Raw genomic sequence first — 270,446 nt, 5'->3', positions numbered from 1 at the left:
TGTTCACATAGAAGTGGCAGAGTGAACAGTTTAACGTATAGAGTGGGTGGGTCACCAAGATGTATGACCTCACCCCACGTCCTGAGATGCTAGAGCATTGGTATGTAGGCAGACTATATTAGGTTTTTGAGGGCCAATGATTGACTGAGTTGATGGATTTTGCCTTTGGGGATCACTCTGGGGTATATGGAGAATACTCTAGCTGCCTGCTTTCCTCTGCAGTGGAACTAAAGAGGGTCCATTAAGGTGAACAAAAAGAAGCATTTATTGGGCGCTTGTTTATCTCTCTGCTACTCACCTGGGAATTCCAAAAAAGTACAAGACACAGTGCCTATGACCCTTCTAAAACTTATATTCCAGTTGCAGAGATAAGATGAATGGATATGGACATGTAAATTACTTATTTAGCAAGTATTTGTTGAGAGCCGAATACATGCCTAGTTCTGCTAGACGTAGGTGGGTGGGATACCAGGGCCTGGGTCTGTAATCTTATTGGAAAAAAAGATATTCTTGGGTAACAACCTAAGGGTTTGATCGATTAAGTGCCAGAATGAGTGATCAGTGATAGGAGATGAGTGAGTGAGCTGGCCTGGATGATGAAGCCGCTTGGGTGCTAGAAGTCTGACACAGAGGCCACAAATTCCAGTGCCTGCTGAGGCCATGCAGCTGTCAGAGATGAATGAGGCTAACACAGGAGTCTTTGGTGACTTGGCAAGAACAGCAAGCAGACTGCCTGATGATATGCAGATTCAGAAATACTAAACACACTCAAAGGACCAAAATACAATTTGCAGTGTCTGGGTGTGCACGTGCCCACACACACTACTGAACACTCTGTGTTCAATTCTGAATTTAAGAATGAAGACATATGGAGGAAGAGGGTATGGTGGATTTCTGGGGGAAGGGAGGCAGGGTGGTGCAAATAAGGGCCTAGAGGTGGAAATGAGGCCTTCCAATGGCGAGAGTGATCAGAGAGGCAGAGAAGTCCTTTTGGTGAGCTGGAAGAGCCAGTGGGAGAGGGGAAAGATACGGCCAGAAAGTGGAATTCAAAACAAGTGAGGCTGGGAAACTGGAGAGAGGCCCATCCTGTCACCTCTTCCTTCATGTTCCTGCAGCTGGCCGAGAGTGACTTCGCTTCCACATTCCGGCTGCTCACAGTGTTTGCTTACGGGACATATGCTGATTACTTAGGTAACCAGAGGGTTGGAGCTCTGGAGTAGTGGAGGTGGGAGAAGGGCAATTTTTGGAAGGACTAGAAGAAATTCCTGGGAAACCCTTCTACGGTACACAGGGTCAGAGTTAAGACCTGAATTGGCATGGAAAACTGGGGGAAAAAAAAAAAAGATGAAGAAGCAAGGGAAGGAGGCTAGGGCTTCCCACAAAAGTGTAATCAGGATTTCCTATGCTTTGTCTTTTCTTCCTAGCTGAAGCCCGGAATCTTCCCCCACTCACAGAGGCTCAGAAGAATAAGCTTCGGCACCTATCAGTTGTCACCCTGGCTGCCAAAGTCAAGGTGAGTGACTGTCTCTCTCCATACATTACCCCCCACCCCAAGCCTTCCGGGTCCTGAACCAAAGGGGAATGTCCCTTCGAAGGGCCTGTCTGAAGGGAATTTGCATTCAGACAGCCTTTGCCCACACTGTCGCTCTTCTGCCTTCCCTAAACCCTGCGTCCCTCCAAGGCCTGTATCTGAGCTGCACTTCCTGCAGCAGCCTTTTGGGCTGAATAGTATTCTCTTCGCTTTCTGTTTTGTTTTTGTTTTTCATTCAACACTTTTTGCATTTTGGGTCAAAATAGCAACCAGAGTGCCATTCGCTTGTTAATGCGATCACCTTCCTCCTCACTATAGAAAGTCCCACACAGGGGTGTCTGAGTGGCTCAGTCAGTTAAGTGTCTGCCTTTGGCTTAGGTCATGGTCCTGGGATCAAGCCCCATTCCGGGATCCCTGCTCAGTGTGGAGTCTGCTTCTCCCTCTCCCTCTCCACACCGCCCTCCCCCACGAGCTGTGCTCACTCACACTAGCATGTGCAGGCTCTCTCTCTCTCTCTCAATTAGATAGAAATAAAAAAACAAAAACAAAAAAGCAAAACAAAACAAAACAAAAACAACAAACAAACAAACAAAAAAGAAAGTTCCACACAAACAGCCTCAGCTTTCAGATGTGGGGACAAGGCTCTCTCTTCTGGTGAAGTGCCAGGCTTCTGTTTGCCAGTCAGAAGTGCATAACCCAGACATATCTCTGTAGTTCCAGTTGGGTTCAGTTTCTTATTAAATATCCCTCTCCCACCCACCTACATTTTCTCAGCTGTTCCTTGACTTTCCTGTGGTCCCCATGATTTGACCTAAACCAGGCTCTCTGTCGTGAGGTGCCTCTGTGGAAGGAAGTGGGGTATGAATGGTTAAGTAACTCAGACCCCACCCCCACCCCGTGCTCTTGTTACATCAGGCTTATCTGGACCAAGGTCTGTGCTGTCCTGAGCTGTGGCCAGAGGACTGATGCCCAGGCAGATGTCACTTTCTTCCTCTGTAGGGTGGGAGGTGAAGGGTGGTAGGGGAACGTAAATCTTAAATCTTATTTGCCATCGTGCTTCTCGGGAGGTTATTTTTCGGGGGATGGTACTTTAACTTAATTTGCCTTAGGCCCAGCCTTTTAGAGGAATTTTTTTAAAAAATTATTAGTATTTTTTAAGATTTTATTGATTTATTTGACAGAGAGAAATACAGTGAGAGAGGGAACACGAGCAGGGGGAGTGGGAGAGGGAGAAGCAGGCTTCCCACTGTGCCGGGAACCCGATGGTGAGGCCTGATCCCAGGACTCTGGGATCATGACCTGAGCCCAAGGCAGAAGCTTAATGAGTGAGCCACCCAGGCGCCCCTAGAGGAAATCTTTTAGGAGTCGGGGTGGAGGGTGCTTGGGTGGTTCAGTCCTTAAGCTCCTGCCTTCGGCTCAGGTCATGATTCCAGGGTCCTAGGATCAGGCCCCACCATCGGGTTCCCGGCATGGTGGGAAGCCTGCTTCTCCCTCTCCCACTCCCCTGCTTATGTACCCTCTCTTGCTGTGTCTCTCTCTCTCTCTGTGTCAAATAAATAAAATCTTTATTTTATTTTATTTTATTTTATTAAAGATTTTATTATTTATTTGACAGAGAGAGAGAGAGATCACAAGTAGGCAGAGTGGCAGGCAGAGAGAGGGGGAAGCAGGCTCCCCGCCAAGCAGACAGCCCGATGTGGGGCTTGATCCCAGGACCCTGAGATCATGACCTGACCTGAAGGCAGAGGCCCAACCCACTGGGCCACCCAGGCGCCCCTAAATAAAATCTTTAAAAGAAAAAAAAGGAATAGGAATAGAGCCTAGGCAGGGGAGCTGAGGTGGGGACGGGGTGGGGGTGGGGGGGATGGAGAGAAGACTCTTGAAAGCCCTACTCTGCTGGAGAGCCTCACAAATCCCAGCCCAACCTCCCTGCGCCCCAGTGTATCCCATATGCAGTGTTGCTGGAGGCCCTCGCCCTGCGTAACGTGCGGCAGCTGGAAGACCTTGTCATCGAGGCAGTGTATGCCGACGTGCTCCGCGGCTCCCTGGACCAGCGCAACCAGCGACTGGAGGTTGACTACAGCATTGGGCGGGACATCCAGCGCCAGGACCTTAGTGCCATTGCTCGAACCCTGCAGGAGTGGTGAGACTCCTGTCTTGGCCCTGTTCCTTCTCCTCTCCCTCCGGGAAAGGGGGAGGTGCTTTGAGGGGTTGGGGAGGGCTGGGCTGGGCTGCAGAGGTAGAGTCCCAGAGGATGAAGGGAGAGGCCCTCATTCCTCCAGAAGCTTCTGAGGGCAGGAGGGAGCAGAGGAGGGCCTGCAGGGCAAGAGGCTGGAAGCAGTGTCCTTGGCATAGTCATTGTGGGGAGCGGGGAGCAGTACTCTTGAGAGGCTCCTCAGTGGGGTGTTGGATCCTCACTTGTCTTAAGCTGGATTCATCCCATCGGTCTGTAAGCAGCATGTCTTGGGCCCTGGGTCTCTTCTGCTTCCGTGTTTCTCTTTGTGTTCTTGTCTAACTTCAATATACCTTTTTTTTCCTTCTCTCCAGCATCTACCCAGTGTTGTTTTCGGTTCCTCCTCTCACATGTTGTTCGTTACTCCAGGCACTTCCCATACCTGACTTAGGCTGCCCCCCCCGCCCCCCCAGGTGTCTTTGTGGCTCCTGGGACTATTGTTGCACGTAGTTTCCAGGTGCCCTGGCGAGGGTCCCTAACTCAGACAAGGTGTTTGCATGCAGGGTGTTCTGAGTCTGTCTGTCGTGAGTGTGCGATCCCAGCCTCCTGCTGACGCGTCTCCGCTCCTGATCCTCGCAGGTGTGTGGGCTGTGAGGTGGTGCTGTCAGGCATCGAGGAGCAGGTGAGCCGCGCCAACCAGCACAAGGAGCAGCAGCTGGGCCTGAAGCAGCAGATCGAGAGTGAGGTGAGCGGGTGAGGCATCTGGACGGACCCGAGCTCCCGAGCTCACGCAGCCGGGGCCAGTTGTCCCATGTGGAGGGGTCAGGATCGTGGCTGTAGCAAACAGACAAGGTCGGCAGGGCCTGTCGGATTCTGGGACTTCCCTTATTGTCCCCCATTTCTTTCATCCGGGTAGGTGGCCAACCTTAAAAAAACCATTAAAGTTACAACAGCAGCAGCCGCCGCAGCTACATCTCAGGACCCTGAGCAGCACCTGACTGAGCTGAGGGAACCCGCCCCTGGCACCAACCAGCGCCAGCCCAGCAAGAAAGCCTCAAAGGGCAAGGGGTGAGCCAATGTGGCAGGAGCCGCTTGCTTCCGGGGTGTCCTGCTTTCACATCAGAGACCCGGGTGTCCTCACCCCTTTTAGTGTTTGCATAGGAGTAGACGTGGGGGGAGGCCACAGGGGTGAGGGGAATTCCCTGCAGCCTCTCTCTCTCTCTTCCTCTTGCCAGACTCCGAGGGAGCGCCAAGATTTGGTCCAAGTCGAACTGAAGGGACTGTCGTTTCTTCTCTGGGGATGCGGGGTCCTAGCTGCCTGCCTGTCCTTTAGGAGTCCTCGGCCTCCCTGTGCCCCTGGCCAGCTGATAACCCTAGGTTCATGACCCTTAACCTCCCTCTTCTCTCCCTGACCCCCAAGCATAGATCACACCTTCTCTAGGGAGGAGGCAAGTACAAGTCATGTTTTTATTGGTACTTTTGCTTTATGTGACTTTATTATGTGTCCCATTGTCTCCCTCCCCCTCCCTGCCATGCTCTCTCCCTGTTTCTTTAAAATGGGGGTGGGGGGGCAGCATCTATCCCTATTTGTTATCTGTCATGGAGTAGGTGGGGCTGCTACTTCTCCAGCATAACCCACACGTGTTTCTTCTCGCACCGCCCCATCCTCGCATGCCTAATCCCCGGGTTGTACTCCTTACCGCCCCCCACCTGTCTGGGCAGCATCCGAAGAGCCATAGGGCTTCTGCCTTTATTCCCACCCGGAGAATCCTGGGAGCCAGTCTGCCATTCTCGGAGTCACTGGACACTTTCATCCTAGAATCCTGTCACACTATAGTTGTTTCCTTTCCTCTCTCCTCCCCTTGGGTCCTGGGAATGCTGCTGCTTCAATGACCCCAGAGCCAAAGAAGGGCACCCATCTCTTGACATGTTGAGAGATGGCTCTTTCTTAGCCCTGGCTATCTTGGAAAGCCTGATGGCAATCCTGGAAGGATTTATACTCCTTTTGTGAGTTTGGTGGGGAAGGGAAGGGGATATAGATTGTATTAAAAAAAAAAAAGTATATATATACATATATCTATATATAACATGGAACAGAAATAAATCTATGAGAAGTCTATCTACAAACATGCCCGGAAATGGGTATCTTCTGTCTTTGATATGTGCAGATGGGAAGAAGGCTCATTGTCTGTCCACTCTAAAGCAAAGTGCTGGAAAGAGAAGAGAACCGGGTACTGGGTGCCGGGTTCTGGCCTAGGAGCCAGGAGACCTAGATCTTGAGTCATGTGACTTGGGACAGATTGCTCCTTCACTCACTCAGAAGCAGCGGATACTTGGCTGAGCACCAACATGTGTAAAGCACTAGATGTGCAAAATGGCCGTTGCTGGCCCTCTTGGAGCTGGGCTGCAGCCTGTTACCTTCCTTCCTGAAGAATTATAAGAGAGAAGAGTTGATAACCTTCAGGTTTTGCATCAGAACCACACAGGACTCTGAGATCTGCAGAAAGCAGCAGCAGGCTCCCGTCCACCGTCCAAGGCAGAGCTTCCCGTCCTGGGACGATTGGTCTCCTTGGTCTAGTGCACTACTGTGCACTCTTTTTAGAATTGCGAAGCTCGGGGCGCCTGGGTGGCTTAGTGGGTTAAGCCTCTGCCTTCGGCTCAGGTCATGATCTCAGGGTCCTGGGATCGAGTCCCACATCAGGCTCTCTGCTCAGCAGGGAGCCTGCTTCCCTCTCTCTCTCTGCCTGCCTCTCTGCCTACTTGTGATCTCTCTCTGTGTGTCAAATAAATAAATAAAGAGCAAACATTTGTGAGGGGAAAAAAAAAAAAGAATTGTGAAGCTCTAATGTGAGGGACAGTTGGCCGCCCCCCGACCCCCACATGCCCATGAGGCAGTTGCCTCCTGAGGGTCCCAGTGTTGACTGAGCTGCTCTCCAGAGATTGTGTTTTTCTCTAGGTGGACATCTGGCACAGACCACTCTGCAGGCGCTAAAGGTTTCAGTCACAGAACTAGAAAGTGGGGTGGGATCCTGAGGTTTTGATTAAAAGTGGGCTGGGCAGGCTTACTGGGCCAACTGGGAGTTGACACTTCTGGCTTCTTGGTTTGGCTTTGCCCTCGACGAGCTTTTTGAGCCTGCTTTGTCTTGGTTCTCAGTCTCTACCTCTGCAATAATCCCCTTCTTCCTCCCATACCCTTCAATGTGTAGAGGTTGCTAATTCCTGACACTTTGAACCTGTTCCCCCCACTTCCTTCCCCAACTTTTTGCTTGAACTTAGTATCTTGTTTTCTTAGAAGCTAGTTCCAGCAAGTGTCTCCATAACTTCTCTCAGCTCTCTAGTTCCTGCTTTCAGTGGATGGCTCCAGAGTCTAAGTGTGGGCTGAGCTGGGACTGCCTGGCTTAACACCCAAAGCAGGAGAGGGACCATTCACATGGCCCCAAGGACACGCAAAGTCAGTCTGTCTTTGACTTAGAGGGATGGGGTCTTGGCTACCAAGGCATGAAGAAGGGGGAGCAGATTATTTTGGTGCTCAGTTTTTGACCATGAAACTTGGTTCAGGATTTAGAGATTCCATGTACAAGCAAGCTCAGGGCGCCAGAATATTTCCAACCAAGAATCTTAACCACCATGGGCACACTATCACACACTGATCCCCTGGGGTACAGCAGTCTTAAGTGGTCTTATGACTGGACCGCTGTGGGAAGAGGAAGAGGAAGAAGACTTGCCTTTATGAGAATTCAGAGTTCATGCCCATGAAACCGGTGACACTTAAAAGACTATGCCAAAGTGTCTGAAGCTAAAATCAGCGACTGGACTGGTGTAAGTCTTCATGCACAACAAGAGCAAAGACCATGTCTACAGTAAGTATTCATGAAATCCCGTTGAAGAGAGTTTGGGAATTCTCTGTTTAGATGTGTTTTCCAACAAGAATGAATAGAAGGGAGCTTTGGGCAGTCCAGGCAATGTATTAGTTATCCAATATGGTATAACAAATTACCCTAAAATTTAGTGGCTTAAAAATACACATTTGGGGTGCCTGGGTGGCTCAGTAGGTTAAGCCTCTGCCTTCCACTCAGGTCATGATCTCAGGGTCCTGGGATCGAGCCCCACATCGGGTTCTCTGCTCAGCAGGGAGCCTGCTTCCTCCCCTCTCTCTCTGCCTGCCTCTCTGCCTACTTGTGATCTCTGTCAAATAAATAAAATCTTTAAAAATCATTTATAAAAAACATTTACTATCTCATTTTCTGTGGTTCAGGAATGTGGGCACACTGTTTTCTGCCTCAGGGTCTCTCACAAGGCTGCAATCAAAGAGTTAGCTGAAGCCATGTCATCTCAAGGTTCCAAGGGGAAGGATCTTCCATCCACACCCAGTGTGTCAGCAGGATTCACTAACTCATAGGTGGCTGGACTGAGGAACTTGTTTCTGGGCTGGCTGTTGGTCAGAGGCAGCCCAGGTAGCCCCCTCTATCAGAGCAAGAACCAGAGACACCACATCAGAAAAGCAGAATCAGTCTTGTAACCTAATCGTGGAAGAGGTATCTCGTCACTCTTAACCAGTCACCAGGTGGAGCCTAGTGACTGTCAGAAGGCAGGGATCGTTGGAAGCCATGTTGGAAGTTGCCTACCACAGACACTGTTTCTGTGGGCCACCAGCATCAGAAGCATCAGGGGAGCTTTTGAAAATGCATATTCCTGGATCCCGCTCGCACCCCAGTTCCTACTGAATTAGAATCTCCAGGATGTGGATCAGAAATATGCCTTCACTGTCCTCATTGACTCAGCTCTTAGCTGAGAAGTCCCATTTATATAAGCAGACTTGCCCAGATTAGTGCCAAATTGGATCAGCTGAGAAGGCTTCTACTGTAGGGCCTTGGAGGACAGGTATGGAGACGCAGGGTCACCATCTGGAAGAGAAGGATGTGCAAAGGTGAAACTTTGAGTACAGGACAAGAGAGAGAATTTGTCCTTTGAGGTTCTTAAGTATATGGTTAAGTAATTAAAAGTGTGATAAGTGCTGAGAAGTATAGGGTGACATGAAAGCATTTAGCATTAGGATCTACATCTTACTTGGTAAGTAAGGCTTCTTCAAGCCTTCTTCTACTTTCCAGTGAAAGTAGAAGGCCTAGTGGCAGTTGGCCTGACGAAGGGAAGGAGGATGAGCATTCTGGGTGGGAAGAACAGTGTTGACGAACACCTGGCAGCGTAATATAACCCTAATGTGTGTTATACCTCTTGGCATTGGAGTTCTGGGTGATTTTTGTCTTTGTGCCTATTTCTGTTGTCCAATCTTTTTATGATCGTTTAAGACTAATATTAAGTGCTTCCTGCAGTCAAACATGATGCTAAGTGCTTTGCATATATAAACTCATTTAATCCAAGCAGCAGCCTTGTGAAGTTGATACCACTATTATCCTCCTCTGAAGATGACAGAAGAGGTACAGGGAGGTTATGTAACTTGCTCAGGACCACACAGATGATAAATGGAGTAGGCACACCTGGTGTAAGTGCACCCCTCCCCCCCATCACTCCCAGTGCTCCCGGACGGACTGCATGGGACAACTCTCTGAGATAGCAGAGAAGTAGATGGTAGCAGGGAGGAAGAAACTGGAATTTGAAGTTCCGTGAAACCAGTGGTGAGTTTGCCATCGCCCCCCACCCCCGCCCACCCCATTATTGCCCAGAGTGGACTCAGAGGTGGCCCAAACCCAGCAATGTACATCAGGTCTGAACTGAAAGAGTTCCTCTTGGAGCCATCTACTTATTGCAGGTCTGAGGAGCCAGAAAGGGACTCCTAAGGGTCAGAGAGTAGGGGAATCTCCAGTTTTTTTTCCTTCTCTCCCACCTCTAGCTCCAGGCAGCACCATGGTAGTGTGGCTATAGCTGCATAATGGGGCACAGTGGCTGGGCAGGCACTGAAACCTGAGGGAGGGGAATTCCTCTAGCACAGGTGCTGTGGTCTCAAGAGCGTTGAGGCAAATCGCTCTGCTTTTTTCTTTCTTTCTTTTCTGGATGCTTAGCCCAGACACAAAGTGGGAAATGCGCAGCAGAGTAGAGAAACTAAAGCCCCGCCCCCCACACCTTTTTTTGGCCAGAGGATCAAGAAAGGAAGACCCGGAGAATGAAAGTATCAGGGAGATCAGAGAGAGGAGAGAAATCGAGAATCCCATAGAGTTGTGTGTGAATTCTTGGGCTCACCTCAAATCTGCACAAGCATGGACCCGACCTTAAACATCTTACCAAAGCTTTACTAATTGAGCTACAGGGTGGACCACTGTCCGGGTCTCACTGACCACTGGGTGGCACACATCCGGGACTGATGTGGATAGCCCCACAAACTGAAAATTAAACTGACGTTGGAACCACAATGCAAAGAAGACAGGTTGCTGCAGGAACAAAACCTCATCAATCACCTGCTAAAACAAACATTCCTGTTAGCGTTTTAATAAGATCCAGAGTCTCCACCAATATTCAAAATACCCAGGATACAATCTAAAATTGCCCAGCTGATACAAAAAACTCTCTAGGGAAAAGACAAGCACCCCCAACATGACAAATGTTGGAATTTAAAGCAAAGACTTCAAAGCAGTTAGTATAAACATACTGGAAGAAGAAAGGGAGAATGCTTTCGAAACAAATGGTAAGGTAGAAAGTATAAGCAAAGAAATAGAAGACCTAAGGAATAGTCAAATGGAAATTTTAGAACTGAAAAGTAGGAGTAAAATAAAATATTCACTGGATAGCAGACTGGAGACTATAGAGGAGTGACTTTGAAGATAGTCAATATCAATTATGCAATCTAAACAAAAAAGATAAAAGAAAACAGGATCTCAGGGACCTGTGGAACAAGACCAAAAGATCTAACATTTGTGTCAACAGAGTCCCAGAAGGTGAGGGAAAAAAGTATGAAATAGAAAAATTACTGGAAGTAATCATGGTTAAAATGGTCCCAGGTTTGGCAAAAGACATACACAGATTCAAGAAGCCTGGTGAAGAGCAAACAGAATATACTCAAGTCTGTGACCAGACATCGTAATCAAGTTGCTGAAAATAAAAGACATAGAAAAATATCCATAGAACATCTAGAGAAGAATAACCAATTTCACATAAGAGAACAATGACTCAGATTACTGCAAATTCCTCATCAAAACTAGGAAGCTGGAGGAACTAGAATCACACTTAAAGTGCTGAAAGAGGGACACCTGGGTGGCTCAGTTTTTTAAACTGCTGCCTTTGGCTCAGGTCCTGATCTCAGAGTTCTGGGATCGAGCCGCATATCCGGCTCCTGGCTCAGCAGGGAGTCTGCTTCTCCCTCCCACTCTGCCTGCTGCTCTCCCTGCTTGTACTCTCCCTCTCTGTTAAATGAATAAATAAAATCTTAAAAAAAAATAATAAAGTACTGAAAGAAAGGTGTCAATTCAAGATTCTATACCCAATGGGGGCACCTGCGTGGTTCAGCCAGTTGAGCATCTGCCTTCAACTCAGGTCATGATCTTGGAGTCCTGGGATCAAGTCCCGCGTCGAGCTCCCTGCCCAGCAGGGAACTGCCCCTCCCCCTGCTTGTGTGAGATCTTCTCTCAAGTAAATAAAATCTTAAAAAAAAATTCTATGTCCAATGAAAATGTCTCTCAGAAGTTAATGTAAAATAAAGACATTCTTCTGTGAAGGAAAGTATAACAATTTGTCAGTAGCAGGACCACTCTAAATGAAAGGTTACGGGGGTGCCTGGGTGGCTCAACTCTTTTTTTTTTAAATATTGAATATTTATTATTATTTTTAAATTTTTTTATTTGTTTATGAACATATAATGTATTATTAGCCCCGGGGATACAGGTCTGTGAATTGCCAGGTTTACACACTTCACAGCACTCACCATAGCACATACCCTCCCCAATGTCCAACTCCACCACCCTGTCCCTACCCACCTCCCCCTGGCCACCCTCAGTTTGTTTTGTGACATTAAGAATCTCTTATGGTTTGTCTCCCTCCCGATCTTCCCATCTTGTTTCATTTATTCTTTTCCTACCCTCCAAACCCCTCATGTTGCATCTCCACTTCCTTATATCAGGGAGATCATATGATAGTTGTCTTTCTTCGATTGACTTATTTCGCTAAGCATAATACCCTCTAGTTCCATCCACGTCGTCAGAAATGGCATGATTTCATTTCTTTTGATGGCTGCATAGTATTCCATTGTATATGTATACCACCTCTTCTTTATCCATTCATCTGTTGATGGACATCTAGGTTCTTTCCATAGCTTGGCTATTGTGGACATTGCTGCTATAAACATTCGGGTACACGTGCCCTTCGGATCACTATGTTCGTATCTTTAGGGTAAATGCCCAGTAGTGCAATTGCTGGGTCATAAGGTAGCTCTATTTTCAACTTTTTGAGGAACCTCCATGCTGTCTTCCAGAGTGGTTGCACCACCTTGCATTCCCACCAAGAGTGTAGGAGGGTTCCTCTTTCTCCGCATCCTCGCCAGCATCTGTCATTTCCTGACTTGTTAATTTTAGCCATTCTGACTGGTGTGAGGTGGTATCTCATTGTGGTTTTGATTTGTATTTCCCTGATTCCGAGTGATGTGGAGCACTTTTTCATGTGTCTGTTGGCCATCTGGATGTCTTCTTTGCAGAAATGTCTGTTCATGTCCTCTGCCCATTTCTTGATTGGATTACTCTTTGGGTGTTGAGTTTGCTAAGCTCTTTATAGATTTTGGATACTAGCCCTTTATCTGATATGTCTTTTGCAAATATCTTCTCCCATTCTGTCAGTTGTCTTTTGGTTTTGTTAACTGTTTCTTTTGCTGTGCAAAAGCTTTTGATCTTAATGAAGTCCCAATAGTTCATTTTTGCCCTTGCTTCCCTTGCCTTTGGCGATGTTCCTAGGAAAAAGTTGCTGTGGCTGAGGTCGAATAGGTTGCTGCCTGTGTTCTCCTCAAGGATTTTGATGGATTCCTTTCTCACACTGAGGTCCTTCATCCATTTTGAATCTATTTTCATGCGTGGTGTAAGGAAATGGCCCAATTTCATTTTTCTGCATGTGGCTGTCCAATTTTTCCAACACCATTTGTTGAAGAGGCTGTCTTTTTTCCATTGGACATTCTTTCCTGCTTTGTCAAAGATTAGTTGACCATAGAGTTGAGGGTCTATTTCTGGGCTCTCTATTCTGTCCCATTGATCTATGTGTCTGTTTTTGTGCCAGTACCATACTGTCTTGATGATGACAGCTTTGTAATAGAGCTTAAAGTCCGGAATTGTGATGCCACCAACTTTGGCTTTCTTTTTCAATATTCCTTTGGCTATTTGAGGTCTTTTCTGGTTCCATATAAATTTTAGGATTATTTGTTTCATTTCTTTGAAAAAAATGGATGGGAATTTGATAGGGATTACATTAAATGTGTAGATTGCTTTAGGTAGCATAGACATTTTCATAATATTTGTAAGTGCCCAACTCTTGATTTTGGCTCAGGTCAAGATCTCAGGGTCAAGCGATGGACCTGCGTGTTGGGCTCCATGCTCAGCAGGAAGTCTGCTTCAGGATTCTCTGTCCCTGTCCCTCTCCCCCTCTCTTTGCTTGCTCGCTCTCTCTCAAATAAGTCAATCTTTTTTAAAAAATAAAAGAAATGCTAAAGAAAGTTCTTCAGACAGAAGAAAAATGGTGACTGAGGAAACAGGACATCAAGAAGGAAGAGAAGCAGATGTGGTAAGTATAGATTGTTCTCTTGTTCTTTAAAATGTCTCTAACAATTGAAAGTAAAAGTTATAAAACTCTGATGGGGTTTTCAGCATTTGCAGATTTAATACCTATGACAACTACAACACAAAGGAGAGACAATAAAGGGGCCTAACATGGTGGTAAAATCTGCATTCAACCTGACGTAGTGAAGTACAGATTCTAAGTGGACTACGGTAAGTGTGGGTTTTATAATCCCTAGAGGAAGGTTAGTAAGCCACACTCCATAGGCCAGAACCAGCCCACCATCTGTTTTTGTAAATAAAATTTTATTGGAACATCTAGTATAATACTGTCTAGCTCCATCCTTGTCACTGCAAATGGCCAGGTTTCATTCCTTTTTATGGCTGAATAATATTCCATTGTGTATCTGTACCACATCGTCTTATCCATTCATCTATCAATGGACATGTGCCCGGATTCCATAGTTCAGCTACTATAAATAATGCTGCTATCAACATATGGGTGCATGTATCCCTTTGAATTAGTGTTTTTGTTTTTTGGGGTAAATACCCAGTAGTGTGATTACTGGATCATAGGGTAGCTCTATTTTTAACTGTTTGAGGAACCTGCATACTGTTTTCCACAGTGGCGGCACCAGTTTACATCACCAGTCGAGTGTTGCAGCAGACATTGTATGACCTACAAAGCCTAACATATTATCCGGCCCTTTACAGAAAAAGCTTGCCATTCCTGCCCCAGGGCTATCACTTAAAAAAAAAAAAAAAAAGATGGGGCGCCTGGGTGGCTCAGGTCATGATCCCAGAGTACTGGGATCCAGCCCCACATAGGCTGCATGCTTGGTGGGAAGCCTGATTTCTCTCCCAGTCCCACTGCTTCTGTTACTTCTCTCGCTGTGTCTTTCTCTGTCAGATAAATAAATACAATCTTTTTTTAAAAAGTAAAAAAAAAGAAAAAGAAAAATTTAGTGAGAAAAAAAAAGGTAGAACACTTTCTATCTAATAATATCCAAATAGGGGCACCTGACTAGCTTCTTGGTTAAGTGTCTGCCTTCAGCTCGGGTCGTGATCTCAGGGTCCTGGGATCAAGCCCTATGTAGGGAGTCTACTTCTCCCTCTCCCTCTGCCCCTCCTCCCTGCTTGTGCAAGCATGCTTTGTCTCTTAAGTAAATAAACAAACAAACAAATAAATAAAATCCAAATAAGCAAAAAAAAATTTAAAAAAGGCTTGAAAGTGGAGGTAGCTGAATTATAAATGGGACCAAACAGGATAATAAAATAATAGAAGTAAATTGAACCATATTCACACTTATATTAAATGTAAGTAGCATAAATACACCAATTAAAAGACAGACTATCAAAATGCACTTTAAAAACCACAAAAGAGGGACGCCTGGGTGGCTCAGTTGGTTAAGCAGCTGCCTTCGGCTCAGGTCATGATCCCAGCATCCTGGGATGGAGTCCCACATCGGGCTCCTTGCTCGGCATGGAGCCTGCTTCTCCCTCTGCCTCTGCCTGCCATTCTGTCTGCCTGTGCTCGCTCTCTCTCCCTCTCTCTGACAAAAAAAACAAAAAAAAAAACAAAAAAAAAAACCCACAAAAGATCCAACTATATGCTATCTTCAAAAAACCCATTTTAAGTATAAAATAGGTGGATTAAAAGTAAAAGAATAGAAAGACATATATCATGAAAACACTAATCAGAAGAAAGCTGTACTGGCTATAGTAAGGCAAATTTACTTCAGAGCAAAGAAAATTACAAGGGGTACAGAAGAACAGTACATAATAATAAAAAAGTTTGGTTTTTCCCAGAAGACATAATTCTAAATGTCTGCATCTAACTACAGAGGTTCAAAATACAAAAAGCAAAAACTCACAGATACTAAAGAGAGAAAAAAAAGGACAGATCCACAATTGTAGTTGAAAATGTCAAAACTCAGCAGTGACCAGCAGAACAAGTAAACAAAATTAGATGTATAGACGTATGTAGAACTGAAAACTGTCATCAACCAATAGGATCTAACTGAAATTCATAGAACACTTCCTTGACACAACAGAATCACAATTTCTTTTTAAATACACATGGCAGGGGCGCCTGGGTGGCTCAGTGGGTTAAAGCCTCTGCCTATGGCTCAGGTCATGGTCACAGGGTCCTGGGATGGAGCCCCACATCGGGCTCTCTGCTCAGCCGGGAGCCTGCTTCCCTTCCTCTCTCTCTGCCCGCCTCTCTGCCTACTTGTGATCTCTGTCAAATAAATAAATAAAATCTTAAAAAAAAATACACATGGCAGGGTGCCTGGGTGGCTTAGGGGCTTGAGTCTCTGCCTTCGGCTCGGGTCATGGTCTCAGGGTCCTGGGATTGAGTCCTGCATCAATCGGGTTCTTTGCTCAGCAGGGAGCCTGCTTCCCCCTCTCTCTCTGCCTGCCTCTCTGCCTACTTGTGATTTCTCTCTGTGTGTGTCAAATGAATAAATAAAATCTTTTAATAAATAAATAAATAAATAAATACACATGACACACTTACCAAGATAGGTCATGTCTTGAGTCATAAAACAAACCTCAACAAATTTAAAAGGATTGAAGTCATACAAAGTATGCTTTCTGGCCATAAAGGAATTAGAACTAGAAATCAATAAGAGAAATTCAACAGGGAAATCTCCAAACACATGGAAACTAAACAACATACTTTTAAATAGCCAAATCATCAAAAAGGAAGTGCCAAGAGAAATTAGACAGTATTGCAAACTTAACAAAAAGGAAAATACAGAGGCACCTGGGCAGCTCAGTTGTTTAAGTGTCTGACTTTGACTCAGGTCATGATCCCAGGGTCCTGATCCAGCCCTGTGTTGAGCACTGCACTCAGTGGGGAGTCTGCTGTCCTTCTCCCTCTGCCCCTCCCCTCTGCTCATGCTCCCTCTGCTTCTCTCTAAAATGAATAAATAAAATCTTAAAAAAAAAAAAAAAGAGGGACACCTGGGTGGCTCAGTTGGTTGGGCATCTGCCTTCAGCTCAGGTCATGATCCAAGGATCCTGGGATCGAGTCCCACATCGGGCTTCTTGCTCAGTGGAGAGCCTGCTTCTCCCTCTCCCTGCTACTTCCCCTGTTTGTGCTTTCTCTCTCTCTCTCTCTCTAATAAGTAAATCAAATCATTTTTTAAAAAAGGAAAAAATAAAATATCAAAATATGTGAGATGCAGATAAAGCAGTGATTTAAGGAAAAATTATAGCATCAAATGCTTATATTAGGAAAGAAGAAAGGTCTCCAGTCAATAATCTATACTTCTACCTTAAGAAGGTACATGAATAGCAAAAATAAACACGAAACAAGAAGAAGGAAAACATAATAAGAGCAGAGCAATGAAACTTAGAGGTGCCTAGCTGGCTCAGTCTGTAGGCCATGGAACTCTTGATCTCAGGGTGAGATTGAGCCACATGTTAGGTATAGAAATTACTTAAAATAAAAAAATATTTTAGGGGCGCCTGGGTGGCTCAGTGGGTTAAGCCTCTGCCTTCAGCTCAGGTCATGATCTCAGGGTCCTGGGATCGTCCTACATCGGGCTCTCTGCTTAGCGGGGAGCCTGCTTCCCCCTCTCTCTCTGCCTGCCTCTCTGCCTACTTCTGCTCTCTCTCTGTCAAATAAATAATTAAATCTTTAAAAAATATATTTTAAAAAAGAAATTAATGAAATTAAAAACAGAAAAATAGAAAAAAGAATCAATGAAACCAAAACTTAATTGGAATGATCAATAAAATTGACAAACCTCAGGGTGCCTGGGTGGCTCAGTGGGTTAAGCCTCTGCCTTCAGCTCCAGTCATGATCTCAGGGTCCTGGGATCAGGCCCCACATTGGGCTCTCTGTTCAGCGGGGAGCCTGCTTGCCCCTCCTCCTCTGCCTGCCTCTCTGCCTACTTGTGATCTCTCTATGTCAAATACATAAATAAACAGAATCTTAAAAAAACAATTGACAAACCTCTAGCTATACTGACCAAAAAAAATTTTTTTTAATTAAAAAAAAAGAGAGGAGTACCTGGCTGGTTCATTTGGTAGAGTATGAGATCCTTCCTTCCTTCCTTTTTTTTTTTAAGCATGCAACTCTTGATCTTGGGGTTGTGAGTTCGAGTCTAATTTTGGGTGTAGAGATTACTTAAGAATAAAATCTTTAAAAAAATTTTTAAAAAGAGAGACAACACGAAATACCAATATCAGGAATAAAACAAGGAATATCACAATACTCCCCTGCAGACATTAAAAGGTTAGTAAGGAAATACTACAAATAGTCCTACACATACAAATTCAACAATTTATTTATTTTTTTATTTATTTAAAGATTTTACTTAATTTATTTCACAGAGAGAGAGAGAGAGAGATCACAAGTACACAGAGAGGCAGGCAGAGAGAGTGGGGGGGGAAGCAGACTCCCCACGGAGCAGAGAGCCCAATGCGGGACTCCATCCCAGGACCTTGAGATCATGACCTGAGCCAAAGGCAGAGAGAGGCTTAACCCACTGAGCTACCCAGGTGCCCCTCAACAATTTATTTTTTTAAGATTTTATTTATTTGACAGAAAGAGAGCATAAGTAGGCAGAGTGGCAGACAGAGGGAGAGGGAGAAACAGGCTCTCCGCTGAGCAGGGCACCTGGGTGGCTCAGTGGGTTAAAGCCTCTGCCTTCTGCTCAGGTTATGATCCCAGGGTCCTGGGATGGAGCCCAGCATCAGGCCTCTCTGCTCAGCAGGGAGCCTGCTTCCCTTCCTCTCTCTCTGCCTGCCTCTCTGCCTACTTGTGATCTCTGTCAAATAAATAAATAAAAATCTTAAAAAATTTAAAAAAAAGAAAGAAAGAAAGAGAAAAGAACAAGAAGATGTGGAGAGGAGGAAAAGACAAACTACAGAATGGGAAAGAATTGTTTACAAATGCCATTTAACAAAGGACTTCTTACCAGAATATATAAAGAACTCTCAAAACTCAACAGGAAGGAAATAAACAATCCAATTTTGAAAAATGGCAGGAAGACTTAAGCAGACACTTCATCAAAGAGGTTGTAATGATGGCAAATAAGGAATGACAAAATGCTCAACATCATTACTCACTAGGGAAATACAAATTAAAACCATTCCAAGATACCTATTAGAATAAATAGAAGAACACCTACGCAGTTAATGGAATGGGTAAAATAAAATAAAAACTGGCATACTAACCGCTGGCAAGGACGCAAAGCAACCGGGACTCTCTTACCTTGCCAGTGGGAATGCAAAATGGTGCAGCCACCCCGGAAAAGCTTGGCATTTTCTTTTCTTCTCTTTTCTTTTTCTCTTCTTTTCCTTTTTTTCTTTCTTTTCTTTTTTAAAAGATTTTATTTATTTATTTGACAGAGAGGGAGAGATCACAAGTAGGCAGGGAGGCAGGCAGAGAGAGAGGGGGAAGCAGGCTCCCCGTGAGCAGAGAGCCCGATTCGGGGCTCGATCCCAGGACCCTGAGATCATGACCTGAGCCGAAGGCAGAGGCTTTAACCCACTGAGTCACCCAGGCGCCCCTTGGCATTTTCTTATAAAGATAATACGCACTTACCATATGACCTAGCAATCCCACTCCATTGCATTCCTTAAAAAATTAAGATACATACACACAACATGTGCACAAGTGTTTATAGCAGCTCTGTTCCTATGCCCCCAAACTGGAAACTAGAGTATCCTCAGACAGGTGAATGGATACAGATTATAAACACACGGAATATTACTCAGCAATAAAAAGGAGTAAACTATTAATACATGCCACAACATGACTGAATCTCAAAGGCATTATGCTGAGCCAAGGAGCTACTCTCATCTATGATTTCATTCTATGACATTCTGGAAATGGCAGAATTATAGCAACAGAGAACATATCGGTGGTTGTCAAGGTTAAGATTCGAGGAAGGGTGTGACTACAGAGAAGCGGCAGGAAGGTGTTCGGGGTGATGGAACTGTTTGGATCCTGACTATGGGGGTGCTTACACAAATCCGCATGTGTTAAAACTCACCCAAAAGTATACACACACAGAGAACAATTTTTTAAGGTTTTTTTTTTTTTTTTTTTTTTTAATTTGGCAAAGAAAGCAAGAGAGGGAACAGAAGCACGGGGAGTGGGAGAGGGAGAAGCATGCTTCCCGCCGAGCAGGGAGCCCAACACGGGGCTCGATTCGAGGACCCTGGAATCATGACCTGAGCCGAAGGCAGACACTTAACGACTGAGCCACCCAGGCTCCCCACACACATAGCAATTTTATTAAATGCTTTAAAAAAAATACAAGATTTATAAAACAGACATACCGGGCTACTGGCATTCATCATTTGAAATATGATGTTGTTACTTGAGTTAATTTTAATGTAAATTAAAAGTTTTTACAAATCACCAAGGAACAGTTTGAAGGGACCCCCCCCCCATGGTGAAGCATTCTTTATAGCATGTTGGTATCGTTTGTGTCAATCTGGATTTTGAGTCCTGGCTCTTGGAGCGCTGCTAGGTAGCTAGCTGCATGGCGTGCAAGCAAGTCACCTCTGCTTCGTAAGCAGTGACATAGGAGCGGGGGTTTGGAGGATCTCTGTAACTGTTGCTAAGCTGCATTGGAATCCTCTCCAACCTGGACATTCTGCTTTAGTAGGTCTGGGGTGAGAAGGTCACCTGTAAGGTCTCTAATTCTAAATGTGTTATTTATTTATATCATATACTGGGTTTGTTTAAATTAAGATTTGGGAGCACCTGGGTGGCTCAGTGGGGTTAAGTCTCTGCCTTTGGCTCAGGTCATGATCTCAGGGTCCTGGGATAGAGCCCCACGTCAGGCTCTCTGCTTAGCGGGGAGCCCGCTTCCCCCCCACCCCCACCCCCCTCTCTGCCTACTTGTGACCTCTCTGTCAAATAAATAAATAAATAATCTTTTAAATTAATTAATTAAGTAAGATTTGAATTGGGAATCAGCCTCTGTCCTTCCCTGCCATGTTCCCTGTATATTGGGAACTCCACCCACCCCCCAACACACACAAATCCGGGATATCTCGACTAAATTCACCAGTAGATTTCTAAGATCCTTTCCATCAAACCATTTCCCACCTCAGTGTGACCTTGACCTTGCCTAAGGTATTTCTGCTCCCCCTTTTAGAGACTCAATGCCACCTCCATGACCCTTTCCTACGCCCCCTCTCCTATGCTCCAGCTTCATGTGTCCATACGGCCTAGCCTCAGACGGCTCAGACACTGGGTTGGCCTCTTGGCTGGAGAACACTGACATATTGGAGAGAATTGTCCAGAACCTGCAAGCTCCCCAGGTGGCAGGTGACAGCAGATGAAGAGGATGGGATGGATGCTGAGGTTAAGGGCCGTGGGGAGCGGGGACGGAGGCGGGTAGCATCTTATTCCTACGCAAAAGATAAGGACCTCAGAGAAGAAAAGAATCATAAAAGGCAGAGAAAGGGCGAAGAACTCTGAGTACTAACTTAGTTCATCTCATCCCAGGGATAGTCCAGAGTGGGGATGGTGGGGAAGCAGGTGGGGGGAGTAGTACTGAGCCCAGAGGGAGAAGTATTACATGCCTGTCCTGGTCTCCCTAGAGTTACCTTTCAGGGTGGACATTGAGGATGGGAAGGCTCAGCCCTCTCTGCCTACCTTCCATAGCAGCTCTGCTGGCCTTCGGCAACCCGGGCCTCTCGAGTGCTCTCCCCTCCCGCCATGCCAGCTGTGGCCCTACAGGCTCTCCCCAGGGACAGAGGCTAGTTGGGACACTGCTTAGGAGAACCAGGTACCCAACTTCCCTCCCCTAGATTTGAGATCAGGGCAACCCTTGCCCTGCTCCGGCCCCCACTGAGAACCATGCCCTTGAGTGTGGGCACTGTGACTGAAATCCAGGTTGGCAGGTTGGGCATGAACTATAGCCTGAGGTTTTCTAGGTAGTAGGGAACTTCGGAGCGGAGGCCCAGGGAAGTGGGGGACCTGCCCAAGACCACTCGGCTGGGTTGGCGGCACAGGTGAGGACCCAGCCTCTGGGCATCCTTTACAGGGCTCGTGCTCTTTCAATGGTAGGCCCCTCAGGAGACTGAGGAGACGCTCCCACTCCCAGAGGAAGTAAATCTGTCTATTCAGACAGAGCCCAGGGGACCCCTCAGACTGAGGGCTGTGCCCACTGAGTCCCAACATCTGTAATTCAGCAACCCAGGTGGAGACAAATTCTCTCTACAGGCACCCAGCCCCCGACACACACACACTTTTCCAAAGTTCACACCACACCACTTCGCTTTTACAAAAGACCAGCATTAACACTAGTTTTGGCTAACACAAAGAAATATGGATTTTTGCTTTTATGAGACAAAGTGGAAACAGCTCTCAGCGTTTCTTCTGCAGCAATTTAGGTCCCACCGAGCTCCTGTCCTCGGAGCTCTGCTCCGCTCCCTGCCTCTGGCCTAGCTTTGAACTGCCTGGGAGCTCTATTTTGTGCGTCCCTTAGCGAGATGGTTTCAGCAAAATTCAAGAGGTTGTTATTTCGGGTCTGGGAATGCTCAAGAGCTTTTCCATGTCAGTGAATGGTAATCTGTTCGCGTTGTGCCATTTCACCTTACGAAAGGTTTCACAGGAACGCTCTGCTTTTGGATAGTGGGGGGCGGGGTACCTGTACCTGTTTGACTTCTGAGATTGCTGGGTTCTCTTAGCTGCAGGGTTGGTTCCTTTAACCCTGCTCACGCCTCTTCACCAGCCCCATTTAATGCAATTTTGGCACCTGCCCTGAGATACCAAGTCAGTGCCTGGTTGTCACACTCAGCTTCATCCCTCTGCAGTCAGCAACCAGACAGGTCTCTGGAGTCTGTTTCTTCACAGAGGACATGGAAAGATCCTCCCTTCCTTGAGAAGAGCCAGTCTTGAGTTGTGTGTGAGCGTGTGAGTGTTTGTTTTCCATGTAAGCTCTGCGGCCAGCGTGGGCCCTGAACTCACGACCCTGAGACTGAGAGTTGCGTGCTCTACTGAGCCAGCCAGGCACCCCTGCTGGCCCATTTTTTTTCACTTTACCACAGACTGAAAAGAACTGAAGATTTTTATAAAGAAGAAACCATCATCAGCCCCTTACAAGCATTGACCATCCTTAAGTAAGTTCCCAAGAACAGAGTGACCCATTTGGCCATGCCAGGTCAAGCGAGAGCAAACATCTTGAGAAATTTGAGCACCTCATGCCCTTTCAGCACCGCTCGGGTTCCAGATTAGTTTTCTTCTCTGGTCTCCCTCCCTGGGCTCAAATTCTCAACAACTGAGAGTGGGAGAACATTGCTGACTCCTAGATGCCTCCCCACTGAAGGCCTGTGCCTTCCTGCTCCTTATGACAAGCATTCCCACCCACAGCCCAGGGGCCAAACTCAGCCTGAGAGTCAAGAGGCAGCAAAACCCTCAGGCACCTAAGAGACTGGCCCTATGCTCCCCTGCACATGTGAAGAGACAGCAAAAGCAAGGGAGACAGCCAGCAAGGCCACTGCTAGTGTCTTCACCACCCGCCCTAGGCCAGCTGACTTCCATAGCTGGTTCCTATTTGCCAGGCTCTGCCAGGCCCACGGTCATTACCACTGAGGTACTGGGCTTGAACTCAAGAAGGCCACATGTGGAGACAGAAGGAAGGCAAGAAGGGAACTGAGAGACGGGAGGGTTGAAACTGAACCGGGACAAGATAAAAAGTAAAGCCAGAATTCTACTTGGTCTTTTTTTTTTTTTTTCCATTCTCCTTTATTCCATAAACACCTAGTTCCAAGTTGCACAAATCAAAAAATAAAGGTAGAGAAAGGTGTAGGGAAGATTTCTGTAATGTGCAGGAGGTGAGAAGGGAGGAAGGGTTGGGAGCCAGTCTTCTCCCTCCACACACAGCCCCGAATGCGGGTTATGGCCCCTGCAGGGGGGATCTGAGGAGGAGGTGGCAAAAGACCCAGGGTAGCTGAGGGATGGAGGAAGCCCCTAAACCCAGAGCTCACCCCAAAAGCCCCTTCAATGCATGACAAGGGTAGAATGGGGGAAGGTGAGGAGGTTCAAAGATGGAGCAGCAAAATGAAAAATCAAGTTAGCAGATAGAGGAGAAGTGGAGTCATCATGGTAAGGGATTAAAGAAGGAAAAAGTAGGTAAAGGGGAAAGTAAAAGGTTCTCCCTGAGACCCCCAGGGAGAGGTGGGGGCCAGCTTGCCTGTTAATTTAATATTAAATTGGGAGTGAGAGTTGGAGAGGAAAATGTTATTCCAGGGGACGATTTCTCAGCCTCTCAGCCTGTACCTGGAAGGGGAAGAGAGAAGAGCACAGGTCAAAAGAAAGACAAATATAAAAGTGGGGAGTTGTGTTTAATCCCCTCTTCCAGGGACAGCATTCTTCTCTTTCCAAACCAAAGAAAACTTATACCACCAAAAGGCAGCATCTGCTGGGCACATGGACTGCTGCCTCCTCGTGACAGAGGCCTGGGCACAGGTCCACTCCTCAACCCCCCCTCCGTGCTCCACACCTCACCTACTCCTCCCCCTCAGTACTTACAAGAGAGGCTGAGGGCCTAGGGCCCTCACCAGTCATAGCGGCGGGACTGTCGGGAGGGGGAGTCGTCAGGTCCCTGTATAGCCAGACGGGGAGGCCCCTCAGCCCTTCGTCCCCCACCCCCTGAAGCCTCATGTCGCCGGAATTCCAGAGGGCGCTGCTGCCGGAACCGGGACGTCTCCCTCCGCCATTCATCATCAAACGCTGCGGCCTCACCTGAAGAGCACAGAGACCAGACGTGACCACTTAAGTATATAGGCTGGCTTCTGGAAGCAGATGCAAGAGTGAGCCACAGCCTTCTAAGATGAAGAAACAGGGCAAAGCCTGGAAAGTATTATGTGTGGGGATGTGTTAAGGAAGAGCAGCAATTTCTTTTCTTAGTATCTGGTTCCACTAGCTAACAATATGGTTCCACTAGCTAACAGCCAACAGTGATTCCAATATGGAAGCCACCAGCAGCCCAGAGGTATGACTACTGAAGAAAGAAATTAGGAAAGGCACAGTTATTAAGCTAAGGAGCATCATCCCAAACACACAGTAAGTATTTAATAAATATCTGTTGACTTGAAAAAAAAAAGGGGGGGGGGAAACTGATCCTGACAGATGGCCCCTCCTACTGAGGACAATGCCAGCACCTGACAACAAGGCTCAAGTGAGGTAAGACCAGGGGCCCACCCCTAACTTTGCCAAGAAATATCTACAGAGGTAGAGAGAGAAAGTTTGTATCTTCTAGCTCCTAGGAACCAGACCAGGGGCTACTGGGCCAGGAATCAGAAGGGTGACGGAGCAGGGAGGAAGACTCACTCTCATCCAGGTTGATATAATCCTGCCGCTCCTCCTGGTCCCCCGTGCGGTGGTTTCGGGAGCGCTGGAGGATGTGAGCCCGGTCTCGGATGTGGTGCCCAATGGACATCTGCTCTAGCCCACTGTCTGAGTCCCGCACAGTCCTCCGAGTCTCCCGGATCTGGGATGAGGCAGAACATGGCACACTGAGCCACCCCTTCCAAAGCCCTGGCTACACCAAGCCAGGATAGACAAACCACCCACAACCCAATCCTGAAAAAGGAAGCCAGGCTTTCTGTGTGTCATTCTGTTCTGCCCGCTCTGGGAAAGGAGAGGCCCTCCAACTCACCCCGCCTGGAGCCGAGCGCATCTCTGATGTCTCCTGGTAGACCTTCGGGGCCCCATCCCCCGTATTGGAGTAGGAGATGACAGTGGAGGATGAAAAGGTCTGGCAATTGCCTCCAGCTGTCATGTGCTCCTGAGGAGGAAAAGGTACTGCAGGACTGAATGGTCCCTCTGAGGAAGGGATCCCACACTTCAGCTGCCTGCTCTTGTCCCCCACTTTCTCAAGACACGTGGGAACCGAGAAAACCTCAGGGCTCATCAGCACCCCCCAGATTCTTCGGAGTCCAACAATAAACAAGAGGGACCTGAAGACACGGAACCCTAATTGCACACTTAAAAGGCTGCTGTTGTTGCTTCCTACTCAGGTGAGGGCAGGTAAGGGAATCCAGTGGCCTCTGGGTTCAGTGACTTTAGCCAGCTTGAGCCTGCCACCATACTTTTCCCTGCCTCTGCCTCCGAGGACTCAAGGGTCATTACTGAGAACAAGACCGCAAAAACGTATGGGGCCAGAGCCTCACCATGTTCCCAATCATGTCGTTCATCATCCCAAACATGTCCATGAAGCCACCCGACTGCAGCAAAGAGATGGAAAACAGAGTCAGGAAAGCATAATCAGTGCTCAGATGGTCTCCTTTAGGTACCCACTAGACAGACACACAGCTACACTTTCCCTGTCTCTTCTTCCTCCACACGGAGCAACTGCTCTGTCTCTTCATTAGCATGACCAGAATATAGAATGTTCTCTTTGTGTTTCCCTTCCTGTATTACGGCTGGCTTCCTCTTCAGTCTCTACGGCTGCTCTGATCCAATTTTCTTTCTCCCAACTGTCCTACTTCCTCCTATCTTTAGGAAGCACACCCAAGTAAATGGACTCCAACCTATAAAAGAATTGGCCATAAAACTAAAGACAACAACAACAAAAGCCATCTTTGTTGGCCCTTCAACTGCATCTCCATTCTTAGAAAGACAAACTTTGCAAGGCAATTACATTCTCCTAACAGGGATGGCTCCTAGAATGCAGGGATCAATAAGTTAGCATCTTTAACCCACAGGACTCCTAGCACACAACAGGCCCAGAGCTTTGCAAACACTCTAAAAAGATTCTAGGGTTACTATTCCAGGGAGCCACATTTGGAAATAACATCTAAGGGTATATAGCATGTCTGAGAATGGAAGGACACGAGGACATCAGGACTCACCATTCCCAGCATCCCAAAGGGGGAGACAGCCCCAGTCTACAGGAAAAGATAAAGAACAAATTAGAGACCACGTCCTCTTCTCTCCCTACAATCCCAAACGGAGCCCATGGCCTCAGTTTTTTTTTCATCCTCCTCTCAAAATGGGTTCACGAAGCCCTTTTGCCAGACCCCCTCCCCCACTCCTAAAAAAGATCACTGCACTTGCTAAGTTGGCTGAAGTGCAAGAAAAATCAAGGACCTTATTAACCACCCCCAGCATTTCCTTGGATCTCAGGCATGTCACAGCACCATTACCTGCATCCTACGGCTGGCAGGTCTGGTCCCAGGCATATTGCCATCTGTGATGCTGAGGAAGGGGCTATATCCAAAGCCACCTGACAACATTCGGTTCATATGCTGACGGTGAATAGCAAAGGGGTCCCTGTGGAGTGAGTATACCGTGCGGATGGCGGAGGGGCCAAGCAGTCAACACCTTCCTCCCCCACAAAACAGAAAAGTTCTAGGGAAATAGTGGCACAGATGCCTGTTTCCTCTCTGAGTCTGTGCTGGAGTCGAGTATCCAGCTGGTTCCAGCCAATGCCAGCCATGGGAACCCAGATGTCTGTCTGAACTACTTAGAGCCCTGAAGTGGAGTAGGATGAGTGCTCTAGAACAAGAGGGGGAGGGAATACTCACATCAGGAACATGGGATCCTCGGGCTCCACGTCCCTCATGAAGCGGAACATCCTGACTTTATCTCCAGGGGGCTCCACACTGTAAAGATGCAGAGGCTCAGCTACGCGGACGGAGCCGGGCTTTTGCACAGCCGGCTCCGTGTAGAGACTCTCAGAATACTGTCCCTTCCAAATGCTGTAAGCGAGCCGCGCAAACTCCAGTGAGACCCTCTCCAGTGGTGTTCGACACCACCCTCAAGGGAGAGAAGAGCTCTTCTAACCTCTCAAGCAGGGCCGTGGAAAATTTTTCCAAGCCTCGCAGTTTTCTGCCTCCCCCCGCTCACAGCCATCCTCTCCCCAAAGCCCTGGCCAGAAGCATGCCCCCCCCCACCTCCCCCAACGCCACGGTTCCGGATGCGAATCCCGAGGGCTGGCCCTCGCTCCAGCAATGACCCCAGCCACCTCGCCCCCTTCTTCCCCGGCCGCCCGCCTGGCCTCCCCCGGGGCTGGCCTCACTATCCCCATCGCCCCAGTCCGCCGATCCCCCGACCCCTGCCTCCCCGCCCGGCGAGCAGAAGCGGCGGGCCTGGCCTTCTCCCCTCCCCGCATCGCAGGTTCCCAGACCCCGCAGCCCCGCGGGCCCGCTTCCGCCCCGGCCGCCCGCTCTGCTCGAGCCTCACCGGTCCCCGATTCGGGCTCAGCGGCCCATCCGGCCGGTCTAGCCTCTCGGTGCGCTGCAAGATCGGGGGTTGCGGCCCGAGACGCGGGATTGGTCCGGGTTTGCTCTTCTCGGCCTCCCGCGCCGCCTCCTCCCACGGCTGCCACCTCCGTACCCCCCCTCGGCCCACGGAGCCCGAACCGCGGCCAGGCCCGGACGGAAGTGACGTCACGATGGGACCGCCCGCCCCGGGGCCGGGCCCGCAGAGCTCCGCCCACTGGTGGATGAGGGGAGAGGGCTGGGGCCCGCTCCCTGGGCGGTGGAGTGTGGTTCTGCGGGGTCCTCCGGGGACCAGGGGAGGGGAGGCCTCATCACCAACCGGGATTTGGGCTCTGGACAGGAAGGGGCTCCCTGTGAGGGTGCGGGGCAAGAGCAGGGGCGCCCCTTCCTCGGCAGGGACGGGGTGAGGGAGGGCGGTGCGGCACATTCCATTAGGGGAAGGAAGAGGACGGGGGACAGATTCCCATGAGGGGAGGGGCGGGCTCCCTGTGGGCGACGAGATGGGGCGGATCCTGGGGGGAACATTAAGCAGATTTTCTACCCGAGCGGCTTGCAGCCCGAGAGGGAGGAAGGGCAGCCGTTCTGCGGGGGAGGTGCTAAGGGCCAGTCCCATCGGGAGGAGGCGCGTTCCAAGCAGGGGCGGGGTCCTCGGAATGACGTAGAGGGGGAGGTGACAGTTCTGTCCCTGTCTAGCTCTGCCTTCGAGAACTCCGGCGGGGCCAAAGAGAATCCAGGTTGGGAGGGCAGGCCGCCAGGTGGCGCTCTTCGGCCAGGCTGGAACTACAGGTCTGCGGGACCGGCGTTGGCGAGGTTCCTGGACCCTTCAGTTAGCCTGTGTGAAGGAAGGGTCGGTCTGGGCAAAGGTTGTTGTTCTGAAATCGTTTAGTTTAGTGCCAGTCTCTCCCCTTTCTTTTCTCTAACTGCTGTGTCCTTAAGAGCTCCCAGACCCGCACCGATCTTTCTTGCCTCTAGTCAGGTGGGTAGGTCAAGGGTCTAAAGTTTGGGAGAAGAAAGGGGTGGAGAGGTCCATTAACCAGGATCACCCGGGGCGGAGCTGAAATCAGACCCAGAAGACCCGACTCCAAGGCCAAAGATTGAAACTTCGACATACTAAATGTCTTGCATAAAATCTGGCCCAACTGGAGAGAAGGGCCCTCCCCCAGGGTGTCAGGGAAATTTGGACTGTCTACGATGGACTTTAAACCAGACTCGTCCAAACTCTAGCTCTCCCTGGTTCTTTACTCTGGCTGCTAGCCATATTAGTGCTATGTGGAGCCTGACAATGCCAAAGACTTGTTCCCAATACTTCCCTAGGAGTGAAGAAGGAGGGGGTCCCTGGTGATTCAGGAAAAGATACTGGGAGCAGGGCTTCTCAGGTTTCTTTGGACTTGATCATTATTAAAGAGGGAAAAACAATAGTGGAGACAGAGGGGTAAAGATAATTTAGAAGCTGTCAGACTGGCAAAACCAAACAAAGATAAAGACAGAATAAAAGCAAATTTGCTTTTCATTGATATTTCTGGGAAAGAGACTTAGTAAAATCTTTTCAATTTATTCTCCAGATCCTCTATCTCTGGACATCCCACCCTGCAACTGCCCCTTTTCCTCTTGCCTCAAAGGCAGTATGACATGTGACCAGGTAGTCTCTCAGAGTTCTGTGGCCCAGACTTAACTAGTGTGGTCCCTCACCTTTCAGCTTTTCCCTTCTCATTCCATTATGTCCAGCCTTCACAGAATTGGATAGGAGATAGAACTTAACTTCCGGCCTCCTCCTTTTTTCTTTTTCCATTACCTGGTACTGTCTACCTACTGCCTTTAGATGCCTAGAAACCTTTCTCCTCTTCCTTATAAAACTTAAGAATCAGGTATCGGTCATATTTACCTTTGCCTGATTTTAAATCAGTGTATTACCTCTCCTAGGAGTATTTACAAATTATAATTTAGCTTCTAACTATGAGAGAAAGCTCCAAACCTGGACTTTGTCTGAGATTAAAAAGAAATTCTTGAATTGGTGGGGATGAAGAAGGACCTGGAAGAGCTCATTTCCAGAGTCCCCAGAGACATGCCACATAGGCAACTATCTACTCCAAAAATGGAAGGAATGTAATTTTACAAGTACCTTTTTTGTCCCCCACAACCAGAGTTTGTGTCTGTCTCCCTTCTCCCTTCCCTTCCCTGTCCCTCCCTTCCATTCCTTTCCTCCCTTCCATTCCTTTCCTCCCTTTTCCCTCCTTCCTTCCTTCTTTCCTTTCTTCCTTCCCCCCTTCCACCCTTCCACCTTTCCTTCCTCCCTTCCTCCCTTCTCTTCCCTTCCCTTCCTTCCTTCTCTGTCCAGTGAACTCTGAAGAACAGAAATTTCTCTGTCACTGGAGTGTCCTTTATATGATAAGATATAGGAGGGACAGTGGGCCCTGCCAGGAGTGAGGTTTAGCACAAGTAGGACAGCATTTGGGGAAGGAAGAGAAACAATGTGGTTCTTATACTTGCTGCTCTGTCTGATGGAGCCACAGTCAGAAAGTCCTTTGAGAGTAGAGCTGGGCCAGGAAAGGGACCCTCTTTAGATGAAGGTCATACATTTGGGGCAATCCCAGGACAGTAGGATATTGGAACAGAGTGGGGCTGGGACAATGATGTGTGAGTTAGGGAAGACTGGATTTCCTGCCTGAAGAGCCAAAGTGAATGGGTGTGACTGAGTGTGTGTGTGTGTGTGTATGCATGTATGTGTAGCATATAGCATATGTCTTGGGGAAAAGAGAAAAAGCCTGAAAATTAGTGCTAAGTTGCCATAGATAGAGTTGTACTGTGGACATCAGGTCAGAGTAAGATTAAAAAGTGACTCGAGCATTTTTTTTTTAATCAACTTTTCAGTTTGTTTTCATCTCCATATCCATTCAACAAATATTGAATGCCATCGTGTGTCAGGTAAAATTCCTGGCTCTGGAAATACAGTAGTGACACAGACAAAAATAAAGCACAGGAGAAGGGGGACAGATGAATAAGCAAGTAGTTGGGAAGTGGTGGTTGCTTTTTAGGGTAACTAGGAAGTCCTAACTGATCAGATGACATTGAAGCAGAGACCTAACAAGTTCAGGAAAGCTGAGGTGAGAGCATTCTGGGCAGAGGAAACAGTAAGTGCAAAGGCTCTGAGGCAGAAGTATGCTTAGTATATTCAACACAGAAGCCAGTGTGCCTAGACTGATGTGAATGAAAAGAAGAGCAGTAGTAAGAGACAAGGTCACAGAGAAAGAAGAAGCTATATCATGTGGGACTTTCTAAGACCTACAGAAGAATCCCTCTGGCTCTTGTATGGAGAACAGACTATTGGGGGGACAACAGCAGAAACAGAAAGACCATTAGCATGCTGTTGCCATAATCCAGGTGAGACCCTGTGATGTCTTAAGAGTAGATTCAAAACAGCAGAGGAAGAGGAGTGGTCAGATTCTAGATAGATTTTGAAGATGGGGCCAACAGAATTGGCTGATGGATGGATGTGGTATGATGGAGAAGAGTCAAGAATGACTCCCAGATTTTTTTGACCTGGGCACCTGAATGAGAAAGAAATGACCATCCTGCTTGCTGCACTGACTGAGAATAGACAAGTATTGGTTTAAGAATATACTGAAATTGTGTCTAGCTGTAAGATCCTGACCACGTGGATACACAGGGTAACTAACCCAGATGGTCTTACCTTCAGCAGCTGACTACCCCAAGTAGGATGAGATGTAGAAATAAGTGAATTCCATAGGCAGTTTGACCACAAGATATTAGTTGTTAGACCATCTTGAGTGGATATGCTAATGTGAACGGTCAGCTTAGAATTTGAAGGGTTTTGTTTTTTAAAAATATTTATTTATTTATTTGACAGGGAGAGAGACAGCAAGAGCAGGAACACAAGCAGGGGGCAGAGGGAGAGGAAGAAGCAGGCTTCCCGCTGGGCAGGGAGCCCCATGTGGGGCTCGATCCCAGGACCCTAGGACCATGCCCCGATCCAAAGGCAGACGCTTAACAACTGAGCTACCCAGGGGCCCCGAATTTGAAATTTTCAGTCTTAAGAACTTCCTATTGTCTGATCTCTTCAAGAAGATATCCAGAAGGAGGCAGAACACCTTGTAATTAACATGGACATTAAGGGCTGAAGTTTGAGCTACATGTATGACAGTTTTTATCAAGATCTACAGAGCTTTTACTCTGTGCCAGATGTGGTACTAGGGGCTGGAGATAATAAGGCAAGGAAGATGTGGTCTCTGCTCTGGCAATTTCACAGCCTAGTGAGAGGGGGCAACATGGAATTGATTATAATCCTGTGATGAAGGCTGCGGTAGAAAGATGTATATTAAGAGGGCAAAAGCCATTCAGAAGAGGGAGTGTGACCTGGGGACAGGGGTGGGGAAGCCAGGAGACCATTCCAAGCAGGAAATGTGATCAGTGCAAAGGCACAGAGGTATGCTCCATTCGGGAAGAATTGGAAGGAGTAGAAAAACTGATGAAGTAAAACTTTTGAGGGAACAGTGCTGAGAGAGAAGGGTACATAGGTTAGGTTTAAAGGGACCAGTCCTCAAAGGGCCCTATTTTCTTCTGGACTTCATCCTATAGGCCTAGGGAAGATATCAAAAGGTTTTATGTAGGGAAATGGCAATAGTCGGTTTGTATTTTATTTTATTTTATTTTATTTTATTTTATTTTATTTATTCTTTAGTTGATTTGTATTTTAGGGAGAAAGTCAGTTATGCATTTCAGGGAACGTTTTTGAGCTTCTGCTGTATGCCAGGTAGGGAGGTGAGTGCCGAAGATACACAAATTCTTAAAGTATGGTCAAAAACCCTAATGGAGGAAGTCAGCACATGATCTTGACCCCTGGAGCAGAGACAGGACTGAGTTTGGACAGAAGGGGAGGCACTCCAGGAATCTTTAGAAAGTGGAGGAGCTGGGGAGGTAAAGAAAAGGTGGTCTTGGATGACCCCGTGGCAGGAATGAATGGGTAGAGGACAGTACCTTTAACTGAACTAGAAAGCGAAAGAATCTCAGTGGGATCATGCAGGGTTTGAGGAGCTCCAGAGGACCGAGGGATTGATGACCAGAAGGGAGACTGTGAAGAGTAAGAACAGGACCTCTGAGACCAGTCACCTGGAAGGGTTCAGGCACCGCTGTCATCGCCTCCTCCTGGTTCCTGGGTCCTCCCTCCTGTCTTTTACCCTGTGGGCAAAAGGAGTCTCTAGCAGTCACTTCCATAACATTTCCCCTAGACTTTTCTAGACTTTTCATTTCTACTCTCTGTCCTCTACCTCAGGCACATCGTCTGTTTAACCTGTAAAAGTGTGGGAACCCTGAATAGACTTGCACCGACAGTGAAGTGTATGATAACAGCCCAGATGACCTTCAGCATGGCAGCCAGAGTTGCTCTCGCCATTCTACCTATGGAACACTGGGGATGGAGAAGGGCATGAAGGTGGATGAAGAAGAGACAGGTTACGGCTGAGGTATAAAGTGGTGCTGTCCAATATGGCGGCCACTAGCCATAGGTGGCTATTTAAATGTAATTAAAATTAAATAACCTTAAGAAATGCAGTTCCTTAGCTGCAGGAGCCACATTTCAAGGGTTCATAACCACACGTGGCTAGTGACCACTGTATTGGAAAGTGCAGATATAGAACACTTCCATGATCACAGTAAATTTTATTGGGCAGGGGCACCTGGGTGGCTCAGTGGGTTAAGCCTCTGCCTTCCACTCAGGTCATGATCTCAGGGTCCTGGGATCAAGCCCCACATAAGGCTCTCTGGTCAGCGGGGAGCCTGCTTCCCCTTCTCTCTCTGTCTACTTGCGATCTCTCTGTCAAATAAATAAAAAATCTTAAAAAAAAAAAAAGTAAATGTATTTCTTAAAAAAAAAAATTATTGGGCAGACCCAGAAACTATCTATAAATGTGATCTTCCTTCCGGACTTTTCTAAAGGCCTGTGAAGGCTTTCTGAAAAGCGTAGGCAAGGAGGAGAAACAGAAAGGAGGGCAGTAGAGGGTTGGGCAGTGGCAACTATGCTTGGTCTAAAAAGTGAAGGAGGTCAGGAAGAGGGCAGGGAGAATTACAAAGCCAATCAGAAAATCTGGAGGAGACGCAGGATGGTAAAACCAATTCTTCTAGCTGGAGAGAACATTCATGGGGAAGTAGGAAAGCCACACAACTTTTGGTTGTGAGGATGATAGCATAAAAGACAGCGGCCGCCAGGACATCAGTAGTTAGAAGATCCCAAGTCAGAGAGAAACCTACTCAAAGAAAGAAGGTTGAGAGGGCTCTGAAAATGAGGCCAAAATGGTGTGTCAGGGCTAGGAAGTCAATGATTTATTGAGCTCTTCCTCTTTGGTACCTAGCATCATGCTAGGTATTTGGCACAGGAGGAGACAATCGGTAAGGGCGGAGGAACAGGGTGGAGGAACGAAGGGAGCCTATTCTGAGTTGGGAACAATGGGTAAGGATTTGTAAAATCAGGAGAGATCCAGGAGACATTCTAGAAAAGTGTACCCATGGAGACAGTGTTCTATCTGCCTAGTGGAAAGAGTGCTGGATCCGTGTCCCTTTCCAAAGGACTTTTTTTTAAATTTTAAAAAAGATTTTATTTATTTGAGAGAGAGAGAGCAAAAGAGCGCACAAGCAGGGGGAGTGGCAGAGGGAGAGGGAGAGGGAGAAGCAGATTCCCTGCTGAGCAGGGAGCCCAATGTGGGCTCCATCCCCTGACCTGGATATCCTGACCAGAGCTGAAGTCAGAGGCTTAACCAACTGAGCCACCCAGGAGCCCCTGCATGTCCCTATTCTGGCTGTACTTTGAGCTCTCCACATCTATTCCTTGAGGGGAGGGACCATCTCTTTTTCAGCTTTGTGTCTCCATCACAGAGCACAGTGTCTGACACCAAGGAGGAACCCCCAAGTTTGGTTTGTTTGTTTGTTTTTAAGATTTTATTTATTTATTTGACAGAGAGAGAGATCACGAGGCAGGCAGAGAGAGAGAGAAGGAAGCAGGCTCCCTGCCGAGCAAAGAGCCAATGTGGGGCTCAATGTGGGGCTTGATCCCAGGGCTCTGAGATCATGACCCAAGCCGAAGGCAGAGGCTTAAACCCACGGAGCCACCCAGGTGCCCCGTGAAGAGGCTTTCTTTTTTTTTTAATTTTTTTTTTTTTTAGAGATTCTATTTATTTGACAGGCAGAGATCACAAGTAGGCAGACAGGCAGGCAGAGAGAGAGGAAGGGAAGCAGGCTCCCTGCTGAGCAGAGAGCCCGATGCGATGCGGGGCTTGATCCCAGGACCCTGAGATCATGACCTGAGCCGAAGGCAGAAGCTTAAACCACTGAGCCACCCAGGTGCCCCGTGAAGAGGCTTTCTTAAGGAACATTCCTCCCATCCAAGTACTAACCAGGCCCGACCCTGCTTAGCTTCCGAGATCAGACGAGATCGGGCGCGTTCAGGGTGGTATGGCCGTAGACTTAAGGGACATTCCTGCAGGCAACAAACATGATCAAACCTAGGCTGGTTTAGGTCTCTCTCGAGGAGTCCCTCTCAACTCTCCACTGACTTGAGTTTTGAAACCATTAAAAAAAGAAAAGAAAAAAAAAGGAAAAGTAAGGAAAAGAAAATGAGTTATACTGCAACTGGAATGGGGATAAAAAAGTACAGTGAGGAGTGGGGAGGTTCAACTTTCAGGTTTCTGTTGTCTAATGACCCCAAGGATCACCAGGCCTTCCTTAGCACTTAACTTATTAGAGAAACAGGCAAGCTGAAAAAAATCAGGAAGCTGGAGAAGAGCAAGAATTAAGAATCAGATGGCAAGAGTTTGAACTGAACACCTTTCGCACAGTAACGACGTAAATCCCTAGGATGTCAGGCCAGCAGCCATGGTTTCCAGAGGGCTCATGCCTCCCTTGGCTTCCTTTTTCCCACCTCCAGAAAATGTGTAAGAAGCGGGTTTCCCCATTCAGCTAGTGGGAGAAATTCTCAGTTGGACTGAGGAGTAGTGGAACTCTAGGAATAGGCAAGCCTCTACAAGGCCTCAGACGTAGTTCTCTGGAAGGAGCAAACACTAGCTGGCACCATTTAACACCACTGACCCCAGAGGCTCAGAGACTAACCCTAACCCTTACTATGGGGTAAGGCTTTCAGCATCCCACTTGCTCCAGATTCATCCCAAGTTCCACTTCTAGCTTCTTTCTCATGAAGCCAAGACGTCAGGAGGCCGGGTCTGCTGTCCAACCAGACAGGAAAGGATAAGGGAAGCTTCTCCCCTGCAGGAAGGGAATTAGATCTAGGCTTTCTGCTTCATGGATCTTTTTCCTGTGGTCCCTGGGGACCCTAGTGTCCAAACTCTTAGATTCTCAAGGCACTCCCTTGGGCCTTGGGGCAGGATTCCCATTCTCTGCCTCTCCATCTCCCTGGAATTTTCCACTGCAGCTGCCTCCGCTCCCAGACACCCCTCCCTGGGCAAAATTCCCGGCTCCCTCCGCCTCCCTTTCCTAATCACACCTCATTCCCACCCCCAGCCCAGAGGCCCAGCCCACAGTCCGGCCCACTCCCCACACTAACCCCGGTGGTTCCAGTTAGAGAAATGGGAGGCCAGGCCCCTATTGGAGGGTGACAGGGAGGGTCCCAGGCTCTCTCCAGGGCGGGGAGAAAGGACAGTGGAGGGGCTGGTCCCCTGTGGGGCTGGAGTGGGGGGAGTGGCCCTCCTCAAATCCCCATATAAGGCAGGGCAAGCAGTTAGACTCCTGGATTGGCTGATTCAAATGAGCATTCCACCTGGCAACAGGGTTTCTATTGGTTCTCAGGGAAAATAGGAGGAAGGTGGATGGAGGTTGTTGGTGGCGGTGATTGGAGGGGGGGGAGGGGATTGGAGGTGACCGGAGTGGGGGGCGGTTACCAGGGCAACAGGGTAAGAGCCCAGCAGGGTGTCCGAGACCGGCAGGCGGGGCTCGGAGGTGGAGAAGGGGAAGAGGAAAGGAGGGTGGGAGGGAGAGGAAAGAGAGTGCCGGGAGGGAGCGAGACAGCGAGACTGGGTGGGGGGGTAAAGGAGAGGGGAGAGGGAGAGAAATGAAGCAGGAGAGTACAGAGATGGAGAGGGTCAGAGATCGCCAAAGACATCAGTGAGTGAGTCAGAGAAACAGACTGAGATAGAGATGGGACGGTCTCACAGAAAGATGATTCGAGTCCGGAAAGGAAAAACCTGGGTGGGGCTCCAAGATTTTTGAGGAGATGGAGACTGAGAAACTGATGGGAAGAGTGAGAAAGAGAAATTGGGAGGTGTGTACACCGTAGGACCAAAAGATGGTATATTTAAGCACTCAGATACCAAATGATGGTGATTGATCAGTGTCTTTCTTATTAAGAAAATGAAAAGACAATGATAATGATAGACAAATACAGAAGTGCGCACACACCAAGGATATCTTTTTCCAAACCCTAGCCTTCCACTCCATCCACCTTCCTGACCGTTAATACATCCAGCTCCTGAAACCCCCAAGCTTCTCAAAATGATCCAAAGATACCAAGATTGCGGGCCAGGAACTGAGGATGAGTGGAACGGGGTGGGGCTGGAACTCCAGGCCTGAACCCCTTGCAAAGGAGGCAAATACAATCCAGAAAGGCTCAGGAAGATGGCAGCAGAGGAAAAAGAAAAGCAAATTGAAAATGTAAACCAATCAGGACCTGAAGAGAGAAGTTGGGGGATCACCAAGGGTACAGGGCCAGGTGATAGACTCAGATGAGACAGGAACAGTGTGGTATGGGACAGGGGGAAAGGGAGATCAGAGATCGAAGGGAAGAAGAGGGGAATGAGAAGCAGGGAAGAGGCTACACAAGTTTGAGAGATGTGAGGGATAAATGGTTGTGAGGGAGGGGTCTGGGTCAAGGTGAATGAGCTGGGATGAAGAGAAAAAGACCAGGTAAAGACAAGTGAGATGAGATGGGTGAAATCGGAGAGGTCCAACATGGAAGAGAAGGAAGGAGCCTGGAGGGCCTCTGACTCCTCTAGATCTCCAGAAAGATCCAGGAAGGGCGGAACCCAGTAGGGTTCACAAAAGTCAGCCTCCAGCCGGGACAGAGCGTGGACTGCCCTTTTGGCCCTCCCATCCCCTCTTAAGGCCACCCAGAGAAAGGAGATGCAAGACGAGAGGGGAAAGCCAGCGTGATGTGGAAGTAGCTCCGCCACCCTCTTCCTCTTCTTTAAGCTTTTGGTTTCTCAAATACCTGCCCGGCCTTTCCATCGGCTTCTCCCACCCCAACCCTTGGCAAAATCTCAGGGTTTCTTGGGAGGTGAGGGGGAGGGTCAGAAGGATTCTGGCCATCCCTCCAGTCCGCCCCCAAAAGACAGACTCCACTTTCGCAGGCAGTAGGTCGGGATTCGGAGAGGTCCCTCCCCGCAGGAACCCCACCCCTTCCCACCTCCTCGCCCCACTCCTTTCTCCGAGACCGTCAGTCTCTCCATTTCCCCCTTCTGGTCCTGTCCTCCCTCCCGCCTCTCGCGCGCTCCCTCCCCTCGCTTTCATCCTCCTATCCCCACCTCGCCAACCTCCGCTTTCATCCCCCTCCCCTCTCCTCTCCTCCCCGCTCCCGCCAGCCCCACCCCTGGGAAGCCCCTCCCGTCGGGCAGCGCCGCCTTTATAAGCGGGTTCCCTGACCGGGGGCGGCAGCGGCTGGTCGGCGGCAGCTCTGTTGGTGCGGGGGCGGCGAGCCGAGGACCGAGCTACCACGGCCGGAGCGCGCCGGCCACCGCCCGCACCGCCCTTCCGCCCGCCCTCCGGACGGCCGCAGCCCTGCGGGTCTCCGTTCCAGACCCACCCCCGCCCCACCCCGCGCGCCTCTGCCGCCTCTTCCAGAGACCCAGCTTGCTGAGCGGCTGCCGCTGCCGCTGTCGCCGCCGCCGCCGTCACCGCGCCAGGTTCCGGCCGCGGCCACCCTCCGCCGTCCAGGGCCCCTCCGTCCCGGCCCCGGGACCCCGGCTCCCCGCCAGCCCCGGCCCCGGCCCCGGCACCATGTCGGAGAAGAGCGTGGAGGCAGCGGCCGAGTTGAGCGCCAAGGTACGGGCAGGGACAGCGGCGGCCCGGACCCCGCGCGACCCCCGGGCTCCGCGCGGTCTTGCGCCCCACGCCGCCCCCGACGGCCCCACGCTGCCCCGGCGCCGGGTCCCGGTGGACCCCTCTCCGCCCTCCCCCCCGCTCCCCTGCCCGGCGCAGCCTACCCGGCTTCGCGCGGCTCCCGCCAGCGCCCTCTAGCTTCCTGAGCGCTGCACGCCGCCGCTCCGGCCTCGCCGCTCGGCCGTCGCCCGGCCCCCGCCGTCGTCCCCACCCCTCTCCGGCTCCGGCTCGCGCGCCTCTACCCCGTCCGCTTCCCGTCGGAGCGCGCCGCGGCTCACTTTACCGTGCCCCTCCCCCGCTGCCTCTCTTCGCGCCCCCTTTCCCCGTCTCTCCTTCCAGTCTGACCTCACCTTTCCTCCGCTAAGCGGTTTGAGATCCTCCAGAGTAAACAGGACTCTCCCGGGAGGCTGCTGCTCTCGGGCCCCTCCCCTCGAGGCCCGACTGCCTCTTGCTTCTCTCCTCGGACGGCTAGTGTCTCTGTCTGTCTTCTCCTCTCCTTTTCTTCCGTCTGTATCCATTTCTTCCCCCTACTGGTCTTCAGCTCTCTTTTCCCTCCATAGCCCCCTCCAGCCTCTCCCCCCACTCCCCAACACAGACAGACTTAAAGAGTCTTGGATTCCTAAAAATCATGAAGGGAGGCGGGAATAGCCTTCGAGAAAGCTGAAGCTCAGCGTTGCAAGACGGTGCTTCGAGCCGTCCTTGTTCACATCGGCTCCCTTTCCTGGCCCCATCCCTTTGCCCTTGCCTCGCTTCCAGCCTTCCTCTAATTTCCCTAGGGAACCTGCTGAGTGTCGCTTTGGGAAATTAATTCGGCCAGCGTTTGGGGGCTGGGAGCCCGACTTGTATGGGGTGGGGGGGGGGTTGGTTGTTGAGGAGGTCACAGAGGGCTCCTAGAGGCCCCAGAAGTGAAAAGGGGCCACCAGTGGGTTTAAAGGCAGTGGCAGCGAGGGGCTACGTGTGAAAGCTGATAAGGTGTGCCGTGGGGCCCTCCGGTGGGCTGTGCGGTGGCATGTGACTCCGTTGAGTAGGTGTCTTTGTATGTCTGAAATCCAGCGAGTGTGTGGGACTGCCCGTGTCAGTTACATGTGTGCATGTGGAGACGCGGATGTGCTGGAGCCATGTTGCTGCTTTGTGAGTGCCAGTGGCTCCCCTGCGCTCTGCTGTGTCTCAGGAGTGTGTGCCAGAATGCCCAGACCCAGGCCATGTGTCTCCGGATCTCATGGGCCCTCCTCTGTAGCTGTGTGTGTGAATTGGTGTCAGCCTGTGTCAGTGTGTGTGCCTGTGTTGAGTAAATGAGGCCAGAGAGCTGCTTAGCACAAGACCTAGGTCACACACTCTCCTGGAAAAGGGATCATGGAAGGACAGTGACCAGAAGGACAGGACAGGGGAGGAGAGGGCCCGGCCCCTTGGACTTTGGTCTCCAGTAGTCTCCCTCCCTCCCTTCCTAGAATTCTCCCTCCCTCCCTCCCTCTGTCTGGGCAGCCCAGATGGGAAACTCAGGCCAGGGGAGCATAGACAGACCTGGTGCTGGGGCCCCTGGAGAGAAGCCAGCCCCCGGCTCTCCAGGCCCAGGAAAGGCCCAGGATGCCGGGGAAAGCCCACCAGGTGGTAGAGATGCCCTGTCAACCATGGGGCAAAGAAATGAGGACGGGGAAGTGACAGGAAGAAACCGAGCTGGAGTGAGAGGGTCTGGTGTCCGTTTTCCTCTTAGAGGGAGAAGGGAATTGAGTGTCCCTCCAGGTCAGCCGTTCTGCACCAACCCCTACTCTGCTGTCCCTGATCCTGGTCCAGAAAGGACACACCCTCCAGGGTGATCTACTCACACAGAAAACTTCCATCCACATGGAATCAGATACACAGAGTTGTACGCCAACACCAGATCAGATCACACAGGGACACCCACAGCTGATCAGTGCCTGCCATGGGCAGTTGGGGAGGGTTGGGGGGGGGAAAGAGGACTGGAATCTAAACTGGAAGACACGGGTGGTATCCAGAGAGAAGGGACTCGGGAGCATCTCCATCTGTCACAGCAGAATGGGACGTTAAATGTGCGCCTGCTGGGCTCCTGGGGGGATGAAGGAGGGAGGGTATCCCAGACAGGTATCTTCAGTCTCATCTCAGCCCAGCCCAGACACAGACCTTGTCTCTCTTCATCTACCATGTCCAGTACCCTCTCCCTCCCACGTTTCCTTCATCTTCCTTTACCGACATTGCCCCTGGAAATGGTCCCTTCACCACACCAGTGCCAGCGCCAGGGCACAGCACACCACACCACCCGCCAGGTGTAGGGAGGAAGAAACTACTCGAACTGGTTTGAAGTAGGTGTGCGTCTTGCTGGGGTGCTCTCCCTGTTCCCGTGGTGTTTGGCCACGGAGGAGCCTGAGGGGTAGGGGGACACATGGACAGAGAAACAAAGGCATTCAAGGAGCCTGAGGGGGAAGCTGGGAGGGATGCCCAGGAGAGAGTACTCAGGAAAAGGCCCCAGAGGTAGACAAAAGGCAGAGCAGGGCAGGCAGCGGGAGGGGGCAGGCCAGGAAGGCGGAGGGCCCTCAAGAGGGGGTGGGGCGTCAGGGCTGCAGCAGATGGAGGGGATTTGCTTTGCTGAGCTGAACTCTTCAGCCGGTGAGATTTTGGAGAACTTGATGGGAGTGAAGCGCAGTTCCCTCGGCCATCCATTCCTCTGTTTTCATCACTCTCCCTCCTCCCTTGAGTCTTTGGGCAGGTGTCCGGTCCCAGCTCCCTCGTGGCCTTGAGGACCCTGGGACCTCTGTTTGCCTCTAAGCTACTGTAGCCAACTCCTTCATTCTCCCAGTCCTCTGAGCTCACTGCAGCAGGAGAACGGGGCGAGAGGGACCGGCTGCAGCTCATTTGTGGTGAGAGGAAGGTGACCTCTTTCTCTCTTGCAGGACCTGAAGGAGAAGAAAGAGAAGGTGGAGGAGAAAGCCAGCCGAAAAGAGCGAAAGAAAGAAGTGGTGGAGGTGCCGAGGGGTCGGAGGGGTCGGAGGGGTTGGGGGAAGAGACTCGGGGCTCCCCTCCACTTCCCTGGGGTTGGGGGGTAGCTGGGTCCTCCTTGGCTCTGGCCCCTCCCAACCCTTCCTGCCCCACCCTTGGCCCCTCCAGACGCCCCTGCCCTTGGTGGTGGTGGAGGCACCCAGCAGCCTGACGCTGCTCCCTCTCCCCTCTCTCTGTCCTCACAGGAGGAGGAGAACGGAGCCGAGGAGGAAGAAGAAGAAACTGCTGAGGACGGAGAGGAGGAGGATGAAGGGGAAGAAGAAGGTGGGGAGGGGCAGGGGAGGCTGGGCTCAAAGGAACTGAGTCAGGGTGGGTTTGAAGACCTGAAGCAGGGCTGAGGGCAACCACAGGGGGTCTGTGCCAGAGCTTCCTGCCCTTCCCCAATGACCCATTTCTGGCTCCTCAGATGAGGAAGAAGAAGAAGATGACGACGAAGGGCCCGCGCTGAAGAGAGCTGCTGAAGAGGAGGTTTGGGCTGGGTTGTGGGGCCTGAGGGGCTGTCAGGGATGCAGCAGGGGCTGGGAGCCCTTTGGACTTGGACCTGGATCCCTGTGGTGCGTGGGGTGGGGCTGGAGCAGGGCAGGGACAGGGGGAGGTCCCGCTCCTGTTTTGCAGCTACCCCAACTCTCCTTCCACAGGATGAAGCGGATCCCAAGCGGCAGAAGACAGAAAATGGGGCGTCGGCATGAGCCCCCTGCCAATGGGCTGGGGGTGGGAGGCCCCTCAGGGCCTGGAGGTGGGGGTGGGAACAGACGAGTGCAGCCACTCTCCACCTGGCTCCTGGCTCTGGACCCTGCACCAGAGCTGCCACCCTCTTTGTCCCCAGCCTTTCTCATGTCTGCCTCTCCAGACACTGCCCCTTCTATCCTCACTCTGCCATTGTTCCACCTCTTGACCTGCTCCATCTGAGCTCCCCAGCTGGTCCCAATTGCTCTTCTTCCTGTCCTTGCTCTCTTCCTCCCTTCCCCCACTCCTCCTCCAGTAGCCTCTCCTTCCTCACCTCTGCATCCCAGCCTCATGTCCTGTCCATCCCTACCCTGCCTGATCCCTGGGTCTCCCTCAGATCCCCTTCTCTCAGACAGCGCCAGGCCGGGGTGGGGCCAGGGTTGGGGCCGAGCCCCACAGCTGCCCCCCTCCTCTCCCCTCCCCTTTTTGTATAATTTAATAAAGAAACGGTCGCGCTTCTGTTTTTAACCTGTCTCCTGCTTTCCGGGGACAGAGGGAGGGGGGTGGCAGACGGCACATTCCATCAGGACCCTGCCTTCTATAAAAAAGCAGCCAAGCCCTGCTACCAGCCACCACTCAAGAAGACAAGATCAGTGTTCCAGGGGTGGACCCGGAGCCTACAGCTTCTTTGAGAACTAACTTCTTTCCTGGTTTTGGATTCTTGGGGATGCTCCTCCCCAGCAGAACATACACACTTCCCTGCTGGCCCACACCAGGTCTAGACACTGCTGAGCCCAGTGGAAAGCTACCAGCTCTGTTGTGCTGAACCAGGCAAAGAAGCAGCGTCAGAAACAGGAAGTCCCGCCCCTGAAGTGGGAGAGGGATGAGAGGCCTGGGTCTCAGCCTCCTGGGACCTGGAGAGAGAGTTGTCTGGCATCAAACCTGTCCTCCACCAGGCAGGGAGGAAGTGAGCACTCTGTTGGGCAGGGGAGAAGTCCAGGGCCTGTTGTGGTTCCCAGGTGTGGTACAAGGTCTTCGCACTCAGGCTCCAGCTCTCTGGGCCAGGCTCCTCTGGCTGGGTGGGGTGGGGAGCAAGAGTTCCCCTGTCAGTCAGACTTCCTTCTCTAGTTCTCAGTTTTTCTTGAGTTTGGTCTCTGTTTGAGAATTTCTCCCTATCTCCCTTGCCTTGTTAGTTAAAACCTATGGATCGGGAAAAGCTGCTGAGCACAAAGGGGTCTTGAACTGGAGGAGTGTGTGTGGGTGTGACACACATTGACCCCACCATTCTTCAAGAGGACACGCATAACTCATCCAGAGTCTGGACTACAGACCCCTTTTGGCTTCATACTCTCTAACTGACCTTGGTCAATTAATCTTTGAGCCTGCCTCAGTTTCTTCATCTGTACAATGGGGGATACATTTCATGAGTTACTGTCTGTAAAGTATCCAATACAGTCTCTCCACCCCATATCTTCACTAGTATATAGTGAAGGCTCATTATAATGTAGCTTTCCTTTTCCGGGGACTTGGGGTGCCCCGCCCCACACCTGCCATCTTTTAGGTCTGCTTTATTCCCAAAGAGCCATGGGATGGGTGGGGAGGCTGAGTGAAAGTCCTGGAAGGTTAAGGGAATGAAGGAGAAGAGGAGTACCAAGAAAAGGGCTTGCCAAGAAGAAAGTGTTAATGTTGGGACTGGAGTAGCAGTTTAGAGTTGGGCAAGCAGGTAGTCTAGGAAGAAATGGCTTGGAGAGAACACAGAAGGCCCAGGGTAGGAGGAATAGTCAGATGGGTGGGGGAGGGGGAGGGTTCGGTGGGGACACCCAGGACTGAGGAAATAAACAAGGGGAGCGCCACCACAGAAGTGGAGGGTAATGCTGCTGGGAATCAACCCCCTCAGACTTTCCACTGCGAAGCGAAACTGTGAGCCTTGGGGTGTGTGTGGGGGGGGCGACGGGGAGGGGAAGTGGGGAAGGTGGTGGGAAGGCAGAAGGACAGGGGCAAGGGCCCTGGAGCAGCAGAACTGCCTCCCAGCTCAAGACAGCCACCTTGCCTCCACTCTACTCTCTGCCACTGCCCTGCCCATTTGCTGGGAACCTCCCGTCCCCCCCACCCCCAACTCCTGCTGCCTGATCTGGCCAGCTTGCCTCTAGATTCCAGCCTCCCGTCATTGGCTCTTCCCTCTATCTCTAGGTCTCTGTCCTTGTCCCTCTTCTAGATTCCCTTCCTCCACCCCAAATCTTTGCAGAACTCTCTTTTGTCCATCTGTCCCTCCCTTCTTTCTGACCTCTTCCCTTTGGGGGCTCAGCGTGGCCCAGGCCCAAGGGGAGATGTGGGAGGCTCAGTTCCTGGTTCTGCTGCTTCTGCAACTGCGGTGGGTGGCTCCAGGTAAGATGGGGCTGACCCTCTGGGAGGGCTGCCCTCCAGACCCACAGGTGGGGAGGGGGTGGTGAGCAGGAATGTCTGGACCTCACAGATGCCAAGGTCCTTAGCTTGGGTGGATTCTTCTAATGCCTTGCTTGGGGCAGTCCTTCTGCCCCCAGAGCCTCTCTTTAGTCTTCCCATTGGGTGGGGAAGGGACAGAAACCCAAGGTCTTCCTCAGCCCTGTGTCTCCTTCAGGTAACTGAGGCTCCTTCTCTACTCCTAAGTCTTTTGGCTCATGGCCCCTCCCCTTGGCCTCTTTTTTCCTCCCCAGTGGAGGCTCCAGGGTCTGGGACAGAGGTCCCAATGGTGGTGTGGGCCCAGGAGGGGGCTCCCGCTCAGCTCCCCTGCAGGCCCACAATCCCTCCCCAGGATGTCAGCCTTCTGCGAACCGTAGGGGTCACTTGGCACCATCTACCAGACAGGTATGCATCCGTAACTCGGGCAACAGGATCCCCCAAATCCAGCAGCATTGGCATCCCTACTCATAACCCCAGGCCCAGTCTAGCCATCGGTCTCCTCCGCTGAGCTGTCAGTCTCTCTGAAGCCAGTGGCTCAGCTCCCCCCAACCCCGCCCGCCCCGCTGCCTTTCCTGGGAAAGACTGCTCCCCTCACACCTGCATCCCTTCCACACCTGCCTCTCCAGGGAGTGGGTGGCGCTGGCCCAACCCGAGGGGAGACGGGCATGGGGACGGTTAGCGGGCAAGAGATCGCCTCTTGGGTGGCTTTCCTCCTCCTCGAAGTGGCGCAGGCTTCTTCGCCCTCGAATTTCTCAACCCCGTCCCTCTCTCCCGCCCAGCAGCCCTCCAGCTCCCGCGCCCAGCCTGCGCCCCGCCGCGCCCTCCGCCCGGGGCCCCGGGCCGCGCCGCTACGTGGTGCTGAGGCTGGCGCCCGGCGGCCTGCGCAGCGGGAGGCCGCCCCTGCAGCCCCGCGTGCGGCTGGAAGACCGCGGCCTCCAGCGCGGGGACTTCTCGCTGTGGCTGCGCCCGGCCCGACGCGCCGACGCCGGGGACTACCGCGCGGCGGTGCACCTTCGGGACCGCTCCCTCGCCTGCAGCCTCCGTCTGCGCGTGGGCCAGGCATCCAGTAGGTGGGGGCGGGCCGCGGGGAGCGGGGCTGGCGGGGCTGAGGCCGGGCGCCGCGGTCCCCGTCGCCCCGGAGGCAGGAAGGGCTGGGGGTAGGGGCTGTGCTTCCCAGGAGGTGCCCGGGGTCCCGGCCGAGAGCCCCTAGTAGGGGAGCAGGAGGGGGTGGGGAGCAGAGTGGCAGGGGGCCCCCCCAGGGGAGCACGTGTGTGGGGAGAGGACCCTACCGAGAGACTGTCTCACCCTGGAGCTCCCCTCCCCCACCCACACTGGGAGTGCCAGGGTGGAGGAGGGGAGGCACCCCTGGGTTGGGGGGAGAGTGCAGGGCTGGAGTGACTCATTTCAGACATCTGTAGCTCAGGGGGTGGGCTTAGTGGGGATCCTCAGGCAAAGTCTGCAGAAAGGGAAGGGGGGGGCAGGGGTGTAGGGGGGGAGGGGAAGGAGGCAGGAGGGCCCAGAGCAACCATTTTAAATATCTCCAGGTAACAGGGCCCTGGCTGAAGGGGGGGGGGGGGGCGGGGGAAGGGGGCTTTGCAGGGTGGTGGTGGGAGGAGGGTTGCCTTTTGTTTTCTAGGAGAAGACAGGTGTTTGCGGTAGGGCTAATCAAACCTCCTTTATCCCTGAGCAGTGACTGCCAGCCCCCCAGGGTCCCTCAGGATCTCCGACTGGGTCATTTTGAACTGCTCCTTCAGCCGCCCGGACCTGCCAGCCTCTGTGCACTGGTTCCGGGGCAGAGTCCCTGTTCGGGAGTCCCCCCATCACCACTTAGCTGGAAGCTTCCTCTTCCTGCCCCAAGTCAGCCCCTCAGACTCTGGGCTGTGGGGCTGCATCCTCACCTACAGAGATGGCTTCAATGTCTCCCTCATGCACAACCTCACGGTTCTGGGTAACTTCTTCGGGCTGCCTTCACCCTTGGCCACAACCCCTCCCTGCCCACCATCACCTCACCCTGACTTCTGGGTCCCCAGACCAGGTCTCCAGCAGCTAGCTAGAGCCCACCGTGAATGCTCTGGGCCTCACTTTTACTTTGCATTGCAACATTTTAGCTGCCTTCCACACTCCCGGCTTTTCCCTGGGCCATCCAGCCTCACTGGCAGCCTTTGGTCTCCTGCTGGCCCACGTGGGGGGCTCTGAGCATCCCCAGTTCACCCACATTACTCTGCTCCCTTGGGCTCTTCAGAGCCAGACCCCCTCCTTTGCTCTTCTGCCTCGCTTCCCTGCTCAAGCCTCTCTGTACCTCCCCTCTTTGCTTCAACTTTAGCTTCTCCTTCTTCCCCAGGTCTGGAGCCCTCAGGGCCTCTGACGGTATACACTGGAGCTGGTTCCAGGGTGGACCTACCCTGCTGCCTGCCCCCTGGTGTGGGGACCCAGTCTTCTCTCACTGCCAAGTGGAGCCCTCCCGGGGGAGGCCCTGACCTCCTGGTGGCTGGAGACAATGGCAACTTTACCCTCCAACTGGAGGCTGTGAGCCAGGCCCAGGCGGGGGCCTACACCTGCCGCATCCATCTGCAGGGAGAGCAGCTCAGTGCTACAGTCACTCTGGCAGTCATCACAGGTCAGCCCCAGGTGGGAAAGGAACTCCCATCACAGGGGAGCTGGGACAGGGAGGCCAGGCCTTGGCTGGGCCAAGACTGGGCAGATCCGATTCATGATGCTAGGCCAGTGGGCACAAGCCGCAGAGGCAGCCCTGGTGGCCTCCTCCTTTCTCGCCCCCACATAAAGAACTGAAACTGAAAATCTCCCCTGAGTCACTAGGTGAACATTCCACTCTCCTCTAAGGGACTCCCCTGCTGTGAATTGGGAGGAGGGTCTGAGAAGTTAGAAGGAGAGGTGGCAAAAGTTTGAATGGTTCAAAAGAGGGGGACTCTATCTCTAGAATCCTCCTCTACTTGGGGACCAGTGCTTGGGTTCAAGTTGCAGGAAGTGGTTTGGATTTGGGAGGAGTTAATAAATCAGTCCCTTGGTCAGCAAATATTTACAGAGCAAGGGCTTTTTTTTTCTTTCTTTCTTTCTTTCTTTTTTTTTTTTAAAGAGAGTATAACATAAACACAGGAAAAAAAAAAACACACAACAAAACCCAAAAACTTAGAAAGTATGTGTTGATGGATTGGTAACTATGAGCCACGACAGCTGGGCTGTGTGTTTAGTGTTCACCTGTGGTCACTGAACCATAACATCTCATAGTAGGTGCTCAGTAATGTACATTAGGGGTGCCTGAAGGCCTCAGGTCATGATCCAGGGTCCTAGGATGGAGCCCCACATCGGGCTCCCTGGTTGGCTCCTGCTTCTCCCTCTCCTACTCCCTCTGCTTGTGTTCCCTCTCTTGCTGTGTCCCACTCTGTCAAATAAATAAAATCTTAAAAAAAAAAAAAAAGGTACATTAGTTCAGCAAATCAGTGAATATGCTAATAGGTCTTACATCTCCCAAGGGCCAATGCTGACTTTCCACCTGCTCCAGGAGAGCTCTGCTTATATGTCATACCCACAGCCCAGCCTCACTCCAAGCCCCATCCTTTCCTCACACCGTGTGTCCTCTTGCTGACTTAGCCTTTCTGTCAGTAACTGCATCCCACTCCCCCTGAAACTGGCCTCCTGTTTCTTCCACATCCAGTCAGCCCACAAAGCCTCCCAATTCTCTCTGTCCAAGCTCTTCTTTTGTTTTTAAATTTTTTTTTATTCATTTATTTGACAGATAGAGATCACAAGTAGACAGAGAGGCAGGCAGAGAGAGAGGAGGAAGCAGGCTCCCCACCGAGCAGAGAGCCCGATGCGGGGCTCGATCCCAGGACTCTGGGATCACGACCTGAGCCGAAGGCAGAGGCTTTAACCCACTGAGCCACCCAGGCGCCCCCGTCCAAGGTCTTCTTGAGGGTCAGCTATTTTGTGTTACTTGTCCAGGTTCTCTGCACCACAGCTCACCGGAAGAGATTGTTGCCCCTGTTTTATAGAGAAGGGATTTTACTTAAGTCACACGGCCAGCAAGTGCCAGCCTTGCGGCCTAAAGTCTGGTGTCTGTGTCACCAAACCCTCAGGTGCCTCCACCACTATGCTCAGCTCAAGACCCTTCACCACTGGTGTCCCCCTCCCTGCCCTCTCTCTTCTCACTCTACAGCTTTGAGATGCTCTGTGTATAGATGTGCTGGTCAGTTCACTGTTGTCTGAAGATTCAGAAAAGGGGGCACAGTTCATTCAGGGGGCACTGATGTGAGCCTAGTCATGAAAACAAAACAAAACAAACAAAACAAAAAGTGTAAGGTGTGTGTGGGGGGCCCAACACACCTGACCAATCTTGAGGTTTCTGAGCATTTGAGTAGAAAGTTGTGTAAGAGAATCCAAGATGGTATTTGTTATGTGATCCTTCTGGGCCAGCTTGAGTTTGAATAGTCCCCGAAGGCAGTAAAGAGCCTGGACAGCTTTTGAACTGCAGAGTGATCTGCCCAGAGCTTTGTCTTGATAAGATTAATTTGGCCCTGACCCCCGATCTCCTCCCCTCAACCTCACCCAATCAGAGTCCAGGTGAGAGCCAGGCGATAGAGACTGGGAAGTTGAGTCTATGGTTTCAAGTAAGGGGGCCGGGCCCCCAAAGATCTCTTCCCTCTGCTTTTCTCAGTGACTCCCAAATCCTTCGGGTTATCTGGCAAGCTGAGAAAACTGCTTTGTGAGGTGACCCCGGCGTCGGGACGAGAGCGCTTTGTGTGGAGCCCCCCGGATAAGCAGTCTTGGAGAGGTTCCTCAGGACCCTGGCTGGAGATACCGGAAGCCAGACTCCTTTCCCAGCCCTGGCAGTGCCAGGTGTACCACGGGGAGAGGCTTCTCGGGACAGCGGTGTACCTCTCTGAGCCGGCTGGCCCAGGTCTGAGACCCCACAACGCCGCGGCACCCGCTCCAGGCCAGTCCTCTTGATCCCATTTTCTAGACCCCTCCCTGCCCACCCGCATTCCAGATCTTTTCTTCTAACCTCCAGCTCTTGTCCAGGCCCCAACCCCCTTCCACCATTCATTAGCTCATGATCCTGGATAAGTCCCCAAACTCTGGGCCTCGATGTCTGCCTCTGTAACATATGTGGGGTGGCAAGATATCCTTTGACCCTGTGCCTAATGTACTTCTTCTCTAGGTGCCCGGCGCTCTGGGAGGGCCCCAGGTGCCCCCAACACAGGCCATCTTCCTCTCTTTCTCATCCTTGGTATTCTCTCTCTGCTTTTGATGACTGGAGCCTTTGGCTTTCACCTTTGGAGAAGACAGGTGAGCTGGGGACACCCCTCAGGCCCCGCCAGCCACTGGCCTCCCCTCTCTTCAGTTTTCTTTTTTTCTTTCTTTCTTTCTTTTTTTTTTTTTTTTAAGATTTTTATTTATTTATTTAACAGACAGAGATCACAAGTAGGCAGACAGACAGGCAGAGAGAGAGGGGGAAGCAGGCTCCCCGCCCAGCAGAGGGCCCGATGCGGGGCTCGATCCCAGGACCCTGGGATCATGACCTGAGCCGAAGGCAGAGGCTTAACTCACTGAACCACCCAGGCGCCCCTCTCTCTTCAGTTTTCTGAGTGGCACCCCTTCCTCAGGGAAGATGACCGAGGTGGACTCCTTATCCTGCCTTCAGAGCACTCCACCCCCCCGCCCGCCTTCCTAAGCCTCTCCAGGGACTCCTTGTGCCTGGAGGACCCAAGGGAGGCTTGAAGGGGCTGAGAAAAGGCCTGGGACGGGATAGGGAAGGGCAGGAATCTGGGAAAGAACAGACACACTCGGCATCCTCCTTATTCTCTTTCCCTTCATCCTTCTCCCCACTGGCCCTCCGCGAATTCCCACAGTGGCTTCAGAGAAGATTCTCTGCCTTGGAGCATGGGACTCACCCACCTCAGGCTCAGAGCAAGCTAGGGGAGCTGGAGCAAGAGCCGGAGCTGGAATTGGAGCTGGAGCCAGAGCCCGAGCTGGAGCCAGAGCCCGAACTGGAGCCAGAGCCCGAACCGGAGTTGGAGCTGGAGCCAGAGAAACTCTGACCTGGAAGCCCACAGATCTGCACAACTAGGTCCAAATAAACTCCCCATCAGCAGCAAGCCCGAGTCTGACTCCTTCTTGTCCAGGGAAGGTTCTTGTCTCTGCCCAGCCTCTGGGGGCTCCCTTCTCCCACCTCAGCCTTCCGACCTACTTTCCCCAGCCAATCTCTCTTATCTTCCTCTTTTCTGTTCCTGGCCTCTTCGTGATTCTTTCTGCCTTGGTCTTTCTCTTGCTCTCTCTCTCTTTCCCCTGGTAGTCGTTTTTCTGAAGCTCCGAAAAAGCCCTCACCCCTTACCTCTAAAGCTCTCTAGTGGGTCCTTCGCTTGTATTATGCTAGCTGCCCTGGTTTCCTTTGTATTTCCCCTGGCCCACCCCATCCCACACTTGGCTCCATTTCACATTGTCCTTGGCCCTTTTGCTGCAGTGCGCGTGCGCGCGCACACACACACACACACACACACACACACACACACACACGGAGGAGCCCTGCTATGTCACGTCCTCCAGGGGATCAGGTCTTGCAACCTTTCTGGGCAGCTGGCTGAGGTTCCTGCTTGCCTCCTCCCCACCCCCATGTTCCTTGGCTCTGGGCAACTTGTCTGGTCCCAGGCACGAGAACACACTGCCACCCGGTGGTCACTGCTTATCATAGCATGGGAGGTCGCTGGGCAGGCGGGGGCAGGCTGGAGGAGATGAACAGCCCAAGTGGTCCAGACAGGCCCCGATCCCTGCGTTCAGGCACCACCTCGGGGGGGGGGGGGTTCACTTTCTACGGTCTGCGTATGTGTGTGCACCAAGCCACGGTCACCTAGCCAGGGCACTCTCCAGGAGAGGGACTGAACCATGCCCACCTCAGGACACAGAGCCCCGGCGGCAGAAGGTTATGATCCGAATCTGACAAAGGGGAGTGCTGTGAACAAAGGCCCCATGTGGGGAGAAAAATGGCCAGCAAGACTGCTGGCGATGGTGAAGCTTTAGGAGTCCAGAGACCTGGCTTCTGATCCTATCTCTGCTGATCTCCTCAGCCTCGGTTTCCTCCTATTATATGGAATAATGATAATAACCCATGAAAACGGGTTGCTGTGAGTATTGGATGGTCAAAGGGCTTTGAAAACCGAGGTGCCCCCCTGCATATGATTTGTTTGTCTCATCACCCATTTGTGAAGGAGGAAGCCGGCGGGTCCTGGTCACGTCAGGAAGGGTACAGAAGCCCCCACGAGCCTGCCTGCCTCCCTCATTGTCTGTCTCTGTCTTGGAGAGAACATTTACCTGAGCCGTCCTTCCACAGAAGGCGCACACAGCCTCGGGCCCCCAGCAACCCCCCACCCCCAGGAACCTAGAGGTCCCTCTGTGATACACGCAGGGCTCAGCCGCACACAGCTCTGCCAGGGCATTTTAACCCTGGACTGGAGGAAACAAAGACTGGTAGGGAGTGGGAGTGAGCCTGCAGGAGTGGGGGGCATAAGGTGTCATGTACAGGCGCTATGGCAGAGACCCTACTAGGTATCCCACTGCGCCTGGGTGCCACGTGCCCAGTGACACAAAACAGGAGGCTGAAGTTATCCCTGTGGAGACACAGTGGCCCGAGACTTGGGGATACCTCTGTTCTGGGCAGAACCTTAGAGGGCGAGGGGCACCCTCTGAAGCCTGAGTAATGAACCATTTAAAACAACCTGAGTTTCCGAGCCTTAGGTTGGTGGTAACCGTTGCCTTGTCACAGAAACAGTGGCACAGAGAGAGGCTCTGACACTGACCAGAGATCATCACACTGTAAGGTTAGGTCCTGAAGTTCCTTCGAGAAGCCTCGAAAGCATCTTTCCCACCCTTTGCTGTGGGCTGGGGACAGTGGCTGAGGAGACATCTCAGGTCTGCCCTGTGACCCTGCTCTCCTTAGGGTGTGGTGGGAGCCCCCGTGTTTTAATGGGGCAGGGGTTTCCTGGAAAGTTCTGTGGGTGGCAATTTTCCTCTCTGCTGGGTAACAACCTATGCCCTTTGGGCTGATGAGATCAAGGATTCACCGTTGTCTATGTGGGGACTTCCCCATGCTCCTGAACCAAGGGGACAGGGAGGGGACAAAGGCAGAATGAAAGGCCACCTGGTTCCTCTACCCACTAAGAAAAAGAGCAAAGGGTAGAAGGAGGAAAGGGCATGGGGCTTGGGCATATAGGGCTCCTCCTTTCATTCTTACTTCTTCCTCTGTGGGGTCTCTCCTAGGGGTGACACATTTCTGCTCCTCCCCTTTCCCCACAAAGCTCCATTCCCCATCTGGCAGGATAACCTCAGACTCTTACTGTCTGCTTAAGACCCCCCAGGGAGCTAGCTGAATTTATCTTGCATCTCCAAGTTCATTGGCAAACCAGTGTTCCAGGTTGGGGTCCTGGAGGGGAAGGGACATGAAAGAGGCAGGGAGCTCAGGAAACTTCAGTGGGGGCTGGGGTGGGGGATCATCTTAAACCCTTGTTAAAAAGGAAGGAAGCAGTGTGCCTGGGTGGCTCAGTGGTTAAGCTCAGGTCATGATCCCAGTTCCTTGCTCAGCTGGGAGCCTGCTTCTCCTCCCTCTGCTATTCCCACCCACCCCCTCCCTACCTGTGCTCTCTGGCTCTCTCTGGCTCTCAGTCAAATAAGTAACAAAAAACCAACCAACCAAATAAATAAATAAAATAAATAAATATCTTTATATTTAAATATAAAATAATAATAAATATAATAATAATAAATATAAAATTTTTATTTATTTATTTATTTTACTTTTTAAAAAGATTTTATTTATTTATTGGACAGAGAGAGAGATCACAAGTAGGCAGAGAGGCAGGCAGAGAGAGGAGGGAAGCAAGCTCCCTGCTGAGCAGAGAGCCCGATGTGGGGCTTGATCCCAGGACTCTGAGATCATGACCTGAGCTGAAGGCAGAGGCTTAACCCTCTGAGCCACCCAGGCACCCCAATAAGTAAATAAATAAAATCTTAAAAAAAATGAAGTTAAAAAAATAGATGCTCTAATGCCACATAAAAGTCACCCCAAAAGTCAGTAATTTAAAACAATAAACATATGATCTCACACTTTCAGGAAGCTAAGAGCAGCTTAGTGGAGTGCTTCTGGTGCAGGGTTTCTTGTGAGGCTGCTAAGATGTGGCCCAGGGCTGTGGTCATCTGAAGGTTTGGCCAAGGTGGAGGATCTGTTTCCAAAAAGGCTTTCTCGGGTGGTGGCTGGTCAGAGGCTGGAGTCCCTCCCTGAGTGGGCCTCTCCATAAGGCTGCCCACGACATAGCAACTGGCTTCCTCAGGGAGAGAAAGTGGCCAAGAAGAAAGCTATCGAGTCTTCATAACCTCATCAAGAAAGGGATATACCATCACTTCTGCCCTAGTCTATTGGTCACACAGACCAGTGCTGATACAATATGGGAGGGGACAACACATGGTGTGAATTGGAAGTAGCGAGAATCACTGGGGGCCATTTTGCTTATGATAGCTTGATAGCTTGTCTCTCATGGGGGAACAGTGCCTGAAAGGGAGAGAGGTCAAATGAGGAGAAGGAGTTCCTCCATCTGAGTTCCTCCATCCCTAGCACTGCAATGGGCCTGATAGCCTCCTCTACTGTCTACGGCCAGAGTTTCTGGAAGCCAAACGAATTCCAGGGTCTCGCCAAGTCAAGTGTGTCAGGCAAGAGGCCATATTGTGCTCATTTAGATCACGTTTGCCAGTGCGCCCCTGACTTTGAAGGCAGTGGGGTTGGGGCAGGCATGGCTTCTAGCTGCTGTGGCTGACAGTTTCTCCAAGGGCTGCAGGTGCCAACTGGCTGAGCCCAGGCCGAGCTCTGAAATTTGCCTGCTCCAACCTCCCATGGGAGGCAAGAGGCCCGGGAGCCTCCCTCTGAGTTGCCGAATGTAGTCCGGGAATGGGTCAGCGCTCTAAGACTCTGCTTCCCAAACACTCCCGGAATGTAGTCCGGGAGTGGGTCAGCACTCTAAGACTCTGCTTCCCAACAACAGCCTCGGTCACCCCCTCCCCCACCTCCCCCATCTCCAAGCCCTACCCCCAACCCCTTTCGCAGAGGGTGTCGGTTGCAGCTGCAGAAGGTTCTGGTAAAGAGGCCACCACAAGCCTGCACCTGGGGCTTCCAACTCCCTACTCCACAGGTTGCCGTACCCCTCTCCAACAGCCTGGTCCCCAACACTCCATCAGCGGTCACCAAGTGGGCTTTGCTCTTCTCCCCATCTTTCTCCCACCTCAGGCTCCTTCCCCTCCTCCAGCCTGGAGACAAAATGCACACAGTAAAAGTAGCTCTCTGCCAGGAAGCAGGAGCCTTCTGGAAATCCCCATGCTCCCTGCTTACAGGTTTGTGATGGAGCAAACAGCTTCACTTCAGTTTCTCCTTCCATAAAAGGGGAACAGTAATACCTACCAAAAATGCTTGACATGTGCTAATGTATGTGAAAGTACTTGGAAAGTGGAAAATCACCCAGTCGATGGGAGGGATCACAGCGGTGCAAAGCCTCAGAAGGCCCCAGACGGGCTTGTCAGCCTCATACTCCTCTGTCACCGTGGGAGAAGAATTCTCTTAGCCGTCAGCCTGGCCTTCCTTTTTTTAAAATTAATTAATTAACTGGCCTTTCTTAATGCAGAAGGGAGGTGGCGGGGGCCGGGGTGGGGGGAAATCAAGGGCTGGGTCTCCAGCAGCCGAGTTGGAATCCCAGTTCTACCAATATGGTTGCTAGCTCTTAAACTGTTCAAGCATCACTTTCTTTATCTGTGTGATCTGGAGAAGAGCACATATGTCCCATCATTGTCATAAGAATTAAATAAAATGCACAACCATATAAAGTACACAGCAGTCCTAACTGCTCAGCAGAAACTTCCTCTCTCCTCCTGTTATCTTCTCCTGTTTGGAAACCCCAGAGGGAGGGCCAGGTCCTTGGGGCCTGTTAACTCCTGAGAATCTAACGTCATGGGCGCTCAAGGTTACAGACCCAAGGGCTGGACAGGTGGCCCTGAGCTAGATTCCGCCCTTTGGAATGCTTTGTTTGACTCAGTCAGGGCGAGAACAATTAGTTGCCAACGTTAAAATTAGGGGATATCATTTAAATGTTTGGTATTCCACCTTTCCTTGAAAGTTTGGTAGAACAGGCAGGCAAGTCTGGGTTCACGTTCTGGTGTTCCTCTCCTATCTTCTCGCCGGAACTGTGTGCTCAGTAGCTGCCCTCATTAAAAGGCGCATTCCCTACAGAGGAAGCACCTCCTTCCCCACCCCTCCCTACTGTTTACGCCAGCCTACTTTCTCACTCATGGTACCTAGCAGGCTCCTGTAGTAGTCATTTGATTTTGTGATCCTTATCCTTGGCTTTCCATTCATTTATTCATTCATTCAAAAAGTATTCAACAGGAATTTAAATAAAATCAAAGCAAATACGAGCACTTGGGTGGCTCAGTCCGTTAACTGTCTGCCTTTGGCTCAGGTCATGATCTCAGGGTCCTGTGTCGGGCTCCCTAATCATCGAGGAGCCTGCCTCTGCCACTCCCTCTGCTTTTGAGCTCTCTCTCAGTAAATACATCTCTCAAATAAATAAACTCTTTATTTTATTATTTTTTAAGATTTGTATTTATTTGACAGAGAGCACACAGCAGAGGGAGCAGCAGGCAGAGGGAGAGGGAGAGGCAGGCTCCCCACTGAGCAGGGAACCCAGTTCAGGACTCGATCCCAGGACCCCGGGATCATGACCTGAGCTAAAGGCAGTAGCTTAATTGACTGACCCACCCAGGCGTCCAATAAATTCTTTTTACAAAAAAAATTAATAATAATAAAATAGAATAAAATAAGAATAACATATCCAACAGCTGGGTCTGGAGGAGGAGGATCGGCAGTAAGTGTTTAAAGGGTACAGAGCTTCATTTGGGGAGGATGAAGAAGTTCTGGAGATGGATGGTGGTGATGGCCGCCTAATAACATGAACGTATTTAATGCCACAGAACTGTAGGCTTCCAAATGGTTTTATTATTTATTTTTTTATTTTTTTAAAGATTTTATTTACTTATTTGACAGAGAGAGAGAGATCACAAGTAGGCAGAGAGGCAGGCAGAGAGAGAGGAAGGGAAGCAGGCTCCCCGCTGAGCAGAGAGCCCGATGCAGGGCTGGATCCCAGGACCCTGGGATCATGACCAGATCCGAAGGCAGAGGCTTAACCCACTGAGCCACCCAGGTGCCCCACCAAATGGTTTTAAAATGGTAAATTTTGCAGTATGCATATTTTAGCACGACGAATTTAATACCAATAAATATCAACACAATTCAATTTCTTTTTTTTAAAGATTTTATTTATTTATTTGATAGAGATCACAAGTAGGCAGAGAGGCAGGCAGGGAGAAAGAGGAATCAGGCTCTCTGCTGAGCAGAGAGCCCGATGTGGTGCTCAATCCTAGGACCCTGAGATCATGACCTGAGCCGAAGGCAGAGGCTTTAACCCACTGAGCCACCCAGGCACCCCTCAATTTCTTTTTAAAAGAGAGAGTTCACTCTCATGTCCGAGTGGGGGTTGGTGTGGGGATGGAGGGAGAGAATCTTAAGCAGTTTCCATGCTCAGCACAGAGCCCAATGTGGGGCTCAGTCCCAGGACACTGAGATCATGACCTGAGCTGAAATCAGGAGTTAGACGGTTCACTGACAGAGCCATCCAGGTGCCCATCAATATATTTAATAAAGGATTCAATAGTAATAAGGGTCTACCAGGCCCAAGCACTCTGCTGGGTGCTAAGACAGACAGACAGACATGGTCACCGCTTGAGCCTGCCAGAGAGACACTAAACAGTAATTTCGTAACGATTCCACCTGGACGAGTGTTTGCAAGGGAGAGGAAGCATGGGGTACTGGCCCATCTTACCTTATTAACGGAACCTGGTTTCAACCAGGGAGCTTGAGACAAAGGGTCATGTGCAGAGGATAGCGGAAGCAACAATGTCCAGAAAATCCTGCAAATCCTGCTGCAGAGTGTGGGGTGGGGGGTGTGTGGGGTGCTCCCGTGCCTCCCTTACCTCTGAAGCACCTGCCTCCAGACTTCTTTCAGGTAAGAAATCATCTTCAGGGCGCCTGGGTGGCTCAGTTGGTTAAGGAACTGCCTTTAGCTCAGGTCACGATCTGCGAGTCCAGCTCCCAGCTCCATGGGGAGTCTGCTTCTTCCTCTGACCTTTTCCTCTTTCATGCTCTCTCTCACTGTCTCTCTCTCAAATAAATAAATAAATAAATTCTTAAAAAAAAAATCATCTTCCGTCTCAGTTAAGCTTCTATTATATTGAATTTTCTTTGACTTGCTGCAGAGCCCAACGCTCCCTGATACACACTTGGCAGGGAAGCCTTTCTTGATCTCCCAGTTGAAATAAGGCTCCCTATAATAAGATCCCAGCACTCTGGGCTTCTCTTTTGTAGCATGTGTCCAATTGTGATGGCATTATTAATTGTTTAGTGTCTATGATGGAGGCTGGAGCAGTGACCACATCTAGCTTACTTATTACATCCCCAGCACCCACAGAGGGCCTTGGGCCTAGAAGACACTTGAATGGGGAGGCCTGGCTGGCTCTGTTGGTAGACCCTGAGACTCTTGATCTCAGGGTTGTGGGTTTGAGCCCCACTTTGGGTGCAGAGATTACTTAAAAATAAAATCTTAAAAAAAAAAACAATGCCCGTTAGGACCTGTGAGGTAATGTAAGTGAGAAAAGCAGGCAGGCTGTAAACATGTGCCCAGGAAGGGGATGAAGCCTGAGAAGGACACACACCCTCTCTATAAAGGATAGCCCTAGAGGTTGCACTGAACGCTTGCACTTATATCCATTAACCAAAGTTGAGTCATTTAGCCACATCCAGTTGCAAGGGAGGCTGGGATCCAGTAGACATTAAATCTGGGCAGCCATGAGCTCAGCTAAAGAAGGGAGCATTCTATTACTAAGGAAGAAAGAGACAACGTTTTGGGCACAACTGAAAGTCTTTGCAGAGAAATAGTGAAGATCTGAAGAATGAACAAAAATTTCCTCGGTTAGGGGCGGCTGGGTGGCTCAGTGGGTTAAAGCCTCTGCCTTTGGCTCAGGTCATGATCCCAGGGTCCTGGAATTGAGCCCTACATCGGGCTCTCTGCTCAGCGGGGAGCCTGCTTCCTCCTCTCTCTCTGCCTGCCTCTCTGCCTCCTTGTGATTTCTGTCTGTCAAATAAATAAATAAGTCTTTAAAAAAAAATTTCCTTCGTTAGTGGTTCTCGAAGTATGGCCCATGGGAGCAGGGGTCCCCGAGACCCTTTCAGGGAGAGTTTGAGGTCAGGCTACTTTCATAAAAACAGTAAGACGCTGTTGGCTTTTGTCACTTTGTTGACATTGCAGTGATGTCACAAAAGCAATCTGGGTTAGACTGCTGCCTTAGCACAAATCAAGGCGTAGGAGCCAAACCGGGCTTGTCATTGTGTTCTTTACTGCCAGGCCCTTGCAGTAAAAAAAGAATAAAAATATTAATGCCACTTGCACTTAAGAATGCCTTTGATGAAGCAGTGAATATTAATGTTATTACATCTCAAACGTTGAGTACACCGTGTAATAAAACGAGAAGCAGCACGATGCCTTTCTGCCGCAAATGAATCACAGGGGTGTCTCCAGTAGAAATGTCTGCGTGAATTGTTGGAGTTGGGAGCTCAACTAGCTGCTCTTTTCCTGGGAGGGAAAGGGCGGGGTCACATGGGCACCTTTAAAGAGCACTGAGGGCACCAGCACTCAGGCTGCTGGTGGAGGATGGCCTAGAGGATGACAGAATGGGGAGGCCAGGAGACCAGCGAGGAGGCAGGGGCTGTCGTCCTGGCACAGGATGGGGAAGGCGCCTGGGGTCGGAACAGATGGAACGGTGGTAGTGGAGCAGAGAGACTTGGAAAGACTTCTGAGAGAATTCGAAGGTAACATCCACAGGAAATGGCAAATAAACACTTGGGAGGGGTTGGGTGAAGGAGTCGGAGAGTACACACAGTTGATCTGGCCTGAGCAGCTGGGAGGTGGCAAAGCCCTAGCTGGGCAGGGACTTGCAGAAGAAGGAGGTCTGGAGGGAGGTGGTAAGCCGATGAGAAGTGGCCCGTGGGACACAATGGGTTTGCTGTGCAGGGAGCATCCAAGTGGAGATGTCCCATGGGCAGATAGATCTACACATCTGGAGCCTGAGAGAGACCTGGGCTAGAGAAACACTCGAGGGATGGCCAGAGATGAAGGGCTAGAGGAAAAGGATCTGGTCCATGGTCACTTTGGGGGTCACTCTGCAGGTCTCAGCCCAGGCCCTCTCTGCCACGCTGGGCCACCAGTAATGCTTCCTGTCCCTCCCCGCTGAACAAATGCCCTCAAGATTCTGGAGTCAGGGGTTGCTTGGGGCTTACCAAATGCCCTCATGTGTTCCCCACCTCCCTCTCACTTCTTCTTTTGAAGCCCAAACCAAACTGCAGTGTCATCAAAGCCATCTTTTTTCTTGTTATGCAACAAGTTCAGTGATACTCTGAACTCCAGTCTGGTTCCGCTCAACTTTTTCCCTTGACATTGGCATTTTCACTTTGACATCTTCCCTGAGAGGCAGGGGGTGGGGACCCCAGCCCCAGATGGTGACGTTGGGGGTTGGCCCAGGTCTGGGGTGTGGAGGAGCCTCACCACCAGGCTTCCTGTCTCTTCGTTTACATACATCTCTGCAGAAGTAACAAGCACTCTCCTCAGGGGGCTCCTGGCCACACACTCCCAGCCTTCATGTAGACACACCTGTGTGAAAAGCAGAAGGGAGGGAAGACACAAGTCCCAAGGTAAGATGGATACGGTCAGCTTCATTTCTTTCCAAGGGTCTGGGAAGGGGAGGAGAACGTGACAGCAGATGCATTTTGGAATGTTCTGGACTCTCAGTTCTCTGCCTACCACTCTGGTCATCTTCTCTTGTGTTTCGCACTAAATGAACTGTGAGTTTCAAGAGGCTGGGGACTATGGCAAACTTCTCTCCACATCCCCCTGTGCACAGCTCAGTGCCTGGAGCAGAAGGTGCTTCTCAGAGTGGCGCTGAGCTAGATCGTAAGGTCATAGAAGGCACGGATACTGGAGGCCACCCAGGCTGAGAAAGGCGGTGGGAGGCAACTAGATAAGGGGCCATGGAAGATAAGAGGATAGGAAGAGGGGAAAGAGGGAGAAAAGACAGGAGAAGGGGTGGGAAACAAATAGAAAGAATAAATGTGTATTAAGAAGGAAGGATGCCCATAAAAAAATTAAACGAAAAGGGGAAACAAAGGAAAAGGCAAGAAAATAGAAGGACAAGCGAAATCTAGTCTAGAAACGAGTCTCCCCAGATGAATTTTCCCAATGACGCCATTGCCAGAAATTCACACCAGAAACCATATTTGTTTGCAGCATGTCATAAGCCCTATGACTGAGGTAGGTTCCTTTACCTATCTTTTCTGCTTATATTTATTTGTACATTTTTTTCTAACTTGGGGCATTTTTAGGATTTTTGAACAATGTGTCTAAGGGTGTTTCCGTTTTAATGAGCTTAAAGCTCATGATTAACGAAATTCTCTGAAAAGGTTAAAACTGAGCTCTTAGATATGCAATGCTGTAAACATGATAGATACATATTCTTAGGTAAATACGTCATTAGAAAAACGGCTTCTAAGAAAGTTTTAGATGTCTCAGCTGCTCTAGAAAAGGAGGCAAGGCAGTTTAGAAAAGGATCTGCAGGTCCCTCCTGGGCTTGGTGTGGTGTGGGGGGATGCAGGAGGTGTTACCCCTCAAGATGGAACGTCTTGTATAATCCCACTGCCCACCTCCATCCTCTTTGTCCTTTCCCCTCTCCTAAGACCTCCACGGCCTTGCAACGCTGTCCCCCAGGTATCCTCAGCCTTCCCTTCTAGACATATTCCAGGAAAGGGACCTTCTCTGGGAGAGGGACCTTCTCGGTATGGTCAGATTCCTCAAAATAGAAACGCCCCACTATCGCTAATTCAAACATTTTGCTCTGGGTGGGATAGCTCTTCCTGAAAGTCCCTTTCTTGTGGGGCAAATTTTTAGGGGTGCAAGGCTGACAGTAGAACCTGATGGGGGAGATCACCCCGTTTCATATTTTGATAAATAATTTCTTGTGCTGTGTTAGATTCTGTGGGCTCATACAAAATGGCCGCCTTCATAACCTCAGATGAAGGAGTTCCCCTAGGACAGGATCAGAGAGAACTCCCGACATGATTTCCCTCTTTCAGTTGGGGGGCACTTGGGTAGAAGAGGCCTACCTTGAAATAAAAGCTCCCCCTGACCAACTGGTTCTAGGCAGAAGGGCTGTAGCGGCTTAGGCCCTGATCTGGGCCACAATGGTGAGGTGGTGGCAACAAGGGAGTTCGGTAGACCAAGGGTCTTGCACATTTTGGACACTCAACAAATGTTGAATGAAATAACTTTGATGAGGGTGGGTTATGCAAAAGGGGCAGATGGGGGCCTGGGTTTGTAGGGCTCTAAGGTTGAGCTCTGTTCCACACCTTTTGGGGGATAGAGGGGAAGGAAGGAAGGAGGGCACAGCACCCCCCATGTGGGCGTCTGAGGCAAAGGAGAGGATGGCGGAGGTTGCAGCCACTGAACCACAAGGGTCCCTTAGAGGGTCACGGTCTCTAGGAAGTGTAAACGAAGCCAGTAGAGAGCGTGAATGCGGTGGGGGGCCCATCCCGCGGCGGGGCTCGAGGGGCTGCCTGGGGGCTCCGAGGAGAAGATGAAAGTGTCTGTGGGACCACACACTGTTGCTGTGGTGGGGCTGTGCCCTCTTCCTCTCCCCAGTCTTGCTCCTCATCCCATGTGGGGGGCTGGGGCAAGGGGAACAGGAACCTCAAGAGCTCAGAGAGTTTGTGAATGTGTGTTGCCATTTTGGTCTCACCGTTCTCTTGGTCCCTTTTGATCTCTCTTTTGGTCTCCTGCTCTGGGCCTGTGTGCTGCCTTTCAGAATGTCTTCATCCCTTTCCCTCTGACGCTGCCCAGTTTGTACTACCCTGGGCTTGGCGGGGGATCAGGGATTATGAGAAGTGTAGCGGTGCCTTTGACGAGCTGCTCTGGGTCTCTCCCTCCCAGCTTCCCTCGTTCTCCCTTGGGGCCTCTGTGCACTTCTTGGAATCTGTCCTTTTCCCTTGGTCCACCCTGCAGACATCTCCTTCTCACCCACCTTTGGCTCCAGGCTGTGCTCTTGGGCTCTCCTCACATCAAAGCTTGTTGAAATCCTGTGTTCCTGCCAGAGGCCTGGATGCCTGTTTACTGGCAAGAAGGGGCTAGAGCTTAGTGGCAGCTGGAGGTGGAGATGAAAAAGGAGGAGAGAGGCAAGGGGCGCTCCGGGAGACCAACAGAGCTGGAATTGGTTCCTGGAGTCCGAGGCCATGAGGAAGAGAGGTACAGACGTGGGGAGTTGAGTATGGGAGCCATCAGTGTGGGGAGGCACACATACAGAAATACACAGATGTGAGCAAAGGAACAAGGAGAGACAAAGGGAGAGAGAGAGATGGGGGGGCCAGAGCCTGGGGGACCAGCAAGCCCTCCCAGCCTCTCTAAGGCGCTATGGCTTACAGGGTGCTACTGTACTGGGGCAGAGTGCCTCTGGGGAGGATGAGGATGTGGGAATCAAAAGCCTGCTCTTTGGGGCGGCAGCGGAAGCCCAAGTCACCAAAGCAAGCAGCAGCTGGAAACCCTTAGCTTTCTCCACCCAGCTGAGCCCCGGGGTGATTTGGGGCAGTACAAGGAGCTGGAGGTGGGGAAGGAGCCCTCGGCACAGACCCCAGGATCATGGTGTGAGGAAGAAGAAATGACCAACACCTGGGAGGGTCAATAGTGTCCCTAGCCTTCCCCAGGCATCTATACTGAATTTGGACCCTAGAGAAGGGATATTCCAAATGGAGACTCCTTTATTCTCTGCTCGCCAAGGACATAGCTGGGGACAAGTCCGGGATAGGGGGGACAGTGGGAACCACTCTCAGACATAAGAGCGACCTTAGCGCACTCTCTCCCCTCAGCAACCCCATGCCCCATGCTAGCTTGTAAACAGCTGCCCCCATGAGCAGCCTTCACCCTCTGTTTCTGGAAACCTTCTCAATCTCTTCACTTCCTATTTCCCTGGTTAAAAAAAAATTCTGTCAGAGACGTCTAGCTGGCTCAGGCAGAAGACCATGCAACTCTTGATCTTAGGGTCGTGAGTTTGAGTCCCACATTGGGTGAAGAGATTACTAAGAAAAAAAAATAAACTTAAAAAAAATTTTTCTGTCAAGTCCCTATCTTGTGTTAGGCCCTGAGACATTACTCTTTCAGGCAGATGGAGTGACTGGAGATGGCATTTTTTTAAAAGATTTTTTTTATTTATTTGAGAGAGAGAGAGAGTATGAAATGGGGGAGGGTCTGAGGGAGAAGCAAACTCCCTCCTGAGCAGGGAGCCTGATGCGGGACTCGATCTGGGAACTCCAGGATCATGACCTGAGCCGAAGGCAGTCGCTTAACCAACTGAGCCACCAAGGCGCCCCCTGGAGATGGCATTTTTATATCATATCTGATATATATATCCTCATTGGGAGGTCCATGTCCCCAGCACCCATCTGAGAACAACATCCCTATCATGGGTCAATGCCCAAAGGGAAACAGAATCTGCCTCTGATGGCTCAAGAGACTGCAGAAAGGGGTTCTTCCCAGAGGTGGCAAGAGGGAATCAGCCAGCTCATGGAGGCACACCAGATGTTAAGTGCAGTAGGCAGGATCTGGAAGGGGCAAGGGTGAAATGATATTTCTGGAACCTAGGGAGGGTTTGAGCTGTGGATCGGGGGCCACCTGACAGGAGCTACAGTCGGGGTGTGGGGAGAAGAAGGGGGAGGGAGGGAGTATAGCAATTGCCAGAAAGTAGGCCTGAGTAGGAAGAGAGTTAGGGAAAAGACCCCAACCTCTTTCTCTGACGCTCCTGTCTCTCGGGGGTGCGTCCCACTGGCCAACCCCAGCTAGTAGCAGGGGAGCAAGGGAGCCTGCATGGTAGTCTGCAGAGATCAACCTCCTTGTAGAGAGCAGGGCAGGGAGGCTGAAGGACAGCCCAGGGGTGGGGAGGGGTGGAGAGGAGGGAGATTGGGGGGAGGGGCACGAGTAGGCAACATGGATCTGGGTGAGTCGGCTTCATCCAGGACAGGGTGGGCATAGACACATACTTTAATGACCCACTTTAGTAACACAATTAATATGTTGAGTACAGAAAGAAGTCAGTGATTTTCCCTCCTCCATTCAATTCAATTTGGTCTAAGTTAACCAAACACACGCCAAATCCCTTCTCAACGCTCCAGCGGGTGCTGGGCCCTACAGAGCTGGCTGGACCCTCATCTTTATCTTGGAGGAGATCAAGCTTCCCAACATTGCACCGTGAGATAGAAGGTGGAGATGGCCGCAAAGGGCATCAGCAGGGGCCTGTGGGAGTGGGCAGGGAGCTGCAGAGCTCAGTCAGCAAAGACAGGGCGGGCGGGGGACAGAAAAATAGGTCTGGACGCACAGTCTCCTCTTGCCGAGCTTTGGACCAAGTTCACGCTGACACTGCCCCCCAAGGCAGCCACCCCTCTGAGGCCTACTTGCAGTCTGGGCCTGGAGCGTAAAGATACCAGCCCTGTTCCCACCTGCCTTCCAGACATGATCTGGTGGCCCTCCTCCAGTCCCCACTCCCTCCATGTCATCTGGTCCCCTTCCCAAAGCTCTACACAGACCCTGTCCCGTCTCTGCTCAAAATTCATCAGTTCCTCCCAGTCGACTGCAGAGCAAAGCCCTGAGCTTCTAGCCTCCCTGGCAAGATTCTCAACCAGGCCTCAGATGCTTTCTCACATCCCACTCCCGTCCTCCCTGAGTCCTCTCCAGACTCCCAGCTGGGAGCTGGGCCCTGGCCCCTGACAGGCTGCCTAACCTAGCTGTGGCACAGTGGGGTTCCCCCCTTTCCCTCTAACTTATGGTTTGTACACTTGAGCCTATGCCAGTCACCTGCGGGGGGGTGTGAAAACACAGCAGGCTAGACAACCCCCCACCCCCCCAACCCCCGGTTTCTGATTCAGCAGGACTGGGGTGAGGCCTGAGAATTTGCATTTCTAACAAGTTGACAGCTGCTGCTGATCCAGGACCATACTTTGAGAACAGATGCTCTGGGTGCCTGGGTGGCCCAGTCAGTTGCGTGTCTGCCTTCGGCTTGGGTCGTGATCTCAGGCTCCCTGCTCATTGGGGAGTCTGCCTCTCCCTCTCCCTCCGCCTCTCCTCCCTGTTGGTGTTCTCTCTCTATCTCTTTCAAGTGAATAAATAAAATCTTTTAAAAAAAGAGAGAGAGAGAATCGCAGCTCTAACCTCACACTGCTCATTGTAGTGGGTTCATTCAGAGCCTTTCTACACTCCCCCATCACCCCGCCCCAGCCGCCACCATCTCCGGAACTCACAGAAAACAACTCTGAAAACAGCATTTTTCTGCTTTCCCTCAGAGGCCTTACAGAGTTGGTCTGAGAGTGAGCCGGGAGTTATCCTCCGCTCCTTCTGGCCCCAAGTACTGGGAATTTGCCCTCAGTCGTGCCGCTCAGGGCAGTCTTTTTCCACATTTCCATGGTTCTGACTTGTCTCAGTTCGGGCTTGTCTTCTCTCACCAGGATGGTGACCACCTGGCCTCCTGTGCTTGGTCTGCCTCCAGCTTGTCCCTCACAGTCACTGAAGGAAGCTACTCTGCACACCAAATCATGTCCTTCTTGACATAAAGTCCTTTACTGGTTCCCCGGTGCCTAGGGTCATGGCCCCTCATGGCAACATGGCATTTGAGGACCTTCACGGCTTGCCCTGGCCCCCTGTCTCCATCCCCACCAGTTTGCCACCTTCTCTGTGAATCCTTTTTTTTTTTTTTTAAGATTTTATTCATTTATTTCACAGACAGAGATCACAAGTAGGCAGAGAGGCAGGCAGAGAGAGAGAGGAAGCAGGCTCCCTGCTGAGCAGAGAGCCCGATGCGGGGCTCCATCCCAGGACCCTGGGACCATGACCCGAGCCGAAAGCAGAGGCTTTAACCCACTGGGCCACCCAGGCGCCCATGTGAATCCTTTTCTGAGGCCACTTTGAGAACCCGCTCTGGCCTGGGCACAGCCCTGTGTGGCACCTACGGGTGGTTAGGTCCCTGGCTGGGCTGTGTGGGTGTGATTGCCTGTCACCACCTCGTATCCCTTTGTGCTTCAGGCCCAGTAAGCGCGTGCTGACTGATGATTGGTGTCTCCTCAGGCCCTGCCCTTTGTGCGGAGAAGGCCCAGGTCCCTGCTTCAGCAAGGCCACGATGAATCCAGGAGCTGCTCTTAGGCGTCTGCTCCTGGTGCTGGAGTTGGGTGAGTGCTCAGACTTGGGGTCCTGGTGGGAGGAGGGGCTGACTGGGAGATGCGGAGGTGAGGGGTTGGCCTTGAGGCCTGAGCTCCTTTTTTCCCACCTAGCGATGCTCCCCGCGGTCACTCAGGGGAGAGAAGTAGTGTTGGGGAAGGTGGGAGACACAGCCGAGCTGCCGTGCAGTGGTTCCGTGGGGAAGAACATACTCTTCAACTGGCTACAGTCTTCCACGGTCAAGATCCTGGGGCGCCAGGGCAGCTTCTGGATCACAGGTAGGGTGGCCCAGCTCCCCTTCCAGGGAGGAAGATCCTATGGACTGAACATGCCTGGTAAACTCAGATCACCAGAGGGGTCTGGTTGACCGCTCAGGGGCGCCCTCCCAGTTCAGGGTTTCCCTGTGCCACCTGCGGTGGCCCCGGGAGTGGCTCTCCGTGTCTGTTACAATTTCAGAATTTCAGTGTCCATGGCCTTGTTTTAGTAGATATTAGAGAAATAACGATCATATAAAACCTGTAAGTTCATGGATGTTATTGCTACAGACCTAGGATGATATGTTTTTGCTTCCATTAAAAAGCAGCAGAATGATTTTTTTTTCTAGCTTTTTAAAGAGGAATTAAGATCTTTATACTTCTTAGGAACATATTTTGCAGTAAAGGAGTTTTACTGTCACATTCAGGTTTGCCCTCATGCTCGTCTTTAAATAATTCTTCTTTCTTTGTATGGCCTCGAATCTCCAACATGAAGCACCATATGAGAAAACCTCATCAGCATGAAATGTGTTTTTGTAAATGTGTTTTTTATTTTATAAGTTTGTTAGATTTGCCATTGTTTGTACTTCATTGCTCATTTTTATTTTTTACTGTTTTTTTAAAGATTTTATTTTTAAGTAATCTCTACACTCAACGTAAGGTTTGAACTCACAACCCCAAGACCAAGCATCATACACTTTACCAGCTGAGCCTACCAGATGCCCCTCATTGCTTATTTTTAATATCTTTTTAATTATGAAAAATTTAAACATATAGAAGAGTAGAATAATTAGGTAATGAACCCCCATGTATCCCACTCAGGTTCAACAATTACCAATTCATGGTTAGTTAATGGTTTCCTTTCATCTGCATCCCCAAACATCTACCACCACATTATTTTATAGCAAATACCAAACACTGTATCATCTAGTCTGTAAATACTCCAGTATGTATCTCCAAAATGTAATGACTCTTTTTTTCTTCCCCTCCTAAAATGTAATGACTCTTTTTTTTTTTTTAAAGATTTTATTTATTTTGACAGAAAGAGAAGTGAACACGAGCAGGGGAGAGGGAAGAGGAAGAGGCAGGCTCCCCAGCGAACAGGGAGCCTGATGTGGGGCTTGATCCCAGAACCCTGGCATTGTGACCTAAGCTGAAGGCAGATGCCCACCCCACTGAGCCACCCAGGTGCCCCAAAAGTAATGACTCTTTAAAAACATATCCACAGTATCATTGTCACCCATTAAGAATGAAGACTAAGGGGTGCCTGGGTGGCTCAGTGGTTAAACCTCTGTCTTTGGCTCAGGTCATGATCTCAGGGTCCTGGGATCGAGCCCCGCATAGGGCTCTCTGCTCAGCAGGGAGCCTGCTTCCCACCACCCCCCTGCCGCCGCCTGCCTCTCTGCCTACTTGTGATCTCTATCAAATAAATAAATAAAATCTTAAAAAAAAAAAGAATGAAGAATAATCCGGGGTGCCTGGATGCCTCCCATAGTTGGGCATCTGCCCCCGGGGTCCTGAGATCTAGTCCCATATCAGGCCCCTCGCTCATCAGGGAGCCTTCTTCTCCCTCTGCCTTTCCCTGCTGTTCCCCCTGCTTGTGCTCTCTCTCTGTCAAATGAATAAATAAAACCTTTAGGGGCTCGTGGGTGGCTCAGTGGGTTAAAGCCTCTGCTTTCGGCTCAGTTCATGATCTCAGGGTCGGGGATCGAGCCCCACATCGGGCTCTCTGCTCAGCAGGGAGCCTGCTTCCCTCTCTCTCTCTGTGCCTGCTTGTGATCTCTGTCTGTCAAATAAATGAACAGAATCTTTAAAAATAAATAAATAAATAAATAAATAAAACCTTTAAAAAAAGAAGAATCCCCTAATGATGATACATATCCAGGCAGTATTCAAATTTTCCCAATTGCCTTTTATATTATATTTACATTTAGTTTATTTGAATCAGGATTCAGATAAAAATTTATGCATGATATTTGGTTGATATGCCCTTAAATCCCTTTGAATTTATGTATTTATTCCCCCAGATTTTTTTCCCTCTTGTCACTGATTGGTTGAAGAAATGAAGCAGTTGTCTCATGAAGTTTTGCACATTTGAATAGGCACTGGCTGCATTCCCATGGTGCCATTTAACATTCCTCTGTCCCTTGTATTTTCCATAGATTGGTGCTTAAATCTAGAGACTTGATTAAGTTCACATTTAATTTTTTAAAAAGATTGTACTTATTTATTTGTCAGAGAGAGAGAGAGGGCATGAGCGAACACAATCAGGAGGAGTGGCACGCAGAGGGAGAAGCAGGCTCCCTGCCGAGCAAGGAGCCTGTGGGATTCAATCTCGGGACCCTGGGATCATGACCTGAGCAGGCGCTGAGCCAACTGAGCCACCCAGGTGTCCCAGTAATTTTTTGACAAGAATACCTCATAGGTGGTGTTTGGTACTACCAATTTCATCACATCAGGAGCTATGTAATGTCTATCTCTCTTTTTGGGCTATTAAGATTAATTGATAGATTCAAGTGTTAGCTGTAAGTGATAATTATAAAAACATTTTTTTTGTTTTTTAGTTTTTTTTATAGTTGCCTTCCATTTATGTCAAATGCTACAGACATTCTGTTTTTTTATAACGGTAACAACTTTCTTTTATTTATTTATTTTTAAGAAAGAGAGCATGAGCCAGGGATGAGAGGGCAGAGGGAAAGGGAGAGAGAGAGAGAGTCTTAGCAGGGGCCACACTCAGTGCAGAAGCCGGATGTGGCCCTCAATCTCACGACCCGGAGATCATGACCTGAGCCAAAATCAAGAGTCGGGTGCTTAATCGGCCGATCCACCCGGGTGCTCCTAAACTGTCCTTGTAAAATAAATGTATTTAATCTAAAAAACGTGAATGCATTTAAAGATGTTACATTAATAAGATAGGTAGTTTGGCCAAAATCATGTAGAAGATGTGTGAATGGTTGAAGTCTGGGAAACCTGGCTTTTGTCCAGGACTCTGACTTTACTAGTGAGGAAACTGGGGCCCAGGGAGAAGACCCTGCCCCTAGTTTGTGCTGGGTTAAAGGCGGAGCTGGGGCTAGAGCTTTGGTCTTTCAACTCCCAGGCCTAGGCTCTGTGGAAAGTCATCCTAGGTTCAATCAAAACTGAATTGGCCACTGCGCATAGAAAAGCCCCTCTGTTGAGAATGGACATCTCTTGGGTGCCTGGGTGGCTCAGTTGGTTGAGTGACTGCCTTTGGCTCAGGTCATGATCCCGGAGTTCTGGGATCGAGTCCCACATCAGGCTCCCAGCTCCATGGGGAGTCTGCTTCTCCCTCTGACCTCCCCTCTCATGCTCTCACTCTGTCTCTCTCTCTCAAATAAATAAATAAAATCTTAAAAAAGAAAGAAAAGAAAATGGACATCTCCTCTTCTTGCCTCCATCCACTGGGAGAAAAAATCCTGCATTTTTGGCAAGGAGGTTCTTGCTGGGCCCCAGAAGGAAGAATCAGACACCCCCCGCACCCCGCCACCCTGTCCTCTTTTCATGTTTGGACATGAAGAAAAGAGAATATTGGGCTGGATCTTTATTTATTTATTTATTTATTTATTTTTAAAAACTAAATCTGCTTCTTTTTTTAAAAATTTTATTTATTTATTTATTTGACAGGCAGAGATCACAGGTAGACAGAGAGGCAGGCAGAGAGAGGGGGAAGCAGGCTCCCCGCCAAGCAGAGAGCCCAATGCGGGGCTCGATCCCAGGACCCTGAGATCATGACCTGAGCCGAAGGCAGAGGCTTTAACCCACTGAGCCACCCAGGCGTCCCAACCTTTTTTTTTTTTAAATGTCTTTTTTTTTTTAAAGGATTTTCTTTATTTATTTGACAGAGACCACAAGTAGGCAGAGAGGCAGGCAGAGAGAGGGTGGGGGGAAGCAGGCTCCCTGCTGAGCAGAGAGCCCGATGTGGGGCTCGATCCCAGAACCCTGAGATCATGACCTGAGCCGAAGGCAGAAGCTTAACCCACTGAGCCACCCAGGCACCACAAAGGCTGGATCTTTATTGACCCAAAGCCATTCCCTAAAATTAACAAAACCCCCAAACTCATCTCTTTCTGATACAGGCACACAAAGCAGAAGTCAGCAGGTTAACGGCCCTTGGCTTGCCCATGTCCTCTCCATCAAACAGCTGCTTAAAGAGGACCCTTTGGGGGTCACCTGGGTGGCTCAGTCAGTTAAGCTTCTGCCTTTGGCTCAGGTCATGATCAGAGGGTCCTGGAATCGAGCCCTGCACCGGGCTCCCTGCTCAGTGGAGAGCCTTCTTCTCCTTCTCCCTCTGCCCCTCCCCTACACTTGTGCTTTCTCTATCTTAAATAAATAAAATCTATCTTAAATAAATAAAATCTATCTTAAATAAATAAAATCAATAAATAAAAAAATAAGAGGACCCTGTGATCAAAATAACTTGTGTCCTCCCCTGGCCTGTGGGCTCCTGGTGCCCATTATGTAATTTTCACTCCTGGGCAGAGCTCAGAACACTCCCACAAACTCTGCAAGTGATTTTCTTGTCCTAGAATTCTATTCTGCTGAATTGCTTGAAATAGGCAGACTTTAAGCTGAGATTTTACTTTTATTAATTTTAACATTAAAATGAGTTGAAAAAGTAACACAGGTACATGGTAAACATTTAAAACCATGCAAACGATACCCAGTGTGTTGAGAACAAAATTCAGCTGAGTAAATTCGGAGATCTAACTGGCTTTTTCCAGTGATTCGTAAATTGGGCAACATCCTGTCTAGCAAACAAAAAAGAGCTCTGTAGAGCTGTAGAGAGGAAAGGTTTTTAAAGGCAGAAAAGGGGTGGGAAAAGGAAGGTTATTAGCAAAGAGTACATTGTTTCAGGCAAGGTCACCTGCTTGAGGGGACAGAAGGGGTCTGTCAGGCAGATTTCCTCACTAGAGCCAACCAGGTAATTCCAGATTGACTCATTAAAAATTATGTTGCTGGGAAAAGTTGAAACTGCATTAGGTTAGGTATGAAGTCTTGGTTTGCTGATGTGGGGGTTAGCGTAACTGATGCCATTTTGGTCCTGTTGGGTCTTTTTTCACAGTTCCCCTCTTTGATCACAGCTCTCAGCTAAACTGAGAGTGACATTAGCGGCTCTCCCAGCTACTGCTCTGAAGTTCTTGAAGTTTCTGTTGATTCTTTGTCTGGTACTCACAGGTCATGACTTCTCCCCCGTAATCTCTGTGACATTCATAGCTTATAACTTCAGGCTTACAATTTTGAAGTTGGTGGTTCTTTTTGTTCCTTTTCTGATGTTCTAGTCTTAGGGAGATCATTTGCTTGGTGGTTAGCGACAGCAAACTTGGGTCAATAAACTTTACTTGGGTCAATAAAGATCCAGCCCTTTTCTTCATGTCCAAACGTGGAGTGGACACGTGTGCGTGTCTGAGTTGTCCCTCTGGTGGCCCCAGCAAGAACCTCCTTGCCAAAAATGGAGGTCTTTTCTCCCACCGGACAGAGGCAGGAAGAGGAGACATCCATTTTCAAAGGCATCTAAAGACTTTGAGAGAGAGGCACCTGGGGGGCTCAGTCCTTTAAACATCTGCCTTTGGCTCAAGTCATGATCCTGGGGTCCTGGGATCGAGCTCTGGCTTGGGTTGGACTCCCCACTCAGCAGGAACTTTGCTTCTCCCTCTCCCTCTGCCCTTCCCCCTGCTCATGCCTTCTCTCTCTCTCTCAAATAAATAAATAAAATCTTAAAAAAAAACACAACAGCAACAAAGTAAAGTCTTTTTAAGAAGATACAGTGCACCAGGGAGACTACTATGATTATTATAAGCAGGAAAATTCCCAGTGTTTGAGTGTACTTTGAAATCATGATCCCTAAGACCCAAACCAATAAAAATCAAACAAGCCAAAGAAAGACCCCATTAAAAGAGTCACCTTTTCAAGCCAAATAGCTTGCTCAGTGATGTTATGTAACTGAGTTTCAGCTTCCCTAGAACTGTTAATCCAGGCTCAGCAGGTGGTACCGGCCAGTGCAGACACTTCTTTGCTCAGCAAAGAGAAAATTAAAGTCTGCCTTATTATCAAGAATCACTTTGGCCAGAGAATCTAAGGATTTTTGTTGGTCAGCTATTATTTTAGCAGTGGATTCTGTAGTATTTTCAAGAGTGAGGAAGTTCCTGATTGTATCCTCATTTGCATTTAATACTAGCTGGGGGAACACTGATCTACCAAGCTAATTTTGAATCAGGGATACCTACTGGTAATTCATGTTTGAGTCTGTGGTTCAGGACTGGAAAGGTGACTATCATGGAGTCCAGTGAAATTTAAGGGTCTGTAGACCCTTAAGTGGTTTTCTTCTGATTACCCTTGTCTGGTGTCTCTTCTCCAGGTTTGGGGTTTTTCACCAGAGACAGGGAAATGGACCAGGGGCTCTCTAGCGTCATGGACAAATCAGAATTTTTTATGACAAATCCAGCAGCCTGAAGGGTTACCCCCTTTGGCAATGACCTGGGAGATCCAGATGATCTCCAAGCCAATGCCAATCTTTCCAAGCCAATGCCAGAGTAAAGGAAAGAGAGGAAGAAAGAGTGTCATGTTCAGCTTAAGTGTGAAGTCTTTTTTTTTTTAAAGATTTTATTTATTTATTTGACAGAGAGAGATCACAAGTAGGCAGAGAGGCAGGCAGAGAGAGAGAGAGGAGGAAGCAGGCTCCCCGCCAAGCAGAGAGCCCAATGCGGGGCTCGATCCCAGGACCCTGGGATCATGACCTGAGCCGAAAGCAGAGGCTTTAACCCACTGAGCCACCCAGGTGCCCCTAAGTGTGAAGTGTTGATCTAGTTTCTTGGGTGGGAGCAATTTATCTCAACGTCTGCTACTCCTCTTCTTAGATAATTTGATTTTGAGGTCTCCAGCTAAAAGATTTTGAGGTGCACAGGGCCAGGTGGCAGCTGGAGACTTCCTCAGTTGTAAGACATGTCCCCAAGGCTCAGGTCCCTGAAGTTTGGCTGCCATCTGGGTAGCAAAGAGGACCTGATTTAGTACTATCCAAGGAGATTCAAAGGCAGTCTTTGTTCTCAGTGATTCCAAATCAAAAGGAGGAAAGAAAATTGGAAATGTTATTTTGGAGAGTTGCAGCCAGATATTTGAGGACACTAGAAGAATTCAGGACCCAGTCCAGTATACAGGTATGTAAGAAAACCTCAAAGAAATCTTTGAGGTTGAATTGAATTGAATTGAATTGAATCTAATATGGACAAAAGTGCAAACATAATTTTTGTCTCTATAGTTAGCCCCATTTTTATCAAAAATAATCAAAATAAAACTAATTTGTTTGCATTAAACTTGGTCTGATTATTTACATAAGTGCTGCATGAATAGTGATTGACCATAAAACTTTTTTTTTTTAAAGACTGCTTTGCTGGAACCTTATAAATAAGGTACCAGCTCAGTTTTTTCAAGGGGCTTTTTTGGCCCCATAAAGTCAACCTTATTTTTTTAATTAATTAATTTTATTAACATATAATGTACTATTTGCCCAGGGGTCCATGTTGGTGAATCGTCAGTCTTACACAATTCACAGCACTCACCATAGCACATACCCTCCACAACATCCATCACCCAGCCACCCTCTCTCCACCTCCCCCCACAGCAACCCTCAGATTGTTTTGTGAGATTAAGAGTCTCAGACGTACAGATGTACATCTGGCTTGGCAGAGGTACAAATACATTTTACAATTCCTAGAAATATATGCTTTCTTTTTTTAAATGAAGATTTTATTTATTTGTTTGACAGAGAGAGAGCAAGAGAGGGAACACAAGCAGCGGGAGTGGGAGAGGGAGAAACAGGCTTGAAACCTGACATGGGGCTTGATACCTGACATGGGGCTTGATCTCAGGACCTTAGGATCAGGACCTGAGCCAAAGGTAGACACTTAATGACCGAGCCACCAGGTGCCCCACAAACAAGTTTTTTAACAGAGATAACAGGAACTTATTTGACTAGTTAACACAGGTAGAATAAAAGTTGTGTGTCTGCATTGTTTTTTATATTTATTTATTTAAGATTTTAGTTATTTGACAGAGAGAGACACAAACAGGGAGAGAGGGAACAAAAGTAGGGGGAGTGGGAGAGAGAGAAGCAGGCTCTCTGCTGAGCAGGGAGGCTGATGTGGGGCTCGAGCCCAGGACCCTGGGATCATGACCTGAGCTGAAGGCAGACGCTTAACGACTGAGCCACCCAGGTGCCCCTGTTTTTGTTTTTTTAATTTTTAAATTTTTAAAAAAGATTTTATTTATTTGAGAGAGAGAGAGAGAAAGAGAGAAAGCAGGAATAGGGAGAGGGAGAAGCAGACTCCCAACTGAGCAGAGACCCTCCCCTCCCCACTCCATCCCTTCACCCCGCTACCCTGCCCCTGCAACATGGGGCTCTATCCCAGGACTCTGAGACTGTGACCTGAACCTAAGGCAAACGCTTAACTGACTGAGCCGCCCAGGCACCCCTGCACTGTTTTTAATGTTGATAATTCTACAGACATGTCTATTTTAATTAAACCAACAAGTGTAAACTAGCTTTTAATTACTAAAGATTACCTCAGATCATGTGAACCTGAAAAGTGTTTGGTTTCATTTTTACTACATTTCTAAGAACTTTGGGAATCTATAATTCATATAGGCACTTAATTTTCTTTAGCCCCATTAAATAGAGTTCTTCCACAAATTAATTTTGACAATGCCATCTGGAGGTAGAAAATGCCACACATATATATAGACACATGTAAACATCCATACAGATGCAAAGACCTTATAGTTTGCAATTTTCAGTTACTTCCATGAGATGGGTATGATAATGCAAAACTTACTAGCTTATAAAAGAACAGTTGGAAAAAGTTAAGATTACCTGCTCAGATGGCTAAAGCTTTTTATAAATATTAGTGGTGAGGGGTACCTGGGTGACTTAGTGGGTTAAGCCTCTGCCTTCGGCTCAGGTCATGGTCTCAGGATCCTGGGATTGCATCGGGCTCTCTTCTCAGCGGGGAGCCTGCTTTCCCCTCTCTCTCTGTCTGCCTCTCTCCCTACTTGTGATATCTCTCTCTCTGTCAAATAAATAAATAAAATCTTAAAAAAATATATTAGTGGTGAGACACAATATTTTTCATTTGTCCAAGTCTCGAATAACATTTCTCCCCCTTTTGCTTTTCTTCTGAAGAATTACCTCCCTAAAGTTTATAGACTAGGCAGAATACTTACATCTCAAAGGCACAGGAAAAGAATGCAAGTTCCCCTAAGAAGAATTATTTCCTGAGGCCAAAAATTTTTTACAGTACTTACAAGCCTTTTGAGATAAATTGGGAAGGTTTGGGGATTGATATAAGAATAGGTGGATTTTGCACTACTTCTAGAGAAAGGAAAGGCAGCTGCTCTCAATTCCCCAAAGAACTGGGTTGTAGCCTAAATGATAGCGAGAAACCCACCTGGCCATCCAATCATGTTATCTTCAAATTGCTCCAGAACCCTCTCTAGACACAAAGTTTCATCTTAGCATAAGGGAGAAGGCTGAAAAACTTAAAAGAAATCCTTTTAGGATTCCCTGGGTGGCTCAGTTGGTTAAGCATTTGACTTCAGCTCAGGTCATGATATCAGGGTTCTGGAAAGGAGCCCGCAGGCTCTGCTCTCAGCAGGGAGTCTACTTGTCCCTCTACCCCTCCCCCAGGGCTCGCTCTCTCTATCAAATCAATAAACAAAATCTTTAAAAAAATCCTTTTAAATATCTTGTCAGTGTTCAGCTGGGACAAACAGCACATATTCTTGGCAGTATTGAACAGCCCCTTGGACTCTAGAGGTAGCCACAAAGAGGGTGCAAGAGATATTTTATTTTCTTTCCCTACTCGGTACTACACTCAGAGATATAGAAAAGCTGACTCTGGTAGGAGTTCTCACCTTGAGCTGGCTTCTGCCAGTTTTTCCAGGATCCCATCTGTATGGTGCTTGGGTATCTACCATAATTTGGCAAAGTTTTCCATGAGCTTTAATTTTAGTTTTCCCTTGGCTGCTTGAAGTGAATAACATAGCCCTTTACTATAAAAAATCCCATAGAGTCCCAACGACTCTGGGAGGGGTCCAGACGACAAAAGGGAGGGGCTCCCTTTTGAGACAGTATGGGGGTATCTGTAAGGTCACTCAGCTGGCCGACTTTTATTTACGGGCTTGCAGTCTCTTCAGAGTGGAAAGCCAGTTCAGGCGGAGGATTACTAGAATGAGCACTCAAATAAAGGACCGAGGGGGCGCAGTAGGAGTTACATCACTCTTATAGTCCTTTGTTTTAGGAATACCTTTTAAGGAAGGCATTTTGGAATTTTGAAACTTTTTTTTTTTATCATGATAAGTGTACTCTTTAATCCCATCCCCTAGTTCCCCCATCCCCCCAATCCCTCCCCTTTGGTAACCATCAGTTTGTTCTCTCTAGTTAAGAGCCTACTTCTTGGTTTCTCTCTTTTGTTCTTTGCTTGTTTGTTTTGTTTCTTAAATTCCACCTACAAGTGAGATCATATGGTGTTTGCCTTTCTCTGACTGACTTATTTTGCTTAGTATAATAAATACTCTCCAGTTCCATCCGTGTTGTTCCAAATGGCAAGATTTCATTATTTTTTATGGCTCAATAATATTCCATTATATATATACCATATCTTCTTTATCCGTTCATCTATCAGTGGACACTTGGGCTGCTTCCATATCTTGGCTAGTGTACATAATGCTGCAGTAAACATAGGGGTGAATGAATCCCTTTGAGTTAGTGTTCTTGCATTTTTTTAAAGTTGTATTTATTTATTTTTTTTGTAATCTCTGTATCCAACATGGGATTCAAACTCATGACCCTGAGATCAAGAGTCGCATGCTCTCCTAACTGAGCCAGCCAGGCACCCTGTGTTCTTGTATTTTGGGGTAAATACCTAGGAGTGCAATTCCTGGGTTGGAAGGTAGTTGCATTTCTAATTTTCTGAGGAACCTCCATACTGTTTTCCACAGTGGCTGCACCAGTTTGCATTCCCACTAACAGTGCAAGAGGGTTCTTTTTCCTCCCCGTCCTCACCAACACGTGTTGTTTTTTGTGTTTTTGAGGTTTGATTTAGCCATTCTGACAGGTGTGAGGTGATAATACATCGTAGTTTTGATTTGCATTGATTTGCATTTCCCTGATGATGAGTGATGTTGAGCATCTTTTCATGGGACTGTTGGCCATCTGTATGTCTTCTTTGGAGAAATGTCTGTTCATGTCTTTTGCCCATTTTTTAATTGGATTGTTTGTTTTTTGGGCATTGAGTTGTATCAGTTCTTTATATATTTTGGTTATGAATCCTTTATCAGATATGTCATTTATAAATACCTTCTTCCATTTCATAGGTTGCCTTTTAGTTTTGTTAATTGTTTCCTTTGCTGTGCAGAAGCTTTTTACTTTGATATAGTCCCAATAGTTTATTTTTGCTTTTATTACCCTTGCCTCAGGAGACATCTCTAGAAAAATGTTGCTATGGCCAATGTCAGAGAGATTACTGCCTGTGCTCCCTTCAAGGATTTTTATGGTTTCATGGTGGGTGGGAGATGGACTAAATGGGTGATGGGCATTAAGGAGGGCATTTGTTATGATGAGCACTGGGTGTAAAATGTAACTGATGAATCATTAAATTATACTCCTGAAATCAATAATATACTATATGTTAACTAACTAGAATTTAAATTAAAATTTAGGAGGGGAGGGTTTTTATGGTTTCAAGTCTCACATTTAGGACCTTTTTTTTTTTAAGATTTTATTTATTTATTTCTCAGAAAGAGAGAGAGGGAATGAGTGAACACAAGCAGGGGGAGCAGCAGGCAGAGGGAGAAGCAGGCTCCCTGCTGATTAATCCCAGGACACTGGAGTCATGACCTGAGCTGAAGGCAGGTGCTCAACTGACTGAGCCAGCTAAATGATGATATAATTGATATAATTGCAGTTATTTCTGGGTTTTCTGTTCTATTCCACTGATCTATGTGTCTATTTTTATGCTAGTACCATACTGTTATAATTATTACCACTTTGTAATATAATTTGAAGTCAGGTATTGTGATACATCCAGGTTTGTTTTTCTTTTTCAAGATTCCTTTGGCTATTTGAGGTCTTTTGTGGTTTCACACAAATTTTAGGATTGTTTGTTCTAGCTCTGTAAAAATTGCTGTTGGTATTTTCATAAAGATTGCATTAAATGTATAGATTGCTTTGGGTGGTACAGACATTTTATTTTAATAAATTTTTTTGTTGTAATTTTATTTAATTTTTAAGTAATCTCCATACCTAACATAGGGCTTGAACTCATGACCCCAAGATCAAGAGTTGCATGCTCCTGACTGAGCCAGCCAGATGCCTTAGTTTAGACATTTTAAAAATATTTGTTCTTGGAGCGCCTGGGTGGCTCAGTGGGTTAAAGCCTCTGCCTCTGCCTTTGGCTCAGGTCACGATCCCAGGGTCCTGGGTTGGAGCCCCACATCACATGGGGCTCTCTGCTCAGCAGGGAGCCTGCTTCCTCCTCTCTCTCTGCCTGCCTCTCTGCCTACTTGTGATCTGTCTGTCAAATAAATAAATAAACTCTTAAAAAAAAATTTGTTCTTCCAATCCATGAGAAGGGAATGTCTTTCCATTTCTTTGCCTCATCTTGAATTTTTTTCATCAGTGTCTCATAGCTTTCAGAGTACAGGTCTTTCACCTCTTTGGTTAAGTTTATTCTGAGATATTTTATTGGTTTTGGTGCAGTTGTAAATGGGAGTGTTTTCTTAATTTCATTTTCTGCTGCTTTATTAGTATATAAGAATGCAACAGATTTCTGTACATTGATTTTGTATCCTACGATTTTACTGAATTCATTTATCAGTTCTAGTGTTTTTTTTGGTGGAGTCTTTAGGTTTTTCTATATATAGCATCATGTCATCTGCATATAGTTTTACTTCTTCCTTACCAATTTGGATGCCTTTTATTTATTTAAGTTGTTTAATTGCTGTGGCTTGGACTTCTAGTACTATGTTGAATAGGAGGGGTGAAAGTGAACATCCTATGGTCCAGAAGCCATAAATATCTATGAAAATGACCAAATCTTACTAAAAACAACCTAAGATTGGGGCGCCTTGGTGGCTCAGTCGTTAAGCGTCAGACTTTGGCTTGGGTCATGATGCCAGGGTCCTGGGATCCTGCTCCCTGCTGGATGGGAAGCCTGCTCCTCCCTCTCCCACTCCCTCTGCTTCTGTTCCCTCTCTCACTGTGTCTCTCTCTGTCAAATAAATAAAAAAGAAAATGAAAAAAAGAAAGGCGTTCCAAGGAGCTGTACAAAAGGATAGGTTTTAAAGGCAGAAAGTGGGCAAAAAAAAAGTTTATTAGCAGAGAGTGCAACTTTCAGGCAAGGTCACCTTCCTAAGAGGGACAGAAAGGATGTATCAGGCAGACTTCCTTACTAGTGCTGACCAGGTAGGTAACTCCAGACTGACTGGTTAAAGATCACATTCCTAGGAGAGTTTTGGTTGGCAGATGTGAGGATTAGGCTTAAGTGACTCCATTTTGGGCCTTTTGTCTCATTTTTAATAAGTAATAATAAATTGTCCTCTATTCTTTTTTTTTTTAAGATTTTATTTATTTATTTGACAGAAAGATAGAGATGACAAGTAGGCAGAGAGGCAGGCAGAGGGAGAGGGGGAAGCAGGCTCTCTGCTGAGCAAGAAAGCCCAATGTGAGGCTCGATCCCAGGACCCCGAGATCACGACCTGAGCTAAAGGCAGGGGCTTAACTCTCGGGGCCACCCAGGAGTCCCAAATCTTTCTCTACTCTTGATTTTATTTCTCAGTTACCTTCTCCAGAGGCAACATTTTTTTTTAAAGATTTTTTTAATTAATTAATTTATTTGACAGAGAGAGAGAGATCATAAGCAGGCAGAGAGGCAGGCAGAGAGAGGGGGAAGCAGGCTCCCTGCTGAGCAGAGAGCCCGATTGGGCTCTATCCCAGGACCCTGAGATCATGACCTGAGCCTAAAGCAGAGGCTTAACCCACTGAGCTACCCAGGTGCCCCAGAGAAGCAACTTTTAACCAGTTTTTGTGTTTCCTTCAAGAGATGATCTATCCATATATGTATACAGTCCCCTCTTCTCTTACATAAAATAATAAATTCATCATATACATGTATATATATATATGTTTATGTATGTATTGAGTGCTTACAAGTACCAAGTAATGTTCTACATTAGATGCTGGGGATATAATATGGTGGAAAACAAAAGACACATTCAGGTAGTGGTTCTAACCTTGCTTTCTTTCTTTTAAATTAGACTGATATTTTGAAGGTTGTTCTATATTCATATGCGTGTGTGTTTATAGATCTACATCTGTCTGTCTCTATTTCTACCTCAGTTCTTTTCAGTGACTGCATAGTTCTTTTTCACAATTATACCATGATTTATTTGACTGACCCATACTGTCGCACATTCAGGCTGTTTTCAGTTTATTGCTATCGCAAACAGTGAATCAAACTGTGTATCTCCGAACACATATGCAAATATGTCTTCGTAAGATAAATTCCTAGAAGTGAAATTGGTGGACCAGGTCAGCTTCATCTTTAGATATCTTTGTGTTATGCAAATTTTTTTCAAATGCCATCTGCTATACAATTTGACTATATATTAATTTGCACCTTCCAATACATTACTTCCTTTATGCAAATTTTATTGATGTTACTGTTTTTTTCCTCCACATTTAAGAAGTATTACATACTCATTACAGAATATTTGGCAAATGCAAAAAAGAATAAGGAAGAAAATCAAGTGCATGCATACTTCCACCATTCATTTTGATCTATTTCTTTCCAAGCTTTGTTCAGTGTGGATAATGCAATAGATATATTTTTACATCGATGATATCATGCTGTATTACCTTTTATCTTCCTCCTCCATAACATTTTATCATGATGGGACAATCAATTATTAGACTAATTTTTAAAAATAATCTCCCAAAGTTTAACAAATACAAAATTATAACTCTTTTATGTAGTAATAGCTACTCTGGAAAATTTACTTGACAGAAATAAAATTGTGAATAGTTCATGATATTTGTGCAAGGATGTTGTTATAAGCATTGCTTATAATACACAAGAATAAAATTCAACTAAATATCCATTAATGAAGAAAGAATTGAACTATGGTACAATGATGGAAAATTATTCAGGTAATGAAAAAATAAGGGCTTTCAGGAGAATGGAGTAGACATATGTATTAGTCAGCTTAGGCTGCTATAACAAAATACCATAAACTAGGGGGCTCCAACAATGGAAATTTATGTTTTCACAGTACTGTAGGCAAGAAGTTCAAGATTAAGGTGTCAACACAGTTGGGTTCTGGAAAGAACTCTCTTCCTGGCTTACAGGTAGTGCCTTCTTGCTGTGTCCTCACATAGCAGAGAGAGAGAGGAAGAAAGCTCCCTGGCATCTCTTCTTATAAGGGCACAAATTCCATCATGAGGACCTCATGACCTCATATAAATCTACATCTAATTGCCTTTCAAAGGCCCTATCTCCAAATACCAGCACACTGAGTGTTCAAGCTACAACATATGAATGGGGGGGGCAGGGGATACAATGCAGTCCATAGTAACTTGCTTTGTGCTAAGCACACTAAGTACAACAGAAGACCCTGGACATTACACACAGAACTAACATAAGAAGGCTCTGGAAGCTGTAGAGAAGAGGACAGACTGGTAGAGAACCCAGTGTCTGAGGAACAACAAGGTGGTGTGTTTTCTTTTGCCTTGTATATTCTAATCTTGGAGCTAAAGAAGTCAGCAGCTTGGAAACCTCAATGGACACAGACAAATATAAGCTTCAGCAAAAAGCCTGCTCTCTCTAACTAGGGGACCAGGAAAGGAGCAACCTAGAAAGACAAAATTCTTTTAGATAATAACTGCTCTCCTTCTGTCAATCACCAGAAGAAAAATAGTGGCTCCTTCCTATGCCAGAAGAGGCTGAGTAGGGAGCCTAAACTTCTACCCTCCTGGGGCTATTGAGGCACCCAATACCCCCACAGGTCCCAGTAGAAACCTGGGCCATTCATCCCCTTCAGCCAGTGGCAAGTGTTCTCAAACCCCTGCATAGTCAGGAAAGATCACATAAGAAGCCTGGATTTCCACCTCCAGCCAGCAGTCATGGGGCACCCCTCCTTGCTGGATGGTTTTCAGAGGAGGTCTAGTAGAGAGTCAAGACTTTCACCATCACTCAGAAATAACAAAGCCACAATCATGGGATTTATGGAGACCATGTAGGCAGCTAGAAATTCCACCCCTGCCCAGTTATAAGGAGCATCCCTTTCTAGTGGCAAAGGAGAATGAAAGGGAAACCTAGATTTCTCTCTCTACCTGGCATTAGTAGGCTAGCACCACTCTCTTCCCTTGTCAGAGTGATGTCAAAGAAAGCCAGTTAAGATAGAAGGCTCAAATAAAATCCAAAATCTCATTACATAACACTCACATGTCCAGGTTCCAATAAAAAGTCATTCGTGAAGGGCACCTGGCTGGCTCAGTCAGAGGAGCATGTGACTCTTGATCTCAGGACCATGGGTTCAAGTCCCACATTAGGTGTAGAGATTACTAAAAAAATAAATAAACTAAAAAAAAAAGTTAGTTTTTAAAAAAATCATTCATGATACCAAAAACCAGGAAGATCTCAAGTGGGATGAAAAAAAGAATCAGTGAATGTCCACTCTGAGATAAAAGAGATATTGGAATTCGGCGACAAAGATTTTTAAAGCAGTCACAGTAAAAGATCCTTCAGCAAGCAATTACAAACATACTTGAAACCAATGAAAAAAGAAGTAAAAGATATAATAAAAGAACAACACATGGAAATTTTGGAACTGAAAAATATAACAACCAAAGCACAAAGATCAGTGGATGGACTCAACAACAAAATGAGAAGGATAGAGGAGAGAGCCAGTGAGCTGCAAAATAGACTAATAGAAATTATGCAATCTGGGGGTGCCTGGGTGGCTCAGTCGTTAAGTGTCTGCCTTCCACTCAGGTCATAATCCCAGGGCCCTGGGATCAAGCCCCACATCGGGCTCCCTGCTCAGCGGAAAGGCTGCTTCTCCCTCTCTCACTCCTCCTGCTTGTTCCCTCTGGCAAATAAATAAAATCTTTTTTAAAAAATTATGCAATCTGATAAACAGAGAGAAAATAAACTGGAAAAAAGTGAACAAAGCCTAGGGACCTGTGGGACTATAACAGATGATCTAGTATTTGTGTCAAGGAGAGGAAAAAGAGGAAAAAGAAAATGGGGCTGAAAAAAACATTTGGAAAAAAAAAATGGCTGAAATGTCCCAAATTTGGTAAGATATTTAGCCTATAGATTCCCTCTCTTGCTGTCTTTCTCTCTGTCAAGTAAATGAATAAAATCTAAGCAAAAATAATAATAATTGAAATTGTGCAGTGCGTTCTCTGACCACATGGAATCAAACCAGAAATCAATAACAGAAATATAACAGGAAAATCTCCACACACTTGAAAACAACACCGTTTCAGTATTCTGTGGGTCAGTAGTGAAGTCTCAAGAGAAAAAGAAAAGCACATCAAATTGAGTAAAAAAAAATTTTTTTTAAAGATTGTATTTATTTATTTTTTAGAGAGCAGGGAGGAAATTGGGGGTGGAGCAGAGGGAGAGGGAGAAAGAGAATCTTTTTTTTTTAAGATTTTATTTATTTATTTGACAGAGAGAGAGAGATCACAAGTAGGCAGAGAGGCAGGCAGAAGGGGAGGGGGAAGCAGAGATGCTGATGCAATCTGGGGCTCCATCCCAGGACCCTGCGATCATGACCTGAGCCAAAGGCAGAGGCTTAACTCACTGAGCCACCCAAGAACCCCAAGAGAGAGAACCTTAAGTAGGGTCCATGCCCAGAGTGGAGCCTCACAGGAGGCTCGGCGATCTCACAACCCTGAGATCATGACCTGAGCCAAAATCAAGAATCAGACGCTTAATGGACTGAGCCATTCAGGGGCCCCAAACTGAGTGAAAATTTAAAAAGCATCTAAAAAAATCTTACAACTCATATTATACTTAATAATGAAAGACTGAAAGCTTTCCTCTAAGATCCAGAACAGAGCACAGATATCTGCTTTACTCCCTGTATTCAGCATAGTACTGCAACTCCTAGCCAGTGCAATAAGGCAAGAAAAGTATACAAAAGAAATACTGATTAGAAAAGAAGACATAAAACTGTTCTGATTTGCAAATGATGAAGAATCTATATTTTAAAAAAACTCTTAGAATCAACTTACGAGTTTAGTAAGGTTACAGAAGTTAAGAGAGAGGCGCCTCGGCGGCTCAGTCATTAAGCACCCGCCTTCGGCTCAGGTTGTGATCCCAGGATCCTGGGATCCTGGGATCCAGTCCGATCCATCTCCATGCTCAGCGGGAAGACTGCTTCTCCCTCTCGCACTCCCCCTGTTTGTGTTCCCTCTCTTGCTGTGTCTCTCTGTCAAATAAATAAATAAAATCTTAAAAAAAAAAAAAAAAGATGAGCAGGGTGCCTGGGTGGCTCAGTGGGTTAAACCCTCAGCCTTCAGCTTGGGTCATGGTCTCGGGGTCCTGGGATCGAGCCCCATGTTGGGCTCTCTGCTCAGCGGGGAGTCTGCTTCCTCTTCTCTCTCTGCCTGCCTCTCTGCCTGCTTGTGATCTCTGTCTGTCGAATGAATAAATAAAATCTTAAAAAAAAAAGATGAGAAACATACAAAAATCTATTGTTCTCCTGTATCCTAGCAATGAATATGTGTGTACAGAAATTTAAAAAATAATGCCATTTACAAATGCTCAAAAAATACTTAGGTAAATGTAACAACATGCACAGGATTTGTATGCTAAAGACTACACAATACTGATGAAAGTAGTCAAAGAAGATCTAAACAAATAGAGAGACATATCATATTTATAAGTGGAAGACTCAACACTGTAAATTTGTCAGTTCTCCCCACATTGATATACAGGTTTAACACAATTCCTATCAAAGTCCCAGCAAGATTTCTTTTGTAGATATAAATAAGATTATTCAAAAATTTATAGGGAAAACCAAAGAACTCAAAGAACTAAGCCAATTTTGAAAAAGGAGAATAAAGTAGGAGAACTCAGTCTATCTGCTTTCAAGATTTATTATACACCTAGAGTAATCAAAGTTATGTGGTATTGGTCGAGGGGTAGACACATAGATCAATGGAGCAAAATAGAGAACCCATAAATAGATCCTCATAAATATGTCCAGCCAACTTTTTTTTTTTTAATACAAAGGTGTATTGAAGGAAAGATAGCATTTTCAACAAATGGTGCTAGAATAATTGGACATCCATAGGTAAAAACAATCATCAGCAACAACAAACCCTTGACCTAAGTCTCACATCTTATTTAAAAACTCAAAATGGACTATGAACTTCAATGTAAAATTATAGCCCATACGAGAGAACTTTCAGGACCTAGACTGGGTAAAGAGTTCTTAAACTTGATACCAAAAGCACAATCCCTAAAAGGAAACATGCATAAATTGGTCTTCATCAAAATTAAAAACTTTGCTCCGCAAAAGTCTACTAAGAAGAGGAAAAGATAATTTATTAAATGTAAGAAAATATATGCAAACTACCTATCCAACAAAGGACTAGTACCTAGAATATGTAAACAACTCTCAAAACTCAATACCAAGCCCCTCCCCAAAAAAACAAACCCCAATCCAATTAGAAAATGGCCAAAAGATATGAACAGATATTTTACCAAAGAGGATATAGAGATGAGAAAAAGCACGTGAAAAGGTCTTCAACATCATTAGTCATTAGGGAAATGCAAATCGGTACCATGATGAGGTATCATTACACAGAATGGCCAAAATAAAAAATAGTAACAATACTAAATGCTGGTGAAGATGAAGAGAAACTGGTTTATTCTGGCATTGTTGGTGGGAGTATATAATGATACAGTCATTCTGGAAAAAAAGTTTGGCAGTTTTTTTCTTTCTTTTTTTTTTTAAGATTTTATTTTATTTTATCTGACAGACAGAGATCACAAGTAGGCAGAGAGGCAGGCAGAGAGAGAGGAGGAAGCAGGCTCCCCGCCTAGCAGAGAGCTGGATGCAGGGCTCGATCCCAGGACTCTGGGATCACGACACGAGGTGAAGGCAGAGGCTTTAACCCACTGAGCCACCTAGGCACCCCGTGTTTGGCAGTTTCTTAAGAGCTAAACATGCAACAACCCAACAATTGCCCTCCTGAGAAATGAAATGAAGATTTATGTTGACCCAGAAATTTGTATATAATTGTTTATAGCAGATTTACTCATAATAGCCAACAAGTAGAAACAACCCAAATGTCCTTCAGTGGATGACTGGCTATATCTATACAACGGAATACTTTTCAGCAGTAAAAAGAATGAACTATAGATATATACAGCAACCTGAAAAAAAAAGTCAATCCAAAAGAAAAAAAAGCTAATACCAAAGGTAATATACTGTGTAATTCCATGTATATAACATTCTTGAAATGACAGATTATAGAAATGGAGAACAGATTAATGTTTACCAGAAGCTAAGGGAGGGAGAGGTTTGGAATCTAGGGTCTGGGGTTAAGGGAAGGAGATACGGCTAGAAAAAGGCAACATCCTTGTGGTGTTGAAAATGTTGTATATCTTGACTGTGTCAATGCCAATATCCTGGTTGTGATGTTCTACAATTTTGCAAGCTGTTACCATTGGGATAACCTGGGTAAAGGGTACTTGAGATTTCTGTATTATTTCCTATAGTTATATTGAAATAAAAATTTTGATTTAAAAGATCAAAAGAATAAAAAGATTAGCTCTCATAATTTCAAAATAAAACAAACAAAAAATGAAGCTCTGTATGTATATGCTTAGCAGGATATCTAACATATTTTAAGGAGTAAGTGGGAGGAGTAAGTGTATGTTAATATAATCCCGTTTTAAAGATTTATTTATATGGGATGCCTGGGTGGCTCAGTTGGTTGGACGACTGCCTTCGGCTCAGGTCATGATCCTGGAGTCACGGGATCGAGTCCCGCATCGGGCTCCCAGCTCCACGGGGAGTCTGCTTCTCTCTCTGACCTTCTCCTCGCTCATGCTCTCTCTCAAATAAATAAATAAAATCTTTTTTATTTGAGAGAGAGAGAGTGGGGGGAGGGGCAGAGGGAGAGAATCTTTAAGCAGACTCCCTGATGAGCATGGAGGCCAATGCAGGGCTCAGTCCCATGACCCATGTGATCATGACCTGAGCTGAAACCAAGAGTTGGATGCTTGGGGCGCCTGAGTGGCTCAGTTGGTTAAGCATCTGTCTTCAGCTCAGATCATGATCCCAAGGTCATGGGATCGAGCCCCGTGTCAGGCTCCTTGCTCAGTGGGGAATCTGTTTCTCCCTCTCCCTCTACCTGCTGCTCCCCCTGCTTGTGCCCTCTCTCTCTGTCAAATAAATGAATAAATAAAACATTAAAAAAAAGTCAGATGCTTAACTGACTGAGCCACCCAGGTACCCCAAAAACAATCCCATTCTAATTTAAAAACTCCATATGTTTGTATGAGCAAAGAAAAAAGTATGGAGGAATCCACACCAAACTGTTTACAGTAATATTAGAAGGGTAGGCAAGGGAAAAGGGAAGATCTGAGTTTGTATAAATTTTGTAATTCACAGCTAAAAAGTCAAGACTATTCTCATGCAACTTTAAAAATATGTTATTTTATGTTATTATAAAATACGTTATTTTATATAACATATAAAATATTTTATTTTATATATACATATAAATACACATAAAATATGTTATTTTACTTTAAAATATGTTATATAAAATATGTTATTACTATAATATTTCCATTTCATTAAAACTTGTTTTAATACAATTGTACCAAACATAATACGATACCTAGGAATAAACCTAACCAAAAAGGTGAAAGACCTGTACTCTGAAAAAGACAAAACACTGATAAAGAAATTGAAGATGATACAAAGAAATGGAAAAACATTCCACACTCACAGATGGGAGGAGCAAATATTGTGAAAATGTCTGTACTACCCAAAGCGATCTGCAGATTCAATGCAATTCCTATCAAAATGCCAATAGCAGTTTTCACAGAACTAGATCAAGCGATCCTAAAATTTATATAGACCATAGAAGACCCCGAAGAGCCAGAGCAATCTGGGAAACGAAAAGCAAAGCTGGAGGCATCACAATTCCTGATTTCAAGTTATATTACAAAGCTGTAGTAATCAAAACAGTATGGTATTGGTCTAGAAGTAGAACCATAAATCAATAGACCAGAATAGAAAATCCAGAAGTAAACTCACCATTATATGGTCAGTTAATCTTTGACAAAGGAGGCAAGAATATCCAGTGGGAAAAAGACAGTCTCTTCAACAAACGGTGCTGGGAAAACTGGACAGCCACATGCAGAAGAATGACACTGGACCACTTTCTTATACCACACACAAAAGTAAACTCAAAGTGGCCTGAAGACCTCAATGTGACACCTGAAACCATAAAAATCCTAGAAGAAAACACAGGCAGTAACTTCTTTGACATCGGCTATAGTAACGTCTTTCAAAAATGTCTCCTGAGGGGACGCCTGGGTGGCTCAGTTGGTTAAGCAGCTGCCTTCGGCTCAGGTCATGATCCCAGCGTCCTGGGATCAAGTCCACATCGGGGTCCTTGCTCTGCAGGGAGCCTGCTTCTCCCTCTGCCTCTGCCTGCCATTCTGTCTGCCTGTGCTCGCTCTCTCTCCCTCTCTCTCTCTCTCTGATAAATAAATAAAATATTTAAAAGAAAAAAAAATGTCTCCTGAGATAAGGGAAATAAAAATAAAAATAAACGATTGGGGCTACATCAAAATAGAGCTTCTGCACAGTGAAGGAAACAATCAGCAAAACTAAAGGGCAACCTATGGAATGGGAGAAGGTATTTGCAAATGACATGTCTGATTAAGAGTTAGTATCCAGAATATATAAAGAACTGATATAACTCAACAGCCAAAAAGCAGATAATCCTTTCTAAAATGGGGCAAAAGACCACAGACTTTTCTCTGAAGAAGACAGATGACCAACAAACATATGAAAAGACGCTCAAGGTCACCCAGCCTGGGGAAAATGCAAATCAATGCAAATCAGAACCACAAGGCCTTATCACCTCACACCGTCAGAATGGCTAAACCTAACATCAACAATGCGAGAAACAATAAGAGTTGGGTGAGGATGTGGAGAAAAAGGAACCCTCTTGCACTGTGGGTGGGAATGCAAACTGATGCAGCCACTGTGCAAAACATTACTGAGATTCCTCAAGAAGTTAAAAATAGGGCACCTGGGTGACTCAATTGGTTGAGCAACTGCCTTCGGCTCAGGTCGTGATCCCGGAGTCCTGGGATCGAGTCCCACATGGGGCTCCCAGCTCCAGGGGGAGTCTGTTTCTCCCTCTGACCTTCTCCCCTCTCATGCTCTCTTTCACTCTCTCTCTCAAATAAATAAAATCTTTCAAAAAAAATTTTTTTAAGTTAAAAATAGAACTACCTTACAACCCAGGAATTGCACAACTAGCTGTTTACCCAAGGAACACAAGAACACTAGTTCAAAGGGATACAGGCACCCATAGGTACAGCAACATTAATTTACAATAGCCGAGATTTGGTAGCAGCCTTCGATGTCCATCGATAGATGAGTTTATCGATAGATGAATCGCTAAAGAAGGTGTGGCATATACACACAATGAAATATTACTCAGCCATAAAAAAGAATGAAATCTGGCCATTTGCAACAACATGGTTGGAGCTACAGGGTATAATGTCAAGTGAAATAACTCAGAGAAAGACAGATACCACATAAATTCACTCATATGTGGAATTTAAGAAACAAAACAAATCACCAAAAGGGAAAAAATAAGAGAGAGAGGCAAATCAAGAAACAGACTCTTAATTATAGAGAACAAACTGATGGTTACCAGAGGGGGTGGGTGTAGGGGGATGGGTTAAATAGGAAGAAAGAAAAAAAATTATTTGGGTTATTTTGGTGCCAACCTAATATTCCAAATTAATATACTATAATATACAAACATTATCTTTTTGTCTAATGTACCCTATTAACAATACTATTATATTTGTTTCTACATTTTGGTTTGCATTTTTAAATTATTGTTTTAAGGATAATATTCTAGAAATGAAATTAAAGGTATAAGGGTGGTTTTTTTTTTTAAGATTTTATTTATTTATTTGACAGAGAGAGAGAGCACAAGCAGGGGGAGAGGCAGGCTCCCTGCAGAGCAGGGGAAGCCCGATGTGGGACTCCATCCCAGGACTCTGGGATCTTGACCTAAGCTAAAGGCTGTGGCTTAACCAACTGAACCACCCAGGTGCCCCCTGGGCATAAGTTTTTAATAATAGATAGTATATACTGCCAAGATGGCTTCCAGAAAGGTTCCATCCATTTACACTAAGTCTAGCTAATGGTGCCTTTTCCACTAGCACTCTTGCCAGCCCTGAGTAGTATTATTTAACACTTTTCTTCCTTTCTTTCTTTTTCTTTTCTTTTTGCTAATTTGATATCATTGTTGGGGCACCTGGGTGGCTTAGTGGGTTAAGCCTCTGCCTTTGGCTCAGGTCATGATCTCAGGGTCGTGGCATCAGGCTCTCTGCTTAGCGGGGAGCCTGCTCCCCACCCCACACCCCCCGCCCCCCACTCCCCCCCCTGCGATCTCTCTCTTTGTCAAATAAATAAATAAAATCTCAAAAGAAAAAAAAGAAAAATATATCGTTGTTTTAATTTGCATTTCTTTGATTGCCTGTGAGGTTGAAACAATGTGCTCCTTTCTAAAAATTCCCATCTTTTGTGTCAGTGTTTTTGTTCTGTCTCTAGGATTTGATTTTCCTCCAGAACACCTCGCCTTCTCAACTTCCTGATCTCTGACTCTCCTGACTCCCCCAATTTCTGAACCTATACTTCAATCCCTGGTTTCCTATCAGTCACCCATGATGGCTATTCCTTCCTTTGAAAGTGTTTTTCTCTTTCATCTTGTTAAAATGAAAGCATCAGGCCTAAAATGGTGTCACTTATGTTAAGACCCCAAGTCGGTAAACCAAGACTTAATACCTAACCTAACTGCAGTTTCAACCCCCAGAAATGTGACCTTTAACCAGTCAACATGGGAATTTCCTGGTCAGCTCTAGGAAATTTACTGATGGACCTGTTCTGGGCGGCCATCACTTTTTTTTTTGGGGGGGGGGTCTAATATTGTACCCTATTAACAAATCCAAAAGGTAGAAAAGGGTGTGTAGTGAGAAGCACCCCCCCACACTTGTCCTTGGGAGTATTCACTACCTCTCCCCAGGGGCACCCAAAGTTACCCTGTTCTTCTGTTTACTTCTAGAAATACGTGTTCCTATACACAGCATCTGCTAAGAGATAACTATAGATAGGTAAATTTCTCCCTCCTTTGTAGGTGAATGGCAGCCTAATATCTTGCTTTGTTCAGTTAATGATGTTTCTTAGCTATTATTCCATTCAGCAAATAGCTTCCTCCTTCTTCATACAGCATTCCACTGAAGGGGCTAACCATAATTTACTTGACCTATCCTTTCTTGGTGGACGGGTATTTTTGTGTGTGCATTTGTAATTCCGGTAGATATTGTAAATTACCTTCTAAAGAAATTGGACTGGTTCATGTTCCTGCCAACAAGGCCTAAGTACGAGGTGAGGCAGCTACACAACTTGCAAAATAAGCCAAAATGGCGCCTACTTCTTGGAATTGTTGTGAAGATTACTTGAGATGATGCATGTAAAGTATTGGGCACTGTAGGAGGTGGCGCTCTGGAAATGATATTATTTTATTTTGGGTTAAGGCGATACTGCCCTGGCCAGTTAAGTGAGGGTGATGGGACCACCTCACCGGTCTGGGGTTTTCTGATTCTGCAGGAAGTTAGGGACTGAGATCAGAAAAGTCGTGGGCCCTGCCCTCCCCAGGGATGTCATGCCTTCAGTCATACCCCAGCCTCCTCCATCTGACTTCTGCTCCCAGGTGCCTCCAAGCTGAAGCATCGTGTGGAATCGAAAAAAAACCTGTGGGACCAAGGATCCTTCCCTCTGATCATCAAGGATCTTGAAGCAGCAGACTCAGGGGTTTACTTCTGTGAGGTAGACGGCAAGAAGCAAGAGGTGGAGCTGCTGGTGTTCAACCGTGAGTAGATGAGGGGCCCTCCAGCCAACCGCCTTCCTCTCTGACTCCCAGTCCTCCACCAAAACCAGGCCTGAGCTGCTTGTGGCTCCTCCACAGTCCTGAAGTGGCTCAGACTGGCCCCTGTGTCTCCCCAAACCCTCCTCAGGCTTCCGGTCTCGGTCTCGGTCTTGGTCTCTGTCTTGCAGTGGGAAAGGAAGAAACCTGGGAGGTGGAGGGGTGGGGAGAAGGACTGGAACCAGAGCAAGGAGGGAAAGCAACAAAGGCAGGGAAGAAAGCCCGCCTGAGGAGGAGAGAGGGAATCTCTGCTTCGGGGGTCTTAGCGGGGTAATGGAGAGACACTCTGGGTTTCCTGGCTTCTTCCTTCCCCTTGGGGGATAGCGTGTGTGTGACACAGGTGGCCTGTTCCTTCCACAGTGACTGCCAAGTGGGACACCGGCAGCAGCAGTGGTGGCAGCAACATCCGCCTGCTGCAAGGGCAGCAGCTGACCCTGACCGTGGAGGCCCCCTCTGGTGGCAGCCCTTCCGTGCAATGGAAAGGTCCAGGGAATAAAAGCAAGGGCAGTGGCCAAAGACTCTCGCTGTCTGGGCTGGACCTGCAGGAGAGCGGGACCTGGACATGCACCATCTCCCAGAACCAGAAGTCAGTGGTGTTCAACATAAACATCTTGGTGCTGGGTAAGAGGGATGCCTCTCCCCTGCAGTCTCCCCTCTGCCTCAGTGGCAGGCACACCCGCCTGCTGCTCCCACTGCTCTGCTCCTGGGTCAGCCGCTGGTCCACAGAGGGAGGCTCCAGTCCCCTCCGGAGCTGGACTGTTCTATGAGGACTTCCAAGGGGGAGGAGGTGCTGCCTTGGGAACAATCTGGGGTGGAGAGACCAGAGAGGATGGGAGAGGTAGATGGCGACCTGAGGGTTTTAGACTCATGGTCCCTCCCCTTCCATCCCTTGGCTGTCCCCAGCCCAATCATACCCTACCCCATACCCCCTCATCTTCCTATCTCCGGACCCAGCTTCTTTCTCTTCCCACCTCCAGGTTTCCAGAAGGTCTCTAACACAGTCTATACAAAAGAAGGGGAGCAGGTGAAGTTCTCCTTCCCACTTAGCTTCGAAATTGAAAACCTGAGCGGGGAGCTGAGGTGGCAGGCAGAGGGCACTCCCTCCTCCCTGCTCTGGAGTTCCTTCACCTTGGAGAACAAGAAGGTATTTGTCAAAGAGGTCCACCACCCCAGACTGCAGCTGAAGGAAACGCTCCCACTCAGCTTTATCCTGCCCCAGGCTTCGTCTCAGTGGGCTGGTTCTGGAACCCTGACCCTGAGTCTTGCCAAGGGGACACTGCAGCAGGAAGTGAATCTGGTGGTGATGCGAGGTGAGGAACTAGACTGAGAAAGGGAAGTAGAGGGGCATGGCCCAGGGCTGGCTCTGAGGCAGGGCTGGCCCCAACAGGGAGGCCTCAGCCCTGGCCCTAGTTCCCTGATGGAGCTGATCTGGGGCCTTCTAGTTTGGAGCTGGTTTTGAACTGAGACTTGAAGCCGCATGTCCTTCCTTGACATCTGTGAGCCAGCCCGGGGTGGGCTCTGCTGAGAATCCCCAGAGGGCCTGAGCTGGGAACTGGGGCTCTAATTCTGCCTCTGCCCAGCCCTCTGTGGCTTTCCCTAAGCCCCCTGCCTCTGCGGGCCTCTTTCTCCTAAGGAGGAGAACAGAATCTGCTCTTAGTATGACAGCGTAATGTCAGGCTCGCGCTGAGCTCTTGACTTCCTTATCTCCTCCATCACCGTAACTCCACAAAGAATAATGGCTAAATCTTGGTGCTCCCTCTGCACCATACTCATTCAAGAGCTTTACATGTGTTTGTGAATTTACTGTGTATTTAATTAATGTCTGGGGCTGGGCTGTCGAGTCACTGTCAGGGACCCACAGATAGTAAGCATTGGGGTCAAGATTCAAGTCCAAGACCCTGGGCCTCTAAACCTGTCTTTTCTTTGTGTAACTGCTTGAAAATGTGCTCTGAGAGGCTCAAAGAGTGGGATTCATGTGGACTATTCTGACTGTTGTCCTACTGAAGCCCCTTAGAGCATGGGGGGTATCGGGGAGTTCAGAGATCCAGGCTCCCAGCCTCAGGCTCTTGTCCCTCTGTAGTGACAAAGTTTCCGAACAATTTGACCTGTGAGGTGATGGGACCCACCTCCCCAGAGCTGACGCTGAGCTTGAATCTGGAAGAGCGGGCTGCCAAGGTCTCGAAGCAGCAGAAGCTGGTGTCGGTGGTGGAGCCTGAGGACGGGACATGGCAGTGCCTACTGAGTGACAAGGACAAAGTCCTGCTGGCCTCCAAGGTTGAGGGTGAGTGAGGACCCAGGTTCCGTGGTCTAACCCTGAGCCCCTTGCTCTTCAGTTGTGGGACCTTCCCTGCGTCGGACACCACCCAGCATCCTGGCCTCCCAGTTCCTCCGAGAGGGGTGGGTTATTCTCTAGCTGCCTGGACACACAGGGCAAACGAGGTAATGCGAGGTGTGGTTCCTACCTGTAACCCCACAAGTTCCTGCCTCCTTGAGATGTACAGCCCAGGAATGGGGCCCCTCTGACCAAGAGCCTGCGCCTCCACTGGCTCCTTTACAAACCCAGACACACGCACATACTCACACATGCACACACGCATGCCCTGTGCACAGCCTGAAACCGCTGCTTCCAGTTCCTCAGAGGGCCCTGGAGTCTCTAAACCTTAAAACCCCTGCCCCAGCCCTTCCCCTTCAGCCCTGGCGGCCTGTGAGAGTCCTGTGGACCCTGCCCTGCTCTCCCGGCCCAAGGCTGAGCCCCAAGTGGAGCTGGGCAGTGAGGCCTTCCTGGGGCCCTCCAGAATGGCTGGCGCCCTGATGGAGGGCAGTGGGCTGAAACATCTCTCTCTCTTTCTCCCTCTCGCTTCCAGTTTTGTCCCCAGTGTTCACCAAGGCCTGGCCAAAGCTCTTGGCCATTGTGCTGTGCGGGATCTTAGGTCTTCTGCTTCTCCTTGGGCTCTGCATCTTCTGCTGTATTAAGTGCTCGCACCGCAGGGTGAGTGAGCCGCCCCAGACCCCCCTTGCACTCCCCATAGGGCATCCGAGCACCTGGGGCCTGTAGACAACAGCAACAACAACAGTATCCTGAACATGTGAGCCACTCCCGCCCTGTCCTCTCAGCCTGCCCAGCTGGTTCCCTCATGGCGGACTGGGCCCTGTCCCAGATCCCATGCCAAGGGAGAGACTGGAAAGAGCAAAGAGTTAATTCTGGGACAGATGGCCTCAGCCATAGTAACTGCTTCTCCTCTCCCAGCTCTCCCCACGCCCCCCTCCAAGAGGCGCCTCCCTTCTGGAGGCCTGGGACCCTCACGACTCTCCTTTCTTCCTGGACAGCGGCAGGCAGCACGGATGTCTCAGATCAAGAGACTCCTCAGTGAGAAGAAAACCTGCCAATGCCCCCAGTAAGAAACTGGTTGGGGGGGTGGTGCAGAGAGGGAGGAAAAGGGGAGGGTGGCCGGTGTTGGGGGTAAGAGAGGGAAGAGAGGTTGGATGGAGGTGAGAGGATGGGGGCTCAGGGAGGTGGTGGAGGGCAAAGAAGGGTGCAAAGGGGTGGCTGAGGAGGTGGGAAACAGGGAGAGGGTGGACAGCAGAGGCGAGGGGGCAGCAGGCTGGGGATCTTTCTGGAGACCGGCCTGCAGCTGGGGCCAATTGGCTGCCACTACACAAGAAGGGAGAGTGTGGCTGGGAGATGTGGAGCTTCGAGGATACAAAGGAGTCTGGAGAAGAATAAACTTGCTCTGCTTTGTTCCTCCAGCCGGCTCCAGAAGGCATGCAATCTCATCTGAGGCGCAGGGCCAAGGAGTTTCCGGCTTGTAGCCTCCCCAGCTGCCTTCCCTTGCCTTTCCTGCCCGGCTCCTGGGCTTGCGCAGAGCAGATGAACGTAGCAGACCCCAGCACTTCCGGCCCTCTCCCGCTCTCCTTGGCATTAGTCCTCCTCCTGCTGAGGCTTATACCATTTCTTCCCGGTTTCCTTCACATCAAGTCTAGCCCTATCGATGATTTCTTCCCAGCTCTCTCCCTCACGGTCCACTGGTCCCCGGGGAATCACGTGGGACCAGCCCTGCCTGGCTTGGAGGGCAAGACTGGGTGTCTGAAGCATGAAGTGCAGGGCTGTGATTTTACTGGTCTGGACCTTGGGACCAGAGGGGGCAGACCCCAGCCCTAGATCACACAGCCGGAGGAGGGTAGATCCAGATCCGAAGGCTCCTGACTGCCAGCTTCCACTGCTCCATTTGGTCTGCTTCTCAATCCATGTTGGCAGGACACAGACTCACATCGTGACCTGTGCACCAACAGGCACCCCTGGACCCACATGTGTGTACAGAGTGCACACTTGTGCACAGACACAATTCCTTATACCCCAAGCCGTATGTGTCAGTTTATGAGCCGGTTTCACATTCTTTGTCTGTTTAAACCTTAAGAAGATAGTGTAGAGCTAGGAGTGTCGGGACCAAGATTAGCATCTCCAATTTATAGACCAGAAATGGAACTCAGAGACGTCAGATGACCACCCAAAGTCACACAGCTAGTCAGTGCCAAAGGATAAGCCCAGGTCTCCTAACCCTTAGTTCCAGGGCTATGCCTTGAACACAGAGACAGTTACCACGCAGATGTCTGCAGCTGATTAGTCGCTGATGCCCAGGACCCAGCTCTGGATTCGTAAAAGCACGCCACCCCAGACAGGGCTTGCCTCAGAGAGTTCAGAAACACGGAAGAGGAGCCCCCCTGTCTGAAATCCCTCCTCTATTCACCTGCCGGTGGCAGAATCCTGTTACCAGAGGACAAAGCTGTCAGTTCTCCTAATCAGAGCACAGGCTGGGAGCCACAGGCCCCGTGGGAGAGAGAGTGCCCAGTGAGCTACCATTCACCCTGTTGCAGAACCTTCTGGAAGGTGAGCTTTGCCAGGGGGAGGGGGCGGGGAGTTGGCTGGAGAGGGAAACCTCTGAGGGACTCCTGTAAAGGGTGACAGAGCCAGGCTTCCGTCCCCCTGCCCTGTACTTTCCTTCATCCCTCCCCCAAACCATCCAGGATACAGGAAAATTGGGGTTACAAGAGGCTTCTTCTTCTTCTTGGTCCATTTCTCTCAGGATCCCCAGCCTCCTCTGCCTCTCCTTCCTTCCCTTTCTCACCACCTGTCTCAGTCCTGACCCCCTCTCCCTAATCTTCTCTTTCCAGCTTGCCCCTTCCAGGAGGACTCCCTCCCCACTGCTTGCTTGGTATTCCTGCCCACTCCAGCCCCTGCCACAGAAAAATACAATAAACTTACTATAAAGAAGATCCTCTTCTCTTTGTGTTCATGTGTATGTGAGAGAGACAGGCAGACAGACAGACTCTTCTCTGGTGACCAGATCTTCTGATCTTTGGGATCAGGCCCAGAGGAGAGGTTGCCAAGCTTGCCAGGGGAAGGAGGTGAAGTTTCCCTGGGTGTGTGTGTGGGGTTCTTTGGAGCCTGATTACCCCACTGCCCACCCCACAGGGTCCTGTGTGTGCAGGAGGCCCAGACTTTGGGGAGACGCCGCAGGGTTGTGTGTGTTCTACACACATATGTGTGTGCTGGAGAAAAAGGACCAAGAGAAACTGTAATGTGTGTCTGCCAATTGTGTGCATCCCCAAGAGAAGTGAGAGTTTGTGTTCCAGGAGGAGGAAGCAGTATGTGTGTGTATGGGGGGGTGCATTCTTTGAGACCTGTGTCGCGCCCCCTCCCGTTCCCCCCACCTCCGCGCCCCAGCAGCCCCAGCTTCAGCAAACCCTCCAACACTTGCCCCTCCGCGCTACATTCCAGGCGGGCGCAGCTCTCACGGATACACACAGTGACACACACGCTTCCTCCTCCCTGAGCACCACCAGCTGCCTCTCTGAGCTAGTGTTCGTGTCGAAAAGCGGGGTGGGGTGGGGGCAGGACACGAACCGTCTCACCAATGAAGCCGGTTCCCCGCCAGCGTCCTCGCCCCCTCCCTGCCGGCGCCTTCCCTGCCCCTCCCCCTCCAAGTCGTCGCCGTCCAGTTCCCCGCCCCGCACTCGCCCCCGCGCCCCCCGAACAGCTCCCTGCCGGCCCGCTGACCCGGGGCTCACGGGCTGCGTGCCTCCGGGAGAGGGGGGGGGTGCTCCGAAAGATCTGGGGTGGGGGGCAGAGGCTGAGTGAGCGGCGGACCGAGCCCGGGAGGCTGGGACCGAGGGTGGGTGGGGGGGGCAGGGAGGCCCGGAGGGAAGGAGGGAGGGAAGGAGGAGGGCGGGCGAGCTGGAGCCGGCAGGCGGCGGGAGCCCGGGCGAGCCGCGTCGGGAGTGCGGTCTCCATGGCAGTGCCGGGCTCAGCCAGAGGTAAGAGGACCCCGGCCCTGTCGCCCCGCAGCCCCCATCCCCGCGGCCCCCATCCCTGCAGCCCCCTCCTCCCCTCCCGCCTCCTCTCCCCTCCGGCCGGCCCCTCCTCCCCAGCCACCTGCTGTCACTGCCCGGGAGTACTCGGTGGGTGGCGGGAGGGAGGAGCCGCCTGACCTTACCCCTTCACCCCGAAGGGCGAGGGACCCCTGTCCGCTGTGGAGTCCCCCAGATCCTCCTCCCACCTTCCTCTGATCTTTCTCTGTCCTTCACCTCCTCTCTGTCCTTCACATCCTTCCTGCCTCCCTCCTCTCTGACTCCCCATCTCTTTCTTCCACAGCCCACCCGCTGGACCTGGGTGGGGGGTAGGTGGAAAGTGGTGCGAGGCTGTAGGGGAGAGTAGTGGGGGGGCTCTTCTGACCAATTCCTTCCACCTCCCTCTGGCTGGCCATTGCCATGGCAACTAGGGTGTACTGGGCTCCGGAGGGAACAAAGGTGGGGGGCGGACTAGGACTTCTCAGAGAGGGCAAGGATCTGAGGTCTTCCACAGGAAGTAGACCCTCTTACTGCTGTGCCCCATTTTTACCCTTGTTTCCCCCCCAAAGTCGTTAGCTCATCCTTCTTGCCTCCACTCTGTTCAGGGTTTCACCTGATTTCCTCTTAGCCCCCTCCCCAGGGATCACTGAAGCTCAGCTTCTCAAAATTCAGGACTATCTTCCTTCCTATCAGAGGGAAACTGAGGCTGGGGCAGGGGAGGAAAGAATGGAGGTCTATGGGTGGGAGTCGGCACCTTATTGAACATTGGGCTTTTCTTCTCAGTCTCCCTGTTTCCTGCTCCCTCCTTTCACAGAGCCCCTCTTCCTTCCCAAGCCTCCTCTCCTGGGGTCTCTGGGGCTTTCCTTCTATTTTCAGATACTATCACTTTGCCCCCTCTTTCTTTCTTTTCTGCTCAAACTCTCCTCCTTCCCCCTAGTTCCCCATCTTTCCATTTCTGGATGCTTCTGATGTCAGCGGTTTCCCCGCCTTCGGGTTCCCTAGCCCCCCCCCCTTGGTCCCAGCCTCCTTTCTCCCATCTTCCCAGATCCCCCATGAGCTAGAGGGGGATCACACAGGCTTGGGGCAGGGGGCTGGGCACCAAGACCCCTGGGCCCAGGAGTTGGAACGCTGGGGAAGAGCTGGGATAGCATACATATCCCAGTTTACCAGGAACCTCAAAAAAGAAACAAGTCATGCACCTGCCAGCAGTAGGTCTGAAGAGAGACTCAGGGACATGAAGATAGGGATTGAATAGTACTGAGCAGGGGATATAAGAAGGGACCTGGGAATGCCAGAGGGAGGAAAAAGGGCTGAAAGGGATAGGAGACAGGAGGTCAGAATACCTTCTTTCCTGCTGGTCTGGAAAGCAGGGCTCTTGATCTGTGTGGGCTGTGTGACTGGCCATCCGACTTAAGGCAGGAGAATGTTCTGAATGGCCCCTAGTAATCAGTTATTTCTATAGTTTCCAGAGAAGGGGGCACAAGACATCTGTTGGGAGACCAGCCTAGGCCCTGCCTTTGCCCTTCCCCTCCCACCTGTCCTTTCTCCCTTGTAGTTTGTCCGGGTGGCTGAGCCTCACCCCCCACACCCCTTGGGGTACCCGGAAGATCCCTGACTGGTCAAGAACCAGAGGACGAAGAGACCCAGAAGTCCTGGCATGGGGACCAGAGCCGCTCAGCCAGCCTCATAGTTGGGAAAGCAATCAGCTTGCCTCCCCCATCAACGGCAGGGGTACTTCAGGAAGGTTCCCACCCACTATGGAGGCTGACGACCACCTCTGCTGACCCTCAGTCTCCTCCCCACCCTGCCCTCCACACTGCCCCTTAGCTGGGTCAGTCATGCAATGCTGAGCAGCCGGGTAGGCCCAGGGAGGGTCTGCTTCACCAAGGGGCAGGGATTGTACGCATCATGGGTGTGCGTGTGAGTGGGGCTCCTGGGTGAGACCCAGCCCCCACCCCCAGGAGTCCAAAGGGGGGTGGGGGGGCCAAGGATAGGATGGCTCGGGGAGGGGCAGGGGCAGAGGAGGCCTCTCTGCGCTCAAACGCCTTGTCCTGGCTGGCCTGCGGGCTCCTGGCGCTGCTGGCCAATGCCTGGATCATTCTTAGCATCTCGGCCAAGCAGCAGAAGCACAAGCCGCTGGAGTTACTGCTCTGCTTCCTGGCGGGCACGCACATACTCATGGCGGCCGTGCCCCTTACCACCTTCGCCGTGGTGCAGCTGCGACGCCAGGCCTCCTCCGACTACGACTGGAATGAGAGCATCTGCAAGGTGTTCGTGTCCACCTACTACACCCTGGCCCTGGCCACCTGCTTCACAGTCGCCTCACTCTCCTACCACCGCATGTGGATGGTGCGCTGGCCCGTCAACTACCGCCTCAGCAACGCCAAGAAGCAGGCACTGCACGCGGTCATGGGCATCTGGATGGTCAGCTTCATCCTCTCTACACTGCCCTCCATTGGCTGGCACAACAACGGCGAGCGCTACTACGCCCGCGGCTGCCAGTTCATAGTCTCTAAGATCGGCCTGGGTTTTGGCGTCTGCTTCAGCCTCTTGCTCCTTGGGGGCATTGTCATGGGGCTGGTCTGTGTGGCCATCACCTTCTACCAGACGTTGTGGGCCCGGCCCCGAAGGGCGCGGCTGGCCCGGAGAGCAGGGGCGGGGGGTGGGGCCAAGGGGTGTGGGGCCGGGGGGTTAGGGACCCGGCCGGCCTTCGAGGTGCCAGCCATCGTGGTGGAGGATGCCCGAGGGAAGCGGCGGTCCTCGCTGGATGGCTCGGAGTCGGCCAAGACATCCCTGCAGGTCACCAACTTGGTCAGCGCCATCGTCTTTCTCTATGACTCGCTCACAGGGGTGCCCATACTGGTGAGATTGGGGTCCCCCACCGGCTCTCCCCGATATCCAGGCCCCAGAACATTCACCTGACCTCACAGCCCATCAGCCATACAGCAGCTTAGCCATTTACCTTCCTCTCTTCTGCCCACCCCCACTACATCTGTAAGCCCCCCCACCTCTATCACCCATCTCCTCATTCCTGTTACCCCCAGCCTCGTCGTCTGTTTTCCGGTTTCTAGTGCTCACACCACCACCCATCCTCCATCTATCCTGCGGCTCCACACTTCAGCCACTGGACCTACCATCCAGCAGCCCAGCTCCAGTCCCCATTCCCTAACGCTCTAGGGGACACACTACAGGGTCTCTGAGCACTCCAGTGGAAAACCCAGAGAGCTCCCGCCACCACCCCAGCTTTTTGCATCCTTGTCTAGTCCCGATTCCTGAATTTCTGCCTGTGTTCAAGTTTTCTGTATCACGTCTGCTTCCATCCCTCTGGACCTCAGGGCTTTGTCTCCAGTCCTTGCCCCCTGACCTTCCTCTGAATCAGTCCCTTCCCCTCTGTTCATCCCATCTCCACCTCCGACTTTGCCTCTGTCATGATCCTCTGAGAACTGGGCGGTCCTTTCCCTTCTGTCCACCCACTGCACTAGAATACTGGATCTGGGGTCAAGTGGGACCTCTGTGCGCCCCGTGGTGACCCCGCTCCATTCCCCATCCTCCCGCTAGGTGGTGAGCTTCTTCTCCCTTAAGTCGGACTCGGCTCCGCCCTGGATGGTGCTGGCGGTGCTGTGGTGCTCCATGGCACAGACGCTGCTGCTGCCCTCCTTCATCTGGTCCTGCGAGCGCTACCGCGCTGACGTGCGCACGGTGTGGGAGCAGTGCGTGGCCATCATGTCCGAAGAGGATGGCGATGACGGTCAGAGGAGGGCCTGGGCTTGGCTTTCCCCGGCTTCGGCTCCCTTTCCTGCCCTTTTCTACTGGCCCTTCCCTGCGCGGGGACGGGCTGCCCTGGAGTGCCCCCTGCTGGACGGAACCTGCGCCGCCCCTGGGCTGACTCCAGTCTCCCCCTTTCGCTAATCACGCACCCCGATGTGCACCCACTGCTTCCTCCTGCACCGAAGGCTCCCTGCACCCGGCGGCGGCTTCCCTCTGGAAGCCCACACTACCCAGCTCTGCCTCCGCACTCCAGGCCGAGTGCCTGAGAAACAGTCCAGAGTCCTAAGACAACCCTAAAGGAAGGCTGTGGTACAGAGGGGAGGCTAAGCTCCCTGAGAGACACCCCCCCCCCCAGCTATAGGGACAGTTCTTGGGGGCGGGGTTGTAACTGTTTCAGTGAATCTGTTATATGTATGAAGCACTAGGGACTTAGCAGTGAATGCAGCAGACCTTGGACACTCTTGCTTTTCCTCTTAGAGCTCACAGACTAGTGGGAACAGGATTCTCCCGGAAGCTTATAAAGGGGGCAGGAGGTTTTAAAGGGGGCCGGGGAGGGGCGTGGGCATTCCCTGTCTGTAACCACCCTGCCCTTTTTCTCTCCTAGATGGAGAATGTGATGACTATACAGATGGCCGAGTGTGCAAAGTGCGCTTTGATGCTAATGGTGCCACAGGACCAGGGGGCAGGGACCCTTCCCAGGTGAAGCTGCTGCCTGGAAGGCACATGCTCTTTCCCCCTCTTGAGAGGGTCCACTACTTACAGGTATGGGGCTAGGGAGTGTACCTCCTTCTCTGGGTACCCCCTTACTACTTGTCTACAGTCTCTGCTGACCATCCCGACTCCCCACTCCCTAGCCCTGGCCTGCAGGGCCCCTAAGGGGTAGGTGAAAGAAAGGTGTGGCAAGAGACGCTCCCCTTCAGACCCCTCAGAACCAGGTTTGCCCATCAGAGGATGTTTTGCAAAATTTTAAGGGGGTAGAGGCATCTTGCCAAGTCCCCGCTTTGGTTCCTGCCTCTACCCCCCTTTGTCCCTATAGCACCTCTGGGTCTACCTGCACCTCTCCCCAGGTCCCTCTGTCCCGCCGTCTGTCCCACGATGAGACCAACATCTTCTCTACTCCTCGGGCACCAGGCTCCATCCTGCATAAGTGGTCATCCTCTGATGACATCCGGGTCCTTCCGGCCCAGAGCCGAGCCCTGGGGGGCCCTCCTGAGTACCTGGGGCGAAGACAAAGGCTGGAGGATGAGGAGGATGAGGAAGAAGCTGAAGGTGGGGGGCTGGCCAGCCTTCGCCAATTCCTAGAGGGTGGGATGTTGGGGTCAGGTGGGGGACCCCCACGGGGTCCTGGCTTCTTCCGGGAAGAGATCACCACCTTCATTGATGAGACACCTCTGCCTTCTCCGACTGCTTCGCCAGGGCCCTCTCCTCGCCGGCCCAGGCCCCTGGGCTTCTCACCCCGCAGGCTCTCCCTTGGGTCCCCTGACAGTAGAGCCGTTGGACTTCCTTTGGGGTTGAGTGCAGGGAGACGCTGCTCCCTGACAGGAGGTGAGGGGAGTGCAAGACCTTGGGGAGGATCCTGGGGCCCAGGTAACCCCATTTTCCCCCAGCTGACCCTCTGAGCCCAAGTGGGCCTGCGGGACTCAGAGGACAGGCCCTGGGTGAGTAACACCTCCAGACTTCGTGGAGATGGGCATTGGATCTGGGGCCTGGAGCCCGATGCTGTCTCCCATCTCAGTGACCAGATGTCCTACTCACCTTCCATCATTCTTAGCAAAATGTATTAAAGCCTGAAGTGTTACCATGGAAACCTCGGTGTCCTGTGTGCTAGGGTGGTAGAGGGTATGATGGGAGGCTTGGGGGTGGAATGGCTCATAGAGGACCAAATAGAGCAGGGGCAGTGACTACAGGCTCAGAAAGATGCCCGGACAAAGGCAAATTCAAACATGAAGACATGCAGAGGGACAGGCTTACAAGAGCATTTTGTGCTGGGCACGGACGTGGGCATGGGGAGACACTCGACTTTGCTGCTTTGAGGTGTGAAGGATCTCTGTCCAGATTTGTGAAGTAGCTTCAGAGTGGGATTCAATGTGCCATGCCCCAACTCTCCTCCTTCCCCCAAATCCACCTAGGCCTCACTTTCTGGGCAGGAAAGGATTTGGGCCTGAGTTGGTGTCACAGGCCCGCATCTCATGCTGCATTCTAAGGCTCTTTTTCCAAAAGTGGGTGTGGGTGGGTGTGGGGGAGGCATCCACTCTCCTTGTCCTGGACCCAAGAGTGGGGGTAGGGCAGGCACAGAGCGGAGGAGAACAGAGCTGCAGGAGTTACTCTGACCCCATGGGCCCAGGGGTTGGAGTCAAGGGTCCTCAGAGGCTTCCCAGGATGTTTTCCAAAGCACCAGTCCCGCTCCAGTCCCAGCCCTTTGCCATCTGTTCTTCAGGGCCTGTTCCTCGTCCCACACTGTCCCTCGTCTTGAACACTGCTTTCTTCACTTTCTGCCAGGCTTCCCGACTTCTCTGGCTCTCACACTAGCCTCTCCCAGGGCTGAGTCTGGGCCGCATCAGCTCTCCGTGGCCCCGCTCATTCCTTCTCTCTTCCTCTCCTCCCTCCTCTCCATCTCTCCTTCCTTTCCCCTCCCTCTCCCTCCCCCCTTCCCTCTCGCTCCCTCTCGGCTCCCTCATTCCGCTTAGGCAGCCGGCCGGCGCCCCTGGCACCATGCTCCGGCTCCTCCGGTTGCTGCTGCTACTGCTGCTGCTGCCCCCGCCGGGCTCTCCCGAGCCCCCGGGCCTGGTCCCGCTGTCCCCGGGGGCGCCCCCCCAGGCCCCCGACTTGTTGTACGCGGACGGGCTGCGCGCCTACGCGGCCGGGGCTTGGGCGCCGGCGGTGGCGTTGCTGCGGGAGGCGCTGCGGAGCCAGGCGGCGCTGGGCCGCGCGCGGCAGGACTGCGGGGCGCGCTGTGCGGCCGAGCCGGGGGCCGCTCTCCCCGCCGTGTGGCTTGACGCCCCGGGGCCTGACTCCGGGCCCGGCTCGGCGCAGGGGTCCTGGGAGCGGCTGCTGCTCCGCGCGGCGCTCCGCCGGGCCGAGTGCCTGACCCAGTGCGGGGCGCAGAGGCTGGGCCCCGGGGGCGCGGCGCGGCTCCGCGTGGGGAGCGCTCTGCGGGACGCCTTCCGCCGCCGGGAACCCTACAACTACCTGCAGAGGGCCTACTACCAGGTGCGGGAGCCTCCCGGGCCCCTTCGGGGGTTCTGCCCTGACCCATGCTGCGCGGCTACTCGGAGCTCGCCGGGAGGGGGCGGAATGCCGGCGCCCGGGCCTCGGGGTGGGGCTGGGGGGTGGGGGCGGTCAGCGGGCACACTCCTTCTGTGTCTGTCCCATCCAAACGGCGTCAAGTACCCATTGAGGTCGCCGAGGGACAGCTTAAAGGAGAGTGGGAGCAGAGTTGGAGCGGGGCTGGATGGGGTCCTGAGGGGGTGGGGACCAGATCGGAGATGGAGGGAAGGGGCCTGAAACGTTAGGTCTTCCTGAGATCTACGTGGAATGATAGCCGTCTCTTCCTAGGAGTGAAGTGGAGGGGATGGAGGAACCCCGCAGCGGCACGGGAAGCACGGGGCGGGGGGAATTGAGTGTGAGGCTTTGCCGGGCAGGGGCACGGCTCCTCAGCCCTGAGTCCGGGCATGTGCGGCGCGGGCAGTGGACACTGCGCAGCTACCAGTTGGGTAGCTCTTGCCTACGTGGCTGGGGTTGGGGGGGCTTGTCACACACACCTCAGCCCAGGGTCCTAGAGACCTGCGGGTTTTGCCGGTCGCTCGGGTCTCCCCCACTTCTCCACATCACTAGCCATCACTTGCGCCTTGTCTCCCAAAGGGAGACCCTGGGTTGCCTCTGCGGTATGGCACCCACTCCAAAGTCTTAAAACCCTTCTTTCCTGAGCTTCCCCAGTGTACTGGTTTCTGGGGGCTCTGGAGGTTGGGAAGTGATCAGTTCTGACTGACAAGTCTTCCAGAAGGTTCTGGGGCAGTTCCAGGTGTGTGTGTGTGTGTGTGTGTGTGTGGCAGGTGGGGGGGGGGCAGTGAGTGGGCAGAGTTCTGACACCCCTGCAGGAGGGCACTGACCCTCATCCTCCCTGCTTCTCAGCTGAAGAAGCTGGACCTGGCAGCGGCTGCAGCGCACACCTTCTTTGTAGCAAACCCAACACACTTGCAGATGCGGGAGGACATGGCTAAGTACAGACGCATGTCCCGGGTGCGGCCACAAAGCTTCCGGGACCTGGAGACACCGCCACACTGGGTGAGACACCTTTGGCTAGGTAGACAGGGCTCACTGGACTGGGACCTGTGTGGCCCAGGCATCAGGAGACCTGGGTACTGTCCTCGGTAACCTTGCCTGGAGAGTCCCTCTCTGGGCCTTAGTTTTCTTCTCAAGGATCCCTAAAGCCCTTTGTATGTCCATTCTGATCCTGAGGCCCTATATTCCCCAAGGCGAAGTGGGACCTGGAGTCCATGCCCCAGGTGTGACCAATACCCCTCCCCTTCTTTCTGCTTCCCAGTCTTGCTTGGCACCCTGCCTCCAGGAGCTCGGGTGACTGTCCACTTCCCTCCCCCACAGGCAGCCTATGACGATGGCCTGGAGCTACTGGGGCGCCAGGAGGCAGGACTGGCACTGCCCAGGCTGGAGGAGGCCCTGCAGGAGAGCCTGGCCCAGATGGAGAGCTGCCGGGCTGGCTGTGAGGGGCCCGAGGAGCAGCAGAGGGAGGAAGAAGAGGAGGAAGGAGCTGGGAGCCAGGGGGGCCTCTATGAGACCATTGCCGGTAAGGAGCTGGGGATTCATAGCCCCACGGAGAAGAGTGTTGCAAGCCAAATGGTTCGCGTGTGTTGTCGCAGGCCACTGGATTCGGGTCCTGCAGTGCCGCCAGCGCTGTGTGGGAGACATGGCCACGCGTCCTGGACGCAGCTTCCCTGTCCCTGACTTCCTTCCCAGCCAGCTGAGGCGGCTGCACGAGGCCCATGCTCAGGGTCAGTTGGGGAAGGGTGAGCCCTGGGGGTGACCGGGGTTGGAAACAGGAAGTGAAGGTTTGTCTCTGTCCATATGCTGAGCCTCATTCTCTCCATCCCTCCCATCTGTCTCTGGATCTGTAGCTGGTCAGGAGGACTCTCACTGGCTCTCCTTTGGCACCGTTATGGAAAGGTCCTTCTGCCCTTGCTGCTTCTCATCTTCTTTAATTCCCTCCTCTCTTCCTTCCCTTTGAACTCTGCCTATCCTGCCCAGGTATGTTTGAGTGAGCTTTGGAAAGAAGCGATGGCTGAGTGCGTCGGCCGGGTGGGATGGGGGTTTTGGAGTTGTTTGGCGTCGGGAGACCACTTTTCTGGCTCTGCCTCTGTCCACCTGTCTTCCCTGCCTCTTGCCTGGGGACCGCTGTCATTCTCAATCTCTGTGCCCTACCCCGCCCTACTGCTCTGTCTCCAGTGGGGAATCTGTCCCAGGCTGTGGAAAATGTCCTGAGTGTTCTGCTCTTCTACCCGGAGGACAAGGCTGCCAAGAAGGCTCTGAATGAGTACCAGGCCCAGCTGGGAGAGCCGAGACCTGGCCTCGGTCCACGAGAGGTAACCCTCTGCCCCATGCTTACCCTATGAGGTAACCCTAAATCAAATAGAACTGAGAAGTAGCCTGGACTCTGTCCCCACAGCTAGGCACCACAGGCAACCCCAAGCCCAGCATCTGTCTTGTCTCCCCTCCCTGCTCCCCATTGCAGACTTGACTTTCTGAGTCCAAGTGCCAGCCCTTCCCCTCTTGCCCTCACCTCACCCCTACTTGCCCTCCCTCATGTGCCTTCCTGTGCCACAGGCACTCCCTCCCCCAACCCCCCCCACACACACATTGAGCACAGATGCCCTGAAACTGTCTAATAGGAAGGCACAGGGAAGAGTTTAGGAGCATGCAGGCTGACCCCTAGGACCTGGACCTGCCATGCCTTAACTTCCCTGCTCCACTCAACTTCTCCTCACTTCACCCCTTTCCCCCTGATGCCCACCCCACCTCAGGACATCCAGTGCTTCATCCTACGATCCCTGGGGGAGAAGAGACAGCTGTACTATGCCATGGAGCACCTGGGGGCCAGCTTCCAGGATCCTGTGAGTATCTCCCCTTGTCCCCATCCTGCCACTTGGTGCTCCCCCAGGAGGAAGGGAACAGTGATGCCCTACATTTGTGTCACTGCGGTTTGCAACAAGGCTTCCCAGTCCCCACACCCCTGGGACACTTGGAGAGGAGTCTGCAGTGCCTCAGGGACAGAGGCGGGTGCCCGCAGTAGAGGGTGGCTTTGGGGTCATGCAGGCCTAAGTGTTGGTCTCTTTTCTGCCATAAATAAGCTCTGGACCTTCACTTGCCTCCGCCTCAATTTCCTTGCCTGTAAAATGGGCTCATCAGACCTTTCTCATAGAACTATTGAAGCCATATCATTTGCTACATAGTAGGGAAGGCTCTGTTCCTGCTGCTTTGGTTACTGTTGTTGTTGTTGTTGTTGTTGTCATGAGGAGACTGAAGGGCAGAGGGTTTGTTCTCTGCTAGGACAATAACATAAAGCATTTTCCTGACCTTCTTGGCACCACTGACATTTTGACCTGATCATTCTTTGTAGGGGATCATTCTTTGCCTGGGCTTTGTGGGACGTTCAGCAGCTTCCCTGACCTCTGCCCGGTAGATGTCAATAGTACTCTCTGAATTGTGGCAATCAAAAATGTTTCCAGGCGTCGCCTAACCCTGGGGGGCAAATTCTCCCTGGTTGAGAACCTCTGGCTCCAAGTGTGGACTCTAAAGCTAGTTTAGTATGTAGCTATGTGTGTATGTTAGGTAGGTTCCACACCCAACATGGGGATGGAACCCAGGACCCCAAGATCAAGAGTCACATGCTTTACCAACTGAGACCCCGCTACCCCTCGAAAGCTAGTCTGAATCCCAGTTTTGTCACTTGCTAGCTGTGTGTTCTTGGGCATGTTACTTTACCTCTCTGTGTCTTTGAGTCTCTTCCACTGCAAAATGGGCACATTAATATATAAGACTGTTGTGAACCTTACATGAAAAATCTCCACGCATTCCGCTTCCGTGGACGAAGCTGTTAGAAAACCACCTGATCAGTAGTGCCACGCGAGCAGATGTTGGTGGAGTTTGGCCCAGCTCCTGGGGCTCCCGACAATGTGGCCAGGACTTTTCCCGCCTCTGCCTTCCTCCCTGGAAGCAGGAGGACCTCAATGTGGTAGTTCGGAGTCGAATAATGTCAGGGATTTGGGCTGGACTTGGTGGGTGATGGCGCTTTTCCTGGCTCTCCCAGGATCCCTGGACGCCAGCAGCTGTCATCCCCGAGGCACTTAGAGAAAAGCTCAGGTAGGAGATGTCCTATGGTAGGAGGGGCCTGGCCTGAGCTGAAGGCGAGGGAGGGGTCCTGGGACGTCTGGGGAAGATGGGTCTGGAGGACCGGTGCATGCACTGAGCACATCTCTCACCCCTGAGAGAGGATCAAGAGAAGAGGCCTTGGGACCATGAGCCACCACAGCCGAAGCCCTTGACTCGCTGGAAGGGTAGGTCCCTGGGAGAGCAAGAAGCAGGACCCCCGAGGGTCGGGCCCGCTGGGTCTGACCTCAAGGGCGCTCAACCCCCCTGTACCCTGTCCCTTCCCCTGCAGATGTGCTCCTCCTGGAGGGAGTCACCCTGACCCAGGATGCAAGACAGCTGAATGGGTCAGAGCGGGTGGTGTTGGACGGTCTGCTCACGCCGGCTGAGTGCGGGGTGCTGCTGCGGCTGGCCAAGGTAAGAAGACCTGTGAGTAGGTGGCGCCCTCAGCTGTTTAGGGACCTCTGGCACAGCGTCCCCCTCCTGCCCTCTCTGGTCCTCCAGCGGTTACGGCACTTGCCCCCCCTCCCCACTGCGGTGGAACGCGTTCTGTTCCTCTCAACTTAGCCGGCATAGGGTGGATGGACACTCTTTACGAAGGATTTTGCGAGAAATTCTTAGAAAGTACAAAACAAAACAAAACATAAGAGTGAGTGCAGGTGAGGATTCCTTGGTTAGTTGGCCAAGAGTTTAATTACGGCTTGGTCAGCAGCTGAGGGGGCATACAGGCTACTCTCCCCACCCGTTGAGTCCCCTGCGAGTTTGGGTGGAATGATCCATATCGACCAGGCTGAGTCCGCCATTTCAGGAAGCTTCCATCTTCATTCTAGGTTAGCCTGCCTTCTACACACACTTACTGAGTATCTGCTGTGTACTCAGAACTGCTGGGTTCCGGGGGGAGGTAGGTGAGCTCAGACTTGCGTTCAGGAGCTCACTGGATAGAGGAGGCATCAGACACAGAGACATATTGGTAGACGGGGGTCGGGGGGTGAGGGGGGTTGGCTACAAGAAGGATGTACCTTTGGGGCGCCTGGGTGGCTCAGTGAGTTAAGCCTCTGCCTTCGGCTCAGGTCATGATCTCTGAGTCCTGGGATCTAGCTTGTCTCTCTGCTTGGCAGGGAGCCTGCTCCCCCCCGCCGCCCCCCGCCTGCCTCACTTCCTACTTGTGATCTCTATCTCTGTCAAATAAAATCTTAAAAAAAAAAAGAAAAGCAGCAGCATGTACCCAGCCAAATATAAGTGCCGAAATGCCGAGTCACAGGTTTCCTGGGGGGGGGGGCATTTGAGGGGCGCATTCGAACTGTCTTTTTTTTTTTAAGATTTTATGTATTTGTTTGCAAGAGAGGGGGTGTACACTCACGCACACGAGTGCACACGTGCGCACATGCAGATGGGGGAGGGGCAGAGGAGGAAGCAGACTCCCCGTTTAGTGGGGACCTGGCCACAGGGAGCTAGCCACGGGACTTGATCCCAGTACTTGATTCCGGCGACTCCAGGATCATGACCTGAACTGAAGGCAGATGCTTTGCCGCCTGAGTCTCCTAGGCGCCCCTTGAGCTCAGGTTTAAGGATGAGTTAACAAGGCAGAGAAGGGGAGGAGAGCCAGGCCCTAAGGAAGAAGATGGTGGGGCCTCTGACCACTGAGGAAAACCCCGGGGAGTAAAGAACGTGTGCCAGCCCCAGCAGTGATTGGCTGGGTGACCTCGTGCAACGTATTTTAATGTCTCTGAGCCTCGTTCCTTCATCTGTAAAATGGGGCTAACTACAGTGGGTTCTTTTAGGGTTGTTATTACCCAGGTAGTTCTGGCTAACACTTTTGGAGAATATAAAAAGTGCTCAGGACTAGTGCTTGCTGTGTCCTCAGGCTATATGCTATCCAGAGAAAATATAGGGGAGAGAAGCCAGAGGTGGAGGCACAGGCGCAGTGACGAAGGGCCTTCTGTCCCCTGCCAAGGAGTTGGTTGGTCCGCGGTGGACAGATCATAGGAGAATTTAAGGAGGGGTTACGTTTTCCGTACCCGTGCATTAGATGGAGTAGGGTCTGGGATCACCATCCTGAGGAACCCCTGAGATCCCTCTAGTGGCACTATGGAGAATGCACGAGGAAAGGAAGGAGGAGAGGCTTCTGGGTGATGCTGGAGTGCCACGGCTTTAGGTTAGGTCCTCATTTCAAGGGAGTGAAGAGAGGTGGACAGATGAGAAATATTTAGAAAGTCAAATATAGAGAAGTTCAGGGCTAAATCTACTTGGAAGACAACGGAAGGTTGGAGTCAGGGATAACTCCAAGGATCGGCCCTCCTTTCTGTTCATCACACTAAATTCATTCTGGCCTCAGGACCTTTGCACTTGTGGTTTCTGCAGCCTGGAACATTTTTTTCTCTCATGTATTCAAGTGGCTCCTTAAATCTGGTTTATTTGTTTGTTTACTCAGAATATAAACTGCGTGAGAGCATGTTTACGGTTGTGTCCTCAGTGCCTAGAACAGTGCCTGGCATATAGGAAGTGCTCAGTACAAATTTACTGAATGAATAAATACAAGAATGGAAGGTTAGATGGCTTGGGTGAGTAGGTGGTCTCTCAGAGATGGGGTTTATACACAGGGTAACTGGGTAGTGGTTGCAAAAAGCAGCCAAAAGAATAGGTGTCAGGAAAAGGACACTCAAATACCAGGAGACACACATGTGTGAGATTCATGTAGGTGGTAGTTGGGGCTGAGCATTAAGGGTTCTCACATCCTCCAAGAGTGTGTCAAGGGTGTCAGAGAGAGGCACCTCAGCCGATGGGGAGCCACCTTGAGCCAGCCAGGACCCGGCCTGTCAAACTTCCTGCTGGGGCCCTGTTTCTGGAAAGACTCCTCTATCCTTGGGTCATCGTGAATGAATGATCAAGCCCTTCCTGCTCCCTTTCCCCAATGGGCCTTACCCTCTCAGAGGCCCCTTCCCTGCTGTAGGAAGCTCTCCAGAGTTCTGGGCATAGCCCCATAGGCCAGTGGGATTCCAGATCTTTACCAGAGAGTGACAATATAGGCCTGAAAATAGTTGCTCTGTGGGAAGGGGCAGCAGCTCAGGGAAGAGAGCCAGCAGAGAACCCTGGGGGCCTCTAGCCCCTTCCAGGGAGTGGGAGGATTGGAGGAAGGTCTTGCAGCCCTGTGGACAGTGAGGTGGGGGATGGCCTAGGGCCCAGAGAGTGAGACTCCCCGGCCACCTCTCTTCCTCCATAGGACGCCGCCGAGGCTGGAGCCAGGTCTGGCTATCGTGGCCGCCGCTCCCCTCACACCCCCCATGAGCGCTTCGAAGGGCTCACGGTGCTCAAGGCTGCACAGGTGAGAGGAGACCCCCGTGCCCTGGGCTGATGCCCAGAACCGGAGAAGAGGGTAGTCAGGAGACTGGGCTCCCAGGCCTGGGCGTCTCCTGTGGACTGAGAGCGCCTGAGTCCCCTGCCTAGAGTCGAGGGTGGTGGGAGGGGAGGTATTCTGAGACCTAGGGACCTGGGTGATGGTCGCAGAGCCAATGGAAGGAGCAGTTTGGGGTGATGGACAGAGCTGGCTGCTGAGACCAAACCCGTGGGTGGAGAGCAATGGAAGTAGGGCAGGGGCTGGGGCAGGGCCACCCTTCCCTGGCCTCCTCCTTTCCTGCCCTTCCTTTCCCGGCTTGCAGCTGGCCCAGGCTGGGGCCGTGGACAGTCAGGGGGCTAAGCTCCTTCTGGAGGTGAGCGAGCGCGTGAGGACCTTGACACAGGCCTACTTCTCCCCGGAGAGGCCCCTGCATCTTTCCTTCACCCACCTGGTGTGCCGGAGTGCCATAGAAGGTAACTACCAGAGAGCCTAACCGCTCCTCCCCAGCCCTGGCCCCGGGTTGGGCCCTGCACCCCCTCCACATCCACCCCTGGTGGGCTCTCTGACTCCCTCGCCCGGGTGAGGGCCGGTGATCGACCTGGCCAGCTGCGGTCCCGGCAGGTGCAGAGTAAGTGTGGGCGGCAGTGGATGGGCGCTGGGGCACTCACCAGGCCCCTCTGCTTCCCAGGCGAGCAAGACCAGCGCATGGACCTCAGTCATCCGGTCCATGCAGACAATTGCGTCCTGGACCCCGACACCGGGGAGTGCTGGCGGGAGCCCCCAGCCTACACCTATAGAGACTACAGGTGGGCAGCCCCCCAGGCGGTCAGGCAGGTGGACCCGATTTGGGGTCTCACTGCCTGCCACCTTTCTTCCTCTGCAGTGGGCTCCTCTACCTCAACGATGACTTCCACGGTGGGGATCTGTTCTTCACACAGCCCAATGCCCTCACGGTCACAGTAAGCCGGGTGGGGGGCATGGGGGTGTGGTGGAGAGCCCAGCTGTGGGCTCTGAATTCAAAACAGAAGCTTCCCAGAGGCAAATGCAGGGAAATGGCTGGGTCCCCTTTAACCTTTTCCTTTCCTGGCCTCCCCAGCTCTCTCCACCACTTGTCTGGGTTTGGGGGTTCTGGCGGAGGTGGATTACAGCTCCCCGGGAGATGGCAGTGGCCCCTCCAAACCCTGCCTTCAGGGTTTGCCTCACTCCCTCAGGGACGGTGGGTGAAGCGCACACGTCCCCAAGGTCCTAGTCCAGGTAGAAACCAGGGGCTGGAATTGGACAGAAGGAGTGGGACAGTGATTGTCCGTCATCTACTGCTCTGTCTTACCCAGCCACCTCCTTCTCTGCTAACTGCCACCAGCTACTGATGACCCCTGGTCTCCCCGAGGTGGAAGAATGTCCCCAAGATCCTTATCCTCAATCCCCAGAGCCTGATACCGCGTTCATGCCCTCAGATTGCATCACACCTGGGGTTCAAAGCTTGGGCAGGAAAAGTCAAGGCCTGGGCAGGGGTTGGGGAGGCCCTCCGTGGAGGCACCTTTCCTTTGGCTCCGACTCCTCTAGCCTCAGTCTGGTGTTTGTGCTCTCCAAGTGGAGGCCAACTTCCCATTTTCCCCCCAGGAGCGTCCCTGAATTAAGGAGTGGGAAGTGACGGGCAGGAGAGCTGAACTCTTGCGCCCTGGCCCGCCCCCTGGCGTTAGGGAGTGAAGGCCAAGTTCTCTGAGAGCCCCCCTCTGTGGCGCTGAACCTGCTCTGACCCCTTAGGCTCAGGTTCGTCCTCGCTGTGGACGCCTCGTGGCCTTTAGCTCTGGTGGAGAGAATCCCCATGGTGTGTGGGCTGTGACTCGGGGACGGCGCTGTGCCCTGGCCCTGTGGCACACGTGGGCGCCTGAGCACAGGGAGCAGGTGAGGAGGAGTGGGAGCAGGAAGGTGTCTCCCTCCTGGTGTGTGAAGGATGAGGGGCGGGGCCAGGACGTCCCACGGAGGGTCCTGGGGGCAAGGTGATGCAGGGGATTGGGCCACGTTCTCCTTCCAATCACTCAGGAGTGGACAGAAGCCAAGGAGCTGCTGAAGGAGCCAGAAGAGGAGGAAGTGGAGGAGGAGGAGGAAGAAATGCCCAGCAGAGACCCTTCCCCAGAACCCCCCAGCCGCAGGCTTCCGCGGGTCCAGGACAAGGCTGGGAAACCGCCTCGGGTCCGAGAGGAACTGTGAGGGACTGAGCCAGCTCCTCGGGGATGTGGCCACTTGACTGGTGAAGGGCCATCTTGATGCCAGGACCCACGAGAAGCCCCCATGTGACGGGAGCAGAACAGTGAGCTCTCTGTCCCTGCACCCCTCCTACCTTGGGGATCACAAGGGCTGTCCAGCCCTGGACGCAGAGGACACTGCACTGACTAGCCTAAAGCACACCAGGCCTGGTTGATGGACCTCCAGCCTGAGGAAAGACCTAGGACAGACTGAGGACACAATCCCTTCCTAGAAAGAAATGGCAGGGGAGAGGGCCTGACTGTTTCATGTGTGGAGGATGAGAGGGAGGCTAAACCCAGGGCCCTGTCCCAGCCTGTAATAAAGAACTGAAGATCCCTCAGTCAAGGGCCAGTCAAGGGTATCATGGTTTCTGTGGTGTCTGCATCGGGGAGCGGCTGTGGCTGGCCTGGGAGGAGACAGGTGTCTCTGGGCCTCCCAGAGGCGGGGCCTCTCAAAGCCTGTGATTTGTCAGGGAAATCTCGGCCACCTGCTCCCCACATGCAAATGGACCCAAACCCCTGACAGCTGCTCCTTAGGCCTCCGACTCTAAACCCTGTCTTCCCCCTCTGAGCTCAGCCAAGACGTAGGGCAGCCTGATCCTCTGATTCCAGCCTCACAACCCTGGCAGGACTCCGCGAGTCATGGGGGCAAGGAGTAGGCCAAACCCAGATGGAAGCCGGGTTGGGGTTGCACCCCACTTCCCACCGTTGGTCCACTCAAAGCAGGGGCAACCCTGTCTAGTCTTTCTCTCTGAATCCCCTGTACCTTTCCCCATCACCCCTCAACCCCCCAGGATCAGACCCAGGGGCAGCTGGTTAGGGTTTGTTGAGAAGAAGGATTATCCAGATCAGTCCCATCTAATCTCAGCTCCTGCACCCTCCCTGTATTCACCCGAACCCCCTTCCCCACAACCCTGAACTTAGAGGCAAAATCTTGGATGTTGATAATGGGCCACCTCTCACCCTCATAGTCCGGCTCCTGGACCGGTTGCTAGGCAGGCCCTGACTGCCACGATCATCAGCATTGGTGGGGGCTGGGGCTGGGGGGGGCACCGGAGCTGTGGTTGCTTCTACTCCTCTGTACACCTCCCAGACCCCAACCTTTAATCCTCACAGCTTTGCTCTAATCCCATGGGGCCTGATGCTCTTATCTCTGCCTACGAGGAGACTGGCCAGAGAAGCACCCCTTCGACCCTTCCTCCCCCCAGGGCTGGTGGGAGACTGCTCATCTCTATAGCCCCACACTCTTGCTCCCACTTACCCCCCCTGCCCCACCCCAGGCTGGGCCCAAGTCTCTCTAGAAGCCACACACCTCCCTTCCCGCCCTCTCCCCCCGCCCCCACCCCCGCCGTTGCCAGCTGATTTCATTTGCCTGACGTTGTTGTCGTCGTCGGCCCTACCTTCTCTGTCAGTGCTCCCCCCAACCCCCCCCTACCCAGAGCTGGGGCCAGGCCAGGCCAGCTCTTCTGGCAGCAGAGCTGGGGCAGGTGACGGGTTGGCATCGCCGCTGAGGGAGTGAAGAGGCGCCTGGAAGCAGAGCTGGAAACCCGGGAGAGGTCCAATCAGAGTCCAAGTAAGGGGGAGCTGGCGTAGTTTTGGGACTGGGGCTGGGGGCTGCAGGCTGCAGGGAGGGCTCAGGCAGGGCCAGGCTTGGCTGTACGGGACTCCAGATGTGGAGGGGCTCGTGGGGAGCTGGTGCGGCCTGCCCCCCAGGCATCTCTCTACTTCTTGTAGTGGGCTCCAGGCCTTGAGTCTGGAGTGGGCGCAAGGGACAGGAACATGGCCGGTTGGGGACCACCTACTCCTATCCCATGTTCCTGACAGGAGCCGGAGCTACCCCTCAACCAGTCAGCCATGGGGGAGATGGAGCAACTACGGCAGGAAGCGGAGCAGCTCAAGAAGCAGATTGCTGTAACCCCAGAACTCTCCCATCAGGGGACCCTAGAAAACATGGAACCCGGGACATGAGGGAGTGTGGACTTGGGGGTGGGGGAAGGAGGCTGGATTAGCTCTTGAGCAACACCGTAGAGACCCCTGACCTGGAAGTGACCAGAGACTTTCTGAACTTGGGTCTCATATTTAAGATGCCCCCAAACCCTAGAGGCCCAAGCCCACCCACCTCAGAGGCCCATGCACCCACTACCCCCACCTTGCCCTTATGCCTGCCTGATGGCCGCTTTCCCCCCAGGATGCCCGGAAAGCCTGCGCTGACATTACTCTGGCAGAGGTGAGACCTCCTTGTCCCCCTGAGGCAGGCCTGAGGGGAAGGGAGGGGAGGGGAAGGGAGGGGAAGGGAGGGGAGCTCCTTGACCAGCAGCAGCCTGGTGCCTGAGCTTTAGTACAGCGTGTCCTTGGAATGAGGAACGGCATTAATTAATTCATTCAACAAACATTTAGTGAGATCTGCTCTGGGCCAGGCCCCTTATTGGAATCTAAGGTTGCAGATGCTGTCTCTGTCCTCAATCAGAAGGTGAGAATGGTTATACCCCCTCGAAGGGTGGCGAGGAGGAAGCGAGGGATGGACTTACGAGCGATTTCTAGTCTCCTAACAGTGTACTGCATCAATTCTAAGTCATGTATTTCACATTCTGACATCTCTGAGATCGAGACGCAGCCCAACATAGGCAGGCGATGCTCGACGGTTAGAATCGGCGGCGTCTTTTTCCCTTCTCAGTGATACCTAAAAGCATGGTGCTTCGTAGAGCTGGCAGCATCTCATGTCCGATTAAATACATTAACAGTGAGGGTGAACGGCGAACCCTTGCCGGGAGCCCCACACTGGGCTAAGCTGCTTCAATACATAATTTCATTTAATTTCTATGACAACCCCATAAGTTGATGCTATAAACCTCATTCTACAGATGAGCAAACAAGCTCAGAGAGGGCAAGCAACTTGCCCAGGACAACAAAGCAAGTAAATGACAAGTCAAGGCCATGGACTTGAGCCCCAGCCTAAATTGAGAGACTGGGTGGAGTGTAAGGGCCATAGGACCACAAATTTCAGGAGGTGCAGTTCAGGGTTGCCCTGGCTGCCCCAGGGAAGCCTGTGGAAGAGACAGCCAGGCCACAGTGTCGTGTGGGACCAGGCCTCCTAGGGGCTCGGAACGGTGGATGTGTGCCTCTCTTCCCAAGTCCGTGTTCGGTGACATCATGCTGGCAGCTTGAAGTTGGTCAAGGTGGGAGTATTTCCATGATGGACAGCTCTCTCCCGCCCCCATCTCCTCCAGCAGCCCACACTGGAGAGATGCTTCTTAAACACTTGGCAATGTGCCACTGGCCATGTCTGGTCTCTCCCACCTCAGTTGAAGCCGCCGCAGGGCAGGGACATATTTCTCCAAGGCTGGGGGCCTGACCCCAGAGCCTGGCATAGAACAGAACCTGGTCCAGATTGGTGGCCAGGACACTGATATCCAGGCATGTGCCCTACTCACCCTGATTTCTAGTGTCCCCTTTTCTGCAGCTGGTGTCAGGCCTAGAGGTCGTTGGAAGAGTCCAGATGCGGACACGGCGGACGTTAAGGGGACACCTGGCCAAGATCTATGCTATGCACTGGGCCACCGACTCCAAGTGAGGCTTGAGGGCCACCCAGGGGTGGGGATGGGAGGCAGAAAGGAGAGGCTTGGGTGACGTGGGCTGCCCTGTCCCCAGGCTGCTGGTAAGTGCCTCGCAAGACGGGAAGCTGATCGTGTGGGATACCTACACCACCAATAAGGTACTGGCCTCACCAGCCCCCCATTGCCCTCCGCTTCCTGGGGGACATTGTGCCTCCTCACTTCCATCCTCCCCGACCTAGGAGCTCAGCTCCTGCTCTGCCCGCCCCCCTGCAGGTGCATGCCATCCCACTGCGCTCCTCCTGGGTCATGACCTGTGCCTACGCCCCATCAGGGAACTTCGTGGCCTGTGGGGGGCTGGACAACATGTGCTCCATCTACAGCCTCAAGTCCCGTGAGGGCAATGTCAAGGTCAGCCGGGAGCTCTCTGCTCACACAGGTGAGTGAGTGACCCTCTCTTCCCATCCCTCTTGAGAGAGGCCCAGGGACTTCACTCTGCAGCCAGGGCGCTGTCCTCACCACCCCCAGGTTATCTCTCCTGCTGCCGCTTCCTGGATGACAACAACATCGTGACTAGCTCCGGGGACACCACTTGGTGAGGACTGAACACTGTGGATGCCGGGGCTTGGGGTGCAGCTCTGGCCTGGCCTTTCTGTGACAGTGACAGCGTGCCCCTCCTCCCGCCAGTGCTCTGTGGGATATCGAGACCGGGCAGCAGAAGACGGTGTTTGTGGGGCATACTGGGGACTGCATGAGTCTGGCTGTCTCTCCTGACTTCAAGCTCTTCATTTCGGGAGCCTGTGACGCCAGTGCCAAGCTCTGGGATGTGCGGGAGGGAACCTGTCGGCAGACTTTCACTGGCCATGAGTCTGACATCAATGCTATCTGCGTGAGCACCCCTCTGCGCCCCAGCTCCCGAGACCTCCTCACCGGGCCCCCCCCACACAGCCTACATTCCTTCCCTAGTTCCCTCCCCCTCTCCTTTTAACTTTCCTGGTGGGAATAATTTCATCTTACAGAAAGGCTGTGAGAGTCACGGAAACAGCCCTCATCTACCCTTCACCCATATTCACTGCTGACATTTGACCACGTTTGCCTTATCGTTCTCTGTAGATGGAGGGAGGGATGGATGGAAAGACAGACACAGACACCTAGATATATTTTATTATCTTTTTTTTTCTCCTCTTTGGAGAGTAAGTTGCAGATACCATGCCTCTGTACCCCTTAAGTACTTCAGTACGTGTTTCTTAAAAACAAGGCCACTCTCTAACACAGCTGCCGTATAATTCTTAAAATCAGATTGAATAATGACACAGTAGAGTCCACAGCCTATATCCATTCTCATTTCACCAGTCATCTCAAGAATATCCTTAAAAGCCATGGTTTTTTCTGACTAGGAACATGCATTGCATTCCCTTGTTATATCTTTTCACTTTCTTTTAAACCCGAAAAACTTTTTTCTACCTTTCTTTGTCTTTCGGGCCATTGACCTCTTTGAAGAGTGCCACCCCATTTTCTTGAAGATTTGTGTCCCTTTGAGTTTATCTGACATTTCCGCGTGATGAGATTCAGGTCATGCCTTTGCCCTTGGCCCTCTGCGTCCACACCCTGATCCCGCCCGGAGCCGGGAGTCGGAGTGGGAGTCGGGGACAGCCTCCGCCCTTCTAGCCATGTGACCCTGGGCAAGCCGCCCGCCCTCCTTCAGCCTCATGCTCCTGCCGGCAACATGCAAATAATGCCTGCCTGCGGCTCTGCCAGGCAGTGAGGGGCAAGTGGAGGGTGTAGGGCAGCCACTGGCATGCAGCTGGTGTGGGACAAATGTCATTGGCGAAGAGTGCCGGGGACAGGATAGGCAGAGGCTGCGGGAAAGCGCTTGCCCTGGAGCCCTCAGGATGAGAGAGGTCTCAGGCCACCCAGGTCTGAGTCCTGACCCCCTTGCCGCCTGTACCCTCAGTTCTTCCCCAATGGAGAGGCCATCTGCACAGGCTCGGACGATGCCTCCTGCCGCCTGTTTGACCTGCGGGCAGACCAGGAGCTGACTACCTACTCCCATGAGAGCATCATCTGTGGTATCACATCTGTGGCCTTCTCCCTCAGCGGCCGCCTGCTCTTTGCAGGCTATGACGACTTCAACTGCAACGTCTGGGACTCCATGAAGTGTGAGCGTGTGGGTAAGGGCCAGCCCCGCCCCCCTACCGCCACCTCAGCGGGAAGGACCTTCTTACTAGCTCTCTTTTCTGGGACCCTTTCCCCTGTGCCCTAATTACCGAATGACACTGAGCTCTACCCCTAGAATCCAGTCCCCCTTGGTTTCCCAACCTAGGACCATCATCTCTAGAGGCCTGTCTCCACCGCCCAGTGCTCTAGCTGCTTTCTGCCAAAGGAGCTCCTGTGTCACCTGAGACCCGTGGACCTTGAATGTCCAGTCACTTCTGGATTTCCAGGGCCTATGAAGTGTTAGGGCCATCCACCGGAGGAAGGGGCAATCTCGGGGAACTGTAATAAGCAGAATCAAGGCCACCCCAACCTAGGGGCTTAACAAGGACCACCCTGATCTGAAGCTGAATCAGATCGTGTGGCTTCTCTTGGGAGAGGCCAGGTGCTGAATGAAAATACCACTGGCCAGAGAGTCAGGATCCAAATCTGAATTCTGTTGCTTAGGGTCCAAGGGCCTGAGGGCAACTCACTTCTCTCTGGGCCTCAGTCTCTTCCTTTGAAAACTCAGGAATGAGACAAAAGAGCTACCTCCCCCTTTTCTAGGGTCCATCAAGGTGCTCCTTGCTTTTTTCATAGCACACTGGTGTGGCCGACCTCTCCTGTCCCTCTCGGCCCCCCACCCTGCCCTCCACAGGGATTGGCCTCAAGAGAAATCCTGCCCCTTAGGGTAATCCTCTTTGAGTCCCCGCCAAAGGCTGAGAGTCATGGCCAATGTAACCTAGGATTCCCGTGGACGCACATGTGCTCTTTGCCAAAGCAGCATGGGCTAACAAGCTGACTTGTCTCCCTCTTCCTCAGGCATGCTCTCTGGCCATGACAACAGGGTCAGCTGCCTGGGGGTCACAGCTGATGGGATGGCTGTGGCCACAGGCTCCTGGGACAGCTTCCTCAAAGTCTGGAACTAAGGAGGCTGGAGGAGAGGAGGTAAAAGGCCATGAAGACAATCAGCGGCCCCCTCCCCTGCCCCATTTTCTTTTAAGGTTTTTTTTCTTCTATGCCCCAGCTGCCACCCCCACCCAGCTTTGTCCTTTGAGGGCAGTGGGGAAAATGGGGAATATGCCTTTGGGAGGCAGCATCAGGGACACAGGGGCAAAGAACTGCCCCATCTCCTCCCATGGCCTCCCCTCTCCATGGTCCTGCAGCTTCTCCTGTCCTGAGCAAGGATAACTGGCCCTTCCCCAGCCCTGGGTGGGCCTGGCACGCTTCTGGTCTGAGGCCCCAGGCCCTGGAATTCCGCCCCCCGCCCCCAGAGCCGCTACCTTTGTCCAGACCTGGGTGGCAGAGGGTGCTCAGTCCTGTGACTATGGCTCTGGCACACATTAGGATCCTGGCCCCCTTCTTCAGGTTTTCTCCACTTTCTACCTTCTTTATTTCCCTCCTAAAGGACCTGAAATAAACCGTAGTGCCCGGTGTATGTCTGTGATGTTTGGCTTCTGCCCCACTTCTGTTGCCAAAAAGGCACAGGCCCAACTTAAGTAATGAGGTATTACAGGTGCAGTGATAAAGGCTGGGTACCAAACAGCTGGGGGGCAGAAAGTGCGGGGGAGGTGGAAGCCCAAGCCTCATGGAGAAGGCAAGAGACAGATAAGGAGAAGGTATTCTCTAGGTGGCCAGCGGAGCATCTGTCCAATGATTCACTACCACCGGCCCACCTGCATGTGTATAGGAAGGTTATGCTGAGAAGGAATCCGATTACAGCAGTACTTGAATACCAGCGGAGACTTTATCCTAAGGGCAATGGGGAGCCACTGAAGAGTTCTGAGCAGAGGAGTCACATGGTCAGTTGTGTTTCTCAGAAAGGTCACCCTGGCAGCAGTGTAGGTGGATGGAATGGTGGGAGGGGAGACTGGAAGAAAACTAGGCAGGAGGGAGATGGCCAGAAATCTAGAGCAGGAGGGACCCCTGGGGGCTCAGTCGGTTAAGCTGCTGGCTGCCTTTGGCTGAGGTCACGATCCCAGAATCCTGGGATCGAGTCCAGCATCAGGCTCCTTGTTCAGCAGGGAGCCTGCTTCTCCCTCTGCCTGCTGCTTCCCCTGCTTGGGCGCTTGCTTACTCTCTCTCTGACAAATAAATAAATAAAATCTTTAAAAAAAAAAAATAAGAGCGTTAAGGACATGGGGGCAAAGAAAGGGATGGGGAAGAGATGAAAGATAACAGAATCACCAAGATTTAGTGCTTGAGTATGGGATATTAAGAGGGAGCCATCCAAGATAATGGCCAAGGTCCAGGTTTGGGCAACAGGGAGGATAATGCTGTTATTCCTAGGGATAGAGAATAGGGTATGAGGAAGAGTTTTGGGGGAAAGAGCACAAATTCAGCTTTAGACAAACTGACTCTGTAGTTCCTACAGGGCAGTTGGATAAAGATCAGGGCTAGTTGGAGGGACATGAAATTACCAGAATATAAGTAAATGATAGTTAAAGCTCTAGAAGGGCACACCTAGGGAGTGCAAGGAGGAAAAGGCCAAGGACGGAGCTCTGGGGAACACCAGGACTTTCGGGAAGCGTGTGAAAGTGGCTTGGAAGACAGGGAACCCAAGTTCCCCAGGCTGCTTCTCTACCTACAGTAGCCCACTGCAAGGTTTAGGTAGAACATTGAAAAACATCATTTAAAACCACTTTCTTTAATATACAAGAAACACATAAGACACAAAGCCCAAGAAAGCACGGAGTCCCCGAGCCAGGAGTTTAGGGAGGGTTGAAGACAACGAGCCTTTCCAGTCTCCCAGGAAAAGATGGGATGGAGGGGACGCAACATCACTCGGCCCCGGGTGAAGCCAGTGCTGGGGCCACGCTCGGCCTAGTTCTCCACCAAGTTTGGAAAGTGCTGATTTTCTTTGTCCTGGTCCTGGCCCTGCTCCCATACTCGGCCTCCAGTTTTCAGAAGTCGTCCAGTTCCCAGAATGGCCCCTTCCTTTAGCTCCCTAGCATTTTCACTCAGGGCAGAAGGCCGCTTACCCTGCCAAAAGCGGTGTGTGATTTGGAGGAGGGAGGGAGGTTGTTCAGGAGAGGGAAGATATGGTAAAAAGGCCTCCCACCCTCCAGCCTGCCTTGGTCAGTAAGTTTTCACCCTCTCCCCCTTTACCTGTCGTGGTGCCAGAGTTCCGGGGGAGTTGTCATCCTGTAGGATGGTGAGGGGAGATCTCCCTAGTACCTTGCCATTTGCTTTCCGTCTATTGTGCTTAGAACCTAGGGTGGGTAAGGTGTTAAAGCAAAAGCCAAAATTAGGGGCTTACAGTTTATTCTTTCTACACTGATCCGTTGACATCCCTGTTTCTTTTCCCTCTACCTTGCCCTTAGATTCTGTACCTGAAGATCGGGGCGTCTCAGGGTCTCTTGAAGGCTTGTCCGAGCCCTGGCTGGCCATGGGGGTTTCTGAGGGTTGTCCTGCTTCCTCCTTGGAGAACACCTGCTTGGAGGGGAGCTCAGTCTGGCTGCAGGGTGGCGTCTGGTCCTCAAGGGAAAACTGGGTGCCCAGAGGCAAGTCCAATTCAGAAGATGAAGTTGCCTCTAAGGGCTGAACAGGCTCTGGGGGCAGATTCGATTTGGGGGCTTCGGTCTCAAATACTTCACTCAGCTGCTTCACCAGTGGGCTTGAGGGTTCTAGAGGGGAGAAGTCAAGTGAAATAGTGGCAAATCATTCAGCAAGGAGGAAAAGATACAGGAGCTTTAGGATTCATGCCCTGGTGGGTGTGGGATGGGGAAGAGAGAAATCAAGGCGAGAGGAGAAACGTTGAGAGAAGAGTGAGATTGGTTCAAAGCAAGAGGATGGAGAAGATGGCTTTATTAGCCCAACCCACGGATCCTAGGTGACAGCCTTACCGGAGTTTCCTGGGCCCACCATTTACCTCCGGTGCTGGTCTTCATAGGTGTGCGTGCAATGCCAAGGGTAGGAGAGCGGGGATCTGAGTCTTGGGCCTGATCGGGACCCTCCAGCTGCTCCCCTGCTGGTAGGTTGGGCTGTGGAGAACTCTCCACCTGGCAGAACCAAAGGCTACAAGTCTGGACCTGGACTCTTTCTTCCCTCCCAGGTCTCTAGGCCCTGGTGGATAGTCCAGGCAGGCAAGGCCAAAGCCCTCGGGAATACAGCCTGCCCCATCCGGATTAAGAAAGTGGAAAACTGGGCCTCGGATTAGAAAGAAGAGGGCGCGAGGGCTTTCTCAGAATGAGGCTAGGCAGAGGCCCACGAAGGCCGACTCTGCCTTCCCCACCCGGTCCCGGCGTACCTGGATGGGAGTGCGCAGGATGCCGGCACTGGGTGAACGCGGGTCCGCCACTCGGGCCAGGAGCTTGTTGTGCGGCGGAGGCCGCGCCGGGGTGACCGGGGCGCTCTTGGCTGAGCCCATCTCATCCAGGAGGAATAAGGTGGGGCAGGGCCCGGCCGGGGGCGAGGAGGGGACGCCTGTGAGAAATGACTCAGGTCTCAGCCATTAACTCGACCACGTCTGACCTCTGACTGCAGACCACCCGATCTTCCCGGTTCCCGGCCGAGGAGCCTTCCGGCCGCCCGGCCAGAGGCCTCTGTGGAGATAATGACTGACGCAACTGACAGGCCGGCTCATTCCGGGCCCGCTGGGCCCTCTAACTTACTCGCTAATGAACTCAAATCACTTACCAGGCCCCGATTCCTCTTCTGGGTGCACCGCAGCTGGAGCCTCAACTCCCGACGCCGAGTTTCAAACCTCCCGCCACGCCCCCTGCTTTGACTCTATTGGTGGAGCTGACGCAGGCTCCTCCGGGCCTCCTTGTGAGACCCGCCTCCAGTGCGGGACGCCATTGGGCGGGGGCGATGTCTATCATGAGAACCGTGGGGCCAAGGAGCAGCGGCTCGGCTGGCCCAGGGCTGACACCGCCCTGCTCAGGGGACTTTTGTTCCGCAACGGGTTTCGAGCTGTCCGTTGTGAGACTTTGAGGCGTGCCGGTCTTCGCTTTTAACACCTTCAGTTTCAAAACCCAAAGAATTTTATAAAAAAAAAAATAGAGTCATGAGTTTTTACGCGATTTTGTACAGATCCAACTGGAGATGTAGTTATGAAGGTTTTTTCTGAGGCGACAGAGCTAGTAATCCTTATTGGCTGACGGAGTTATCAATCACTCGGCACGACCCTCTCATACTCCACCTCATTGGACAGCCCCTGTTCAAATACCAAGAGTACAACTGGCCTTCTACTTTCCGATTGGACAGGACCCAGGAAAGTTTCTGGGATTGATTGGTTTAAACAACCGTCAGTTTCTGCTCTTCGATAGAAGACCTGCGAAGGGACCGTAGGGGTCCCAGAATCCGAGCATCCAAAACTCCGGGACCCTCCTCGCTGCTCTACATGCGCTCTGCCCTTGGGAGCGTGGGATTGGTTCTCTCGACCATCGCTTGCATTAGAAGCGCTTTTCATTGGCGTTAGTCAAGAGTGGGGCAGAGGGCGGAGCACTAGTAGGCAGGCTACGTCCAACTGCCACTCTCGCGCGTCCTCCCTTTAGCGCATGTACCTAACGCGTAGTGCTCATTGGCCGGCAAGCCTAGGGGGTGGGGGACTGGGAACGGTGGGAGCCGCTGTGTGTGGAGGAGCTGCTGCCGGTGTCATGGCGGAGCTGAGTGAGGAGGCGCTGCTGTCAGTATTACCGACGATCCGGGTTCCTAAGGCTGGAGACCGGGTCCACAAAGACGAGTGCGCCTTCTCTTTCGACACACCGGTAAGCCCATTCCTCACGCCCGCAGCGAGCACGACTTCCTTCCATCGCCCTGGTCATTCTGCCGGGGCCTGCAAGGCTTGGGCTACCGCCTTCCTGCGATGCACCATGGGACTTGTAGTCTCCCACGCTCCTCCCTGCCGTTGCATTTAATTAGCCGGAGCTGTCGTATGACTACCGCCCCCGGAAGCCACCGCGCCTGCCTCGCCCGTTCCCCCTCTCGTGGAGCACTGTGGGGATCGTAGTCGCTCTCTCCCCTCATTGCCGTTCCAAGGTAGAGGCGCATCCGACCGTCGGACTACATCCCCCAAGTGGACCCCTGCGAAAGCCTGGGAGTTGGCCTTGCCTGCCGCGCACGGCCCTCCGGGTTTTGTAGTCTCGTGTGGGAGGGATGGGGCGACCCCGCACGGTCCGGGGCCGGGGTTAGGGTTGGAGGGTGGGGACTGCAGTTCGTGGGCGCCTAGTAGTCTGGAGGGGACTGTGAAGAAGGCCGGTTCTGAGAAGGGCCGAGTTAGAGAGACTCCACCCATGGTTAATGTAGACAGGGGGCGGGGAGGTGGGTCATTGGTGGTAGGGAGGAGAGAGAGAAGAAGGGAGGAAAGCTCTAGTCGTTTCTCCTTTGAGGTGACCTGGGACTGCAGCCCCCTCTCTTTTTCCCGCCCGTCACAGAGAGCAGAGGGAACCCTTTTAAAAGTATTCCCAGGGAGACGGTGTCTTTCGTGGAGGATACTAAGACCCCTTTCCCATCCCGCTCCCACTCTCGACTAGTTAGACAAAGCCTCCACCCATACCATGCTTCACGTTTTGCAGGCTCCACCCGGAACCTCCCTTCCTGCAGTTCTGCCTTCCTGTGTCACCCTCAAGCGGAGACTAGCCTTTGGCCTGGCCAGAGCCTTAACTGAGAGGGCAGCAGCCCGGTTGGGATCCGCCCCCCTCGCTACCCCTCCCGACGAGCGGCCGCTGGGCCCTGCCCAGGGTATTGAGCCAGACCAGCTCATGGCTGGGAAAACTGCAAGTCAGAGTGGAAAGGCTTCATTAATGCATCACCAGTGCTGAGTATAGCAGCATGATCTAAGGCCCAGTTCAGGATCATCACTGCGATTTGTGGTTTGCTTGGTTTGCTAGGCTTTGATCTGAGCCTCAGACAATGTGCAGCTTCTCTGGAGTCTGGCTTTGGCAAAGCTAAAAGAGGACGGCTCAGAGCAGAGCTCCAGGGTTCCCAAGTCTTGAGGAAACCAGTGTATTTTTATTTCCAACCAAGGAGTTCGGTTACCCGGGAGCTCCCACATGCCACCCAGTTCATCAAGTGCGGGGTGAAGCGCTGTCTTTCTCAGGAGGGAAAGGTTTTTCTTAATTACCAACAGATGGTAGAAGTCAGTGGGTCCCTCTTCACACTCCTGTCTGTCTCTCTTTAGTAACTGCTTCAAATAATCCAAATGGTGTTTTTGTAAGCTTGTTATACTTTCCTCCTGTCATCCCAAATCAGGAGATCTCCAGTGTGGCTTAGTTGCTTTCCTAACTGACTTCCGGCATGTTTGATGATCTTCAGATTGTGTTCATGGTAGGAAGGGAGCTTATTTGACCTCCCTGATGAAAAATGTCCCATTTGCTCCTCAACTTTGTAATCCACACTGTTCTAGGGAGTGGTACAGAGCAATCAATGGGACCAAGAACTGCCTTAGAGAGTGCCCTATTTTTCATATCACAGATAATTTTTCAAGGCCACTGAGGCATGTATTCAAGGCAGAAGATGCCTGTCGTAGCTCAGATCTGAGGCAAGACTCTTGTTTTCTCCGATTACCTCCTCCACCTTATCCATCACTATTCACAAAGGCACTGGCAGACTTGTTCCATTTTAGAGAAGCTCATCCTCTCTCCTTAGCTGTGATTTGGGGTGGACCCTTGTTTTTCTCTGATTTCTTCCTGGGTTATATGTGTTTTAGCCCTCTTAGCAGGTGCTGCTAGATTATTCTATGGGGGGAATGGCTTTGAGGTTGGCAGTTGATGGACTTCAGTGGGGGTTTTAGTTATTGGTCAGAGGGGAGGCAGCTGGGTAGTGGCTGGAGAATGCTGGTCTTCGTGTCCCTGCCAAACGAGACCCAGGTATAGCAGTGAGCCCCGGACAAGGCATTGTTACCCTGGAGCTAGGCTTTAGCAGGAAAGGAGGGAGAAGACCCAGTGTAGACCAAGGTTTAATGACCTAGTAGGGTGTGGTAAAGGAAAAGTCTGGGCTTGCTGGCAAGCTCAGGAATTGGGTGTATTGTTCAAGTGCTAGCATCTCTGCTCCTCAAGTCCGGAAGGTTTTCTGAGTCCTGGAGATGAGACAGGGTGTTGTGTCCCTGCTTTAGGTTATGTGTCTGGCATGCAGGCCTTTCCTCTCCTGGGAAAGGACCCCTTTTCCCTCTGAATATAATCACTGGCCCTGGAAATCCATAGTATTTGACTCCAATTTACCTCAAGGAAAGAGGAAAAGGGGAGTGCCTAGGTGGCTCCAACAATTAGGCGTCTGCCGTTGGCTCAGGTCATGAACCTGGGGTCCTGCTTAGTGGGGAACTTGTCTCTCCTTCTCCCCCTGCTTGTGCACGCTCTCTCTTTCTCTCTCTCAAATAAATTAATAAAATCTTAAAAAAAAAAAAAAAAAGTAAAGGGAGTTCTCTGCAATTGATTGGAAGGCTCCAGAGCCCAAAGAAGGATCAAGAAGGAAGAGGAATGATGACTGACAGGTGTTTTTCCGCCCCTGGTATCCGTGGTTGTTATCAAATTCATAGGAGAGGGGCGAGAATCTTTGCCATATACCAGGTCCTAAAAGGCTAAATGACTTCCCGAGAGCCACGTGGTGTTGGAGAACAGAGCCTTTCTTTTGGAAACCAGCAACGTCCGGCCTTGGGCCTTGGTTTCCCCACCTGGCAAGGCTGTATCCTCCCTGTGCTTTCCCCCCTGCCTCTTGTACTACAGGAGTCTGAGGGTGGCCTGTACATCTGCATGAACACATTCCTGGGCTTTGGGAAACAGTATGTGGAGAGACATTTCAACAAGACAGGCCAGCGAGTCTACCTGCACCTCCGGAGGACCCGGCGCCCGGTAGGGACAGGGCTGGGGCGAGGCCGGGGGACATTGATGCTCCACTGCACCTCCATTTTGAATCTGTCTCTTCCATTCTGACCTCCTATTGGCCTCGATTTCCCCCTCTCACCTATTTCTGTTGGTATCATTAGAACTCAGCACCCGTGTTTTTTTTTAGTTCCGTTCCCTTCTAAGATTAACCCACTCTGTCCTGTCCATCCTCCCCATTTGTCCCTTCCCTGGTACCCATTGCTGATCCTGGCCCTTCCTGCCTGATTTCAGAAGGAAGAGGACACCACTACAAGCACTGGAGATCCCCCCCCGTAAGAAGCCCACCCGGTTGGCAATTGGTGAGTTCCATTATGGTCCCGTTCTTCCTGAACTGGTCTTCCCTGCTCTCAGGCATTCCAGGAAAGCCCCAGAAGAATGGGCCTGATCAGTGACCCTAGAGCTCTGGAGGGGGACACAAGGAGATGCTGTACGGGAGGAGGGACATTTACCTGTGGTGGTCATCCTACCCTCCCTCCTCTTCCCTGTTTTACCAGGCATGGAAGGCGGATTTGACCTCAGCGAGGAGAAATTTGAATATGATGAGGATGTGAAGATTGTTATCTTGCCGGATTACCTGGAGATTGCCCGGGATGGGTTGGGGGGACTGCCTGACATTGTCAGAGATCGGGTATGAATACCATCCCACCCTACTAGGGACTCTAGGGCTAGTGGGGCCCGAGCAGTGAAGTCTTAGGCAAGCCCTGAGAAAGCTGGAGACTGAGGGGTAGAGGGACAGGGGACGGGGGAGGGCTGGGTGCCATCTCTGACCCTCTGCTTCCCCCAGGTGACCAGTGCGGTGGAGGCCCTGCTGTCAGCTGACTCAGCCTCCCGCAAGCAGGAGGTGCAGGCCTGGGATGGAGAAGTACGACAGGTGTCTAAGCATGCCTTCAACCTCAAGCAGCTGGACAACCCAGCTCGAATCCCTCCCTGGTGAGGCCTGGCCCCTCCACCTTGTGGTACAACTCCCCAGAGCATGGCAGAGAGGCCACCCTCCCGGGGGATCTGGTGGGAGAGAGGGTCGGGAGCAGGCTAAGGAGGGGGACTAGGGGAGATGAACTCAGCAAAAGGACATCGAAAGGAGAGAAGAGGGAGCTGTTGGACTGGCAGGGGGCCAATGCCATTACCCCTGACTCCTGTTTCAGTGACTTTCTTCTCCCCGGGTTAGTGGCTGGAAGTGTTCCAAATGTGACATGAGAGAGAACCTGTGGCTCAACTTGACAGATGGCTCCATTCTCTGTGGCCGACGCTACTTCGATGGCAGCGGGGGCAACAACCATGCCGTGGAGCACTACAGGGAGACCGGCTACCCGTTAGCTGTCAAGCTGGGCACCATCACACCTGATGGAGCCGGTACTCCCGCCCCTCCCCCTTTTCCCTCCCTGCTGGAGTGTGTCTTAACTGTTATTCGTTGCATATGACAGAACATGTCCGTGCGTTCTCTTGATAAACAATGAAAATGTTGCAGATGAGACTAAATCTTCAGTTAACCCACCAAATCCCAGTCCTTTTCTTAGAGGTTACCAGCATTATCTGTTTAATGAGTATCCTTCCAACTCCTCTGAGCCTAACACCCTACCCTGCACGGTAGAGTGACAAGTAACTCCAGTCCTCGCCCTCTTTCACACCATCATCCCTGACAGCCAGTCTCCAAAGGGCCGGTGACCATAACCATGACCGCACTGCCTCTCAGCACCGCCAAAGAGGGCTGCCTTTATGGGCTCATGCTTCTGTCCCACCAGCGCCCCCATGGGGCAGGGAGTGGGATTGGAGGCCTGGCCAGTCCAGAGCTGCCCCCTCTGACCCCACTCTTCCTGCCTCCTGCCCTAGACGTTTACTCCTATGATGAGGATGACATGGTCCTGGACCCCAACCTGGCTGAGCACCTGTCCCACTTTGGCATTGACATGCTAAAGATGCAGAAGGTGAGGTCCCCTTCGGATTCCAATGCTCCTCATCCCTCCCTGCCAGGCCCATCCCAGCCTGAGGCTGAAGCAGTGTGTCAGCGGCAGCTGCCACAGTTATCCCAGTCCCCAGGACATTTGCGCTTCCTTTGAAAAGCTTTCTAGAATCATTTATTCACTCATTGAATACTACTGAGTACCTACTATACGCTAGGCACTGTGTGACTAAGACAGACTCATATTCTAGACAGAAAGGCAGACACTTATCATCTGCTCAGGAAAATGAGTGACTAACCACAAACCGAGGGGTGCTGGGAAAGAGACCTAGAGGGGCGCCTGGGTGGCTCAGTGGGTTGAGCATCTGACTCTTGATCTCAGCTCAGGTCTTGATCTTAGGGTTGTGAGTTCAAGCCCTGTGTTGGGTTCTATGCCCAGTGTGGCACCTAACTCAAAACAAACAAACAAACAAACAAACAACACAGAGAGACAGACCGGCGCTGCAGGAGTGGTGTATACCAGGAGGACCGGGCCAGTCGAGGGGATCGAGGCAGTGATACCTGCGTGCAGAGCTGAGGGGTGAGAAGGGTTAACTTCAGAATGGAAAAAATACTTCAAGTGGAGGGAATCCCATTCATTTCTTTTTGTCACCTGGGCAGAGGCCTGATGACTCAAGGCATAGGAACCAATTGCGTATGACCTTCCAGAACTGGGACTAGGACTAGCCAGTGTGTATCCTGTATGAGAGTCCGTAATCATACACATTCGAAGCTCTGGCTGGGGACCGTCCCGGATGCTATGAGGGATCAGAGTGAAAAATCCAGGACTGAGTTTCTCACCGGGTCTGAAGTGCCCCTTCCCTTGTAGACGGACAAGACGATGACGGAACTGGAGATCGATATGAACCAGCGGATCGGTGAATGGGAGCTGATCCAGGAGTTGGGTGTGCCCCTGAAGCCCCTGTTTGGGCCTGGCTACACGGGCATCCGGAACCTGGGTAACAGCTGCTACCTCAACTCGGTGGTCCAGGTGCTCTTCAGCATCCCCGACTTCCAGAGGAAGTAAGTGGAACCCCCTCCCCATAACTGTGGACCCCTGCCCCACAGCTCTGCTGGACGCCAGCCTCTAGGCCACACTCCTTAAGCCACCGTCAGGACCTCTGTGTTCTGGCTCAGTCTTCGTTCCTGTGACACTGTGGCTGGCGCACACCCATCAGTTCGAGCAGCACTGTCCCCCAGCCCCACAGGTCCCACTGAGGGCAGAACACCGATCCCAGGGCGCTCCCTGGCCTTCTGCCTGACTCAGTGGGGAGGGGAGGCTCTCTCTACTTGAGACCAGTGACAGCAGATGAGGACCTGCTGTGGCCATGTAGCCCCTGGGGAAAGGGGAGGGCCTGGGACACTAGGAGAAAGACCTCTTTCATCCCAGATAATGGAAGCTGTCCTTACCCTTCTCCCAGGCTGCCTTCTCCCTTCCCCTGGCTCACTCCTGGGGAGGAGACTGGGAAAGAAGGTAGCGGAGTGAACTATGCTGGCACAGTGGGAAGGGAAGGAAGGGCAGGTTGCTGGGAAGAAGGGGGACTCTGTGGTTCAACCCCGTAACTCCCCACTCTGGAGGGAGCCTATTCCCTGAGCAAGTGGGTAATACTTCCTCCCCTTTCCCTTGGAGCCCATGCCAAAGCACCTCTAATTATGCTTCCTTTGGCTCTTAGGTATGTGGATAAGCTGGAGAAGATCTTCCAGAATGCCCCGACGGACCCTACCCAAGACTTCAGCACCCAGGTGTATGTAGCCAGGTCCTGTGTACAGAGGCTCCTGAGAGCCTCGCTGCCCCCATGCCTTCTTTCTCCTCCACGACCACCGCCTGGAGTGGGCAGTAGCGTAGTGTTTGCCTCCAGCCGTGCTGTCTGCCTCGACTTGGGCTCCTGGGAAGTCTGCGGTTTTTCACATTGTAGAGAGTTGCCTAAGGGCCATCAGCAGAGATTGAGTTGGGGAGGAAAGACACAAAGAGAGGTCAGATGGTCATTAGTGGACTGAAGCTAAATGGTTCTCTTGGATGTTAACGCAGGGCCAAACTGGGCCACGGCCTGCTCTCGGGAGAGTATTCCAAGCCAGCCCCGGAATCAGGCGATGGGGAGCAGGTCCCAGACCAAAAGGTGAGTCTGGGACTCTATCCCTTTCAGGCTCTGGAATTAAGGGGAGACTGAGGTCTGGGAGATGTCTAGAAAAGGCCCGTTGTGGCCTCTTGAGCCCCAGCTGAATCGCTGCGCTGGCTCTACCTAGGAAGTTCAAGATGGCATCGCCCCTCGGATGTTCAAGGCCCTCATTGGCAAGGGTCACCCTGAGTTCTCCACCAACCGGCAGCAGGATGCCCAAGAGTTCTTTCTTCACCTCATCAACATGGTGGAGGTAAGAGCTGGCAAGATGGCAAGGAGGCCGTTCCACACTCCCTTCCTCTGATGCAGCTCTCGCCTGTCTCCCTCCTGCCCATTCTTTCCAGTCAGCCCCAGTCAGGCCCTCCCTGGGACACGGGGAGTCTCCGTGCACCGGGTCTTCCCCGTGAGTAGCAGGTGCCCCCGTGGAGACTGGGAAAGCTAAGCAGCGATCCTTTTGCTCAATGGGTTTGCAGCTGAATGCAGGATACACCCAGAGAAAATGAGATGAGGATGCTTATTGCCTGCAGAGAAAAATACCAATATGTTCCACCACTGTCTCCTATGATGGCACCGGGGTGAGGCCCCAGGGTCAGGCCCCCGTTCCCCTCCCTGACCGCGCAGACCTCCTCACCCTGGCTCTTTCCTGTAGAGGAATTGTCGGAGCTCTGAAAACCCTAACGAGGTGTTCCGCTTTTTGGTGGAGGAGAAGATCAAGTGCCTGGCCACAGAGAAGGTCAAGTACACCCAGCGAGTTGACTATATCATGCAGCTTCCTGTGCCCATGGACACAGCCCTTAACAAAGGCAGGTTGCTCCCAGCAAGGCCTGGGTGTGGTGGGGCTGTGAGGCCTGGGAGGGGCGCTAGGACACATATGGAAGCAGAGCCCACGGGGTGCCCTCCTTCCCCAGCTGGGAGTCCAGAGCAGGGCTGTCTCGGGGAGGTAGGAGCACCTTGGCTTGTCAGCGCTGTGCTGGGGCCAAAGGCAAGATCAGCCGTGCATGGGTCACGTGGGTTTGGAGAGCAGGGGACAGCTGACATCGTCCTGGCCCCAGGGCCGGTCTGGCCAGGCAAAAAAGGAGGGCAAGAGGCTGTAGCCTCTGAAGAACTCACCCACCAATTCTGTCAACAGAGGAGCTTCTCGAGTATGAGGAGAAGAAGCGGCAGGCTGAGGAGGAGAAACTGCCACTACCAGAGCTGGTCCGGGCCCAGGTACCCTTCAGCTCCTGCCTGGAGGCCTACGGGGCCCCGGAGCAGGTGGATGACTTCTGGAGCACAGCCCTGCAGGCCAAATCTGTAGCTGTCAAGTAAGTCCTGGTGGTCTGCACCTCCGGTTTTGGGCCGCTGTCAGGGTGATCCCAGAGATATCCTCTGCCTCGTTCTCAGTCTTCTGTCCCTTCCTGGTTGGCTCCTCAGGGCTGTAACCGTTGGAGCTGGCTCTGAGGGAAGCAAGAGGCCCCAGCAGCAGTCGATGTGGATGATTGCCACATCCCCTTGTCCTGTCCCTGTCACGCCGTCTTCTCTTGTGGGACAGGGTCACGTTCTAGTGCAGCTTCTGTCTACTCGTGCCCTCGGTTTTGGCAGGGCAAAGACACACAGTCTGCATTTTGGACAGAGTTTGGATTTCTAGCAAATGGCCTGAGTTTGAGCCTCATTCTTTCGTTGGCATAGGCTTGAGATCTGAAAGCGTGTTTTGGTCTTAAGGGATTTCAGCCATTCTCCCCCCTCCCACCCCCACCCCTTTGACAGGCCCCTGGCTTCTGCTGCTCCTTGTATGCAGATGCTCTGATGTCTGCCCAGGGCAAGATAAGAATCTGAAGTGTCTTCTGGGCTCTCAGGTCTTCTACGCATGAGAGGCTGAACCCCAGGGTGGGGGTTTCAGGAGAAGAGAACTTTGGGATTCTCTGGGTACCAGAATGCTCTCTCTTCCCTAGGACCACACGATTTGCCTCTTTCCCTGACTACCTGGTCATCCAGATCAAGAAGTTCACCTTCGGCTTAGACTGGGTGCCCAAGAAACTGGGTATGGTGGCTGGGACGAGCGAGGGAGGTTAAGCAGAAAATGCTAGAAAAACAAGGGGCCTTACCATGTGTAACCTAGCGTTTCTCCAACTTTCCTCTAAAGGAGGAAAACATTACCCTCAGTATTTCAAAATGAGCCGAGTTTGAAAAGCATGGACTAAAAATAGTAAAGCACTTGATTTTACACTGATGATTCAGAACCAAAAGCGGATCTCACGGTGTTACTTTTATACTTGGTAAGAGGTTCTCATTTAGATAATCTTGAAACGGTTCTCCCAAGTCTTACTGCCCCAACGGCTTTGAGAACTACTGATTTCACCTCATGTCCTGTCCTGATAAGTCGAGACCCACAGAGGTATGAGATCGTTGCGCTGTACGAGTCGGAGGCCCCCGCTCTTGTCCATAGCATATCTCAGGTAGCTCTAGGACTAGAGGCCAGGCCTCCTGATTCCCAGGCCCACCATTACGTGACACCAGGATCCCCGCGACTGGAACCGCTCTGAGCAGCTCCTTATTACAGAGCAGTGCCACGGTGTGGGGCAGGGCTTTGAGGAACCCCAAGTGCTTTCTCCAGGAGGGCCCCAGGGAGCTGCCAAGGTGACCCTTTTCCCACCATTGCGATCACAGACGTGTCCATTGAGATGCCGGAGGAGCTGGACATCTCCCAGTTGAGGGGTGCAGGGCTGCAGCCTGGAGAGGAGGAGCTGCCTGACATTGCCCCACCCCTGGTCACTCCGGATGAGCCCAAAGGTAGCCTTGGTTTCTATGGCAACGAAGACGAAGACTCCTTCTGCTCCCCTCACTTCTCCTCTCCGACATGTTAGTGACTCTTCTTCCTGCCTGTCTCTATCTTCTTTGCCAATGGGGGTCTTTTCTGCCTGCCTCCCCTTGACCCTGTCCTTTGTGTTTCTCCTGCCCTTCCTTTCAAATCTCCCTTGCCCTCTTGATGGATGTGAGGACTGACTAGAGCACTCCCAGCCGCATTCTCTGTGTGGATGGCAGTAGCGCTGGCCAGTTGCCTCTCTGCCCTTGTCACCTCATCACTTGGGGGTGGGGACAGGCAGGCATCATACTCCAGAAATGGGGCCCATTCTGTGAGAATGGGTGAGGTGGGGGATCTATGAGAGAGCTTTAGCCTCAGTTCTGTGTCTCTAGTACTGCGGGATCCACATCATGGCGTGCCACCATTTTGGTTCTGGAGTAAGGTGCCAGGCCATGGAAGGAAAATGCATGGAATGGGGGTGGGGGGGTTGGGAGAGGGCTGGGGGGCTGGACCGTGGGAGACAGGAGGGGCAGATAGTGGCCCACGGAGTCGTGTTACCATGCCCTCACTCCTCCCCCCACAGCACCCATGTTGGACGAATCGGTCATCATCCAGCTGGTGGAGATGGGCTTCCCTATGGATGCCTGCCGCAAGGCTGTCTACTACACGGGCAACAGTGGGGCTGAGGCCGCCATGAACTGGGTCATGTCACATATGGACGATCCAGGTAGGCTGGGCTGGGCAGCAGGGTGGGACAGGGCCCCCATCCGCCCCCACACACACTCCAACCCCTTCACCCCCGCAGATTTTGCAAACCCCCTCATCCTGCCTGGCTCCAGCGGGCCTGGCTCCACTAGTGCAGCAGCTGACCCCCCACCGGAGGACTGCGTGAGCACCATCGTTTCCATGGGCTTTTCCCGGGACCAGGCCCTGAAAGCTCTTCGGGCCACGGTATGGGGTGCCCCTGGCTGAGGACTGGGGGCCCATGGGGAAGAACGGGTGGCGGTGAGGTTCCATCCTTTGTGAGCCAGACCTTTGTGGGACAGCCCAGGCCGAGGCTTCCTCCCTTTTGTGGCTGCGCTGAGGGAGCTGAGGCCTTCACTGGTGGTTTTTCTTGCCCTGAACTTGTTGGAAAGAGTAACGCTTCCCTCCTCTCGAAGAACAATAGTTTAGAAAGGGCTGTGGACTGGATCTTCAGTCACATTGATGACCTGGATGCAGAAGCCGCCATGGACATCTCGGAGGGCCGCTCGGCTGCCGACTCCATCTCCGAGTCCGTGCCAGTGGGACCTAAAGTCCGGGATGGGCCTGGAAGTGAGTGTCCCTGGGAAGCAGGATGGGCCAGTGGAGTCTAGTCAGTCTGCTACCAGTTCCTCATTCCCATGCAGCTCTGCTTCCCTCAAGAAGCAGAGGGGGCAGAAGCTTCTTTCCACTGACGTGGCTTCTGAAGGTGGGATTCTAGGAGGCCAAGACAGACTTGTGACCCAGTCACTGCCCCCCAGTCCCTGAGACTGGCGTCCTGAGTTTGCGCTGGTGCTCAGGGACCCCTCTCGTTGTCTCCTCTAGAGTATCAGCTTTTTGCCTTCATCAGTCACATGGGCACCTCTACCATGTGTGGTCACTATGTCTGCCACATCAAGAAGGAAGGCAGGTGAGGGGCTGGCAGGGCACATTCGGAACTGGGGAGTGCTGGTGGGGAAGAATGGGGACATCCTGAAGTCTTCAGGATATTTGTGGGAGAAGGTAAAGGGCTGCTGGGGGGATGGGGTGGCGCAGAGACACCAGAAATGCATAGAACGCCTGACCGCAGGGATCAGCCGATGACAGAAAGCCCAAGGCCACCTGCTTTTCTCAATAAAGTTTTATTGAGCATAAGCACACTTACTCATGTAGGTGTCGTTGGTGGCTGTTTCCACACTGCAGCAGGAAAGTTGAGTAATTGTGTCAGAGACCAGATGGCCTGCAAAACCTAAACTACTTACTGGCTGGCCCTTTCCAGAAAGAGTTGGTGGTCCTGGGCCTGGAAGGAGTGGGTGGGGGTGGCCAAAGAGGTGCTGGAGGATCTGAAAACCAAGCCCAGAATGGGATTGGGATACTCCCTTCAGGCAGGTAGCAGCTAGCCTGTGGGTGCAGGGGCCCAGGTTGAGAATGTGGGGGACCTTTGCCCCGGCATCACCGGGATCTACTCCAGGGGCTGTGTCAGAGACTAACTGATGCGGAGTGGATGCCCAGTCTGTTCATCCTTCTCCACCCTCCCCCCCGCCCGCCTCCCCAGGTGGGTGATCTACAATGACCAGAAAGTGTGTGCCTCTGAGAAGCCACCCAAGGACCTGGGCTACATCTACTTCTACCAGAGAGTGGCCAGCTAAGAGCCTGCCCTGACCCCTTACTGCTGAGGACAGGGGACAGACCATCTGGCATGAGGGATAGGGGCTGAGGGATGGACTTCAGCCACCACCACCCCTGCTCTGTGCCCTTTTTCTTTTTGTCTTCAGCAGCAGGGAAGAAGCTCGAGGCCACAGGAGAATGGCCAAGCAAAGCTGGGAACACTGGAGAGACTTTGGGGATAGAGCAGGATGGGGATGGCAGGGGCCGGCCACCTGTCGTGAGGAGACTTTGTTGCTTTCCCCGCCCCTTGAAGCCACAGTGCTCTGCTTCTCTGTGTAACCCTGCCGGCCCCTGATGTGGAGGGGGGCTTGTTTGTGTGTGCGCCTGGGTGTAGCTTTGTGCAGCCTCTTCCACGGGGAGGGGGCGTCCGTGCCTCCCCTCCCTCTTTGTGTTTGCTCCCTGTGTGGTCAGGCAAGGAGGGCTGTGAGGGAAATGGGGATCCCCGTCGCCCTCCAGCCTGTCTTTCCCCAACCCTGTCTCTTCCCTGCCCTTCTCTGGAAAATGCCAAAATACACGATGTGAATAAAAAGTACAATGGCTAAGTTGTGTCCTGTTTGGTACGTGGAGGGAGACCGATCTTGTCTGGGGCCAGCAGGAGAGCTGCCTCTGCCCCCTCCCTGGGCCGTTCTCTACTTTCACTATTTCTAGAGCTCTTTGGAAATGGGCTGTGAGATGGGGGCGGGGGAGCAAGCACTGGGGCAGTGCAAGAAAGCTAGGGGTTGGATACTGTCAGATCAGGGGCAGTGAAGTGGGATGACACAGAGCAAAGATGGGGGTGAAGAACTCTGCCGTCCCTCCGGCAGTCACACCAGAGGGGGTCCCAAGTGCCAAGGGCCGCCCCTCCCCCTCTGAACCCTCCTACTGGCCGCGTAGCTGTGGGACTGCCCTCCCTCCCCCCATAGGTCAAAGGTGCCTGCTCAGCAATCAGGGATGCAGCTACTCCGACGGGGGGGTTAGCGGAGGGAAGAAGTCCTTTTCTCAGAGTTGGAGACCTGCCCCCTCAGAGCTCCCTCGGTCCGGGCCAGCAATGCGATCTCAGGCCAAGCAGTCGGGAGTCCAAGCTCCTCTTGGAAGCACCTCTGGCCCCTGGGGGGCTGTAGTCAGTGAAGTGGGGCTCCCCCGAGGGTGGGTTCTCGCCTCCCCCGGAAAGCCAGGCGGCGGGGTCGAAGCGCCCGAGCCCCCGGACGCCCCTGGAACGTTACTACAATGAGGGGGGAGGAGTCACATCCCAGCCTTGCAACAGCGGCGGCGGGCGGCGGACCCGGGCGGCGGCGGCGGGCGGGGCTTCCAGGCGCGGGGCCGGACTAACCATGGCCGAGGGCGGGGAGGAGGCGGAGTTCTGCCTCACGGCGCTCTACATAAGCGGCCAGTGGCAGCGGCTGCGCGCTGCTTCTGACCTTCAGGGTGTCGGCAGCAGCGCCATGGCGCCCTCCAGGAAGTTCTTCGTCGGGGGGAACTGGAAGATGAACGGGCGGAAGAAGAACCTGGGGGAGCTCATCACCACTCTGAACGCAGCCAAGGTGCCGGCCGACACCGGTAAGCCCTGCCCGGGCGGGGGCGGGGGCCGGGATTGGGGGAGGTCGGGCGTGGCAAGCGCCCTCTCCCGAGCCCGCTTAGCCGGGTGTCCGCGTGGACCTGGATGCAGGGCTGGGCGCGAGGGCGGGTGGGGGTCGGGACTTTGACTCGGCAGCCGCAATACCGGGGGTGGGTCGAGGGGGGGAAAGGCGGGCTACATGTAAGGGTGCCCTCGGATCGTGGGGCGGGAGGGGATTTCTGGGGTCACCGTGGGTGAACTTGGCCCCGGGACCCTACGGGAGCCGGGGATAGGAACGGAGCCCCTGCGGACGATCACTGGAGGCTTGCGACGGCCCCGCCGTGTGGGGGAGGAGGCTGAGCCTGCGTGCGGGGATCCAGCTACCTGCCCCCTCGTCCGTATGTTTCGTGCGCCGGCGCACGTAGCCCGCGACTCCTCCCCGCGCCTTGCTGGGCGGGCCGAGTCCCCCCACCCCCGGGCGGCGGTGGCCTCCTGAGCTCTCCGCTCTATCCTTCACTGGCGAGGATGGCGCCTGCCTTCCCACGAAGGGGTTGAGCAGGTTCCAAACAAGATGGGCAATTGGGGAATGAGGAGCGATCCTACAGCCTTCTGCAGGCTGAAAATGGGAAAACGCAAGGCCTCGATGAGCTTGTCACACACACACCCCCTGCCACCCACGGGCAAAGAATGCTGTCCTCGGCCCTTACCCTCCCACTCACCTCAGTCACAGAAACACCGGCCTGATCAAAAGAAGCCCTGGTTTATTCCCCAAAGACCCCAATATAATACCCCAGGAGTTGGCACTTTTTGCTTTTGCTAAAAATCCTTGCCTGGGGGCGGTAGGGATGGACTATTTTAGAAGGGAGGCGTGGTTGGCTCCAAGAGAATGCTGAGTCTAGGAGGTGCCTAGGCCCAGAATAGCCTGGGGAAATCAGAACCAGAGCTGTTAAAGAGCAGAGGGCAGGGTGAGGGCCATGGCCTCCCAGGGACACCTGGAAGGCTCAAGGAGTTGGGTATGGCCCAGCTGGGCTGGGAAGTGGACAAAGATGATCTTGCTGGAGTGAAAAGGGCTGGAAGGCAGAACTGAGAAATAAGGTGAAGGCGAGGGCCCTCCAGAACACTGGATGGAGCCCGGAGAATGGCTTCCTTGTGACCTCATTCCCTTGTGCCATCATTGCCACTCTCCAGAAGTGGTTTGTGCACCCCCCACCGCCTACATCGACTTTGCCAGGCAGAAGCTGGACGCCAAGATTGCTGTGGCTGCACAGAACTGCTACAAAGTGACGAACGGGGCCTTCACTGGGGAGATCAGGTGAGATGCAGGCAGGAGGGGGGCCTGTGCGGACCTTCCCCTCACTTCCCTTTTTGAGGGGAGAGCCACAGGTGGGCTCTTGGCTGAAACATGGCTTTCTCTCTTCCTTTAGCCCTGGCATGATCAAAGACTGTGGAGCCACGTGGGTAGTCCTGGGGCACTCTGAAAGAAGGCACGTCTTTGGGGAGTCAGATGAGGTTAGTAACCAGGAAGGGAGGTAAGAGATGCCTTATTCCAAGGGGGTTGTGTCACCAAATCTGTTCCTCAACAGCTGATTGGACAGAAAGTGGCCCATGCCCTGGCAGAGGGACTTGGAGTAATTGCCTGCATTGGGGAGAAGCTAGATGAGAGGGAAGCTGGCATCACTGAGAAGGTTGTTTTTGAGCAAACCAAGGTCATCGCAGGTAACTCTGGAAAAGGGGACCTTTGAGCCTGACCAGGGCTAGAGGCACAGAGGGTGGGGTCAGATGCCCTGCAGCCTGACTTGATCCCCATCCCATGCTGATACAGGAAGGGGGAAGGGGGAGGGTGAGAACCCTTGCATCCTCCGTATCACTTCTGTTCCTGCCCAGATGGTATAGATGCACTTGGAGTTCCTCCAACAGCCACCAGGGGGCACTAGGCCACCACCGTTCTTGATCCCCTGGGCAATGGGCTGGCTAGCTCCTTCCTGTTCATCCCTTCATTTGTGATCTCTGTCCCGCAGATAATGTGAAAGACTGGAGCAAGGTTGTCCTGGCCTATGAGCCTGTATGGGCCATTGGGACTGGCAAGACTGCAACACCCCAACAGGTAACCGAGCCCAGGAGCTCTGCTCCTCCCCTACCTGCCTGCGCAGGACTGGACTGCAACAGAGATCACCTGAGCCAACCCCTAATTTTAAAGACAGGAGCCCCCAGGGTTCCTGCCTCGCTCAGTAAGTAGAGCATGTGACTCTTGATCTTGGGGTCGGGAGTCCAAGCGCCGTGCTCAATGTAGAGATTACTTTAAAAAAATAAAATACCTAAAAATAATAATAGTAAAGACAGGAATCCCCAAGTCCAGAGTAGAGTGAGTTGTCCAAGGACATCCATTCCAGGGTCTGGGTGGTACTGGAGCTGTGGCATTCTGACTCAGATCTCAGGGTTCTTGCCCTGAAACCACACTGCCTCTCTTCACTGGGGCCCAGGGTCTTTTAGCCTTTGAGTGAAAGGCAGGAAAAGGCTTACTTCATCTGGCTTCTTGTTCTAGGCCCAGGAAGTACACGAAAAGCTCCGCGGATGGCTTAAGTCCAACGTCTCTGACGCCGTGGCTCAGAGCACCCGTATCATTTATGGAGGTAAGTGGGTTTGGCTCCCACCTGATACAGGGGTGGACTCGGACCTCCTAGCCCATCCCTGACCATTCCCTCTTTCTTCTCCCTTCCCAGGTTCTGTGACTGGAGCAACCTGCAAGGAGCTGGCCAGCCAGCCTGATGTGGATGGCTTCCTCGTGGGCGGGGCTTCCCTCAAGCCAGAGTTTGTGGATATCATCAATGCCAAACAATAAGCCCCCCGGCCATATTCCCTGTTCTTCCTGCTAAGCCAGGGACTAGATAGCTCAGAAGCTCAGTAACAGTGCTCCTCCCCCACCCCCCACCCCACACATGCTTCTGATGGTGTCGTCCCCTTTGTGGCCAAAGTATACCTCTTCCTTAATGTTTACACCTTCCCCTGTAATGGCTGGGACCAGGCCAATCCCTTCTCCACATAACAAACGATTGGAACGAAACATGTCACCAAGGTGGCTTCTCAATGGCTGAGAGATGGAAGGGGTGGCATTTGTTTGTGGGCCCCCTCAGACCCCAGTGAAGGCAGGAGAGAGAAGCCATCCTCGTCTCCCATCTCGCTCCCTGAGGCCAGGGGCTGAGCGAACGCCCTGTCCTTCACCCAGAGGCCAGAGGTGCTGCTCTCTCCCATGATGCCAATGCCTGTGTGTGTTGTGTATGTGAGCAATCCCACGTGTGGGGGGGGGCAATAAACACCTGGCACTGAGCCTTGTGGAGTGTCCTCCTTCACTGTACTTGCCCATATAATCTCTCTTTCCTTTCTGAGGCAGCACAGAACACTTGTACAGAAAAAATACCACAAACAGGTTTCTGCAATAGCACATCTCTTACTGTTTTTACTTGAAAAAAAATGTCTTGCGTACCAGGAGGCCATAACCTCGAATAATAGCTCCTTCCCATCCACCCCTCTGGGCCGCTCGCTCGGGAGCTGTGGGATCCCCAGAGCTTGGGTTGGGGTAGGGGCCCAGCCTCACCTCCCCCCAGCCTATTGGCTTGAAAGCAGCTGGTCTAGGCCAGCAGCGCTGCTGCCCCACCCCCCAGGGGAGGGGTGGCCTCAAGGCCCCAGCGCCATCTGTGCTGTCCCATCTGTGGTGTCCAGGAAGTCACTGGTAGAGCAGGTAGCGCTTCATGGCAGGGGGCAAGGGGAGAGCAGATACCTGGCCAAGCCGGGTATCCCCCAGGGCGTGACGCACACACAGGCGGCTCAGGTGCAGCAGGGAGTGTGGCTCCACTGGGGGAGAGAAGGAGGGGAAGGTAAGTTCGGATGTAGCCACCAGCCAGACCTCACACTACAGGGTCCTGCCCAAATTCCCTTCCGCTTTCCTGCTTGGAGTCTTGGTTGAGAGGAGGCTCTAAGGCACCCCAAATTTCCGCACCTGCTCTTGCGGTGGTAGGCATCACTGATCTCATGCATGAGGGTGAAGCTGTAGCTAAGCTCCCCCCTGCCCCCAAAGCAACAGGCCAAGGCAGCTTGGACCAGAGTGTAGCTCATCCAGGCTTGGATTCCATAGAGCCTTGGAGCCGAGAATAATGAGGTGAGAGGAAGGATGGCACCCCTCCACTCTCGAATAATTCTCCACCGGGGAGAGGTACCCACCCTCTGCTGAGCACACAACTGCAGAGCAGGGTGAAGTTCCATCTGCCCTGAGGCTGGGGGCCCCATCCTTTCTAGAGGAGGCCCCACACGAACACCCTGCCTCCTTTCCTGCTCTCCCTCTAGCTGCCCAGGGCCTCAAAGGCCCCTTAGAAGGAAATAGCACAGACAGGTCAGATCCCAGGAGATCTGTCCATCCTCTTCCTACAGCTAGTCCAGCATCCATTTAACTCTATGCACCTCTTGCTTCAGGAGCTTGTTATCTGCTGGAAAGCCCTGGGGCACCTCACTCTGTTCTGAGCACTCACCACTAGCAGCAAATGGCTTTCCCGAGCCTCACTTTCATCTCTACTGCTGCTGGGATACAGTTAAGTAACAGCCGTGAAGCCCTTTTGCCATTCCCCACACTGAATAGAAGTAGGAGGCAGGTCAGATGAAGGCCCATTCCCTCTGCTCTTACAAGGTGTGCAGCGAACTGCCATCCCATACCACAGCCACCAGTAACAGAACAGTCTCCCCACACCTGCCCCAGGGCTCACCTCTCCTTCCGCCCAGGTAGCTGATGCGGACCTGGCACTGGCCCCAGACAGCGCTTACTGCAGGATACAGGGTCCTGCCCTTCAGTCCGCGGAAGGCTGGCCCCAGGTAGGTGCCCCCAATAGCGTAGCCCAGAGTTCCCTCTTCCATGTCCAGAACCACCAGCAGCCTCTCCGGCACCTCCAGCTGCTCACCGTGAGGTCTGGCTGGATACTGGGGGGCCCCGGGCCCCTTGCTCTGATGATAGAGCTTCCCCCGCCCAATGTCCCAGCCCCACGACTCGCTGTTGCTGCCCAGCAGCGCCGCATAGTGGTCAGCCTGCAGCGGGGCGAGGGCCGTGGCCACGCCCACCACGGCGTGGGTACCCCTCTGTTCCCGGGGCCAGCTGATCTCCCAGGCGTGCAGGCCCCTCGAGTAGCCTTTCTTACCCCGGGCCCCATCAGTGCTCTGGGCCACGGGCCGTCGCTCAAAGCATAACCCCCCTTCCTTGACCTCGATGTTCTCTGAGCAGTCCTTGGGATTCCATCCGTGGCGCTGTTGGGCTCCCAGATCAGGACGGGGAGCAGACAGCAGCTCCTCCAAGCCCTCGGGACAAGAGAGGTCAGGGTACAGGGTCTGTGGGGTGGGGGTGCTGCTGCTGCCCCCTGCCAGGGCCGTCTGGCCCATGAAGGTGAGGAGCTGAAGGAATCCCCGAGTCTTCCTGGCGCGCCTCTCTTCTGAAAGTTGAGCTCCCGCACCGGATTGATCTAGAGAGGAGTTGGGAGAAATGAGGGTTTCAAGTGCGGTATCCCGGCGGGGGCTCCTCGCCCAGGCTCCACATCCTTTCACGCATGTTTGCCCACCACTTCCCCCCCCCCCTTGGCCCATCACCTTGCCCTCGCCCATCTGTCTCGGTCTCCCCAGACTCTCCCGAGTTCGCCCCCTTTGGACCTCCCCAGGGCCGTCTCTTTTCCCCATCCCGTGCCCAGTCACCGCCCCCGAACCTCGCTTGGCTTCCCAGGCCCGGAGGTCACCGGGCCTCAATAGCGACTTAGCCAAAGGTGGCCGAATCGCGCTGGGCGCAGACTGCCGGCAGCTTCCGCCTCCAGCACCTCCCCCGGTCTCGCCCCGCCCCCATGCCCCGCCCCCACGGCCACCGCACTGGGGCAATTAACCCTCTCGTCGCCGCCCCAAGTCGCGCCCCGCCCCGCCCCGCGGCCACGCCCCCACGGGGTGTAGCTCGCCGGCGGTTAACACCTCAGTCGGACAGCAGCTGTGGAGGGCGCGCCCCGCCCCAAGGACCCGACACCCTAAAGCCAATACCGGGCGGTTAACCTGTGGACCCCGCCCCGAGGTCCCACCCCCGCGTGGAGGCCCTCCCCTCTGGCTAACCCTTCTCGGCCGCAAAGGAGTCTGCACCTGGTTGTTGAGGCTCACAGTGAACTCTTTACCGCTTTGGGATCCCCGGAAGTGTGTTCTCCATCATCAAGACCTTTGAGCCGCTTGAGCAACCGACTCCTGAGCTCCTAGAGAGGAAGGGCTTGGGGTCAAGGAGGGGCTTTCAGTGTGCTGAAATCTGTTTCTGTGTCCCTTTGATTGTGGGTCACTGGTTCTGGACTGGTCTCTTTCTGTCCCACTTGTGAGTCGGTCTGTTCTATGCCTGAGGTTCTGAACTCTGTTTTCAGAGGTAGGTGTCCTAGGGCTCGGTGCTGTTCTAGTCTTCATCTTGGATGTCAGTCCGTTCCCAAACTGTTGGTCTCATATGGCGGAGTATAATGGTTAAGACTCTGGTTGTGAGGAAGCAATGTTACTAATTAGCTCTATGACCTTGGGGGAGATTTCAACAAACTTCTCTTAAACCTGTTTTCTCTCTTTCTGTTAAGAGTTATTTATTTATTGGGGCGCCTGGGTGGCTCAGTGGGTTAAAGCCTCTGCCTTCCGCTCAGGTCATGGTCCCAGGGTCCTGGGATGGAGCCCTGCATCCGGCTCTCTGCTCAGCGGGGAGCCTGCTTCCTTCTCTTTCTTCCTCTGCCTGCCTCTCTGCCTACCTGTGATCTCTGTCAAATAAATAAATAAAATCTTAAAAAAAAAAGAGTTATTTATTTATTTTAGGGGTGGAGAGTCAGAGAGTGAGGGAGAGAATCTCCAGCAGATTCCCTGCTGAGCAGACACTGCCCCCCCCCCACCCCTGGCCTCCAGAGTCTCCATCCTAGGACCCTGAGACGATGACCTGAGCCAAAAATCAAGAGTCAGACAACCCACTGAGCCACCCAGGTGCCCCAAATCCGTTTTCTCTTATGTAAAATGGAAATATGATGGTACTTACCTCATAGGATTGTTGTGGAGCTGAAATAATCTAGGTAAAGCACTTAGCGGAGTCTGGTACCTATTATACAATAACTGAGCATAACTATTATTGTTAACATTTACTAGGTGTCCACTCTATATAAATGCAATGTAGGGGCACCTGGGGTCTCAGTCATTAAGCATCTGCCTTCGGCTCAGGTCATGCTCCCAGAGTCTTGGGATCGAGGCCTGAGTCGGGCTCCCTGCTCAGTGGGAGCCTGCTTCCCCCTCTCCCTCTGCTGTTCCCCCTGCTTGTACTCTCTCTCTCTGCAAAATAAATAAAATCTAAAAAAAAGGGGGGGGGGCAATGTAATATAGTGATGAAGGATGCCAAATGTGGAGCCAAGCTAACTGGGTGTGAATACCTGAAGGCCAGTATGCGTGTGACCTTGAGCAAACCACTGAATTTCCCCAATACCTGTTTCTTCCTCTGTAAAATGGAGATACTGTTGGTATCTACTGCATAAGCCATAGTGAGGATTTGGTGAGGTTATATACATGTGAACTCAGAGCAGGTTCGAGTTCAAATTTAATCATCTATGCTAAGCACGGAAGATGCAACTGTGAATCCCCAAGGAGGTAACAAGACATTTATAAAACAGTTTATTGGGGTGCTTGGGTGGCTCAGGGGGTTGGGCCTCTGCCTTTGGCTCTGGGCATGATCCAAGGGTCCTGGGATCAAGCCCCGCATCGCATCGGGCTCTCTGCTCAGCGGGGAACCTGCTCCACCCCCCTCAACCCTGCCCTCCCTGCTTGACTCTATGCCTACTTGTGATCTCTCTCTTTGTCAAATAAATAAAAACAAAATAAAACAGTTTATCATGTAGTAGATGAAATTATGGAGGAATAAAGAAAGTCTTATGGGAGTCAAAAGGATGGGACTCCTAACCAGGGATCAAGCAGTTAAGCAGGTGTCCTGGAGTGTTACACTGGGCTGAATCTTAAAGAATGACTAAGAATGGGCCCAGGAGGTAGTTCTGCAGGATGGGGGTTGGGTTAGGGTTGCTACATGGAGAAATCATTCCAGACCGAGAAGTCAGCATGAAAAAAGCCAGAAGCAGGAGATGGGTTTGGGGAAGTTTGAAGACTTCAGTGTTCTTGCAGCTAGAAGGAAACCATGAGAGACAAGCCTACAGAAGTCAGTGCCAAATGACAGTGGCCTTATTGGCCAAGTTAAGGAATGTAAATGTTCTCCTGTAGGACAGGCCAGTAATGGAGACACATATGAAGGAAACAGGAGAGAAACATGGACAGATAGTCATTTTAGAAAAACCACCATGAGGGGACCCAGCTGGCTCAGTCGGTAGAGCATGCAACACTTGATCTTGGGGTCATGAGTTCGAGCTCCATGCTGGGTGTAGAGATAACTTAAAAAAAAAAAAATTGAAAAACCACCCTGGCACAGCAACATAAAGGAGGTTTCGGGGGAAATAGAACTAGAAGCAACGAGACTGGTTACAGCCACCTGGGTGACGAGTGTCAAGAGCCTGAAATGAGGCAGTAGAAATAAGGAAGAAAAAAATTCAAGAAACACTTATGAAATTGCAAGTTAGGGTGGCTGATTAGATGCTGAGGTGAGAGAAAAGGTTTAGCCTGGAAGACTGTTGGAAGGGGGTACCACTAATGATGATAGAGATGACAGAAAGACAAGCCATTGGAAAGGGGCAGGGGAGTGGGGGAGGGATGTGAATTCACTTTACGACGTGTTTTTGAGGTGTCTGAGCAACAACCAGATGGAACCATCCGGCACACACATGAAAATTGCAGGTCTGGAGGGGTAGTAAGGGGCCTGGGCTGGAGAAGTAAATTTGGGAGGTGTGACATTCTTTGGTCAGAAGCTGAACTATGAGAATCAGAGAGGGGCCCCAGAGAGAGCATGTAGAGTGAGAAGAGGGTTAAGGAGGACACAGTGAGCAGAAAATTCAGGTTTGACTACTTAATGAGATTTTTTCGGTCATTGGCAACTTTGATGGGAGAGTTCATGTGGGTTGTGGAAGGTGGGAGTCTAGGCTGAACTGGCAGTTTCGGTATGTCAGATGCTATGCTATGTAAAACAGGAGGGCAAAGATAGAGAGTTGGGAGAGATAAGGTGACAGCCATGTCTCAAAATTACCCTTGAAAATACCTTACTGAACCTATCAGATACAGCAGATGTTGGTTTTGTGTAAAATACAGTAGCAGGAGTATCATACAATGGTGCATGAATAAAATTTCATAATTTTAACTGAAGACGAAGAAAACGTATCAAAAGGAGGATGTGAACCTTAAAACCTGTCATCCACCCAACCTGGATATTCTTGTCAGTGTGACAATAACAAAAAGGACATCATGACTGTGGTGGATGAAGGCTTAGGGCACAAAGGGAAAGCTTCAGCCATGGCCGACTCTAGTTCGAGGTTGGGAAGTGTCCCTGATCAGGGGCTGGCTGCTTAAAACATGGTATTCACCAGTTGTTACCACTGAATCTTGAACTGCTCAAACACTTGTTGATACTCGCTCAAATGTTACATAATGCTACAAGAAGTTTTATTATTTTTTATTTGAGATGTAGAAACTATAAAGTAAATTCATCTTAAATTGTTCAATGAATTTTTACATTTGCTGTGTGATCCTCACCAAAAAGATCCAGAACATTTCTAGCATCCCAGAGGCTCCTTCTTGCCCTTTCCCTGACACTACATCCTTAAAGGGAACTCTTATATGACCTGTTAGTATAGATTAGCTTTGCCTGTTCAATTTCATAAAATACCATAGAGCATATATTCTTTTGTGCCTGACTTATTTTTCTCAGCATTAGGACGGTGAGTCATCTATCTTGTTGCATGAAAGGGTAGCTCATTATTTTCATTGCTTTACATTACTCTGTTGTATGGCCATACCACAATTTATTCTACTGTTGATGGCCATTTGAGTTGTTTTTGGTTGTTAGCTGTTATAGGAAAAGCTCCTATGTACATACAGTGTTATACAAGTCTTTTAGTGGACCTAGGTACGCATTTTTGTTGGGAGCATACTTATACACTGAACTGCTGAGTTATAAGGATACAGTGTTAACCACATTTAATTTTCTGGTTTCTCTCCACAGAGAGATTTTATTCAGAAATTAAGTCAATCATGGGTGCCTGGGTGGCTCAGTCAGTTAAGCATCCAACTCTTGATTTCAGCTTAGGTCTTGATCTCAGAGTTGTCAGTTCAAGCTCCAGCTCCGCGCTGGATGTGGAGTCTACTTAAAAAGGGGTGGGGATTAAATCAGGTATTTCAGCATTTTTGCAGAAATTTTAACATATTTGCGAAGATACGATCTGGTCTTCCCTTCCTGTTTCTCATATCTTTGTCTTCTGGGATGATTTTATCAGTTCCTCATCCTTCTTATTAGTATTTCTCTGTGGCTCTCAAGAAGTTCTTCAATTTCTCCCACAAAGCTGACACGATCGGCTTGCTAGGCCACTCCAACAATGTGTTTCCCTTCTTTGTTAATAAAAACCCTTAAAATCCTAAATACATTATTCTCAACATGCATGATCTGTTTTAAGCTTGATTGTTGCCATGACTGTTTACTATAAGTGATGTAACTCGCCAACACTGAAGAATATCCAACCCGTCCAACTCATTACCACATTTAGATTAGGGTCAGCACCCATGGCTCTGGGGGTCGGAGGGGAATCTCACTCAGCCTCATGTATGTGGCTTTGAAATAGCAAATTCTGCTTAGGTCAGCAAAGTGAAGGACACGGGTAATGTTGGGGAGAGGTAGCCTTTGATGTCTTCAGGAGCACTCTTCTTTTTTTTTTTTTAGGAGCTCGCTTCTAAAGAGCGTGGTACCTCGGATGGCAGTGCAGTCTGTGAGCCACACTAAAGCCAAGGCCTTTCACTATGAGGTCCTACTTGACTTCTAGACTGTAGAACTATAAATCCCAATCGTGGAAAGTGCTGTGGTCACCTAGCACTTTACATTTAATCGCTGCAGTGAAAGTAGGGTTTTTTTTTTTTGTTTTTTTTTTTTTTTTTTTTTAGGGTACTGGCATTGGTATCCCCATGGAACATGTTTGGCTTATTAAATACCGGACTACTCTACCACAATGAAAGAGGGAGACAGAAGTGGTCACAAGGTCATTGTTTTCAATCCAGAGCTTTGTGTTTCTAGTTTGGAAACATAAAAACAGTTGGGCCCTTTCCCCCCAGAAGCTACCAGCCTCATCATATTCTAGAAAAGAGCCCTTTGGCCGGTAATTTATTTTAGTAGCTCTGGGTGGGTTTTATTCCCTGTTCTCTACAGATACAGTCCCACCAATGGTTTGCACATTTTAGAAGTTGAAGTGGTTTCTAAATGTTATGCCATCCTTGGGTGGTTTTGAAATCCTTCCGTCTGAAGCTGCCTTCTCTGGCAGGAGGCTTGAACTCTGGATGAGACCAAGAGTTTTTCTTTTTCCGCCATGTACTGCCATTGTTAGTTAGGCTCACATACCTGGTTTCTCTCTTCCAGGAAGTTTAGTGCTCTTTCAGTCTTCCTTAAAGGTTTATCACATGTACTTTGCTGTCAATATAGCAGTTAGATGAGAAACTGATGACCCGGGTTCCCAAGTTTTTTGAACCTTGACTGCACATGTGGATTTCTTGAGGTCCTTTATGTGCCAGTTGGAGGACATGCCAGCCCTTGGTAAAATGGGTGGATTGCCTTCACACGGGTCCTATTAGAAAAGAGGCATCCGAAAACTCTAGAACCTAGTTTTTTTTTTTTTTTTAAAGATTTTATTTATTTATTTGACAGAGAGAAAGATCACACGTAGGCAGAGAGAGAGGGGGAAGCAGGCTCTCTGAGGAGAGAGCCTGATGCAGGGCTCCATCCCAGGACCCAGAGATCATGACCTGAGCCAAAGGCAGAGGCTTAACCCACTGAGCCACCCAGGCGTCCCTAGAACCTAATTTTAAAAACAAAATTCTAGAATCTCAGTCAGCCTCCTAAGGTAACAGGCACTGAGAGGCGCAGAATTGGAGCCACAGAGAACATGGTCTCGTCTCCCATCTGTCACTCGCATGGAATGGTGGCTGGCAAGCTTCTGCCATATTTAACCAGTCCACGTTAAGTGCGTCTACGATGAAACTCCCACTGTATGTCATTAAGTCCTCCCGACCAAGATATGCCAATTTTTACAGATTCGTAAGCCGTGGCTCGGGAACGTTAAACGACCCGCCCAGGACTACAGAACTGGTAAACGGCAGCATCAGGACTTAGACACGAGAAGCCACTCGCCAAACGCTAGGGCAGCGACGAAATGGCGACCGCAGATCTGTCAGCCTGGGCCACACGCCCCGCCCCGCGCCACCGCCCCGGGTGCTCGTTTGGCAGCGGCCGCAGAGCCCGCGGCAGGCGGGGACGCTGACTCCCGAACGCGCCGCGGTCACGTGAGCGGGCGCGCGGCGGAGGAGATGGCGGGGGCTGCGGGGGCGGCGGCTCGCGCGCCCCCCAGCGGCCGCATCCGTGGCCGGGGGCTGCTCGCAGCTGTTCCCACCCACCCGCCACCTCCGAGGCCAGAGCCCTCAAGCTAGGGCCCACCCCTGCACCGCAGCTCCCGCCTCCCGCCAACCGCCTTCCGGCCCGTCCGGAACGTTCTGCGCCATAACAAAGGCCCTAGGGCGGAAGCGAGGGTTCGAAGCTGAAAGCCCGTGCTTGGCGGGTAGGGGCTGTTAACCCGGACGCGGAGGGCGGTTCTGGACCGGGGCTCCAGAGGGGGGTGAGGGGGCCTACTGCTTCTGCCAGTTTCCGAATCGAGGCTTACACCCCAGTTTCTTTACATGTAAAGAAAGGGTCCACTTGTCCGTCCCTCAAACAGTTTTCCTTGCTTCCCCATCTGTCTTCCTGCAGCCACAAGGGAAGACGTTTAGGGACCCTCTACAGGAGAGAATTTTTCTGTTCACCTTGGAGGGGGGGAGGCCGGCAGTAGGAGACACCCAGGTTATGTTAGAAACTAGTATAAAGGAGCACACACACCTATTATAATAACCACAACGTCTTTAACTCTGCCAATCTCACCTAGATTAGTCATCAAATGTCTTGCTTGCCAAATCTTTTTTTTTTTTTTTTAAGATTTTATTTATTTGACAGAGCACAAGCAGGGGGATTAGCAGAGAGAGAGGGAGAAGCAGGCTTCCTGCAGAGCAGAGACCCCAATGTGGGGCATGATCCCTGGACCCTGAGATAATGACCTGAGTCAAAGGAATACGCTTAACCACTGAGCCACCCAAACCCTTGCGTGCCAAATCTAATACGCTTTTGTTTATCCTTGCTAATTTTAAAAATACAGACTCGAGTTTTTCCAGTTTTTCTGTCCACCTTTATATCCTCCAGGGCGTCTACTCCTAGTGAATCCTAATGACATCTGGAAAGGCGCAAACCTGAGGATCCACGAATTCTTACATAAAGACGAACTGTGTTTACTGCTATCAGAGAAAGGCCAGGAACTATGAGAGGGGATCCTAACCTAAATTCCAGATCAGGAAAGGCCATTCTGAGGAAGTCACATTTAACTGAGGCCAAGATGATGAGCAGCACTTCCACACAGAAGAGTGAGATCCCTTGAAGAAGGAAGGGGCTTCGTGGTGGGAAGACTTGAAAAGAGGGCTCTCTGGTCCAAGGGTGGCTGGGTGCAATAACAAAGGTCAGAAAGGTATCCTAGGCGTCGGAGAGTAGATGGAGTCACACTTCTTACAGGGAGGCCAGTGGGGAAAAGAGTCATTGAGGGAGGAAAAAAAAAAAAAAGGACAAGTATGACCCCAAGGTTTCTGGTTTGAACAATCTGAATACTGATAAAGGGAGCACTGAAGAAAAACAGAGTTGGGGGAAAGATACAGGACTTGTTTTTGGATCTGTTAAGTTTGAGATGTCTGTGAGTCACATAAATGTTGAAGTAGGAGGTTAGCTATATAAGCCCAGGACTGAGAAAAGAGTTCTTGGTTGAAAATAGAAATTTTCAGCAGAAAATGCAATGGTATGCTGAAGCTGGGTTGCACAGTCTTGTGAGAACCGATAATTTTTCATGAATTCTGTAAGCCAGGTGTTAAAGGCAGCCATTTTTAAAAAGATTTTATTAGTTTTTTGAGAAAGACAGCACAAAGGGAGAGTGAGAGGGAGAAGCAGACTCCCCGCTGAGCAGAGAGCCTGACGTGGGACTTGATCCAAGGACCCTGAGATTATGACCAGAGCCGAAGGCAGACACTCAACCCACCAAGCCACCCAGGTACCCAAGGCAGCCATTATTTTTTTTGTCTCATAATTTAAATAAATTTTATTTTATTTTTTAAGATTTTAAGTAATCTCCACACCCAACATAGGGCTCAAATTCACAACCCAGAGATCAAGAGTCACACACTCTACCGACTTGAGCCAGCCAGGTGCCCCTAAATAAATTATAATTTTTAATAATAAAAGATACTTACAAGGTGGTGCCTGGGTGGCTCAGTGGGTTAAGCCTCTGCCTTCCGCTCAGGTCATGATCTCAGGGTCCTGGGATCGAGCCCTGCATCGGGCTCTCTGCTTGGCGGGGAGTCTGCTTCCACCTCTCTCTCTGCCTGCCTCTGCATACTTGTGATCTCTCTCTCTCTCTTTCTGGCAAATAAATAAATAAATAAATAAATCTTTTAAAAAAAGATACTTACAAGTTATCACTTTCTAATTATTTTTACTATATTTTTATATTAGCTTGCCAAGGACTGCCATAACAAAACACTGGGTATTTTAACAACAGAAATTAATTTACTCACAGTTCTGAAGGCAAGAAGTCCAGGAGCAATGTGTCAGTAGGTTTGGTTTCTTCCTGCAGATGACTCCTTCTCATGTCTTCACATAGTCTTTTTCTCTGTGCACTGCACTTGTGTGTCCAAATTTCCTCTTCTCAAACTGACACCAGTCGGACTGGATTTGGGCCCACCCTAATGGCCTCATTTTAATTTAATCATCATTTGAAAGGGCCTATTTCCAAATACAGTCACATTCTGAGGTGCTGGCAGTTAAAGCTTCAAAATGGATGGGAGAGGGTCAAATTCATCCCCTAACAATTTTACTCTTATCTATGCCCTTGAAGTTATTTACTTCTTGAAATCAGTCATGGTGGGAGTATTTACACCAGAGAAATTGGCAAATGGTAAAGATGAGGGCTTTTTGTTCTCCCTGGAGTGCCTGTTGTTAAACATTTAGTAGCACATTACAACTATAGGGGTTACTCAGTCTCTAGAGTATAATTTTGATCTGAAAAATGAGAAACATATATGTATACATGTACATATACATATATATGAATATATATGTGGTGTATGGTATATGATAAACTACATATAGCTCTCATATATATACAAATGTGTGTGTATATATATTTTTTTTCTATTTTAAGAACTTCCCATCTTAAAATTTATTGTATTCCTCCACTCCTCTCTATTCAATCGACAGGCTGTCTATTGTATTATTAGAACTAATAAGGTAGGAAGATATGTGACATATAGGGAAAAAATCAATAGTTATGACAGTGTGGTACTACAGCTGAAATAGTGATATATATATATATATATATAATCACATATACATATATATATCAATCAATGGAAAGTATTTATAGTCCAGAAACTATATATACAAATATAACATATATATCATTTATACCATAGATATATGATAAAGATGGCATCATTTCAAATCAGTAGGGAAAGATGGGGTTAATCAATAAATGATGCTGAGAAAATTGGCCCCTCTTCTGGCAAAATGTTAGATCCCTATCTTATACTCTACACAAAAATTATTACAGATGAATTAAAGACTTCAAAAAATGTCAATACTGCCCTGCATTGGGCTCCCTGCTCAGCAGGGAGCCTGTTTCTCCCCCTCCCCGCCCCCTGGTCCTGCTCTATCTCACTCCCTCTCTCTCTCAAATAAATAAAAATCTTTTGAAAAAATGTAAATACCAGAACATATACAAAAGAATCTTTTCATAACCTTGGGGGTGAGAAAGGGTTTCTAAACCAGACACACAATTCGGAAGCCTTACTGAAGCAGTTGGCAGTAAAGAGCACAGACAAATATCAAATTTCTGTAAGGTGATACTATAAACCAAGTATAAGGACAATTAGGAAAAGATACTCTGCATGTAAAAAGGACAAAACACTAGTGTATCCAGGTAAGGTTTTAAAAATATGCCCACAAATTCTCTGATACTTCTTCATTCAAAAGGTGAAAACTAATTCCCCTCCACTGAGTGTGGGCTGGATTTAACAACTAGCTCCTAAAGAACAGAATAAAGTGGAAGGGGCTCGTGTCTTTGGAGACCAAGTCATAAAAGGCACAGTGGCTCCATCTTGGTCTCTTTCTCTCTCCAATCACTTGCTCTGGGGGAAGCCAGCTGCCATATTGTAATATGCCATATTGTAATATTGTAATAAGGGAAGCAGAAAAAAGGGACCTTCTCGAAGTTTCCCTCAGTGACTTCACTAATATGTCATTGACCTATCAGAAATGGAGGCTGGGAAATTTTTTTAGTTGGGCACAACGCTTCCCCCAGGAATATAAAAGTTCTGTTTGTTAACTCAGTAATGAGAAGACTGAAAACCCCAGCTAAAAAATAAACAGTCTGAATAGACAGTTCTCCAAAGAAGATACACAAATGGCTAATAAACATAAAAAAATGCTCAACATCTTTAGCCATCGGAGTCATGAAAATCAAAACCACGACAAAACACATCACATCCGCTAGGATGGCTATAGTCAAGAACCACAGATAACAACAACTGTTGGCCAGGATGTGGCGAAATTAGAACTCTCAGACACTGCTGGTAGAAATGTTAAATGGTACAGCTACTTCGGAAACTGGTGTGGCAGTTCCTTAAAAGGTTAAATATAAAGTTACCATATCATACAGCAATTCCACTCCTTACAATTCCACTTGTAAGGAAAAATTTGCCAATAAACTAAATTGATATGTCTGAGGTCAGGTTGTAATCATAATAGATTTTTCCACTTTTTACAGATTTTTTTTTATTTTTAAGTAATCTCTACACTTAATTTGGGGGCTTGAATTCACAGCCCCAAGATCAAGAGTCGCGTGTTCTACTGACTGAGCCAGACAAGCCCCCCTTTAATAGATTTTCCAAATGGAAATAGTTTCCTTCTTAGCATTAGCATATAATATTTTATTAGGCTCTTACCAAAATGCTTCGTACATAGCAAGTGCCCAATATATATATTTGACTAAATGAATGAATATTTTGATACTGTAAATATTTTTTTAAAAGATTTTATTTATTTATTTGATGAACAGAGATCACAGGTAGGCAGAGAGGCAGGCAGAGAGAGAGAGGAGGAAGCAGGCTCCCTGCAGAGCAGAGAACCCAATGTGGGCTCAATCCCAGGACCCTGGGATCATGACCCAAGCCGAAGGCAGAGGCTTTAACCCACTGAGCCACCCAGGCGCCCCTGTAAATATTTTTTTTAAAGATTTTATTTATTTATCTGACAGAGATCACAAGTAGGCAGAAAGTCAGGCAGAGAGAGAGAGAGAGAGAGAGAGAGGAAGGGAAGCAGGCTCCCCATGAAGCAGAGAGCCGGATGCGGGGCTGGATCCCAGGACCCAGAGATCATGACCTGAGCTGAAGGCAGAGGCTTTAACCCACTGAGCTACCCAGGCACCCCAGATACTGTAAATATTTTAGAATGAAATCTCCATAGGGCAAAGGATGGTATCCTCCATTGGAATCCTTTCATTATAGCACAGAATTCAATATTTTGATACTAAAATTATTATTTTTGTATTGATATCAATTGGGTATGTAAGCAAGAGAAATGAAAAAAAATGGCCACACAAAAATTTGTCCATGAATGTTCATAGCAACATTACTCATAATAGCCAAAAAATGGAAACAGAGGTGCCTGGGTGGCTCAGTTGATTAAGCGTCTGCCTTTGGCTCAGTTCATGATCCCAGCATCCTAGGATGGAACCCTGCATCAGGCTCCTTGCTCCATGGGAAACCTGCTTCTCCCTCTCTCACTCCCCCTACTTGTTTTCCCTCTCTCGCTGTTTCTCTCTCTGTCAAATAAATAAAATATTAAAAAAAAAAAAAAGGAAACAACCCAAATAACCATCAATCGATGAATGAAAAAATAAAATGTGGCATAAACCACACAATGGAACATTGCTCAGCAATCAAAAGGGACAAAGTCCTGATAGATGCTCCAACACGGATGAACCTTGGAGGTCTGATGCTCGGGTGAAACAAGGTAGTCACAGAGGACCCCATGTTATATGATTTCATTTATGTAAAATGTGCAAAATAGGCAAATCTATAGAGACAAGAAGTAAATTAGTGGTTGCCAGCGGCAATAAAATCTTGTAATAAAATAAAATAACTGTTCAAAAACAGTTCAGTTAGGAAGGAATAAGTGTAGACTGAATATCAGGTAGGCAACACGCAGTTTTTGCCAGTTAATCTCCAAATCATAAACAGTTCCTAAAAATCAATTAAAAAATTAATAACTTTGCAGGAACATGAAAAATGATTTGAAATGATTTTTTTCTTTTTCTTTTTTAAAAGATTTTATTTACTTATTTAACAGAGAAGAGACACAGCGAGAGAGGGAACACAAGCAGGGGGAGTGGGAGAGGGAGAAGCAGGGTCCCCGCTGAGCAGGGAGCCTGATGTGGGGCTCGATCTCAGGACCCTGGGATCATGACCTCAGCTGAAGGCAGATGCTTAATCGACTGAGCCACCCAGGCGCCCCAAACTCTACATCTTTATTCATAAATGAAAGTGATTCATGGACTTGTATGTTTCTCTCTCTATATATATATAAATGAGAGTTCATGGACTTGTATGTTTCTCTATATACACTTAAGTTTAAATATTACTTTTATAATTCCAGGAGATTCTATCTAGACCATTCTAGAGGAAAGATGTCATCAGAGAGGACACGGAGTATCTAGCTGTCATTACACAGTGTAGATTCAGTCCTCGTCAACGAAACACAAAATAAAACCTCTAGTGGCTCCTCCCAGTTTTTAGGATAAAGTCCAGCTTCCTCAGTGTGCTCAGCTCTGTTTGCAGCTCCTACCTCATGTCCCTAAGCCTCTTGTTCCATCCAGCAGAACTACCCACTTTTTTTTTTTTAACATTTTATTTATTTGTTTGTTTATTTGAGAAAGAGAGAGAAGGGGGACGAGCAGAGGGAGAGGGACAAGGAGACTTCACGCTGAGTGTGGAGCACCACACAGGGCTCGATCCCAGGATTCTGAGATCACAGCCTGAGTCAAAATCAAGAGTCAGCCGCTTAACCGACTGAGCCATCCATGCGCCAACTACTTTCTTTGCACGGGTACTGACTGGCCTCTCTCTCCTCCAGAACTTACCAAAGGTGCTTCCTCTGTCTGGAATCTCTGCCCTGAATATATGATATTATCTAGATACATTTGCTATAAAATTATCCCCTGGCACTCAGTAAAAGCTCTGCAAGTGTCAGGTATCATTACTATAACATCTGTCTCATTATATTGAATTACTCGTTTACTTAACCCTGTCAGTGGACTGTGAGGCTCCAGATGATAGGAACTGTCCTTTATTGTCCTTGGGTGCCCAGTACTCACAGCCTGGCACAGAGTAAGCGCTTAATAAAAGCAGGGCTCGATGATACTTCCCTCATCCTTCTGTCATGTCTTTTCTTCCCACCTAATATGTCTTCTTCTTTCTTCTGGGCCAAGGAAAATCGCAGCCTTTCCCGCTAGCTACATCAGACCACATGGACTTTTCCTTTCCCACTCCAACAATACAGTTGGGTTCATTTGCCTCACATTTCTAACCTTCCTGAGTGTTTCCACATTTCCTTTCTTATTCCTCACGACAATCCCAGGACTGAGGAAACAGGCAAGAGGTGGGGAGGGCCAGGGAGATCCAGACAGAGGGTCAACTAAGTGCAAGGCAATTTACCCACATTTTCTCTTTCGACCTTCTAAGAATCCTTATGGAAACGGATGTCTTTATCCCTAATTCACAAATGTGAAGATTAAACCTCAGTAAAAGTTAATATAACCTGCTGAGGAACACATAGGGATTAAACGATAGGGTGGGTTTTGAACCTGGTGTCTCTGACTCTGCCAGTTCCATGACATCAAGTGACCAGATTTGTCTATTAACTGTTTTATCCAAGCTGGACAGGGCAGGAGGTAACAGGTCCTGATTTCTAGCCCACCAGATCTTCCATCAGATCACTTTGTGTGTTATAGTAAGTCTGTAACACACAATTTAACAATAAATCATGATAGCTTACCTTGTTGCCTGTTTTATTTATATTAGATCCCATAAGATTGGTACTATCTCTCTTTCTCCTGGCAGGAATTGGGTCATAAATATTAACCACTCTGAGCCTTAGTCTCCTCTTCTTTCAAATATCTATCTCACAGGACTGGTGTAAACATTAAATAACTTGTGAAGACATCTCACACGGTATCTGGCACAAACTCTCAGGAAATACTTGCTGAACCTTAGCTTCTTTTTCATCTCCTTCAACAAGTCACGCAGACCTGAGTGCCTGCCTAGGGCTCTGTCAGGTCTTGTTGTCTACATTACAACGTTGGATGAGGAGTATTTCAGTGGGCGCTTGTTGGATTTTCTCTCTTATTAGCCCCTAAAAGGTTTGCATCAAACCAGTCCAGGATATGAGGAAAAGTGAAATGCTCCGAACGGGTTTAGCAATCTACATTGCATTAGCATAGGTTACACACACACTCGAATCCCGTCTGTTGGTGTCACTTGAGCCTATTTTACAGATGAGAAAGTAGAGTCTCAGGTAAATTGCTAGTAAACTGCAGATTTGCCAAGACTCCAACCCTGGTCTTAAGATAGATACATTGGCCTGGGCTCCTTCCGCTCCACCAAGCCACCTTGCAAAGGTCAGCCGAGTGCAAGGCTGGAGTGGGGGTAGAAACCAGACCGCATACCTTGGTGTTTCTTGCTCCTCTTCCCCCTTTAGATTCGGAGCATGTTTCTTCTGAAGTCACAATACTTTTGCTTTGAGGATGTGCGGTCCCTTTAACGTCTTGAGTGACTTCCGCGTAGCCCCGCCCATCTCCCCTCCCCACTGCCCTGTTCCAAGCCCCACCTACTGCTTTTTGCCCTGGGCCAATTAACGCCCAGACTTCTCAGGACTGGAAAGTTGGCTTCCCGACCCGGCGACTACTGGCCCACTTGCTCCGGGGCGGATTTTTCGCGTCAGTTGGTCGCGGACCCCTCGCGGCCCTCCTCTCAGCGGTTGCGCCGTTGATGTAACCAAGTGTCCCGCCCCATCGTTTCCATAACAACAGTACACAACGCCTCCCGGCGCCTTTCCCCTCTTCGAAAACACTCCTTCCTTGTCAGGGCCAAGACCCTCTCCGGAACCTCATTTTTTAGTAGGGCGGAACCAGGGTCCGAGCCCCTTAGTGAAGGATTGGGTGGGAGGGTTGGAGAGGGCGTCAGTCTGCTGCCGCAGAGGGGACAGGGAAATGGGGCTAGACAGGGTGGGAAAGTGAAAAGAAATGACTGGAGCAGGGGTTAGGGAAGGCAGGGAGGGGAGGGGTGTAGGAGGTTGGTAGGAGAACGTGGCTGAAGGGGGAGGCGGGAAGACCTGGGGAGAGGGGAAGGCAGGAAGCAGGGAGGCAGAGCTTCGAGAAGACAATTGGAGCCCCTGTGGAGGGCAGGAAAGGCCTGGGAAGGTACCCTGAAGGGAGAGAGGTCCTTGGTGGGGACTCAAGGTGGGGGCTGGGCATCAAAATGAGATGCTCACAGGGATAAGGAGGGAAACACAGTTGGGAAGAGATCAGGGGTGATGGGAAGGGCACCCCGTCAATGGAGGCCAGGGAGCTGAAGGTTGGCTAGAGCTCAGGACACATTATTTTTGGGGAGGTGCACTGAGCTTGATCTCTCACTCCAGAGCCTTCAGCAGGGAAGAAAGATGTCAGATGAAGAGCTGGAAGACTTCGAGCCAGACCAGGACGATCTGGAAAAAGAAGATGATGAGAAGGAGATGGAGGAGTGGGAGGACTACAGGAAGGAAGGAGAAGAGTACTCAGAGGAAGTGAGAGCTGGAAACGGTGGGGTCCTAAGGCTAAGGGAGGGGGTTGGACGAAAGGGATGCCTGACTCCACTTCTTCTTGCAGTGGATGCTCAACCCCCTCACGGAGGACATGATGAAGGAAGGGCTTTCTTTGCTCTGTAAGACGGGCAATGGACTGGCTCACGCTTATGTCAAGCTGGATGTTAAAGAGAGGTGCACTTATGGGGGGACCAGAAGAGGACTGAGGTTGTAGGGTCCAATCTCCTCTCTCACCCTCCTGCCTGGCTGTTGCCACTGGGAGTCTGAATCTCTCTTACCTTGGCCAGTGGAAGGGAAGGATAGAATTTACTTTCCAGGAGCCCTGTGGGTCCCTGCTTCAGAGCTGGCCTGGGGAATTGGAGGCTATGAGGGTCTGTCAGGGGGATTCCTACTGGACTGGGTTCCTCCTCTTGTCCTTCAGAGGGTCAGTTCTCGGCTCTTCACAGATGGAAGCCCCTGCTCCCTGTGAAGAACCCACCTACCTTCTCTCCCCCTCCCTCACCACTCCCATCAGTCACCCATTCTTCTCTCCAGTACAAGCCATCTCCACATTGCCCTCTGCTGTAGCGTCTCTGCCAGTCCTTCCTGGATTCTTTACTCTAACTCTGGCCTCTGCTGTCTCCTAGGGACCTGACCGACATCCACCTGTTACGGTCCTACATCCATCTGCGCTATGTGGATGTTTCCGAGAACCACCTCACAGACTTGTCCCCACTCAATAATCTGACCCACCTGCTCTGGCTCAAGGCCGATGGCAACAATCTGCGGAGCGCACACCTGAACGAGCTGCCGTACCTGCAGATTGCCAGCTTTGCCTATAACCAGATCACTGACACTGAGGGCATCTCCCACCCTCGTCTGGGCAGCCTGGATCTCAAAGGTGGGTCTTTCAGTCGGGCTACACAAGAGTCTCTCCTTCCTAGCTTGGGGCCAGCAGAAGCGGGCAGTGTGGTCTTGGGCTGTGCCACACAGTAATCTCCATTCATTCATTCATTTATTCATTCAGACAGCCCTTATGATTCACTACGACATTTCTATGTGCTGGAGATGTAGCAGTAAACAAAACAAAATCCCTAGTCTCATGCAGCTTACATTCAAATAAGGGAGACAGACAGCTACCAATGGGCATAATAAATAAATAAATTTATGTATGATGTGGAGAGGAAATAGGTGCTGTGGAAAACAGATTAGGGTAAAGGGATTAGGTAGAGGCACAGGTGGTAATTTCAAACAGGCTGGTTAGGACAAACGTCAGAAGCTGACATCTGAGCAAAGAATTGAGGGAGAAGAAGGAGTTAAGCATGGGGGGTACTGGGCAGTCTTCATTCCCTCCTCAAAGGCTTGGATGGACATGTCCATTTGGCCCTTAGACTCCCAGACCGCTTGCCCCAGGGCCCCAGAGGTGTCAATTCTGGAGTTGTCCCTCCTCATAGACACCTCACATTAGAGGGACAGGATGATACAGAGGCTCCCAACATTCAGGTTCTACTGAATTGGGATAGCTACTAGAATTGAATTCTACTGAATTCAATTCTACCTGAATTGGGATAGCTCTATGAGCTCATACCACCCTCTTGCTCCTTAGGGAACCGCATCCGCAGGGTGACTGGTCTGGACCCCCAAAAGCTGATCAGCCTGCACACACTGGAGCTGCGGGGAAACCAGCTGGAGAGCACCCTGGGAATCAACCTTCCTAAGCTAAAGAACCTCTTCCTGGTAGCTCACTGGGTTAGAGGGTGGTCGGTACGGGGAAGAGGGCACAGCTCGGCCGAGGGGTGGGGGGCAGGGTGCCTGGCTTCTAGTTGGCTCAGCTATTAACCTCACCATCGTCATGGGCATTTGGTATCATTTACTGAGCCCTTCCTACTTTGTAGGGCTGATAATACATAACACAAGGGAATAGAGACAATTTGCTTTGATACAGGTAGTAGTGTAATTTACAGATATCAGATTAGAGAATCCACTTGAATGTTAAGTCTTTTTGGCTCTTGAGCTTCTCGATTCTAGGGCGGTGCTGAAGCCATTTCTGCTCAGTAGAGCAGTGGGGCGCATGGGCTTCGGCATGGGTCAAAGCATCTCCTCCTGAATCAGAGGGGGCTTTGGTGGGATGGGGATGGTTACTGTTGACCTTTCTCTGGACTGGCAGCTTCTCCTAGACTTCTTTGATGTCTACTCCCATCTCTACCCACTTCCACTTCCCTCCTGCACCCCTGCACTGCCACTCTTACATTTCCTGTGTCTCTGACTTCTCTTCCCTGTCCCTGCTACCTTCTCCCGATCTCTGTGCTGTATCCTGGGGGCTAGGCCCAGAACATGCTGAAGAAGGTGGAGGGCTTGGAGCACCTAAGCAATCTCACTACCTTGCATCTTCGAGACAACCAGATTGAAACGTTGAGTGGCTTCTCCAAAGAAATGACATCATTGCAGTATCTCAATCTGAGGTATTCACCCCTTCCTGGCCCCACCTTGTCCCTGCCTTGGACCAGGAGCGGCTTCTGACCCCATATTCCTCCCTGGCTCCGAAGCCCCAATCCTAGCCTGCTCCTAGACTCTACCCTCATCCTCCATCCTGGTCTTTAGCCCTCCTTTCCTTACTGTGTACAGCCTCGGACCCCTGAATCTTTATTCACTCAGTCCACAGTTACTGAGAACGTGCGACATACCAGGCTTGGTGCTGTATTCTGGGAACATCTAAAGGAATCAGAGTTGGTCCCTGTTTTCAAGGGATTCACAATCTGGCTCCAACTCTCTTTTCTTGGTCCTATTCCATGTAAATTTTCTCTGCCCTTCTCTATCTCCTGGACTCCCATTTCCCTTCCCATTTCCTGCCTCTCTTCTCCTGAGCCCTACTTGTAAGGGATGGCTTCCTTACTGGTATAAAAACACAAGATGTTCTCATATTTGAGAAGAGAAGAGTATTTGAAAGAAAATCTCTAGATGGAAAGGCACCGGGGATTGATTGGATTGGTGGGTGGGGGGTGGATTTTCTTTCAGTAACCCTTGTCCATTGGAGGATTTTATGCGTGTTTCTTTAAGCAAGATGGAAGGTAACTGCCTCCTTAGTCAACATGGCCAAATCCTCAAAACTGGCAAAGGAAAGAGAACCTCCAAGTAGGGAGAGATGGTTGCATCTTGGAGCTCCCAATTCCTGCCATGGCTCCTGGAGAAGTCTCTTGTTAATTAGTTCTGCTGTGTTGGTCTGGTAGAGTTTGGGGGGGGGGGGGCTTGCTTTTTTCCTATTAATAATCTAGTCAGAGAAAATAGACCCTCCTCAATGGCTACTACCTACCTAGCTCCAGGCTCCTTCCTGAGGGGAGTACCAACCTAGCACCCACCTCCATGAGCTCAGATCCCAGTTCCTTCTCCACTGGCCTGGGTCCTGCTTTCTAACCTTTGATTAGGTATGACTGATACACAAGCACTTTGACACTGCAAGGGAGATACCCCCCTCCTCTCCAACTAACGAGACAGGGTTGGTGACATAGCTTTGCTGCTCCAAAAGGAGAACTACGCCCAGCATGTTACAGAACAGACCAGGGCACTCACAGTGTTCTGGAAGGGCTGAGGCAGCACGAGAGTGGGGCTGGACAGCCCTGGCTCTGCTCAGGTTATCCAGCTATGCTGATCAAGCCAATCCACAGAGGCAGTGTTTCTAGGGAAACCAGAGCCTGGTGAGAGGTTCTCGCAGGGGATTTCTTCCTGGTGGTGGGGCCCCCAAAGCCCATTAATCCCCCCCGGGGCGAATCTCTCCTGACCACACCTGGCAGGGGCAACATGGTGACCCACCTGGGGGAGCTAGCCAAGCTTCGGGACCTGCCCAAGCTACGAGCCTTGGTGCTGTTGGACAACCCGTGTACAGATGAGAACGACTATCGCCAGGAGGCCCTGGTGCAGATAACACACCTGGAGCGCCTGGATAAAGATTTCTTCGAGGAGGAGGAGCGGGCCGAGGCTGATGAGATCCGTCAGAGGTTGAAGGAGACCCAGGAGGAGGAGGCTGAGGCTGAGCATAACTCCGAAGTGAAAGTGCCACCCGTGTAGCTCTTCCAGCCTCTGAGGACGGTGAGGAAGCTGACAGAGAGGCGGGAAGAGGAGGCCAAGGGTCTGTCAGAGAAGTTGCTGTAGGAGGTGGTTGAGGAAGGAATATGGCGAGGAGATCCCTTGGAGAGACCAGGCTTAGGAGTTAGGGGGTGTCTTGGGGGGGGAGGAAGGACCAGAGGGGCTTGGGGGGGAGCTGAGAAAAGGCTTAGGAGAATACGTTAGGAGAGGAAAGTTAAGGGAGAGAATTGGGGTGGCAGGCAGAGATGCCCGTGTGCAGCCACACATGAAGGTCAGCTGGAAAGGACCGGTCTGGGGTGTGGTGGTGGGGGCGCTGGGGGTGGAGGGTGGAGGTGGTAGTTAAGGATGGGAGCTGGGTTGAGGAGAGGAGGCAGGGGAGGAAGATTTTGCACTAAAAATCTGAATCTAAAAATAACAGGAAACAGGAATGAGGGGAAGAAAGGAGGACAGGATAAGGCAGAAAGAGAGTGAGGTGACCAGCCCAGGGGAGTGTGGTGGCTGGGCACTCTGGAAGGGGGCACAGGAAGCAAGGGGAATGCAGTAAGGCCCAGGGGCTTTCCTTCCTCCCTCTTCCTCCAAGAGATCAAAGACACTGGACCTAAGACCTGAGAAGACTCCCAGAGAGCTCCTCTTCCACATTCAACCCCTCATCCCGAGACAGAGCATGGCTTCTCTTGGCCGAGACCTGGGATTTCATCACAGCCTGCTGCCCAGGCTCTGTAATGGGCACCTGGGCAGCGTCTGGGTGGGTCTGATTCCTGCCTGGAACCTGTGTGTGTGTGTGCGCGCGTGTGTGTCTGGGGGGAGGGGTGTGTGTGTTGGGGGGGGTGGCTCAGGCAGGTGTAGGGGAACCAGGCCGGGATCTGCCCAGGGGATGCTTGCAGAATTGGCTGCAGAGGAGCTGCGGAGGCGGAGGGGTGTGTGAGAAACAGTTTGGTTTTCAAATAAAGAGACATTTTGATACTCTTGTGTCTGATTGGGGTTGTGAGACACTAAGTCTGTCATAGGCTTCACTGGTGTAAGGCTGTGCCTGTTACTTTCCAGGGTAGCGGGGCGTGGGTGTGAGCGCGCATGGGTGCCGGGCCTCAGGGCCTGGGTCGCCCCCGCCCCCCCCATTTCTCTTCTCCCGGCCTCCCCCCATCTCCCCCATCGGCCCCCCAACCGCGCTCCTACGTGCTCCTCCGCCGGAGGCTCTGACTCATCGGGGGCTCCGGGTCACATGCGCCCGCCCGGCCCTATCGGCGCCTCCCCCCGCCCGCCCCCCGCCCGCCGCCCGCCGCCCGGGAGCCGCAGCCGCCGCCGCCACCACTCCCGCTCTCTCTGCGTCGTCGCCGCCGCCGCCGCCGCCCCTGCCGCCGCCGCCCCTGCCGCCGCCGCCGCCACCGGCTGAGTCTGCAGCCCCGAGGTGAAGCCCCGGCTGGCCCCTGCGACCCTCTGGGCCCCCTCCCCTAGCCACCGTGGCCCCCCCACCCCCGCCCGCCCGCCCTCTCCCCTGGCCTGCGCGCATCCCTCGCCCCGCGGCGCTGCGCACCTGCTCTATCATCCGCACCTTCCCCGGGCATCCTCCCTCCCCGGCCTTCTGGGACCGCTCCTCTCGGTTTCCGGCTGTTGCCCCCTCCTCATCAGAGCGCCAGGCCTCCCTGCACCTGTTTCTCTCTAACTGCGCCTTTCTCTACCCTTGTCTGACCCTCTCCCCACACCTCTTCGCCTCGGGTTCTGTCCATGTTAAGTTCGGGGTCTTCACGGGCCGTACATTTTTATCCTAGCACGTCCCCTGGCTTTGCATCAGGGGAAATGTCTTCTCCCATTCCTCAGCATCCCTAGACTTCTAGACTCCCTTCTTTCCCACTACCCCCCTACCCATTGCCCCTCTCCTTTTACATTATCTCTCGATGCTGCACGGGGGAGGGATGGGAAGAGAGGAGAATTTGTCTAGGGGGTGCGGGGTGTTGGGGAGGGGGGTGTTGGAGAGTGGGGAGGATGGGCCCAGCCTTGCCTCTTCCCCCAGATCTCTTCTCCCTCCCCACTCAACTCCCAAGGACTGAGGGCTTCCCCAGGACCCTCTCGCCAGACTTCTCCACTGTACATCTCTTGGGAAGAGAAGGGACAGATGTTTGGGAGAGGAGCTAGGATCTTGGAATGGGGGTTGGGGTGTTAAGTTAGGGTGGGATGTGGGCTCTGGAGGAGAGGCCCCAGCTACCCAGACAGTCCATCCTTTTCTTGGCTCCAAGGAGAAATGCAAGCCTGGCAGCCATTACACTCTGAGATCTGGGGGAACCCCACCAGTGGGCCACTGGAGCTAATGAGGGGGCAAGGGAACCTCTCCCAGGGCCCCTCCCTCCTCACTGCGGTGTCCTCCCTTCTCACTGATTGATCCTTCCCCTCCCCCCACTGCAGTGACCTCCCCTTCCTCACTGCATTGACCTTCGCTCCCCATGGGGTGGGGGGGGATCCCTTCTAAAGGCAGGACTGCAGCCAGCTCCTCCCCACCCCCCACCCACTGCAGTAACCTCTTTCCCATCCCTCCCAGCCTCTGATCCCTCCCACTGATCAGGCTCCACCTCTCTAAACCTCTTATCTTTCTCCTTCCTTTCCTTCCACTGGAGATCTCAGCCATCATGTCGATAGAGAAGATCTGGGCCCGGGAGATCCTGGACTCCCGTGGGAACCCCACGGTGGAGGTGGATCTCCACACTGCCAAAGGTAGTGAGCCTGGCCTTGGGTCTTCCCACAGCCCTCAGTCGGGGTTTCCCCTGGCCCTGGAGGGGGTGATGCCTTGATTCCCAGTGGGGATGGGGTGCTGGGCCAGGCTTACAAGTCTGGATTATGGGGGTTGCATCCTCTCTGTCCAGGGGAGCCAGGATAGGCCAATCTGTGTGTCCTGTTTCAGTGTATGAGGTATACCGTTCCTCTGCACATCTGTGCGTGCCCCGGGCATGTGGGCGTTTGTGTGCTGACAGCATAGCTTCGTGTCTGTGGGGTCCTCCTTGTGCATGTGGGACCTCAGCTGCACAGATGAGGAGGCCACTGCCTGTGTGTGTGTGTGTGCACGCGCGTGTGCGTTAGGGAGCAGTGTGGGGATGGGACTGGATGTGGCAGGCAGCTTGGAGCTGGAAGGCTGAAGGAATCCCTAGGCCCCTGAGTATCCTTCTGTGCCCCTCCTTATTTCATGTTCCTCTCCCAGGTCTTTTCCGGGCTGCAGTGCCCAGTGGAGCCTCCACTGGGATCTATGAGGCCCTGGAACTGAGGGATGGGGACAAACAGCGTTACTTAGGCAAAGGTGAGGCCCTTTCTCTTTTCCAGGCTCTCCCATGCCTCAGCTTTATACTCTTAACCTTACACCAGTTCCCAACCCCCATTTTGCATGCCCCCCACTTCTGGCCCCTTCCACCTGACCCAGCTGGGCCTCCCTGCCTCTCCCCAGGTGTCCTGAAGGCAGTGGACCACATCAACACCACCATCGCTCCTGCCCTCATCAGCTCAGTGAGGCCCACTCTTTGCTGGGGGCCGGGGAAGGGGGGATGGGCTGGGGCGCTGGTGGGCAGGACCACGATCCTGAAGGAATCTTGGATTAGGGGAGAAGGGATCCAGGGGAGAAAGGTCCACCTCTTGGGAATCATGGTTACCAAGGAAGGGTGGGAAGATTCCTTTACCGCTCCCTGCCCCTGTGGGGTTCAGGTTCTCTAATCCAGACAGGCTGTTCTCCCAGGAACCCTGGCCAGAGGGGAACCTGCCTTAGGGCCCAGCCTCCACGCTGGCCTGGGGTGATGGTGGCTCTGCCCACAGGGTCTCTCTGTAGTGGAGCAGGAGAAGCTGGACAACCTCATGTTGGAGCTAGATGGGACTGAGAACAAATGTAAGCTGGGCTGGGTGAAAGTGGGGAGGCGGGAGGGGGAGGATGTGTGGAGCACATAGTGTGGAGCACTATGGGGGCTTCCTTAGGAAGGACTGTCAGGAGTTAGCCCAGCTTCCATTCTCCTCCCAAAGCCAGAATAAGAGAAGATGAATTTAACTGCAGTGGGAGGGAGTGACATTAGACAGAAGGAAGAACTTCCTTGCAGCTTGAAGAGGGCGAGCTGGCGGGAGAGAGCCTGTGGTCTCGGGATGCCTAGAAATAGGTGGAGCTCTCTGCCCTTTCCCATCACGTCGTGTGTGTGTGTGTGTGTGTGTGTGTGTGTGTGTGTGTCCCGCTATTTTCAGGGGAGCATTGATGAGGTGTTGTAGGAGTGGAGAGGGAGGAGGGGGTCTCCTTTACTGGCTCCTTTTGGGAGTGCAGGTGGAGGCCGGGGCTCAAAAAGATGGGGCCATTTTTGCTCAGTGCCTTCCTCTATAATCTCCCAGCCAAGTTTGGGGCCAATGCCATCCTGGGTGTGTCCCTGGCCGTGTGTAAGGCAGGGGCGGCCGAGCGGGAATTGCCCCTGTATCGCCACATTGCTCAGTTGGCTGGAAACTCAGACCTCATCCTTCCGGTGCCGGTGAGCCGTGCCTGCCCTGCCTGGGCCTCTCCCGGGGGTGGGCGTTGTGTGGGGGGAGCATGAGACCTTGTGAGGAATGATGGGGGAGAGTGCATTGAGGCAGCTAAAGAGAAAGAATGGGGGCAGGAGACTTTGAGTCTGGGAAATGGGGGCAGACACTCTCGGGTTAACACTCTTGGGGGTGGAGGAGGGAAGTGCTCTGTGAGTTTTCTGTCCTGTGGCCCCCCCAGGCCTTCAACGTGATCAATGGTGGCTCTCACGCTGGGAATAAGCTGGCCATGCAGGAATTTATGATCCTCCCAGTGGGCGCTGAGAGCTTTCGGGATGCCATGCGACTCGGGGCAGAGGTCTACCACACACTCAAGGGCGTCATCAAGGACAAGTATGGCAAGGATGCCACCAATGTGGGAGATGAAGGCGGCTTTGCCCCCAACATCCTGGAGAACAGTGAAGGTGAGGCCAAGAGCCCCACTCCCTGCTTGAAGTTTCACTCTGTCCTGGGAAATCAGGAAGGGCCACACACTTCACCAGGTCCTGAGGAGTATGGTGGCCCTTGAGCTAGCTCCAAGAGGTACCAGTACTGGAACTGGGTACCAGAAAGCCTGCCACATTCACATGCAGGCCTAAGAGGACAGTCTTTACCGGCCCAGCTAGATTTGTTATCTATCTATCTATCTGTAGAAAGGTAGATAGATAGTATATCTATATCTATCTATCTATATATATAGTTTAAGATTTTATGTACTTGAGAGAGAGAGAGAGAGCGTGTGCACGCATGAGTGGAGGGGAGGGGCAGAGGGAGAGAGAGAAGCAGACTCCCCACTGAGCAGGAAGCCTGATGCGGGGCTCTATCCCAGGACCCCAAGATCATGAGCTGAAGACAGACGCTTATCTGACTGAGCCATGTAGGCGCCCCTTGATAGCAACTCTAAGTTCTTACTGGAGGCCCTGGAAATGCTGGGAAGTGGTCTAGGTGCCTTGTAGGATCCATCCTGGACTTGAACTTCATAGGACTCTCAGTTTGATGAGATAATATCATACTCTATGGATTCTATTCTAAGTCTGACCCATTTCCACCCCAACCTCTCAGTGAGCCTCTAAGATCCCTAATTTTTCTCTGCCTTGGCAACAGCTGTATGGTGAATAAAAACAATAACAGGAAGTGGCTGAGAGTTCAGGTTCTGGGGCCAAATTGCCTCTATTTGAACCTTGACTTGAAGAGTTACTGGCTGGTGATCTTTCTTACTTAACTTCTCTGTGCTTGTCTTTCTTATCTATAAAATGGGAATAATAACGGTATCTACCTCTTAGTATCATTGTACTTAGGTGACATAGTTAGCCCTCCATAAATGATAGCTATTTACAAACAACCTGTTATGAACAGAATTGCATTCCTCTGCCATCTTAGAAGATGGCCTGCCCTTCCCAGCCCTGGGGAAGACCCCACCAGCAACTATAGTCAGGTTTCTCCCCAGCAGTAGTCCTCCACATGGGCTCTGAATTTCTTTCTTACTCTCATTCCTCTTTGCCCACCCTTCCTGCCGATAATCTCTCTGTATTCCATCCCCAGCCTTGGAGCTGGTGAAGGAAGCCATCGACAAGGCTGGCTACACAGAAAAGATTGTCATTGGTATGGATGTCGCTGCCTCGGAGTTTCATCGTGATGGCAAATATGACTTGGACTTCAAGTCTCCTGCTGATCCTTCCCGATACATCACTGGGGACCAGCTGGGGGCCCTCTACCAGGACTTTGTCAGGGACTATCCTGGTGAGAACAAGGGGTGTGGGAGGAAGGGCAGCGTGAGGGTCAAGGGACAGGCAGGGATGTGTGGGCAACTCTGGACTGTATGTGGTGCTGGTAGGTGTCAGGCAGAGGTCTAAGAAGAGCCTGAAAATCAGGACCGAGCACGGGGAGGAGCCAGGTCCTGAGACCAAGAGCAGAGACAAGCTTTGTAGGTAGTTTAAATTTGCAGGTACCCATGGTGAATCTGTTTTATCTACTTCTGTCCTAATTAAAGTCATGCGTTCCAAAGTTACCAGGATCACAGGGAGGGCTTTGGAAGGAACCAGCAGTGGTGAGAGGGTGATGGGGCCCAGCAGGGAACTTGTATGTGTCAGTGTTTTTTGTTTTGTTTTGTTTTTAAGATTTTGTTTATTTATTTGACACAGAGAGAGAGGGAACACAAGCACGGGGAGCATCAGGCAGAGGGAGAGGGAGAAGCAGGCTCCCCACTGAGCAGGGAGCCCGATGTGGGGCTCGATCCCAGGACCCTGGGATCATGACTTGAGCTGAAGGCAGACACTTAACCGACTGAGCCATCCAGGTGCTCTGTGTCAGTGTTTTTGACTGATAAAGTTGTGGATGCTGAGTGGACCAGCAGGCTCTGTGAGAGTAGAACAGAAAGGCTGACGAGGAGCTGAATTACCCTCTCCAAGACTTCAAGGGCTGTGACCCCCACAAGGAAGAAGCTGGTTTCCATTTCCCCGAGACAGAGCAAGAGAAAGTAGACATAAATGCAGAATGAAGGATTTTGAATAGCATTGAGGAAAAGCTTCCTAGTAGTGAAAGTGGGAAAATGCAAAAGAGTGAGAGTCTTTTGAAAAAAGACTCTGAACCATTGGGTTTTTTGGGAAGGTTTTCCTTTTCTTTTTTTCTTTTAATTTCTTTTAAAGATTTTATTTATTTGAGAGGGAGAGAGCATGGGGATTGGGGGAGCAGAAGGGGTGGGGGAAAGAATCCCAAGCAGACCCCATGCTGAGTGTTTGGAGCCCCATGCAGGGCTGAATCCCACAGCCCCGAGATCGTGACCTGGGCCGAAACCAAGAGTCAGACACTCAACCCACCAAGCCACCCAGGTGCCCCTGGTAGGTTTTCTGAAAGAATCGAGCTGAGAATCAGGCAGGCTTATCTTGGAGGCAGGGAGGCAAGGATAGGCAGGCTCAGTTAGCCAGGGGAATCTATCATTTCAGGGAGCCATAGTGGGGAGGTGTTCCTGCCTGATGCGGAGCCCCTCTTGCTCTCTCTCCAGTGGTCTCCATTGAGGACCCCTTTGACCAGGATGATTGGGCTGCCTGGTCGAAGTTCACAGCCAATGTAGGGATCCAGATTGTGGGTGATGACCTGACAGTGACCAACCCAAAGCGTATCGAGCGGGCCGTGGAGGAAAAGGCCTGCAACTGTCTGCTGCTCAAGGTCAACCAGATCGGTTCGGTGACTGAAGCCATCCAAGCGTGAGTGTCCTCTGGCTCTTCCTGACCCAGCAGCCCGTTGCTACAGGAAACCTCCGGCAAGTGCTCCCAGCCTCGTCCTGGCACAGAGGCTGAAGAGAGTGGGGAACCTGTAGTCACTTTCCACCCCATGCCTTTTGGCCCTCCCAGAGAGCTTTGTGCCAGACTAGTGTTGGGGCTGGGAAGGGAGTGCCCAGCGTGAGGGGCTGGGGGTCAGTGCTGGTGTGTGGCTGCAGGTGCAAGCTGGCCCAGGAGAATGGCTGGGGGGTCATGGTGAGTCACCGCTCTGGAGAGACCGAGGACACGTTCATCGCCGACCTGGTGGTGGGGCTCTGCACAGGCCAGGTGAGTGCAAGGGAGAGCTATGTGCAGTTGGTGGGTTCTGGTTAGGTGGCGGGGTCTCTCTTTCCACGTGTTTTCGGGTGTCAGGGGAATGTCAAAGGAGTGTTAAGTTTTCTTATAGGAGACGGAGGGGCAGCCACTGAGCTGCTTATCTTTGGGCACGTTTCAGATCAAGACTGGAGCCCCGTGCCGTTCGGAGCGTCTGGCTAAGTACAACCAGCTCATGAGGTGAGGATACCTGGGGGCTGGAAGCCCAGGGCCCAGAGGGTTAAAAGCTCTGTTTGCTCACCATCCCACCTCCAGCACCCAGGGCCTGGAAAACAGTAGCTATCCAGAAAATACTTATTTTGGAATGATGGCTTTACTGATTAGTGGCTCCCATAATCACGTGGGAATGCCCACGCTTGGGCCAGGACATCGAAGCAGCTGCTATGACGGATTTGGAGGATAGGGGCCCCCTGGAAAAAGAAGCAGGATCCTCCCTTCTTCCCTGACTCTTTCTTCTCTGGCTCCTCTCTCTCAGAATTGAAGAAGAGCTGGGGGACGAAGCCCGCTTCGCTGGACATAATTTCCGCAATCCCAGCGTGCTGTGATCCCTCTCCTTGCCCGGAGACTAGGAACCCCTTTGCCACTCTCCTGGAACCTCTTTCTTCCTGTTCTGCTCTGTGACACCTCTCCCCGGACCCCCCGGCTGACCTGCTGCGCTCTTCCTTGGCTTGTCCAGCCCCAGCTGTGTGCTCTTCCTCCTCTGGGTTCCATACTCTCCACTTCTCTGTCCTTTCTATTCTCTCTCCTCAAAAACTGGCCATGGGACTGAGGATTATAAGGGAATCCATGGAAGAACAGTCAGGGTCTGGGAAGGGTGCATCTGGGTTGGTTGGTGAGGCGTGTCGAGAGGGGCCGTGTGTCACTGTGTGTGTCGCTTCCACCTGTCTTCCATGTTATGTAGGAGTCAGGAGGCATGGCCAGCCGAGGTGGAGGGGCATGCTGGCGTCGTGATCGTGCCTGGCCCGAGCTCTTAGTGGATTATTTATTCATTTATTTATTGTTCATTTGTCTTAATCAATTTCTCATTTCTCCCTAACTCCAGTGTCCAAACCTGGCCTGACCGGAAATGAGTGTGTGTGTGTGTGTGTGTGTGTGTGTGTGTGTGTGTGACGTGGCCAGAGATTCGGAGATGGCCTGGGGCTGGGAGGTCTTGCTGGAATGGGAAGGGTAAAAGAAAAGGGCCTTGCTCATCAGCTCCTTTGTGTCCACCAGCCCTTAACCGAAGCTGGCTTGGTCCAGAGGTAGGGCTGTGGGCCCGGGGGCTCTTTCCCCTAACTCTCTCCTCAGCCCTGGCTTCCCTGTTCTTCCTCCAGCTGCACCAGAGCAATGTCTCACTCCCCTGTGCCACATTCCACAGTTGCCACCACCTCTGTGGTGTGGAAATGAGCGCCACCATTAAAGTCTGAATCACAGTGCTTTGTTGTGTCTGAAGAGTCTTACTCTAGTCCATGAAGATGGAGCACCCGGAAGTTGGTAAACCTGCATAGCAGAGCTGGGGAGGACCCAAAAGAGGAGGAAACCGAACAAGCATGGCTAAGATGATGGCACTGGCTACCCCTCCCTGGCCAGGTGGGGACCCTCCTTCCCCTGCCTTGCCAGCAGAAGCCTGGACCCAGGCAAATGAAGGGTTCTCAAGTCTGGAGTCTGAGCATTCTTAGAAGTGTCAAAGATTTTGTGCGTGTGTGTTTTTAGGAAGAGGGGTTCAGAGTGTTCTCAGATTCCTGTAGGAGACCAAACCATGGACTAGAGAAGTTCCTATCTAGGCGTCTCCCCACAGGCCATTCTGAGCTGCACCAGCACTGTGTGGGCATCACCTGTGAGATGGAGAACTAGGGAGAGAAGAGTGGAAAAGAGTGGAACCAGTGGACACAGAGGAGGGTCTGAGGAAATGGAGTCTTCTAGTAAACTGGGGAGTCAGAGCCATGAGTGCTGGGTTGGCCTGCATAGGGCCCCCATGTGCGGCTGGAGACCCACTATCACTCTTCAGCTCCAAGGGGGCCCTGACTGACTTTAACTGGGGCCCAGCAACCACCCAGAGGGAGAAACCCTCTCTCCTAGGGCTGGGATACAGACCAAGCCCAGCACGTAGGGGCTACACATGGGGAGCTGTGGCCACTAGAGGGAGGCAAGGTTCCGCTGGACGCCATACTCACCCTGAGCTAGGGGTGGGATGGGAGGAATTTCAAGGTTGTCCCTTCTGTGGGCCTCCTAAACTGCTTCTACTCTGAGTTCTGGTCCTGTGCTCTCTGCCATTCTGGCCAGCCCCAGGACTAGAAGAGGATTTGTTCCTGTATGGGCAAGACCCATTTCTCTGTTCTTCTTTCTGTGTCACTGACACCACAGCCATTTTCAGTTCAAAGAGCTTCTTGCCCCTGTTTCTCTATGCCTCTTAATTTCAGTGTGGACATCACGTCTTTCCCTTCTCTCCTGTCTCCTGGCGCCCCTTTCCGTTTCCCTTGGGGAACACTGTACTTTTCTCTGGGCCTCTCGGTTTTCTCTGGGGTCCATGATAGCCATCTTTCTTCTCCAACTCCTGAACTGACCAGGACTATTTCGGACCTCTGCCCTTTCCTCCCTCCTTGCTAGGTGGCCTTCTCTGGCAGCCATGCCCAACCCTAGCCACCACCACCACCCCCCCGCCCCCGCTCCTGCCAGGTACTGTAGGATTGGGTTACAGCTAGTTGTCTGGGCCTCCCAGGCCCCTCTCCCCACTTTCCCTTTGTGCCGTTGCCTAGATACCAGTGGGTTGTGGGGGGCTGGGGCCATAAAGGGAGCTGGGATGTGTGATGGTGGGGTGTGTGTGTGTGTGATGCACCCCAAAGCTGAGTGGTGAGCCTGGTCCTCAGGTCAGAGAGGAATTGGAGGTAGTAGGCGCTGGCTTCTCTGATGCTCCTTATCTTCCATTCCTACCTCTGCCTAAATTTTTCTTTTGGGTTCAGGTGTGTCACCATCCTAGCCTATCCCTCAGTGGTTAAAAAACAAGAGAGAGCAGTTCAGCCTAGAAGGGAGGCGGGAAGGGCCTGGGCCATGGGCCCAGTGGGAGACTGAACTGAGAAGTTCAGAAAGAGAGGAAATGCAACGGAGAGTGAGGAGGAGGAGTCTTGGAACAAAGTTGTGGGGGTGGGGAGAAGGAGCTGGGGCCATTCTAGGGCACTGAGGAAGGGAGGGCAGGGATCAGCGGGGAGAAGGAGATAGGGAGCTGGCCTGGTCTCTGGAGGGCCCTGAGGGATAAAAAATGTGGGCATGGGGTAGAAAAGTGAGTGGCCAATACAGAGGCTTTGCAGAAGAGTGGTGATTCACTGGTAGGCCACAGAAGCCTTCTGGCTCGGGTTCTCCAGTGCTTTAGAATCTGTTAGAGCTTTCTGGTAGTCCCAGAACCTGGCTGAGCCTGGCCCAAGGAAGTATGAGGCAAAACCCACTGAGTTGCTACAAATCCAACCTCCTTCCTTTCCAGAAGCCTGGTGGGATCCTACCATTCAGGGCCCATCCTTGGCCTCTAGCTGGCTTGCCCCCTCACTTGCCCTACTCCCACCCCCAATCTGGAGAACTAGTAAGGGCTCCCAATCCAGGCTCCAGCTCCAGCTCTTCCAGTTTCCCAGCCCGCCTCCCTCCCATTCTCTGGCCTTCCCAATCTCAGCTGCCAAAAATCACCCAGTGTCTTGGTGTCCTTTGTCCTGGGAGATGTTGCTGTTTGGTGTGGGGCCAGGGAGACAGCCCAGAAGAAGACACTGGTGGTGGACTGGTGGGGGTGCTGGCTTCAGGCTGCAAGACTGGAAATGGCTGGCTGGCTGACAGGGGGAGGGTTGAAGGAAAAACCTGTGTTCTGGGGGTGGGTGGGGATTGTCTGCATAGTAGGAGGACTGGGATTAGGGGACCACAGTACCTAGGGATTTGGCTCCACCTTGAGCCAGTGGGAACTGGACCCCTTCCCTGGGGCCCAGAGTACAATCTGTGATGACTTGGAACAGGTTTGAGAAGGAAAATGGAGCCACTACCAGACATAAGGGCCTGAAGATGGTGCCCAGCTCTTATAAATTAATCCCTTCCCTACATGGGGGTGCTCGCCCTCTTCCATTTCTATCATTTCCTTCTACTGCTTTCCCTTCCCATCTCCACTCTGGTCTTTCCCATCTCTGACCTCCCTCCATACTGCCACCAAAGGCCTTGTTTATCTTACATTTCCTTCTAATCTTCTTTACCCACTTCCCCTTTGCCCCCACCCCACTGTATCCACCTTTGTCTAGCCAACCCAAACCCTCTTCAGTTCTCTTGGAAACCCCCCATCTCCAGAATCCAGTCATCCTGGTGTCTTCCCACCCCTTTCCCACCCAGCTCTACAGGTCCCCAAGAATATGCCTCTGCCCCCACCTCCTTCATCCCTTCTTAAGTTTCCTCACCTTTCTCCTTCTCTCCATGCTGACATCTCTGGACTTTCTCCAGCTTTCCATCATCACCCCCCCTTCTTATGTTCTCTATTCTTTTCCCAACACCAATCACCTCCAAACTACTCTCTTCCAGAAACACCATCCGCATATATATATATATATGTCTACATCTTTTCAATTTCTTCCCCTCCCCATGACCTCAAGCTTCCATCCCATTCTCCGCATCATCGCCCCCACCTCTCCTGCTACGTGTCACCCCAAGCTTTAGTCACCCCTCCTTGTCACATACCTTACTGTCCCCCAAAGCCCCCACGTAGCTCCATTTTCGCAATGTACCCCCATTAGACCAATCTCTGCCACACACCCAACAACCTTCCACTTCCTCTCTGCAGCAGACCCCCTCGGCCCCCAAACTTCTCCAGTCTCCCCCCTTCTCTGCCCTTAAAACCGATAGACCCTCCCACCTAGCCCTCTCCGGTTCCCCACATTCCGCCTCGGCGAACCCCTCCCCGCGCCCCAGCCCCCTCGGCCGGCCTCGGCCAACTCACACAGCGCCTCCCCCTCTCCGGATCCCCCTCTCTCCCCCCTCGCAGCTTGCCTCGCGCTCCCTCCCTCGCGTCTCCCTCCTGGCCCCTCTCTCCTCCGTTCCTCCGCGCTCCCTCCTTCTCCCTCTTCCTCCCTTCTCCCATCCCCCTCTCCCAAGCTCCCTCCCTTCGCCGTCCGCTTTCCTGTGCGAGTCGCCGGACGCGCCGCCCAGCCCGCCCGCAGCCCCGCGTCGGGCCGGGGCCTCGGGCCGGGACCCATTTAGGGGGCACCGCTGGCCTCGAAGAGGGGCTAGGAGGGGGTGAGGCGTGGGGGACGACCGCCCGGGAAGGGGCGGGGGCCGCGGGCGGAGGCCGCCTAGGGGGGCCGGGGATCGCGCGAGTGCGGGCTGCGCGGGGCGGGCGCGGGCGGCGGGCGGGAGGCGGCGGGTCAGAGCCGTGCAGAGGGCCGGCCGGGCCGCGGGGGCGAGCGGCGCGGCGGGGGCGGGCAGCGCGGCCCGGGCATTCCGGGCGGCCGGGGGGAGGTGGCGGGCCTGGGGAGGGGCTGAACGAGAGCGCGGACCGGGATCTGCTCCGAGGGGCCCGCGGGCTATCGGGGCCAGGTGGGGGAAAAGGGGGGGGATGGGGGCCGCCCTCCGGGGGGGCCGGGGCCGTCGCCGCCGCCGTCGCGGCGGCGACTGAAGCCGGGAGGAGGAGAGGGGGGCGGGGGAGCGGCCGCCGCCGCCCCCCAGAGGCGCCGGAGCCCCGAATCTCGCTCGGAGCCAGCCAGCCGTCCCGAGCTACGACCAGGTAAGACCTGCTGCCGTCCCGGCCTCGGGCCCGCCTGGGTTCTGGCTCGCGGCTCCCCACCCCCACCCCTTCCAGTTCCCCCTCCCGCCGCCGCCGGCGCCTCCATTTGTTATTTTCCCGACCCGGTACCCCCACTGCGGGCTCTGCCCGGGCTGAGGCTGGGGTTGGGGGGGTTCAGGGGGTGGGGCCGGACCCGGTGGAGGGATGGGGGCCCGGGCACCCGGAGGACCGGGAAGGTGGAGGGAGGTGGGAGGGTCTCTCAGGAGGAGGGCTGATGGGGCAAGAGGGTAGCCGGGACCCCGGGACCAAAAGAGAAGCACCGAGGTGGAGGGTTGGCAGAGAAAAAAGGGGGGGGGGGATGCCCGCGAGGGGGCTTCGGGCGAAGGCAAAAAAGGAATGGAGATATGGCAGCGAGGTGGGGCATTAGGGCTCCAGGAAAAGGCCCAGAGTCCGGGTTTCAGAACTCGGGGTTGAGGGTGCAAGGTATAGAAGGGAAGTGAGAAATGGGGAAGGGGTGTGGTAGGTGGAAAGAGAGGGATTGTAGCTGATGAGGGAGAATGGAACCTGGGGAAAGGGAGGCTCTGAAAGGGCCGAGGAGAGGTCCACCTTCGAGAAGCAGCAGCAGAGGTGTTATGAGGTGGAAGTGGGAAGTGGATGCCTTTGTGATTCGATTTTCTTTCGTCCACTTCAGGCCACCTCTGACCTTGTTTTTCCAATCCCAGCCACAGTTAACTTCTTGGAGAGGAGCACACTGGGGCAGAGTAGTGTGGTCCCCCTAGAACTAATGAGGAGGAAGATGGGACCATTGAAGGGAGAGTTAGGGAGAAAGGGTTTCTGGGAGGGTGGAGGAGGAGGAGAGAATTGAACAATCTCATAGGCACTCCAGACAAGTTGTGACCTCCTCCCTCAAATCCCTAGAGCAGCGGCTGACCCTGGAGCTGTGGTTTCTGTGGAGGGGGTCATATCTTCATTTCGGATATCTTCATTTCACTTCTCTGTTCGGATCTCAGAGATTGCTCTTTGTGCAAGGGCTTGTTTCCACGGGGGCAGGTACTCTCCAGCTCCCTTCCCCGAGGGTGCCATGGAAGGGTAGGAGTTGCTTTGGCAACTGGAGTGGGAGTGGCTGGCAGATGGACTCCTGGGATAGACTCTTGAGGGGCAGGTTCTACCATTTTGTTGCCATAGTAGTGATCCAGTGGGATGTCCTATAGGTGGGGGTTCAGGATTTTGATGGACCTCAGCCTTTCACTCTGTCGTTGGGACTCTTGGCTTGTTCTGGAAGGCGTTTCTGGTGCTGCTGGTGGATGGGAGGTTCCCCAGGGGGTCCACCCACCTTTCATCCAGCAATCTGTTGGAACAGGTAGACATGTTATTTTCAGGTCATAGGTGTTGCTCCTGGTTCCTTCCCCTAGGCATGGTGAGAGCATGGGAATGCTCCTGTTCAAGTTACACCATCTTTTGGTAGTTCTTTCTGGCCTCTGCCTACCTTATTATTAGGAACTTTTTGTATTTGGTAGTCCTTTTGCTTCTTTGCACTGATATTCTGACATTTTCTTAAGCTTGAGTCTCCCTGAGTCTCCCTCTGCCTCTGTCCGGGACATCACAACAGTGACCCCTGCCCTCAGCTAACCTTCGACCTTCTATTTCCCTGACCTTGGGGGGGGGGCTGGGCTCTCCAACCAGCCCATCCCTTGTGAGGGTGGCCCAGGGTAGAGGGCAGTGGAAATACTCCGGAACAGGAGCCAGGATAACTGGGTCTAGTCCTCGCTGTACCGCTAACTGTGGCCTTGGGTCAGTCACTTCTCTTTGAGTCTTGGCTTTGTTGTAAGATGAAGAGGTTATAGATGATTTCTGAGGTCCCTCTGACAACCTGGCATTCTAAAAAGGCTTAGCTTGGTGCATTGTTATCTAGGAGTCACTTTGGACTGGTTTGCTAGTCTAGCAGGTCTGGAATGATATTGGGGGCTGGGCCAGCAATCCTGAAATTCACCCTGCAAGCCTTTCCCAGAAAGCCTTGTGCCTCGATTGTGTATTCCCTCTGACGTCCTTCTCATATTTCTCCCTTCTTTTCCTGTTCTTAGAGACTCTTTCCCTTTTTCTCACTTTTGCATCTCCCCAGTCTGGTATTTGTCATTTTTTTTTTGCAATAAGGCTGTGAAGGGGAATGTGCATAGTGTGTTGCCGGATACACAGTAGGTGTTCTTGAAGTATTAGTTCCACTGACGGGCTACTAGGGCAAGATGGAGTATAGCTCACCTTGATGCTAAAGCGTGCTCTGAGTTCAGAAATGTCATGTACAGCCCAACCCTAACTGCTCTCCCCTTGCCGCTCCTTTCCCCCAGGATTACCTATGCTTTTATGACTGCTTTTCTCCTTCAAAGCTACTCACTGATAATTTTATCAGATTTTATCTGTTTAAAACAGTGGCAGTAGGGGGAGGGAATCCTTATTGCTGTATTTTTCAGTTCCATTCATGCATTTCTCTGAGCTTTTGGATCTCCTCGCTCTAACTGACTTGGTGAACGGATTCTGAGATTGGGGTGAGACATGGGGACTCTCCTCTAGTGGGAGTGGCAAAGACACTCCAGTCACAAATAGTCAACTTTGCTGTGCTTTTGTTGGGATTGTTTTCCCTTCTCTTCTGTTGGGTTTTGTTCTTTGGATTTTGAGGGGGTTTGACAATGTCTTAAAACCCATCTACACAACAATTCCAAAATGTAATAGTTGTAGTTGAAGAAAGATGGCCGGTTTGCTGGGCAGAGCATGGGTTTTAAGTTCAGAAGACCTGGAGCTGTGTTTCAGCTCTTTGTGACTCTAAGTAAATCATTATTTAAGTTTTCTGTAAAGGTTAGGTTCACCCCCTCACCGCCTGTCTCAGTAGAGTTCAGTGGAGATGAGTAATAAATAATTACTCTGTATTCCTTGGGAGAAATATGCTATTGACTGTGAAAATGCCATTTACCTAGCCAGGCCTCTACCTCAGTAATAGGTAGCTAAGTTTACCCTGTTCCCACCAAAGCCAGCAGCATTTTATTCAAAAGGACCTACTGAAGTGAGTGGGCTTACAGGTCAATGGCAAGGACAGAACAGAGCACCCATATATATGTGACACCAGTGGGAGATAGAGAAAGGAAGAAAATGGTGGGAAGAGACTGTTTTTGCTCTCAAAGGACTTCATGGTCAATAAAATAGAGAGATGTGACACTTAGCTAGAAAAACAAGTGTGAGTGAAAATAGCTGGCTGTAGATACAGGTACAGATATAGACAGGTGGTGAGGTGTGTGTCCCTGTCAAAGCCAAGTGGGGGTACAGACTCAGAAACTGGTAACTTTGTATTATTGTATTATGTGCTCACTGATCCTCACTGCTTGGGTTGGTAAAGTGAAAGTCCTGACTTTCTAGCCTAAGGGAACCCAAGCACTAGACAGGGAGCCTCAGGGGGCTCCCAGAAATAAAGTTCTGCACTTTGGGAATACCCAGGTTTGGGCTTGGGATTGGTAGGACTGTGTGCCTTTGTGTTAGAGAACAGGACATTCTTCTCCCACCTACTCTGATGTGAAAAGATTCTTTTCATATCTCTGGGACTGATCTGAGCCTTCTGAGAATTCTCCGCCCCCCCCCCCCCCAGCTTCTGATGAGACTATAGCAAAGTCTAGAAGAAACAGCATGGGCTTTGAAGTCAGGGAGATGTGGGTTTGATTCTGGTGCTGTCACAGGCTTCTGTGTATTCATCACATAAAGTTGGGCAAATCACAATCTCAATCTTTGAGCCTCAGTTCCCCACCTGTATAATGGAAATAAGAATACTGGAGGGTTGGTTATAAGTATTCAGTGAAATTGTAAGGGCTTGACATAAGACAGCACTCAGTAAATTACTATCTCAGATACCTTTTTTTTTTTTTTTTTTTTTTTTAAGATTTTATTTGACTGGGGCACCTGGATTGGCTCAGTCATTAAGCGTCTACTTCTGCTCAGGTCATGATCTCCGGGTCCTGGGATCAAGCCCTGCATCCAGCTCCCTGCTCAGAGGGCTGCCTCCTCCCTTTCCCACTCCCCTTGCTTGTGTTCCCTCTCTCACAGTCTCTGTCAAATAAAATCTTTAAAAAAAATTTTGAGAGAGAGAGCACAAGCAGGGGGAGTGGCAGGCAGAGGGAGAAGGAGAACCAGGCTTCCTGCAGAGTAGGGGGAGCCTGATGTGGGACCTAATCCCAGGACCCTGGGATCATGACCTGAGCCAACCAACTGAGCCACCCAAGTGCCCTGAGCTACATTTCTTTACGATCCCTGGTAAGGTTCTGTGGAACTCATGGACACACAGGTATTTATTTCCTAGGTATCATGAAGGGTAAATAATGTGACCTCACAGGTCCATCTGAATTTTCTACTTTCTCCAGAGATGAAAGAGATGATGTTGCAAGCAAAGTCTGCTTCACTTGTAGATAGCCTGGGTGGCCCGCGGGGCAGGCCAGCAATGTCTTATGGAAGCTTATGCCTCCTGGCCCAAAGGCCCAGGGCTGGGCTGCGATAAGCCCAGTGATATCCCCTTCAGACACTATTCCCCAGTTTGGAGACTCTGGTGGTCTCTTCTAACAGGCTTCACTGAAAACAGATCCTGCAAGTTCCAGGTGCCTGCACTGGACACTTGGGAGAACCTGCTGCCTGCTTCCCAGACCACAGCTGTGGAGAACTTGGGGGGAAGCAGAGAAGTTTCTGTATTCAGCTGCCCAGGCAGAGGAGAATGGGGTCTCCACAGCCTGAAGAATGAAGACACGACAGAATAAAGACTCAGTGAGTAATGCTGAAATGACAGACATGAATGATGAAGGGTGGAGGAACTAGGGGTGAGGGCCTGGAGAAGTAGAACAGAAATAAGGCACACCATGAAGTCAGGTGCTTCCTTCCTTCTCCCTCAGATGTCAATGAGGAGTGGACGGAAGAAAGAGGCCCCTGGGCCCCGGGAAGAACTGAGATCGAGGGGCCGGGCCTCCCCTGGAGGGGTCAGCACGTCCAGCAGTGATGGCAAAGCCGAGAAGTCTAGGCAGACAGCCAAGGTATTCTGTCCTCGGGTCCTCCCACAGGATGCGAAGGCACTGGAGCTGAGGGTGTGTGTGTGTGTGTTGTGGGGGAACTTCCTGTCTGGCAGAGGGTGACGGTGGGGGCTTTGGGAGGTAGAAGACAGGGATTTTCTCTTTTCTCTCTAACAGAAGGCCCGCGTCGAGGAAGCCTCCACCCCAAAGGTCAGCAAGCAGGGCCGGAGTGAGGAGATCTCAGAGAGTGAAAGTGAGGAGACCAATGCACCAAAAAAGACCAAAACTGAGGTGGGAGACCCTAGCAGCCATCCTGACCCATTTTCTGACCACTGTTAACCGAAAACTTCCTTTCACTCACGATTCCTACTGTAATCCCGCCTGGGATATGAGAGACCTGGTGCTTATTAAAGGAGTCCTAACATGTCAGACAGGGATGTAGCCAGGTCACTAGATGACCAGGCAGGGCCAGAGGGGACTGGGAGTGTGGGGGATTCTAGGCTCTTTATTCCCAGGTCCTGGTTTCATGAAGGGGCTGGGGAGGAGATTAAAGGTGAGAGGTCTCAAAAGGAAAATGCAGGAGTGGTCTTTTTAAAAACCACGGGTTTCTGGCATGTGTAGTTAATGGGGTGAAAGGAGATGAGAAGAGGGTGGATATGAGCTGGTGGAAGACAGGGATTTGGGTTTAGCTGTGGATGGGGAGAAGGTGCTTGAGATGGACACTTGAGGAAAGAATGGAGTTTCCCAGGGAGGGAAACAACACTGGCTGAGAATGTGGGGAGAGGGGGGGAATCCCCACATGGTAGGTGGGCTTGAGCAAGAGTATTCATCACATGGTACAGTGGTATGTTGGGAGAAATGATTTTGTGCAAGGGAGGCCCCAAATGTAGGGAGAGCAAGGAAAAAGAAAAAAAAAATGGTCCTCCTTCTTCTGCAGCAGGAGCTCCCTCGGCCACAGTCTCCCTCTGATCTGGATAGTTTAGATGGGCGGAGCCTCAATGATGATGGCAGCAGTGACCCTAGGGATATTGACCAAGATAACCGAAGCACGTCTCCCAGCATCTACAGCCCTGGAAGTGTGGAGAATGACTCCGACTCATCTTCTGGCCTGTCCCAGGGCCCAGCCCGCCCCTACCACCCACCTCCACTCTTTCCTCCCTCCCCTTCACCGCAAGACAGCACCCCCCGACAGCCAGAGCCTGGCTTTGAGCCCCATCCTTCCGTGACACCCACTGGATATCATGCTCCCATGGAGCCCCCCACATCTCGAATGTTCCAGGCTCCTCCTGGGGCCCCTCCCCCTCATCCACAGCTCTACCCTGGGGGCACTGGTGGAGGAGTTTTGTCTGGACCCCCAATGGGTTCCAAGGGGGGAGGGGCTGCCTCTTCAGTGGGGGCTCCTACTGGGGGTAAACAGCACCCCCCACCAACCACCCCCATTTCAATATCAAGCTCTGGGGCTGGTGGTGCTCCCCCAACAAAGCCACCTAACACTCCAGTGGGTGGTGGAAACCTGCCCTCTGCTCCACCACCAGCCACCTTCCCCCATGTGACACCGAACCTGCCTCCCCCACCTGCCCTGAGACCCCTTAACAATGCCTCAGCCTCTCCTCCTGGCCTGGGGGCCCAGCCACTACCTGGGCATCTGCCGTCTCCCCATGCCATGGGGCAGGGTATGGGTGGACTTCCTCCTGGCCCAGAGAAGGGCCCCACTCTTGCTCCCTCACCCCATCCTCTGCCGCCTGCTTCCTCCTCTTCTGCCCCAGCCCCCCCAATGAGGTATCCATATTCATCCTCTGGTAGTAGCTCTGCAGCAGCCTCCTCTTCCAGCTCTTCGTCCTCTTCCTCTGCCTCCCAGTACCCAGCTTCCCAGGCACTGCCCAGTTATCCCCACTCCTTCCCTCCCCCGACAAGCCTGACTGTCTCCAATCAGCCACCCAAGTATACTCAGCCTTCCCTTCCATCCCAGGCTGTGTGGAGCCAGGGTCCCCCACCACCTCCTCCCTATGGCCGTCTCTTAGCCAACAGCAATGCCCACCCAGGTCCCTTCCCTCCTTCAACTGGAGGCCAATCTACAGGCCACCCACCAGCCCCAACACATCACCATCACCACCAGCAGCAGCAGCAGCAGCAACAGCAGCAGCAACAGCAGCAGCAGCAGCAGCAGCAGCAGCAGCAGCAGCAGCAACAGCAGCAACAGCAGCAGCAGCATCATGGGAGCTCTGGGCCCCCTCCACCTGGAGCATATCCCCACCCCCTGGAGAGCAGCAGCTCCCACCATGCCCATCCTTATGCCATGTCTCCCTCCCTGGGGTCTCTGAGGCCCTACCCAACAGGGCCAGCACACCTGCCCCCACCTCACGGCCAGGTGTCCTACAGCCAAGCAGGCCCCAACGGCCCCCCTGCCTCTTCCTCCTCTTCCAACTCCTCCTCCTCTTCTTCCTCTCAAGGATCCTACCCATGTTCACACCCCTCCCCTTCCCAGGGCCCCCAAGGAGCGCCCTACCCCTTCCCGCCGGTCCCTCCGGTCCCTCCGGTCACCACTTCCTCGGCTACGCTTTCCACGGTCATTGCCACAGTGGCTTCCTCGCCAGCAGGCTACAAAACCGCTTCCCCACCTGGGCCCCCGCCCTATGGAAAGAGAGCCCCGTCCCCAGGGGCCTACAAGACGGCCACCCCACCGGGATACAAGCCAGGGTCGCCTCCCTCCTTCCGAACAGGGACCCCACCCGGCTACCGAGGCGCCTCGCCGCCCGCGGGCCCAGGGACCTTCAAGCCAGGGTCGCCCACTGTGGGGCCAGGGCCCCTGCCACCTGCCGGGCCCTCAGGCCTGTCATCCCTGCCGCCACCGCCTGCAGCCCCTGCCTCCGGGCCGCCCCTGAACGCCACGCAGATCAAGCAAGAGCCCGCTGAAGAGTATGAGACCCCCGAGAGCCCAGTGCCCCCGGCCCGTAGCCCCTCGCCCCCTCCCAAGGTGGTAGACGTGCCCAGCCATGCCAGCCAGTCAGCCAGGTGAGCCTCCGGGCCGGGGTGCGGTTGGGCCTGGAATGGGGATCGACAGAGCGAGGCAACGGAAAGAGCGGTGCGGGGAACCCCACTCGTTCTCGTGGTGCTTTCTGAAGTACTCCAGAACTTGGCCTCGCCCTCACGGTCTGCGCGGGCGGGCTTGGGGGCAGGGCCACCGCCGGGCCGATCTGGCAGCTCGCCGGGGCTAAGCCCGCGCCGCCCTCGCGCCCGGCAGGTTCAACAAACACTTGGACCGCGGCTTTAACTCGTGCGCGCGCAGCGACCTGTACTTCGTGCCGCTGGAGGGCTCCAAGCTGGCCAAGAAGCGGGCCGACCTGGTGGAGAAGGTGCGGCGCGAGGCCGAGCAGCGCGCGCGCGAAGAGAAGGAGCGCGAGCGCGAGCGGGAACGAGAGAAGGAGCGGGAACGCGAGAAGGAGCGTGAGCTGGAACGCAGCGTGGTGAGTGCGTCACCACATGCGCCATCCGCCTTTCTGGCCCTCTGCGCCGCGCAGGGTGGGTTGGGGGGGGTCATTGCGCCCCCTGTCGGAAAGGAGGAGGCACGGCAGCCCGGGAAATCGAGACGGAAGGATTCATTCCAGCGGGAGGAATCCTCGCATTCCTGGGTTTGGGGGAGGACAAATTTGAGATCAGAGTATCTGCAGATGGTAGGGGGAGCCAAAATCCCGGAGAAATGGTTAGGGAAATTCCCGCTTAACTGAGTTCTAGTAAAGTGAAGCGTTTTGATTTTCAGCTGGCGAGAAATATGAGTAGCTCAGGACCAGCTGCCTTTTTCCAGACCTGACACTGTTTTTCCCCTGTATTCCACAGAAGTTGGCTCAGGAGGGCCGGGCGCCAGTGGAGTGCCCATCTCTTGGCCCTGTGCCTCATCGCCCTCCGTTTGAGCCGGGCAGCGCTGTAGCTACAGTGCCCCCCTACCTGGGTCCTGACACTCCAGCCCTGCGCACGCTCAGTGAATACGCCCGACCCCACGTCATGTCTCCTGGCAATCGCAACCATCCCTTCTACGTGCCCCTAGGGGCAGTGGACCCGGGGCTCCTGGGTTACAATGTCCCGGCCTTGTACAGCAGCGACCCAGCAGCCCGGGAGAGGGAGCGGGAAGCCCGTGAACGAGACCTCCGTGACCGCCTCAAGCCTGGCTTTGAGGTGAAGCCCAGTGAGCTGGAACCCCTACATGGGGTCCCAGGGCCAGGCCTTGATCCGTTCCCCCGACATGGGGGCCTGGCTCTGCAGCCTGGCCCACCCGGCCTGCACCCTTTTCCTTTTCATCCGAGTCTGGGGCCCCTGGAGAGAGAACGTCTAGCGCTGGCAGCTGGGCCAGCCCTGCGGCCTGACATGTCCTATGCGGAGCGTCTGGCAGCTGAGAGGCAGCATGCAGAAAGAGTGGCAGCCCTGGGCAATGACCCGCTGGCCCGGCTGCAGATGCTTAATGTGACCCCCCATCACCACCAGCACTCCCACATCCACTCCCACCTGCATCTCCACCAGCAGGACGCCATCCATGCAGGTGAGACTCCTACTACTTTCTTTTGGTTCCTGGCAAGTGATTGGGCTTTTCTGTTCTTCAGGCCAAGACTTCCCTCCTCTAAAGTCTGGCATGAGCCTCTTTCTGGGGATTGCTCCCCTGATCTTTGCCTCCCTGTCATCCCCCCATCTTCTCATGCCCCAGCCTTGCCACAGGGACTGTAATAGTGCACACCCTACCCCACTTCAGAGTCTAGCATTCCATGCGTGGTAGAGGAAACTTTGGAGGGAATGCTACCTTTCTGCCCTCAGACCACACCTCCCACCCCCCTACACATACCTGTTTCCTTGCTCCTTTGGATTAAATCCTGTTACCATTTCTTGCCATCTTTCCTCCTCCCAAGTGGAGGTGTTCTCATGTTCTTCCCTATCTCTAGATCTACAGCCTTCCAGAAAGAGCCCTTATAGCTTTGGCTGGGGGTATCTTAGGTACTAATGAGCTTTATTTACTGTCCTTTTGCCATATTATTGTCCAGAACATTGCCTGATCTAACCTTACAGTCCTGGTCATTCTGGGCTCCCTTGTGCTTTCTCTCTTAACCTCCTCTGTCTCTTCCTGTCTTACTTCCTAAACTTTCTAGTCCCCTCTATCTCCTTTAAGCAGTCCACATCTCTTTCCTTTTCCTCAGACCCCTCTGACAAACTGTAATCTCCTGTTATTTGGCCTCTGTGTGTCCCTGTGTCCCTTACTCCAGTAAGGTCTTGTCCTGGCCACCCACCAGTTCCCTAGTTCTTCCTTTGCTCTTCCTTGTTCCTCACTGGGTCTTTCTGTGTTTGATTGTCCATCTCTTTCCGGCTTGGATCCATTCACCCACATGCGTGGTTTTCTCCAAACTTGCCTTTTCGTGACACCTTCCTCTTCTCTACCCTCTAGCTTCTGCCTCGGTGCACCCTCTCATTGACCCCCTGGCCTCAGGGTCTCACCTTACCCGGATCCCCTACCCAGCTGGGACCCTCCCCAACCCCCTTCTTCCTCACCCTCTGCACGAGAACGAAGTTCTTCGTCACCAGCTCTTTGGTAAGGATGAAGGTGGGGATGGGGGAGGGTCTGATGAGATAAGGGCAGGAAGGAGGAGATTGGGTGGTGGGATGGGCCTCTTTGGGATTGGGGAGGGGATGCGGAGGTACCCAGAGGAGCTGGGAATAGAAGGAGGGCTGAGGCCCTGCCCAAGAGAGGTGCAGGTTTGAGTGCCAGGCGGAGGTTTGAATCATCTCAACGGCTGGCAACTTGCAGGACTGGCTTTTCCCAATAAGCATTTTAGTCTCCGTCACCTCTGTACGTAAGGAGGCTAGCTGTCTCCCAGCCCAGAGTAAGTGCTCAGCTTTCCATCGGTCTTGTCCCCTGCCCTTCCTGCCCACAGCTGCTCCTTACCGGGACCTGCCAGCCTCCCTCTCTGCCCCAATGTCCGCAGCTCACCAGCTGCAGGCCATGCACGCGCAGTCGGCTGAGCTGCAGCGCCTGGCCCTAGAGCAGCAGCAGTGGCTGCACGCCCACCACCCGCTGCACAGTGTGCCGCTACCTGCCCAGGAGGACTACTACAGGTGCGTTGGCTTCCTGGGGCGCGGAGGGGCGGGCTGCGGGTTCCTGGGGCGGGGGGAGGAGCCCCTGCCCCACCATCCAACTCTGTGACAGGGGGCCTGGGCAGGGTTGACCTCAATCTCATGGTTCTGCTCTTCATCTCTCCATCAGTCACCTGAAGAAGGAAAGCGACAAGCCGCTGTAGGACCTGCCATCAAGAGAGCACTCATGGCGCCTGCATCTGGACCTCCAAGGCCTCCCTCCGGGCCCGCCCCCCAGAGCTGAGGAGGGAGGGGTGCTGCTCCTTAGCAGGGTTTCAGCAGCTGGGCAGAGGGAGGGAGGAAGGGACAGAGGAAGGCCAAGGCTCCTGTGCTAGGCAGAGGTGGGGAGGTGGCGTTGGGGTGGGGGCAGAAAGCGCACAGTATCTTGGACCAGGTCCCTTTTTCCTGTCCCCCTGCTTTCTTCCTCCCCCATGCCCAGCCCTCGGTGGCCACCGCCCCTCCCCCACCCCGTTGGTGTGATGATTTCATCTGTTAGATGTGGCTGTTTTGCGTAGCATCGTGTGCTGCCCCTGCCCGTCCCCAGTCCCTGTGCGCGCGCCCCTTCTGCGATGTATGCCCCTTGCCCCTCCCCCACATTAATAATTTATATATATAAATATCTATATGACGCTCTTTAAAAAACATCCCAACCAAAACCAAACAAAAACATCCTCACGACTCCCCAGAAGATGGCTGTGACTGGTTCTTTGCGGGCTTTGGGGGTGGAGTTGGGGGTGAGGTGGGGGGTAAGCAGTGCCTGGAAAGAAAGCTGTGGAACAGGACACAGTGGGTGTAGAGATGTGGAATCGCGGAGGAGCTCTCGGCAGGACCCAGGGGCTCCGCTGGAGGGGTACTGCGGGGCTAGTCCCTCCTTGCCTCGCAATGCAGGGCAGTCCAGACGCTGGATGCCCGGGTGGGGTGCGGAAAAACGGGCACGCCTCTGATAGAGTCAGACCTAGGAAGCCGCTCAGACTTTGGAGGCCTTTCTGCTGCTGACCCCACAGCTAGGAGTCACCAGAGTCCAGAATCCTTTTTGTCGAATAGATTGAGAAAGGGTTATGAAGCGGAGGTGCAGGGCTGTAGTTTCATTGGGTTAAAGCGATTAGAACTCCGGAGTCATAAGTACCCCATGTTTGAGGAGGGAGCGGGCGACCATTTCAAACGCCTAGAAAAGAAATTGGAAGGCGCTACGCTGGCGCGCACACTCGGCGTCACAAGGCCATTTTAGGAGAGCACGAGAGCCGCCTTAGCTTTCAGCGTTCATTGCTGCGAATCACTACGTTCTCAAAAACTGAAGGGGGTGTGACCAGCCGTCCCAGCCAATCAGCTTCGAGTTCATTTGCATAAGTTCGAATCCAATGTTCCCAAACTCTAGAAATGGGTAATATAAATAAGTTTCTTTTCCCCCCCGTTTTTTCTTTTGAAAGTTGTAACGTTCCCCGTCGCTTATACAGCAATAGGGATTAGAAAAGGCCACTCTGAGCTCACCCTCACCAATAGTGGCGTTCCTGGATACCCCATGTTCTCTCCAGGCCATTTCCTGTAGTGTTACAGCTCTTTTAGAATTTGTCTAGCAGGTTTTCCGGTCTTTACCGGAAGGCCCTTCCTGTGGTGGGTTTATAACAATAGATTTTTTTTTTCTTCGGTTAATACTCCTTCTATTTTTTCGAATGTCTGGTGGTTTACATAAGTGGTCCTCTGTTTCCTAAAGCAGTTGGGCGTTTGTGGCGCGCTGTGCTACGCCCCCAGGCTTCTTCGGCTTCCGGCTGCAGCTAATGCTGTTTCCCTTCCATCGGTTTTGGGAGCCACTCTGAGAGGCGTCGTTTCTCCAGAGCATTTCGTTGGTTTCGCTGCACGCGCAGCTTTTGTTACCCTATGGCGTCCGCTTCGGCCCCAGCCGCGGCCCTGAGCGCCGAGCAAGCCAAGGGTGAGGCATATTCTGGCCACCGCGTGGGCTTCCTGCTGGAGAAGGGTGCGGGCGGAGGGGACAGAGCGAAGGGTGTGGTTGCACCACCGGGAAATGGGGGCACAGGGTTCCATCCTCTCTCCCCCAGGAGGGGTCCTAGAGCCAGGGAATCTGGGTCGAGTTTATTGGGTTACTCTGGCTTCAGTCCTCTAATTTCCTGCCCTCTTCCCTGCGTTCTCGGCTGGGCCCGCCGGCCGTGCTTCGACTCCTACCCGGGGATGCGTCTGCGGTGCAGTGGTCCTGGCGGAGGTAATCCAGGCGTTCTCGGCCCCAGAGAACGCCGTGCGCATGGACGAGGCTCGGGACAACGCGTGCAACGACATGGGCAAAATGCTGCAATTCGTGCTGCCCGTGGCCACGCAGATTCAGCAGGAGGTTATCAAGGCTTATGGCTTCAGCTGCGACGGGGAAGGTGGGTCGGATGAGGGTTGGGGGTGGCGTGGGTCCGGGAGAGGGCGCTGGATCCCATTGGGTCCCTGAGCCGTCCTCCCTTGCCTCGCCACACGGAGGCAGCCACAATCCGATGAACAGTATTGGCCATAGGAGCCGGGAGTCTGTTCTGAACTTGTGCCAGGTGAAGTCCTAAGTGCTTTTTGTACTTAGCAGTAATTATATTGTTATCCCACTTTAGGATGAGGAAACAGACTCTAGTAGTAAACTAAGTGCTCGAGGTCACAGCAGAGCTGGAGCCGAACCCTCTTCTGATGAGTTCTAGTGGGGTGTCTGCATGGCAGTATGCTTCTGCAGCCCCTCCAGGGGGTTTTAGCTGTCTCTGTTGGAGGGCTGGCTGGTCAGTTTCCTTGATGAGATCATGGTGTTCCCCAGAGTTGCTGATTGATTCAGCCCGGCTGACCCACAGCCCTCCTGTGTTCAGGTTATAGACCTTATGCATGTTCATACGTGGGTTCTTGTGAGTAAATTGCCAGAACGGTTCACCTGATCACGAGAGGCCTGCTGCTTACGGGTATTTCATTCACTGTTTTGCCTGGTCTAGACCAGGAAATGGTGGATCCAGACTACCCAGGACAGAGGCCTGCTTGTGCCTTGTTTTGTTGACAGCTACCTGACCAGAGGGGTAACAGCCAGTGACTCATGCTCAAGCTGCCCGCCAGCCAAGTCTGGGCACACCTGTCCCCTAAGGGCGTGGCTTGATGCTCCCTTCCCCTTGCAGGTGTCCTAAAGTTTGCCCGCTTGGTCAAGTCTTACGAAGCCCAGGATCCCGAGATTGCTAGCTTGTCCGGCAAGCTGAAGGCATTGTTCCTGCCCCCCATGACATTGCCTCCCCACGGGCCTGCTTCTGGCAGCAGTGTGGCTGCCTCCTGAGGGTCGGCCCTCCCTCGCAGGGAAGACCTTAATGTTCCAGAGGATAATAAACGTGCCTGTGACTTAGCCTCGGCGTCAGTCTTTTGTGACCCTGACAACCCCCACCTCCTGGCCCCAGGTTCCCTCCGCCATTCCTGGCTGCTTCAGCTCCCCGTCCAGATCCTTTGTAAGCTCCTACTGGGAACGACCCTGCCCCAGGGCAGGATGGGAGGAAGGACATGCCCCTCAATACCCTGGGGGAAGGGGGGGTTGTGTGGTGAGCCTGCACAGGTGCCACCTCCTCTGAGGAGAGGGGCCTCCTGGGCTGTTTTGGAAGCCCCTTAGCTTCTGGGAACTGGGAGGCTCCCCCATTGGTCGGTGCGCCCTTGGCTGGGGTTACTTCCTGGTCTTTGCCCCCACCTCCTCCCCCCTCCTTCCAGTGGCTCTGTCAGCTTGAGCTCCAGGTGGAGCTCCAGGTAGCTCCTCCCCTCCCAGGGGAAGGGGTGAGGACAGGGGACAGACAGGCCCTGGACGATCCAGTGGGACTGGAGGGAGAGGCCTGCGGCTGTGGGCAGTCTGAGGCCAGCCCCTCCCACCTGTCCCTTCTCCAGGGATCATTAAACCAGGGGCCTGCTGCTGTGGTGCCATTGGCTTGGCAGGCTGCATCGAGGAGGAAGTCACTGAGCTCCTCGTTCCTCCTCACCTGTTTGGGCTGCTGTGCACAACTGCGCCCATACTCGGCCCCACCCCTTGTGGCCCTCTGCCTGTGACTCCCCCGTCCATCTGGGGAGATGCTGTCCCGTGGGTAAGTCCCCTGGTCCCCCCGGGTGCCACAGTCTCCTATTAGTTTGGGAGAGAGGTGCAGGGTGTATGCTCCCCACTGGCAGGTGTGGGACCATGAGCGTGACCTGCTGCTGGTACCCTGGCCTGGGTTTTCTTCCTCTCCCTGCTTCAAGATGTGAGGAGCTCCAGTCTCATTTATTCCCCTCTGCTTCCTCCTTGTCTCTAGCACCTTCCCTGTGACAGACGCATCTTTCTTCTCTCTCCATTGCTTGTCTCCCTTCACTCTCTGGTCCCCTTGGTACCCCACTTCTGCTCTCTGCTTACCCCAACCCCTGGGTAGCGCACATCACCTGAAACATACCCTGTCTAAAAGGGAAACATACCCTGTCTGAAACATACCCTGTCTGAAAGAAAACTCCCCGCTTCCCACGGAATTTCCCGGCATCTGGGGTTCGCCCCACTTTCTTTCAGGGTCTCTTCCCTTCCCCATCCCATGCATCATTCATGCAACAGACGCTATTGAGCATCTCCTATAGACCAGGTACTTAGTAAGGTGCAGACAATAATTTAGCAAAGAAGACAGACATGGTCCTTGCTCTCAGAAAGCTTCATTCCAGTGGGAGGCAACAGACAACACAGAGAACCCAATAAATAGGACTAATTTCAGATTTTCAGAAGTGTCATGCAGGAAATGAGACGGCTTCAGGTGCCAGCAAGTGTCTGGGGGTGCCAATGGCATTGTTAACTGGAGGGATCCAGGAGGGCTTTCCGGAGGAGGGGACAGGGGCGCCGAGAGCTGGATGATGAGGCAGAGCCAGCCATGTGTTGCCCAAGGGCAGAGGTCCTGCTCTGGGCGCACGGGGCCAAGGACAGGGTGCAAAGAGAAAGCAGGGGAGAGGGAGGCAGAGACCTGAAACGGCATGTGCGGGCAGGATGGTGTGTCTGCGTGTGGGTGTCTGCCCTGGGCCAGGGACACGTGTAGATGGATGTGGATGGTGAGGTGTGTGTAGTGGGCCTGTGTATGCGTGTGCGTGTGTACTCATCTGTGTATGACAAGCAGGGTGTGCGTGTGCAGGACCGGAAGCTGATCACGCCTGTGCATGGCCATTGATGAGCTTATTTATTGGATGCGTACTCTGCACTCTGGTGTTGTGTCAGCCTTTGAACTCCCGAAGGGAGGGGCCAGGCTGTGGACCCCCTGGGGTGGATCCCGCTATGTAGCTCCTCTTTCTGCCCCTATAGCTCTGGGAGGGAATTCGTGGTCTTTCAGTGGGGCTCAAAATCCAAGATGGAAAGGGTAGTCAGGGTTAAGTCATCCAATAAACAGACCAAGCTTCCCAGGTACCAAAGGGAAGGAGGGGGAGAATCCATTTCTGGGGTGTGTGTGTGTATGGAGAATTGATGTTTGATATTTGAAAAAGTAATAAAGTAGTCATCATAGGAAATAGAGACTTTAGTTGAGCTTTAACACTCGGTTATTATTTTGCCTTATTTTTTATTGAGGTGATAGCATACGTAATGTGCATGAATGCTTACCGTGAGCACTTAACCTGAATTAAACATACGGCCTGATGAACATCACGTCTCATCCACCTGTGCACACACCAGCCAGCGTTCCCAGCTGTTTCCTACAAATTGCCATCTCCCAGGCAATTTCTTTATTTTCATTAAAGGAAATACATACCCATGCGACAACTTTCAAAAAGGGATATGGGGGAAGGAAGACATCCACATGGCCAACAGACACGGATGCTCAACATCGCTCATCCTCAGGGAAATGCAAATCAGACCCCCTGAGATAGCACCTCCCGTTGGTCAGGATGGTTAGAATCAGAAAGATAAGAAATAACAAGTGTTGGTGAGGATGCAAAGAAAGGTGATGGTGGGAACGTCAGCTGGCCCAGCCACTGTGGAAACCAGAATGGAGCTTCCTCAGGTGATCCAGGAATTCCGCTACTGGGTATTTACCTGAAGAAAATGGAAACAGTAATTCAAAAAGATAGAGTCACCCCTATCTCATCGCAGCATTATTTACAGTAGCCAAGATAAGGAAGCAACCTAAGTGTCCATTGACAGATCAATAGATAAGGAAGATGTGGGGTACATATACAATGGAATATTACTCAGCCGTAAAAAGAATAAGATCTTGCAATTTTTGACAACAGGGATGGATTGAGGGGTTACTATATGAACAAAAGTCAGAAACAGATGCGTAAACACAGAGAATAAACTGATGGTTTGCTAGAGGGGAGGTGGGTGGGAGAGGGGCAAAATGGGTGAAGGCGAGTGGGAGGTACAGACGTCCAGCTATGGAGTGAATGAACCATGGGGATGAAAGGCATGGTGTAGGGAAGATAGTGGTATTTAAAAAAAAAATTTAAAAAGATTATTATTTTTATTTTTTTATTTGTTTATTTATATATATATATTTATTTATTTGAGAGAGACAGAGAGTGAGAGCATGAGCAGGGGGAAGAGGGAGAGGGAGAAGCAGGCTCCCTGCTGAGCAGGGAGCCCACTTTGGGGCTCTATCCCAGGACCCTGGGATCATGACCTGAGGTGAAGGCAGATACTTAACCGACTGAGCCACCCAGGCGCCCCTTGCCAGTGGTATTGTAATAATGTTGATGGTGACAGGTGGTAGTTGTGCCATGGTGAGCTGTGGCATACCACGTAGACTTGTTGAATCACTATGTTGTACATCTGAAACTAATGTCATGTTGGGTGTCAACTCTAATTTAAAAAAAGAACAGATATAGGGATGCCTGGGTGGCTCAGTCGGTTAAGTGTCTGCCTTCAGCTCAGGTCATAATCCCAGGGTCCTGGGACCGAGTCCTGCATCGGGCTCCCTGCTCATCGGAGAGCCTGCTTCTCCCTCTCCCTCTGCCACTCCCCATGCTCGTGCTCTCTCTCTCTCTGACAAATAAATAAATAAAATCTTAAAAAACAAAAAACATAAAACAGGTATAAGGGAGAAGTAAATGTCACTCCCAGATCTCTCCCCCAGCCACTTAGTCTCTTTCCCTGGTGGGGGGAGGCCACTGATTCGAGCTTTCTGTGTATCCTTGGTTGGGTTGCTTTTCTCTTGTTTTGGTTTGGTAGTGTTTGTGTTTGTATGAGGAATTACACACGGGGAGCATCACAAGCTTCTGGTGTGTAGGGCTCTTAAGGTCAACCAGCCCCGAGAATATGAGCCACGGCAGGGACCTCAGTCCCTAGCCCCCAGGGAACAGGCCCCTGGTCAGAGTCCTGAGCTCTGGCTGATTCAGAGCAGGCCCCTGGAGGAGAGCCTATGGCTCAGGCACAGGGTGGACCACACCGAGGGGGCTGGCAGCTCTACTCCCTGCCTGCTTCCCTAGAGCTGCATCCCCTCGAGTTCTGTTCCTTGGCTCCACTGCCTGGCTAGGGCACGGTGGGACAAAAACTTGGGACAAGAAGTAGAAAAGGTGTGAGTCTGACAGCTGTGTGGGGGTCATTTTGTCCGTCCCTCTGTCCCAGCGGCTCTTCCAGATATCTGTGTCGTGGGAGGTGAGAGCACCTTTGTATGGTTTGTAAGCACCTGCTTGGCCTTGGCTGTTAGAAAGTCTCCTCTTGGGGTGCCTGGCTCGGTGGGTTAAAGCCTCTGCCTTCGGCTCAGGTCGTGATCCCAGGGTCCTGGGATTGAGTCCCACATCGGACTCTTTTCTCGGCAGGGAGCCTGCTTCCCTCCCTCTCTCTCTGCCTGCCTCTCTGTCTACTTGTAATCTCTGTCAAATAAATAAATAAAATCTTAAAAAAAAAAAAAAAAAAGAAAATCTCCCCTTCCCTGCAACCCCCAGTGGCCCTGAGCTCCCAGCCTCTGTTTTTGGAAGCCCCCAGGGCCAGCACACAGTAGCTAAAATCACGGGCTTTGGGAACCAGTGTGTGGGTGACATCCCAGAGCTGCCACGTACAGAACGGCCAGCTCCGGGCAAGTTCCCTACATTCTCTGAGCGTCAGGTTCCTTGTCCGTAGAAGAGAGAGAAAGAAGCACCCGCTTCGCAGAGCTCTTGTGAGGAATAAATCGGCTAAGGCACGTCAGTGACATCATAGCACAGTGCCTGGCATGGAGTGAGACTCCATGAAATGAGACTTGTCACTGTCACCGTCATCATGAGTGTGGAGTGTGGACCAGGGCAGGGGAAGAAGAGATGGCGTGTGACCGTGTGGGTTCACATTTATGAAGCACGGCCTTCACCAGTAGGGCGCAAGGCACATTTGTGTCCATATTCCGTGTGTCGTCACGCTTGGGAGTGCCATGCTGCCGGAATCCGATGGCAGATGTGTGGGAAGTGGGCCCCATCCCCAACCCCCACTGCCACCCTGCTTTGCAGTCTCTTCTGCTCTGCTCTAAAACGAGAAGTACAGTGAGTTCCCCCAAGGGGTCGGCCGCGCCCCTTCCTGTCCCCGCCCTGCTGGCTGCCCCCAGGCTGTGGAGTGGCAGCCCCAGCACCAGGACAGGAGGCCAGGGCTGTGAGGTGGCCTGGGCGCTCCAAGCCAAGCTGCACTGAGCCATTAGCCCCAGAGTGCTCGGCCTGCCGGGACTGCCCTGCTCACCTCACTCCCTGCACCCCCAGGATGGTGAGGTGAGGTCCTGGGACCCACGGGACGTGGGAGGCAGAGGCGCCCTGCGGCCAGAGGGCCGTCTCCTCACTGCTCCTCGGGGGGGCCTGCAGGTGGTTTCACCGAGACCTCAGCGGGCTGGACGCCGAGACCCTGCTGAAGGGCCGCGGAGTCCACGGGAGCTTCCTGGCTCGGCCTAGTCGCAAGAACCAGGGGGACTTCTCCCTCTCCGTCAGGTAAGGGCCCTCCATGCCAGCCTGGACAAGTGTTTCGGCACCTCATTCCTGGTTCCCTCGTGGCAGTGCCTGCTCCCCCGGCCCCCCACTCCAGCACTGATGTGTCCCCCACCCCTGTGTCTGTCTGTGCCCATCCCATCCCTCTGTGTGCGTGTGTGTGTGCGCCCCAGCCCATCCCCCCTATGTCCCCACCTCTACTCTTGCACCCGCTGGCCTCACCACTGGGTGCCCCGCAGGGTGGGGGATCAGGTGACCCATATTCGGATCCAGAACTCTGGCGATTTCTATGATCTGTATGGAGGGGAGAAGTTCGCGACGCTGACAGAGCTGGTGGAGTACTACACCCAGCAGCAGGGTGTCCTGCAGGACCGAGACGGCACCATCATCCACCTCAAGTACCCGCTGAATTGCTCCGACCCCACCAGCGAGAGGTGAGGGACTTGCTGGCCCACTCCCACTGCTAGGGCCGCCCCCACTGCCTTCCCAGTGCTCTGCAGGCCCCTTTCTTCCACGTGATCCTGGGCCTGTGTCTCAGGGGACGGACCTCCCACCCCTTTCCCTCAACCCCCTGAGAAAGCAGGGGCCATGGCCTTGCCCTTCTTCAGGGTCCCAGTCGGCTGGTGCCCCAGGCCCTCCTGGGGATGCAGAGGCCTAGTGGCTGCATCTGGTAGTAGGCTAGCTCTGTTGTTAGAAAGCTCTTCTTCCTTCTATGGAGCTGAATCTGCCTGGCTGTAAATGGTCTCTCACTGAGAGGCTGTTGAGGAGGGGCACAGGGACTTGTACAGGAGGACATTTAATGTCTTGTCTGAGCAGTGCAGTGATGATGGGTCTGCTTGTGGGGGCTCCATGAGGCTTGACCAGTCCCTTGACCAGAACACGGAGCAGTGGAAAACTGTGTGACAGGGTTGCGCGTGCAAGGGGCCTGGTACCTGGGCACCAGGTAATACTCAAGGCGTTGCCCTCCTCCCTCCTGTCCCTCTCCAAAGACGTGGTCCCCAGGACTGGGCAGGCCGCAGCACGTATGGTCTCCTATAGCATGGGTGGGGGTGGGGGACCCGGACCCTCAGGATCACACGGTGGCTTCTTTTAGTGGCTGTGTCCCAAAGACGGCTCCATCAAAGTGAAGGGCAGCCGAATAATTCCAGGGCCATTGTTTTTCACCTTCCTGGGGCCAAGGCAACTTGCCTTATCCTGTATGTGTGTGTTGATTGTTGTCATGATGGTGACCCTGGGTTCTGCCAGGTTTCAGTCTATCTGAGAGGCACGCCACTCAACTCACATCTTTATTCCAGTCACTGGTTAAAAGTTGGAACTGGGTGAGGCTGAGGTAAGGACCTCGTGGCTGCTGGATGCCACTCTCCAAGCCAGCATGAAGCCGTGGATCCATTCCCTTTGAAGCCACCTCTTTGAGGAGTGAGGCCCAGGCATGGGTGACTTTGTTCATGGTGGCCCTTCTTGGTCCTTGCTTGGTATCCTCTCCCTCTTGCCCTTTTCCTCTGCCCGGCCTACCACACTCATGGGGGTTTGCCACCCAGGCCCTCTTAAACTCTTCGTGTCCTCTCTTCCTCTTTGCCCAAAGTCAGCATCTGCCCTGCTACAGGGTGGGTTGATGGAGGCCCTAGAGGAGGAGCAGGAATGGATGGAGCTGAAGAGGGAAGGAGAAGCTGGGCAGACCCCCCACCGCCCAGGGGGAACCTGAGGCCCGGAGAAGCAGGAGAAGGACAGAGCTGGCGGCTGGGGGAGAGGGAAGGATTGAGGTAGCGGTGAAGGCTTAGCTGACTCTAAGAGGCCATTTTGGTTCCCCAGGCCAGGAAGCCAGGATGCCCGGCTCACCCCTGACCCTGGGATTTTGTGTGGGAGTCTTTCTCCATACCTCCCTTTGTGTTCCTTGCCCTAGTCGCTGCCCCTCCTCCTCAGAGGAAATTTGCATTTGTCCCGCCAATGGCTAGCTCTCTGCTTGTGGTCAGCCTGATATTTGCATGGAAACTTCCTCATCCTGGGCCAGGGAGACTAGGGTCATCCCCCTCCCCATTGTGGGGTGGGGGTGGGGGGACCTCTGGTCTATCCCTGAGTGGTGGGATGGGGTGACCTCCCCCACCCACCAGGTGCTGCTTCTGGACAGGGCAAGAGTGAGCTGGGGCCAGACAGACCGGCCCCTCCTACCTCCCCCCATCCCTGCGGTTGGAAAATGCCCCCTCCCCTGGTCCCTGGGCTGAGGAAACCTCACACCCTCACTTCTCACTCTCTCCCCAGAAGGAGTTTTGTGTTTTTTCCATCACGTGGTTTCCTGTGGGGCTGGGCATTGTGGGGCTACAGTTTCCTCCTGGGAAGGGGGTGTGCTTCGGGGAAAGGTCCTAGTTCTGCTTTCTGCCCTTCTGAGCCCCTCCAAGCCCCAGCCTCATCTCCATCTCTGGTCTACCCCAGAGCCCCCCCCCCACTGTTTCCCATCCCCCGACCCCCAGGGTTGTCTGTCTTCCCTGGTACCCAGGGGGAGTTGTCCCCATTGTGACTCCCTCGTGACTCCCATCTCCATTGCTCTCTGTGGTTTGGCCTCTGTGTTTGTCTTGGTCTCCCTCCTCTTTTCCTAGTGCAGCCCTGGCTTTCCTGAGACCCTTCCTTGGTTTCTCCCCTACAGTCCTTCTGGGTATAGCCTGCCTTTCTGCCTCTGTCTTATGCTCTCAGAGGCAGGCCTGGTTAGAACTCCCAAGGCTTCCCTATCAGCTCAGGGCCTTCGGCCGGTGTGATCCATAAGCTTCAGGTTCCTCATCTGTACAATGGGATGGTACCTACCTCTCAGCATTTTTGTGAGAGCAATGGACCTAAACATCGTGGTGGATCTGAGAGGCACCTGGCTGGCTCATTTGGAGGAGCATGCCACTCTTGATCTTGGGGTTGTAAGTTTGAGCCCCACGGTGGGTGCAGAGATGACTTTAAAAAGATATTTTTAAAAAAATATCGTGGTGGATTTGAAAGCATCTAGCACAGTGCCTGTCCCTGTCCCTCTCTGTGAACATCTCTGCTCAGTGTCTGCCCCTGAGCTTAGGTGTCCCTTCCCCTATGTTGCCTTCTCTAGGTGGTACCATGGTCACATGTCTGGGGGGCAGGCAGAGACACTGCTGCAGGCCAAGGGGGAGCCCTGGACATTCCTTGTGCGCGAGAGTCTCAGCCAGCCTGGGGATTTTGTACTATCTGTGCTCAGCGACCAGCCCAAGACTGGCCCAGGCTCCCCGCTCAGAGTCACTCATATCAAGGTCATGTGTGAGGTAAGGCAGCCAAGCATTTGATAGGGCCTCCTGCCAGGGCTCCTGTCTATACCCAGAGCAGGGGTGGTGGCGTGGGTCAGCCTGGGTTTCAGTCCAAGGCTGGGGTCCAGGGACGGAGACTCAGATCGTGCAGAATGGCCTGACTTGGCATCCCTCAGGGTGGACGGTACACTGTGGGTGGTTCAGAGACCTTCGACAGTCTCACAGACCTGGTGGAGCATTTCAAGAAGACAGGGATCGAGGAGGCCTCGGGGGCCTTTGTCTACCTGCGGCAGGTGAGAGGGGCGGGCCTGGCTGCCTCCTTCCCCTTCCTGAGTGATCCCGCAGACCCAGAAGCTTTTGGGATCTCGAGTCGCTGACTTCTTGCCCCTCCCTGCCCAGCCATACTATGCCACTCGGGTGAATGCCGCAGACATTGAAAATCGGGTGTTGGAACTCAACAAGAAGCAGGAGTCGGAGGACACAGCCAAAGCTGGCTTCTGGGAAGAGTTTGAGGTGCATGGTGGGGCCATCAGAGTGACTGGTGTGGGGTCCAGATCCCATGCCCTCTCTCCCCACCCCTTACACTGGTCTGCCTCACCCTCCCTCCGGGCGTGGATGTCCCTCCAGGGGCCAGCACTTTACTTCCTCCTCTCGCCCCTCAGAGTCTGCAGAAGCAGGAGGTAAAGAACTTGCACCAGCGGCTAGAAGGGCAGAGGCCAGAGAACAAGAGCAAGAACCGTTACAAGAACATTCTCCCGTGTGAGTACCCTACCCCTGGGGCAGCCTCCATCCCTCCCCCTTCCCAGGCAGTGTCACCCAGGAGATTCCCCTTCCCTGAGCCAACCTCCCCCCATCTCATACAGTCTCTACCCCCAGCTCGAGGAGGGTCCACCTCCTCACCCAGCCTCCCCTCCTCCAGAAAGCATCTGCCCCACGCAGTGGAGCCTCCCCACACCCCATGTCCACCATCCTCCTTCTTCTGAAACCTTCATCCCTGCCCCCCAACTCCCCACTGTCAGAGCACTGCCCACAGCCTCCTGGCCTCAGAGACAAGAATGGCCTGTGAGCCCAGGGACTGGTGAGTGCCTGGCTGACCCAGGCCCATCTCGTTTCGTCCCCGCCCACTCCCAGTTGACCATACCCGAGTGATCCTGCAGGGACGCGACAGTAACATCCCTGGGTCCGACTACATCAATGCCAACTATGTCAAGGTTGGTGGTACCTGCTCGTCGAGGGAGGAGAGCCTGGGCCCTGGGGATTCCCCATTCACAGGGGCACTGGATCCAGAGTCACGTAGGCACAGCCAACAAGTTAGGTGGTGAGGGGGGTGGGGATGTGGGGGCCCACAGGCCTGGGGTGCAGCTCTCTACACTTGCTTCCAGAATCAGCTGCTAGGCCCCGATGAGAACACTAAGACCTACATCGCCAGCCAGGGCTGCCTGGAAGCCACGGTCAATGACTTCTGGCAGATGGTATGGCAGGAGAACACACGCGTCATCGTCATGACCACCCGAGAGGTGGAGAAGGGCCGGGTAAGGCTGAGTCCCATGTGCCCCGACCCCCCACAGCCCTCCTTCCCAGGGTATAACACCCATCACCATGAAACCAAAGAGAATCCAGGTGCCAGGGCAGAAAGGAACTTCAGAGGGCAAGGTCCAGCCCTTGTTGGGAAACTGAGGCATAGAGACCATCTTGGGTACACACTGTCTCCCAGATCCCTGCTTCCAACCTGGGGCTCTCCTGACCACCAGACCCAGGTTTTATTTTTTTAATTATTTTTTAAAAGATTTTATTTAGGGGCACCTGGGCAGCTCAGTCAGTTAAGCATCTGCCTTTGGCTCAGGTCATGATCCTGGGGTCCTGGGATCAGCCCTGCATCCACCTCCCTGCTCAGGTGTGAGCCTGTTTCTCCCTCCCCCTCTGCTCTTCCTCCTCTCGCGCTCATGCTCTCTCTCTCTCTCAAATGAATAAATAAAACCTTAAAAAAATTTTTTTAGAGATTTTATTTATTTGACACAGAGAGAAAGCATGTGAGTGGGGCTGGGCGGAGGGGCAGAGGGAAGCGCAGACTCGCCGCTCAGCTCCAAGCCTGATGCAATGCCTGGCTGGATCCCAGGATCCTGAGATCATGACCTGAGCCAAAGTCAAATGCTTGACAGACTGAGCTGCCCAGGCGCCCCCAGACCCAGGTTTTAAATAGGCTTTCTTCCTTAAAGTGTCTCAAAGCAACATGCCCCTTCCTACCTGTCCCCATCCTAGCAACAGCCCTCCTGTCCTCTCTGCCTCCTAAGTCTCTGGAGTCTGCCCCTCCCCCTCCCCCCCTGCCCAGCCCGGACTCCCTCCCTGCAGGCTGCCCCCATTGACAGCATGTCTCCCCTGGAGTCAGAGGGGTCCCCCTCAGAGCACACACACTATGTCAGGTTGTGCCTTCTCTGAGAATCTTCCTGTGGCTCCCAGTTGTCTTCAGGATCCAGTCCCACTCTAAGAGCCGGCCCTCAAGGCTTGGTGGCTTCCCTGCAACTGCCTGCCTCAGGTTCCCACGCCTTCGCAGGAGCGCACTTTCTGCTAGGAAAGGACTTCCTCTCTCTGCACTATCTCTGCCTGACAGACTCCTTGTTTTTGAACCCCTGGCTCAAACGCTCCCTCCTCTGTGAAGCCACCTCTGATTTCCTCCATAATCTAGAGGGAGGATTAGTCTCTCCCTTTCTGCCGTGCTCCCCAGTGGCTCTGTTTCCCCTGCTCGCCTGTCTCTCTGTGGATGGTGGAGGCGCAGGGGCATAGGCTGTGTCTTTGTCTTCGTTGTGGGCCGGGCTGCACCAGCCCGTGCTTACTGAGTGAACTGTAAGGTCAAGGGGTTTGTCAGGTCTCACCACCTGCGGGTGGCTAAGCCAGGACCAGATCCACCGAGGATTCTAGGCCAGTTCATCCATTCATCCAGCTGATTGGGCCAGCACTGGGGACACAGGACCTTGAAAAGGGCCTGGAACAGGCCCCTGAACAACCTCACCTCCACCCTCCCTTTGCAGAACAAGTGTGTCCCATACTGGCCAGAGGTGGGCACACAGCGCGTCTACGGACCCTATGTGGTCACCAACTGCAGGGAACACGACACAGCGGAGTACAAGCTCCGGACCTTACATGTCTCCCCGCTGGAGAATGTGAGTGTCCTCTAGCCCCACCTCGCTCCCCAAGACACCCTCCTTGGATCTGCTCTAGCCCGCTGGGGTGGGGGATGGGGCGACATGTGGGAACAGAGGGCACTGGCCCCATGCGCTCTGCCCAGGGGGACCTGGTTCGAGAGATCTGGCACTACCAGTACCTGAGCTGGCCTGACCATGGGGTCCCCAGTGAGCCTGGGGGTGTCCTCAGCTTCCTGGACCAGATCAACCAGCGCCAGGAAAGTCTGCCTCAAGCAGGACCCATCATTGTACACTGCAGGTGAGAATAATGAGGTTAGCAGTAGTAATCAAAAGAATCGTTGGCTGGGAAATACTGGGGACTGAGGGCCATGTGCTCTTGTAAATGATCATTTCCCGTTCATGCATTCAGTGCTCCCCCTGATCCCAGCTGCCTCCGGGCTCCTGGATGGCTCCAGACCCAAGGCAGAAACTTAGCTTGTAGCAACCTTGCTGATGGAGCCTCTGCCTGGGGTGGGGGGCCGGTGGCTTCTGTAGAGACTTAACTGCATGGGCCCCCTCCCCCAACCTTCCTGAATACAGATGAGCAAACACCCAGGCGACTTGCCAGCCAGCCCGTGGGAGAGTCTGTGCGGGTGCTCACAACAGACCTAGGTCCCGGGCGCTCCTGCTTTCTCACACGGGCTTACTCAGCCTGTATTTCTTCTTGGCCCTGGCACCTTCCATCTGGGGTCAGTGTGGCTCCTTACGTTTTCTTTCTCTGAATCTGTAGCCCTGGGGGTGCTTAGCCTTCTTCTCTCTCACCGCCTTCCCAGCTAGGGAGTCTAGCTCGGCCTCCAGGGTGGTGCAGGGATGGGAGATGTTTTCCCAGAGCGGCAGCTGCATTACTAGCTCCATCAAGTTCATGATCAGGAGCCCCTGTTCCTGCTAGGTGGGGGGGGTGGGCAGCAAGGAGGAGTGGGGGGCCCCTCAGTTCTGAGGGTTAGAGTCCTGGAGATGGGCCTACCCAGCTGGCCTGGTCTGGGTCGATGGGACCCTGCGGGTGCAGGTTCCTGGACAGAGACCAGTAGGTTTAAACTCCTGCTGTTATGCTCACTGGCTGTGTGATTGCAGACAAATTACTTCACTTCTCTGACCCTCAGATTCCTCATCTGTAAATTCAGGATCTCCTGTGCTTGCTGTGAGGATTCACTGAGACCCTGTCCCTGTGTCTGAAATGCAGTCATCTCTCCAGAAATGGGAGCTATTGATGGTTTAATAACACATCAGGCAGGGAATGGGGAAACAGGAGCCTGTTTCATCTACTTCCCTTCCCACTCCCTCCAGTGGGCCTCACGCATCTTCCTTCTTCCCACCAGTGACTTTAGTCCTGGGGCAGGGCTGGGTGGGCTGAATCTGGGGGTGCCCCCTGCCTGTCATCTAAGGGACTCTGCTCTGCAGGCAGGGGTAGGCCCATCATTAAGAAGGACCCTCCTTCTACTCCCCTACTACTTCTTGAAATCCCCATGGCCTTTATTTAGATGTTACAGGAAGGAAGTGGGTAAGGGGGGGTTATTTTTGACAATCTGGGTTTGAAATTAGTGCGACTCAGGCCATGAGCCTGGCAGCTCTGCCAAGAGGCAGGACTGGGGTCTCTGAGGGATCCTGAGGTTCCCGGGACCTGTGTGCCCCAGGATGTGGCAGAGGGTGAGGAAAGAAGGGAGACCTCATGCCTCACAGGGCCTCCACACCTCCCCATCTCCTCACCCCAGCCCTCTTTGTGCCCTACTGCCTGGAAGGCTGCCCTTTCCCTGTCCTCAGGGTCTGAAGGAACAAAACCCTCTTAAAAGCTCTAAATAAAACTTTTGAATGGTTTGGGGGGGGGGGGCTTGGCAGGGAAGGCCTCATTCAGGCCAAGGGTTTGGGAGAGAGCTGGGGGAAGCCCAGAGTGCCTGGGGGGGCAGGCAGGATGCTGGTGGGGCTGGGGGGTCCTAGATCTTCCAGAGTAGGGAGTAGCCCCCAGCCAGCAATGAGGAAGTGAAGCAGGAAGTAGGGGAGTGAGGTGCTGGGAAGAAGGAAAGGGGGAGCGGCGTGGGGGAGGGGGTGGGATCCAGCCTGGGGGCACTCGAGAGCCAGGCCCGCCCACAGATCCCTGGGCTGAAGCGCTGAGCACAGGTGCACAAGCCGGCAAGCTTCTACCTCTGTCTAGTGTGCCTGGTGACCCTGGACATGTCACCTCCTCTCGCTGGAGCCTCTGTTTCTGCCAGAGCTGAATGCTGGGGCTCCCCTTTCCCAGGGAGGCGTGGCCTGGGCCTCTGATGGCACCCCCTTCCCTCCCCAGCGCAGGCATTGGCCGCACGGGCACCATCATTGTCATCGACATGCTCATGGAGAGCATCTCCACCAAGGGTGAGGGTGACTTGTGGGGGATGCAGGTGGGGGAGGGGGCTGGGTGAGCAGCCCCTCGGTGTCCACCCCTTTCTGGGCCTGGGGTCCAACTGCCATGCCTTCCCAGGGTTGGACTGTGACATTGACATCCAGAAGACCATCCAGATGGTGCGGGCTCAGCGCTCGGGCATGGTGCAGACGGAGGCACAGTACAAGTTCATCTATGTGGCCATCGCCCAGTTCATTGAAACTACCAAGAAGAAGCTGGAGGTCATGCAGGTGGGTGCAGAGCAGAGCCTGGTAGGGCGCTGGGGGGTTGCGGGTCTCGCCGTATGCTGCTGGGACCATGGCCCTTCCACCCCACCTCTGCCCACAGTCCCAGAAGGGCCGGGAGTCAGAGTACGGGAACATCACCTACCCCCCAGCCATGAAGAATGCCCATGCCAAGGCCTCCCGCACCTCCTCCAAGTGAGTGACCCCTGCCTGCCACCTCCCCTCAGCTGCCCGTCCCTCCTCCCTGCCTGGCCTTCCCTTTCCAGAGACCACAGGGGCCACTGTTAGGGAGGCCTGGGTTCAAGTTCCAGCTTGGCTCTTCCTACCTGTGTGAACAAGTATTTCTCGAGTGCCCTCTCTGTGGGGCCTGTGCTGGGCACCGGTGGTGTTACTAATGTGGGAGATGTAGCCGCTCCCCGCAGGGAGCTTCTGGTCTAGTGAAAGGACTGTGACATGCTCTCCTCTCTCCTGGCCTCAGTTTGTTCATCTGTGAAATGGGGGGAGAGAGGGGGTTGCTGGTGCTGGGGCACCGGCCCTGTCTCCTGACCTGTGCCAACTGCCCCCACACACTTGCCCACCACACCTGCAGACACAAGGAGGACGTATATGAGAACTTGCACAGTAAGAACAAGAAGGAGGAGAAGGTGAAGAAGCAGCGGTCGGCAGACAAGGAGAAGAGCAAGGGTTCCCTTAAGAGGAAGTGAGCCAGGGTACGCTCCCCACCACCCACCCTCCCTGTCCCACTCCCCCAACCCCCAAACTTCGGGCTCCTGCCTGCCCTGCTCCCAGTGTTCCCTGGATCCAGTGCTTTCCCCTGGTGGGATGGGGTGGCAACTACCTCACCCTGTGCTTCCCAGCCTTTCCAGACCCTTCTTGTACCCCTTCTGGGTTCCAGGCACCCTCTTACTCCCTTCTCTCTGCAGCCTCAGGCCTGATCCCCACAGAGGCCTCCGTGGACCAAGCCACAGCAGGAACCTAGGAGCCCGCCCCCATTCTATTGTAATTTAAATGGATGCGTCCCTACTTCCCTCTTCCTGACTTGTATATAGCCCAGCAAGGCCTCAGGCGGTGCTGGGGCCCTTTACTCTTGTAAATAAAGCCCTTAGGATTACTGTGTGTGGGGGTCTCTAATTCTGAATGCTTGGATGGGAGGGGCTCAGAAGGGGACAAATAGGGAGGTGAGCAGGGAGCCCTGCATGTGTGTGTGTGTGTGTGTGTGTGTTTTCACACGTGCGTACATTAAAGCTCAGCCTTCACAGTCAGACCCTGTTCTGGACACTGCTTAACATAGGAGTGTGGCCAAGGGCTGGGCTCCTCAGTCTCTCCTTTAACGTGGAGACTGATCAAAGGTACAGTGCAGGGGCGCCTCGGTGGCTTAGTGGGTTAAAGCCTCTGTCTTCGGCTCAGGTCATGATCCCAGGGTCTTGGGATCGAGTCCCGCATCAGGCTCGCTGCTCAGCGGGGAGCCTGCTTTCCTTCCTCTCTCTTTGCCTACTTGTGATCTCTGTCAAACAAATAAATAAAATCTTAAAAAGAAAAGGTACAGTGTAGGAAATACAGTCAATGGTGTCGTAATAGTTGTGTGTTGTAATAGTTGCGTGGTGACAGGTGGTGGCTGCACCTGTGGGGAGCATAGCCTGCTGTCCCAACTTGTGGGATCACTATGTTGTACACCCAAAACTGATATAACATTGTGCCAACTGTACTTCAATTAAAAAAAATACATATCTGGGGCACCCGAGTGGCTTAGTGGGTTAAGCCTCTGCCTTTGGCTCAGGTCATGATCCCAGGGTCCTGGGATTGAGCCCTGCATTGGGCTGTCTGCTCAGCGGGAAGCCTGCTTCCCGCCCCCCTCTCTTTGCCTGCCTCTCTGCCTACTTATGATCTGTCTGTCAAATAAATAAATAAAAATTTAAAAAACCCCACATATCTATACAATAAAATGGAGCCCGGCTCCTGACAGGGTGGTCCTGAAGATCGTTGAGATAAGGGACGAAGGTCGCAACCGGCAACGATAAATCATTCCACACTTGTCATGGGTTGGGGCACTGTTTCAAAGACTGCACATTCAATCTAGGTGGCTGTGCGATTTCCACTGCACCCCGGTGGAAACTGAGGCACAGATCGACCACCCATGACTTGCTCGCAGGCACAGAACTGTTGAGCAGTGAGGTCATCTGGCTCCAGAGCACACGCTCCTGGAGCTACAGCTGGGGTCCCCCTGAATGGACACATGTGCCCGCCTCTGGCCCTGACTTCTAGATCTCTGAGCTCAGTCCTAGCCCCTACCGCCCCCGCCCCTCCCTCCGCAGGCTCCTGGGGGCTCCCGGCGGAGCGTCTCGCTCCTCCCTTCTCCATAGCCACCACCTGCACCCTTGAGCTCCTGACCAACCGTTTTATTTTTGTCCCCTCCTCCCTGTCCTGTGTCCAGGGTGAGCCACCAGAGATTCTGTCCTTGGGCTGAGGCTTTCTCTTGATTGGAAAAGCCCGTCTCTTTGCCCGTGAAGCCTGTGAGGGTCCCCGTTGCAGGAGAGGCCAAGGGACAGTCCCCCCTCACTGTCTTTGGCATGTGCTGTGTTGCCAGGTGTCCAGTGTGTCCCAGGCACTGGAGCCGTCCTGGGGGCATGGTGTGGGCACGACAGTTCCCATCGCATGGAGCTAGGAGACAGACCCAGAAACGGGCCATGGGCCGCAGTTACGTACGGACGGTGTTAAGAAGGACGCAAACAAAGGAGACAGAGTGAGAGAGAGAGGAGAGCTTGGATTGGGCCACACAATAGGCCCTGGAGCCTTTGGCCTCCTGGGGGTGGGTGGGTGGGGCATCACCTGTGGGCCTCAGGGCTTCTCTCCCAGCAACGGCTAGAGCTGCACAAAAGAAAGGCGGGTCCCACCCCTCTAACCACCCCAGGGCTAACTGCCTGTGGGCTGGGACTTGCACCCAGGGCATTGAGGTGGGTCCGGGAACAGCTCTGCCCTGAAGGGGCACGGCCCACCCCTCCCGCCCCCACTGAACCCCACTCCTGCCATACCCCTCCCCCACAGCAGTGGCCGTTTCTCCTCTCAGGACGCCTGTGAGGTTTGTAATGGGTAGGCTCCGTGCTGGTGCTCCTGGCCAGCTCTGGCCTCCCGGAGGGGTGGGCTCCCCATCACTAGGGCTGAGGACAAGGGGCGCCCCGCTGAGCCCTGCCTTCTCTTCAACAGGCAGGGATGCCCAGCACAGGCTAGGGGCACAACCCAATCCCCGCCGAGCTGAGCCCTCGCTGACCTCAGGGCTCTCTGGCCCTGGGCCGGGTGGGAGGCCTCAGAAGAAGGGGCTAGCCACGGGGAGAGGCCAAAGGAGCTGGAAGAGAGCCCCTCTCTTTTCCCGTTGGAGACGGGGCTCCCAGTGTAGGCCGAGGGGCAAAGGAGGCAGGTAGGAGAGAAGGGACATGTGGAAAAGGGTGGGAGGCCTAGCGAGGCCTAGCTAGCGCCTCAGAGGAGGTGCCTAGGGCTGGCCACGGGAGGGAAGGGGTTAAGGCCGTGGGGGGGCAGCCTATGGCAGGAGGACACACCTGTGCGCAGGGGCGGCGGGCGGGGCCCAGGTAAGGAGCCTGCGCTGCCAGGCGGGCGGAGAAGGAAGGAGGAAGAGTGGAGGCTGGGGCAGGCGGGCTCTAGGCCTTTGAATCTTGGGCCTTAACTCCCCTTCCTCTCCTCGGCACTCACTCTGCGGGGGGCAGGCGGCCCGGTGACAGGTAACTGGCCACTGGGAGAGGGAGTTTGGGGACGAGCTAGGGACCACAGAGCGGGGCTGAGGGCCGATGAATTAGTGTGTGTAAGGGGGGTGCAGGACAAGCTGTGCGGGCTACGGGGGAAGGGGCTCCAAGGCGGAGAACAGGTGGGCAGGGGGCTGAGGAAGACCGGCCTGGGTGTCCCGGGCTCCGCAGCTCGGGGTGGGGCTGGTGGCGGGCTGCAGGGCTCACCCGGAAGTGTCTCCAGGGACTCGGGTGGTGGGGGGATGGGAGCCAAGGTTCTGCAGCCTCTCCACAGGGAGCCTGGGCGGAGGACTGCCAGGCCCAGAGGTGGGCAGGTTGGGTGGGGGCCCCCGTCTTACCCAGCAGTGTTTGGGTGCTGGTTGGGAGTCTCTAATACTGCCGGGTAATGATGGAGGCCCCTGTCTCCGTGTCAGCGACATCTATCGCCTCAGGCCCTCGGGACCCCTCCCGATGGCCGCAATCCCCTCTCCGGAACCTCCCCGCACACCATGGAAGTCCCTTCATCTTGAGTGAAGGGTGCTGCAGAAGAGGTGGCTGTTGGGTTGGCTGGCTGCCCACTGAAGGGACACAATGGCCCCGAGCCCCTCCCCCCCGCCAGTGGGATTTGTCATCTGGTGGATCCAGAACCCACCGCTAACCATGGGCTCGGCTCGCACACTCGCAAGAGACCTCACCTGGCCTGCGGCCAGGGTCCCGGTAACAACGGGTCAGCTGTGGCCGGGAGCCTCGTGTCCGCCGGCTCTGGGTCCGTCTTCCAGCACAGTGTTGGATGGTCTAATCGTGAAGCTCCTAACACTGTCTGGTAAAGATGGCCCCCGGGCTGGCTCCCTCGGCAGTGACCTTCAGGAAACCCTGAAGACCACGGAGGCCTCCTGATGAACCACCTCTGACCTTTACCCCTCTGGGTGGGGGGTACAAATCACTAGAAAGGGGGAACAATGGGGAGGAGACAAAATGGCTGCCCCTGGAGCCACAGCAGGACTTGGAAACATAGTCCTTCACCGGGTACCTACATTCTCTTCCCGCCGTGGAAAGGGGAAAGAAATAAAGTGTGCATAGGAACTCGTGGCGGACTGATTGAGGTCACTTGACCTGTCTTTTGTCTGGTTGTCGATTTAATCTTGGGCTCCTAGCTCCTGAGGAGTGGGAAGCCATACGTGCTTCATCTCCCTGTCCCTTTTACGGCACTTACCTGCAGAGCAGGGGAACATTAGGTAATCTAATTTTCTTCAAGGATCCAGGAGAAGCGGAAGACGAATCCCTAACCCTGGGAAACGTATGACCTCCCCTACCATGTACTCTAATTCCTGCACATACTTTCGCCCCCAGTGCTAATGGTTCCCAATGTTCCCAGTCTCCCTATAAAGATAAGGGATGGGAAGCCGTGGCTTTGTTTCTCTGGTGCTTGAGTTGTCAAGCGGTGTCTTGGGACCGGTATGAGGTAGCCGGCTAGGGACTGAAAAGGGGCACCTGCTCTGTTCAGAGCTCAAGGCTACTGGCATGAAGAGCCTACCTCCGTAGGTAAAACCTTGTTCCACAAACAGCTTCTCACATCTGGCGACTGAGAAATCAGATGTGGGTAGCCCCCAGCAAGGAACATGATCCGCTAGGCTTTTGGAGTCCCTCGACAGGCGCAAATAGCTTCCCTCACAGCTACATGGAAACTTGTTACCAAGGAACCAGCTCGTGTTAGGGTCATCAGATTTTTTTGGTCTAGCTCAGCAAAGCCACAGCTGCTCCAGCCTTGAAAAAGGAAATGTTGGTGAATAAACATTGGCGATGTGGTAGAAGTGGAGGGTGGAGTGAAAAGGGCAGCTGGGCCACGGGATCTGAGGCCCTGTTGCTCCCAACTTGGGTCCTGTTTTGGATTTGACTCCGCTGGGCTTTGAGGGTGAGCAGCAGGGCCCTGTCTGGCCCTTAACGCTTTCTTAACCGCCATGGTTAGAATCTTTGCGCCCCCTGCTGGCAGATACAAAGACCCAGGAGTGCGTGATCTGAACCCACGCATGCGTGCCTCACCTCAACCAGCTCAGACACAAGATGCAAAGAGACTTCAGTTTAAGTAATAAAAATTTATTGAGAATTCCTGGGATGATGGTTATGACCTCCCGACCTGGAGGGAGGAACCAACACTGTAGGCAATCACTCTGAAATCACACCATCCCAACACCTCTGGCCAACACAGGGAGGAGCGGTATCACTGCTCCGGAAACTGGTCAGGCTTTGTTCATACAAGAAGGGTTGGGAGGACAGATGCAGGAGGGACCATCACGTGATACTGGGGGTGGGATGGGGGGTGTGCTGGACCCCAAGCTGGCTCCTAGAAAACCAGGGGAGGAACAGATCCACTTCTTCTCCAGGAGTGGAGTTCCTGGTTACCAAGCTCATTTCTTACCCTTGATGAGGCTGTCACTGTGGAAATGGGACAGACAGACAACACTATTAGAGAACATAAATGTGAGAGGCTGAGCACCTCTGGCCACTCCCTCCTCCCCGAGGGGGCGTGTGTGATGATGCACTGGGGAAAGAGGCAGGTACTGGGAGAGGAGCTGAGAGACCCCAGAGAAACAAGGAGGTGTCAACACCTTACCTGCCCCTGTGGATACCAGGTCACCAGATGATCGGGAAACAAAAGAGAAGAGAAACGCACAGGTGATTTGACAGTTTCAGACCCTACCTGCTCTAAATCCTACTTTGCTCCCAAGAGAAAAAGACAAATGGGTGGAAGCCAGGAATCTCACTCCGAGAAGAGGCTGGTTCCCTTGGCCATCACCACTTCCCACCTCTCCTTTCTAGCATCCTTCCATGCACTTAAGCAGCAATTTTAGGGCTTCCAAGTAAGAGTATGGGGTATCGTCTTTCACTACTTCTCAGGACCAAACGTCCCAGCTCGAATGCTTTTGATCCCATAAAACCCAATCTTAGGAGTCAAGCTGGGGGCTGTCAACCACCCACATTTCTAACTTTGATTCAAGGGTGTCTTTCAAGCAGCCAGACTCAGGTCCCATGCTCTGTGACACCCCACTGTATCAGTCGTGTGTCTTACCGGGTGAAACTTTCATCCTGGAGGTTCAGGACGAGGTTGTCCGCAGTGAGATAGATACGGTTCTGTGATGTGGCAATCTGTAGGGCCAGAAATAAAAAACTAGATGCTAAATAAAATACTAGATGCTAGTATTCATACCTGGACCCCAAGCTTGCAATTGAAGAACCACTGATCGAATACACATGGGTTAGGAACAGGGCTACGGCAACGAGCGATAGCCTGGTTTCTGCTCACAAAGATCCAGAGCAGCAAGCCGACTGTGCTGCATCAGCACCGTAACAGAGGCAGAAAAAGGCCAGAAGTCCACAGGAATCATGGGTGATGGAGGAAGTGTGTTGGAGAAGCCGGTTTGAGTTGAAACCCCAATGAGCAAGATTCTAATCCCCTCACTCCAACGTGTTTTCACTTAAAACGATTCCAGACTCACAGCTGCCTTTCGGGGAACGCAGGGCTCCCAGACTCACCGTCTTGGAGATGTTCTGGGCTGCTCGGATCTTGCGCAGTTTGATATAGCCAGGGTTCTTACTCAGGGCTTCTCCCAGGTGAGCGGGTTGGGGTTAAGGGTTCACACAAAGTCCAGTTGCAGCCCCCGGGCCCAGTCTTAATACTGCAGCCCTTCTCCGGGCTGTCAGATCCAAGGTTGCGCTCAGATACCTCGTGCCTGGTCCCACCCGGTCCCCACCTGTGGGCCCCCCTGCAGGCAGCTGCCAGAAACTGGAGGCAGCAGCAGAAATGGAGGCAAGGCCGGCAGTGCTATGGATCTGCCTTACAGTGGGGAGCCAGGCCTCGGGCACCCCACTAAGATTTCAGATCCCATTCCAAACCACCCCCAGGGAGCCAAGGACCAGACAGCATGGAGTCGCATTCGCCTTAGTGTCATCAGCCGGCCCAGGAGGGAGAAGGGGGAAGCATCACACTCCAGGGACTGGGCAGAGACCTCTCTCTGCAGCAGGATATCATTCTGGCTGCCTCAGCCTCACCCTCCGCCTGCACGATCTTCTGCCGCTGCTCCTGCTTTGCTTTTTCTACCAAAAACTGGGCTCGCTGGGCCTCCTGCTGAGCTGTGGTGGGAGAGAGTGGGGGGGTGTCACAGATGTGAGGTCTCAGGGACCCCGTTCTGCCTCCTGCATTTGCAGAAGCCCTGGCCCGAGTCCTCCTGTAACTCACCCACTTGTTTGGCTTCCACAGCGGCCGTGTACTCTCGGCTGAAGCTCAGCTCCGTGATGGCCACGTCATCCAGGATGAGGCTGAAGTCCTTGGCCCTCTCTGTAAGCTCCCGCCGGATCAACAAGGATACCTGGGGGTCATGGAGGGGTGGAATGAAGAGACTGGAGAACTGGAAGGGAGGGCGACTGCTGTGATCGTCTGAGTATCAGAGCTCCAGAAAATGGCAGAAAACAATCCTTTCTTGGTTCTTCAACTAGCACACCTGAGTTGGAAGGGATTTGGTCCAATCTTTCCAGTAGGTCACAGTGACTCATTTCCCACTCTCTCCAACCTATATACCTCTAGACTTTGCTAGTGTGAGAAAACACCATGCTTCCTACTGCTTAAGCACCCATCCTGACTCACCCTATTTCCCACAGTGGCCATCAGTGCAGCTCTGAGGTGAAAAGGGATCTAGGGCCGTGACCCTTTTCTAACAAGCTGCTCTTCCTAATATGCACTGCTTCAGGCCTAGGAAGGAAGGTGGGAAGCCACGTATACGGTGACAGCTCAGACCTGGGCCCGCTGGGTGATCAACTGTGACGCATTGAACTTGGCCACCACACTCTTCAGCACCTCGTTGACGATGGACGGCAGCACTCGCTCCTCGTAGTCTAGCCCTAGGCGCTGATACATGCTGGGAAGCTCCATGGCATTCGGTCGAGACAGCACTCGCAGGGAGATGTTCACCATCTGCAGGTCTGAGAGAGAGGTCAGCAGCAGCTGGCCAAGGCTCCAGGGTCCTCACCTGGCCTTTTAGCCGAGCACCCTTCTCCAAGCGTTTTCTCCTCCACATGCCGCTCTCGCTACCTGGTGCAGCGCTGTGCAAGGTGAGAGGCCAAATGTAGCCTCTTCCACTGTAAAGTCCTGTCAACTCGCCAGCTCTCCAACCAGTAGAGCCGACCTCTCATTTTGCTTCTGTCCTGTGTTCAACCTCTACTGTACGCGCTCTCACACTGCCTGGTAATCACCTGCCTTGTTTATGAGACTATATGGACTTGAAGATAAGGACTGTGTTTTATGAATCCTTTATCCCCAGGGCCTAGGATTCGGGGAATGTTAAGCCATTTGCACTAAAACCAGTACAAAACAGTGCAGCACAGGTGAGCTACCTGGATTAGTGTGTACATGCCTGTGCGTGAGAAAAGGGTCTGGGGAATCTCAAAGACACAGCTTCTATGGACGGTGTAGAAAGGAACAGGTGCTCCAGTGAAAAGTGGGACCAAGTCTGCCCAGGACAGAGGACAATAGCAGACAGAATTAATCAAGCAGTTAAAGAAGACAAGACTTTACACTAAGGCTTTGATCTAGCCAGTGAATAAGAAAAGACAAACAGTGCTGTCACTGAACTTACATTAGCGGGGGCGACAGTTGATAGGTATGGGTGAACACACTGTATGTCAAGAATGTACTGCTCTGGGGGGGCCTGGGGGGCTCAGTTGGTTAAGTGGCTGCCTTCAACTCAGGTCACAATCCCAGCATCCTGGGATCGAGCCCTGCATTGGGTTCCCTGCTCCTCCTTCTCTCCCTCTGCCTCCTCTCTGCCTACTTGTGTTCTGTCAAATAAATTAATAAAAATCTTTTTTAAAAAAATATTTTATTAATTTATTTGACAGACAGAGATCACAAGTAGGCAGAGAGGCAGGCAGAGAGGAGGAATCGGGCTCTCCACTCAGCAGAGAGCCCGATGCGGGTCTCGATCCCAGGACCCTGGGATCATGACCTGAGCTGAAGGCAGAGATTTTAACCCACTGAGCCACCCAGGCGCCCCATAAATAAAGAAAATCTTTAAAAAAAAAAAAAAAAAAAAAGTATTGCTTTAACCAGAAGCAGGTACTTTTATTACAATTCTTTTTTACAGATTTGGAAACCAAGGCCCAAGAGACGTGACACTATCCTCTTGCCCCTGGATCTCCTGCCAGGCTCCCTTGCTTACTTTATGTAGACATCTGCTAAGGACTACCAAATGACCAGACCTACCTTTGGAGCCTGTAGGGGAGGAAATTTTTCGGGGTCTGGCCCGAATGTCATAGATGATGGGGTACTGGAACCAGGGGATCCTACAGGGGAGGGAACAGGAACAGGTATTAGGAGCCTGCAGTTCCATTAGTTTTGCCTGGTATTTCCTCCCCACGTGTTTCTTGGCCTGCTCCACCTCTTAATAACCACCGACAAGGAGAAATTCTTTTCCCCTCTGGAGAAGAGGAGTTTGGGGGAGCTCCCAATGTCCAGGAGAAATAAAAGGCAGCGCGGAGTTCTCTGAAGTCCTACTGCAGCCACTGGTGGGTTGGCTTTCAAGGGTGAAGGGTCAGGGTCAGTCCGCTGGGCCCGCCATTACCTGAAGTGAAGGCCCTCGGCCAGTATGGTGTCCTGCTGCACGCCACCGATCCGATTAAAGAATATGGCTCTGTGTCCGCCTTCCACTGTGAGGAGAGGGGTTGGGATCAGGCTAAAACGCTGCTGAGAATATGTACTAGCCGCTGGTGGGGCGGGGAAAGGGAGTGGGTGTGCGCGGGGCCCCGGCGGGACCGGACAGGGAATCTGGGGGGGATGAGAAGAATCCGGAGAGCTGGCAAACGTTGCTCACCGGTGAACACGGATTCGCGGACGCCGTAGGCCACAGCGCCGGCCCCCAGCAGCAGCTTCAGCGCCGTGCCCATGCCCCGGGGCCCGGAGGGCAGCCGTCCCGCTAAGTCCTTCAAGTTCTGGGCCATGTCCGATCCTGAGGCCAGCGACACCACAGGTCAGAAGCCCGTGCCGGCCCACCTCGACCCCACTCCAGTTCAGAGATCACACCCTTCACACGAGGGTCCGGGGCGCTAGGTGCTCGCGGGAGAAAGGGCACCGGAAGTGCGCTCGCGTCTAAACCCGCCCCATCGCCCACAGCGGACCCGAACTTCGCGCACAGGAATTACGTATTTGGAAGTTCCCTCCCCCTTCTGGAACTCTGCCCTTCCAGAGGAGCTTCAGTAGCTCGAGGCTGCTAGCTGTTGCCATTTCCGAGTGCCCACTTTCAAAATGGCAGCAGGAAGGAAGTTTAAGATAAGGACCAGCCCAAGGTTTAATTTAAGGACCTTAGCGCAATTTCCGGTCCGGTGGCAAGATGGCTGCGCCCAATGGCAGATTCCAACCTCGTGAACGGCGCGGTGGGGAGCAGGAAGAGGGCTGGGATGCTGTGGCTCCCAAGCGGCCCCGACTCGGGGCGGGAAACAAGATCGGAGGACGAAGGCTTATTGTGGTGCTGGAAGGGGCCAGTCTGGAGACGGTCAAGGTAATTTGGGACAAGAAAGTGGAGAAATAGATCGATAGGATGGGGACCCCGAGGGTTGAGCGTCAAAGTGGATGGGGAGGCAGAGTGAAACACCGTCTTGGAGGAAGAGTGGCGTAGTTTACTGTCTCTTGGTTTAAGACCGTGGCTTGGCATCACTCTAATTCCATCCTTCTTGAATCTCACCGCAGCTGTCCCGTTCTGGTTGCTAATTGATTTACTAGGATTCTGTGATAACGTCATCTAAGGGGTGGGGAGAGGAGGTTTGTCCATCGGGTCGTCCCATACCTTAAGACAAGTTCTTAAACAAAGGAGAAAGGTAGTTGCTGCGGCTCAGTTCGCCCAACCCTTTTGCTTGTCAGGACTTTGTGTTTTATTTCGTTTACATGTGTTTGTTGCCACCCTCCTTGAGATTTACTATCCACTCGGAAACACTGGGTCATATTATCTTTCAAGCTTTTCTTGTTTTTAACCGTCATGCGGCCGTTTTCCTGAATAAATCAGCAATTCCCTATCTTAAAAGTGCAGTGTTCTCAGTCTCTTGATTTCTCTTACCCTTTAGATCTAAACTTGTCCAGTGAGTAAACCTAGAAAAAATAGCCATAGTTTATAAGTCATACTTTGGTTTTAATCTTGTTTTTTTTCTTTCTTTTTAAGATTTTATTCATTTATTTGACAGAGAGAGATCACAAGTAGGCAGAGAGGCAGGCAGAGAGAGGAAGGGAAGCAAGCTCCCCGCGGAACAGAGAGCCCAATGCGGGGCTGGATCCCAGGACCCCGGGATCACTACCGGAGCCAAAGGCAGAGGCTTTAACCCACTGAGCCACCCAGGCACCCCTTAATCTTGGTTTTTATACTTAAGCGTGTGATCTTGATTTGGAAAGCAGGTTTGTCCTCAGTTTATAAAGTGGGGGTTAATACTTTGAGAGTGCTTTGGAAGTATTATTATTTTAAAATTTATTTTTATTGGCCTTTCCCATCTTTTTTTTTTTTTAAGATTTAATTTATTTATTTGACAGACAGACATCACAAGTAGGTGGAGAGGCAGGCAGACAGAGGAGGAAGCAGGCTCCCTGCCGAGCAGAGAGCCTGATGTGGGGCTTGATCCCAGGAGCCTGAGACCATGACTTGAATGGAAGGCAGAGGCTTTAACCCACTGAGCCACCCAGGCGCCCCTGGAAGTATTATTTTGATAGTAATGTATGCTGTGATTCTTTTCCATCTTTACTTCAACCACTTTTACTATACTAAGCTTGCAGTCTAGAAAGCCTGCCCTTTTTTTTTTTTTCCATTTTTCTTAGGTAATGATGTTTCTAATTATAGGATCTGATATTCATCCCTTACTTAATTGCTTGCTGTATTTCCAGCCCATTAATTCTGGATGTCTATGTAAACACAAGGGGCTCTTGTTTCTTCATATGTTCAATGGGGATGATAGTACCTACCTTACTAGGTTGTTGAGGGGATGAAAGGAGATAGTATCAGTAAAGAGTTTAGAATAATGTCTCTCACTTGGAATTACTACTATTGTTATTGATTCTAGGTTCTTGATCAAGTTGGTAAGCATCTGACTCTTTGGTTTTTGCTTAGATCATGATCTCAGGGTCGTAAAATGCATTTTGCTCCACATTGAGCATGGAACCTGCTTAAGATTCTCTCTCTCCCTCTCCCTGTGTCCCAACCCCTCCCATGCCTCACTTATACAGTCAATAAAAAAAAAAAAAAAAAAAAGAAGTTGAAAAGGTCATAGCCAAATTAAAATTCTTAGAGCATGCTGGAAGAATTTGGTCAAATTGTCATTAACGGTACTCTGGGGGTGACTGAATTCACAGCTAGCTGACATCTGTACTGTTATCTTTTCCTTCCCTTGTGCTGCTACCTTGTTGTGCTAGCCTAACTGGGCCTCTTCTCTCCCATTTGTTCCTTATACTTGAGACTCACTGGCCTTTGTTAAACTCTGTGGAAGCAAGAAGTTCTCTGATATCTTAAGGCCATTATACATAATGTTTTCTTAACGGAAGCCCCCTTTACTCAGTTCTCTGCTTCATTAATTCTTACTTAATGTTCATTCATTTAACAATTATTGAGTCTGTTATTGCTGTTCATTCTTCAGTTACTAGTTTCAATATTATTTCCTCATAGAAGTGACTCCCTTCCTGGTGTAAATCAGGCCTTCCTGCTTTATTTCTTCATTTTATATTTTTAAAAAGATTTAATTAATTAATTAATTAATTAATTTGACACAGCGAGAGACACACACAGAGAGAGAGATCACAAGTAGGCAGAGCAGGCAGAGTGAGAGGGAAGCAGGCTTCCTGCTGAGCAGAGAGCCCGATGCGGGGCTCGATCCCAGGACTTGAGATCATGACCTGAGCCAAAGGCAGAGGCTTTACCCACTGAGCCACCCAGGCACCCCAGGCCTTCCTGTTTTAATCCTTTAATGAACCCAGTGGTTCACTTTTCTTTTATAATGTTCATCAAAATTTGGTTGTGGTTTCAAGTCTCTTCTACTAGAAGGATCCATGCAGGCAGGGAATAAGGTTTTAAAAATTCTTGTATCTCGGGGCGCCTGAATGGCTTAGTGGGTTAAGCCTCTGCCTTCGGCTCAGGTCATGATCTCAGGGTCCTGGGATTGAGCTCCATGTCCGGCTCTCTGCTCAGGAGGGAGCCTGCTTCCCACTCTCCCTCTTCCCGCCTCTCTGCCTACTTATGATCTCTGTCAAATAAATAAATAAAATCTTAAAAAAAAATTCTTATATCTCCAGTACCTGTTATAGGAAATGAATACACATATGTTCATTCTCTGATTACTCTAGTTAGTGGTTTTCAAGCTTATTAACCACAAACCACAATTTAAAAAATTATATTGTGAGCGGGTACACACAGGCAACTGTAAGATACCAGAAGTTTCATAAACCATTGCCTACCATTACTACATGTACCGTTTTGATCTCTGTTTCATCAAAAGAACAAAACCCCTAGTTATAACTACTGGGTAGAAACTGGGTTATTCTATTCAAGAGGTTCTTTTTCTCTGATAACTAAGATTGTCCCATGGAGGTGGTTCTTGGTCCTTTCTTCTTTTCCTGTGCTTACTCTGACGTTTTGTCATTTCAGTTAGTTACATATCTGAAGTTGTTGCCAGACATATACCAATGTTCTGTTGGTGCACAGAAAATATAGCCTTTCAAATCTGGTATTTCTATTTAATGGTATGTTTTTAAGACTTTTTATCAACCGTTTTAACACTCCTTGACTCCAAATTGCAATTTGCAATTATTTCTTTTAGCTGCTATAGATCAGACCGGATCTTGAGTTTTGCATTTCTAGCTGCTGACTTTTCTTTTTTTTTATTTTTTATTTTACATTTTTTTAAAAGATTTATTTATTTGACAGAGAGAGAGATCACAAGTTGGCAGAGAGGCAGGCAGAGAGAGAGGGGGAAGCAGGCTCCCTTCTGAGCAGAGAGCATGATGTGGGGCTCGATCCCAGGACCCCGAGACCATGACCTGAGCCGAAGGCAGAGGCTCAACCCACTGAGCCACCCAGGCGCCTTGCTGCTGACTTTTCTAGTGTACACAAGTGTTCCCAGGATAACATCCCACCCTCACTCATGCCCCTATTATTCCAGGATTATTTCTGACTTTGTGCTTGATACTTGAGGAACTTGTGGTTTACAAAGCAGTTTCATATAAAACCACTGTTCTTCAATACACTTTTTTCTTTTTTGAAAGAGTGCACAGGTACCTGGTGAGAGGGGAGGGGCAGAGGAAGAGGGAATCATGACCTGGGCCAAAATGAAGAGTTGGACGCTTGACTGAGCCACCCAGGTGCCCCTCAGTATACATCTTTATCCATTCATCTATCAAGGGACACTTGAGTTACTTCCTAATCTTGGCTATTATAAATAGAACACTGAAATAAACATACAGGGCTGCATAGATCTTTTCAAATTACTATTTTCATTTTCTTTGGGTAACCACGGTAGTAGAACTACAGGATTGTATGATACTTGTATTTTTAATTTTTTGAGGAATTCCATACTGTTTTCCACAGTGGTTGCACCAATTTACATTCCCACCAATAGTGCACCAGGGCTCCCTTTTCTCCACCTCCTCACCAACACTGAGTTCTCGTCTTTGATACTAGCCATTCTGGCTGGTGATGTATCTCATTGTGGTTTTGATTTGCCTTTCCCTGAAGAGTGATGTTGATCATCTTTTCATGTGTCTATGGGCCATCTATAGGTCTTTGGAAGAATGTCTGTTCAGGTTCTCTGCTTATTTTTGAATCGGATTGCTTGTTTTTTGGTGCTGAGTTAGGCAAGCTCTTTATAGATTTTGGATATTAACCCCTTATCAGATATGTCATTTGCAAATACCTCCTCCCATTCCCAAGGTTGCCTTGTTTTGTTGGTTTCCTTTGTTGTGCAGAAGTTTAGAGCATGTCAAACCACAGGCTGTGTTCTTCTTTCCTTTTCCCTCTAAGAACAGTTATGGTGGGAGGGGAGAAAGGGTCAGTGGCCACATAGTAATGCCCTGAAGGGCTTGATGGGTTCCATCTCCAGAGTTTCTGATTCAGGAGATCTGGAGCATAGCTGAGAATTTGACTGTCTAACAAGTTCCTAGATGGTGATTATGAGGATGCTGATTTGGGGACCACACTTGGAGAACCACTAGTCTAGGTAAAAGAAGGTTATGTTACTTTTTGTCATGGTCCCTGTTCTTTAGGTAGGGAAGACCTATGAGCTACTCAACTGTGACAAGCACAAGTCTGTGTTGTTGAAGAACGGACGGGACCCTGGGGAAGTGAGACCAGACATAGCTCACCAGGTAACTCCAGGGACAGGGCTGGCAACCCTGAGCCTCTGGGCAGAAGATCCAGCAGCTGCTGCTTCTCTTCAGTCTGAACTAAGCCTCGGTTTCTGCCTCTCTCAGAGTTTACTGATGCTGATGGACAGTCCCCTGAACCGAGCTGGCTTGCTACAGGTTTACATCCACACACAGAAGAACGTGCTGATTGAAGTGAACCCCCAGACTCGCATTCCCAGAACCTTTGACCGCTTTTGTGGCCTCATGGGTGAGAGCTTTAGGACTTAATGTTTGGAATGAACCCTGCGCTAGTGAAGAAGGGAGGAAGGGGACATGGGAGAAATGAAATATGAACTTTTTAAGCATGGGGTGGGGAGTGGGGAACATGTCTGACACCAGAACAGGGAGGGGCTCTTCATTACCTTCCCAGGTGTGCATGGGTTCCTGGCTGAGTGAAGAAGGGAGCTGGAACTCACTGTCATCCAGCTAGTCCTATGCTCCGAGCTGCTCGTTCAGAACATTTTTAGGACCGCAGTGTGGATGTGAAGGACATAGGGAGCCCACTTTAACTATGGGTTTTTCTGGTTAGCTTTCTGGGCAGAAAAAATGGGGTTACCACCTAGCTCTGAACTCTCTTTCCCCTCTCCCAGTTCAGCTTTTACACAAACTCAGTGTTCGAGCAGCTGATGGGCCCCAGAAGCTCTTGAAGGTGAGGTATTGGTCCCCACTGGTTGGGGTTCTGAGACTGGTTTCTGGGGCTGATTCCCCCTCCCCCCTTCTTTCTTTAGGTAATTAAGAATCCAGTATCAGATCACTTTCCAGTTGGATGTATGAAGATTGGCACTTCTTTCTCCATCCCGGTCGTCAGTGATGTACGAGAGTTGGTACCCAGCAGTGACCCTATTGTTTTTGTGGTGGGGGCCTTTGCCCATGGCCAGGTAAGGTCCCGGCTCAACTCTTGGGTTCCTCATCGAGCTGAGGCTTCGTATAGAATTCTAAGAACAGCTGGCATTTTTTGATGACCTTGGGAAATACAGGGTGAGAACAAAGCTGAGAGACCAGTGGGGCCTCCTTGTCCTGTCCCAGGCTTTATCTTTTGAGGGCCACTTGCATATTTTTGACAGTGACAAGTCAGGACCTTCTTTATCCTTTGTACAAATTTGGTATTGAATAGCTCTGCGAAATACTAGCTCAGCTGTGTTTTTCCTGCCCCAAAGAAGGGCTTCCCCTGTTAAGAGTGACAGCCAGCACACAGAAGTCTTTCTCTCTTTTAGGTCAATGTGGAGTATACAGAGAAAATGGTGTCCATCAGCAACTACCCCCTTTCTGCAGCCCTCACCTGTGCAAAACTCACCACAGCCTTTGAAGAAGTCTGGGGGGTCATCTGACAGTGGCGCTTTGTTCTGGGACAAAGACTGTGGCCATCCCTCCACCCTGCTTTCAGCTCACTGCGCGGAGGGGAGCTTCTTGCACCGAGACTGTAGGGGCTTGGGGAAGCGAGGCGGTACATTTGCTATTTGTTTACCCTATAAATACTGTTCTTGCAGACCTGGCTGTTCTTTGAGGGTTTCTAAAATGAGCATTAGCTAATGGTGTGAACTGGCGACTCTCCTCAGCCTTCAGGAAAAGAGGGGAGGTTACAGTGTTTGTAGCCGGGTTCCAGACAGGGCCAGGAGCCAGCCCTGCTTACTTCACCAAGGGGGGGTGGGTGCAGAGAACGGTCAGTAAGAAAGCCGTCAGCAGGGCTAGCAGTGAAAAACTGAACAAAGAGAAGTGATTTATTTTATCTGGTACAGTTCCAAGGTAGAAAAAAGTGGAGCAGGTGGGGCCTGGTACCCTCTCCTCCCCCCCATGGGGGGGGTTGGTGGTAACGGCACATATACAATCAGAGTAAATTGGCAGAAGAAAAACACAACAGATCCTGGCTAGAGGGGGAGAGATAAGGCAATGTGCATGGGGGAGCCTGGAGGGGAGACACGGGCCCTCTGCTCCTCCCACGAGAGCTTCCCCTCTGGCCCCAGGTGGAGGCGTGGCTGGCCGCAGTACCATGTCTTCCCACTCCCTGGCTTCTCTGTTCTGTGCTCTGAGGCGCAGGAGTGCTGTGGAAAGGGAACATCTCTGCACCAGCCCCGCTCTAGGCCACCTGTAAGAGAAGAGACTTGATGGGCAGGCTGGTCAGAGGCCCTCCTTCTAGTGCCTGGTCTACAGTCCTTCCAGCTTCTTCCTGGCAAGCCCAAGTTCGAGGAGTCCATGCCTCACGCTGGGTTTCTGAGAAGCCAGGCTGCCTTGGGATTTACTCCAGATGTCCCATACTCCCTGCCTGTTAGCCCCAATCTAGTGCTCTGTCCTGTCACTTGGTAGTTTAGCTTTGCTGTTGCGGTATTTACTCACCGGGGAAACAGATTATCCCATTTTCTTTAACTTTTCTTTCCTTGGCACCATTGCTTTGTGAACATAAGGCAATATGAAGAGTAGGCTCAAGAAGAAGACATGGCCGAGAAAATACACGGATTTGTACACCTGGGGGAGATAAAGGCCACTGAGGCAGACACAGGGCAGGGCTCTCAGTGACACTTCCTCCCCTGTCCTTGCCAGAAGGCCCTCACTTACCTTCAGCCATTTGTCCCATGTGAAGAGACAGAAGGCGGTCATTGAGTAACCCATGAAGAGCCAGTGGATGGTCTGCTGCACCAAGTAGTAGAAGGGTTGGAGGACAGTAATGGAAGCCAGCCTGCTCAGGGCTGGGCTCTCCTGAATGAGGCTGGCAGCCTGGGGAGTGAGCGGAGAGGTCATCAGTGTCTGGCCCCTTCTCAATAGTCCCCGTTCATACACCACCCTTTAGGCCTACCTGTCTCTCCACAATAACAATGAGGAATTCCATCTGGAAGCAGACCAGGTATCCTGAGTGTAGTCCATGCCAGAGGGCCAAGAAGAGCAATGAGAGTCCCTGGGATAGTTCTTTATTTCCAAGGAACTTGAGTCGTTTGAAGAAGTAACTAGAGAGAAGGGTGGGTGGGGATGAGCCTCAGACCAGTCTATGCACCGCCGCCATCTTGCCTCTGGCTTCCTAGCAACCTGAGGTGTGCAGTGGTGGTGGCTGGCTCCTGCTCGGGGCCACCCCAGTAAAGGAGGCAGTGCCATCCTTTATTAGCTTTAGAGATGAAAGGAGAAGTTCCAGCTCAGTTCGGTGACAGAAAACAGGCCTCAAGCTTAGCCGGGTGAGCCGGGACAAGCCACTCCGTCAGGTGCCCCGATGCTTGCTGCACACTTACGCCTCGGGCACAGGGGTGCGCAGGACAGACCAGCTCCAGGGCGGCTCCCACTGGTGCACTGGAGACAAGTTAACAACGCCAACGGGGAACATAAAACCAGTGGGTAGCAGAAGTGGGATTAAAACTCGAGGCACTTCTTAGGGCGCCTGGGTGGATCAGGAGCATCTGACTCCTGATCTTGGCTCAGATCATGATCTGAGGCCGTGAGATCGAGCCTCGTGTTGGGCTCTGCTCTGGGCGTGAGCCTGTATAAGATTCTCCTTCTTTCTGTCCCACCCCACCCTCTCTCTCTTCCTCTCTAAAAAACAAACAGAAAACTCAGGGCATGTCTGGGTCTTGCTTGTGTCCTACAGATAGGACAGGAATGGGTTCTGGGGAGATGGGAGCAGGGACAAAACTATGTACAAGTGTGTGGGTGTGAGGATGACTGCAGGCTCTCTACCCAGAGTGGGAAAAGACGGACAGTACATATGTACCTTCAAATCTGGGAAAGCAGAGGGAGGGGGAGCTAGGGCCCAGACCTCCCTGTCAGTGGCTTACCGGGCCACCCAGGCATTGGTGTTGATGTTGAACGAGGCGATGGTGCCAGTGAAGCGGGGGGTTGTTTCAAAGAGCCACACCTTCATGTTGGCACAGGCATCCCACTGTGCCTTCCCACGTTCGTCAAAGCCATTGAAGCCCAGCCCCGTCAGAATGCACACTCCTTCCTAAGGGAAGGAGCAATTCCATGAGCCTTCCTGCTACGCTCCTTGCCACAACGCCACCTGCCCCCTGGCTTGTTGAACGAGGACCCGCTTTCATTTTGTGACTTACCGTGACCAGCCAACAGGTGACGTATTTGTTCAGCACAAACTTGCCCCAGAGCAGCATGTACATGCAGCGGAACCAGAAAGGGTGGTTCTTGAGAGAAGGAAGAACGGCCGTGCGTTAGGGATGCTCCCCAGGTAAGGCAAACTTCCCTCAACGTTCCTCCTCTCCGCACGCGTGGCTAACCGCCACGCATCCACCTGGCAGTCTGCTGGGTGGCCCTTCGCACAGGCTAAGTAAGAGGAAGACGTTGGGAACCCAGCGGACATCCATTCGCCTTTCTCTTTGGAGAGTCCCAGAAACAGCCTCTTCCCTAACTTTCTAAAGCACCGAGCATTTGGGACACCAAGTACTAAGGGACTTTTTAGATATCCATGGTCAATGTTAATTTAAGAGACAAACCTACCCAGAGTGCGTAGGGAGCTGCTGCAAGCCTTTCAGCTGGGCAGGAGCAAAAGCCAGCACTTCCCCCTCCCTCGGTTTTTGAATTCCCTAGAAGCCCCCAATCTATCAAGAGAAGAAAACAGGCTGGAGAGGACCGGAAGCTACTAGACTCCAAGGAGTCCCTGGCTGCAATATGTCAAGCTACGAGCTGCTCCCGAGGGAGGGGAGGGGCCGCTCAACGTGCACCTGGCACAGCCCTGTGCCCGCGAAGGTCGTTCAGTGCTGGCTGATGAACATGTCCCGGCCCGGCTGGCATGGACACACCAACTCTCCCAGATCTAAGAGCAAAACCAACATGCATTTGTCGATGGTGTTACCCACTTCTCGCCTAGCTACAGGGATCCTTGCCTGTTCATTTCTAACTCGGACGCGGCCACGCGGCTGCTGCACCAGTCACCACTCACTTCATAGTCTTCAGTGAGGAGATAGTCTTCTGTGATGTGGGGGCTAAGCACAGTGTAGCCCACTAGGTAGACAAGGCCCAGACTCAGGCGCCTGAGAGCAGGTATGGTGCTGGAAAGGAACAAGCAGGGTCACAGCGGGCAGAGCCTCGTCCCTTCACCCTCTGACCTTAATTACGCAGAGGAGTGTTTTCAGAGTGTGTGGGACAAGGCGCTCTCGGTGCCAAGCCAACAGTCCGTGTCAGGGAGAGGCAGCTCGACGGGGCTGGCTTCGAGGAGTGGTTAACGCAGGAGCCCGCCAGTCCCGGGGTAGGGCAGCGTGACAAGGGACCAGTGTGTGCAAGCCTGTGGGACCGCATGGCCTCGCCGGCCTTCTCTGGCCACACTGGGCCTGAAGGGCCAAGGTGGAGGACAGGAGAATGCCCGATTCTCAATCTGCTCCTTCCTACCCTCGCCGAATCAAGGCTCAGCCACAGGCCAGGCAACTTCTCAGGAAGGGGATTTTTCTGGTAACTTCAATTTTCTACTCTGATACGTGTATGTATGTGTGTGTGTGTGTGTATATATGTATATACATATATACATATTTTCATATATTTAACATCCCCACCCCCCAAGAAACAGAGAAAATGGGTTTTAAAGGCAGGGACATGGGTTTTAAAGGCAGGGACATGGCTGTTCAGGCAAAATCCTGTGGCATAAAAGTGAATTTTTATGTCTGTATTAGAGGGTCAGAATGGATGGCTGGAAGTAGCCTCAGCTGAAAAGGACCTGCTGGCCACAATGAGCAGGGATAGAGTGCCCATTACAACAGTCCTGCGCCTGCCGTGGCCCAGGCCTGTGAGCCAGGGCCACACTGGAGAACTTGGGCAGGGCTGGCCTTCTGGAAGTCGTCTAGAAGTGGCTTTGTATAAGGTGAGACACCTATACAGAGGTCTGGACCAAGAGGGCGATTTACCTGTTTGGTATCTTCCCTGGTGTGTCAGTCAGCTGTCCCTGCACCAGCTTCATGTAGTGGTTCATTGAGAACTGGGGTCCTACCAAGAAGGCCCCATAGAAGTAGGAGAAACCAGCAACTTCCAGCAGGGAAGGGACACCCCGTATGGCATATTTCTGTTGCTCGGAGGACAAGGAATTCTATGTCAAGAAGAGAAATGGTTCAGGATAGCCTTGCATCTCCCCTCAAGAGCCAGTCTGTGTGTTCCCCACCCTTGTACCCACAAAACCGGGCTTCTTCAGATAGCCGTCTCTTTGAGGGCATGGTATGGGGAAGAGGAGCCGCTTCACATGGAAATGAGGGGTAACTCAGCAACAGTTGACTGCTGCTTTTCCAAATGCCAGGCTGGCACTGATCTCTGGACTTTGTGCACGAGCAGGATCTGGGGAAATTAGATTTGTTGATCCTTGCTCAGTGCTCTCTGAACAGAACTCACACAGGCTGGGCAGGGGTGAGAGGCTCTGCTCCTGGCATCTGGGTGCAGTCTTTTGGTAGCAATAGCCTTTCTCCTTCCCTCTGGTTATATTCCTTAACCTCTCTGCCGAGGAATGGGTACTTACCTGATCCTTCCCTCCGTCAAAGTAGTCAACAGCCAAACCTGAGCAGAGAGAGAAGGCGTGGGTAGAGCAGAGGGAGGGCACTGAGGATGTGGCCTGTGGACTGAGTATAGCCAGGAGCAGACCAGAGGGCACACAGAGCAAGAAAGTTTACGGTGGGACGGGGAGGAGCCTAGGTGTAAACAGGGAAGGCAGCACTCACCAATCAGCTTCAAGGTCAGGACACAATGTGGCATTGTCCACTTGATATCGTAGTTGCCAGTGGCTGTGTAATAATATCCGGCAAGAAGGTAGGCCTGGTGGGGTGGGGTGGTGAGGGAAGAACTTAATTCTACCACCTGCTCCTGCTAGGGTTTATTTTCTCCCTGCTCTGAAACCCACTGTATTCTTTCATTTTTCCTTTATCCTGATCTCCTTAAAGGCTTATTTATGTACCTATAAATGAAAGAAACTGAACCCACAGAGGGGAAGAGACTTGCTCAAGGCTTCTTGGCCAAATGAGGGCAGAACGGAGAATTCAGAGCTTAGAGTCCCTGGCTCATTCCAAGCTGAATTCCTGTCTTGCCTTTAAGCGACACCCCTCATGGCCAGCCAGCTGGGCTAAGCCCGGTCAGCACCAAAGAACCCGAGCGGCCCAGCCCTGTGCAAAGGGGGTTAGCTGGTGCCCCTCCCTGGACGCAGGTAACATCTCAGCCCTGCCGTGTGCAGGTGGGACACTTGGTGCCTGTGAAAAGTGACCTCTCCGAAGTTGGGCTTTAAGTGATGCTGGGAGAAAGGACTAAAACTGGATCTCCTAGTTCACTTTGGCTGCACCACAGTCCCTGACCTCCCCGCTCCCCTGAATTGCTGTCCGCTGCGGCTGCGATGTGAGCAGCCCGCCATCAGAGCCAGCCCAGGGGGTGGCGCGGTTACCATCTGGAAGCAGTAGGTAGTGAGGACGGCGGTGACTGTGCGGCCCATTAGGCGGAGGATGAGAAACTGAAGCACAATGCAGAGCAGGGAGTGGTAGAGCTGATTTCCTGCAGGCAGAGGGGAGCGCAGTTTAGGCTGTGGTTGTCGGGGTTGTTTTTTTTGCATTCCCACCCTTCCTGAAACTTCTAAACACAAGAATTTAAAATTGACAGAAGGAACTTGGGTGTGAGGATTTTTTCTTTGAAAAGAGACTCATGGGGCACCTGGGTGGCTCAGTGGGTTAAGCCTCTGCCTTTGGCTCAGGTCATGATCTCAGGGTCCTGGGATCGAGCCCCCAGTCTGGCTCTCTGCTCAGCGGGGAGCCTGCTTCCCCTGTCTCCGCCTGCCTCTCTGCCTACTTGTGACCTCTCTGCCAAATAAATAAATAAAATCTTAAAACAAAAAAAAGTAAAAAGAGACTCAATGTTTTGGAGGAAGGGAAGGAAATGAATTGTATCAATAGAAGGGACTGGCAGGGAGTTACCGAGTTTCTGAATGTTTGAGCTAAAGGGGTGCTGCTGATGAGTGGACAGTGCTGGCAAGAAAATGAGGGGGTCTGGCCGAGGTAGCCGCTCTCAAAATATCATCTAGGAGAGGAATGTCCGTAAGAGGCGAATTAAGCTGTTCCTGAGCACACGAACCCTCTTTCAGCAAGCACAGCATTATAACTTCCCTATCCATCGGGTTCTCTGGAGAAACTCTGTTCAAGTCTGTTCCTTCCCGGGTTCTGGCCAGTCGCGATGCCACTGCTGAGTTTACTCACCAAAGTTAAAATAAGCAATTGAGAGGCCTGTAAAGGTGTGGAAGAGATGGATGAGGTAGGTGTCCTTGAAGAAAAGGTAACGCCGATAAACCACAGCCAAGGGGTAACCTAGAGGGGAAAAAAAAATCAGTGAGAGGGTGACCCATGCCTGATGCCCTCCTGGTTTTGTCTTAGAAGTTTAGCAGGCCTGAAATGCAGCCCAGAGTGCAAAACCCATACATTCTGTGGACATCGGCAAAGACGGTAACGGCATCCCCAAGAATCATTAGTCTCTTTGCAAACACAACTTTAAAACTGAAGATAGGAGTTTTACTCCCCAGACTAGGTGTTCCTTATAGCCAATTGAATATTGTTAGGAATTTTCTCTTGTGTTATTCTAAATGATTTAAGGAATTATTATGAGTGTCCAACGATGCCCAGGGACACTATTTTACACCTTTATGATCTATCTTATTTCATTACCTCATCTGTTAGCAGAATAAGATCAGCTTACTAAGAGGACAAAAGTAAATTCATGCCAGGCTGCAAAGTCGGATTCCTGCCTGCATATACATTTGCAGACCTCACCTACCGAGGTCTGGACATCAACTGTGTTATGACTCCGTGTGAATATCCTGGAAAAATGTTATCTACAGCTGTGATTCCCAGCACGGTCCCAGGGCCATGACTGAACTACAAGAGCTATCTTGGGCTGGGCTGAAAGCGGGCAAAAGGCGGCTTGCTGGATTAAAAAGGGTTAATAACATTTGGTATTCCTCAACTACAATGAGCCTGTTCCGAGGTTTTGCTACATGTTCCTAGTCAGTGTTCTAGCAAGAAGTCTGGCTCCCGTGCTCGGCAACACCCCTATGGCAGTAGTGTGTGCGTGCAAAGAACTGGAATCCTTGCGTCTTTCTGGAAGGACACCTCACCTATCCCATCACTGCATAAGTAGTGTTCATGGTTTACAGTTGCTGCAATTCTCGCTGTCAAATTATAGACTGCACTTAATTTTTCATGGGCAATACGGTGGGGAGCTTGGTGACCTCCACAATGCTCAGGAAAGTGTTATACCCAGAGAAAATGCTCAATTATTTATCAGGTGAACAAGAAGATAGATAATTGTGTTACATATTGGCCTATGTGCTTATAGTCTGTTTTCTCAGTTCCTGGGTGCTTATGCATCCTGTTTTTTGTTTTATGTTTTTATTTTCCCCCTCATGTAACAGTGTATCAACTATCTGATCTCCTTGGTGCCAAGATCTGCCCATGTTCTTGGACTGCTGTTCTCACTGTGGGCTAGGCTCTTTATCAGATTTACAGTTTCGTGCAAGTAGTTAGTTTTACAGATATCCTGTGCATCACCGGCTCATTCATTCGACACACGTTTGTTAAATGCCTACTGTATGCCCACTATTCTGTTTCTAGAGCATTTGATGGGGGAGGAGGTGGCATGGAACAGTTTATTTTCTCGCTAGCTGAGATGAAGTGATATAGGATTACTAGCTCAAGGGAGAGGGAGGCATCTATGACCCTTTCACAGTCAGATGAATGAGCAAAGAAAGAGGATTGAGTCTCACTACATATCACATGGGCAGAAATTTGGCAGGGACAGAGCAGCAGGTTAGCAGCAAGTTTTGCTAGGAACCAGAGCCAGGTACTAGAAAGTATATAGGATAGGGTCTGATAGCCTTAAATCTTTTGCTTTTTATTTTATTTTAAAGATTTTATTTGATGGAGAGAGAGCATGCACCCAAGGGGGCAGGGGTAGAGGGAGAAGCAAATTCCTCACTGAGCAGGGAGCCTGATGACCGTGGCCTCTGTCCCAGGACCCTGGGATCATGCATGACCTGAGCCGAAGGCAGATGCTTGACCGACTGAGCCACCCAGGCGCCCACAGGGGTATAAATGAATAGAAGCAATAAACAGGGTAGATCTCAGGATGCTTGGGTGGCTCAGTTGGTTAAGCATCTACCTTCAGCTCAGGTCATGATCTTAGGGTCCTGGGATCAAGTCCCCACATCAGGCTCCCTGGGGAGTTTGCTTCTCCCTCTACCTGCCGCTCCTCCTGACTGTGTTCTCTCTCTGACAAATAAATAAAATCTTAAAAAAAAATAGGGTAGATCTTAAATATCTAGAGTACTGATAAGTAAGTTCTACACAGCCAAGAGTTTACCTTTAGGCACGAGGACCTTTGACCAACTGGAAGCCCTAAAACCATTTCAAATGTTTGAAATTAAAAACAAAACAAAACAAAAAAATAAAAAACACAACACACACTACTCTGCTTCCTGAAGTTGAATATAACTTAATATTTTCTTGGGGCTCTGGGCCATAATTACTCTAGAGTACAGTCATGACCTACCGAGGTATGTAAACCTGTTTGCTCTCACCCTTGTGGGCACTCCACTGTCCGCATTCTGAATTCTTGTATCCATTTCTTAGCGCTTTTATGCCCCTTTCCTCGCTATTCGGGGATCAGGAGTCACTTCTTGAGCTTTTCTGTGTGCCTGCCAAAGACAGTTCCTTTCCCTATGTCTAATTTACCATAGCATCCCTTAGAAATCATAATTATGTTTTAAAGGTGTTAAAAAAAGATTTAAGAGCAAGAGTCTTGCGTGCTTTCCTTACAGACGCAGGGCACAGGCCTGGTGACATTTGTCCTGGCCCCTCAAGGCCCTTTTCTCCAGTTTTCAGGTATATGCAGGGGGTGGATGGGGGCTGTTGGGTTCCACACAGGTAAGTGAAGGGTTAGTGCACGCTAGTAAACACAGAAGATGGAGCGGTTGGCAGGAAAATGAGAAGGCAGGAGGCCAGGTTACCAAAAACACAGATCATCACGGAGAACAGCAAAGCCCAGGGTGAAACCGCAGAGAGGAAGAAGGAACTGTGCGGGGTGAGTTGCTGGGACAACCCAGAGCTGATTTTGAGTGTGCAAACACCAAGCCTTGGTCTTGGCTGCCGCTCAGCTCAGCAGGCTCTGGAGCCTGGCTGCCCCGCAGGGATGTGCTGTTTTGAGGAGAGTGTTGTCCTTCAAGCTGTTTCTGAGTCTTAAGGCTTTTCTGTGGGAGCCAGTGCTTAATATAATGGCTGTAGTCCCCAGAAGAATCTTTAAAAGCCAAAGAAAGGGCACCTGGATGGCTCAGTTGTTAAGTATCTGCCTACGGCTCAGGTTGTGATTCCAGGGTCCTGGGATTGAGCCCTACATCCGGCTCCCTGCTCAGCGGGAATCCTGCTTCTCCCTTTCCCACTCCCCCTGCTTGTGTTCCCTCTCTCGCTGTCAAATAAAACCTTAAAAAAAAAAAAAAAAAAAAAAAAAGCCAACGAAAGCACCTCCTCACTCACTCCCTGCCCTCGAGTCTGATTCTATAGGTCTGAGGGAAGGTGATGTTCAGCCAAGGTTAAGAAAGATTGCTTTACAAAAAATCCGAAGGCAGAGCAGCAGTCTGTACTAGGTCCTGAGAATAAAATTCTAAGCCTGTTGGGGCGCCTGGGTGGCTCAGTGGGTTGAGCCTCTGCCTTCAGCTCCAGTCACGATCTCAGAGTCCTGGGATTGAGCCCCACATCGGGCTCTCTGCTCTGCAGGGAGCCTGCTTCCCGCTCTCTCTCTCTGCCTGCCTCTCTGCCTACTTGTGATCTCTGTCTGTCAAATAAATAAATAAAATCTTAAAAAAAAAAAATTCTAAGCTTGTTGACTGGGAGTTATGGTCTTTCTTTTAAAAGCACCAAACAGAGGTTTGTTTTATAATGTTTTTTTTTTTTCTTTAAGATTATTTATTTGTCAGAGAGAGCAAGAGAGAGCACAAGCAGGGTGGGCAGAAGGCAGAGGGAGAAGCAGAACCCACACTGAGCAGGGAGCCCGACGCAGGACTCGATCCCAGGACCTTGTGATCATGACCTGAGTCGAAGGCAGACACTTAACCGACTGAGTCACCCAGGTGTCCTGTTTTTTTTTTTTCTTCTTTTTAAAAGATTTTATTTATTTATTTGAGAGAGAGAGATCACAAGAGAGGCGGGGTGGGGGGGTGAAGCAGGCTCCCAGCTGAGCAGAGAGCCCGATGAGGGTCTCAATCCCAGGACCCTGAGATCATGACCTGAGCTGAAGGCAGAGGCTTAATACACTGAGCCACGCAGGTGCCCCGAGATGTCCTGTTTTATAGACAGATTTATAGCTTCATTCAACTAGTGAATTTTCTAGATATCCTGTGGATCACTGGCTCATTCATTCCTTTGAGAAATGTTTACTCAACACCCACTAGTAACAGGTGCCCTGTTTATGAAACATACAAGAACTTACTTTGGTTATTCTGTAACCGTTTCTTCTTTGATTATTGTTTTAAAGAGGGGGCTTCAGAAACTTATCAGAAGATGCAGAATGCGATCTAACAAACATGCTAAACCCAAGGATCCCCAACTAGAATGGGAATGTTCCAATGGCAAAAACTAGGGCATCCAAAATACTGTGAACCTCAAGGCACACTGAACTGGGTCCTCGTCAGAGGCACAAGGAGTCTCAGAGGATCCCAGCAGCATTCTCCAGCTAGTCACTGGATGTTTACTGGGGTCCAAGTGCCAGCTGAGTCAGAAACTGGGATCTGTCACGACCTAGATTGCTCATGGCACTCCTGATTCTCTGTATACTAGCTGTGAAATTACTCATGAATCCTACAGGTTCCAAAGTTTCATTTGAAGAAAGAGAAATAAGCTGTTTACATTCCAGTCTGATACGTTTCTTTGAACTTTCAACCTGTATAGCTATTTCTGGACTCGAGGAATAGGATATGACCCTGTTTGATCACAGCATTTTTGGCAAGTGTGGGGGAGAAGAAAGGATTAGACAGAACTGCTGTGTGTTGGCTTAGCCCGACACTAACACCAAGTTTTGTCAAAAGAGACGACCACCTCAAACACCATGCGGAGGGCTGACACGACATCCACAGCGTACCGTAGGGGTGTTCAAACATTTTGGTCTTGGGACCACTTAAGGCTCTCAAAACTAACCGAGGACTTCAAATGACATCTGTCAGTGTGGATGCTATCTATTAATATCTCCTGTGTGAGAAAACAAAACGAAGAAAAATGTGAAGTATTTAATTACTAATTCATTCAAAAACAGTAAATGGAAGACTTTGTAAGTAACATACGTCTAATGAAAACAACTCTATTTTCCAAAACAAACCAATAAAGCCATTTAATGAGAAGCATGGCACTCTTTTACATTTTTACAAATTTCTGGCCTTTGTCTGGCTCAGTAAAAGATAGCTGGGTTCTCAAATCTGCTTCTGCATTTAGTCTGTTAATATGTTGTTTTTGTTAAAACATATGAAGAAAATCTGGCTTTACACAGATATACAGTTGGAAAGAGAATCTTAATAGCCTTTTCACATTGTTTTGAATATGATTCTTTGATACCATACCAAAAGTAGTTTCTTAAAGGTTAAACTGGTTAACTTTCTGGTTAACTTTCCATGCTGTTACATTAAAATCCATTGGCCCCTCATGTGCTTTTAATGAACCTTTTACCCAGGCGTGATTTTTATAACACCATGGACTGGTCATTTAGAAAATACTGGTTCACTGAGTTAGGCAGATCTCCCAAATATTGACCTCTGTTGTTAGAATACGATATCAAAAAAATCCTATTTCTCAGTATTACCACTGATTTCCAACAGCCAAGTCTTTATATATAGGGAAGTTGTCAAGATCCTGGTGATGGATATAACTTTACCTGTTCCAGTCCCCAGACTCTGGGAGGCACTGGGGTTACTTTCTTGTCTATATGGACTGTCTACTCTGGGGATTGAATACAAATGGAGTCATATAATATGTAGACTTTTATGTCTGGCCTTTTTCACTTAGTATAATGTTTTCAAGGTTCATTTATGTTGCTGCACATATTAATACTTCATTAATTTTTTTTTTGAGTATAGCTGACACACAATATTCTATCAGTTTCAGGTGTACAACATAGTGATCCAACTCATCTCCATGTGAAGCTATGCTCCCAGTGCATTATTCTTTCTTTATGGATGAATAATATTCCTCTGTATGGATATACCACATTTTACTTATCCTTTTAATAGCTGATGGACATCTGGGCTGTTTCCACTTCTTGGTTATTACTGAATAAATGGGACATTCGTGTCCAATTTTACGTGTGAACATATATTTTCTGTTCTCTTAGGTATATATATACCTAAGAGTGGGTCTCTCCGTCCTTTTACCCTCTAACGCTGCACCTCAGTTGGAGGTGTAGACCAGTTTTTCAAATTTGCCATTTGTTGTGGACCAAACTTCCCATTTGTTGTGGACCAATACAAAGTCACAGGCTACAAAAGTTCCTAAACGTTTGCTCTCACTTTCTCACCTTGCTTTGACTGGCAAAGGGTGGCCGGCTATAATCTGAATAGATTGCACTGATGACTATTTTCTATTTCAATGAAGGCTGTTTTTCTGGCTCCTCCTAATTATGGCTGATTTCCAGGATTCGGTGTTGACCCTGCACCTTGTCGGTGACACTGCCTCTCTGGAAACTGCACTACTCTCCTGTGCCTTAATACAATGTTCATGCCAAAGACAAACACATCTTCAGCTTTAATCCTAACTTCTCAAGTTTCAGTTCCCCATTTCCTACTTCCTGGTGGGGCATTCTTAGTTTGGTATCTCATACCATCTAAAACACGGTCTTTAGGAAAACACCACTTCCCCCCTACTCAGCCTTCTCTTGGCTGCTTTTTTTTAATTTATGGGGCTACCATTCTCCAGGTCACACAACCACATTCAAAAGCCTGAAGGTGTCTTGTCTCCTTCCCGTCCTTGGGTCTCGACATCCCTCTTTTCCAATGTCTACCCCTCCTTTGCTTTCTGTACTATGTTCAAGGGGAAGGCCTTTAAGCACTCGCCCTTGAACTCCTGCTGCACTTGAATGCTGGCTGTGACCTCCCACCTGATCTCTCCCACAGCCTGAGGCTGCCAGCCACCCTCCACCAGAGTACTCTTCTTTCTACTCATGCTCAGAAAACAGTGACCCCCCAAATGACTACTCACCAGAGGACAGTCCCTAAGCCCAAGACTCAAGGTCTATCTTCTAAACTACATTTCTAGTTTCTCTGCTGCAGCTAAAACCGATCTGCTAGTTTTTGCCCCAACATGTCTTACGTCTTTTGTCTCTAGACCTTAGGTCACACCAATCCCTTTACGTGGAACACCTTCTCCAACCACTCCTCTACCAAGTGAGGTCCTACCCGTTCTCGGAAACCCAGCTCAAGTGCTTCCTTCTGTATGGCTACCCTCAGACCACAATGAACCCATGGCCCCCTGTATTACAGATTCATACCTTATATACATGGCACTTAGTAGGACTAAGACTCGTTTGGCAAATCATTATATATTAGAATATGCCACTCCTTACATTTTTGTTTTATATTACACTTTTTACATGTTCAATCTCTTTTCCTCAAGGCCTATGTCTTTGAATTTCCCATAGCACACTAACCTATATACTTGATTTTTTGTTTGATCGATCAACAGTAATGGACACAGTAATGGACTGAAGCATCGGTTTCCTCATCTGTAAAACTGGGGATAGTACCTGCCTCAGTGAGTTTGTCTAAGGACTAAGGAAGACAATGCATATAAGGTAGCTAGCATAGTGCTAACTATTGTAGGTGGTCAAAGACTTATACAAATACACATTCACAGAGAGTGAGAGGGAGGTAAATGGGACAAACTTTGTTTTCCAAACACCTTCTTTCACCTTCCTGCTAATGGCCTTTCCCACCCCTTGTCTCCCCAGACCCTTACCATACTCCTTAGCTCAAATTTCTTTCTCTCTCTTTTTTATTTTTTAAAAAGGGGCACCTGGGTGGCTCAGTCGACCTGCCTTCGGCTCAGATCATGTTCCAGGGGTCCTATGATTGAGCCCTGCGTCAGGCTCCCTGCTCAGCGGGAAGCCTGCTTCTCCCTCTCCCACTGCCCCTACTTCTGTTCCCTCTCTCGTGTGTCTCTCTCTGTCAAATAAATAAATAAAATCTTAGAAAAAAAAAAAGTTAGTGGGAAGAAGAGCAGGCCTTTTCTGAGAAATTCTGGGGCAAATGGGTATCAGAGCTTCTGAATCTAATCTTCATTCCATGTGACAACCAAATGACTAAGGGATTTCCTTTCCATCTGCATTTCAGAAGAAGATTCATAGCATATTTATTTTATAAGGATACTGACTTTGGCTTGCCAAAGAGCACTCTTTCCAAAATGCAATGCTGAATAAAGGCGCTGGATGGTTGGAAGAAGGTGGACGTTGGAGTGAAGACAGATCTTGGTTTGAATCCCCATTCTGCTACTTACTAGCTGACATCTCAGGCTGGTTGATCGTTAACCTCGTAGTCAGTTTCTGTTAACCTTTTCGTTCCTCAGCACAAGGAGTATCTAGCTTAGGGCTTGTATATTAAGCCTGGTACATATCAGGTGCTCAGTAAACACGAGACTGCCCCACACCTGCTTTAGTGGTGAGGGGACCAGTGATCTTGTCCAGTCGCACCCGTTTGCCGATGTCTCCCAAATTTTCGTCTTCTGCCCAGACCTCTCCTCAGGACCCCACACTGGTATGGACTACTCAACACTTTGAGAAGGCACATGCCTAAACAGATACCTCAAATCCAACAAGCACTGCTGCCTTACCTTCCTCACTGAAGCTGCTCCTCCCCTTGGCCTGCCCCATTTCAGCAAACGGCATCTTAGCCTTTGTTCCCTTAGGACTGAAACCAGGCAACTTTGCCTCCATTCTTGACCTGCCCCCGTTCTGGCCTCAACCCAATCAGTCCACAAATCCTGTCTGTCTACCTTGAGAGTAAACCCAGAATCTGGCCACCTTGACCCCTGGTCCAAGCCAACACCACTTCTGGCCTGTGTTACCATATAGCTCGCTGCCTGACTCACCTCTCGCTTCTACCGTAACACAGCACCCGCAAGGCCTCTATTCTAAGTTAGATCAGCTCATTCCTCTGCTCAAAACCCTCAGAAGGCTTCCAACCTCACTGAGCAAAAGCCAAAATCCAACCAGAACCTACGGGATCTGTTTGCCCTTCCCAGGCCGAGCTTTCTCTGACTCATCTCCACCACTCTGCCCCAGCCAAAGCTCTCCCTTCTGGGTAGTTGGGCAGGTTCAACCCAGAGCCACCACCTTAACAGGTTCCTCGCCTGAAATGCCCTTTGCACAGATAAGCTCAAGCCGCTCAGGTCTTTACTAAAATGTCACCTTATCAGTGAGGCCTTCCCTGACCTTCCTATCTAAAACTGCACATGCTTCCCCCCAACCTTCACCCGCCACCAACACATACTTCCTGTTCTCTGCTTTACTTTTCCTTTTTCCCCTTAGCACTTATTAACTGCTTTTTTACACACTGTGTTTTATTTATTTACCAGTCTTTGGAAGTAGGGATTTTTGTCTATTTTTCCCCCCTGCTGTACGCCAGGGCTTAGCACAAATCCTGATACAATAAAGATCTCAAAAATATTTGTTGAATGGGTGAGAGAACGAAAGAATGAATGAGGGAATATTCTGTTCTCTAGGCTGTCAATAAAATATTGATTAAGCAGCCATTATGTGGTCAGCACTGCATTAGGCCAAAAGGGGGCTGTGGCAGAATTAGAAGAGGTTTTTTAACTCTTTTTTTTTTTTTTTAAAGATTTTATTTATTTATTTGACAGACAGAGATCACAAGTAGGCAGAGAGGCAGGCAGAGGGAGAGAGGTGGAAGCAGGCTCTCCGCTGAGCAGAGAGCCCGATGCAGGGCTCGATCCCAGGACCCTGGGATCATGACCTGGGCCGAAGGCAGAGGCTTTAACCCACTGAGCCACCCAGGCGCCCCTAAGTTTTTTAACTCTTAAGGAGCTTTTTAGAGACAGAGAGAAAGGAGGTACCAAACACTGATGTTGTCTATGTGTTACACAGAACAGCCAATGCTGGAGAAGTTAGAAAGGAGAGAGAGCAATAAAGACCAGAGCAGTCAGGACGAATTAGTTAAGGAAGATAGTAATGTGGACACACGGAGATAGGAAAGAGCCTGGAAGAGTCACTTCAAGAGGGGCCCGCTAGCAGAGGGGTAATACAGCATAACAGAGCAGACAGGAAGGTTTGGGAAACTGGGCAGAGTCTGAAACTGACACAATAGGAAAAAAAATATCCATAGAATTGACTGGATGTGGGGGACAATGGAAAAGGACAAATTGAAGATGAGTGAACCACTGTGACGGTCTTCCGGAGTTTTGCTGGAACGGCCCCTAAAATTGGAACAACTCTCTATCCCCTGTCATATTTTTAAGTCACCATCTGTCATTGACAAGCTTAAACAAGAGCAAATGATGTAGTTTTTTTTTTCTTTCCTAAGTCCGTTGAAGCTGTGCTGTACATACACATGGAAAATGTCTGGCCAATGGAAGGCTAATCGGCTCAATCAGACTTCCTGTTGAAAGAGGTCTAAGCTCATTTTTAAGTTCCAGTAAACATGTTCATATGTTCTCCTCAGAATGACCATCTTATTTCCGAATTCTAGTTTTAAGATGGGTAGATACAGTTGCCGTGAATTTGTCACCTAGATAAGACAAGATAATATATGCTCATGCTGTATATTAATTATACTTAATAAAAATAACTAAGGGGCGCCTGAGTGGTTCGGTCGGATAAGTATCTGCCTTCGGCTCAAGTCATGATCTTGGGGTCCTGGGATCGAGAGCCCTGCTTCCGACTCTCTGCTCAGGCAGGGAGCCTGCTTCTCCTTCTCCCTCTGATGATCTGCCCACTTGTGCTCCCTTTCAAATAAATAAAAATCTTAAAAAAAAGAATAATTAAAAAAAATAAGGGGCTGCTCCTCTTTGCTTTACTTTTGTGGCATCCTGTGAGATTTTTATACTGTGGGGCAACTTACTATGCCTTTTTTCTCCTTGTCTAAGGCCTAAAGGGTGACTTTAAGGTAGTCTGGAAAGGAGCGTCTTTGGAGCAGTCTCGAGCACATCTGTTTTAGACAAGAGCACATATGGAAGCTGCAAATCTAGAAACTGATTCCTTATCCATGCCCACGTACCCCCTGGAAAGTCTTTGTGTACCCCTAGAGTACACATACCCCAACATGAAGACCCCTGACCTTGAGGTTTCCCTTCTGGGAAGTTAAAAAGAAGGCAGTACCACTGACAGAGACACAAAGACTGGAGGGGGGAAGCTGGCTCTGGTGGTGCTGCTGCTGGTGAGAGCTGGAGCCCAGGAAAAAGATAAGCTCTCCCCGGGACAGGCCACGAAACACAGGCGGGCCAGAGGCGGAGTCTTGGAAAATGCCTGTAATTCAAGGCAGTGGAAGCAAAAGAAATGGAGATAACAGGAAAATAAGGAGGTAAATCAGGTTGGTGGACACGTGAGAAAGGAAAAAGTATTTTAGCAGGAAAGGAATTTAATCACACCAGACCTTACAGAGCCCAGGGAGGGTGAGGAAGAGGATAAGGTCACTGAAGTCACAGTGACGTCATTAGGAACTCGGCAATGGCAGCAGCTTGATGGATGTGGAGACCAGGAGAAGGTGGCCAGTTAAAAAGGCAGTGAGCAGAGTGGCTCAGTGGGTTAAAAAGGCAGTGAGTGGATAAAGGGGAAATGCAGGCCGGATATGAAGGTTATCAGTGTGAGAAGTTTGGCAATAGACAACTGGCCAGAGAGCATGGCTGCTGAGTGAAGGGAACCATTCCTCAAACAGAGGCATTCTGTCCACTCATATGTTTTCTGGAAGAAAGCAGTAGAGTGGAAAGGAGACTGCGTATGCCACAGGCGGAAGGATTTACCTCAGAAAGGAGGAAAGAACCCTGGCTCTTTCCCTGAGGCTGGAAGGCCAGGAGAAGAAGCCGGCAAAGAAACATGGAAGGCGGAGGCTGAAGTTCATGAAAAGAACCTTAATCTCCTGGGCACCTGGGTGGCTCAGTGGGTTAAGCCTCTGCCTTCGGCTCAGGGGTCGTGGTTGCAGGGTCCTGGGATTGAGCCCCGCATAGGGCTCTCTGCTCGGCAGGGAGCCTGCTTCCTCCTCTCTCTCTCCCCGCCTGCCTCTCTGCCTACTTGTGATCTCCGTCTGTCAAATGAATAAATAAAATCTTAAAAAAGAACCTTAATCTCCTCAGTGAAAGGGGTGATGGGGCCATTCTTGGGAAGAACAATGTGACCGGGGGTGGGTGGGTGGAGGGGAAACACAGCCCATTCCGGGGCATCAATCGCCCAGAGGTGCGTCTCTTCTCCTTGGGAAGGTTACTGAAAACCGCAGGGGTCAAGTCCGCGGCTGTAAAACATTTCTCCTTCTCCAGAATTTCGAAATTCCATAGGAATACGGGGGAGTGCTTGGACTTCTGACTGAAAACATCACTGCCAGTTCACGCCTATCCTTGTCTGAACAGGATCTGCTCCAGCTGGGGCACTGGTGGATGGCACGTCTGCTCTACCAGAAGTTTCGTAGAAATGATTCCAAGCAATTTAACTGGTAAGTAACTTCATTATATGAAAACAAATAAATCATACACAACAGAACTTGCAGCTGGCCTGTATCTTAAAGACACAACATGCGACCTCAACGGCGTTTGTCTGAACAGCCACTGTTTGCTAAGGATGCCGGAGCCCACGAGCACACATTTCCTGCATTTTCCACCACGGTCTACGTGGAACTGTCTGGGAGAAAACTTAAAGATTTTATTTATTTATTTATTTGTCGGAGAGAGAGAGAGAGAGAGGGAGCACAAGCAGGCAGAGAGGCAGGCAGAAGTGGAGAGAGAAGCAGGCTCCCTGCTGAGAAGGAGCCCGATGTGGGACTCCATCCCAGGACCCTGGGATCGTGACCCAAGCCAAAGGCAGCAGCTTAGCCGACTGAGCCACCCAGGTGTCCTGGGAGAAAACTTAAGAAGCTCCACTTGAAATCTATGCTTTTAGGGCACCTGGGTGGCTCAGTTGGTTGAATGGGACTGCCTTCAGCTCAGGTCATGATCCTGGAGTCCCAAGATCAAGTCCTGCATTGGGCTCCCTGCTCAGCAGGGCAGGAGGAGGGGAGGTCTGCTTCTCCCTCTGACCTTCCCCCTCTCATGCTCTCTCTCTCTCAAATAGATAAATAAAATCTTAAAAAAGAAAAAAAAAATCTATGCTTTTACTTCCTTTTCTTCAGATTCAGAGGAAGATGTCTCTCCCTCCTCTTTAAATATCTCCTCCTCCCCTTGGGTCCCGATCCTTGGAATTCTACCCATCTCAGTCTTTCCGCAGAACTTCCCTTTCAGTCTTTCTTGCTAGCTTTCTTATTCTTTCCTTTTTCCTTTATTATTGTCACTGACACCGGTTAATATCGAGGAACCTTTACTGAATTCTTACTACAAGTCACGCACTGAGTTAAGCACTTTACACGCATTATCCCACTTAATCCTCAGAACTATTTGAAGTAAAAAATAATATTTCTGTCTTCAGTGTCTGAATGAGCAAAAACACATCAAAGCAGTTAGATAACCGGTCTGTGCTGATCAGTGAGTAACTGACGCAGTTGGATGCTAACTCTGGTTTCAACTCTAGGTCCATGATTTAAGTAAGCCCCTAGCAAATGACCTCCCCTACCTTCAAACAGCACAGGCTCTTGGTTTTCCCCTTCTAGCCACCCGCCCACCTCTGTCCCTTTGCTGCTGCTTCTGGCTACTGTTCAGTTCCACTTTGTCTTTTTGTTAATCTCCTAGAATCATGGTTTAACTCATTGTCTCTATTTCTTTTTTTTTAAAATTTTATTTATTTGACAGAGATCACAAGTAGGCAGAGAGGCAGGCAGAGAGAGAAGGAGAAGCAGGCTCCCCGCCCAGCAGAGAGCCCAATATGGGGCTCGATCCCAGGACCCCAGGATCATTTCCTGAGCCGAAGGCAGAGGCTTAACCCACTGAGCCACCTAAGTGCCCCTTTGTCTCTATTTCTTGTCTACCCCTTTCTTTCTCAGCCTTCAGCACTGCTTTTAAGGATTGTTTACTGACAAGATTATGGCAACTCTTTGGAATTTCTAGTTACAGATGGCTGAAAAAAACCCGTTTCATCCTTATTTTACCTGGATGTTGTAATTTTTCTAGACTATGGAAGGTTACCATGGATAATGGGTATTTTGCTTTGGGCAATACTGAAAGGCCATACTGGAAGTACCTATCAAATTTCACTCAAATTTTTCTAAGAATCCCAGACCAGAATATAAAACAGGACTGCTTTCGAACCTGGCTTATTTGTAATTTTTGTTTTGTAGTTAAATTTTATCAAATATTGTCCCATGAAAATTTTATCACAATTACTTCTACTTTGAAGATCTGCCACTCAATTCTTTTTCCATCAAAGTGGAAATTCCTCGTGCTAAACAACTATGTAGAGAAAAGAAAGACATGGAAATAGGAAGGACACTGCCTGACACTGTCTAGTCAATGGATCGGTAACTGATGAGGCATTTACACTGAGTTACTGATCACTCTGTAGCAGGAAGAGTGCCTGTAGATTACAGATATTTAGGTGAGAATGAAGTGGTCACCTTTGGAATTTGTTCAGAACTGGTCCTTTGTTTTCTCTTCACCAGATTAAGCTTATTGACAGTAAGGGCAAAGTGCCAACACACCTTCCACCCTCTGACAATCTTGTATAGCTCGGGCTGAGTCATACACTGAATGGTTATTCACGGGATATACGGATTCTTAGAATCTGAAGCAATCTTAGAAATCACTGACTCCAAAACCTTCATTAGATAAGACACAGACGCCCAGAGCGGATAGTTGGCATGCTCAAGGTTAAGAGAGAACAGCTCAAGTTAGAATCCACATCACCTGATTTCCATTCTGATATTCTTGCCACATGCCTTGGCACTTGGCAGTGACCTGTGAGTGAATCACTAATAACTACCTGTGTGCTTTTAAAGCTACAATCTACTTTCAAGCACCTGGTTGCAGACACAGGCACACTCATGTTCATGTTTGCTTATCCTCCTATCTAAAAACAATTAAAAACTCCATTTTCTTCCCAATGATTTATTTGAGAGAGAGATACACACACAGAGAACGAGCAGGGGGATGGGCAGCGGGAGAGGAAGACAAGTAGATTCTCCACTGAGCAGGGAGCCCAATGTGGGGCTCGAGCCCAGGATCCTGAGACCACAATCTCTGAGCGGAAATCAAGAGCTGGACGCTCAACTGACTGAGCCACCCAGCTGCCTTCCCACCCAAACTACAATTTAATGTTAAATCTAGGTGCTCTCCTGTACTCGCTTTGTTCATCTGATTCTTGGGGACTCCCCGTCCCTATCTTCACGCAGTGCAGTAAGAATACAGCAGTTCCTTTATGAAAGTCTCCTCCTGCTGAGTATCTCAAATATTTTGACAACTCTGACACAGGATTGAAGAAAACTGGGCCAAGTGATCAAAATGTCCTGGGGATAAAAGAATAGAGGGGACATTTCCAAGGTAAATGAGTGGATGGATGGCTGTTACATGTGAGAAAGAACAAAAAAGGGTTTTCTATGAAGGTTAAGAAATACTAGTTTTTTAGTCATTTAACCCAACCAAAACACCTAAACGAGCTGCCCCAAAGTCTCACCAAAAGTAATTCTTTAATTGCTCCATTTAAGCCAAGTGCTCTCAGTAAGAAGCATGGCCATCTGAAGCTCACAGACACACACGCTGGCTAACTGGTAAAAGTTACAGAAGCTGAAAAGTTATGACACGATGCAAGACTGACTCTGATGTCACCAGTGTTGTTTGGTGTCATGCCACAGGGAATGAGACACACGGAGGTTGTCACTAGCTTCTTAGTCCCAGAGTTAGCTGTCCATCACGGCGAGCCCTCCTGAGCGTTTCAAGTCTGACTAGACGGCAGCAGGGACATCAAGCACGTGATCTGCAGTCTGAACATCTGGTTATAGTACTTTTCTGTATTCCTAGTTTGTTCGAATGGTCACGGAGTTAGTTACTTTAGAGAACTGTTTTTTCCTAAATCTTAATCTACATAAATTTACAAACGGAAAGAATGTTAAAGCTCAAAGAGTCTGCTGACTGGCATTTCTCCCTTGCAGTGGAACAGGGACAAATGCTGTTCAAGACTGATTCTGAGGTGCTTTAAGATACCAAAATGCCTTAACGAGCAAAGATAAAATGATACTCCCGTTACCTGTATTCAGTACACTTTTTTTATTTTTTTTTTTAAGATTTTTTTTTAAAAATATTTTATTTATTTATTTGACAGAGAGAGAGATCACAAATGGGCAGAGAGACAGACAGAGAGGGGTAGGGGAAGCAGGCTCCCTGCTGAGCGGAGAGCCCAATGTGGGGCTCGATCCCAGGACCCCGGGATCATGACCTGAGCTGAAGGCAGAGGCTTAACCCACTGAGCCACCCAGGCTCCCCTTTTTTTAAGATTTTTTTAAGATTTTTTTTTTTTTATTTATTTGACAGATCACAAGTAGGCAGAGAGGCAGGCAGAGAGAAAGGGGGAAGCAGGATCCCTGCCGAGCAGAGAGCCTGATGTGGGCCTGATCCCAGGACCCTGAGATCATGACCCAAGCCGAAGGCAGAGGCTTAACCCACTGAGCCACCTAGGCGCCCCAAAACTTTTTTTTTTTAGATTTTATTTATTTGTCAGTGAGAGAGCACAAGCAGCGGGGGTGGCAGGCAGAGCGGCCAGAGGGAGAAGCGGGCTCTCTGCCGAACAAGGAGCCCAATATGGGACTTGATCCCAGGACCCTGGGATCATTACCTGAGCTGAAGGCAGGTGTCCCATCAGTCCACTTTTATCACATTTTAATTCTTTGTAAATTAATACACCACATGGTAACAACTTCCAGCCAGATTATCTGATCAACCAGAATATCCCTGGGCTCAGGAATCAGGAGTCATCTAGTTCAGAAATTCAGCTCTGCAGCTGGGATGAACAGATCCCTTGGATCTCAATGTGTTCAACTGTGAAACAGGGAAAGTGCTAGCCGTATCTGCAGGCTGTGGTACAGATTAAAAGAGAAAATACCTGTAAAAGTGTCACATGTGGATGTCCTCGAGGCCACTTTAAAAATATTGACATTTGAGCAAATATTTTATATGAGTCTATCTATACCGAACTTAAACTTCGAGGCTTCTTTTAACTGGCCTGGCTGCTGCCCACCTCACGATTAAACTAAATTAAACCTACAGCAAGTTTCAAAAATAAAGGTTTGTAAATTGCACCTCATACTCCCAGGAAGAAGCCCATTGGCCACAAAGCTACTAAAGCTTCTGCTTCAAGGCCCTTCCTTTGCAGAGGCCCCTTTTAAGGCCCAGGGGGGTTGGGGCGGTGGTGGAGGCAGGAGCTAAGGACCAGTTCACATGGTCATATGTATCTGTGAAACTTATAAGCTATTTTTGTATCCTTTTTCCTAAAAAAAGGTCCCCACGATTATATAAGCTTCAGGTCCCAAATCCAAGATTTGGATCTGGGATTTAAAAAAAAAAAAGCAACCACCATAACAAAACTAGGCACTGGTCAGAAAATCCTTCTACTCCCAGGATCCCGTGGGTACAGGGCTTCAACCAAGGTCTTCCAAATGACAGGCATACTCCCCAACTAAGTTCCACTGGGGGTTCCGGGTAGGGGTGGGGCATTTGGCAGCAGGGGGTTCCTGGCTGTCGGTGGCTGCACAGGCCTGAGAAGGGGTAAGGCTGAGAAGGCTCTGACAGGATTGAGACTGGTAGGTAGGGAGAGCCAGCTGGGGCGTGGGATGCAAGGGTGATATGTGGGAAGCAAATGTGGAAGAGAAGGGGCACAAAGACTGTCAAATGTAGACTTTGGGTACACTGTCAACCCTAGGCAAGTGTGTGGAGTAACGGACTGCCTACAACCCCTCTTCCTTGCTCAATAACAGTCTGACACACAGAGGCTGAAATGCAGTGTACATCAAGAGACTACAGGAGGCAAGGGAATGCTGCCAGAGCTAGGGCGGGGAGAAGGGAGGGAAGGGGGGGACCCCGGGGTGGGGGTGGGATGAAGTGGCCCGTATTGCATATGCTAAAGCAGTGTGTTTCAGCCAGCAGGGGCATCCGTTTAAGTAGAAGAGAGAGGAGAGGATTGCAGAAATCATCCAGCAGAGATGTTTATCACCTGGGAAAACAGGCCCTTTCTGGGCACAGTGAGAAGCAATGGGCTGACTGGGCTCCCACAGTACACCCCCCTCCCCTCCTCTCTGATGGGTCTGCCCCTCCTCTTGCCTCTTCTTTTCCTTTCCTTCCCTTTCTGTTCCTGTTTTCTCCTCTTCCTTCCCTTGTACAGGCCTGAAGTATCTTAACCCCCTTTTTAAAAAAAGATTTTATTTATTTTATTTATTTGAGATAGTGAGGGAGAGAGTCAAAAAGAGAGAGGATGAGCAGGGAGAAGGGGCAGAGGGAGAGGGACTCCCAGCTTAGCACAGAGCTCAAGGGACTCAATCCCAGGACTGTGAGATCATGACCGGAGCTGAAGCAGACACTTAACCCACTGAACTGCCCAGGTGCCCCCTCTCCCCCATTTTCAATGCTTTCTGGATTTTATACATTATGGGTTCTCACTCAGTAATGTCTAGCTAGTTTCCAGTAACGTGGGTTTTCCTCCCCTTTTAATTCATGGCTTGGTCTTCAGTGGAGAAATGGCCCTTTGCTCCTGTTGTGACTTGATCTGGCCTAGGGCTGCCCAAGGGTTGCCCTGTCCCATTGCCAAGTGGCTAATTAGCTGCTCTTTCTCCAACCCTCCCAAATACTTGTCATGAGAATTTCTCTCTTGTGTTTAGATTTGCCAAATCTAATCTTTGTAAATACAAACAAGGTGAGACTTTTTCCTTAACAGGCATTTTGGCAAATGAAACAATAAATGCTTTCTTCTAGCCAAGATTCTAACAAGAAAGATAACAGCATTACACCCTGTAATTGTCCTCATGAATCTGAAGAGGTGTAATTGTTGGGTTCTCACTCTACCTGAGATCATATGTGGTCCCTCTTTAGTCCTTTTTTAAGTCTAGAATTCAGTGAATTTTAGTCTATTCACAATGTTGTGCAAGCATCCCCAGTGTCTTAATGCCAGAACATTTCTATTCCCCGGACAAGAAACCTCACCCCTCCTAGCAGTCACTCCCAATTCAACCGTCCTTTCATTCCCTGGCAACCACAACCACAAGCCCACCTTCTGTCTTTAAGAAATCATACTGGCGTCTCCTGAGTGACTCAGCTGGTTGAGCGAGGAGTCTCAGGAGTCTCAGGATTGAGTCCCCCATTGTGCTCCCTGTGGGGAGGGTGCTTCCCCCTCAATCTCTGCCTACTTGTGATCTGTCTGTCAAATAAATAAATGAAAATTAAAAAAAAAAAAAAAAGGAATGTGCTTATTCTGGGCATTTCATATAAACAGAATCATACCGAATGTGCCCATTTCTCAGCATGACATTAACATAACAAAAACATCAGGGTAACAGTTTCAAGGTCCATCCATGCATTCATCTGTAGGAGCACAAATAGTTGTTTCCACTTTTTGGCCTTTATAACAATGCTATCAACATTTGGTGTAAGTTTTTGTGTGAACACACGCCTTCAATTCTCTTGAGTATAGAACTAGGGGTGGCATGGCTAGGTCACGCTGTAACTATTTAACTTTGAGACACTGCTCAACTGTTTCCCATGGTGGCTGCACTGTTTTCCATTCCCATCAGTGACCCACGAGGGTTCCAAGTTCTCCACAGCCTCACCAACACTTGCTTATTCCATTTGTTTTTTTTTTTAATAACCATACCAGCAGGTGTGAAGTGGTATGTCACTGTGATTTTAATTTGTATTTCCTAAATGACTAATAAGCTGAGCATTTTTCTGTGTGCTTATTGGCCATTTGTATGTCTTGCTTAGACAAGTGTCTATTCATATCCTTTGCCCATTTTTTAACTGAGTTATGACTTTTTATTATTGAATTAGAAGAGTTCTTGACAGATTCTGGGTACTAGATCCTTATCAGATATATGGTTTACAATTTTTTTTTAACTCGATGGGTTATCTTTTCATTTTCTTGGTAGTATCCTCTGATGTACAAAAGTTGGAAATGATCTTCTTTCTATATCGAGCATTTCAATATTACTTGAAGATTTGGGAAGAATTTAAAAAACATTTTAAAATTATATATTTTATTTATTTATTTTTTAAATATTTTATTTGTTTATTTGAGAGAGAGTGAGAGGGGAGAGGTCAGAGGGAGAAGCAGACTCCCCATTGAGCAAAAAGCCTGATGCAGGACTTGATCCTGGGACTCCAGGATCATGACCTGAGCTGAAGGCAGTCGCTTAACCAACCTAGCCACCCAGGAGCCTTATTTAAAAAATTTTTTTTTTAAGTAGGCTCCACACTCAGCATGGGGCCCAATGTTGGGCTTGAACTTACAACCCTGAGATCAAGACCTGAGCTGGGTCAAGAGTCAGATGCTCAACCCACTAAGCCACCCAGGCACCCCTAAAAATTACATATTTTAGAATAAAATAATACTTTATAAAACCAAAGGATAAGACTTGAAAAAACTGGGAGCTTTTGGTGATCTGATGACCTAAGTCCCCATAAATAATTATGTCAGGTTCTTAGTATAAATAATATAAATGCATGCCATCTAGTTCCTAGTTTTGCTTTTGTTTACTACTCTTTCATTTTTCATAAAAAAAATTATTTAAAAATAATCTCTACACCCAACATGGGGCTTGAACTCACAACCCTGAGATCAAGAACTGGATACTCTACTGACTGAGCCAGCTGGGTGCCCGTTTACTACTCTTTCAGAAGAACCAACGAAGAATTTAAAAATGGAGTCAGATTATCCTTTGGCTAGAGAATGAGGATTTCTAGAAGCACTTACAGCTCAACGTTTTTTGTCAGGGCCCCACTATATTGGTACTCGAACTATAATCAATCTTTCCCCCTTTTGTCGGAGGTAGATACCATAGGAGTCTTACAGGGCACAACTCCAGCTGGCCTGCTTGCTGGCTTCCAAACCGAAGTTTTGTATTTATGGACAGCGATCCAGAGCGGTGTCCAAGTCCATCTGAGTTTAGAATTGCTACCACAGCAGAAATCGGAAACTTCAGGAGCTAGAAGGCACTGACCATGTCTATGTGGATGCCACTTCTCATTACAGCATACACAACTATACAGTGATCAGAACTTTAACCTCCTGGGATCTCATATCCTCCTTAGAATCCTTTTTCTTTTACAGTGAACTGCCTGCAAAATTACTATCTCACTGTTTATAATTTTATGTAGCAGTATGACCATGTAGGCTTTTCTTATGAAAATGCCATAGCAACATGAATACTTGGTATTGAAAGCATCTTTAATGGACAAAAGCTTTTTATTTTGCATTTAAACTTAGCCTGTGCTTGGACTGCGGGCATTTATTTATTTATTTACTGTTGTTAAAAAGATTTCACTTATTTATTGACAGAAAGAGAGAGAGCACAAACAGAGGGAACAGGAGAGGGAGAAGCAGACTCTGCACCTAGCAGGGAGCCCGATGTGGGACTTGATCCCAGGACCCCGACCTGAGCTGAAGGCAGACGCTTGACTGACTGAACCACCCAGGTGCCCCAGAGTGGGGCGTTTACATAGTCAACTTGTTGACTTCATGTGAGCCAAGAACAAAACCTGGGTCTGATCATTTTTTGGCCTGATCTTTGCCCTGCTTTCTGACCAATGTCCTTATAGCTAGAAAGCAGTAACATTCTACCAGAAGTCTCTATTACTAACAACTTTGGTACATATGGCGCTTAGATAGAATACTTCATTCAAGGTGTCCGGAATTTAATGAATCTTGCTTTATCTTCAAAGCCAGTGCCTGAATAGAGAGGAACTTGGATTTAAAAACCAGTCCATTTTAAGCCCAAAGGCAATTCTTACCCAGAAATTACTTATCTTTATTTTTAGTGTCTTACTCGCTACCTCCCTTCTCATTTTGAAAACAGGCAGAAATAAAGACACATGCAACATCTTTTGGGCTGCATGAATCATGGACGGGCTTTGAAGGTCTCTAGGGAACTACTGAGGCTTCACCACGAGAACTCCAGGGGGGTTCCTAAATCTCCTGGCCCCCGACTTCAGCAGTTGCTGGAAAAATGTCAACACACACACACACACACACACACACACCCCTACCTTAAACAGTCTATGCTTGAGAAGGGCAGTTTGCCTAGAACAGCTTTTCCTGGCAGCTGCAACTAGGCCACCTCATTTTTGTTAAAGCTACAAGTCACAGTTTATTAACTGTATTCAGAAATGTGAGTCAGTCGATGAAGAGAAGGCTGGAGTGCTCGAGGTAGGTGACGCAAGTCAGAAAGGGAATGATGGAACTAGGAGTCCAACCCCGTTATGGAAAAAATTCCTCCATATTTAACCTTCTCATCAAAAGTGTGAAACAGACAGTGGAGGTAAGGATATGAGTTAGACGGTAGAGATGACAATGATATCATTGACATAATATTAACAGTAACATTCAGTAAGAAGAATATATTTGAAGAACAAGTGATGTTAGCAAATGGCATTTCTAACAAGTTCCTAGGACGCAAGCCAGGAGATGCTAGGAGGTGCCCATGCTGCTGGTCTCAAGACCACGCTTGGAAAGGGAGGGATAAGTATTTATTAAGGGAAGGAAGGAACAATTATTTAATTATAATTATTTAAAACTACTTTGGGGGCGGGGGACGCCTGGGTGGCTTGGTCTGTTAAGCATCTGCTTTTGGCTCAGGTCATGATCCCAGGGTCCTGAGATGGAGCCCCAAGTTGGGAGCCTGCTTTTCCTTCTCCCTCTGCCTGCCGCTCCCCCTGCTTGTGCTCACTTGCTCTCTATCAAATAAACAAAAATCTTAAAAAACAAAACTACTTTGGGTCAAAGGTTTACACATTTTACCTCATTCAGTCCCACCGAGCTTCCCAATTTGCTCTCCCCACTTTTCCAGGGCAGAGGAGAATGAACACATCTGTGCCACGGGTATGACTGAGTGATTATCTGGAAGTTGGGCATTTCTTTGATGACTACACTATTTTTAAAAATTCACGTAAATTTCACACTCTTTCCAAATATTGCTTGTTATGAATTAAATCCAATTTAAGTAACTATTAGATAAACTGCTTAATGCTTAACCTTAATCCTTTAGTGAAACTGCCCTTTGGGAACACGAGGAAATGGATGGCTGAAGTTTAATAATTAGTCTGTGGTGACGCAACTAGTACATACTTAATCTGAACACAGTCTGTACCTGGGCCAGCAGGTATTGGAAGACAACGCACATCCCACTCTTTTATGCCGCCATTTTACCCCCACCTACCCGAAACGTCTATCAGGTTTTTCTCTCTGACTCCTTTATGGGTCCTCTATTGTTCTAATCAAACTGGACCACCTGCTGTTCCTCAGATTCTCTTACTTTTCCTAATCTTCACATGTATGTTCATTATTCTTTGTAGCTAGAAAGATTCTTTCTACCTTACTAGAATCTTCTATAACCTTTAAGGTCCAGCTGAAATACCATTTCCTTTTTGAAGACCAGTCCCATTTTTGAAAGGCTGCTGCACTGAACACCTCCAGTGAGTTCTGATGGTGCCCAGACAAATTTAAGGTCAGTGGGTATATAATTATTTTTGTTGAATTAGGTTGGGCATATAATCTCATGGGCCCAAATTTCCACATGCCTCTGTGAATGAATGATTCTATTTGACATGAAAGTTATAATGGCATTCAAAACATGAAGTTTTGGGGCACCTGGGTGGCTCAGTTGGTTATGCATCTGCCTTCAGCTCTGGTCATGATCCCAGAGTCCTGGGATTGAGCCCTGCTTCCGGCTCTCTGCTCACCAGGGAGTCTCCCTCTCCCTCTGTCCTTCCTCCCTGCTCTTGCTCTCTCTCTCTTTCTCTCAAATGAATAAATAATCTTTAAAACACAAACAAACCAAAAAACAAAACAGAGCATGAAGTTTTGTGCAATGTAAGATATCGAAGTGCAGACAAAAAGGAGATGAAAGAATGTATTTAAAAGAAATTGCCAGGGGTGCCAGGGTGGCTCAGTCCATTGAGTGTCTGGCCCTTGATTTCAGCACAGGTCTTGATCTCAGAATTATGAGATGGAGCCCCACGTCAGATGTGGCACTGGGCGTGAAGCCTGGTCAGGATTCTCTCTCCCCCTCTGCCCCACTCTCCTCTCTCTCTAAAAAAAAAAAACCTTCAAAGAGAAAGATTTAGATTATGATAAAATCTGTAGCTATGAATTAGAATAAAGTTTCAAAATGTAGACTCTACCTAGACTTTAAGAATTGGAAGAAGACTTGAAAATCATCTAAGACTACCCCCTTATTTTCTAGTAGTAGAATTTCTGGACCCCGTTTGTATTATGGTCAGAAGTCACATTTGTTTAGTTAATGCTGTTTAATTTCCATCTAGCTTGGCTTTGGTCTCTTTATATTGTAATTTCAGTGCTACCTGAAGAAAGCTTTTTGCACTGAGTAACAGATTTAGTTCCGAAGGGCCAAACCTGACTTTGGTCCAAGGGGAACTGAACTGCAGAACCTACTTTGATTTTAAAGGTTTTTAACCTTAGTCATGCCAACCTGAACCTCTGAGGAATGAATCCTTACCCCATCAAGTGCAATTTCTTCCTTCCTTCCTTTTAAAAAAAAAAAAGAAAGAAAAGATTTATTTATTCATTTGAGGGAGAGAGAGAGGAGGGGCAGAAGGAGAGAGAGAGAATCCTGAAGCAGACTCCCGGTGAATGGGGAGCCCAAAATAGGGCTTAATCGCAGGACCCTGAGACTATGACCTGAGAGGCAATCAAGAATAAGACACTTAGGGGCGCCTGGGTGGCTCAGTCGTTAAGCATCTGTCTTCAGCTCAGGTCATGATCCCAGTGTCCTGGGATCGAGCCCCACATCGGGCCGAGCTTCTCCCTCTCCCACACCCCTGCTTGTGTTCCCTCTTTCGCTGTATCTCTCTGTGTCAAATAAATAAATAAAATCTTAAAAAAAAAAAAAAATCAGCCTCTTAACCATTGGAACCACCCAGATACGGCCCAGGTGCAATTTCTGATCAGTCTAACAGCCAAGCCACAGTCGTGGCCAACACTAGAGGAGACCACTCATACTAAGCTGGTGGCCATCTAGTCCAGTTGGCCAGCTCCAGCTTTGGCCGCTGAGAGGTATTTCGTGTGCTGACTCCATCTTGGCTTACCCACATAAGTGAAGAGAACAGGACACCAAGGGCATTTATCTTTTCTACCCCCACACTCTCTTTGCAATCCCAGTGTGATCAAGAGCAGGGACTTTAGATCGGGGTAGAAACAGGTTTGACTTCTGACAAGTTACTTAACCTCTGAAGGCCCCAGTTTCCTATCTGCACAAGGGTGAGGATAACAGTACTTTAATTATCTCATGGCTAACCTGGCTGGCGTAGGTGGGGTACATTGAGTACTTCAGATGATGTCGTAGGCATACGAGTCTCATGAATGTCAGCAATTGTTACTACAGGCCAGGTGTGGTGAATGTTAACATACTCCATCAACAAGAATTGTGTTCTCTGCTCTTTGTACAAGCCTCTCCATGGTGTTTTAAGCCCCCCCTGATTCCATTATGATACCAACACTGACTCCTAAAACCCTATCTGTATTCCAACTTCTCTCCTGAGCTCAAGCTTGGGTTTTGTAACTCTTAAGCCACCTGGAGGTGGCCTGGGAACCTAGAGCAAATCCAAAACAAGACCACTGCCTGGCAGCGCCCAGTATGGGACGCTCCTCTTGACCTCTCTGCATTTGTGAGACATCATTATCTTTCCAGCAGAAGGACTGGTAGTTTTTTTTTTTTTTAAATTGCTTCTTCATCCTCCATTTAATCAGCGGCCAAGTCATATAGTCACATGCTCACTTAGTCAATAAATACTTCTTGCCTTTTTCAGAAGCCAGGTATGGTGTTCCACTCTGGGAAATACTGTTGTGGGCAAAACTGACATGGTTTCTGCTCTCATCCACAAATACGGAAACACTACTGGGAATATACACGTGGGAGGAAATTTCAGTGGGTATAAGAAAGTGCAACAGGGGACATCATACAAAATCAGAGTCAGGGGCTCCTGGGTGACTCAGATGGTTACGCGGCTGCCTTCAGCTTGGGTGGTGATCCCAGGGTCCTAGGATAGAGCCCCACATCTGGCTCCCTGCTCAGTGGGGAGCCTGCTGCTCACTCCTCCTTTGCCCAACCCTCACCCTGCTTGTGCTTTCTCTCTCTCTGTCAAATAAATAAATAAGATCTTTAAAAAATAAAATAAAATAAAATAAAGTAAGAGTCAGGAAAGAACTCTCAGATCACAGGAAGTGACAATCTGAACTGAGACCCCAAAGATGAAAGAAGTCTGTCAGGTGAATAATGAATGAAGAACATTCTGGGTAGCTGCATTAGCAGGTACAAAGGCTCCAAGGTAGGAAACCACTTAATGCCTTTCTCTGAGGAACTGAAAAGAAGGCAGTGTGGTTAAAAAGTTGTGAGCTTGCTTGAGATGAGGCTGGTAAAGCAGGCAGGGGCTTACTAACTGTGTACAGAAGGGTTCTGAGCCGGAGAGGCACGGGATCTGACCACTTTGCTTGGGGGTGGAGGGGGGGGGCAAGAACAGAATTAGAGACCAGTTGGGAGGCTACTCCTGTGGTTCTGGTGACAGATGGCCGGCGGCTGTGGCGAAGGAGAAAAGGGGATGTATTGGAGACACAATTTGGAGGTGATATTGACAGGACTTGGGGACTGGGATGTGGGGAGAGGCTGAAAGGGAGGTGCAAGGCTGAGTCTTAGATTTCTGGCGTGAGCAGCTGTAGATGCAAGTGTATGCAGAAGCTACTTTTCAAAAGATTCTGCGTTCCTAAAATACTCACATGAGATCCCTATCTTCCCCTCTTGGTGCAACCACCTTGTCTCCGAGTCCATATAACCACCTGGATCATTGTTCTTTCTCGCTGGCTTCTCTACTTCCTGTCTGTGTCTGCTTCAAATCACCCCATGCTGATAATCACCCCATTATTTTCCCAATACAGCTCTGGTCATATTATTTCTCTTTCAAATACCTCCCATGGTTCCCTATCACTGACTTAATTAAGCACGAACCCCTTGCTTTGGCTCTCCAGGCTCTATGATCTACCTTTCCAGACTTCTTTATTATTTTTTTTTTTATTGGGGGGGAAGGGGCCAAGGAAGAGGGAGGGAGAATCCCAAGCAGTCTCCATGACTGGCGCAGAGTCCAACGTGGGGCTCCACCCCAGGACCCCAAGATCATGACCCGAGGAGAAATCAAAAGTCGGACCCTCAACCGACTGGGCCACCCAGGTGCCCCTCTGGTCTGATTTCCACCACTTCTCTATTTAAGTCCTGTTTTAGTGCCAGTGGACTACTTCCTGTTCCACCATGTCCACTCCACGTCTACCACTCCAATGCCTTTGCTCACGGTATTCCCTTCTGTCTCACCATCTCAGTCTGCTGGAACCTTATTCAGCTTTCAAAGTTCATTAAAGGTCCAATCTCTCAATCTCATACAGCTTTGTAATTCTCTTATGGCACTTAGATTTCTGTCTTTTATTGTGGCTGTTAGAGTACTTATCTCCAGCTCATTCCCTACCCCAGAACTATAGACAATACTTTGGAGTGCCTGGTTCTGATTCCTCATACTGCAGGGTCCATTGTAGGGTTTAACTCCCAGTAGGTACCTTTGCTTGAATTTACTTGGAACAACTCGTGTTATGGATGAGGGAGCAGAAGGCTAGTGGAGGACAAAGCACAAGCAGACACCCCTCAAGCTCTCCCCTCCCTCCACTCCTGGGTGGGATAGGTGTAACATTCCTCCAGGAAACTTCCAGCTATCTTAATGTTAATGCTTCGCAATGCTTCGCTAGAGGGAAAAACAGCCTTAGCTTGATAATAGCAATGCAACCAGTGTCCAGAGGGTCTTCTTTAGCATATCAAAGTCCTTTTGGACACCTCCCATTTTCTCTACCTCTCCCAACTCCCAAGTATATAAATAGCCACTCTTCACAACCCAGGTGCAAAGTTTTTTTTGGCCCACAGGTCCTGTCCCTGTGCTTTCATAAAATCACCTTTTTGCGCAAAGATGTCCCAAGAATTATTTCTTGGCCCTCAGCTCCAGACCTCACCAACATTCCAGAACTATATCATTAAGTATCCTAAAGAGTAATAAGACCCCAGGTGTTGAAGGGGAGGTTATTTTCAACACCATAGCAAAACACCATAGCAAAATCGACCTTCCATCAAATTCCTTGTTATCTTACAAAAGACAAACATACATGCATCCCTTTAATGGAGTTTTCTGGCTGTTTAAAATAATCCAAGGCAGCGGTACTCAGAAACTTATCCTGTCCTTGAAGTATTGAATATAAAAAATTACGGCATCTAACTCAGGATTTTTCAAACTACTTGTAACCGACTAATAGGTCCTGAAACTAATTTAGTGGGACAAAGCAGTGCTGAAAAACAAAACAGAAACTAGCTACATACACAGCTTATATAAGGATAAAGAATGTTCCTTGAAACTTTTGTTTCATATATATATATATATATTTGGGTCATGATTAAATATTTCTCACCATGGGTTGCAGTCACAAAGGTTTGAAAGCTACTGCATTAATGATTTACTGCCTACCCCAAGATCAGTACATAGAACTTGAGCAGGAAAAGTAAAATGTTAAGAAAATAGCAATGAGACTGTCTAATTAAAAGTTATTCACACTTTAGGGGCACCTGGGTGGTTCAGTCTGTTAAGCATCTGACTCTTGATTTTTAGCTCAGATCAGGATCTCAGGGTTGTGAGATCAAGCCCCTTTCTCGCCGGAGCATAGAGCCTGCTTAAGATTCTCTCTCTCCCTCAGCCCCTTCCGTCTCCCCACCCCAAACTCTCTCTATCTAAAAAACAAAAACTCTTATTAAAAAAAAAAAAAAAAGATTCATACTTTAAAACGTGAATGTCTGATATACCTAACTCTTCCCTTGGGGTGTCTGTAAGTGCCTTTAACCCACATTAATTGTGAATTAATAGAAAGTGGGTCAGAATCATTTTGGACTATAAGCCTTCTTGCTACATCTGACAAGGATTTCCTCTAGTATCCCCATTACCCAAGACAGCGGGGGTTCTGGAACCAGGAACTCCATTGCTCTAGGTTACAATACGCAGAAATGGTAATACCTTTGTAAGGAAAACATTTACAACCAGAGTGCACTCTTTCTTCCATGTATGTGTCAAGCCTATCAGTTTCTGTCTGCATGTAGCTATTTAATCCATACCTAGAAAACACAATCCTATATATCAATGTGGAATAGCTATGCCTGATACCAGGCAACAACAGCACATGGGAGATAGGAAGGGGGGGATCTGGGAAATCGCAGAATGTCAAGGGGGTTCAGGAGTACAGTATATGTTTTACACCAAGTGTTTATCGCTTGATCACTGATGGTGATGGGAGGAGAGTAGAGGGAAAGGATACGGAGAAAACAATTTCCCAGTCAGCTGTATGCCCCACGATAGCACGGCAGTAGCTCCCCAGGAGTGCACAGGCAGTATTTGATCACATCAGCACAAAACGGACAAATTCCAAGCCCTAATTTCAGCCCTAGCTCCATTCAACAGGTTGCCCCTAATAATTTGTTGCTACTTATGTTACATTCTCAATTTATAGTGGAGAAATCAGTGAGCTTCCAAATGAATGAATGTAAACACTCTTAATTGCCAATTACAACACCAACAAATAACTGGGTGAGAAACAAGTCTCAAGGAGTAGAAGTTCAAAGCTGCTGTGGTGTGAAGAATTCTAGATTGGGGGTTTTGATAAATCTGGGTTAGATCTGAGAGATACTGAGGTGCCTTTTGCCTCCAAAGTTTTACACTTCTACATGGGAGGGAAAAGGGGAACTTTAGTTGGAAGAAAGGAAGATCAGCTTGGTTTTATCTGTAAAAAGCAAGTAACAATTATATCAGCTGCTAAGGTTATTTAAATATAAATTAATGACTCTCACATTATCTAGATCTAGTTAACACCCTTAGGTGATATCATACTCAATGTCTCTACTGACTACTGGATACATTCCAAACTTCTTTCTGGCATTTAAGGAATCCCACAACTACCTTTTATCCCCAACTTCTCATGACTCTGATCTTTAATCTGCTCTTGTCCCAGTCCTGTTTGCTTAATTCTTCCCTACCCCTACTCTCCCAGCTGGAAGTCCCATAACCTTCATAAAACCTTCCAACTACTCAAATGTTTATGCATCAGCTCTTGACCTTTGAATTCCTACAGGACTTTACAAGCTGTCCTTTTAGGTAGGCATTAGTGTCCTCATTTCATAGATAAGCAAATTGAGGCCCAGAGGGGTTAAGGGACTCGCCCAGGGTCCCACGGTCCGCCAGCAGCAGCAGGGCTGGGTCTGACTTGCTTGCCTTCGCAAGTCCACACTTTTTTTTTTTTTTTTTTCTCATTGTGCCATGCTGCTTCCTTGTATTAAAAAACCAAGGAGGAAGGATGCAGCAAAAAAGCCTATAAAGCAGTTACAATACAGCTTGTTGTGACATAAAGTCAGACACATCACATCCTTTGAACCATATGGGTAATAAACGTTTGGAGTAGCATAGTTTTTAAAGGGGGTTGTCAGTCCTGTTTCCCAAGCCCAGTATTAAAATGATATCCCAGGATAAATGACAGGTGAGTAAAGTTAAGAGACGGGGAAAAGCAACAAGGTAAAAGAAGAAAACATTAGAAACAAGACAGAAAAGAGAAGTAAGTGTAATATAAGCTGGCAATGCAGAAAAAGACTCCGAACATGCAAGGACAGAATTCGGGGCTTAGGGGCCCACAAAGCTAATACCTAAGTTAGGGAGCCTATGCCTACCGACAAGAAGCGCGCATGTGTGAGAGTTGATATTAATAACAGACAGCAGTACACATGGACAAAGAGTGGAACTCAAGAGAGAGACAAATAAGGATAGGTCGTGGGGACACAGGGGAGATCATGGCACGATGAGACGGTGGTGGCGCCAAATGAGGGGCCAGAATGGTACAGCAGGGGTCACAGAGAAAGGTAAAGAGGTTCAGAGGGCACGGCGCCCCCAGACTCGAGGAAAGACTTGTCTTCCTCTCGATAGCTGGTCGGCGTGATTGAAGATTCACATCCGCACCCCACAAAGCCTTCCTGGGTGGCTCCGGAAAGTGAGGGGGGGTCACGTCCCCATTCCCCGGGGACTCCGCGAGGGGGCGGAGCGAAGCAGGAGGGTCCTTACCCATAAAGATGGAGATGATGAGCCGCAGCGCCTGTTCCGACGCGCCCAGGGACGTCGCCAACTTGTTAAGGCTCAGCTCCTCGAAACCAAACCGCAGCACCTTCGCCAGCTCCGCCACCGTTCCCACGTCCCCCTCAGCTGCGGACGCCATCTTTGCTCCGGGCGTCCCCCAGGGACCCCCCAGCTCCGCGCGCCCCGAATGTGGGCACAAGGCTGTAGCTTCACCCCCAATTCCGGCCCGGAGCCCGCCCACGGCGTGCGCATTGGCTGCGGGCCCGCCCAGCGGCTCCAGACTCCCCCGGCTATTGGTCGGCCTGAGACGGGGGCGGGGCCTAGGGCAGCAAGGTAGGCAGAGGGCGGGTCTGAACGTTTGTAAAGCAAAGGTGACTCCCGCCGAGAATGAGCGCGGGGCGGGCCGGGGGCGGGGCTTGGAATCGGGAACTGGAGTTGCGATTGGAAAAGTCTAAAGCCGGCGGCGAGGTGATTGTACAACTCGGTTCTAACTGCTTGGGGGAGGAGTCGGTGAGGGTGAGTGTCCTGCCGGCTCGTGCGCTGCCTTCCCATTGGCTGAGGCGGGAGCAGGCGAGAGTCGGGACGGGGGGGGGGGGGGGGGCGGCCACCCGCCCGCGAGGTTACTCTCGGGCGCCGGCGCGCCGGGGTTACTGGGGCATGTAACGGAGAGGGCGGGAATTCCTGGAGCGGCTTCGCGAGCGCCTCCTAACGGCAGCTCCGGGTCGTTCTCAAACCGTTAGCACGCCGCCTTCACTGCGCATCGCTTTTCGCGCAATCTCCTGTGTTAAACCCTCACCTTTCCCGAGAGGCGAGGAAACCGACGTATGCAGTTTTAGTCTTTGTTGGTTTCATTGACAATAAACGAGTTTGTCACTATGTAAGTAGTGCAGGTTCATGGTAAAGGTTCAAACAGTTTAGAGACATAAAATGAGTTCTTTCCTCCCACCTTGCTTCCCAGTCTTACTTCTTACGGGTAACCACCGCTCAGATTGTACTAACGAAAATGTGCCGAGCGCTTCGCGTGTGCCTGGGACTGTGCTGGGCTCTGGGGAATATAATGTTGAACCCAAAGCAATGGAATGGGCATGCTGCACGGTCATAGTGTTAATGCATGTGTAATTGAAAGCAAAAGTAAGTGCTCTGAAGCAAAGGAGAAGGGTGCTATAAGAGTAACAGAAAACTGAGTTTCTTGTAATAACTGGAATTTGCGGAACATTCTTGTACATTATAGCTTATACTTCTGTAGCACTTTGCTCCTCACAAAGCATTTATAACCATATTATTTCACTTAATTTGGCTGTGAAACAGGATGTTAATTATTATGATTCCGTCTCATGGGCAGAGGCTTGGAGAAATTAAGGAACTTGCTAAGTTCCTTTTCCAGTAAGTGGCAGAGACAATTTAAACTGAAATCTGTTAAATTTCACTTTCCTCTCCCGCGTTTTTAGGAAAAAAAATAAAAATATGAAACATTCAGAACAGCTGAGAATAAGATACACCCCCCCCCCAGATTAGGAAACAAATATCTCATACACAATTGAGGAGCCTAGTATATATGCCTACTCCGTGGCAATTCCCTCCTTCCCTTCTCAGAGGTCAAAACTTTACTGACGTTGGTATTTATCAGTCCCTTGCCTATTTTTATACCTTGCATAATGTGTACATCTAGAGAGAATATACAGTAAGTTTGCATGCTTTTAAACTTTATATCGATGGGACTACAGTGAATGGATCATTTTGCAGGTTGTTTTTATGCTTAATATCTTTATTGAGATATAGTCGTGTTTTCATGTGTAGTTCGAATCCACTCATTTACAGTGATGTAATATTCTACATTTAGCTTTTCATGGTCGTGTTGAGGAATACTTGGGTCATTTCCTATTAATTTGTGTATTGTTTTATGACAAACATTGCTGCAGTGAGCATTCTTTAAGCAAGAGTGAGAGTTTCTCTAGGACTGTGACTCCAAACCTTTTTTTTTTTTAATTAGCTGAGATCTCCTGTATGAAACACATTGCTATCTAGTAAACACACATATTCATACACTAGACAACACATATAATACTCACACAAACATACCCACAATACACACGGCCATACTGATACTTTCTACTCTATTTTAATTCATTAAAAAATTGCTGATCAGAGTCCACTAACTTGATCAATACCTACTGATAGTTTGTGATCCTCACTGAGGAAAGACTTCCCTAGTGTTTATAATCAGGAAGGGAATAATGGGTTGTACCTTATGCACACTTTTAACTTTATTAGATTTTGTTGAAGTGTCTGGGTAGATGTTATTTAAGACCCTTAAAATATCTGACTTGCTGAATAAGTAAAATATATTTGTTAAAGCATCTAGTCAACTGGACCTTGTCTAAAAATGTAGAAAGTTGTGGGATGCCGGGGTGGCTCAGTAGTTTAAGCAACCGACTTGATTTCAGCTCAGGTAATGATCTCAGGGTCCTGAGATTGAGCCACGCCCACACGCCCACCCATAGGGCTCTGCAGGAGATTCTGCTTTGGATTCTCTCTCCCTCTCCTTCTGCCCTCTCCTCCCTCTCCACTTGCACACACATGCACACATTCTCTCTCTCAAATACATAAACAAGTCTAAAAAAATGTAGAAAGTTGTTTTTTGTTTGTGTCATACAACTGGATAACATGTCTGCCCCTTCTTGGGCTTCTGGTGTTCCAAGAGAAGGGTGAGCATGGGACAGAGGCTGTGTCTATGTTGACACAACAGGTGCCTATTTTCCTTTCTCCTCAAGTGTTTGGTTAGCCACATTCTCTTCATTCCTTCCCTTCTCTCTACTGCAATCTTGCTGGTATGTCTTTCTATTTCTCCTTCCCTCCTTCCCTTCCTTCTTTCCTTCCCATTGGCTCCCTGATCTCTGTGATCATCAGTAGGTTTTCTCATCTTAGAACACCTTGGCTTTCTCTGAAGTTACTGCCCTCTTTTTCTTTTTCCTCCCTACTAATTTTGTGAAAACAATCTTGCATTCTCATCATGGCAGAGATGGTTGGTATTTACTCAGCTAACACATTAACCCACTTGTCTTTACTCTTATTAAAATGTGGTATTCATTTTCACCATTTATGAAACTAATCACCCAAAGACCACCAACTACTCCTTAATAGTTATATTTACTTTCTCTACTCAGTCTCAGATTTTTAATTTCCAAGAGCTCTTTTTTTTTTTTCAAATGCTGGAATAACTTCTTTCTTTCCAGCATTCTTTTTTTTTCTTTTAAAAAGATTTTATTTTTAAGTAATCTCTACACCCAACGTGGGGCTTACACTTAGAACCCCAAGATCAAGAGTTGCACACTCCACTGACCGAACCAGCTGGGTCCCAGCATTCTTGTTTTATGTACACAATCTGCTATCTTAGCCTCCTGAGAACATAATTAGGGATTTTGGAGGAAGGTTTCTTTCTTTCTTTCTTTTCTTTCTTCCTTTCTCTCCTCCTCCCTCCCTTCCTCCCTCCTTCCCTCCCACTCCACTTCTCTCTCTCCTTTCCTTTCCTTCCTTCCTTCCTTCCTTCCTTCCTTCCTTCCTTCCTTTCTCTATTTGTCACTACCCTTCTATTTCTTGCATTTTTCCTTTTTCCTCTGGATTTTTGTTTTCTTTTTGTTTCTTTCATA

General features: G+C 51.0%; 20 protein-coding genes, 1 long non-coding RNA gene and 2 other non-coding genes across 39 annotated transcripts in view; 16 read left to right on the top strand and 7 right to left on the bottom strand.

The window, feature by feature from the left end:
* Positions 1–13,534, top strand: part of COPS7A (COP9 signalosome subunit 7A) — a 14,933-nt gene extending 1,399 nt beyond the window's left edge. For 2 of the 5 annotated variants that reach the window (XM_032874733.1, XM_032874732.1), the window contains exons 3-8: positions 1,116–1,191; positions 1,425–1,513; positions 3,472–3,674; positions 4,344–4,449; positions 4,621–4,772; positions 13,328–13,534. In XM_032874733.1, coding sequence (XP_032730624.1) covers positions 1,116–1,191; positions 1,425–1,513; positions 3,472–3,674; positions 4,344–4,449; positions 4,621–4,772; positions 13,328–13,439 — 738 coding nt within the window. In that variant the 3' untranslated portion in view covers positions 13,440–13,534. Of the gene's footprint in view, positions 1–1,115; positions 1,192–1,424; positions 1,514–3,471; positions 3,675–4,343; positions 4,450–4,620; positions 4,773–4,939; positions 5,832–13,327 lie in introns of those variants that run through there. The other 3 variants (XM_032874734.1, XM_032874731.1, XM_032874735.1) reach the window with 3 other exon arrangements.
* A 9,558-nt stretch (positions 13,535–23,092) lies between these two features.
* MLF2 (myeloid leukemia factor 2) lies at positions 23,093–27,772 on the bottom strand. The gene is made up of 9 exons (XM_032874739.1): positions 27,573–27,772; positions 26,915–26,992; positions 26,534–26,660; positions 26,240–26,275; positions 25,559–25,612; positions 25,045–25,173; positions 24,717–24,876; positions 23,916–24,128; positions 23,093–23,663 (listed from the first exon to the last, which is right to left on the bottom strand). The coding sequence occupies exons 2-8, from the start codon at positions 26,962–26,964 to the stop codon at positions 23,941–23,943; spliced, it is 744 nt and encodes a 247-aa protein (XP_032730630.1). The 5' UTR covers positions 26,965–26,992; positions 27,573–27,772; the 3' UTR covers positions 23,093–23,663; positions 23,916–23,940.
* A 9,694-nt stretch (positions 27,773–37,466) lies between these two features.
* On the top strand, positions 37,467–42,925 carry PTMS (parathymosin). Its single transcript, XM_032874337.1, has 6 exons — positions 37,467–37,472; positions 37,979–38,662; positions 41,626–41,697; positions 41,917–41,995; positions 42,138–42,199; positions 42,370–42,925. Exons 1-6 carry the CDS (start codon positions 37,467–37,469, stop codon positions 42,418–42,420), a joined length of 954 nt encoding a protein of 317 aa, XP_032730228.1. The 3' UTR covers positions 42,421–42,925.
* A 1,423-nt stretch (positions 42,926–44,348) lies between these two features.
* On the top strand, positions 44,349–50,949 carry LAG3 (lymphocyte activating 3). Of its 3 annotated transcripts, none has more exons than XM_032874729.1 (8): positions 44,349–44,782; positions 45,091–45,241; positions 45,619–45,902; positions 46,527–46,784; positions 47,178–47,453; positions 49,509–49,787; positions 50,013–50,140; positions 50,704–50,949. In XM_032874729.1, the coding sequence occupies exons 1-8, from the start codon at positions 44,725–44,727 to the stop codon at positions 50,890–50,892; spliced, it is 1,623 nt and encodes a 540-aa protein (XP_032730620.1). In that variant the 5' UTR covers positions 44,349–44,724; the 3' UTR covers positions 50,893–50,949. The 3 variants fall into 3 exon arrangements, with proteins under 3 accessions (XP_032730620.1, XP_032730619.1, XP_032730621.1); XM_032874728.1 differs by having other exon boundaries at positions 45,616–45,902; XM_032874730.1 differs by having other exon boundaries at positions 44,351–44,782; positions 45,616–45,902; positions 49,509–49,751.
* A 9,533-nt stretch (positions 50,950–60,482) lies between these two features.
* On the top strand, positions 60,483–99,033 carry CD4 (CD4 molecule). Of its 2 annotated transcripts, XM_032874726.1 has the most exons (10): positions 60,489–60,680; positions 67,138–67,238; positions 67,341–67,505; positions 93,550–93,708; positions 94,123–94,383; positions 94,740–95,072; positions 95,843–96,043; positions 96,627–96,751; positions 97,090–97,157; positions 97,511–99,033. In XM_032874726.1, exons 2-10 carry the CDS (start codon positions 67,190–67,192, stop codon positions 97,539–97,541), a joined length of 1,392 nt encoding a protein of 463 aa, XP_032730617.1. In that variant the 5' UTR covers positions 60,489–60,680; positions 67,138–67,189; the 3' UTR covers positions 97,542–99,033. The 2 variants fall into 2 exon arrangements, with proteins under 2 accessions (XP_032730618.1, XP_032730617.1); XM_032874727.1 differs by lacking the exon at positions 96,627–96,751 and having other exon boundaries at positions 60,483–60,680.
* A 918-nt stretch (positions 99,034–99,951) lies between these two features.
* On the top strand, positions 99,952–105,682 carry GPR162 (G protein-coupled receptor 162). Its single transcript, XM_032874725.1, has 5 exons — positions 99,952–100,074; positions 101,663–102,969; positions 103,666–103,855; positions 104,480–104,637; positions 104,943–105,682. Exons 2-5 carry the CDS (start codon positions 102,103–102,105, stop codon positions 105,492–105,494), a joined length of 1,767 nt encoding a protein of 588 aa, XP_032730616.1. The 5' UTR covers positions 99,952–100,074; positions 101,663–102,102; the 3' UTR covers positions 105,495–105,682.
* An 811-nt stretch (positions 105,683–106,493) lies between these two features.
* Positions 106,494–117,197, top strand: P3H3 (prolyl 3-hydroxylase 3). 2 transcript variants are annotated; one of them, XM_032874722.1, is made up of 15 exons: positions 106,496–107,085; positions 108,007–108,159; positions 108,478–108,679; positions 108,753–108,884; positions 109,336–109,472; positions 109,911–110,000; positions 111,197–111,249; positions 111,376–111,443; positions 111,548–111,672; positions 114,476–114,577; positions 114,912–115,062; positions 115,278–115,395; positions 115,473–115,548; positions 116,354–116,494; positions 116,633–117,197. In XM_032874722.1, the coding sequence occupies exons 1-15, from the start codon at positions 106,588–106,590 to the stop codon at positions 116,798–116,800; spliced, it is 2,214 nt and encodes a 737-aa protein (XP_032730613.1). In that variant the 5' UTR covers positions 106,496–106,587; the 3' UTR covers positions 116,801–117,197. The 2 variants fall into 2 exon arrangements, with proteins under 2 accessions (XP_032730614.1, XP_032730613.1); XM_032874723.1 differs by lacking the exons at positions 116,354–116,494; positions 116,633–117,197 and adding an exon at positions 115,921–116,337 and having other exon boundaries at positions 106,494–107,085.
* A 1,034-nt stretch (positions 117,198–118,231) lies between these two features.
* On the top strand, positions 118,232–124,390 carry GNB3 (G protein subunit beta 3). Its single transcript, XM_032874718.1, has 10 exons — positions 118,232–118,408; positions 118,660–118,746; positions 119,024–119,062; positions 120,296–120,402; positions 120,484–120,547; positions 120,663–120,825; positions 120,915–120,981; positions 121,074–121,275; positions 122,341–122,557; positions 123,402–124,390. The coding sequence occupies exons 2-10, from the start codon at positions 118,690–118,692 to the stop codon at positions 123,506–123,508; spliced, it is 1,023 nt and encodes a 340-aa protein (XP_032730609.1). The 5' UTR covers positions 118,232–118,408; positions 118,660–118,689; the 3' UTR covers positions 123,509–124,390.
* LOC116877776 lies at positions 120,628–122,402 on the bottom strand. The gene is made up of 3 exons (XR_004384706.1): positions 122,318–122,402; positions 121,992–121,994; positions 120,628–120,639 (listed from the first exon to the last, which is right to left on the bottom strand). It is a non-coding gene; the product is annotated as an uncharacterized LOC116877776 (long non-coding RNA).
* Positions 124,391–125,207: 817 nt separating the features above from the next.
* On the bottom strand, positions 125,208–127,856 carry CDCA3 (cell division cycle associated 3). 3 transcript variants are annotated; one of them, XM_032874721.1, is made up of 7 exons: positions 127,218–127,856; positions 126,829–127,004; positions 126,451–126,580; positions 126,171–126,205; positions 125,912–126,068; positions 125,688–125,791; positions 125,208–125,561 (listed from the first exon to the last, which is right to left on the bottom strand). In XM_032874721.1, the coding sequence occupies exons 2-7, from the start codon at positions 126,946–126,948 to the stop codon at positions 125,403–125,405; spliced, it is 705 nt and encodes a 234-aa protein (XP_032730612.1). In that variant the 5' UTR covers positions 126,949–127,004; positions 127,218–127,856; the 3' UTR covers positions 125,208–125,402. The 3 variants fall into 3 exon arrangements, with proteins under 3 accessions (XP_032730612.1, XP_032730611.1, XP_032730610.1); XM_032874720.1 differs by having other exon boundaries at positions 125,912–126,205; positions 126,829–127,123; XM_032874719.1 differs by having other exon boundaries at positions 125,912–126,205.
* A 116-nt stretch (positions 127,857–127,972) lies between these two features.
* USP5 (ubiquitin specific peptidase 5) lies at positions 127,973–141,166 on the top strand. The gene is given in 21 exon segments (XM_032874717.1): positions 127,973–128,290; positions 131,243–131,368; positions 131,633–131,665; positions 131,667–131,700; positions 131,896–132,029; positions 132,186–132,331; positions 132,567–132,751; positions 133,229–133,323; positions 134,167–134,360; positions 135,011–135,082; positions 135,367–135,454; positions 135,582–135,707; positions 136,104–136,257; positions 136,584–136,758; positions 137,386–137,474; positions 138,101–138,292; positions 138,820–138,963; positions 139,042–139,187; positions 139,397–139,550; positions 139,803–139,887; positions 140,512–141,166. Coding segments are annotated over 21 exon segments (2,676 nt in total). The 5' UTR covers positions 127,973–128,080; the 3' UTR covers positions 140,606–141,166.
* Positions 141,167–141,895: 729 nt separating this feature from the next.
* TPI1 (triosephosphate isomerase 1) lies at positions 141,896–145,298 on the top strand. Its single transcript, XM_032874716.1, has 7 exons — positions 141,896–142,160; positions 143,347–143,470; positions 143,583–143,667; positions 143,742–143,874; positions 144,177–144,262; positions 144,701–144,788; positions 144,879–145,298. Exons 1-7 carry the CDS (start codon positions 141,935–141,937, stop codon positions 144,995–144,997), a joined length of 861 nt encoding a protein of 286 aa, XP_032730607.1. The 5' UTR covers positions 141,896–141,934; the 3' UTR covers positions 144,998–145,298.
* A 403-nt stretch (positions 145,299–145,701) lies between these two features.
* SPSB2 (splA/ryanodine receptor domain and SOCS box containing 2) lies at positions 145,702–168,199 on the bottom strand. 4 transcript variants are annotated; one of them, XM_032874714.1, is made up of 4 exons: positions 168,116–168,199; positions 148,338–148,412; positions 146,910–147,653; positions 145,702–146,007 (listed from the first exon to the last, which is right to left on the bottom strand). In XM_032874714.1, exons 3-4 carry the CDS (start codon positions 147,571–147,573, stop codon positions 145,880–145,882), a joined length of 792 nt encoding a protein of 263 aa, XP_032730605.1. In that variant the 5' UTR covers positions 147,574–147,653; positions 148,338–148,412; positions 168,116–168,199; the 3' UTR covers positions 145,702–145,879. The 4 variants fall into 4 exon arrangements, with proteins under 4 accessions (XP_032730605.1, XP_032730604.1, XP_032730602.1 ...); XM_032874713.1 differs by lacking the exons at positions 148,338–148,412; positions 168,116–168,199 and adding an exon at positions 148,306–148,324; XM_032874711.1 differs by lacking the exons at positions 148,338–148,412; positions 168,116–168,199 and adding an exon at positions 147,891–147,999.
* On the top strand, positions 164,117–168,370 carry LRRC23 (leucine rich repeat containing 23). The gene is made up of 6 exons (XM_032874710.1): positions 164,117–164,311; positions 164,394–164,503; positions 164,956–165,209; positions 165,915–166,045; positions 166,634–166,770; positions 168,097–168,370. Exons 1-6 carry the CDS (start codon positions 164,189–164,191, stop codon positions 168,368–168,370), a joined length of 1,029 nt encoding a protein of 342 aa, XP_032730601.1. The 5' UTR covers positions 164,117–164,188.
* A 1,384-nt stretch (positions 168,371–169,754) lies between these two features.
* On the top strand, positions 169,755–177,897 carry ENO2 (enolase 2). Its single transcript, XM_032874709.1, has 12 exons — positions 169,755–169,793; positions 170,993–171,091; positions 171,573–171,668; positions 171,813–171,871; positions 172,175–172,244; positions 172,730–172,863; positions 173,094–173,316; positions 174,434–174,631; positions 175,893–176,094; positions 176,328–176,436; positions 176,603–176,661; positions 176,957–177,897. The coding sequence occupies exons 2-12, from the start codon at positions 171,007–171,009 to the stop codon at positions 177,024–177,026; spliced, it is 1,305 nt and encodes a 434-aa protein (XP_032730600.1). The 5' UTR covers positions 169,755–169,793; positions 170,993–171,006; the 3' UTR covers positions 177,027–177,897.
* Positions 177,898–181,943: 4,046 nt separating this feature from the next.
* On the top strand, positions 181,944–193,953 carry ATN1 (atrophin 1). 2 transcript variants are annotated; one of them, XM_032874708.1, is made up of 10 exons: positions 181,944–182,197; positions 186,791–186,985; positions 187,111–187,248; positions 187,402–187,515; positions 188,165–190,236; positions 190,466–190,688; positions 191,059–191,755; positions 192,647–192,790; positions 193,134–193,314; positions 193,463–193,953. In XM_032874708.1, the coding sequence occupies exons 2-10, from the start codon at positions 186,959–186,961 to the stop codon at positions 193,494–193,496; spliced, it is 3,630 nt and encodes a 1,209-aa protein (XP_032730599.1). In that variant the 5' UTR covers positions 181,944–182,197; positions 186,791–186,958; the 3' UTR covers positions 193,497–193,953. The 2 variants fall into 2 exon arrangements, with proteins under 2 accessions (XP_032730599.1, XP_032730598.1); XM_032874707.1 differs by having other exon boundaries at positions 181,949–182,197; positions 188,162–190,236.
* A 922-nt stretch (positions 193,954–194,875) lies between these two features.
* On the top strand, positions 194,876–194,937 carry LOC116877851. Its single transcript, XR_004384724.1, has one exon. It is a non-coding gene; the product is annotated as a U7 small nuclear RNA (small nuclear RNA).
* Positions 194,938–195,158: 221 nt separating this feature from the next.
* CUNH12orf57 (chromosome unknown C12orf57 homolog) lies at positions 195,159–196,687 on the top strand. The gene is made up of 3 exons (XM_032874706.1): positions 195,159–195,259; positions 195,534–195,710; positions 196,470–196,687. Exons 1-3 carry the CDS (start codon positions 195,208–195,210, stop codon positions 196,619–196,621), a joined length of 381 nt encoding a protein of 126 aa, XP_032730597.1. The 5' UTR covers positions 195,159–195,207; the 3' UTR covers positions 196,622–196,687.
* Positions 196,688–201,841: 5,154 nt separating this feature from the next.
* PTPN6 (protein tyrosine phosphatase non-receptor type 6) lies at positions 201,842–212,338 on the top strand. 3 transcript variants are annotated; one of them, XM_032874704.1, is made up of 16 exons: positions 201,846–201,987; positions 202,078–202,200; positions 202,437–202,631; positions 205,274–205,463; positions 205,622–205,738; positions 205,845–205,958; positions 206,108–206,204; positions 206,577–206,656; positions 206,828–206,977; positions 208,472–208,603; positions 208,729–208,883; positions 210,903–210,970; positions 211,077–211,228; positions 211,326–211,417; positions 211,812–211,932; positions 212,146–212,338. In XM_032874704.1, the coding sequence occupies exons 1-15, from the start codon at positions 201,980–201,982 to the stop codon at positions 211,924–211,926; spliced, it is 1,788 nt and encodes a 595-aa protein (XP_032730595.1). In that variant the 5' UTR covers positions 201,846–201,979; the 3' UTR covers positions 211,927–211,932; positions 212,146–212,338. The 3 variants fall into 3 exon arrangements, 2 of the variants coding, with proteins under 2 accessions (XP_032730596.1, XP_032730595.1); XR_004384705.1 differs by lacking the exon at positions 211,326–211,417 and having other exon boundaries at positions 201,842–201,987; XM_032874705.1 differs by lacking the exon at positions 205,622–205,738 and having other exon boundaries at positions 201,843–201,987.
* Positions 212,339–217,026: 4,688 nt separating this feature from the next.
* On the bottom strand, positions 217,027–222,102 carry PHB2 (prohibitin 2). The gene is made up of 10 exons (XM_032874702.1): positions 221,814–222,102; positions 221,565–221,649; positions 221,207–221,286; positions 219,743–219,927; positions 219,188–219,317; positions 218,978–219,081; positions 218,485–218,562; positions 218,021–218,097; positions 217,565–217,570; positions 217,027–217,386 (listed from the first exon to the last, which is right to left on the bottom strand). Exons 1-10 carry the CDS (start codon positions 221,938–221,940, stop codon positions 217,359–217,361), a joined length of 900 nt encoding a protein of 299 aa, XP_032730593.1. The 5' UTR covers positions 221,941–222,102; the 3' UTR covers positions 217,027–217,358.
* Positions 218,647–218,907, bottom strand: LOC116877856. Its single transcript, XR_004384728.1, has one exon. It is a non-coding gene; the product is annotated as a small nucleolar RNA U89 (small nucleolar RNA).
* Positions 222,103–222,220: 118 nt separating the features above from the next.
* EMG1 (EMG1 N1-specific pseudouridine methyltransferase) lies at positions 222,221–228,853 on the top strand. The gene is made up of 6 exons (XM_032874703.1): positions 222,221–222,497; positions 227,225–227,326; positions 227,432–227,573; positions 227,956–228,014; positions 228,094–228,243; positions 228,580–228,853. The coding sequence occupies exons 1-6, from the start codon at positions 222,330–222,332 to the stop codon at positions 228,691–228,693; spliced, it is 735 nt and encodes a 244-aa protein (XP_032730594.1). The 5' UTR covers positions 222,221–222,329; the 3' UTR covers positions 228,694–228,853.
* A 204-nt stretch (positions 228,854–229,057) lies between these two features.
* LPCAT3 (lysophosphatidylcholine acyltransferase 3) lies at positions 229,058–267,042 on the bottom strand. The gene is made up of 13 exons (XM_032874701.1): positions 266,788–267,042; positions 235,498–235,605; positions 234,696–234,802; positions 233,986–234,079; positions 233,787–233,824; positions 233,188–233,366; positions 232,233–232,341; positions 231,391–231,477; positions 231,118–231,284; positions 230,154–230,301; positions 229,916–230,074; positions 229,697–229,825; positions 229,058–229,448 (listed from the first exon to the last, which is right to left on the bottom strand). Exons 1-12 carry the CDS (start codon positions 266,936–266,938, stop codon positions 229,709–229,711), a joined length of 1,464 nt encoding a protein of 487 aa, XP_032730592.1. The 5' UTR covers positions 266,939–267,042; the 3' UTR covers positions 229,058–229,448; positions 229,697–229,708.
* Between the last annotated feature and the right edge of the window lie 3,404 nt (positions 267,043–270,446).

The sequence above is a fragment of the Lontra canadensis genome, unplaced genomic scaffold (genome assembly GCF_010015895.1).
Source record: "Lontra canadensis isolate GAN:19392208 unplaced genomic scaffold, GSC_riverotter_1.0 scaffold53, whole genome shotgun sequence".
Lineage (NCBI taxonomy): Eukaryota > Metazoa > Chordata > Mammalia > Carnivora > Mustelidae > Lontra > Lontra canadensis.
Note: the sequence above shows the minus strand (reverse complement) of the source record. Positions and strands in the feature narration are given on the sequence as shown.

What these genes read in the sequence shown, in the direction of transcription:
- SPSB2 (XM_032874714.1), bottom strand. Translation starts at nt 147,573, where the DNA reads ATGGGCCAGACGGCCCTGGCAGGGGGCAGCAGCAGCACCCCCACCCCA. An exon ending in CTACCTGGGCGGAAGGAGAG is followed by an intron (nt 146,008 to 146,909) that starts GTGAGCCCTGGG and finishes TCTCTCCCCCAG; the next exon opens with TGGAGCCACACTCCCTGCTG.
- PHB2 (XM_032874702.1), bottom strand. Translation starts at nt 221,940, where the DNA reads ATGGCCCAGAACTTGAAGGACTTAGCGGGACGGCTGCCCTCCGGGCCC. An exon ending in CTCCCCTACAGGCTCCAAAG is followed by an intron (nt 219,928 to 221,206) that starts GTAGGTCTGGTC and finishes CCTCTCTCTCAG; the next exon opens with ACCTGCAGATGGTGAACATC. An exon ending in AGGCTGAGGCAGCCAGAATG is followed by an intron (nt 218,563 to 218,977) that starts ATATCCTGCTGC and finishes CAACCCGCTCAC; the next exon opens with CTGGGAGAAGCCCTGAGTAA.
- PTPN6 (XM_032874704.1), top strand. An exon ending in GAGAGGTGGAGAAGGGCCGG is followed by an intron (nt 206,978 to 208,471) that starts GTAAGGCTGAGT and finishes CTCCCTTTGCAG; the next exon opens with AACAAGTGTGTCCCATACTG. An exon ending in GGAGAGCATCTCCACCAAGG is followed by an intron (nt 210,971 to 211,076) that starts GTGAGGGTGACT and finishes ATGCCTTCCCAG; the next exon opens with GGTTGGACTGTGACATTGAC.
- CD4 (XM_032874726.1), top strand. Translation starts at nt 67,190, where the DNA reads ATGAATCCAGGAGCTGCTCTTAGGCGTCTGCTCCTGGTGCTGGAGTTG. An exon ending in GGGCAGCTTCTGGATCACAG is followed by an intron (nt 67,506 to 93,549) that starts GTAGGGTGGCCC and finishes TTCTGCTCCCAG; the next exon opens with GTGCCTCCAAGCTGAAGCAT. An exon ending in GGAGCTGCTGGTGTTCAACC is followed by an intron (nt 93,709 to 94,122) that starts GTGAGTAGATGA and finishes TTCCTTCCACAG; the next exon opens with TGACTGCCAAGTGGGACACC.
- GPR162 (XM_032874725.1), top strand. Translation starts at nt 102,103, where the DNA reads ATGGCTCGGGGAGGGGCAGGGGCAGAGGAGGCCTCTCTGCGCTCAAAC. An exon ending in TCACAGGGGTGCCCATACTG is followed by an intron (nt 102,970 to 103,665) that starts GTGAGATTGGGG and finishes TCCTCCCGCTAG; the next exon opens with GTGGTGAGCTTCTTCTCCCT. An exon ending in CGAAGAGGATGGCGATGACG is followed by an intron (nt 103,856 to 104,479) that starts GTCAGAGGAGGG and finishes TTTCTCTCCTAG; the next exon opens with ATGGAGAATGTGATGACTAT.
- LRRC23 (XM_032874710.1), top strand. Translation starts at nt 164,189, where the DNA reads ATGTCAGATGAAGAGCTGGAAGACTTCGAGCCAGACCAGGACGATCTG. An exon ending in GAGAAGAGTACTCAGAGGAA is followed by an intron (nt 164,312 to 164,393) that starts GTGAGAGCTGGA and finishes TTCTTCTTGCAG; the next exon opens with TGGATGCTCAACCCCCTCAC. An exon ending in AAGCTGGATGTTAAAGAGAG is followed by an intron (nt 164,504 to 164,955) that starts GTGCACTTATGG and finishes GCTGTCTCCTAG; the next exon opens with GGACCTGACCGACATCCACC.
- ENO2 (XM_032874709.1), top strand. Translation starts at nt 171,007, where the DNA reads ATGTCGATAGAGAAGATCTGGGCCCGGGAGATCCTGGACTCCCGTGGG. An exon ending in ACCTCATCCTTCCGGTGCCG is followed by an intron (nt 172,864 to 173,093) that starts GTGAGCCGTGCC and finishes TGGCCCCCCCAG; the next exon opens with GCCTTCAACGTGATCAATGG. An exon ending in CTTTGTCAGGGACTATCCTG is followed by an intron (nt 174,632 to 175,892) that starts GTGAGAACAAGG and finishes CTCTCTCTCCAG; the next exon opens with TGGTCTCCATTGAGGACCCC.
- MLF2 (XM_032874739.1), bottom strand. Translation starts at nt 26,964, where the DNA reads ATGTTCCGCTTCATGAGGGACGTGGAGCCCGAGGATCCCATGTTCCTG. An exon ending in CCTTTGGGATGCTGGGAATG is followed by an intron (nt 25,613 to 26,239) that starts GTGAGTCCTGAT and finishes TCTTTGCTGCAG; the next exon opens with TCGGGTGGCTTCATGGACAT. An exon ending in TTATATCAACCTGGATGAGA is followed by an intron (nt 24,129 to 24,716) that starts GTGAGTCTTCCT and finishes TGTGCTCTTCAG; the next exon opens with GTGAGGCCGCAGCGTTTGAT.
- TPI1 (XM_032874716.1), top strand. Translation starts at nt 141,935, where the DNA reads ATGGCCGAGGGCGGGGAGGAGGCGGAGTTCTGCCTCACGGCGCTCTAC. An exon ending in GCAAACCAAGGTCATCGCAG is followed by an intron (nt 143,875 to 144,176) that starts GTAACTCTGGAA and finishes TCTGTCCCGCAG; the next exon opens with ATAATGTGAAAGACTGGAGC. An exon ending in CACCCGTATCATTTATGGAG is followed by an intron (nt 144,789 to 144,878) that starts GTAAGTGGGTTT and finishes CTCCCTTCCCAG; the next exon opens with GTTCTGTGACTGGAGCAACC.
- P3H3 (XM_032874722.1), top strand. Translation starts at nt 106,588, where the DNA reads ATGCTCCGGCTCCTCCGGTTGCTGCTGCTACTGCTGCTGCTGCCCCCG. An exon ending in TGCAGAGGGCCTACTACCAG is followed by an intron (nt 107,086 to 108,006) that starts GTGCGGGAGCCT and finishes CCTGCTTCTCAG; the next exon opens with CTGAAGAAGCTGGACCTGGC. An exon ending in CCTCTATGAGACCATTGCCG is followed by an intron (nt 108,680 to 108,752) that starts GTAAGGAGCTGG and finishes GTGTTGTCGCAG; the next exon opens with GCCACTGGATTCGGGTCCTG.
- LAG3 (XM_032874728.1), top strand. Translation starts at nt 44,725, where the DNA reads ATGTGGGAGGCTCAGTTCCTGGTTCTGCTGCTTCTGCAACTGCGGTGG. An exon ending in CACTCTGGCAGTCATCACAG is followed by an intron (nt 47,454 to 49,508) that starts GTCAGCCCCAGG and finishes TGCTTTTCTCAG; the next exon opens with TGACTCCCAAATCCTTCGGG. An exon ending in CGCCGCGGCACCCGCTCCAG is followed by an intron (nt 49,788 to 50,012) that starts GCCAGTCCTCTT and finishes CTTCTTCTCTAG; the next exon opens with GTGCCCGGCGCTCTGGGAGG.
- EMG1 (XM_032874703.1), top strand. Translation starts at nt 222,330, where the DNA reads ATGGCTGCGCCCAATGGCAGATTCCAACCTCGTGAACGGCGCGGTGGG. An exon ending in CCAGTCTGGAGACGGTCAAG is followed by an intron (nt 222,498 to 227,224) that starts GTAATTTGGGAC and finishes CCTGTTCTTTAG; the next exon opens with GTAGGGAAGACCTATGAGCT. An exon ending in GACCAGACATAGCTCACCAG is followed by an intron (nt 227,327 to 227,431) that starts GTAACTCCAGGG and finishes TGCCTCTCTCAG; the next exon opens with AGTTTACTGATGCTGATGGA.
- LPCAT3 (XM_032874701.1), bottom strand. Translation starts at nt 266,938, where the DNA reads ATGGCGTCCGCAGCTGAGGGGGACGTGGGAACGGTGGCGGAGCTGGCG. An exon ending in AATTGCTTATTTTAACTTTG is followed by an intron (nt 234,803 to 235,497) that starts GTGAGTAAACTC and finishes CTCTGCCTGCAG; the next exon opens with GAAATCAGCTCTACCACTCC. An exon ending in TCACCTGTTGGCTGGTCACG is followed by an intron (nt 231,285 to 231,390) that starts GTAAGTCACAAA and finishes TCCTTCCCTTAG; the next exon opens with GAAGGAGTGTGCATTCTGAC.
- CDCA3 (XM_032874720.1), bottom strand. Translation starts at nt 126,948, where the DNA reads ATGGGCTCAGCCAAGAGCGCCCCGGTCACCCCGGCGCGGCCTCCGCCG. An exon ending in TGAGACGCCCCGATCTTCAG is followed by an intron (nt 125,792 to 125,911) that starts GTACAGAATCTA and finishes TACCCACCCTAG; the next exon opens with GTTCTAAGCACAATAGACGG. An exon ending in GAACTCTGGCACCACGACAG is followed by an intron (nt 125,562 to 125,687) that starts GTAAAGGGGGAG and finishes CGCTTTTGGCAG; the next exon opens with GGTAAGCGGCCTTCTGCCCT.
- ATN1 (XM_032874707.1), top strand. Translation starts at nt 186,959, where the DNA reads ATGAAGACACGACAGAATAAAGACTCA. An exon ending in CATGCCAGCCAGTCAGCCAG is followed by an intron (nt 190,237 to 190,465) that starts GTGAGCCTCCGG and finishes CGCGCCCGGCAG; the next exon opens with GTTCAACAAACACTTGGACC. An exon ending in TCTTCGTCACCAGCTCTTTG is followed by an intron (nt 192,791 to 193,133) that starts GTAAGGATGAAG and finishes TCCTGCCCACAG; the next exon opens with CTGCTCCTTACCGGGACCTG.
- GNB3 (XM_032874718.1), top strand. Translation starts at nt 118,690, where the DNA reads ATGGGGGAGATGGAGCAACTACGGCAGGAAGCGGAGCAGCTCAAGAAG. An exon ending in GGAGCTCTCTGCTCACACAG is followed by an intron (nt 120,826 to 120,914) that starts GTGAGTGAGTGA and finishes CACCACCCCCAG; the next exon opens with GTTATCTCTCCTGCTGCCGC. An exon ending in CTGACATCAATGCTATCTGC is followed by an intron (nt 121,276 to 122,340) that starts GTGAGCACCCCT and finishes CTGTACCCTCAG; the next exon opens with TTCTTCCCCAATGGAGAGGC.
- PTMS (XM_032874337.1), top strand. An exon ending in GGATGAAGGGGAAGAAGAAG is followed by an intron (nt 41,996 to 42,137) that starts GTGGGGAGGGGC and finishes CTGGCTCCTCAG; the next exon opens with ATGAGGAAGAAGAAGAAGAT. An exon ending in AGAGAGCTGCTGAAGAGGAG is followed by an intron (nt 42,200 to 42,369) that starts GTTTGGGCTGGG and finishes CTCCTTCCACAG; the next exon opens with GATGAAGCGGATCCCAAGCG.
- CUNH12orf57 (XM_032874706.1), top strand. Translation starts at nt 195,208, where the DNA reads ATGGCGTCCGCTTCGGCCCCAGCCGCGGCCCTGAGCGCCGAGCAAGCC. An exon ending in GAGCGCCGAGCAAGCCAAGG is followed by an intron (nt 195,260 to 195,533) that starts GTGAGGCATATT and finishes TCTGCGGTGCAG; the next exon opens with TGGTCCTGGCGGAGGTAATC. An exon ending in CTTCAGCTGCGACGGGGAAG is followed by an intron (nt 195,711 to 196,469) that starts GTGGGTCGGATG and finishes TTCCCCTTGCAG; the next exon opens with GTGTCCTAAAGTTTGCCCGC.